Raw genomic sequence first — 244,313 nt, 5'->3', positions numbered from 1 at the left:
GCTATTATGATGTCATAAAATAATTCTGCAGCGTATTTGTTGCTTGGAGAAACAGCGAAGTAGTGTTAATACAATATCAAAATGTGTAACTCCAGCATCATGATATTAAGGGACTTAATGCCTCATACAAATTCTCATGACTCTTGCACAACCGAATAAGCCACGAACGCACGCAAACTTATACAATGCATCGAAAAGGACACACTCCACAGAAACTAACCACTCGCACAGTAACTAAAACCAAGGACACAGTTAGAACTTTTACCTACTCTTGTACTTATAATTTACATGATACCACGATATATACATTGTAGCACCTAGAAGTCTTTGTTGATGACAACTGAAAGGTTGTTAAAGGTGCTAAGGTCATAATCTACACATGCGTAACCTATATTGAAAACAAACGAAATCATTCATTAATTAGGTAGTTGTGTATATAATGTGAATTATTTAGACCGGGCGAATAATAACACCTTTTGCACGATATCGTGAGCATTCATCATGCTTTTTCATAGAATTTACTTCTCAACTTTACTTGTTGATAAATAAATCAACTGAATCATGGAAGCCAATAATCCGAAGGGTTTATTTTTATTCATAATGGGCTCTATTCAACTATAAACCGTAGTAATTCCGTCATTTATTTACTAATTTTTGGTTTTGGATTTAGATCTTCCTATATGATTCTAGGCTAAGGTTACTCCTCGAAACACGTGTACAGCATAATATCGACATTTGCATTATGTAAGATTGTATTTTTGTATTATATAACCACTGGTCCAATGCCACTGCTGGACCAAAGGTACCCGAGAGTATTCACCAACCCAGTAATTAGACGTGTCTAACCCCTTAATATATCATATTTTATTTATCATATTTATCAAAATCATATACAAATTTCAAAATATCTAAAACACTGATGCTTCATGCCTTGTATTGCACATGGTAGAATCTCTCGGTGAGGAATTTTGCTTCCTATTTCGAAAAATTTTGTTTTGAGTACTTTTTGTTTATGCATTTAATTTTTGGATTAAGGCCTTTGTATATATTTGATTCTAATGCTACTATTACACAGATTACGCCTTACAACATATGTATAGCATAGCGAAATTTGCAATATATACGACTGGCATTTTTGTGCTCTACATGACGTTTTCAATTGAATGTTGACAGGGATATATACAATCGTTTGACAAACAGGATCGATGAACCTGACCTTGTTTATTGAATTAAATGACACAAACAATAAAATAATTTGGTAAAAGTTATTTTATTTTGACTGATGATCTTTCACCCTTTATCTTAACCTTAAATAGTAGTCTTCATTAAATCAGATAAAAAGTGATTCATTCAGGTCAAAAACTCACCTTTATTTTTTGTTCAGAAATCGTTTCTGATCACATTATCAGTCCTAGTTTTTCATTTAGGCGTCGCGCTTTTAAGATAAAAATCCTATAGATTGTACATGAAGATGGTACTTTGCAAGAGTTATCGTTCTTGATTTGGTTTTATTTGGTTGATTTCAGTGAGAGATGAATGCATTTTTTTCTCAGAAGTGCAGACATGAATAAGGAAATTATTATTGTAATGAAAAAGTATAGCATATGCAGACTGAAAAATCATTGCTCGGTGGGGTTTTCTACACCATGAATCAGTTTACCATTGGCAATGTTTGAATGTTTTCTATGAATTGCTGCTTAAATAAATTTTCTGCAACCTCATGCGCTTTTCGAGAGCTTGTCAATGTTAAACGTTTTTTTTTGTTCAAAGAAAAAAGTATGTTTTTAAAAAGTTAACAAGATAGTTATAAAGTTTTTTTTTGGAGCAAGGGGATATCCTTTAAATCACCTTAATAGATCCTCGATCGTAATCATGAACTTTTCTCACTACAATTTGTATCATTTTCATTTCAATCACTGCATGTATGATCTTACAATATTTCAGTGAAATTTCTGTTCAGATGATCTTTTTAAATTCCTAGTTTTTTCTTCTCGCTACATAATGCTTTCACGATCATGAAGAATGAAATTTAATTTGATGACCAGAAAGGTCATCTAAGCAGAAAGTGTAATAGAGTAATATTTGATACTACATCCAGTGACTGAACGGAACTTTTAGTAAGACTAATTTCATATATATTGTAAATATCAATGGGTTCTGTATGATCTCCATGCTTAACAATCTGTCTTCCGACTTCATCCTTTATTAGCCATCGACATACTTAATTACAACTTATTGTTGCTGGGTCTTGCTTCCTATTACAATATTATTGGTTTTAGGTGCCTCTTGTATATACTTTAATTTTGGAATTTGAACTTGAAATATTCCGTCCTTAGGTTGCTAATATTTACTCCTTAAAACACGTTGTACATCATATCGGAAATTTCAAATTTTATATGAATGGTATTTTTGTGTATAGTAATGACTAGAAAAGCAACTAGTGTCATAACACTAAGCAAACGAAATATACATTTCGCAGCACACTGCAGTGAAATATTTACCATATAATGATCGGTTATTACAGATGAACTAATGGGAATTTTCTGTATAATGAGACAAAATGTATACAAAATCGGGTATTACCCATGCATTTCATTTTACTATCGAATCACCCAATGCAGTTTTGTTACTTCAAGTAAATGTCAGAATATGTCAAGAGGCCAGGTGTGTGGAAAACGAAATATTTACATATATTCATTATTTGCATTAAAGATGTTTTAGACTGTTTATTCAGGTGTGAATCCATAAGTCGTCTGTTGGTCTAACGATTATATAACTATCAATTTAACGTACATTTTAGGTATCCATTTAACAATTAAGCATCTATTCAATTAGAGGTTCTCCATATGAAGAATTGATTATTTTAGTCAGTATTATACGATATATCCAAGTTCTGGTTTTTGGAACCTATCATATAGCCTTGTCCATATGCATTTTGACAACCGTACACATCGACCGGAGTGGCCAACGAGGTGAAAATCAAGAATCTAAAACATGTGCGTATATTCTGACAAAATTTGTAAATTGATTAAAAAATAGAGTTCTACTTGAAATGAAACAAATCGAGTTGCATTTAAGCAAATATCAATTTGTTACAATTATAGATAAAGGTAGATGATATAATATATAGCAAAAAATATATAGTCCACACATTTTTTTCGGACTCTATGCGTACGGTCTACTTACCAATATAGCTTGGAACAATTATAAATGTGTCATTAAATAGCAATAAATAATAAAAAAAAATAGTAGATTTTGTGTTGTTCCATTGTTAATTTAATATCGTGCAAAAAGTCCATATCTTTAAAAAAAAATTACCGTTACGTTACAGATTACTGTATAATTTGTCTTCCCTTTTGTGCTATTTTATTTTATGACTTCTGAAGAACATTAAACATAAATTTAAAATTACAAACATCCCATCTGTAAAATAAATGAACATGTTTAAAGTGCGTATTGAGGCTAAGAGGTTAATGTGTCATTTTTTTCATAATATAGTATACAAATATTGTCCGTTTTGATTTAGTCCCTTTCATGAGTGTACAATTAACATTTACTTTAGCTATAATTGATAAAACCACAATTAAAATACAGACTATTTATCTTCAAACGCGATACACAAGAGAAAACCACGTTCAAAATTGGGGTTAATCCCGATCGGGATAGACAGAGAACGTTATTGGTAAACAAACGTTATCAAGAACATTAGAAGATCAAAACGTTTGTAAACATGTGAGATATTTTCAGCAGATTTATAGAACTTGCTGAAAAGAGTTACATGTGTATTCGTTTATACCAGTTTGCGATCCTTTTACTTGAACATTTTTTAAGATTATCTACTGCAAAAAATCGTCGTTATATGCTTGTGTTAAAAATATGACAAAACCCAGACAACATATATTGACGAGATGTTACAACAGTTACGTGTAAAAATGACGATACAACCTATCATTTTACCCAACTTCCAAAGAATTCTAACGAGGTTTGGTGGTTTGTTGGAGGTTTTGCTTGGTCCGGACGTACTTGCCACATTCTTCGACAAACTGAATAGACCGTCAAAAGTTGTTATGGTATAATACGCTTTCATGGTTGGAATATTCAAATTGTCGACCCCTATCTCATGCAAAGAAAAATGTTATGAAATCAAGTATTTTTGGCAAAATTTACTTATTGTGCCAAAAGTTTGGACTAAGGTTTCTATGTTGTGCATGGCTTAGAATAAAAAAAAGTTTTGTTGGCGAAATAAGCACGCATTTTATCATATATTGTACAATGTTAATTTGATCACGTTTGTTCAATATAAACCGAACAAACTCTTCCAATTCTTAAACTTAAGGAGGTAGACCTAGGGAAAGGGACGTTTTAAAACCCTCACCAGAACAATACAAACAACAACAAATATATATTAGTAAATAACCCAGACTTGTCTGGCCCCTAATTATTATACTGAATTTTATTTATCGTACTTTTTGCAGTATTTCAAATTTCAAAATACTTAAAACACTTAGACTAATTCCTTGTATAGCATATTGTATTATCTCTCTTTGGATGGTTTCGACTTCCTATTTCGATAGTTTTGATTTTGAATACCAAGTTTTGGATTATGATCTTCCTAAATATTTGATTTTAATGCTGCTGATGAATGGATTACTCCTTGAAACACGTATATGGCATATCTAAATGACCTTTTTATATATGATTGGAATTTTTGTATTTACATAGCTCACTCTTCCGAAACACCTGATGTCACTCCATTTTATTTGTGGGCGTTAATATTACCATGGCTTTAGTTTTTTTTCTTCTGGTTTATTTGTAATCTATTTTTTGTATGCTTTGCTATTCTGTGTATGTAGATATGTAAAGCGTCTTGTTTCCTGTGTGTGTGTGTGTGTGTTTACATCAATATCATATAGGCATCAAAGTAACCTGCACTGATTTCATTCGGTTTCAAATGAAAGCTTGACAGGCTATGGTGAATTTGAATATGATACAAACATATCACTGACTTCATGAGTTATGTCCCTTACCCTAGGTCTACCTCCCTAAAGATGAATGAAAATAAGAAAAAATAACCAAAAACAAAAGCTTTCATTGATTGTCCTTGATAAGTACAATACAAACAACAGAAATCCAAAATCTCTTATTAGAATTAGGCAGATAATTCAGTAAGAGATTTATGTATAATGATGTTTTTGACGAATACGTGCTTCACATCTGTCACGATTTTTATTGACAATTATATATTGTTATAATCATAGTATTCTTTTGTCCCTGGTTTGTTGTCTCATTCATGGATTGTTTATAACTACATTCTGATAAAAGTGCTTCACATTACAATTCACGTGTAAAGCCAAGAGGTTAATCAGATTTGTTTTTGAAAGATTATATAGCTGTTGATTTCAATTTGATTTTTTAAATTTGAGCCCAGAACCCTAGCTGGGCCCACAGAGCAACTGGGTTGTGTGCCTTAGGTATTGGAATGGGGTAGCCCTGGCATGTTTCATGCTGGGATTGTCAGGCCATAATACGGAAAACCTGACCACAAACCATAGTGGTGCAACGTGTTGGGAAAGATGCCACGTTCCTCGCACGTTAAAGAACCCTTCTGTGGTATTCTCCCGGAGAAGGAACCATAAGGCTCCGCCACAGGTGGCTAAATTGCCCGACCCTACCCACCTCTACCAATTTCCAGTGGCAATCCAAATTTGTCGACCCCATTATCCATGTGTCCCATCCCATTTTCATTTCACTGTCTTTTCATGTTCATTTTACCACCCATTTCATGTTCATCGCATGGATATAGCTGAAATATTTCTGCTTTGGCATTAAACCCCAACAATCAATAAATCAATAATTTGAGCCAGAACTTAATGTTATATCCCACTCAGAAAACATATTACCACCATCTCGGATGATATAAATACCTTGTGTAGTACTCCACCGAAACATCCTCTTCTACTGGCACTATGCGAACAAGAAAATTTGTCAATTCCTTTAGTTTGGTTATTACTTATATATTTTCTAAGTAAATGCTAGAAAAAGACAAAACACGGTTTGATCTTTATCAATTTTTTCTCATAATTTTAAATACACATAAAACGAAGTGATTAAAAGTGTTTACATTTAATTAGGTGCGTTTTTGGTCGCCTTTGAATCTCCTTCAGATTTGAAACAATTATAAATTGGTAATATAATGTAAATAATTGCAGTGGCCACACACAATCCACCAGTAAATAATATTGTTGCATCATAGTTTTGTGTCTTTTCATATAGCAATCCTGCAAAGAAAAAAAGTAAATATGTAAATCTAAAATTTGATTGATGATGCCATGTTCTCACATTGTAAATTTCTATGCAACGATTATTGTAAACATATTGATTTTCGCGGATTCTGTGCAGTGAACATATTCTCGGGTTTAAATTTTTGCGGTTTAAAACATGTTTAGTATTATATATTGGGAAAAATCACTTCGAGAATGCTATTTTTCGCGCTATTCAGTCCATCGTGAAAAACGCAGAAATTGGTACACAGCTAAAAATAATACGTTTCCAGTATCAATGAAAGTTTCGAGGAATCAATATTCAACACAATTCACTCATATGAATTTTCTTTCGATATTGAAGTCATTATGAGGTATATATTTCACTAATCCACTGAGAGCTTAAAACAGCCATTTTCTGATAATACTACATCAATTTTTGTCGGCAAAAGGAGTGGAATATGGATATAAATTATGAGAAATCAAGGTTACCACAAGGGATAAAGTAAAAAAAAAAAACAACAGACACCAGATAAGCTACTCCAGCAGTGCTAGAGGTTGTCTGACAAGCAATTTTATGACTTGGTTAGGGTATGGAGCAACGGAATTCCAATCTCTTACGTTGTAGGTTTACAGATAAGCCAACAAAACACAGAAACCAAACACAGAACACACAGAACAATCGAACAAACTCTGACCTCACGAAACAAAATGAACTGCCACAAACACCTCATCACAAACGCCACAAAAATCTATTATCATGGAAAAATGAACACACCAAATGCATTGACAAGTCCTCGATTGCATCGAAGAAGGTTTGAAATGATTATTATTTACAGTGCTCTCATAGCGCTTATCTGAAAATATGACTCTAAGTGCTTCACAATACATGTAAAAAATCACATAAAACAAAGAAAAAACGCAAGAACTGATAATAATGTAAAAAATCTAAAAATAAATGTATCAATAAACAGAAACCGTAAAATAATTAACTCTTTAAAATGTATATGAAATATAAAAAATCAAAATTATTCATTAAGAAAAATATTTAAAAATAATTTGAAATTTAAGAAATTTAAAATAAAGGAATTACAATATAAAAAAAACATTCATAGAAGTTAGCTAAAAATTAGCATTTGTTTGTTAACTGTGAATGACGCCTAGGTATTCCACAAAACAGCAGCCGCTCTATCAAACCGTCTTTCTCCGTTTGTTTTTTGTCCTCACTGTTGGTTTGACTACAGACATGTTGTTTTCTGACCTAAAAGAGTGGTTGGCTTGTAGATGTTGACAACCTCTTGAAAGTACACTGCCGCTCTGTTTTCAAGCTTTAAACACTTAAAGTAATGCTTTGTATTTGCACCAAAATGGGGACTATAATGTTTGCCTTGACAGCTCATCTTCTATAAATTGAATAGAGTACCAAATGTATGTTATTACTTGAATAAATTTCAGGGATGAATACTCCATATACGGGTTCCATAAAACATGAAAATAAACGACATGGAGTGACAATTGTGGATCGACAAGACATTATCTATACAGCACCACGTGATATTGAAGGACTCTGGAAAGACAAGACAATACCTGCAATAGGGGGCCCGGCTATTGCTGCTGGTGCTTTCATGGCAGTAAGAATGCTTAAACCTTTGGTTAGATTATCTATCCCGACGTTATCCAATACCATTATGGGCTGTAACGGGCAGAAAAATGCTGCAATTTAAACATGAATTAGAATTAGAAAATACAGTACTATGCAACATCCCAAATTTTGTTATAATACTAGTTCAGAATCACTTTGATTACAATACATTCAATATTAATTCAAGCTGTATTGGTTGACAAACAAGAGATAATACATTTTTGTACTTTATACACAATAACTTAACCGCATGGTGGTATCGGGGTAGTGTGCTCGCCTCGAGTGCTGTTGTACCTGTGAGCAAGCACAATAAAGATCCGACTCAGCTTGCCAGAGTAATACAACCTTCGTTCTGTCATTCAAAAGACATATCTACTATCTACTATTGGTAGTTAATCAATCAATCAATCGCAAGGTCTTGCTCAAGCTTTCAATGCACGTCATTGAAAAAGCAAAGCTCTTTTAAAATAGATTTATTCTTAAAAATGAATACATGATTATCATTTGTCTGACTTACAGAAAATACTTACAGAATGCCTGGTGCACTTAAAGCAGAAGAGAACACACATATTTTCAATATGTGAAGCCACATTAATTGTAATTACAGATATCATATGCCTTTTCTACAAATTAATATATTCACCTATGAAAAATCCATACGCAATACCATACGCCATAACAGTTGGAAAATTACTGCATAGAGGGAAAAGGAAGCAACAAATTGCACATCCTATCATACCACTGGTACATAAACCAGTGGCCGTAACCTTGGAGTTGTCGATGATAAAACCAGGTATGAGTCTGCCAATGGTGTTCGTTACACCTATAAGATACAAGATTTCTATACCAGGTATCGTTGAACACTGAAGAAACCAATTCTTCACGGTGCAGATTTGGTCTTCCCTTCATTAAATGACAATCACTTAATAAATTACCTTATGTAATTAACTGGTCAATTGACAAAGAAATTTTGACTTTCTATCAAATCTAGTTTGAAATACCAATAAACTAATAGAAAGTTGAAATCACCTCGCTAATTGTTCTGTCATAGAACTACTAATGGACTTTCACTGAGTTATTGTCATTAAATGTAAGGAAGACCAATTTTATTCTCCGAAGTTACATAGATATATTTCTCGCTATACCTACTATGAAAGAAGATTTCAATAGTCACTTACCTATTTTGATTAACCATCTGACTATTGTTTTTGTTTTAAGCCTTGGTTTAACATTTTATTTTCATTTATATTATATACATATTGTTAAAATTCTACTGATGAACGAAAGATTACTCTTTGACAAACGTGTACATTATACCGAAATAATTTGCAGTATTATCATGGTAGTACTTAGTATTTAGAAGCCTCTGGGTTGATGCCATTGTTTGTGAACCAAATGATTCGAGAAAATTCACAAGCCCAGTAGTCAGACTTGTCTGACCTGATTTATATCAAAAGCCGAGACTTCATTATTTGTATTGCACTTGGTAGAACGTTTTGGTACTAAATTTGGACAACTACTTCGATATGTCTCACTTTGAGAACTTGTTGTTTACAATTAATTTTCGATTTAGCTCCTCTCATTTATTTAATTGTATTGATGCTGGTGAAATGTAATTCTTTAAAACACGATGTACAGCATACAGACATTTTCAATATAAATATGAACAATGTCTATAACCTTGGTTCCCTTGATTACTCTTTGTATTTCTCTTAACCTTAAATATACAACAGTCTTACCAAAAATAGAATATATTAGTGACACTTGACTACTTGATAGCCCGATTCCTTTTCCTATGTCTCCAAGAAACAACGTCGGGATAAATTGTGACATTTGTATCAGTACCGCTCCAATACAAACAAGCCAGAAAGCAATATTTGTAAGCAAGGCATGGTTACAAGAACTCTCATGCTCACTTCCTGTTGATGTGTTTGAATCGTCAATGGACACTTGGCTGTATTGCCTGCCGTTCACAAACATAGCTATTGAGTTGTTCGAGGCTACATGATCACACTGTGATATTCTTTTCGTGCTACCAGAGTAAAGTATATCTTTTTGAGAAAATATAGATTTGTTGCTATTTGTGACATGATAAGCATTTTGACTAGAATTACATTGCGAATATAAAGTGTCATCACCACAACTTTTTAACATAGAATGTGGTAAACTGGATGTACTTCTCCTGTCGTCATTGGACTTAAAAGAATCCATAATTACTTTCGGTAGTAATGTAGGATTTAAACTATTTGATCTAGTTTTTCTACAATGATGACTGGTCTTGTCATAAGACATAATGCCATGGGTATTCCCATCCATTTTACCATTAACAGTTATTTCAACTTCAGTTGAAATGGTACATTCTTGTGCTGCTGAATACGCTTGCAGTATTTTGGAGTTTTTGCATGGATCGCAAGGGTTTTTAAATAAAGCACAAACAACGCAAAGTTGCAAACACAACCCAGCCAATATAATTATAGTCCCTCTCCAACCATATATATTTAATAATCTGTTTGTAGTAGGGGAGATAACCATTACACCAAATCCAGATCCACAGAACATTATACTGGTGGCTATACCCCGTCTTTTATCAAAATACTTGTTGACCATTATTATAGTAGGAAGATACACAAGTCCAATACCATTACCTAAAATATAGACAATAGATCATGAATATGCTAAGTTTCATACCTTTGCTTTATACTCTAAAATCATATCAATAATTATTCAAAACTAATTTGACCTATATTTATCCATAAATTATGCATTTACGTATTTAAGCATTCTAGAAAAAATGGAACAGAGTAAATAGTATGACTGTTTGACGGACGATTTGACTAAGTAACTGATTAAAACTTCATTGAAATAACCATTTCTCTCTATTAGTAATTACATTCCCTTTTTGCTTCTTCTGAGGTCGAGGAATCAGCTATAATTAGCCTATTTGGTAAAGGAATTATTTGAATTTAAATCTTCATAGACTACAGTGTTCACACGTGCTAGCTATATATGATCAGTAAAGCATCCTAAGTCTAATTAAGTACCAATCCATATGAAATTCAGAAAAAAACCCATCGAACAAACAATGCCTTTCCAATCTTCATATGCTATATTTTTACGAAACAGTTGTCTTTTCCATATTCAGATCTGTACTTTTGAGAAAATGAAACACTTATCTCCCACTAAAATCAACCATATTGAACAAAATCAAGATAACTCTTGCAAAGTACTAATTTCATGAACAATCCATATAAAGTTTATCTAAAAATCCAAATTAAAAACTATGACTGGTTAGGTGGTCTGTAACCGATTCTGAATAAGGAATAAAAGTGAATTTGGTGGGTTTTTGACATGCAAGAATCATCTCCTGTCTGATTTTTATGAAGACTGCTACTGCACATGCGTTATTTGAAGGCTGTTACAGATTCAGACTATAGTTTTGTGTTTGATGGTTCAAAGAAACGGTTTTCCAACAGTTTTAAGTTTTATTTCTCGTGTCAAAGCTCCTGTAATCATTGGGTGCTACTTAAAAGCAGATAACGCATTCAGCTTTTTTCTTGTGAAGACTGTTCGTTGCTGCGTTAATTTCTTCTGTGTACTAATTTCTTCCGTTTCTTACAGTTAGACTGAAATTTTGACAAACACCTTTTCAGTATTTGCTCCTGTGTATATTAATCTTGGTGATTTCATAGGGTCTATATTTCTGTTATTACCCATTATCCTTGTAGCAGCTTCTTAATCTTTTGATCAATATTGCTAGTAAATACATTTAAGTAGATGTAAGTTGGTCATTTAAAAATATGAAAATAATCAATCCTAGTGGTATTAAATTTTACAGGGGTCACATTTATGGTTATTTTATAAGTTCAAGTGAGTTCTATAAATTGGGGGCTAAAAGGCCATGCATATACTTATGATATATCTTATCCCTATTTCATGGAAATTAATGCCCAGTGACCAATACATTACCCAAAATATTAACTCTGATTTACCTGTAATAAGACCATACGTGGCTAGAAATATCCATATACTTTCTGCAAATGAACTCAATATCAAACCCAAGCTAGCAATCAACGAACCAACTACAGCGACAACTCTGCAACCAAATTTTTCTATCAATGGACAGGCCACTAAAGCTAAAATAATATATAGGTATTATTTCAGCATTAGAAATATTGGTAATTTTGGTGTATTTTTACGATTAGTTCAAATTTCCTCTGATTTTGCCATCCTTTTGAAATTGTTTTGTAAATGATATCCATGTCAAAATAAAAAAAATCAGGTACAGAGGAAACTTTCAAGGTGTATTACGAAGCCTTAAAATATTGGTGTAATATAAGAAGATAGATGTGAGTTGCTCAATTCTCAACTTTGAAGGAAATGTTTTTCATAAATATATCAAGAAGAAATAAAAACATTGAAAAGAGTATACGAGTTCAAGTTATGAGTGTGGTGCATGTTTATATCAGACAAATATTTTGTTGGTAATTTATGTATATAGCATATTAAAACAGCATAGAATCTTATTAACCGAAATTATATACTTATGATAGACCATACCTTATATTTCTAGTAGACAAATTTTCCTAGTTTTTCCCAAAGGTAACCCTGAGTGAACATACTTAAGAATTTAAAGCCAATATTTAAATACATTTTATATAGATTATGTAAGAAATTTTCAATATTTCACAAACTTAAAAAAAAACTGGTACATAAAATTTCTTATAACTTTATATAAAGAACACTTAACTGACATTCTTTCACATTTTAAAACAGAACTGGGGGTCACCAAATTCTTTTCCTTGAGTTAACAACAAAATAGAACATTTTCTGCCAATTATCCCCCTTACCCTACCGGTGCACCTGGTCCATGCTCCCAATTTTTAGTGGAGTCGAGTTGCTCATTTGCTTTTGTTACTTTGTATGTATGATTTTAGTTACTTCATGTTCTCTGTTGTGTATGCCTGTTTTCCATGTCTGGTTTTTGTCCCTGGATTACATTCTTTTGATTACCGCTATAATCTTGGTTCCCTTCATTACTCTTAAAAGAAGCTTTTTAGATATAATGTTTTAAATTTTACCATTGTAACATCATTCGAAATACCTTAAATAAATCACTTTTACATCATCTCAAACACTATTAGTGTATAGAAAATATATATGTCTGTATGATTTCGCAAGATGACAGAAAACAATGCTCCGTGTAATGGGTATGAACTACCTTTAGTATCATTTTCCAAACTTACCACTGAAAAGTAAGCTACCAACAATCAAAGAGCCAGCCAAGGAAGTCAAGGATGGACTGGAATCTAATTCTTCCATCAATGCAGGAAGCAATAGCCCAAACGAACCAAAAAGGCCATCAATCATGAACATGACAAAAAATGCAGATGTTAATATCATCCACCCATAACCTCCGTCAGGAACTTGGGGATGGGTGTTTGTCAACTCCGGGATCTCTTCTTTTGTCATGTTAATTTTCTACAAATCACCTTAATCTAAGTCATGTGCATTCTATGATATGGTCTATTGATTATTTCATAAAATTACCATATTTCTGTAAAGAAAAAAGAAAAACTTCTAAGGTATTGATAACACACGTATGACTCAACAATTACGATACTATAATGGCAGTATCTTGTAATTATTAGTCATGGTTTATATAATGTTTCTGTACTTGTGTATGAAATTTTTATTTACAAAATTATAACATTAGTTCTTGTGTATCAGCTTGTGATGGTATATATACATCCATTTAAGAAGATTTTGTTTCGCCATATTAATAATTTTCCGTATACAAGTGTATATGTACACAAATGTTTCTGATAATTTATAACTTCATTTGTTGTTTATAGGTCATATTCTTCAAAAATTTTGGTTTTTATTGCATTTTTATTTTTTACACATATAATAAAGGAGCAAGATACTGTCCATGGAAGTCCCAGGCAGAGGGTGTCACAAATTTTGTTTTCAAAATCATCTATCTGAGATCACACACTCAAGTTTCCAAAATAAAATGATGGTTGTTTTATAATTTACTGTAATGGTTAAAAAGAAATGAATTCCATAGAATGCACTTAAAAAAGTAAAAAAAAAGAGAATAAACACTTTGCTCTGTACGTAGTTCAATTAATTCGCTAAGGAACTTTGATATATATTCTGAGTCATCCACATTCCATGTTCTTCTTAAAGAGACCTAGGGTAACGGACATAATTCATGAAATCAGTGATATGTTTGTATCATATTCAATTTCACCAAAGCCTGTCAAGTTTTTATTTGAAACAGGATAAAATCAGTCCAATTTACTTTGATTCTTACGTAAGACTGATGTAAAATGCTGAATACAAACGTTCCAATGATTTGTAAGAGATGTCCCTTACCCTAAGTGAACTTCCTAAAACATTTGAAAAAAATACGGGATAAAATGAACCCATATCACATTATCTGTCTGGTTTCTATGTGGACAGTCTCTTAAAACGTTCTCTCTTCTATATTTTTGAGTTAGTTTATTTTACCTTTACCCTTCGATAATGGACTTTTGTACACGATGTTACAAATATGAAAAATAACCATTTCAAAATTGTTTTCCCTTTGATTTCTAAATGTCAAGTTAAACAAATGAGATCGATTAAGTGTTTAAGTACAAATAAAATATACTGCATAATGAACAATAACAATTTTTAAAACTGTTTCTGTAAATGTTTAAAATGCAGTCTTTAACTGTTAGATTTTGAAAAAAACATCTAAAAATGATGTCTCTTCCATCTAATTCAGAGATACATTAAAGAATAACAAACATTTTGTGCTGAGTGTGAATGGAATCTTAAAGTTATTTGTTGACGGCATCTTTAAACACTTACCATACTTTTACATTGCATCTATTGCAGTATGATGCAAATACATTTCTTAATTCGTAGTAAGGGGGGAAATAGCGTGCGAAGATACGACAACTTGATGAGAGAATGTCGTTTAAATTACATTTTATAAAGTATTTGAACAACTAAAATGTAAACAATAAACTCACCTAAATTCAAAGTAAAAGCCACGACATATTCAAGCAGTAACCGCTTAGTGATATTAGATTACACGTGGTTTACCATGCGCCTTTTTTTTAAATTATCTACTTGACCTCAGAAGAGAATACGAATTTGTAAAATCATAATGTGCATTATTGAAATTAGTTAACTTACTATATCAAGGAATACAAATTATGTAAATTCCTTTTGTAATTAATCATGTTCACCGTCTGGGGTGCAAGATTGAACTTCTTACATTTTTTGCCAAATATGATAAATTATGCCCCCTTGACCTTTATTATGATCTAGACTCAGTCAATGTTCTACGCTTACTTGTTATGGCATGTATCTGCACATATATCTTACTATAACAATTGATCATGAACAGTCTTCTTCAATGAAAACAGTTAAAGGCACTACACTTACAATATTGAATTATAATACACATACATGTATAAATGTTATTTAAATTTCAGTTCTGACCTGCAAATCATGAATTCTCAAGTAGAATCCGAGTAAACAAAAATATAAATAGTTTCCACTAATTGAACTGAACGTATAGGAATTGGGAACACAGCCTGTCATCAATCAAGCGCGTGAATAATAATCTACCTGATCGTAATGCACATGCAATTTCCTATTGATTCAATAATTGTTATCAATTTTCAAAACAAAGTATTCAACAGTGTAACAATAATCTTATATAGTGCGTGAAAAATCTTCAACTTGAACTATTTAAAGTATTGATAACATTGAAAGAAAATATGTTGTTTCATGTAGTACAAACTTTTTTTTAAATAACGTACTAAACCTTAAACACAGGTATATCTAGTGATTTAGAAATTTTGACGTCTCCATCTATATATAAAATGTTTTAGGATATAGAAATTAAGGGAACCAAGATTCTAGCGGAAATCAAAACAATATAATTCAGGGACAAATACCCGACATAGAAAAGAGAGACACACACCCAATAACACAAAATAATACATACATAGTAACAAAAGTAAATGAGCAATACAGACTCCACTAGAAACTGGGAGCATGGACCAGGTACACCGGTAGGGTAAGCGTCCGCCCTCGACAAACATAAGTAATCAAAATTTGTATTCATTTTTTTTATATAAAATGATATCATTACCAAGTATTATGTACATTTATACCTCTCTGACATCTGTGGCAAGACCGCCTGTACTAAGTCCAACGCTCTAGACCACTCGGCCAAATAGGCTGTATAAAACTATAGCTTTCATTAACCGAGTTAGTACATGATGTGAATAAATAGGATAACCTCTAATGGTATCGGAGTAAAACAACAGAGGATCTGCTACAGTATGCAAATACAGCCACATATAGTATATAATGCATATAAGAAGTCTAATGGGATGAGGCAAGTTTACCATCTTACTTACTATATAGATACATAGCATGCACCGCGATAACAGTAGACTGTCAGGGTAGATTCCTTTTTTCATACCATCATTATCATTTCATGTTCATTTTATCATCCATTTAATGTGCATCGCCTGAATAGAGCTGAAATATTGCTGCTCTGGCTTTAAACTCCAGCAATCAATCAATTAATTAATCAATCAATTAATCCAGAATTTCAAGTTGAATAGGATAAAATGCCGAGCAAATTGAGGCTAGAAAATTTTAGGGGTAAAAATTCGGAAATATTAAGATTTCATGCAAAAAAAATATCCTAATTTTAGGGGGCACGCGTAGGACTAATCCCACATTTCGAATATTGAAATTGTCATTCTTTAATTCTTTAACTGAAGTGACGAATATATCACGCAAATATTAGCCATACCTGTCTGAAATATATTAATCGGATTGGGGACCACTACACCTCGACAAAAGGTTACATATGCCTTACATTTTTTCCGTATTGTTAATTACCCAATGCTATTAAATTAACCGAATTGTTTAGTAAAATAAACAAGCTCATGATGCGAAAAATCTCACATTTTTTTTGTCGTAAATGAAATACAAAAGAAAATGTTTTCACAGTTTTAATTAGTGTGGAGGATGTAAGAATAATTAAAGGAACTCTTTCAGTATAAATAGAGAACATTTTGTTTGCCTGTCACAAATATCTCGTAAATCTCCTAACTTGAAAGGTAAGTTAAATCAAGACATTTAAGTGTCAGTCTCTATAAGATTCAGACAGAGGGTGAAACATGGTATAAAAATTCATACCATTTTGATATTGTAATTTGAGTATTTGCACCATCAGAATCAACAGAAAAAGACAACTACGATTTTCAATATTATTTTTGGTAAACTGAGTTATAATTTCATTGAAATGAACATTTCAAGGGCAGATAGCTCAATCAAAAACTTTTTATATTCTATTAAAAAAATAGCTGGGCAAATCCAGAGATGCAGACTAAATAATTATTAAATTATATTTTCGAATAGAGAAAGCACTCTTGAGTGAAATTATTTTGTCAGATCGGTGGGTTTTTGACATGCATGTTTCTGATTTTCCCATTTTGCCAGATTCTTACAAACACTTATATTGAATGTTAAACACGTAAGTATGAGAAAAACAAGAAACATAGCTTACTTAAACATAGGAAAAAACAAGTGTGTTTATAATCATATTTGGTCAATAATCCATCTTTGTCTTTATAAAAATGAGACAGGAGGTGGTTCCTATGTGGCAAAAACCTATTGAATTTACGTTTATTTCTAATTCAGAAATAGTTACAGACAATATAACTAGTTTTTTTTTATTTGGCTGTTGAACTTTCAAGATAATAATTCGAAGTTGTTGCTTTACAAGAGTTATAGTTTTTGAATTGATTGTTTAAGTGGGAGGCAGAAATGTCTACAGTTATGTAAAGTATTGCATATTTCGACCGTTAAAGCATCGTTTGCTCGATGTATTTTTTTCTAATTGCACTATGAATCGCCTTTTGCTATTGACAGTGTCCTAATTTTATTGAATTCATATGGATTGGTTCTTCAAATTGAGAAATTTGCATCAATACAAAATTCCTTTAAGTTTCTTATATATTTTTTCTTTAGGATTAGGATGAACATCACAGACTTTGTTCCTACAAACGAAACATGGAACAGTTCCTTGATTACAACAACGGAAGGAATACCAGTCCATACTGTTTACGATGACGTCCTAGTTGGATTAAACTACCTCGACATGTTGCTCTTGCCGACATGTTTAATTCTTGGTGTTTCTGGCAACTTTATCACCCTTCTTGTCATGAACACCAAATACTTTGCCAACTGGACGTCAAGATATTTCCTCATTGCCCTGGCGATTTCGGATAATCTTCTTCTCTTGACACAACCTCTCAACAAAAGCATCGTCATGAAGCTTTTCGGAAGAGACCTTCGAGCGCTTTCTAATCTCGGATGCCGGCTGTATTTTTGGTTCTTTAAGAATGGAAAGATGACCTCTTCCTGGTTTGTGGTACTGCTTTGCCTGGAAAGATTTGTAGCGGTTAAATTTCCCTTTAAAGTAAAAACAGTTTTCTGCGTGAGGAATAATATAATTGCTATCGTAGCTGTTTATATCATTATTGGAGTGTACAACGGCGTTTGGTCATGGGCTCATAATATCTTAGCGGACGGAAAGTGCTATCCTGACGGGATCAACGAGAGCGATCCAACGGAGGTAGCTTTGTTCCGAAACATGCTGATTGGAGGATGCAGTTTGTACTCGTTCCTACCAATCTGCATTATGGTCGTTGTTACGCCTATGATAATTTCATCTATGGTCAAGCATACTAAAAAGCGACAAAAGATGTCCACAAAAGGAAGCAAGAAAAATAAAGAACTTGTTAGAATTAGTACCATGCTGTTGTCTATCGTCATCACCTACATCATATTTGTACTTCCGGTGACTATTCTTCACGTAAGTTCTGCATTCCTTGGAATCAAGTCTTTTGGCAACAATTCGAAGCAATTCCAGATTTATCTGAACATTTCGCAGATGCTTGAACAACTAAACTACACTATCAATTTTTTCTTGTATGTCGTATCAAATCGCCGTTTTAGAGAAACTGTAGTTAAACTGTTTGAAGGGTTGTCGTGTTGCCCAGATGAACAAAATGAACTTCAGTGTGCTCCCTCGTCGTCTGATTCCAAAAACACGATTAAAACACAAAACGATTCTATATCGAGTATCTCAAAACAAGACCAATCTCCAGCAACAAGCCTTAAAAAAACAGGCGACTGAAAAAGGACTTAAATGACAGAAAAATATGTCCATGTGTGAGAAAAATATTCAATAGTTAATTTATGTAAGTGTATTCTTAAATTAATGTGATTATCTACCTATTCTACATTCATATGTATTCCAACTTTATGCATGTAATAAAATTATTGTAAAAATACAATGCCTATCTTTTAATTGTCTAGCCTCTCTCTCTCTCTCTCTCTCTCTCTCTCTCTCTCTCTCTCACACACACACACACACACACACACACAGACACACACTACAACACTAGCAGATAGCTCAATACTTGTTTGTTAATCGTAACCTTTAAAACTGCAATTCCTTTTGAAAAATAAATATGTCTTCACTGTTTATCAAATGCTGCGAATTATTTTGACAAAACAATTGATATATTAATGAATACATTGAAAAGATGGATGGAGAATTTGATAAAACTGAACCTTATGTAAGTGTATTCTTAAATTAATGTGATTATCTACCTATTCTACATTCATATGTATTCCAACTTTATGCATGTAATAAAATTATTGTAAAAATACAATGCCTATCTTTTAATTGTCTAGCCTCTCTCTCTCTCTCTCTCTCTCTCTCTCTCTCTCACACACACACACACACACACAGACACACGCTACAACACTAGCAGATAGCTCAATACTTGTTTGTTAATCGTAACCTTTAAAACTGCAATTCCTTTTGAAAAATAAATATGTCTTCACTGTTTATCAAATGCTGCGAATTATTTTGACAAAACAATTGATATATTAATGAATACATTGAAAAGATGGATGGAGAATTTGATAAAACTGAACCTTCCACACGATTGTGTTTTTTTTTTTCGCAACAAAAATGCTTTAATCGTTTTAAGATAAAATTCGTGACGCAAACATAGACATATAAAATTGTCAATATTTTCATTATTTCATGCGAGTAGCCAATATACCCGAGGATTGCTGAAAGAGAGTCTTAATTGACATTGACTTGTGCATACTTAAACACTCTACCAAAAACAGTCCTCAAATGCTTGAAAAATTGAATGAAATACGTTGTTTTCTGCTGAAATTTGCTACAGTTTACTAATTGTTGTATTCTTATTTATGTAACATGTTTTGTCTATATTCTGATGCACGGGAACTTTCCTTTTGACATGTTGTATTGCTTGAAAATTGTCGTTTTGTTAATTCAATATACATGATTCTATTGTGTAGTTAATTTGTTTATGATGACTACTTATTAAAAAGATAAAAGGTGTGAAATGTTGTATTAGCAAAACGGCTGCAGAAAGCAGAAGGCAGAAAAACGAGATCTTACAAAATGGTACAAACCGCCTAAAAGTAAATGGGCGAAGGTAGGCGTATAACACAATATGGTCCAAGACAGTTATATAGGATCCCGGTCCCCTTTCATCTTGCCAGATTCCATAAAAATGGGCACATTAAACTTGTCCACCTAAAAAGCACGGGAAAAGCGAGTTACACCACTTGCGAAGAAGACTTCTCCATTTTGTCCAGTTTTATACTTGGTTAATCCTATGTTAAATCTTGGTCAAAATGTTATTCGTCCGATCAAGTTACCGATCTGGAAGGACACCGTGAATGTTGTTTATATAAATAAAGTTCTATATATCATATCTTATTTTTGTATTTGTTCAATTGATAAACCAGTGAATGAAAATCAGACGTCAACTATCCACCACTGCTACTGTCGTTCCCACCGGTACAGAGATTTAACAAGTATGAGGAACCATGTGGGATACAATACAATTCCACTAAATAAATAGAAAATATGCTTGTATCTGATTCATTAACGGTAATATATAGAATTGCACAAAAATGACTATATAGATTTTTTTTTCTAAAAGACACATTTATATGTGGGAGTTTGAACACTTTGCTTTTCGAGGCAAATTATTTCAAAATGAAGTATACCTCATATCAATTCTGGGTGATCTCTATCATAAGATTATTGAAACTTGTTAATTTTCAAATGATAAATATTCAATTATTTTCAAAATATCTTATATACCATTTCTTGTGCACCTTGTTTTTCAGTTCATTTAATTTTAACTTTATAATAAAGTAAATCATTTATACATTTTAACAACTTTAACTAACTCAACAAAAAAATCTAAAAATTTCAATGTTGGAATTATTGTTTGTCAAACAATGGAAATATTAACAAAATAAAGCACAAAGGCATATTTCAAAGCATCAGGTCATATTGTTTTTTCTTCATTTTGAAAATATCTGTAGATAATGAAATATCCCAAATTAGCTTAATTTTATTCATTATAAACTTTTCTGTTGTTAAATATTGCATATCTATTAATTTTAATTGAATTTATCTAAGTAAAATGTTTTTGAGATGGGGAAGAAATGTTTGATACTTTGATTTGTCAAATCCCCATTAAATGTTCGTTTCTTGTTAATCAGTTTTTCCATAGTTTTTTCTTTGTCATAAGAACGGTTTATGGTCACGTGATTGTTGTTGGGAAAGCTTTGTAAATGGCCTACGCTAGATCAATATCGATTGATTGCTTCCATTTGTATTTTCTACATTTCGTAAAGGGATTAAATAATATGGTATACATAGGTTCTAGGAAAGTTGGAAATATTCTACGTTGAGCTTAAAACTGAAAAATTACCTGGAATACCGGCAAATTAACTTTTATTGTTACGTGGAGACGTGCCATCAGTTCAGTGCAAAAGGGATAGTAATGATACACCGGACTAGTTATAATATGTTTAAGCAGTATAAAAGGCGAGATCTAAAGCTCATTCAGAATATTCTAGAAAACTTATTTGTTTATCATATTTTATGTAGGTTGCTATTGGAAGTATTCTAATTGTTTGATACACAGAGGGCTTGCTCCCACTAACAAATATGCAGCCCACAAGTTTCTCTTTCGGTCAAAGCGATTGTAAAAAAAACATTGATTTTGGATGTACATAGCCTTGCATTGATTTGATCAGAAGAATTTGATGGTGATACTTGTGTATATTTATTAGATTAACCATTTGTCAAGTGATTGCTCGGCAGTAAATAGTAATATATATATATATAGTAATATAGTAATATATATTACTATGTTGATCCTCTATCCTACATAATAACACCTAGATAAACTGTCCCGTACTACCATACACCGTGTACTAAGTTACAGCCCTACAATAATCCTACGAGGAGGAATGACCCGGCCAGCGAAAGCTATATTTTTATACAGCCTAGCTGGCCGAGTGGTCTAGGGCGCTGGATTTAGTGCAGGCGGCGTTGCCATAGATGTCACAGCGGTACGAGTGTTCGAGTCCCGCGGAGGGAACGACCAAAAATTTGCATCGCAAATTTGACAGTTCTAACATCGTTGGGAATTTTTCAGACCCTTCTATAAGTTTACGTTATCTTCACTGTATCAATTTGATCCGATGGAGCAGTGTAGCGAATAGAGTCGTCACATTCTGAGACGTTCTATATATATATAAAGGGGCTGTAAGACGGTTTGTGGATAGTGTTTTGTAATTATTTTCCAGATAAGTGCATATCTTCAGGATCAAAACATATCAGATAAGCCATTTACTGTCAGAATTTTAGCAAAATTAACGTTTAAACTTCAACATTGATAAAAAAAAATTATATATTAATGAAACAGAGCTAATCAGCAGTCAGACATTCTATTACAAATTCTGGTTATTAAAAGTAGCAGTCTTTATAAAAATCAGACAGGAGGTGATTCTGGCATGGCAGGAACCCTCCGAATTCACTTTTATCTCTTATTCAGAATCAGTTACAGATCACATAACCAGTCATAATTTCTCATTTGAGTGTTGCGCTTTTGAGATAAAATTTATACAGATTGTACATGAAATTAGCATATTGCAAGAGTTATCGTTCTCGAATTTGTTCGATTTAGTTGATTTTAGTGGGAGATAAATGTATGATTTTCTCAAAAGTACAGATCTAAATATGGGAACGACAACTGCTACGTTAATAAATAGCATATGTAGATTGAAAAAGGCATCGTTTGTTCGATGGATTTTCTTCAACATGAATCACTTTAGTATGCACAATGTCTGAATTTTATATGGACAGGTACTTAGGATGCTTACTAATTATACATAGCTAGCATAGGTGAACAATGCGGTCTATATAGATTTAAATTCAAATAATTCCTATACCAAACTGGCTACTTATAGCTAATTCTTCGACCTCAGAAGAAGCAAAAAAGGGACTGTAAGTACCCATAGAGAAAAATGGTTACTTCATTGAAGTTCTAATCAATTACTTAGTCTAATCGTCCGTCATACAGTCATGCTATTTATTCTGATTCGAACGTCGAAAGAAAACATAAAATTCGTTTACACATTTTTTCTAGAATGCATAAATACGTAAATGAATATAATTGAACAGACCTCAACATCACCCATGGTTACAAGATCGGGCAAATAATCAAATTGAAAGTTGTAGATTCAGAAGAAACTGGACATCACCAAAATTTTTTTTTCATGATTGAGTTGACTATTATGGTGTTATCCCAGTTGTCCCACATTTTATAATTACAGGTAAAAATGTGTGGGACAAGTGGGAATTGTGTACATGTTAATTAGTTGTTTTCACACCCTTATTACAATAGGTAATTATGTATAGTCTTTTTCTGAATATTATCTAATTGTATTAGTAAACCTTATACTAAAAATTATTGTATTGTGTTATATAAGTAAGACTTCATCCTTCTCCTGAAGGATAATCTCTGAATATGATAATTCATCATTTAAGTGTTATTTTTCAACATGTTAAAATAACCAATAATTTGTCAGACAAAAAAAAATAAATGTGCAATATTAGAAAACACTTGCATGTGATACCTGGTCATAAAATATTTGAAAAAAAAAAAATAAAACCGGAAACGCTCCCATTTCTTTCTTCCGTTTCTTTTCCAGAAAAATTAGAGTTTCTAACTTAATCAAATATTTAAGAAGATACCAGTTGTAAATCTATTAAACAGAAAATAGAAGTTAAATTCTCTGCGAAGCGCAAATGTTAAACATTGCAGTTACAATGACATATACTATTAAAAAATCAAAAATGGCGAACAAATTCAAATGTTTCCAAATATGTAGTTTAAAGTTATTAACTACATTTCCTCCTTTTAAAGATAATAAAAATAAGACACAATTAACTGGAGGCTCTAGAATACTTGATTTACTCACCTGATTGAAAAAAAAGGCAGTGATCCAATAAATTTGGACTTTATCATACCTTTGTCACTTGAAAGTGTTTTGTATCCAAGCTACACGTTTAAGCTAAAAACACAAAGTCACCCTATTTGGCCATTTTAAGAGCACTACTCTAATATGGAAGTTAGAACCACAAAAGTCTTCATAATAAAGATCATAACATCAATTGAAAATTTCTATTATAGTTATCAACTGATAAAGTCCTCCAAATGGTCTTTCAAGAACAATAACTACAACAATGAGTCGTCATACAACTTGGACTTCATGTATTTTTGTAGGCCCTTTTTAAAAGGATCATTTAATCAATTGAAAGTTATAAATTACAACCCCATTTTTTGTGGGGGGTGGGTAGTTTAAAGGCAAGGGTTCGTCACACAACTTCGACCAAATGGAGACTTTTGTCGAGCTTTACAAGCTAAAGAAAGATTTCCAGTTGTTTGTGAGATATATGTTGAAGATGATTTCTTGACGATTGTGGTATAAAAAGAGCTTGGGCGGCAATATTTTACGCTATATCTGCAGACAAAATTTAAAAGAAGATACCCCAATGTCGTTGTAACAAAATTGTAATTATTCACTGAGAGGTTTTTTCACAGATAGGAAGACAAAAGACGACAATGACGGACGCAAATTATAGCTCGCATGGACTCTCGGTCATAAGTGTCTTAACCACATAGTTTTTTTTCGTACTTGGATTTAATGAAAACAGTCTAATAAACGATTCGATATTTATGAAGTGGCATAAAGTTATATTTTCGTTACGAAAAAAAAAATCCAAAAAATACAGAAACTAGAAAAATGTTTTTATTGTTTTAGAAGTCGGTTTTGAATATATTTTACTCCCATTTCCATGTTTATTGTATGTTGTATTTTATTGAGTTCTACAGTATGTACATATAAAGACTTGCTTTATTTTTCTGACAACAGTGTTTGGGTCAAAGGCAAGCAATTTATGAAAATGTAACCTGCTTTTCTCTCACTAAACATTTATCTTCTTTTCTGATTTTTTTATTTTCTAGAGCATAGAAAATTTTCATACATATCTAACGTTTAATTACCAAACATCATGCACTGCATTTATAAAATTGTGCTCACATTGAGTAACTTGTGTGTGTCTCTTTTCTTTACAGCTGAAGATTGTTGACATGATAAATTAGGCAAAGAAAACAAATTGCCCGCTAACATCTTCTAAAAAACTTTGGTCGGTAGGTTGACAATTTTGTTTTATAAAATATTGACTGGTTCGCTGGTTAAAAAATGACCAAAACACTTTTGAGTTGGCACAAAAGGGGTCGATTTGGTTAGAGGAAACATAGATAACAAGTAATCTACTTTATTGTGTTTTAGAAAAGACAGGAATATTTGCATTTCAATTGTTATTTCAAACACGTAAGTTTCGTTTTATTCTAAACAATTTTGATTGTTGTGCAATTGCATCAAAGCACATATATTCATACTGCCAATCTCCTCTGCAAACCTATAACTGTTTGTTGGTATACTACGCAGCATTGTTTTACATGGTGTGAAAAATTCACAAGGCATGAACATATGATGACAAATCCATATCTTTACTATACAAATTTGCATAGGGAGGCGGAGTTGAGTGACGAGTTATACACTAATTTGCAAAAAGAGGCGGGGTTTAGTACTGAGTTTGACATAGGTGAAAAAGCTTCTAAAAATCGAAAATACAATCTACATAAGAGATTGTCATATTGAATATGGAATACGTCAGTTTATTCTGCAAGAGATTCTTTTTCTTCTGGAAAATCAAGGTCATCTGTTGATTCTGTGTCAGATCTACACTGATGTAATAAGGGTTGAAATATCAGAAGTAGGGTTGCTGCAGCAATTGATGTACTTCCTAAGAGATGAAAGGACATGTTATAATCGCCGGTACTATCGCGAAGGTAACCTGAAAAGGACGAATATTGATACAGTAATTCTAAATACATTTTTGTAAGCGAGTTAATTCAATCAACCAGAAGTTGTTTACATAGCCCATTCTCATTAATATTTAGTACTTTTTTGTTGTTAGGTTTTCTGTGTGATTTTAATTTCATTTATACTAAGCTCCACGCAGCGGCTGACGTTGGTTTTCTCTCTTACATTTTCTGAGAGGGCTGGCTGCACGTCTAGAGTGAATTTTGAACGGCAGGCGTTGTTTGGATTTATACATTAGGCTCTTTAACAGGTTTCGTCTGGCTCACTTTTTTGGGTTGTCTTTGTCCAGTGAATGTTTATAGATACATATACTACCGTTGATTTGATTCTTTAATTTTCGGCGACAGATTTTTTTATAATAAGAAAAGACTTGAATTATTAAAGCATTCAACAATGAAACAAATACTTGAGCAATATTTCATGTACATATATTTTCAATTTACCAGTTTTAAAATAGGCAATTATCAAATGATGTAAACCTAGAAATAGCTTGAATATAAACCTACCGAACACATAAGGCATGATTGCAGCAAACGGACCCTGTGTTAGCATGAGGAATGCATAACCAGTTTTAAAATTTTCTGGGCCGACTATGTTAGTTAGTATAGGGACAATAACACAAAATATTCCACCAGCATTCGATCCAAAAACAATAACAAAAATGATAATTGATCCAAATGACGTAAAATATCGACTACAATTAGCGAGGACTCCTGCTATTATTTGTGTCACAATAATGATGTAATGTTTCTTAATCCATGGTCTGTCTGAACAAAAACCAACAAACGTTCTACCTACAAATTCTGATGCTCCTAACACGGCAACAATGACAACAATTTGTGAATTAGTTACACCCTTTTCCTTCGCGTTGATTGGAATGAAAGCTGGAATAAGAGCTGGTGCTAGTGTGCCCAAAACATGGACACATAGCAGAAGAACAAATGACGGTTTTTTAAACATTGAATAGATTATATGACAACATCTCTTTTTTGGGGCACGATATTCATCACTGACTTCGTCATCATAGACTGACGGCAGACTCTGTATGGACACAACAGACATATTGGCAACATTGTCAAGACTAATGTATTTAAACAAAGAAGTTAGTGATAACTTTGACGATGTTACACCAGTTCCGTATGATGGCTGCTGTGATATCGATCTTTTCATTCCGGGCTTGAAATCTTTAACTTCTGAGACAGTTCTAAATCGACTACCATTTTCAGTTTGTAAAGGCGAAGCACACGGAGGTGTTTTGGATATAACTGGTTGGGAACAAGTGAGGGTATCTCCAATTTGATGAATAAATTTTGATTTTACCTCGTTCATCCCATTAACATGTTCAGGTTTTGTCCGTACAGGTATGACATCCGGTTTTTGAGATTCATTATCAACAGAAGTCACAGTAACCGAAACATTTTTACCCTTTTTATAGAATTCTATAGGTCTAAGTAAACAGGCCATGACTAGACTGTGAGACAGAATACCAGCAGCAAGCAGTAGTGCCCCTCTTAGACCGTACGTATCAAGTAAGAATCTATATATAGGGGGGAGAATGAGACTCCCGAGACAGCCTCCGCTGACCGTAATGCCAACAGCAAATCCATAATGTTTCTTAAAATAATGACTAATAGCCACAAGTTGAGGACCCCATACCAAACTAGAAGAAATACCTACAATGAAAAGTTGAATTAAAAGTTATTGCCTGCTTTTTACTTACAGTGGGAAACATACTGGTAACTTCATTGTACGTAGATCTTATAAAAAAAGAAATACAGTTATTCATTCGTACCAAATTTCTAACTTAAAAAAAGATATTTGTTTTGATCGAAAAATTTTGTTTTGGCCATAGCTACTTAATATATGCTTTTATATATGATACTTATGAAAAAGAACTTACCAACCAGTATACTAATTGAGAAGAACAAAAAATTCATATTCTCTGCAAGGCTACTTATACCATAACCAATTGTCATTGTGGAAGTTCCTATCAATACTAATTTTCTGATACCAACTCGGTCCAATATGAAAAGTAGCATCGGCAATGCTGTTAAAAAAAGAGAAATGAAGAAAAAAATAACACAGACAGTAGAACATTTTTATGTGCTTGTGATGCTAATGAATAAACACTTAGTATAAAATTTGTGCAATGTTTATATATTGATCCAGTATCCAAATTTACCTCAAATAAATACAGATATTGTAGTTAATTTTACCTGTATTGAAAGTCGTTTTTTGAACAAAGAAAATCTCCATTTTATCCTTCGTGTATTAAGTGTGATTTTTATAAAATTATAAATTTAATACACATGCTATGGTGAAAATTATTTTGATTTGATCATGGGCTTTTTTAAGCATGCCGTAAGTTCGTGTAATATGAACCTTTCCATATAGACTTATAAAAATATATAGCACGTGAGAAGAACGGATTCCCCTGTAATTGCGGGTTTTTTTTTTCTCGACGCAGTCGGTATTGAGTTCGCTTTGACATTATGTGATACCCATAATATTCAACCATGGCAACGTGAACGATTGAGCCTACAAACTCGCATTTCATTGAACGGCAGTGATAGCAAGCGTAAAATTCAAGGCTCCATTGGGGGTATTGATTCCCGGAATATTTTCTATCGTTTATACATTGAATTATGAATAGTCCTTTATATATTGAATATTTGGAAACACAAATGTAGCTCACTTGTTGAACCAGTTCAATAACTGAATTACGAAACATAACACAGAATTCATACAGTTTACCAAATAAATTTGAAATGAACAAAGCGAGAAAATGAGTCGGTTATCTTTGTTAAAGATAGTAGTTGTTTTATTTTAGATATTTCTTACTTGGAATACACAATAAATAGAGGAGACAAATGGTGAAAGATCAATAATTTGTGCATATACTTTGCAAAATGTTTCTGTTGTAGACGGAAATTCATTAAAAAAACGCATAGATTATTGCTAATTTTTGGCTTAGTGTGACTTGTTATACTTAATGCTTTCATCTTAAGACTAAAACTTTGCTGCACAAAGTTCCAAAGAGTAATCAAGGGAACCAAGGTTATAGCGGTAATCAAAAGAATGTAATCCAGGGACAAAGACCAGAATGAAAACAGACATTCACAACAAAGAACATAAAGTAACTAAAATCATACATACAAAGTAACAAAAGTAAATGAGCAACTCGGACTCCATTAAAAACTGGGAGCATGGACCAGGTGCACCGGTAGGGTAAGCGTCCTCTGCTTTTCTAGAAACACCAGCCGAGTTGCTCATGAAAAGTCAAGTCCAGGGTAGACAAACGAGTAAAGGAAAACTATGACCCGTTGAATACATCAGTTTTCATGGTGCTGATGGATACACCATAACGATCCACGAGTTCATGATGACGACCATAAAACTTCTGTAGTGATGACTTCAATCTTGTAGCAACATAACCCTGTTCCAGAAGCCTATTTGTTAGAGTTCTAGCGCGATACAAAAAGTCTGCGTAGTTTCGGCAAGCTCTGGCATAACGTATGAATTGTGATATGAACACTCCATACGCAGGAGCCGAAGGGATGTTGCCACAAATGATAGGAAAGTTAACAATTCTGAATGAAAAGTCATCACGTTTGTCGTAAAGTTTGGTCAATAGTTTTCCTTTACCATCGATTTCTAAGTGTAGGTCAAGATATAAGGCTGACTTCACAGTGTCTGTAGTATCCTTTATCTCAAGTTCTTTGGGGTAGATGTATCAAATCCCCGAAATTAGAATTATTTAAAGATAATACGTCATCTATATAGCGGAAACTGAGATTGAAGGATCTAGCCAAACGAAGAGAGACAATTCATAGATATATGATATAGACTTATAAAGAAAGAAATACCAAGAAAATTAATTATAAAAGATTAAATAGTGATATTTCAGAAAATTTCAATCCTTTTAGGATGAACTTTGTAACAAGCAAATCAAATTGCAATTAGAAAACCACCATGTGTCTACCCCCCCCCCCCTTATGTACTTGTTTGATTCTTATATAAAACTGCACATAAGATGTTTCAGAAGGTGTCAAAAAATATCTCAAATATAGAAAAAAAAACGGAAAATGGATTTTACTCGTCAGCTGCTAGTAAAAATTTTAATATACTGAAGATCGTATTTCGATGCTTTTTAATTACTTACATGATAGACCGTAGGTAACATTTAGAAGACCGTTGATGAGAGATGACTTCGACACACTCTCTTGAAACTCATTCAATATTTCTACGAAAAATATTCCAAACGATTTCAAAGTTCCACAATACAATGCATTTGTTGTTGTGCATGCTGAAAATAAAGTTTGATAAAATGTCATATCTGATAACTTTTGTTAATTTCGTGCTAAAGCAGTATCAATGAAAAAAAAGAAGAATAAATATTTTCACAAAGTAGAATTGCTGATATAGAAAGCAATTATTGTAGCTTTTAGGAGTAATACCAACTGACAATCACTATCCCTTTCCTATTAACATAACCTTCAAAATTCAAATGTAATAGTAGGATAATTGATTGGAAAGAGATGCCGAAGAACGCCTAGATTTAACGCGTGCGCGGAACTTGTTCCGCGCACGAGTTAAATCTAAATGCGTTCTTGGCACGAGTGATCATATTTTGGTTATTCACGATAACCAATTGATTATCCTATTTATTTTATAGATTTCCTGCATTATTCATTGTTATTTTCAACATAAATTATTTTTTTAAACGGCGGGTTGTGACGTTTTGGTGGGAGAAATCGCGAGAGTTAAATTCCCGAATTTATTTCACAGTGTGAATTATGGAAAAAAAATTGGTGAATCACTGTTATCTATATAATAAATGTTTTTCTTTGTTATATGATACAAAATAAATGAATCCTAGCTGAAAAAGATCATCATGAAAATATTCATCTTGACATTAATTTTTTTCCATAATGTTTACAGCCGGTTCAATGATCAAAGTTAACCAAACTTGTATTCATACATTGTATGACTTTTGTTATAATTTTAGTTAGCTTGAACAATACTTATATATTCAATACAACGTCTATTCGGAATACATTAAGAAAACAAAAATCGCTTAGATTTTGTCTGGACTGTCCTGTTAGAAAAATAAATAAGAAGAATTTACATTAGATATTATTCAATTAGGTTCATTTTTATGTTGGACGGTGTATATTTTAGATTTTTCTGTTTTCAGTTGTTTCATTTAAGATATATGTAACGCTTGAAGTTACATTTATGATATATGTAATACTTAAAGTTACATTTAAGAAATACGTGATACTTGTGCTTTCATTTAAGATATATATGATACTAATAGTTACATTTAAGCTAAAAGTATTACTACCATTTGCATTAAATATATGTGTAATACTTGTAAAAATGTCAGTTGTATTAGGAGACGTCCTCTGATTTTGAAGGGTTGGCTGGAAAGAATTTTAAAGTAAATATTCTCACAACTACCTATTTGAAAATAAACATATTGATCCTTTCAAATCACTCTGATCACAACATATGCTTTTACATCCATATAAATATATAAGAAAATAATCTTTGATTCTTAAAAAATAAAATATTTTAGCCGTCATTATGGTGAAAATAAATATTTTGATACGAAGAAATCTTCCAATCCAACTACCCATATAAAGCTATGGTCGACTCCTTCGTAGATGGAATTTACAGAACAGACTTAAATTGATTTTGTTATCATAGTAATATTGTAAAATAGTAAATTATATAACAAAACTTGTAAATTCGAACAACTGTAACAATTATACGAACCTATTAGGATTACCCATGCCCAGCCACGATCGATGGGTAACTTATCAGTATCCATATTGCTTATGTCGATTTAAGAATAACTCTTGCTTCTAGGCAAACAAATGCAGAAATATATCGATGACTCAATGTGAATAATTTGTTGGACCTGTTAATATATGTACATATTTAGTCATTGATGTTGACCTATATTATATAAGATCTCATTTAAAACAAGTGCTCGTGTTCGTTATCATATGATAAAAACTCGACATTTTTAACGATGTCGTATGATGGTAATAAACAGAGTCAGCCCGTTTTCTTTTCGGAAGTGGGTTAAAATAAGTACTATACACTGAAATGTGCTTTTTTGTTAAGATGCATACTTGGATAGTATAAAATAAGGATGATATGGTATTCAGATCGTAAAAATTATTTTGATACAAATGAACCATCTACAAAAAAAAGCAAAGAGCCGCTTCCATTTGAATCAGTTTTGTGTATATAAAAAGAAACGAGGCAATCAGACTTCATCTGGTCGACAGTTTGAGTTAATATTACCTCAATAAAAACAGTTCAGTTACTTTAGATACAATAGTTATATACACTTTAATGTGTTAATGTGACTGATGTTGAAGTGCATTTGACATACCCATTTATGAGTTTATCAGTTACTATTGCAAAAAGATAATAACATGGGGAAAGAATTTATATTTGTGAATAAGTAGTACTTGTAATGAGGTATACTGACGTATAATTTAATTTCAGAAGTAACACGGATTTTTATTGGATAAAACATTTCGTCCATAATCTCATAGACCAAATTTTGTAATGACTTTTATAATTTTTTCGGTATTTTTCAAAAACCTCAGTTAGACTATGTGTCGATCATTATGATGACAATCATAAGATATTGACCTTTGACCACAAAGTCAAAATTTTACTTTTTTGTTTACTGTTTAAACCGTTTAAAGCAATTATTCATGTTACTTTTGACGAGCATATACTGCTGCTAAATTGATAAAATGGAAACATATTGTTTAGATTACTCGATAGTTCTTACTAGTTCTAGACTGAGACGGTAATGTTAGAAATTGGAATTGTGATTATAATATTCATAATTTATCGTAAGAAATCTTGATGTTCTCTGTCGAATTGACTAATCTTCACAATAATATTTATGATAATAATGATGCTGATGCTGTTGATGATGATATAAAAATAATAAGTTTTTGAAAAAAAGATCTATGTTACTTGTACATCAGTAAAAATGAACTTATCGATTGACAATATTAGTCTATCTTAACTTGTATGCTAATGGTTTCGACTTTTATTTTAAAAGTTTTTTCATTCATTCATATATTCCATAAATCTTCCATCAAAAGCCCAAGAGGCGCTGTAAAGAGGTACCAATATTTTTTCCAAACGATCAATTCCAACCGCAGTACAAGTCAGTTTGTCGAAAAAAAACTGGGTAGGAACCTAGATTAAATGTAATGATGCTTACCAAAACGGTACATCTGGTCCACAATTTAAAAAAAAAAATGGAGGATAACATTGCAATTTTAATTCTCTCTTTATGTTGTGTGTTTGAGTTTGTACTTGTACCGGATTATTGACTTAGTTTTCTGATTTTTTGAGATTATGGTTTCTCTTGGTATTGAATCATATTAAGACAGTGCTCATTGACCGACTCAACATAACCCTTACAGTTTTTTTTTATAAATTACTTTCTTTTTAACCTTTTTTTCAAAACGTGTATATTATTTGAATTATGTTGACGGGTCAATCACAAAGTACATAGACTAAACAATTATATTACCTATCATATACGATTAATGCAAGCTTAATTGAAAAGTTTATTGCAATAAATAATTGATAATCCGTTTGTTTGTATTTATGTGGTTATTTACACGTACAAATATGATAATAATAACAAGTACAGAAATTGTTATCATTGTACATAAAACATTTAAATCGCTTTCCAATAAAGATTAGGTATACGATAAAAATTGCTCTTTTACGGGTAATAATAATAAAAAAAAACTTGATTCGACCCCTGAACATTTGGGGCAAGTGTGGACGGATACATTATTAGGTTTTGGCATACTGAAGCGTAGGACTTCCGTATGGACACAACAATTTGTTTGCACAAAATTGAAACAGAAATCTTTTTTTTTTCAAAATCAAAGCAAAATTTAAAAAGTTGATTTGACCTCATATAACCCGAAAACCGTAAGAGAAATCTGAAATCTGCAGGCAGGGATTTTCATAAGGAATGCAATAAAAAAATAAATATTGAATCGGACAAAAAATTAGAAAAAAATGTGTATGGTTCCTTTGACCCCCGTATAATTTACAAACGCATATCAAATCTGCTGATATATTAATTGAATTGCCAGATTTAAATAAAAAACACAATAAAAAAATAATCAAAATCGGAAGAAAAACAAACATTCTACTTGGTTTTTAATGTAACACTATTAAAACCCTGTTTGACCCCTTATTCTAAAACGGTAGTTGCCACCAGCCCCAAGTAATATAGGAACTTCGTTTAATGGAAGAGTAATCAAGAGAACCAAGGTTATAGCGGTAATCAAAAGAATGTTATCCAGGGACAAAGACCAGACATTGAAAACAGACATACACAAATCATTAGTAAAATCATTTCAAAATTACATAACAATTGGTCAACCAATACGTAAGTTATTACACGAAACCCAAGTGTATACGGACGACAGCGACATACGAATATACGACCGCAATGTTTTTGCAGTCGTAAAAAAAACGAATGAGACGTTGCATCGGAGTACATTACATATTATCATATACTAATGCAGCTTCTTAGCAGGTGTTAACATACAAAAATACCAATCGTAAAAATATTGTAAATTTCGGTATTTCAAGGAGTAACCTCTCATTAGTAGAATTATAACTTAATATTTAGAAGGTCAAGATCCGAATATAAATTACATGTATATAAAAGAAGTACCCAAAACACGAAAGAATTAGAATATAAAGTCGAATCCTACACTTATGATTTCTACCAAAAACTATGTAAAAGGAGCTACTTATTTCATCATTTAAATAAATAAACTTAAGATACCATGTTACAGTTCAATTAAATCGAAAGTCAGATGTTGGATAATATTTATCTTACCTCCTTTTTCACAGTACAAACTTGGTCATTTTGTCAACCGTCTTCTCACCGAATAGTGATTGTTTAATGATAATCATGAGTACACGAATGTTATGGAGAGGGATTTGGCCTTGATTTGATAGTTGGTACAGTTGATACTTGTAAATAACTTGACCACGGTAAAATGTTGTAAGATAATTCAGTTTATTTTGTGTAACTGAATAAGGTTTTAGGTTGCAAGTATCTGCCTCAATTTTGGACTCTATCTACATAAGACGATATGGCAGTTCATCATTTGCAGATGATAGTCTATTGACCTACATACAGAATTGATACCCAAAAATACTATTTTCCTATCAAATAATGCTGAATGATTGCTTTCGAAGATTCCAGTTAAGCACTGAAAATATTGTTGAGTTTAAAATAAAAAAATGGAAAAAAAATTCTATTGAGATGTGACAGGGGCCAATTTGTTATAGAGTACAAATTTTCGATATTGTCAAACTACAAAGACACGTGCTTCACTGTAGACTGAAGTTACCAATATCATACCGAACCCTTAATATTATCACGTCGGTGTACTATAATATCATGTAATTTGCACGACAAGTGGATGCATAATAAGATTACTTAGCCAACTATAGTGTAATGTAAAGGAAAAAAAAACTTTACAATTATGGCCGCTCAGTGCATGCGATATCATGTTTTATGGAACACTTAATGGGGATATTGACCTAGGTCCACGGCTGAGGTCGACTATTTTTCTATCCATTTCTTTTGACAAAAATATGCACGACTTATTAATGAAACCCTATAAAAACAAATGTATTCACTGTATGAACAGATATATAACTGGTATAACAACAAAATGAATGTGGATACATACATTAAATTAAGTACAGATCATTAAAAGAAACAGCATAATATCAAAATCGCACATTGAACAAAAATACATTCCTCCGAATATGTAAAACAAGTAGTTTGACTAGCGCAGTTTTATTATCTATGTCAGCACATTGTACAGCACAATTACTCTTAATACATATTTATTTTATGTTGTGAGTTGATTGTCAAAATTTACCCAATTAAAATAGTGTAACCATTGGTCATATATTTTAATTCCGATCAGTCTATGCACTTTGTAGATGAATCTTTTTAGTACAGTTTATACGCTCATAATTGACGCAAAGTATTGAGAGTATGCTTTTGGTGCATCTTCATCGATAGATCCGTTTTTGTGTGTATATTTTGAAAGAAACACCTATAATGTATAAAGCAGATAAAAAGAACACAATTTACCACAGCTATGAAGAAACGTGAATAGGCAATGTCTATTCTTCTAGAATTTTCACAAATAATATGAGAAGTAAGATACAAAGAGAACAGAGAACTGAAACCATCACAATTTATTACTAGTAGTTTAAGTAAGTGGGCTTTATAATGAGACTGAAAAATGATCCGAATGTAAATTTACAAAAATCTAGAGGATCATATTAATGATGCATGTCACAACAAATCAATATAATACAAACGTCTAAGAATGTGACGACTCTATTCTACCATACATCGTGTACTAAGTTACAGCCCTAGATTAATCCTACGAGGAGGAATGACCCGGCCAGCGAAAGCTATATTTATACATAGCCTAGCTGGCCGAGTGGTCTAGGGCGCTGGACTTTGTGCAGGCGGTGTTGCCATAGATGTCACAGCGGTACGAGTTCGAGTCCCGCGGAGGAAACGACCAAAAATTTGACATTTCTAACATCGTTAGGAATTTTTCAGACCTTTCTATACGTTTACATATCTTCCCTATATCAATTTGATCCGACGGAGCAGTGTAGTGAATAGAGTCGTCACATTCTGAGACGTATATATATATATATATGCATTTACTTTTATGCTTTTATTGAAAAAATTAAATTTCCGATGAGTATTTTAATAAAGTGGTATTGCATTGGAGATTACGAAGTAAGATTTGATCTTTAACAGTTATTTATCATATATATTATGGGTTACATATAGTAAGTTCGCTTGCAGCAGGAGACTAATCATCAAAGAGTGACATATCTGAATATCAAAGGTTGTGCTTAAACGTTTGAACAAGTGTGTGTACTTTATGATCTTGGAAGTTTCTAAGTTACATATTTGAAACATGACAACGTTGTACTTTTACAAAAGTGTGGAAAAGTAACCGTGTTGTAGTTCTGGGTGATCTACATGTTTCAAGTAATTCATTCAAATACAATGGGGAATTAAAATATATTTGTTTCATTAAATTGTTTCGTTAATGTAGTTATTAAACTAATTCACAGCACCGTTATTTCACTTCTCAGATTTTGATAATTATGATCATGTTGAATTTCATTGCAATACAGATTCATGGGTATTTATAAATTTACAAAGCATTCATATTTTTTCAAAATCGTGTTTTTTATTACAGGTATTTTAAAAAGCATCAACAATACACAGAGCACAATGATCGTTGAAGTTTTAAAGCCTGTCTTCAAATCAAGATTTATTATTTCAAACATAGGTCTGTTACAAAATATGGAACGATCTCAGCATAACTTCACCATTCGACGAATACGATTAATCAACAACCATTTACGCAGAAGAGTATGCTACAGTTCTTGTAGTTCCGGGTGCTGCTGGATGACGACTGTGGTGTCTTTAAATATAAGAATTTCTTTTTTTTTGAAAACTTTGTGAACTTCCTGCAAAACTAAATGTCTGATTTTTTTAAACCATGTAGTACTCTTTTAGATTAGGTCATATGAATATATTCTGAAACTTTGTAACGTTATTGTCTAAAATTCTTCACTTATTCCTTAAGCAGATCACGCCACTTATTTTATGTATTACATTTTCAAAGTACAAAAATGTATATTATATAACAATCATGTAAATAATACAAATATATCTTTTACAAAAATCATTAAATAATCATTTTATTATTTGCACATTGTAATGTTATCTCAAGATTCGAGTCTTTTTTACTGTTTATAGAACATCCTTTGGTACCTTTTAATTGCCATCAATGTGCCTATATGTCGAGGTACAGAGGGCAAAAGTGTTTCTTGTATTCGATTTAATTGATACTTCGAATCCCACCACAGAAATGGGTAGTTACTTGGCTGTTGTTATGATCTGCAACTTTTACACCACCGAACCAATGGAATGTACATGAACATAATGCTAGAAAGAATAGCCAAAGCTCCAGTCAAATGGAATGATGCTGCAAAATTTCCACTGACGTCTCGCAGGAAACCTAAGATAAGAAATGGATAAAAAGTGATTCATTGGTATATATCATATTGTAATATAAAAGCTATTATAACCTTACATTGATATAAGTTCTTTTGAAATATTTCTGATATTTTTATTTATCTTTAGTAAACCAATGCCAAAAGAGTGGAAAGTTGTCTAAAAAGATCCTTGAATATTGTAAAGTATGAATAACGTTATTTTCAAAGTTAAGTTCTCCAAAAGATGCACGTTTCAACGTTATTGATCTAAGCATATATAAATTCGTGACAACCATGAAATACATAACATGATAGCATGAAACTGATTCCACATGATTATTGATGAATGAACGTACTTACCAAATACATATGGACCTATCACAAAAAGTGGTAGTTGAGAAACTGTAGTTATGGCAAGAGCTGTAGGATAACTGGCTATGCCACATATATCCACCATAACGGAATGTTTTAAAGTAAGATGCATGTTACTAAATAATCCAATCAAAACACAAATTATTACTAATTTTGAGAAAGAAGTAAACAGTTCGTTGAAGAGTAATGCTAGTCCACATATCATTTGAGATACGGCGAGTATTTGGTAACTACCAAAATATGGACGATCTGCCAATATCCCACATAACAATCGTCCAAGCAAATCCATTGCACCGGTCAGTGAGACAAGGATGACCATTTTGTCATCGTCTATCATCTTTCCCTTTGCATAGAGAGGTAAAAAAGGCACAAAAGTCGAAGTAACTATATTTGAAAGTGAATTTGAAAAGAGAAACACGAGAAAAAATGAATCTTTTAGTAATCTGCTTAAATTTGAACACTTCGAAAGAGTTTCGGCATCATCTTCACAATCGTTCGAACTGGAATTCGAAGGTATGCTGAGATCGTCCATAGAGTAACCAACCAAGTTCGTGCTACTACTCAGATATTCCATGGGATTTTGCTTCTTTTTCGAAATTTTCGAATGCAAACAGCTTTCCGAAGCAGTTCGACTATACATATTTACAATACCGAATCTAGGATTCTTCACTACATTTTTAACAAGAAGTGGATCGGATCCGCAAAAATGGTGAGAGTTAGAAAAATTGTCTTTCAACACCGACTCATACAATGATCTATTTCTTTGATCGTCTAATTCAGATCCAGGAATATATTTTTTGCTTGACTTTTCAACTAGAGTTTTACCTCCGCTGAGTTTACGTAATTTTTTGGCTTTAGGCATCACCGTAAGACACGCCATAGGCACACTATGCAATAAAATGCCTCCAGTTAACAAAAAAGCTCCTCGTAAACCATAACTTTTGATTAGATATTGATACAAAGATGGACATATAAGAACACCAAGACTCCCACTAGACACAGCTATTCCATTATATGTTGCTCTTTTGGACGGAAAATGAGAGCCTAGAACGTACATTGAGGGAGAGAAAATACATCCCATACCAGTTCCTAGTATAAATGATCAAACTAAATTATTTGACATTATAATTGCTGAACGATTTTTGTAGTTTAAGGAGGTAGACCTAGGGTAAGAGAAAAATAACTCTTGAAATCAGTGATCTGTTTGTATTATATTCAGTTTCACTAAATCCCATCAAGCTTTCATTTGAAACAGAACGAAATCAGTCAAAGTTACTTTGATGCTTACATAAGATTGATGTCAAAAGCTGAATACAAACGTTCAAATGATTTGTAAGAGTTGTGTCCCTTACCATAACTCTACCTCTTACAGTTGCACCATGGCGAATTAAAAAAATTTATCAATGAATGTAACTGGTCTATTTTTGTGTATTAACTGAATTGACCATTCATGGTCTACATTTGAATTATCAATTATGTATATCATTAACACACTACGATATAACACATACTTTTTGTAGACTTAGTGGTGCTGGATGTGGATTCCAATTTCGATATATTTTTGTTTTGTTTCGAGTACTTCTTGCATTTACTTTACTTTTGGATCTTGAACTTCCTAAATATTTGGTTCATATGCTGTTGATAAGAAGTAACTCATTGAAACATATGTACAGCATATAAAATATGGTATATTTATAAGACTGTAACTTTTTGTAATTGTCTAGTGTAACACTAAAATAAAATATCAAATTTTCGGACACCTTTCTATATTTTCAATGGTGTGTGATAATTCAACTTAACAATCCATAAATATCAGCAAAATGATGTGTACAAGAACAACAATAAAATATTTGTAATTATAACAATATTGCATCGCGTGTAAATAGACGCAATCCATCATGCAACCCATACCAAATTATTTTCTTTATGCGTAGTTTATTTGTGGATTTCTACTTGTCTATTTCTTTCAAATCAAATTCAAATTAATTGATGATATAAATCAATAAGAAAATTTTTGTTGACGTGACATTTTGCTTTGTACTAGGTGAAAAAAAAACATGTAATATATTGATTCTCAGACTTACCAGTTAAAACACTGAGACTAAAAAACAGGAAATAAATATTTGGAGATATGTAGTTGATACTATATCCTACGGATAGAAGAATGCTCCCGAGAATCAATACTCCCCTGGGTGTGATTGCATCCAGCAGATACAGCATTATGGGTAGCGCTGTCAGAACAAAACGTCATTATGTAAGAAAGTTAGCAGAGTATGTGCTATAAAGTAACATCTGAAACACTTTTTTTTTTTAAATAATAAAAAAAAACTTGTAAATTTAAATATGTTTCATAAACTTTCGGTGTTCATTTTTTTATAGAAAAAATGTATCCCTTCCAAGTTAAATCTGATTATTCAGGGGAACTATATAATTAAAAATATATTAATTGAATATCATTTTGTTCAAACACGTTCTGTTTGTCGTGCCCTAAGAAAGAAAAGGTAGTCTAACGCAAATATGATCTATGCAATAGTTGATTCTTAAATTACATTTGTTAGACGTATTTGTATAGTTCTACTTTTTCCGAAGCAGTCGGTATTAAGTTCGCTTTGACATCACGTGACATCCATGATGCTTAACCATTGTAACCTAAACCGATGCAGCTGACAATTTTGCATTTTATTGGACAAATGTGATAGCAACCGTGAAATTTAAGGCTCCATTGCAGGCATTGGTGGCTGGACTGTTTATATTGAATAATCTCAGATATATTGAATAATTGGATATAGTTTTCTTGTTGAACCAATAAAATAATTGAAATACGAAACACAACATGAACACACAATTCACCATAAAAAAATAATCTGCGAGAATATGCGTCGACTATCTTTTTCGAAGTACTTGTTTTAAGTACCAGTCCACATAAAATTCAGACACTGCCAATGGTAAAGTCATTCATGGTAGAGAAAAATCAACCAACAATGCTTTTTTCAGCCTACATATGCTATGCTTTCACATAACAACAATCTTTTCTGCATTCAGACCTGCACTTTTTAGAAAATTATACATTCAACTCCCACTAAAATCAACAAAATGGAGCCAAATCAAGGGCGATAACTCTTCCAAAGCGCAAATTTCATGTACAATCTATGTGAATCTGATCTCAAAAGCGCAACAACGAAATGAAAAACTAAGACTGGTTATATGATCAGTAACTGTTTCTGAATAAGAAATAAAACTGAATTCGGTGGGTTTTTGACATCTGTCTGATTTTTAGAAAAACTGCTATTTAAATTATGAGAATTTATAGATATCATCTCAATTCAAAAACTTCGTGAAAGCCGTTAATAACTTTAAAGGTATCTTCTTGTATATCAACATTACATAATGCAATTTGTCAAAACGTTCATTAGCTATATAATGCAATCTACGGAAACTTATTGCAGCAGTGTGTGTTAAAACAGACAGACAGTGATTTGTACATGCTAAAAGCTTCCTAATATCACTTTTATTTCTTATCCAGAAACAATTACGGACCACATAACCAGTCGTAGTTTGTTTATTCGGGCTGTTATACTTTCTAGATAAAACATAGATTGTGTGAGAAATTTGCACTTTGCAAGAGTTATCGGTTTTTTATTTGGTTGATTTAAGTAGGGGATGAATGAATGGTTTTCTGATAAGTAGAGATGTTTACATAGAGGACTTTAGTTACGTAAAATTATTGACTAACGTTTGAATATTAGCCTAGATATGATGAAACTGGCAATACAATACAAAATACAAAAGTGTGCAAATACAGAATTTAGCCTCCAATACGGGATTTAGTTGCAATTGGGCTTTTACCCGTCCAATACCTCGTATTGGCCTAGACCAAATGTACTAGACTAGTTAGACAAAAAAGGTAAAATTGTGTAAGGTTTTCCACATTGGCTGAGTACACTCCTTGAGACGTTCACGTTTCCAATTTTAGCGTTCGTGCATCGTTTATTGTGCGTTTACACGTCGTTTTTGCGTTCGTTTAAACGCACGATAGAAGCGTTCGTTTATTTTTGTACATTGATTATTTCCTTGATTTAGCTGTTATTTCTATATTTTCTGTTATTATTAATTTACATAATTTCATTAATTTTATTTTCTATTTTTTCTATCTTCATTATATGTCAATATTATTGTTTTTCGTCGTTCGTCTATCGTGCGTTTAAACACACGCCAGGAGCATTCGTTTATCGTGCGTTATCGTACGATTATCGTGCGTTTGTTGAGCGTTTATCGTGCGTTTGGGTATCGTGCGTGCGGGAAACCTAAACGTCTCAAGGAGTGTAATTCATCCTCGGCTAGCATATTGGACTCTGGCTACGCCTCAGTCCAATACGGATTGACTTGAACCAATAACTGAACAAATATAGAAAACTTTTGGCAATAATACTATAATATACCTTATGAAGACTGAAAAAAACATTGTTTATTTGGCGGATTTTCCCTGCACCATAAATCACCTTAACCACTGGCAGTATCCGAATTTAAAATTGATTTGTTCTTATAAATATGTATACAGAAAGGCCATTAGTTATGCTAAAATATTGTATATAAAGACCAAAAAAAAGCACTGTTATTTTTTTCTGCACCATGAACCACTTCTAAAATTGGGAGCGTCTGAATTTTATATGGATTGGTACTTAAAAGTGTCAGTATCTGTAAGAATCAGGCAGTGGAGGAAACATGGTATTAAAAAAACCACCATTTTGATAGTTTAATTTGACTAATTTCACCATCACGATCAGAATCAAGGAAAACAGACAAAATTTTTCATATCATACTGGACCATTGAGTTACAATTTCATTGAAATTCACTGAAAATGAACATTTCGAGGGCAGATCACGCTGTCAAAAACCTCATTTTTCTAACATTCTACTGAAAAATTTCTGAGCAAAGCCAGTGATGCAGAGATCAAATAATGGTCTTTTCAAGTAGAGAAAGCATCCCTGGGTGAAATTATATTGTCAGATCGGTGGGGTTTTGACATGCATGTTCATTATTTTTCGCATTTTACCTGATTCTTCCAAACACCTGCACTTAATTACCATTGGATTTACACATGTATACAATATTTTGTAACTTTATTTATTTAACGTAATGTCCAATCACTATCATAAACAATCACACCCTCCGTTGTCTACAAATTCGTGAACATTTATTTCATTAACGCCGACTTTTTTCATTATAGGATGAAACATTGTTTTTTTTTCAGAATTTATCGATGTGTAAAATCAGACCAATTACTCACAAAACAAATAAAAAGACTTTTATTTGTTTTGTGAGTGAATGGTCCTATTTTACACATCCATAAATTCCGGGAAAAAAAACAATGTTTATTCAGTATAATTCTAATACCTAACTATCTGTTTGTTTGTTTGTTTGTTTGTTTGTTTGTTGGGGTTTAACGTCCGAGAAGCAATATTTCAGCTATATTCAGACGACCTAACTATCTGAAATATGTAAATAGTTTTTTTTTTCTTGTAGGCTCTCATTCAGTGAAATTGACACCTGAAATGACATTGCAAATGGCGGCATTGACATGGTTGTCAGTTTCATTATTCAGAGTATTTACAGGCTACTGATAACCGTATTCTTTCAAAAATTCGCAAAATGAATGGAATAAAGCAGAAAATACCGTTTTAAGCCTTCAAACGGCTCTCTCTCTTTTGTCGAAGTGATGGTAGATATGTTGTTTATATGTACATGGAATTGCCATCGCTGAGGTCGTAAAAGGTGTACAACCAATCATAATGCATGAAAAAAGCATATGCTAATTAGATTGGAATTATTACATAATATTGGACTAGTCTATTGTTCTATGGCTTAATGTAAATTTTCTCGTTAACAATCCCCTTACAAAAGAAAAACTTAAACCGCATTATATAAACTATCTAGATTGTGAAGTAGAAACCTATCACAGCAATTCCCGGGAACTTCTAACGCTCAAAACATCATTAATGAAAGAAATAGCTTATATCTTACCAAGTACTAGAATCTAAGTCTATTTTACATGGATCATTTTTCTACTAATAAAATTGTTCGAGTTTGTTTCAGACACTGACAATGGTAGAGGTGATTGTACAGTTTGTTTGTTTGTTTGTTTGTTGGGGTTTAACGTCCGAGCAGCAATATTACAGCTATATTCAGACGATGAACATGAAATTTATGATAAAATGAACATGAAATGATGAAATGAAAAAGAGATGGGACACAAGGACAATGGGGTCGACAAATTTTGATTGCCACTGGAAATAGGGAGAGGTCGGTAGGGTTGGGCAATTTAGCCTCCTGTGGCGGAGCCCTATGGTTCCTACTCCGGATGAATACCACAGTAGGGTTCTTTAACGTGCGAGGAACGTGGCATCTTTCCCAACACGGTGCACCACTATGGTTTGCGGTCAGGTTTTCCGTATTATAGCCTGACAATCCCAGCATATAACACGCCAGGGGTACCCCATTCCACCACCTGGGGCAAACATCCCAGTTGCTCTGTGGGCAGAGCGCCCTAGCCCCCGGCTAGGGTTCTGAGCACTATTTAGTCGCCTTTTACGACAAGCTTAGCGCTGCTGCAAAGCTATTCTTTTAACACCCGGACCTGCACGGTTTAGGTGATTGTACAGAAAAACCCACCGAAAAATGCTTTTTTCAATCCACATATACTACATGTTTATATTACAAAAAATGAATTCCATATATATTATCTAAAATATAATCTTTTATCTAAAATTGCCACGACCAAATGAAAATTAAATTGTATTTGAATAAGAATTTGTTGGCTTTCGAGATTCACGAGAGCTTCAGCGATGTCCTATATACGTAGATGCTCTGAGTGGCCCAAAGCTGTTCTGTTGCAAGTGATGTATTTTGGAAATGACGTATAGTTAGGAAGTGTTTGTTTGAACTCTTAACAAAGACGTACAGCATTTGTTACAAGAAGTCGCACATATTCCCCGTTGTCAGAGACTTCAGTAATATCACAAGATAGCGGTGCATTATCAACAAAGTCAAATCTCATTTAACTACAAATAGTTCCGTCCCTTATAGGCAAAGCCAAAAATTAAATTATTCATAAAGACTGCCACTTGATAAATAAACATTTAGCATACCTACTATACAAAGAGGATAGACAGACCATACCATAATATACTTACAGGATAGACAGTAGACCCCAAGCATGACTCCAGATATTAAAGTTGTGAACGATACACTTCCTTTGAATTCATCCAGGATTTCAACGTAGAACAGACCGAAGGACTTCAAACTGCCATCGGTTATGAATTGTAAAAACGTACATGCTGAAATATTGAAACAAACTCTATTCAACAAGAAGCCTTCAACAAAGATGTACTGAGTTTGCACTTTGAGTTTGAGCGAAAGAACTCAGTATGCTAAATGGAGAAATCGGTTCCCTTATTTTAACTTTACGCTAAGTGTAGTAATCGGCTCCTTTATTTTAACTTTATAAAGAACTGCAATTACGAATCCGCATTTAAATAATTTTATAAAACGAGAATGGATATGGTGAATATATCGGAGACAACAACACCATCGGGATGAGAAATGTCAGCTCAATGTCCCCCGTGGGTCCTCAATGAACGACGGGCAGGACTGACTGCAGCTGGCCCAAAAACAACATTTTGTATGGTATAAAACTTTCATAACAATCTGAGGAAAACATGCCGTTGAAGTTGTGAGAAATGAGTTCAATAAATAAAAACATTTTTTACAAGATTTAAGAGAAGAAGTTGTTTTCATAACATTTCTTTAATAGAAAAAAAAAGAAACGGATATGGTGAAATGTAGCACCGTTTAACCCAAATACAAAATAGTAAAAACTTTCAGAAAATCACCAAAAAGGCCTTTAAGTGTAAACACATATTTAAGTAAACTTTGAAAGTCCTCGACAATAAATCGACTGTAGCACATCAATGACACTTCTTCAAAATAAAAATAAAAAAGTAAAATAACGACACAGACACATTAATGGCCAACATCTCCTGACTGTGGACATGCGCATTTCAGTTCAGATTTATGCATAAATATTGTAGCGTAGCACAATGTCAATTCTGTATAAGTGAAAACAGTCTTTTTTTCATTATATTTTAAGTCCCAACCTACATGAAATTCAAACATTGCCAATGCCAATGGTTCGAATTCTTTGTGCTGAAAAGACCCACCGAACAAACGATGCATTTTTCGATTTACGTGCGCCATATATATATTTCAATGTCAACCGTCAGGGTTCGAACCCGATCGAAGTTGAGACAATTGATTTTTACGTAACTTTAGTCTATGCTACGGGGCGCCGAATGGGACTCTTGTGGTTTTGTACTCAAAATTCAATTTTGTACAGACAAAAGTGAATTTTGTTCAACAAAAATGAATTCTGATTAACAAAATTTATAACATACTATAAATTTTCAATTTTGTGTCACAAAAATCATTTTTGTGAGACAAAAGTCTACATTGTGTCCCAAAAGTCAATTTTGTGTGACATAATTGAACTTTTCACAAAAAACAATTTTGTCATAAAAGTCTATTTTGTATGCAAATTAGTTTACAGAATCATTTTGCTATACAAATGTATTCCCTCATCACGATTTTGTAAGAAGGTGTCTCATTGGATATATAGTAACCGCAGGTCTCGCAGACGCAGGTTTCCGATTACTTCGAGCATCGCAGGACGGTTAAGGCCTTTTTAAATGAAATTTTTAAAAAAATCTAAAAGTTGCATTCTACAGTAAAACTGTTTTGAAATTACTAAAATTGCTATTACACGTTTTCTATGAAATTCAGGGGCGGATCCAGGATTTTAGATTAGGGGGCGCACAGTTAAAATTTTGCGAAGCGAGGCGAAATTTTTATTTGAGGTTAAATTTTTGAAATACTCTTCTAGAGTGGGTGCAATGTAGATATCTTTTGTGGTAAAATTAGGAGAAATTAAAGTTTCAACCTAAAACTGCCTAAATCTACCCTTGACAACCCATGCTTTGCAAATTTTAGGAGGGGGCGCACGTTTTAAAATACGCGATTTTTCTACTTTCGATTTATTGGGATTTTACCTGGTGAATCACGTGATCATTTCCCCGACATCTTCCAACTCAACTATGAAATGCTTTTGCTCGACCTGTTAATCGCAACCAAGTTTGTTAATATTTGACAAAATAATTTATATTAATGTATTTGTCCCAAATTTTGCTGGAAAAAAACTGAATCGTCAGATTAGCCAAGAAAATCATATTAGAAATATGTTGTGCGGTGAAATTTATTAATCTGTCGGCGAAAGATTATTTTGTCCCTCATGATTTTTTGCCAGATACAGATAGATTTCATATTTCATTCCTATTCTATTGATATGTATGACACAAGAAATTCGGTTGAGTGGAACAGGTCGGGCGAGATGAAAACCCGACGTAGTACTTTCGTTTTCCTTTTGTTTACAAATGCTCAAATGATTTATCTTTAGATTCACGATTAAGTGACACCGTGGGTTATTCTGTCACTTATGTGCTTTATTATAACCGTGCACATTCGTAAATTATCCAATGCATTGCAGTGAATGCTTCAAGTTTGTAATACACGTGTACACATTTCCATGCTCCATATTTTGAATTCATTTGCACATCCAAAGGATTCTGTAAACTAATTTGCATACAAAATTTACTTTTGTGACATAGAATTGAATTTTGTGACACAGAATTGACTTTTGTGACTCATAATTGACTTTGTCTCACAGAATTGAATTTTGTCTCACAGAATTGAATTTTGTGACACAGATTTGACTTTTGTGACACAGAGTAGACTTTTGTCTCACAAAATTGATTTTTGTGACACAAAATTGATTTTGATTACAAGAAGATCAAGTCCTATTTGGCGCCCCGTACATACTGCATAAATATCAGTATTTTGTAAAATCCTGTTCATTCTTCTCCCACTTAAATTTGCCAAATCAAGAAAGAGAACTCTTGCAAAGTGCCAATCTTGTGAACGATCTATGTTTGTTATTTTCTCAGAAGTGCAGCAACCGAATAAAAAGCTAATACTGTATTTGAGGTCTGTAACAGTTACTGAATCAGAAATAAAAGTCTGTTTACTACGTGATTGACATGCATGAATCACATCCGGTTTTTATAATGACTGCCACTTAAATATGTATCGTATCACTGAACGAAGTTAAGTGATCAACAATTTAAAAATTTCGAGAAAAACATAACCTTTTACGTTTGAAAATGTGACATTTCAGTATAATTATTCCTGACAGGACATTAAAAATTATTTATTTACGAATCTAAAGCTCATTGAAATTCATAATGACTTGTATGATGTCCGTTAAGCATGCTCGAGATATTTGTCTATTTTCCTGTTCGTTGAATCCAAAAGTTAACATTATTTGGTCTGTTTCTTTACGTTCAAAACAAAATGAATGTTGATCATAATCACAATATATTGCTATATTAATTTGATATTCTGATAGGTTGGAAATTAATAAATGCTGACCACTCATCTAACTATTATATATGGTGTCAAGTGTAGGGATAGAGTAATTTCAATATTAATATACTTTGATAGCGGTTTAGAGTATAGCATACTTATTATATCCCTAACTTGTGGAGTATTTGGTAATAGGGAGGTCCATCCTTTCTTCCTTCCGACAGGCAGAGGGGTACCCATCTCTTATCCGTTACTCCTCCAAGCAACTGAATGGATTTTAATGAAACTTTTCACAGAATCTTTCCTACATTTCCCCACTGTGCACCTCCTACTTCAGATTGTAATCCAATCACATACCAAACCATAAGTTGTCATCTATGAATATTGGGATTATAGGACACACAACCCTTACCCGTAACTCCTCCTACACTACAGAATGGAATTTATCGAAACTTTCACAGAATCTTCAGCACCTCCTATTTTAAATTATGATCTAAATCAATTTGGAGGTCAAAAAGTGCATGTTATCAAATGGGGAATTGGGGTATCAAGCAAGTGATCTTTGCTCAGAGTTTCATATTTTATCATTTGGCATTTAGTTCAAGAAGAAATATAAATACATACAGCTAAGGAAATCTTACTTAGAATTAGGCATCCTTTGACAACTAAAAATAACACGTTCTTGTATAAAAATAGAACTTAAGTAAATCATGGAAATATTTTTTGTTCAGCTACATGAAAAATGGTAATAACCTTTGACAAAGGATGTAAGTCTGGGTCGAGGAAATTGAAATACAACATGCAATATATTGTACTTTTGTCGGTATTTTGTAATATGTCCAGATTATGTCGCTATAAATTTTAACACTTAATTACTTGAGTGTGGAAAAAAAAATATAACTATTTGTAGCAACAAAAAAATCCCCAAAATTTGAATAGACTTAGTAGTTTTTTTTTCTCGATTTTTTGCGGTACCGACGTTTGTTCACGCATCTTCATTTTTATGGTAGCGACCAAGAAAAATAAACACGTCTCCAAAAGAAGAAAGCCTAGTTTTTTTTTCAGACTAGTAGAGAGTGATAATCCCACTGCTTAGCTGTTGCATGCAAATGGAAAGTGTGTCATTTAAACTTACCAACCAGTACAACCCATGAATACCTTGAACTTTCCACGGTCGCGTCCATACCTGTCTCCTAAAAAAATAACAATAAATCCATGAATATAGTATACACATGATATGACAGGAACACGCTGGATATGCTCAAATAAAAATAGCACATGTTGCATTAAAAACTGTTGCTACAGTTAAATAGTCATCTATTTCATCGAACAAATTAATCAATTACAGTTTGGTATCACACACTGTTAAATATCTCAGGTAGTAGTTCACAGAAGCAAAGGCTTTTATTACATATACGAATGCCCTTGCTTGGATAATATAGGTTTTTGTCAAACGTCTTTCATACATTATTCAATCATGATGTTATAATATTCAGTACGTAAGTACTAGATGTATTTTACAAGAAGTGAACAAAAAGTATTAAAAATGTTTTACTATAAAGTGCAAGCAAACATCAACAGAAACAATTTCGTTCATCGTGGTTTCAGTTCGTTCGTCTGTTTTGTCTTTTGGTAATTTATTACTTTGTAACAGTGGTCCTAATCTGGTCATAATTCTTAAGACTTGAAAACTCATTCTTTTGTCTGAATTGAATATCCACTGAACTGTTTGGTATTTACTATATGGCGTTCAATGGATGATGTTAATATGACATGTTCTGGTTTAGCGTGTATCAGTTTACAGGAGACCAAAGTTCAAGCTTTGTTTATCATGCTAGATTTAGATTTGATTGTGTATTCCCTGAAGGAAATCTACTATACATGACCTAAATACAATCCATACGGCCACGGAATACGTATGTAAAGTAAATCTACAACCGGAATTAATATATCAAGATCATAATCAAAATACAGTGGCGGATCCAGAAATTCCAATATGGGACAACCAACTGGAATAAAGGGAAGGGGGCACCAGTGAATTCTTTTTTTTTTCTATATAAACAACCAAACTTTTAGAGCATTAGCCCTCCCCTTCTTTGGATCCGCCTAATAACTTGTATGGTATTTTTTCTTGAATTCGAATTTCTTTATTCCGTATTTTTTTTGAAGAACTAATTTACAACAACAACAACAAAAAAACAAAAAAACAAAAAAAAATCAGATATTCATTCAAAAGTATACACACCGTCATCTAACCCGGAGTTTCATAAATAATTTGGTCACAGATCGAAACTAAAGTTGAAAATGAAACAGGACTGTTTAAGGTTCCGCTAAAGTCAAATCTCGAACATTACGTGTCAGGATACTTTTGGTCATAATTTCAAGACTGCAATGAATATGTTCTGAGATGCTTCTTTTTACAGTATCTACAAATTAGCCCCCTCCCTTCCTTCCTAAAACGATAAATTTTAAAATAAATGTATATCAAAATACAAATCTTTACCAGAACTGATTTTTGTTTCGAAATATAAATATTCTATGTAGCTTTTATATCCAGTGTAGTGTATAAAATCCAATTTCTTGATTTATTCAAATTTAAAGAAATGACAATTTGTTCAAGCAAATAAATGTTAGTTTGTACTGCATAACACATTTAGGAACAGGACTATGTTAATTCCAGGAAACTTTTTATTCTGTTTACACTTTTTTTTTTACCTTTTGTGTACTTTATAACATTATCAAAAAATAGTTACATGCAATATCAGTGTTACTTTAAAGTGCATGTACTTTACAAAAAGATAAAAAAAATAATTAACATGCGTTACTTTAAAGTGAACGCACGCATATAATTTGTAATCAATATCTGGATATATATCTACAACTGAGTTTTAATTATAAGCTTGATATGTTTTACAAAAACATATGAATACACATTGCAGTTGGTAGATAGCGACATATTCAGATCCCGCGTATACCGCGGCCATATGAAAGATGTTTTCAACTCTAACTATATTTAGATTGTAATTAGATTAGTAGCAGATTTTCTTCATGGAGTACAAATCCTTATATGAATCTATCATGATAACCAAATGTGTTGTCTTCGCATGAATGCTTACGGCTTGTCTTCCGTGAACTGATATTCAGTAAACCAGTACATAGTGAAGATTACATGTCAAAATCCGTATCACATACTGTATTAACCTGAGACTCCTAAATCATCTCAAGTGCCACTGATCAGCGCGTGATACAGATTTTAACATGTCATGTTCATTATGTGATATATTTCAACCATACTCCAAGTATGTTCTGTGAAAGGGTGTGATATAGGTCTAGGGATGTGATATAGGGTACGCCATAAAGAGTAGACGATATGAGTTGAAACAAACACTTATAATGCATATACAAAAAAGTTATATTTTAATCTAAATATATGATATATGTCCGATAACACCATGGAATGGATGCTTAATTGAATAACTAGTGGTTATATAAATAAGAATACCAGCAATGCAACAGGTTATCTGGTAATTCGTTTTCCGATTTGTGCCACCCTACCGTTCGAGTATGGAGAATAAAATTTCAGCAGCTAACGTTGTAGGAGACAGAAATCAAGTCCAATGAAATCTTACCAACGAGATAGTGTTTCTGTTTTATAACACATATTGACTTCTATCTCCTTCAACATGTTAGCTGTCGATCTTTCGTTTCTCCATACTCGTACGTTATGGTGGTTAGGGTGGCATGAAATCGGAAAATAATTTACCAGACAACCTGTGGCATTGCTGGTATTCTTGCGTGGCTACAGTCCCTTATTGATATGTGTTACCAATATGCTAAAACGTGGTTGTTCGAATTCAGTAGTGAAAAGACTGACATTGTCATATTCCGAAAAGGTCGAGTAACTACTAAATTTCTTATGTAAAATTCAATCACGTCACCGCCTAGTGTGTATGTTTGACCAGAATTAATGTTACCTAATAACCTTCGAATTATTAAAAAAAAAAAAATACCACATTCAGAAATCCTATTGACATAGCTAACATTTTCTCAAAATTTTATAGCAAAATTGCTGATTCAACTGAAAGTCGAGAAGAAATATAGTTCGATACAAAGATTATTTCTCCATTACAGAGAAAAGCAAAATTGTGCAAAAATGTTACAAGATCCCGTATTTAGACAGCTGAATTGTTGGAGGGGTTCGGCCAATCTCCGAAACAGAGGTCAAAGGAGCTACTCTGTTTCGGAGATTGGGGTTCGGCTAACACCTCATTCTCCAACAGACCTACTTCTTTAGGTTACAGACCACCAATTCAACCAATGAGCATTTGGAACGTACGCAAAAATAGTCCTACGCAGAAATTACCCCTGTTCCTCATAGTGCTGTGAAAAAAGTTCTCATCTTATTTGAAAAATTTAAACAGTTTCTGAAAGGAAAAACATTTCTGTACATTTTATAGGTGCATTTTGCTTCTTGTGATGTGAAGCCTAATCTCCATAATGATTTCTAAATATACCGCTATCTTGTGAAAACACTGGGATTTCCCATGCTATTTATAGACCCTTCACTTCCGGTGACCAGTACTGCACTGCAAGTCTGCTAACCCCACATGCCATTCTGAGGATTGTGAGCTGACATATGTAGAATCATGCTGATATATAGTCCTCTGCAGGTTAAAGTTAAGGTAAAGTCCAGAGAAGCCATTAAATATTGTGAAATTAGCATAGAAGCCTATGGGAAGTGGAATTAGTGGTTTTTAGCCTCTAAATCATGGAAGGCAATTTACTACGTGACCTAAAATTCATACGGCCGCGAATCAGTGTGGGACTTTATTGAATGACTGTATCGTATGATTAACAAACATATTTTTTGTTAAAAAATTTGAACTCCTTGGCAGACCCATAAATTCCGGAAGGGGACAGCCAACAGGCCTAAAGAGAAGGGCTCCAGTTGATTTCCATTTTTTATACGATCACAATACGCATGTTTTTTGTCGTATAATGGTATGAGCCTACTGTCGTCGTCTTCTTCGCAGATGTTTGGTAACTTTCGTTTATTTACTATAATTAGAGTAAACATTTTATGATCTCGACATGGTAGAGGGCCCTATAGTTCTTAAGGTTTTTGCCCACCCTTTTTGAAAAGGACTGAAAAAGGGGGGAATAGGTATTATCACTAGAAGTGATAGAAAAAGTTTATTGTTAATCCAATTTTGATTACTAAAAAGTCAATGTGTCTGTCTTTAAAGAGTAGACTTATTTATGACCGTTTTCGAGTGATGAGGGCACGAAATTGGGCCAACCCTAGAAAATCATACTTTTTTTCACTGGATTCCTTGAGAATTTTTCAATCTTTGAATCAGATTTCAGATGTCTCTAACGGTTTTCGAATTATACGGGACCCAACTTTTTTTTATTTTTGGTCCGATTTAAAAAAAAATTCTCTTCATTTATTTCCTCACAAAAAAATCCTGCAAGTGTTTTTTTTTCTATCAGATTAACATCTCTTACGGTTTTTTTGTTGTTGTAGGGATCTTTTATTAGCAGCCTTAAAGCAGACTTTTATCACTTCTCATTGAATTTCGAAGTTTCTGCTTTATTTTGTCCAAACCAGCTGTTGTGCCCTTATGCTAAAATGCGCCAAAAACAAATATGTGTCTGTAGTTGCTCCCAATAAACATATTTCAACATGATGTGGTCAAATCAAGCTACGCTCCGCGAAGCTCTATTTTCTACATATTCATCTAAACTTTTCGACCCCCGGGATTCGCCTATTAAATTTTATGGCGTTTTCTTGAAATTGCATTTTCATATTACGTTATCAATTTATTATTTGAGCAACTTAATTATAAAAAAAAATCATATTAATAAAAAAACACAAACCATCATCATAAAAAAAAATGGTCAAGGGTCGAAACTTAGCATGAGAATAATCAGATAATGCATGACTATAGTTAACTAGGCTTCAATAGACAGCCTTACCTGGTTAAATAGACGCCATGTTTTCACAGAAATATTTCCGCTAGTTAAACAACAATATATGTTTATGAATTATGTTCATCGCTGCATTTCTTGCGTGAGTTCACAAAGACCGAATAACGTGATGTAACATTAATCGAAGTTGGCATTATATCAAGTCAACTGTTTGTAATCTGTAGAGTTAGATTATTCTTCAGCAGTACAAAAACACGGTCAGAGGTCATTTGGCCTAGTTTTCTTTGACCGATAATGATTTTTTTTGTTCGTTTCAATGCGCGCCTGATAACTTTTTTTCAGGTGATGGTGAAGAGCTCTGATCACTCTGCAGAATAAGTCGCTTCACCGCTAGCTGTTTCATTTTTTTTTTTTATAAATGTCGAAACGCATCCCTACTAGTAATTTGTTTAAAAGTGCATATTAAAGATGTAGATCCGCTGCGAATAGGGAGATAGAGGTCCCTAGCCGAAAGACTATACTTTAATACTTTAGGACGCTTACCCCACCAGTGCACCTGGTCCATGCTCCCAGTTTCTAGTGGAGTTCGAGTTGCTCATTTGCTTTTGTTACTTTGTATGTATGATTTTAGTTACTTTATGTTCTTTGTTGTATATGTCTGTTTTCCATGTCTGGTCTTTGTCCCTGGATTACATTCGTTTGATTACCGCTGTAACCTTGTTTCCCTTGATTACTCTTTAAAACTGTCCGTCTGTTCGTCACGTCGATTGATCAGGTCAAATAAGATTTTGTCTTGATATTTGGTTTATAGCTACATCTAGACGAGTTACAGTTCCAAGCTCGAATTTGTTGTGGTCGAATAATTTTTAGGTTGAGTTCTAACTTGCATAATTTGTTGAAATATTCAGTTCTGTGGCTTTTTAAAATACTCAATTTTGATTTTGATTTGATATTATGTGTGAAGTTGTATAACTAGATAAATAATATTTCCAAGTTCGAATTTTATTATAGGCCGCGTATCACATTGCACACTCGTGCAGTGTAATACCTGCTCAGGCCAATGTTTACTAATAGTCATTCAATAACCCTATATATAATATGTATAGATTATATACAGTTTAAGTACCGATTTTGTCCCCGTTGAATGATATATGGCTGAGTCCTTGAACTTGTATATATTTGTCACAATTATAGGTCTTTATATTTTCCACGTGCGTGATACATTTTAGCATTTTTAAAATTAGAGATGGATCAGTAGGTACTCAAACGTCGCGCACAATGTTGACTCCACGAACGTAACGTTTTCAAATCACGTTTTTCTTTTTTTTTTTTAATTGACCATCAAACGTTACCTCATTTGCGAGCATTTTTTTCCTGTCCACTACCTGAATCCATTTTTATATATTATGATTACGTGTGTTTGTTATTAAGAGGAGGCTTTCTGATAATTTGTCTTATTGATTTTTTATACCATAAATTTTGATATATGACCTAATGTCTGCGGACTATTCAACATCAATTGCGGGGTGATAATATTTCATTGATTTGAAAATATTTCTTTTTCGAACGGCCTTATATGGAGGATGAGCATGAATCAAATTCATCATAGTAACAATCAAATATCTGCCTTTTACTCTCCTTTTAAATAAACGCAACCATGAACAAAATTAAATTTTATTAACCGTTATTAAAATTTTAGTCGACCTCTCACTCGTCAAGGCAGCACAGTATATTTCTATGGAGGAAATCGTCAATAGAAACTGTTCCGTCGTCACCCAGTTCTAGTTCCAAATATATATACACAACAGAAAGCACGGGAACAATAACAGGAGTACGTTTTATCAGTTTTTGTTCTTGTGGATTTTCGTTCACCATGCCGAAATAATATCCGTGTATTACTTTTATTCCGGCAGGATATGTTATCCCCCATTTGTCAGTTGATTCTTTCTTAAAACCGTCATTTGTTTGCTTGCTTTAAGGTTCAGCTAAAGTCAATATCTAGGACATTCCTTAATGAAATGTTTTCATTCGTAATACATTATATTTAGCACTGAAACATTGCTTTATGCATCTTTATATGTATATGACACGCAAGCACAAATCAAACTTAGCAACACATGTTTTATAACGTCTGTATAACATTAACAACAAAAGTGTAAACAACATATTTTTGAATAAATCTACAGCTGTCAAAAACAAGATTTGATGTCTGAAATTCGTATAGTTCTGTTCCTAAATGAATAATGCAGTGCAAGCTAGCAATTATTTGTGACAAATTGCTAGATCGGAACGAAAACTTTAATACTTCATGTTTATTGGTGTTGGTATTTAGCTGTATCATGATATAAAATATCTCAATTCATCTAAATTTAAAGAAATTGCATTTTTGTAATACGTTATTTGCTTTTTTGCGCTAGCTATTATATTTTCAATATGCAAGGACCATTTTGCATCACTAGTAAATGTTATGCCTAAGTGTTTATGATGATTTTGATTGGAATTTCAACTCCATTTAAAAAAAACTAAACATCGGTATTTCGATATTTGAGAATAACATAATCTCAGTTTTTTCAGCATTAAAAGTCATGAGCCAAGTTTTTGCCTATTTATCCAACCCATTTAAATCACGACTAATGACCTTTCTTATTTGCTCACTATCGCGATCTGAGTAGTTAAATGATGTGTCATCTGCAAAAAGTCTGCATAAAGAGGCAAGATTTTCAGCTATATCATTACTGAAAACAACAGAGAGGTCCAAGTACTGAACCTTGAGGCACACCTGATGTGAGATTGTTTTCTGACGAGGCTGGTGAATTTAGAACAACGTTTTGTTTCCTATCTCTCAGATAGCTTTGTAACCATTTCAGAATTTCTTCTCGAATTCCATAAGATTTTAGTTTATATATTGATCCTTTGTGCCATACTTTATCGAAAGCTTTTGAAAAATCATAGAAAACAGAGCAGTTAATATCTTTTTTCTCTTAAGAATTTAGAATGCATTTCTTTAGTCATTTTAAAGATAAAAAAGTTTCCAATTCGGTCAACATTCATGCAATCGTCATAATCTGTATTTAAACATTTTTCACGCGTATAGCAGGACAACTTTCTAATTTTTACTGTTTCTAATTCCGTAGAAAATACCTGGTGAATTTTTCTATTCTCTTTTATGGGTTTGAAATATCGATCACGGTTTCTATTGAACGAGTCGATATAACGGAAAATCCTTCGGGGGAGGGGGGACTTCGTTGAAAATTATTGAATTTGGCCTATACATGTATATAGCTTGGGTAGCGGGATAGCGAATCCTTTTTTTACGGATTTCTTACAAATTTTGTTGAATGGTTAGCTTCGATATGATTTATTTAAACAGAAATTTGTTATGGGGGCTTTTTTCTGGTATAGTGACTTGATCTTGTCTGAAGAAAGCTTCTATGGGTGCGTATGTGTAAAAATTTCAGTAATTTCAATTGGATAAACCCTTTACATGTGGTATTAATTAACCTGTCTTAAATATCCTTTTTGTATAAAATGGAAGATTTTTTGTGTGTTTCTGCAGCTTTTAGACCTGGTGATCAAAGTTCATGAAATCCAATTCTAACTAAAAATGGCGGTGTCAAACGACCGGAAGTTATGATGCCGTATAGGCCTTGGTTTGATCCATATTGGCCCTCTTTTTTTCATATTAGCCCCGTATAGATGCCCTGTTTGAATTCATATCAACTGGTCAGTTTATGACATATTTTAACGTATTTTGGGTAGTTGGAAAATAACATATAATATAAAGTTTTACCAGTCAATATCATAATGCGATAATGCCTGCGGGCATTATCACATCGTGGTAATACCCGGTTACGAATTTGGAGTTACATGGTCTTATTAAAACGCATTCGTGATCAAACGGTTGTCAGCGTAAATATGTAGAAACACGATTTTCATGGCTTTCTGAAAAAAAAAATCGAGGATATGGTTCCTCAATGAAATAAACAAAATAGTTGTTGATAAACTGGTCAATATCGTGATGTTTAGACTGACAGTAGGACAGGGATATTGACCTGCGACAGCGATAATGACCAAGCCGTATTATCACGGTCTTAGTCTATACCGCTGTCCTGTGGGTAGTCTAAATATCACGATATTGACCAGTTTATCGACAACTATTATTTAAGTATTTTCAATTGAAAAGCTCTGAAATAGTCGGTAATGAACCCTTTGCAAGTAAGATTTGTTCTCCAAGTAAATGGTCTTTCACATCGGAGTTAACCTAACTTGAACCGGGTATGTTATGGGAGTATCCCACACTATTTTCGAATTCGGGTAAGGTGAACTTGTTTTGTGCTTTTTCTTTGCCTGTTTTCAATCACAACTTCTCGGCCAATATCGGGAAGTGCTTCGGAAAAACTTCTCGACTACAATTGTTTGAACAAAAGTAAGGCTGTATTTATCAACTCCAAATATTTTAGTAGTATTTTTTCTGTCAAATGTTATAATTCTTTCGCTTTTTGGACTCAAAGGGTAATCAAGGGAACCAAGGTTCTAGCGGAAATCAAAAGAATATAAACAAAGAACAAAGACCAGACATGGTAAACAGACAAACACAACAAAGAACATAAAGTATTCAAAAAATGATACTACATACAAAGTAACGTAAGTAAATGGGGCAACTCGGACTCCACTGAAAAATGGGAGCATGGACCAAAATCATAAGCGATAGAAACAGTCAACTAATACTAGAAAATTGTCTGGATAATCCCATATTTATGAGGTTCGGGTGACCGATTCTGAATCATTGAAGCCTCTTGTATATAATCAGCAGTCTATGTTCCTTCTTCGTTTGCATTATGTTGTCCGTTCGACACAGAATAAGTAAAGCATGGGTATTTTATACTCATATTTTACTATAGACCCTTTTGTGCCAACTGTTGGGTGGTCGATGAGCATGCGAAGATATTCTTTTTTTGTTTACTCGCAGAAGTGTAAATTGAACTTACAACAAAAGGGTCTATTTCTATTCTAACGTGCGAAATTTTATTTGTCATAAACAGCGCCGATCATAAGGTAATATATATACTAGGTGCCAAAACACGAATGGTTGAAAAGCAAGATGTCTTAGATCTATGTTTATCTTCCTCGAGGCGGTTCCAGCGATTTTGAAAAGAGGTCCAGAGAGGTTCCATGTTATCTTTGTTATTTTTTATCAAATTTTGCGCGAAATTAATGAAATTTATCCAGTCGAAGTAATTTCAACAAAAGTTGGGTCCGACCCCTAGACTCCCCACCACCCCCCCTTCCGGATCCGCCACTCTATCTCAATGTGATAAAGTGTTTTAGCATAATAACTCTTACCTTCTAGTTCAAAGCAAATTTCATTTGCAGTTATTTCTTCCCCCAACTGCAAATGCTTTGACAGAATGTACATTGTTTGCCTACAATATAATGCAGATTGGTGGTGGTTGATAACCATACGCTACCTGTAATATGTCTAAATAAATATAATGCAAATTGGTGGTCGATAACCAAAGGCTACATGTAATTGTGATAGACGCAAATTAACTCATTGAAAGATTATCTATTTTATGTATTCGTTTATTTTATTTATTTTATATATTTATTTGTTATAGGCTCTAACAAAAATAGTAATACAGCCAAGAAAGCGGCACTACCGACAAAATAATAAGATGTGGCGTAGTCCTCTGTAACATCTCGTAAGTACCCTGAAAATGAAAAGAAAGAAAATAAATTAAAATCTTATGCAAGAAAATTAAGTGTTTACAATGGTCAAGTTGTAAAATCATGAGAGTTTCCCCTCGAGAAAGAGAGTTTAATAACTCGAGCTTCTGAACTAAATCATTTCGTGTTTGCGTGACTAACAGTAAAGCTTGTGGTAGACAAAAATATTTATTCCTCGTAAATGAAGCATGTTCATTGACTACCATGCACTTAATACAAAAGGATATAAAAAATATATTCAGAAATTGTTTTCTGTCGATATTATCTCATTTGTATATATATATACCAACGATTCCCCTTACGCCTTGTTGGTTCCATTCATTATATATAATCTGATCTTAGTATCAAAATTGGAGGAGTATATCAGTAAAAAAAATGCTGATGGCATCTCAGTCACAAAATTTGGTCTATGAGATGTTGGACATTTTTTATCCAATCAGAGAGCGTGTTACATCTGAAATTAAATTATTGTATTTTTACCGCTGTTCATTTGTCTTGATGTGTCCTTTATTCAAACACGAATACTGCGAGTGCTTGTGCTATTACTCTAAATCAACAAAACAGCAGTGCAATTATTCCAGATTTCTTTTTAACAGACTAACTGAGTATTTTGTTTAAATGGTCAAAGCTGTTGGATATAAAAACAAAACGAAAACCACTGCCATATCCTATCTTACCGAAGAAAAATGGTCCTAAAATGAAGGCTGGAAGCTGTCCAACAATAAGTATTGAGAAGCCTGAAGAACTGAGTGTGATACCCAATATTTCTGTTGCATGGGTGAACATCAGTGGAAGCTGTATCCCAGAAAAGAGCCCAACAATAATTGCAAATATTAAGAAACCAGTAAATGATGTCAATAATTCGTTACAGATGTGAATAATGCCACATGCTGCCTGTGAAACCGCTAGGATATGTGATGTTTTTATTTGTGGTCGGTCAGCTAATACACCGGATAAAATTCGTCCTATGAAATCGAATGCTGCAGCAACCGATACAAGGATAACAATCTCCCTGTTTGACATGCCATTTTGTTTCGCGTATAGTGGAAGAAATGATAGAAATGTTCCTGCTACAATACTAGCTAAGGAATTGGCAAAAACGAAGAGCACAAAAGTAGGATTCTGTAATGGTTTACAAGGACCAGGCGAACTGATTTCCGAACCGTCTGCCGACTTAGGACGGTATGTTGTTTTATCAACTTGTATAATGGTCACTGGTGTTTTACAATATTCATCAAGGTTGTTGCAATTTTGAAATTTCGCTCCATCAGTGAAATTACTTTGACTTGATTCGATATCCGCGCCTTTAACTGGGGAGGTTAAAAACGGATCCAATTCAGTCATGTTACACTTATGTTTTGCGCGGAATTCGCACTCACAATCCATATCACCCTGAGTATCGCCTTCATTGTCATTAAATGTTTTCTGTATACACCCCTTCTTTGTCTTGTCAGGCATTTCGGATGATCTTGTCCAGGATAAGTCTTCCGCCAATGTCTTGTTTGGTCGTAACAGACACCCAAGAGGAAGATTGTGTAACAAAATACCACCTGTCATCAGAAGTGCCCCTTGGATTCCATATTCGTCCAGCAAGAATCGGTACAGTACTGGAAATGCTAAGCCACCTAAACAGCTTCCGGAAATTGCAATACCGTTGGCAAGTGCTCGCCTTCGACTGAAATAGGTTCCAAGAATAAATACTGACGTCGGGTAAATCAAAGCCATACCGCCACCTTGAATATAGAGTTATTGGGATCCATTAAATCTAGCGCCAGCAGGTCATAACATAAACTGTTGTAGACCAACTTAATTTCACCAATTTAGCGGGTATGGAAAAAAAGACCGCGAAAGTAAACACAGGTAAAATTGCGACATGTGTTTTCATATGGTTAGGACCAGTATATGTTTACATGCGATGGAGGCTTAACTTTTTGCAGGTTTAAACTAGTCTGGAGCTGGCATGTCAGTTAACTGCTAGTAGTCCACATTTGTGTTATCTATAATCTGTTTATTTTTATTTATTTCCGTTGTAACAAGTGTCTCGGACCTTTTTGAACTGATTTTTAGGTGTATTTAATTGTGTTACATTTTTTTCACAATGGCTAGATTTTAAAGTGGGAGGGTTGTGATCACGCCAAAGTACTTTAAGCCCGCCGCATTTTTGCACCTGTCCCAAGTCAGGAATTTCTGGCCTCTGTTTTCACCTTTGGTTTATTTTTATGATACTTAAGTATATAGTTGCAACTCTTTCGCTGAAGTTGTATATAAGGATGTTTCGGGGTCAGCTGCAGCCTGCCTTGTGGTATGAGGGTTTCCTCATTGTTTATTGTTTATTAATGGGTGGTCTTAGGCTAACATTTTCATCCCGGTGGTGTTGTTATCTCTTTGACATAAACAGCATACCTATTCTCGTTATAAAATGTGTATTTAAAAATACATGAATTTCTGCGTTTTCAGAAATCCTATGTCAACCTTCCTTTTTCTTATATGAAATCCTATTGAAAACATAATTACAATATGATTTTTATTTTTAGGTTTTTCATAATTAATTCGGGGTCAGAGACACATTTTTCATATGTTTTCATGGTGGTCCTAAACATTTAAAAAAAAATGACAAAAAAGGTTTTTTTCGGGTGTTTTTAAAAATATTAGAAAAACGTATGTTGCAATTTTCCCTGTGTATAACAGATTAATTACATCGTTGAGAAATTGTCATTAATTAGAATTAAGTAACCACGAAATTGAAATTGCAACCTAAATCGCAATATGTAAATACAAACTGGTTTACAGCATTCGACATTTCCAGCAAATACAGATATGAGCAGGTGGTGTAAAACAAAAAAAATGAACAATGCGATTGCTGCTTCCTCAATATTATAAATGCATCATTTGTACTAAATCCCTAACTTTTCAATCGACTGTTTAGCATGAAAATAATTAATAAAATCTTATTATTCTATTACTAAGTAGCACCACACATGAGAATAATATATCATATGAATCGAGCAACATATGAGTATCTAAGTGGCACATTTGTCTGCGTACTGTGTTCACCCTGTTATCCATGCTAAGTACTCTGATCTCATCATTAACCCTGTGCCCCTGTTATATAAGATATGGAAAAGGAAAATTGGAAGAAGATGGAAACCAGCACGAACACCATCTGCACGAATGAAGATGCAATGCTAATCTTATCTATATATAGCGCCATAGGCTACCAATGAGAATTCTGAGTTAATACGTACCTACGATAAAGCTTATGGTGAAGAACAGGAAATGCATATTGTTCGCGAGACAACTAAGACTATAGCCACAGGACGTAATGATACATCCAGCAATAACAACATTTCTTGGTACCGCCTTCTTTATCAAACACATCATTACAGGTAATGCTTAAAATAAAGGTAAAACGTTTGTAAGTATTTGTAAAAATCAGGCAATATGGGAAAAATCAGAAACATGCACGTCAAAACCCCACCAATCTGACATTGTAATATCACTCAAGGATACTTTCTCTAATAGTATTTGAAAATACCATTATTTGATTTCTGCATCACTGGCTTTGGTATAAAATATTCAATAGAATGCTAGAAAAATTAGGTTTTGACAGAGTTATCTGCTCTTGAAATATTCATTTTCAGTGCATTTCAATGAAATTATAACTCAATGGTCCAGCATGATATGAAAAATCTTGTCTGTATTCCTTGATTGTAATGGTGCAAATAGTCAAATGTCACTATATTACACTATCAAAATGATTATTTTTTTCATACCATGTTTCACCTATTGCCTGATTCTTACAGGGACTGACACTTAAGGTTAAAGCTTCTAAAAAAATTGTTAATTGTGCAATAAAGTATCAGTTTGATTACAGTTTTGTTCAACAGAAGGCATTAGTTAGTATGACAGTTTATCTTTTAATATTCTTAGGATTCTAATATAAATAATTATGTTATCTGCGCAATAAAGAACAGTAGGGGATCCAGGGTTGTCCAATGGTTGGCTATCCCACACCTTATGTTGGAAAATTTTGTTATTGAAAATTTTGGCAATAATGCACAAATAAATAGCCTGGGACCACCTTTTAAAAATCGCAGGATCCACTCTGATGGACTGTGCCATTTGATTTGGAGTCATGAATGTTTGAAATGTGCTACTATGAACAGTAGTATACCAGTAATTCTATAAAGTGGTCCCCCCCCCCCCACACACACACGAACATAAAAAGCAAATTCTAGATAGAGCAATAGAACATGACATACAAAACACTTAATATGCAATTTTCCTTGATCTTTATCGAAAGGAAATAACATAACCATTTCCAACCCAGGAGAAATTATCTCTTACGTATTCAAAGCTTACCTGAAATGCAATAGACTGCATTCATTATACCAGATATAAGAGTGGTTATGAACACTTTTCCTTTATATTTCTCTAACATCTCGACATAAAACAACCCAAAAGACTTCGTTATTCCATCTGTAATGATCTGTAAACCAGCACAAGCTAAAATGGCATTTTGGAAACAAAATGAGACCACATTTCTTCACAAGCTTCAGCACCTGTTGAACAATTGTTTAACATAGCTGGCAAAGTGTTTAGACTGGACAGAATGAGACTAATTAATGAAACCTTAATGTTGCTTAAATGGAACGCTTAAAAATACTAAACTGACATTCTGTCATAATTTGCTTTATAGTACTATCTTCTAGTGTGACTTGTCTAAAATCAATGCATTCTAACATCGACGTAGGAATGTTTTGAATGTGCATGTTACATAATCATATAAAAATATAATGGTAATTCAATACATTACATTGCAATGTAGTTTGCCCTATGCCTGGTTCATGTATAGGGTGGCGGATATATCGAAGGGGAGAATTAATGAAAAATCAAGATTTCATGCAAAGAAAAAAAGTTCAAGTTTTTTCAAAGAGCATACCCCCGGCACGCGCCCTATTTTTTGGTTCGTAGTCTTTTGTATACGAATTTCGTGAATGTCATTGCTTATGTGGATATGTTTGCATTCGTGAAAAGGACCGAGAGAAAATCATTTTTCAAGCATTGTTTGTAAGATTATTTAGAGCATAACCACTTTTTTCTGGACCTACCAGCTAAAACTACCCATGCGTAGCCATGGTCTATGTCTCTGGTCATGATACTGTTGAACACTTAGTACAATCTAATTCACATGTTATGGTATACTGTTACTAAAAAATAAAATGTTCAATGACTTCTTCTTGAATGTCAAATCAGCATGTAAACATTTCAATCTAATTACTCTACTATCCATTAAAACTCGACACTTGTATAATCGTGTATCTTGGGTGTATTTCAATCAGAATTTTAACGGTAGTCGTGCAGTGTAGTCGAGCTTGTATATTCAGATCTCGAGAAACTCTTGATCGACATACTTTTTTTTTAAAATTCTTTAAATAAATTCTTTAAATTTCATTATGCTTTCACATTTATTAAATAAATAATTTTATTCGAGGTTTACCAAGAGTAATCAAGGGAACCAAGGTTATAGCGGTAATCAAAAGAATGTAATCCAGGGACAAAGACCAGACATGGAAAACAGACATTCACAACAAAGAACATAAAGTAACTAAAATCATACATACAAAGTAACAAAAGTAAACGAGCAACTCGGACTCCACTAAAAACTGGGAGCATGGACCAGGTGCACCGGTAGGGTAAGCGTCCTCTGCTTTTCTAGAAACACCCGCCGAGTTGCTCATAAAAAGTCAAGTCCGGGGTAGACAAACGAGGAAAGGAAAACCATGACCCGTTGAATAAATCACTTTTCATGGTGCTGATGGATACACCATAACGAGTTCATGATGACGGCCATAAAACTTCTGTAGTGACGACTTCAATTTTGTAGCAACATAACCCTGTTCCAGAAGCCTATTTGTTAGAGTTCTAGTGCGATACAAAATGTCTGCGTAGTTTCGGCAAGCTCTGACATAACGTATGAGTTGTGATATGAACAATCCATACGCAGGAGCCGAAGGGATGTTGCCACAGATGAAAGGAAAGTTGACAATTCTGAATGAAAAGTCATCACGTTTGTCGTAAAGTTTGGTCAATAGTTTTCCTTTACCATCGATTTCTAAGTGTAGGTCAAGATATGAGGCTGACTTCACAGTGTCTGTAGTATCCTTTATCTCAAGTTCTTTTGGGTAGATGCGATGTATCAAATCCCCGAAATTAGGATCGTTTAAAGATAATACGTCATCTATATAGCGGATATATACCTGGAAACTGAGATTGAAGGAACTAGCCAAATATTTTACTGTTCTCTTCTGAGAAATCTTCAGAACCTCCGTCCTCCTCAACATCAACAAAATCCATAAAATTGTTTCCCGGAAGTCAGGTAATTAATCGTGTTTCTTACCTTTGTTCCGAATGACTATAAGCAGGATATGACCTAGTTTATACCAGGTCAAAATTGCCGTGATTATAAACATTGACCTATTTAGAAATACATATTATAGTGTGTATAAAGTACAAATTTGAGAGATGTCAATAAATATGCCAAGGTTTTGGGTGTCGCAACATTGTCTAAAATCAGTGCATTCTCCCATCGACGCAGGAATGTTTTGAATGAGCATGTTACATAATCATATAAAATGTAATGGTTTAAAGCTTTACATTACTGTTCTTACCTGAATTTTATGCTTGCTATCTTTAACCGTTTAATGTTTTTACCCAGATGTACTTTTTTAAAACGTTTTATACACCACAGTTACACTTACTTACACATACGACGTGTGTTATCACATGGTTGTTCACCCATTAACTGGATTAAGCAGCCTTAAGTAATATTTAATAATTTAGCTCGCACCTTCTAGAATCCGCTTCACGCAACATTTTTTGTTGTTGTTGTATACTTCTATGGGGACGACCAAATGGATTTGAGTGGGGGCTAACCGTTCATTAATTTGGTCGTGGCAGAATATGTATTTTCAAAAATTTGTGAATCAGAAAATTAATTTCATATGCTATGCGGCTACATTAACTATTTTCATATACTGTACAGCAGAATATGAAAAATGTTAGCTCGCACCTTCTAGAATCCGCGCAACATTCTCTTTGTATACTTCTAAGGGGACGACCATTTGGATTTGAGTGAGAGCTAACAGTTCATAATTTGGTCGTGGCAGAATATGTATTTTCAAAAATTTGTGAGTCAGAAGATTAATTTCATATGCTATGCGGCTACATTATCTATAATCATATATAATTTACAACAGAATATAGAAGCTCGAAAATTTATTGTTTAAAAACCTGAATTTATAGATGGCAATTTATATAATTGCTGTTTTGTTGTTAATGATTGAGATTGTGAGCACATTTTGATAAAGAAAACAAAAATAAGTGTAAAAATCTGAACCCCCTACCAGGGCTCCACCCTGAACCTGCTGGGGGCCTTAAGCGGCCCCAGACCCCCTGCCGTAATTTTGCCTACACTTTAATTTGGCCTCAGCTACGCGCCTGTACATGTGCTATTTTGACATATTTGGTGATGTTATGTTTGTGTGATAAATCATAAACTACTTCAATTTTGTTTAAGTTTTTAAGCCTATCTTTGTGACATGGTAAACATTCTTGTAGGTTGATGCGAGCATGCATAATTATCTTCAAATCTTTTAAATATGTTACTACAGAAAAAAATATGGTGTAGACAATTGAAATATCTATCGAATGACACCAAATTTGAGACTTTTTTCCTTTTTTTTTTTTCATTTTGGCGTGCTTGGGCTAAATAGACTATTTTAGTCCATTTAGCCCATGGAACACCACAAGTCATCAAAGAAATCTAGACTTTTTGACCCAGTGGTGTAAAAAGATAGGTTTATAGAACAAAGTAGGAAAATATTCTTTGGCGACAAATCGATTCGTATATGGAAGGTATAAAGGTACCTGAAAATCATCATAAAGTTGATGAATGGGAAGGGTGCACGGTGGACGCCTCCCCCAGGCCCATTTTTTTTTAATATACGAATTTGACAGCCCATTTGAAACGTTTGAAATTTCCGTAGTTCAGTATTTTTGTTTTGAAGAAAACTGTGCCTTGACCCTAAATAAAGCGAATCACAATGGTTGGGAAATAACATTGTCTCTCTAGCATTGGAAATAAAAATCGTAAAAGAATGTTTCCGCAAGAAAATTCGGAAATAAAAAAGCCATTTCATTTAAATGCCGTAATAACCTTAAACTGGGTGTTGTTGCATAGTGCATTTAAATCCTTGTAAGCCTGCCAAATTCTTTGGGAATGAATAAGATTCCTCATTTTAATTGTATATCAGTAAAGAGAACGGGGAATAAATGTGAATATAATACTGTATATTATTTTATCGTATTTTCTTCTCCAAAGGATATCAATTTTATTTATCCAAATCTTTTGTCGTCTGAAGCGCTCCAGAACGAAATATTTTTTAATCATAAAGATAAGCATGGAATCATGATTTTTAGAATGAATTAGTCGTTCGCATCGGCAGCTATGAAAGCATATAAATAATTGTGATTTGTTCAGTCGATATAACTATTATAAAACATCATCAGAGAGAAAAGCAGAACTATTCTAAGAATGGACAACCTCAACGAAAATGAAAGTTTTAGTCGGAAAGTTGTAGAAAAAAATTACGAGAGAGAATATGAAAGGATGAAAAAAGAAGCAGATGACAAGGTAAAGCAGTTAGAAGAAGTGAAAGAACTTTATTCTGTGACAATAGGAAAACAAACTGATAAAATAACATCGCTGAAACATGAAAACAACGAAAAAGAAAAGTTCATCAATGAAATGATGATTAAAGAAAAAATGCTTACAAATGAGCTTGTTTCGCTGACGCAATCAAAAAGGCGTGTAGAAAAAGAAAGTGCAAGCAACAAGGAAAAAGTATGTGAATTGGAAATGGAAATAGAAAATCTAAACAAAGAGATTGAAAGATTAGAGATTAAATGCATCTTTGAGAAAAACCAACAAGAAACAATGGTGAAATTGATAAGAAATGAACTCAGCAGCATGATCAAAGAGGCCACAAGTAGTATTCGTCAAGAAGTAAAGCAAATGCGTGATGAACAAACACAAGGCAATGAAGAAATAAAGCAGGAGCTACAAGATTTGAGAAAACAATTAGCTGATCATACTGAAAGTAAGTCACAACTTCCTGTAAGCAATATACATATAAATGCAACAAAAACTGTTCAGTGTTCGATGAAGGGCAATGGCGGCTCTGTTAATCAACGCTACAAAGAAGCAGTAGCAACCAGCAGAAATAACCAGCGATGCAATTTTGTCAAGAATAGAAAATACATGTATTGATTTTTATGACTTATATTGTGTGTTTGTTTTGGCTGCTTTTCACCATTTATCATGTATGCGATGAGTAATCGGTCAAACCGATCACTGTCTTCTATTAATTACCGTGTACTCAAATAATTATCCGAATACCCAAAATAAGATATGATTTGTTTGTACGAACATTTCCAATTCAATTCGTTGATGTTAATTGTTTAAGTTTCAAATTAAAAAAGTTTTTAATGATAATTGGTTGTTTTAATTATTCAAATATATTTGATTATTATACCGATAGTAAGATAATAGTACGATGCTGAGAAGTTGCTTAAAATATAAACAACGAAATCGTATATAGCACATCACACTGAGGCTTCATTGCTTGTTTTGCACATGGTAGAACCCGATGATAGATTTGGCTTCCTCTTCCGATAATTTTGGTTTTGTTTACAATTGTTTTTTCTTGTTTTGTTTTTGTTTTTGTTTTGTTTTGTTTTTTTTTGTTGATTTTGTGATTGTTTATCATTATGATCATCTTACATAGTTGATTCTAATGCTGCTGATGAGAGGTTATTCCTTGAAACACGTGTACAGAATATCGAAATTTGCAATATATATGATTGGTATTTTTTTAATTTTATAATAATTGGGTCAATGCCATTGCTGGTAGACCTCAGGTCTCCAATGGTATTCTCGAATCCAGTAGTTACACTTGTCGTACCCCGTTGTTGAAACACGTGTACAGCATATCGAAATTTACAACATATATATGATTTATTTATTTGCTTTTTTATCCATTATCATCATATGCATATAATTTAGGTTCCGGCTATAAGTGACGAAGCTCTTTGTACTCAAATATGATAAACTGCAAATTTGTGCGGCTTCCCAGAACATCCTTTAAATATAAAAACAATCGCCGCCAGAATACGAACGTTATTATGGCACTGGTTTTGAGCTGCTCATGTTTAAGATAAAAAAAACTAGTACCAACACATCGAAGATAAAATTAAATTTTCTACTTGAATGTAAAAAGTATGAAAATTATACGCAAACATTATTGAACTTTTTAGAGAAATATTGTTCAAATTTTGCCTTTTTATCACGAGATAAATTCATTTGGTTAATGATAAATGAAAATGAGGAGGTAATCACTTCATACATTTATCTACAAAGGTAAGAAATGATTTAAAACATCCCTGTAATAATCATGCTCCTGTGTAACAATGTCAAAGAAATTTTATTTTCATTTTTTTTGCTTCATCTGTAATTGTACTGTATATGTATTTTAATTATTTGCAATTAAATATATATTTTGTATATATGCCAAAAATGGCCGATGATTGGTTTTAAGTATTCTTTTCTATTCGAGTAAATAGGACGTCGCTACGACCTATCAACCAGTAAACAAGGGAACCAATATTCTAGCAGAAATCAAAGGAATGCAATACAGGAATAAAGTCTAGACAGGGAAAACAGACACGCACACACAATAAAGAACTTGAAAGTACAGAATAACACATACAAAGAAACAAAAGTAAATGAGAAACTCGGACTCCAATAAAAAAAACCTGGGAGTATGGGCCCGGTGCACCGTTATGGTTAGCGTCCTCTAGATCTAGACCTCTAGCAGCCGAGATGTATTTGATATAATGATCTTTGATCCCTGCATGTTTCTTTCCCTCGGATTGCTGTATATCATTATTTTTTTGATGGTTATAATGTAAAATGATGCATTCATTTTAGCGGAAAAAAATCCCGTTCTTCAGCTAAGTAAATGCGTCAACTTAAACTTTGGTTCAAATATCTCATAAATGTAACATATTCTTAAAAATAGCGATGTAGTAACCACATCTACATTGTATTACCTCCAGACATACATGTTTCGTTACGTTTTTACTATACTTGAAACCTATTAAGGAAGTATATCAAATTCAAATCAAACGATTTTCAGATATAAATTTGAATAGAATTATGTTAATAAAGTGCAAAGTTGGCACAGTTGGCTAACAAGTCTCTTACAACAAAGGTGTTCTTCACAATTGAGAAGTTTTATTGAATGCTGAATCAGATGACAAGGCATGTTTTAAAATGCAGTATGCTTGTCATGAATAAAAAATTCATATCATTACCTGTTTGTGCATAAGTGCATCTCTTAAACAATAACGTTTCGAAACTTGCTTTGTAATGCTTTATAACAGCTTCTTATAGGTTATTCATATGTTCATTGTTTTGACTCTAATGCCTCATTAGGTATTTCATATAATTAACGGAAAGACTTTGGTTTATATAATTGGTATTTTATACTAAAGGCACCGACAATTTTATTACCGAGTGGGTGGAGGCCTTGGATTTTTTTTTTTTTTTGAAAAAAAATATTGTTCCAAATTTTGGAAACCAAAATTTTACTTATCCATTGAAAAAGAATTAAAATATTGATTCTTTATTTTCCTCATTACTTCTTTTGAAATAAAATTTTTTGCGCTGGCGCGAAAAAAAATGTCTTAACCAATATCAAATCCTAGTACCCTTCAGAATTAAATGGTCTTTGCCTTAGGTAAGTAAACTTCCAAGTAAAACAATTATGAACATCATGGTTCTGGGGTGAGCAAACAAAAGTAGTCAACCACCAAATTTAGGAGGAGGTGGTAGAAAACCAAGAAAAGCCTTATTCTTTTTCGTCTTGCAAAATATGTAAAACATTAACATTCTCCTCTACCTGATATATCATTGGTTGTTATTTATAAATTACACTTCTTATGCAACTTTACATTTCTGCTCCTGTTATTTTTATATAAATTTAAGTAAATGATCTTTTTTTCCTGTTGTTTATTTTATACAAGTGTACATTTATTGAATTTATTTAAAATATATTTTTAAGTAGCTGTCTTTGTAAAAATCATGCAAAATCTGAAAAATGTAATACATCCCAAAAAAGGCTACATATTTTTATTTTTGTAATTAAGTTGTTTTATGGGTCTGTACTATGAAATGAGTAATTATTCATTCAAATATGCCTGCTCTTAGGAGATAATCAACATTGAAAATCTAATAGGGTATATTGTATTTGAGTGTCATTTACAGAGTTATCTCCCATAATTTTGAAATCTACAGCGCATTCTATATAATTTTTATCTCCTAAGAGCACGGGTTATATGAAAAACCACGTTATTTTCTGTTTACTATGACATTGCAAACAAAATATCAAAAATAAAAATATGTGGGCTTTTTATCCATGAATCACATTTTGCATGATTTCTTAGCTGGAGTGCTACTTAATTTGTTTTTGCATTGAACCAATGCATTTAATAATAAACAGTTATTGTATTTCATTTATTGACACATTTCTATAATGTATTTAACACAAAGTTTTCACGCAATTATCTAAGAACATATACATTATTTTTATAAAAAAGACTGAACTTTTCATCTGTGTTTGAAATTAGAGGAATTCAAACGTATGTGAAACGAATAAAAAAGACGAAACTATATAAAATCTAAAGAACAGTTTTCTAGGACAATATTTAACTACATAAGTGATTAATCAATTTACCAGTCGCTGATTATTGATAACAGTGTTAAATGACTCTCGTAGGTTCATTGTTCTGTAATCATTTGAGAACAGTGTGAAACAAAAGAAGTATCTGTCCTAAAATGTTAAACTCTGTAAATTATTCTGATTTGATTTTCTTTGGCTTGGTGACTTTTTACGAATACCCTTTCAAACTTGTATCATTCACATTACTTCATTCAGCATAGGTTTGTTTTCACATTATGTATATGACGCATTTTCTCTGACGCATTCATTCTCCCCTTGATTCAAACTTCCCTACCTAAATTATGAAGCATAAAAACATGAATAGATTCTAGTTCCCACCTCTATTACCACAGATTGAGACAATAGTATGTGAAGTTCGTGATGTATCTTTTGTTTCATATGAGTAGATTTTCATTGATATTTTAAGTTACTTAAGGAAGGAAACCTAGGGTAAGGGACATAACTCTTGAAATCAGAGATATGTTTGTATCATGTTCAATTTCACCCAAGCCTATTAAGCTTTCATTTGAAACAGAATGAAATCAGTCCATGTTACTTCGATGTTTACATGAGATTGATGTAAAATGGTGAATACAAATATTCCAATGATTTATAAGAGTTGTGTCCCTTACTCTAGGTCTACCTCTTTAAGAACTACTGTTATTGATTGAATGAGGACTTACTGACACACAGAATACAGTTACTAAGTCATGGAAGTAAAAAGGATAAGCTGCCAATTGTTAAAAGTTCATACTCCTCGAACTACAGTCAGATGCTGGATTTTGCTTCATATTTCAATATTTTTTTTTTGTTCTGGGTGCTTCTTATATGGAATTAATATTTGGATTTAGATATACCTGCATATTGTATTCTAATGCTGCTGATGAAAAAATACTTCTCGAAAAAGGTTTACAACATAACAACATTTGCAATATATGTATATAGAAAGGTCTGAAAAATTCAACGATGTTAGAACTTTTGGTCGTTCCCTTCGCGGGACTCGAACTCATACCGCTGTGACATTTATGGCAACACTGCCTGCACAAAGTCCAGCACCTTAGACCACTCAGCCAGCTAGGCTATAAAAATATAGCTTTCGCATTAATACACACACACACACACACACACACACACATATACATTAATGTATTTATACTGTTGTGATAAACTTATTTTTTAAATAGAGGTCCAAGGTTTTTTCAATTCCTCAGCAAGATGTAGAAAAATTACAAACAGAAATCAAACATACTAAGCACAAGGTAACTGTGATGTGAAGAGAATATTTATTTTCAATGCAATGATAGGTTATTCTATTTTTAAAAGGAATAAAGCTTTCAAGAAAAAAAACCTCTTTACTTCACAAATAATATGTTAATTAGTAAAAAAGTACAGTAAAACCTGTCTAAACCGAACCCTGAATTAACCGAAAACCTGTCTAAACCAAACACTGAATTAACCAAAAACCTGCCTACACCAGACAATTCTTGAAGTTCTATTGTGTCAGTTTAAATGCATTTTGAACTTGGATAAACCATACACTGTTCAAAGCAACCAAATTCTACAGTCCAAAAGGTGTTTGGCCATTGTGTCAGTTTAAATGTATTTCGTAGAACATAGTTTGCCTTTCTTTCCAGGATAGCCATGGCATCTACATTTCAAATCAGACATGATAATTCACCAGTGTTCTAGGATTCCACTATCCTGTTTAATTAGGGCAAGTAAAATTTGGGTGTGGGAAAGTTGCTTGTTACATGTATGTTTCACTTTTCATTTGGCAAGTAGAAAAGTGTATTTGATAAGTTTGGAAAGTAGAGTTTTCCCATTGAAACCTTAAAACACTAATACATATATTGATTTGTCATGTTATTATTGGGCATTATAAAATGTCAACATGAATGTAGTTTATAAATTCTATACTTATCTATTCGACATTATTTTCTTAATGAAAACGTACACACTTAAACAAATATACAATAAAAATAAAGAAATTCAATTCCATAGAGATGATTTATACAGAAAAAAACAACATACACTTAAAAATACGGCAGAGAAGATATAGATATGCTTCATTTTATTAAATATGACATAAAATAACGGGTAGATGTAAAAAAAAAAACACTTCATATATACACCATTTTTTAAAAATATATCATATTCCAAATTATGACAGATCAGGAAGATCAGTACCATATCTTAAAGTATTTAAAGTTTATTACAGCAACTAAAATAGTTAACTTCAGGGAAAAAAGTTGGTCTTATCTTGATTGTTTAACTTAAATAGTTTTAAGTGTCAGTCTCTGTAAAAATCAGTAGGTCTAACATCATTTTGAAAGTGTAATTTGACTATTTGCATCATCAGAATCAAGGAAAAAAGACAAGATTTTCCATATCACTTTGGTAAATTGAGTAATAATTACATTGATATACACTGAAAATGAACAAGGGCAGACAACTCTGTCAGAAACTTAATTTTTCAAAAGATTCTATTGAAAAATTTCTGAGCAAATCCAGTGATGCGGAGAACAAATAATGGTCTTTTCAAATAGAGAAAAAGCATCATTGAGTAAATTATATTTTCAGATTGGTGGGGTTTTCATATGCATGTTCTGATTTTTTCCCATTTTGCCTGATTCTTACACAAACTTAAACTTTAAATATTGCCAGAGATTCAAACAGACAAAGATTCAAATACCTATTAAGTAATAAAAAGTTTATACTTCCTTGTCAATATTGTTCATGTAACTTCCTAAGAAAATGGTAATTCAATCCGGGGAAAACCAACTCTATTCCCTTAAGTTAACAATTTTACCCTCTGTAAAATAAAAATTCCAGATGTAGTTAATGTAAAAGATATGGAGCCATATCTTTGACTTCTTTTGTGAGATATTACCTGGAGTCGATTTTGTAACTATGTTACTAGCTGTAATTTCATTGAAATACAATCTTTAGTATTGTGGTAAAGATCGGGGATATAACACACCCCATTACATGTCCATAAGGTTATCATACAGCAGAAGTACCCCCAGTATAAGTAGTACATGTTGCTGCCTATATAATTGCACTATAATCAGTGGAACTTGCACCCAATGTTCGTCAGGAAGTAACAGTCACATTGGGTAAACTGTCTAAGTCAATAGAATCACACAGTCTCGTTAGATAATCAGGTCCATCTGGTATACTGTTTAATGATTTCTGTATATCTGTTGAACTGAAATAAATGAAATCATCCAAAACACCAGAGGCAAGTAAAAGACTAAATCTTCCAAGTTATATTATCTCCCCTTAAAGGTATCAGTGAGTATATTATCTCCCCTTGCTCACTTACTTTTGTTACTTTGTATGTATGATTTTAGTTACTTTATGTTCTTTGTTGTGTATGTCTGTTTTCCATGTCTGGTCTCTGTCCCTGGATTACATTCTTTTGATTACCGCTATAACCTTGGTTCCCTTGATTACTCTTAAAGGTATCAGTCAAACAATAATCTTCTTTCATGAACATCTTTATCTAATATAAGTAGCCAACCTTCATAAATCCATTGAGCAATTTAATTGTAAATACCAGGCATGGTTTTATGAGGGCAACAAACAAAGATGAAATATGTAAAATGATCAGAAGTAAATATAAAGTAAAAAAAAGAATCGGAACAGTAAAATATGGATTGAAAAGTGGCAGAAAATTATGTCTGAAATACATGTTCAGAGTACATTGATGGATTGATAGAAAGATGGACAGGTTCTAGGTGAATTGAACATACCTCCAAAATATGAGTCATCATTATTGGCCTTAACTACCTCAGGAAGTATTTGAAACAGATAAAATCTTAAGATGTTTCTTTAATGAAAAAAGTGTAAAAAATAATATTTGAAAATAATCTGTAAGAATCATATCTGAGAATATCTTAAATGTACTTTAGAAAACCTGATTTCCATGACAAACAGAAAGGGTAAGAATGTGAAATGAAAATTAAATAGAATTTCAACAGTAAATACTGAAAAAAAATAGTAACATTTCATGTAATTGTGGAAAGACATTTCGTCTTTTGCAGCCTTTTAAGCTTATATACATACCTAAATTTCCCCATGGTAGTCAATACTTCTGGAACCAGCTTAAGATTTGAGCTCTCAGTACTGAATGTTAACTTGATATTAACTTTCCTCAATGTTTTTAGTGACCATTTTTCTATCACAATACTACAAAACATCAATGAATATCAACCTGGTTTACTGTATTTTCCTTTAAGTTAAACAAATTTCCATTCTAAACTTATCGTCCACTAATACTTATAAAAAGATTCTTTGAGAAAAATGACATACATTTACATGTATTAGATCTAAAGTGTCTTTGAGAGATTTTGCAGATATACAGAATTGCTTATTACATAAAATATATTTTCAACATGCAACATAAAATCAATCAACTATGGTAAAATGTTTGTTAATTTTTTTCATGTGTTGTTAAATGTCCTTTATGAACTTTGTAACTCTTTGTTTTTGTGCCACATCTTGGATTCTTATGTTGTTAAATGTTTTGATTACTCTTGCATTAGCTTGTAATATGGATTAAGTCATAAAATCTCAACACAGGAACACAAAATCCATTTATAAACAGGCAATCAAAGATTATTAAATATCTATGAATGAATATGGTAGCATGTAATAAAATTATTACTGAATGCTTTTTTTTAATATCAAAGAGGCTAAAATATACAAATGCAATTTCAGGTAGTTGATCAAAATATTAAAAGTTTATGGACAATAGACTTCAAAAACAATGGCATCAGTTTAAGCCAAAGTGAGCTAAATATTTGGTATAAAAGGGTTTAGAAAACACCAAAAAAATTCCTTGCATGATAAAATTCTCTTACTTCAACACAAAAGTTAAACAAGTGCAATATTCGTCCTTTTTATACAGTTCATACTAAAACTTCATGGTTGTAAGGGATGAAATATATAATACTCACAAGTCTTCATAAACTGTTACAAAATATTTGAGACCAATCAAGCTGATTTGTCTGTGTAATTTTCTCACTACTAGCACTATCTGAGACAATCTATGTAGTAACTGAAAACACAACATAATATACAGTGCAGACTTTAAAACTGGTTTAGTTTTGACAAGTTTAAAATACTTTTAAACTGTTATGAAGGACTCTAAAAAGTACCTCTTTAGAGAGGTTTTTCTGAAATTTTAGGATTGAGTTTAAACACGGTATATGGCATGATTATGCAGTTTTATACATAAAAGAAAATGTCTATGTGTTTGTTGATATGTTGACTTGTGAAGAGAGGCCTTGGATATTTTGTTTAAATTTACACCTTGTTTTTTACACAATATTTACGTCTTCAATGATTAGAACAAAAATCACTGCATGTGCAAACTGTTTATATGTCTTTATTCAACACTGAATTGTTCCAGGGGTATAAAAAAGAAAGTTTGCACAACTGATCAAGCAGGCAGTTTTTGCAGAAACTGAACAGGCTTTGAGTGAAGTTAACTTGTTTTCTAATGCTGTAGAGAATAAAACATAAACAATTTAGTGGCCCAGCAGGCAGGTTCTGCTTGACCTTTGACATCCATTAAGAAATTTCTACCCTTCTTGTTGTATTTGTTTTACCAGGAGTTCTGGCTTAAGTCTATAAAGATAACCTTACCTCAGGAAGTGATACACTGTTGTAACTCTGTAACAGCTGAGTTCCATTATTGATTATTTTCAGAGCTAAAGAATGCATCAGTTTCTTCACAGGTTTTGCATTTCCTACAAAGAAAAGCTTAAACTTCAATAAAGTCTCTTTATATGATGTTTGAATGTGCAAGTACATGTAATAGGAGTAGAGCCACATACAAAATTCTTAAAAGGGTAGTACATGTAGAATGATTTACCTGTAGTAAGTTAGTAATTATTAGCAGGTTAGTTGTGACCTATGGCAGATATTTGATACATTTCAGGAGGAGAATATTTTACCAATCAAACAGGCCCTACTTTGTATAATTATTAGTAGGTTGGTTGTGACCTATGGCAGATATTTGATACATTTCAGGAGGAGAATATTTTACCAATCAAACAGGCCCTACTTTGTATAATTATTAGTAGGTTGGTTGTTGACCTATGGCAGATATTTGATACATTTCAGGAGGAGAATATTTTACCAATCAAACAGGCCCTACTTTGTATAATTATTAGTAGGTTGGTTGTGACCTATGGCAGATATTTGATACATTTCAGGAGGAGAATATTTTACCAATCAAACAGGCCCTACTTTGTACTAAACGACACACTGAGCCAGATCTTTATTGTGCCAGCTAAAAGAAACAAAAAAAACCCCAAAAAAACCATGTAATCAAGTCACCACATAGGAGATGCATTATTCTGACCCGGAGCCAACCAACAGTGACTCTACCCCAACTAATGCATGCTTGGCAGAGAAGCAGCAACCTCCAATCATTAAGTTTTTGATCTGACTCGGCAAACAAAGTCAAAAGATAAGGCCCCATATTTACTACATAAATCAGATCTTAATTTTTGTAATAAAAAATCTGTTCATAACACAGCCTTACCATTCAAAAGTGACCGTACATGTGCAGAGGCTATCTTGATCTCAGAGTTGTCTGCCCCTTTCTGTTTGTTTATAGATAACCTCATCATATCATCATCAAAAAGAAAGGTTATAAAGTCATCTTCATCATTCTCAATGTGCCATTCCAATAATCTGTAGAGTCAATATACAAACTGATACTGTAAAACCTGTCAAACCCACCCCACCAGGAGGTAGACCTAGGGAAAAGTATGTAACTCTTGATATCAGTGACAAGTCTGTTTCACATTCAAACTCACCAAAGTCTATCAAGCTTTCATTTGAAGCAGAATAAAATCAGTCCAAGTTACTTTGATGCTTAGATGAGATTGGTGTAAAATTCTGAATAAAAACGTTCGAATGACTTGTAAGAGTTGTGTCCCTTACTCCAGGTCTACCTCCTTAACATTGGTTTGGTTTTGACAAGTCTTCTGTTTATCAATGTTAAAAATACATTTAAAATGATAAAAAAAGCACTTAAATAAACGTCTGGTTTAGACAAGTTTTTAGATTATTCAACATTTGGTTTAGACAGGTTTTCCTGTACAAAGAGTAATCAAGGGAACCAAGGTTATAGCAGTAATCAAAAGAAAGCAATCCAGGGACAAAGACCAGACATGGAAAACAGACATACACAACAAAGAACATAAAGTAACTAAAATCATACATACAAAGTAACAAAAGCAAATGAGCAACTCGGACTCCACTAAAAACTGGGAGCATGGACCAGGTGCACTGGTAGGGTAAGCGTCCTCTGTTTTTCTAGAAACACCCACAGAGTTGCTCAAATAAAGTCAAGTCCGGGGTACACGAACGAGGAAAGGAAAACCATGACCCGTTGAAAAAAATCAGTTTTCATGGTACAGATGGACACAAAATGATGCAACTTACTGCATTCTAAGTGCTATTAAAATCATAAAAAAACATAGGACTACTTTGAACTGTCCTATGATTAAGTAGATTTTTGATAAAATTGACTAGATTTTAACAGCTGCAGCAAAATAATTATTTCCTTTTAATGGAGAAATATAAATCGTTTAATAGAAGAAAAACTACTTACGATGTCTGCATCTTTAACTGATCTTTTAACTGTTTAATTTCAATGTTTAAAGCATAACTATCTTCCATGGGTAATTCTGCTTTTAGAGCAAGTCTTTCACTTTCTATTTCTTCCTTTTCTTTGAGAAGATCATTCCTCTTTCTTCAATCATATAAAAAAATAGATATGTAAATTTACATCATCGTTATTTCTACAACATGACCTTAGCACTAACTTTAAATCAAACACATTATGAAGCCAACAAAAAGGTGGAAATCAGCAAAATATGAATTTAACATAAACAGAACAGTAAAATCAAGATATGAGAAATCAGAATTTTATTTTAAAGCGGAAAAAAATCATGTTTAATATAAGATATAAAGTAAATAGTTAACATAGCTACTATATAAAAGACAAGACCTTCTACACATATTACTGGTGCAGCAGCTTTTTTTTGTGAAACATACATGTATGTATTTCTTCAATCATTGATGCCTAAAATTTCCCATCCAAATAAATTCTGTATAACTAAGTTATCATCCTCAAAAAAAGCTTTGATCATACTGATGTGTACATAAGATTCCTCTGAATTTAGGCTGAAAATGGCATTACCTTCAACCTCTCTTTACAGTACAAATCAGTTATGACTATAAATTCAAAATTATGTAATTCTGCAAAATTCATGCAATACCTTTCAAGTTCAATATTAGAAGCCTTTAGTTTTTCCAGTTCTGAAAAAAGAAAACCGATGTTTGTATAAAATAAAACAGTTTACAAAGTTGTTATAATATTAAGAATGCCAATTTCAAGGAGAAATGCTTACTATAAAATCAAATCTGACTGCAGGTAATAAAAATAACTACAGTGGCTCACAAGGCCTTGCGTTATTCATCAGAGACCACAAAAAGTTGTTTTGCCCTGTCAGTCATGTGACTGGCTGGTTAGATTGTCCAGTCAGTCCCACTCATTTTCGTAAATTAACTATTAGCGAATTAAAATTCTTTAATGACTTTATGGTATGCCAAGTTGCTTTTCATTTTGTTGATCGTCTGAACATAGCTGAAATATTGCAGCTCGGATGTTAAACCCCAACAATCAATCAATCAATCATTTTGTTGTACTGACTTGGTTGTGAAGTTTTTTTCTCAATCTGTTTTCAGAAATGGTTATTAATACAAGTTTATTTATTTCCGATTTTGCATGTGATTAGTTTAGTAACTTTAGTTTATATCAATATAATTATCTGATTATCTGAATAATTTTATTTTATCATCATCATTCTTCAACAGCATATTTTCAATCCATGAAAAGTTTTCTGTTTCAGTCTGCTCAAAGTCAAACTCTTCACCACTGCCCATTTCCCCATTTGCTGCTATTAAATCGTAGCTCTTGATTTTTTTCTGTTTTTGGGATCTAACGTTAAAATCACCAAAAAAAAAATAAAATAGTTTGAGCTACATTTTGCAGCTATTTCTCCATTATCATCATCATCTTTTATAGGTGTTGTATTATTAGTCTGAACATATGATAGTTGCTTGGCCGTGTGCCAGAAACAGCACTGGTAAAGTCTTGAATCGGCCACATTAGCACGATGTCAACAATCAGGTACCCGATGTTAAACCGAAAATGGAATTACGCAAACCAGTCAACATCTAATAACCAAACAAATAATCAAACCAACAGAGTACGGTGATGGCCATTTTTAACGGGCGGTCCTCGGCCTGTCACTCGTGATAAAAACATCGGACAACCCCGTTTTTTAAGGGTCTCTTAGTTTTTGGGATAAAACCTGAAATAAGTGGCTTGACTCCTATGTTCTGTAAATAGATGTGGTCATGTTGTCGCAGGATCAGTAAAATCAAAAGATACCCATAGAAAGCTAGTGACCAAACTTGGTAATAATCCACAGAGGGGTTGCCAAGGAGATATTTGAGATAATGACAATGGACACAACATGAAGTCACAAGAGATGTAGTGATAAGTATATCCCCATTAATTCAAGTTCCATGAAGTTGATATGAGACAGCCACTAAAGTCATTTACAACATATGCCCCATCAATATAAAGCCAAATACCAAATTTGAAATTAATCTGTCTAACTGCAGCTAAGTTAACTGGGAAGAGAAAGCAGGAGAGACCTTGTGTCACCTGGAGGAGAACAGTTCTGTCAGAGCTGCAGGAAATTGGATACACCTTGGGAAATGTGTGAAGAACAGATTGAAATGGAGGAAACTTGATGTCACCTTATGTCCAACTAGTAATGAAGGGTATGGATGAAGTGAAGTGATAAGCTCATATTGCCCTTTGAACAAAGTGAGCTTAAGGAGATAGACCTAAGGTTAGGGATATAACTCTTAAAATCATTGAAATGTTTGTATTCAGCATTTTACATCAATCTCATGTAAGCATCAGAGTAACTTGGATTTATTTCATTTTGTTTCAAGTGAAAGCTTGTTAGGGTTTGGTGAAATTGAATATGATACAAACATATCCCTGATTTCAAGAGTTATGTCCCTTACCCTATGTCTACCACATTAAAATTCAAAGTAACCAAGCTTTTACTGACTATGAACCACCATAAGAATACACATGAATTTCATTCACCTGTTTTTTTCTGTCCTATTTCTGTTGTTGATGAGTTCCAGAATTCTATATCACCTTCTGTTGGTAGAGGTTTTTCTTCAACCTCAAGTAACAAGCTTTCCAAGTTATTGGCAGCTAAAAAATTAAATATTTAATAAATTCCTACATTTATCAAAATTATGTATAATATAATATAAGGGCTATTCCAGAGAAAAATGTCCCATGAAGCAGAACACAGTTGATGTGTTGGTTTGGGGGTGGGGGCATATAATATTTCTTATAAGACAAATGTATTGCATTTTTATTTTAATGCATTGGTGGTATCCGTAAATATTATGTGCATTCTGCCCCCAAGACACACTTTTTATGGAATAGACCTAATATAATAGTCTTATCCTTTGCTTTACTTCTGTTTTGTAGATTTTTGTCTAGATCATAACAGAAATGCATTAAAAAACTAATCATATATATTAGAAGAAGCACAATGCTGACAGACATGGTGTGTTATAATGTTCTACACGTATCGAGGATACGTTTGCTTTATGTACAAACTTAAACATTACAATCTTCAACCATGGTATACAGGAGTAGAAATAAAAAAAAATATGTCCAACTGGTCAGGTAGGCAAGTTCTGTCAAAACTCAACTGCCCCTGAATGAAATTGTCTTGCTCTTATGATATGTTACACCAAAAAAAACATCCAACATAATGGCCCAACTTGACAGCCCTTTATGAAATATGCTTGCTGCAGGCCAGCAGGTACCATAGTATAGGGTTACATTTTGACCTAACACAATATCCCAGTAATACACACCATTAGTCAAGTGAGGTAATTCTTGTTGTATATCATCACTGGCCTGTACTATCTGGTTAACCTCTTCACTCAACCTCTCATGTTTGTCCTAGAGGCAATAAATGTAAGATATAGAACTCAAATTAAAAATTCTTTTTGAAGAAAAAAAATGTTGCTACAAACATAATTTACATGTGTAATTTCATCCACTCTTCTAAAAAAATCTATAAAAAAAAGTTAATTTAATTAGATGCAGTCAGACATATCGTTACAAGTGGGCACATGGGCACAAAAAAAAGATTAAGTACAAAAGTAAAATGTGTTAAATCAAAATGATGGTGAAATATGATTTACTACATATGGTGACTAAAAATCCTACAAAATTTAAACAAATCTATTAAGTGTTTCTAAGGAGTTGCATTCCTAAAGTCAAAAGAGATGAACAGATACACAGACACCAGTATTCCTATGTCTCTTTCTGTGTAGCCGTTGGTAACAAAAAAAAAAAAAAACTACAACTAAACTGAACAGTGATGATTTTATAAGGTCTACAAACAAAGCAGAAATTGGCAAAATCTAAAGTAAATATACAGTAAAAAAAAAGAATTATAACTGTAAAATCAGGATTTGAAATAGCAGAATTCTGCTAAAAAGTGGAAAAAAATCATCCCTGACTGAAGAATAGTAAAGAAAGCATTTTGGTAAAGCTTGACAATTTAAACCAATCACTGAAAAAAAAAACAACAATCACATGGCTTAACACTTTCAGAAGTCCATTTATAAATATATGTTTAACCTGAATAAACTGAACATCTGTCAAAAACAAACAAATATTACAGTTCAAAGATGTTTGATTTAGACAGATTTCACTTATTTAATTGCCTGATTAAAATACTGTGAAAGTATTAATGTTCGTGGGGTATCCATTTTTACGGTTTTCGTGGGTAGGCTAAACCATGAAATTTGGTTCCAAACAAAAAGGAAATCTGCATTGATGTGTATACCGAAAACCTCAAAACCATGAATTCAAGAATCAACAAACTTGTGTTTCTTCCCTAATCCAGGAAAATTGGTATCCATGAATTAAGGTACTTTCACAGTACAAACATTTAATTATAATGATCAGGGATGATTTACAAAGTTATCAAACAAATCGGGAATTGGTAAAATTGGATATAAACATTTAAAAAAATAGAGAATCATAATGGTAAAATCTGGATTTAAATTAGCGGAATTTCTCTAAAAAGGGGGAAAAATCAACACTGAATGATTATGATTGTTACATCACTTGAACTAGTTTTACCTTAATTATACCATGGAATTTCTCATGACATTCTGCTTTCATTTCTTTCCATTTTCTGTCTACCAATTTTGTACAGCATTTTGTCAAAATCTTTAATCTTTCCCTTATTTCTTCTCTCTGCAACAATAAATAAAATCATAATGAATTGATGACAATTTTCATAAAATTTCTTTATTTACGGTAAATAATACTTCATTAAAAATTGGTGTAAATTGTTCCGTAGGTTTTGAAATTGTTTGATCGCACACAAACTAAGATCAATATTTCAAATATTTATAAATTTTACTCATACAAACCATTTTGTTTTTGTAAATGACTATTTTTGTCATCAGTCCTATGAGTTACCAGATTTGAAATACATGTAAGTACAGTCCAAACTGTTTTGCTTGTTCCTTGACAGAAATAGCCCTTTGTATTTTTTTTTTTACAATTTTTCCTATAAATGACAGTAATGAATAACAAAATTTAGCTAAAATATATGCATCAAATAGCTTACAAAGTAAATATACAATACATATTCAGTGTCCTAGCATATCGAAAATATGGGAATGAAGCTAAGAAACGGGCGTTTCGTGAGGCTTTGCCGAGCGATTTACCCCAGTTTCGCACTGAGTAACCAATATTTCTGATATGCCAGGACACTGGTTTTGTATAATGTTTATCCTGGAAATTACAAAAGAATATTGGTTTTAGTCTATTCTATGTAAAATCGCCTTTTTACATGGTTTACAAAAAGTATGCAGTGCGAAGTAATATCTCAGTGACAGTATGAGTGTGCAAATCCATGCGAGTCTGCCATTTCATGTTTTAATAATTAATTCGGGAGAAAATGCTTTCTGTATTTGTAACCTAAATATTTTCATGAATGTAAATGACTTAAAAAGTATTTTAAAAAATAATTTCTTTGTAAATTTATGCTGAAAAATGATCTTGTACAACACAGTGATTGTGGGGCTGAGTTATTCCTTTTTTGCTTTGCCGGCGATGCACATTTCTGAAGAAATTGTTGCCAATGGGCGATGAACTTTATATCATGAAAATCACATATCACAATAATATAAATGAAAAAGGTAACTGTTTTACACCTGGATAAAATGTCAACAAGTCTTGTCAAACGCTTTTACTGTATTACTACTTCACAAAACGAGTCATTTATGCATGGAATTTGGCGGTGGATGCATGTAAACATTAAGATTCTGGATGTTCAACGACAGCGACTAGTCCATGTTAAATTGCGATGCAGGCTCTGTTTCACTGTTGGAAGACATTTGTGAATGACAACCAGTCATCTGCAGCGGAATGCGGAATGAGAGGGATAGACCAGAATAGCCACAGGGTTACAAAATAGCACAAAAAATACTCAGACACCATTTATTTATACATCGGTCGTCACATTAAAACAAGTCATGATTTCAATATTCAAACTATTTATTTCCAATGACGAGAAATATTACATACAGAAAATGTACAAAATGTATGACAGATATTCTCAGCGACATCGAGACGGAGGTGGCCATATTGTTTACAGTTTCCAAGGCAAAAAGTAATTCCCACGTTATTCTAAAAATAACTGCTCAATATCGATTTACAATATTGGACATGCAATATTGGCAGAAAATGCGTCCTTTGCAGGAAAAAAACATATACGTTTCTTGTTACCCAGGCAAGAAATCCCAAAACAGTAGGCTTGGAAATCAATTTTTTAATAACGTCACTTTAAACAAGTTAAGCCAAATCTACTCAGATTTTTCCCGACAATGAATACATTCTTTAAATTATGATCATAATTCACTAGTAGAGATAACTGGGCTTACTCCTATTCTTGTGAAATGCTGCTTGAAGCAGTAATAAAACTAACTATGATTGGAACCTATTATAATCTATTTCCAGAATTATAGAACAAACTTAGCACAGGAAAAGATCTTTCCCAAAATTTAAATCAGAATATTTCCAAGTTAGCACTGGTTGGGTAATATGAAACATACATATTTTTTGGCCTAAAAAATTTAAAATCTAAATATTTTCTTACCTCTTCAGATGAACCTGTTATAGCTACAGCATACACAGGAGGAAAATCACTCAATATCTTAGCACTCATTTCTTCTGTCTGATGCTTCAAACTAAAGGTAAAGTTCATAAACGTCTTTCATTTCTTTTAATTCATACAGATACAAATTTTCATTAATCTTACATGATACAAAACTATATAACATTTTTTTTATTTGGCAAATAATAAATGGAAGTGAATACAAGTCTTGATCAAAAGTTTTGTAAAAAATATTGATATTCTGAATGAATGTTCCTGGCTTAACTTCGTTCACCACTTACAGCCATTCTTTTAAAAATATTTACTTTTCAGAGCAGTTCAATTAGCTCACAAAATTCCCTTATCAGAGATCCTTATTACCTAAAACATACCTTGTAAGCTTGTCTTTAACACCTTCGATCAATGAACTGTAAACTTCTACAAACGGCTGGTGCACATATCTAGCTTCTAACTTGCCACTAAGAGTTTCTTTATCAACTTTCTAGAAATAAAATTTAGACAGAAACAGGAAGGTCAGTGCCTTGTGATGCTAGTTATACTCCCATTTGTTCCATACAGTGAAAAATGGCAAAGTCCCACAAATCAAGAAAGTGATACCAGAAAGCAACCAGAATTGTTAACTACATATACCCAAACTATATAAAGTCACATACAAAATTTGAAATCCACTGAGAGCCCAGATAGTATTGATGAATTTGGACACATGGATGGACAGGATTTTTCGGTTTACCATCCACTTGTTGATTTAGGGTAAAATTTCAGCAATAAAAAGATGTTGACATCTCATAATCATGTTGTGTCTTGGACATACTAAGAAACAAAAGTAAATGTCTGTATTATTTGGGTTTCTTGTATGCATGATCCCAAAATTTTTTCTCTCAAATATACAGACACGGTTTTACGGAGCCAACCAAAAAAACAGAAATTATTGAAATTGGAAGTAAACATACATTAAAAAAAATAAACTTTAAAGCAAACTCAGAATTTAAAAAGAAAAGAAAACCGAAAGAAAACTATGTCGGAGTATATAAAACAGTAATGTAATTTCAATGCTTTGTAATAAAACAAGTTTATTATGGCAGATTAAAATTTAAGAGGCTTAACTTCCTGAAAATGCTGAGAAAATATCTTACAGTACATTTTATGGCCAATTATCAAATTACAACCTTTCATTTGAATGGGCAGCTCAACAACTGATGAAGATTTTAAGAACTTTCTCATAATGAGAGACAAAAAAACTAACAACAACTCATGTCAAAACCAACTAAATATTTGATTGATCAAATTCACCTTGAATTTCTAAAAGCCACAATTTAAAAGAAATTCTCATCTGTCAAAGATGGATATCTCACCTTGAGAGAAGCAATGCTCCTTCTTGAGTTGACCAGCTTACCCTCAGAAGATAACCATAATGGAACAGGTATCTGCAGTCTCTTGTAGAAGGAATCTACAGTCATAGGTCCTTCTGTATCATTTAGCTGGAAAGAAAGATAAACATGAATTCTTGCGCATCCAAAAATGATTGATTGATTACGGTTAAACATCCTGTGATAGATATTTCATGCATTTCAGGACAAGAAAGAATGACCAATTGAACAGACCCTGCTTTGAACTAGTCCCACACCCTAAGCCTAATCTTTTTTGAGCTAGCTCACAGAAGCACCACCTCATCTGGACACAATTCTCACTACGTGCTATCTAGTCGATATTCTATCCCCTTAAATATTGTCAGCTTGGTGGAGAAGCAGTGACTATAAACTTCAGTCTTCGGTGTGACTCCATCAGGGATCAAACTTACAACCTCCCACACTCAAGGTGAGCATGCTTCCCGAAGACAACTTAGATGGTTAATCCATTAATAATAGAATCTTCATAAAAATGTTCACATACTCAATGCCCTAAAATTTTCACTAGGCAAACTAAAACTTAAAACATACCATCGATTGTTTTAAGAATTCCTCCACATTGCAGTCGATAGTAGACCTAGATTCACAGCTACTCCCAGTAATATCTGGTTGAAACCCACTAGCAATAGAGCTACTTGTCAACATGTCCATTGGAAGTTGTTCATCAGTTATGCCAGTAATTGCATTGGTACTGTTAGAAGGTAAATCTGAAATAAACATTCAAATATTATTCAGTCATTTTTCTGTTAAATTTTCCATGATCTAGAGGATCTGAGAAATACCATCTTGGCAGTCTGTATTGATTCAAAGCAATTTCTATTGAAATGGCTATGGCCAAATTTTATTTTTTTTATTTTATATAAAAACTAATTTGTTTGTGACAGCCCAAGCGACTTGTCAAAAGAACATATATGACTGGAAACTTCACCAAGAGGTGCAAAGAACAGGCACACAAACTAAATACCAATGATCACAAACCTGATACCCCCCACACCCCCTTTAGCACCTTTTTCTCCAAATTGATTGGGATCAAAATCTATAATAGGAGGTGCACAATGGGACTATGCAATAGATTTTGTGAGTTTCACTGAATGCCAATCAGGAGTGTAGGAGGAGTAACAGAAGAGATGGGTACCCCTTAATTTAACGGAAGAAAGGAAGTATGGACAGACACCCCTGTAACTATTATTGCCATCCCTTTTCTCAAAGGGTGGGTACAATTAACACTTTGTTGACTTTACATTCATAATTTCTTACCAATATTGACAAGTGAATTGTTAGCTTTGTCACTGGCTTCACTCCTTGATCTATCTCTTAGTGTTATATTCATACTGCACTCTAAAATAGGTAACGGTGATGTGTCTCTTGCTTCATCCATAACATCTCCAGTGAAAAGTTCCTTAGAACAATGTAAAGGCTGGTGATGAGATCCATCAGGAGTTACTTTAACTTCAGTTTGGGCAACACGTTCTAATAGTTTGATTGTACTGCCTTTAGCTTGTGGGCGCACTTCTGAGCATGCGTCTCTGTGTGTAGTAAATGGCTTACCCAAAGGAGTTCTAGATTGAAACCCAATACTTCTCCTGCTAGTGTTACTTTTATCCACTCTGTTAGCCATAGCATCAATACTCTCCCCTTCAATCTTTATATCAGCGTTAGGGTTTTGATTTGGACTTGCATCCATTTTCATATTTTCAAACACAGATTTATATTTGACAAAGAAACCATCAGTATAATCTGCTTGAGTAACTCCATCGCCACTGTTTTCTTCGTTGTCATTCCCGCTATTCATGTCATTACGGAGTTTCTGAATCAAGCTCATCATTCCTCCAGGTTTCTGCCCCTTTGTTACTCGAGTCGTCTCGTCATCAAGACATTCGATGAATTCTATGTCACTTTCACTAGTCTTTTTAGAGTCACCACAAGGGAGATTACCCAGTGCATTTTGATGTTCTTCTTGTCCCATCGCTGCCTCTGCTATGTTTTCCTGATCAACTGAACTTAATTCAGTATTTCCGACCGATGTGGTACTTTGTGGTTCAGTAAATTGCTTTCCAACATGCTTTTCTTCTGACTGGACATCAATTTTCTTATGCTCAACTTCAGCATCCAGATCGGCTGATTTAGTATCAATGTTATCCTGCAAGTCTTTTTCTTTAATCAGATTGTTATAAAGTTCTTTAACGTTGTGATTAGCCTCAATTTTGGGAGAATCTTCATTCTCATCATTCAAGTTATCCTCGAGTCTACATTTTAACACATTTTCATCGTTACCTTTTACAGATAATTCTACTTCTATTCTCCCAGTTACTGCTTTAGTTTCTTCCATTGCATCATTATCATCACCATACCTTTTGCAGTCCAAAGTCTTAGAAAGCTTCTGTTCTCTTTCTTCATTTATGCTTTTGTGTACAGAAACATTAATTTCAATATTTCCAGCAGCTGGTTTCGTTTCTTGAGTTAAGTCCATGACATTTCCATACTGTGAGGTATTTATTGTTTCAGCAAGATTTCTGGCATTCATTTCCCTTCGTAAATCTGTACTATTTTTTTCCTGTACATTGACATCGATCTTTCCTGTGATGGCCTTTGTCTCTTCCATAATGTCATTGTTTCCATAAATAGTAGCCTCATTATTTTGTTGAACACCTGGAATCTCTATTTTTCCAGTAACTCCTTTTGTTTCATCCATACAATCATTTTCAATACCAGATCGAGTAGTATTAAAGTCTTGTGTCAGACTAGGCAGTTGAATTTTCGAAGTCACTGATTTCGTTTCTTCCATATTTTCAATCCCAAACTTAGTAGAATCAAACTTGTGAGCTAGGTTTGGAAGTTCAATTTTCTGTGTAAGAATACCTGTTTCTTCCATAGCAACACCGTCAAACAGTTTTGTATCCTCATCCTTCATGTTTTTACTAAGAACAGGAAGTTCTGTTTTGCTTGTAGTGTTAATCTCTTGTTTCTCTTGGTCATCGGCTAAAACTTTACCTATTCCTGACAGTGCAAGCTGATTACCAGCACATGTCTCTTCCATAGCATCGCTGCTAAATAAAACAGTTCTGTTTTTCTCCAATAATTTACTAGCTTGAGCAAGTTCAATTTTACCAGTCAGAAGACCAGTTTCATCCATATTATCAAGGTATTTAGTTCTGTCTGTATAAAAAATAGAAGTATCCTTATTCTTTATAACTTGAACTTTTCCAGTTAACATTTCTGTTTGTTCCATTTCATCCCCTTTCTCAAAAACTAGTGTTTTATCCGTCCTAAATTCAAGACTCTTTTTACTTCTACTAGAAAATGTCAAGTCATTGGAAGACTTGTTTACAGTAAAATTTGTTGATATTTTGCAGGTAAGGGAGACAGTTTCTTCCATATCATTGCTAATCAGCTGGGTCCTTTCTTCTGCAGTCTTAGACACACAACTGTCTGAGAATCCTAGCTTAATTTTACCACCTATCATCTGGGTTTGTTCCATATCATTATCTTGGCCAAATACCACTGTTTGGTTGTTTGAATGTTTGTTCATAAATGACAAATCACTGGTAATTTTAGTCTTAAGTGGGACAGTTTCATCCATATCATTGGTAAGCAAAATAGTTTTCTCTTCATACTTCTCGAGGTTATTCCCTGACAGAGCAGGAAAATCAATGTTGCCGCCCAGTACCTCAGTCTGTTCCATATCATTGTTCTTCCCAAAAATCATTGTTTTATTGTCATCAGACTGAAAACTTCTTGAGCTTTTTAAAAAACTAGGTACTTTAACACAATCAGAAATTAGCTGTCCACTTTCACCAGTATTGAAACATTTTGTGACAACTTCAGTTTCTTCCATATCATTATTGTCAAACATAACAGTTTTATCTTCAAATACATCATCTCTTGAGGGACCTTTTGATCCCAGCATTTTTAAGAAAGACAATCCATCAATCATACCACCAGGTTTACTGACAATGTCTTCAGAACTACTGACGCCAGGAACAATGGGTTTAAAAGCTGTAGGGTCCACAATACTAGACAGAGGTTTCCTGGACATGCCACTTACAGATGATGTGACACTAATGTTAGAAGTTCCAGCCATGGCATTTAAACTTTCACTAGCTACCATATTATATTTATTGATAGATGTATTGATCAATGTCCTAAAATCTGACTCCTTCTCTATGCTATACATGTGGTTATCGTTGCCGTTAGAATATTTCTTCTCAGGAACATAAATCCTATCTAAAATGCTGGAAAATAAAAACATCATATCAGGTGCTGTTTTATTATGGTAATGAAAGGTAAGAAACTGAATAAGGAATAATTTTAATTTTTATAATTCAATCATTTTCATATTAGCATATTTATAAACCATAATCATGACAACAGAACATAACAAAGCCTACATCAAAATGTAAACTTCCACCACAGAGCTAGGTTTTGTAAGACACACAAACTCGGAACTAGAGTTCTATTTCTATATTTCTTTTCAAATATCACAAATGAAAATTTTTTTTTATCTTTCAAAATTTGTTATAAAAATTGTTTTAGTCATAGCAGCAATAGGTAAGCAGCTTAAACAGTGTGTATCTTCTATTTGCTACATTGCTAAGAGTTACGTCTTGATTGTACTTTTCATCAGTTCTTTAAACGTTTAAAATACCTTGATTTGCTTGTCAAATAAGTGGGAAAGGCCATGGCAATCTAGTAATGATTCTAAATAAATTTACCTGGGTTGTGGCTTGTTAATTTCTGAAATAGAACTTCCAATATTATCTCCAAAATCATCCTCCAAAGGTTTCTGAAAGTCTTCAATCATGCGAGACTTGTCAATACAGTCAGTCATATCCATCTCTTCATCTTGAAGTATGGTATGGTTGGATGCAGAGTAGGCAGGTGCTTCATATTCACCCCTTTGTTCCTAAAATAGAAAAATATTAAGATGAAAATATCTGTTCTTGGCTGCCGTAAATGTATTAATTATCACGGTGTACTTAAATCTGTGAAAAGTTGTATTCGCGAAATTGAATTTAACACTATGTAAAGCTGATCCTTTTAAAACGGTGAAAGTTGATATCTGCCAATATGTTCACTTGACAGAATCTGCCAAAAATTAGCAACCGCGAAAATTAATATGTTTACAGTATTCATAGCTGAACAAACAGCAATGAAAAATAAAAAAAATCATGAGATTCCATATATATATATATTTTTTTTATTTTATAATGCAAGGTTGATTGAAGGCATAGGTTTATACCTAAATGTAATTATTAATGCATACTTTCATTTATTTAGATAATTCATCTCAAAATTTAAGTTTTCATTAAAATTATAATCATTATGCACTAATATTTTATTAATTCCATACTTTAATGACTTCAGATTGTTATGTGACTTACATTGTCATCTCCTGGGGTACCATTCTGTATTGCACCAGTAAGTAATTTGTCCAAACCTGTAAAATGAATTATACTTCAAACATCCAGTAAAATACTATTTCTAACATTGAACTTATTCATAAAAAAGAAAAGAAAAGAATGTTTTTGAATTTAAGTACAGCTCTGCTTTAATACGAGGCAGAAGCTTGTGATTAGTGATTCTTGCATTTTTTAATCCCAAATAATTAATAAGGAAATCCTTCAGCAGTCCTCACAGAAACTGTATTTGAAAATACAGTCGAACTTCACTCGCTCTAACTCGGATGGCTCGAACACTAAGGATTTCTCGAACACAATTCAAAGTACCAAAATTCTCTCCTATATAATCACTATAAATAACCTTGGATTTCTCAAACTTCGATTTCTCGAAAACTCGAACAGACTAGTCGGTCCGTTCGGTAATAAATCTCAGAAAATAACCCTCACTAACTCGAACTCGTCAGCCCATTTTGTCAGCTTGGGTAATGAAAAGTGTGAAAACTGAAACCCTATCATTAATCATTGTCATTTTAGTTAATTACAGGTAATATTTAAGTTATCACTAATTAGGTAGTTTAGATAAAACTGATTGAAATTCGAGAATGTTCTGAAGTCGGTATGATGAAACCATGAAAGAAAATCGGATGAAAACAAATTATTGACCAATGAACCTGCACTCTAGACGTTTTTAAAAGAAACCACAAATCAACATAATCTTCCGAAAGCGAATGAAAAAGATCTACGAATTAACACAACTTCAGAGGAAGTAAGCAATTTCTAACGATAAAGTCGAACTCAAGACCAGCAACGAAAGAAATCCGGAGATATACGAACTTCAATTTCGAACATATTTCAATGGTGCCATGGAGTTCAAGCTACCAAGGTTTGACTGTAAAAGTGAAAATGAAAGTTACCCACAGGAGATATTAACATTCAAAATTTCGTTACATTCTACTACAAAAAAGTACATGAAAATTTCCTGCCAGAATGTTTACACTAAAACCAAGCAAAAAATATTTCATAATGTATAGCAGATCAAAGGAAATGAACATAGAAGGAGTTGTTTTTAGGAATTAAAAAATGTATTAAAACAGTCTTAATGTTTATCTTGAGATATGATGAATGACCCCTGCCTGGTTTTTCAGCAGAACCATACTTAAAAACTTTCTATTCTGTTAGTATAAATCTCCTACCCCACTCAAGGTTGAAAGCAGTTCTCTTGAAATTGTTTAAATATTGCTATGAATGTGATCCAAGCACTCCTATGATGAATTTTCAAAAACATATTCCAGTATCTAAGACTTTCTTGTGCTAGCCATACCCCCACTTGTACAGGAAGTTGATTTCTGTCAGCAACTAAAATCCCTTACAGCATATGCCCCTTACCATGTTTGAAATCAATTAATCCAGTGGAAGACAAGAACTTGAAGTTGATACTGGACCACAAACAAAATCACTTACAATGTATGTCCCATATATAAAAAGCCACATATCAAAATTTGAAATAAATCCATACATTGAGAGCAGAGATATATGCAACAAAATTAACACAGATGGAATGATGGATCGACAGACCAGGTGAAATCACTCACTGAGTGAAGGTTAAATTACAAACAAGACAGCTTACCTTGGATTTCACTCTTACTAGTATGCAATGGTATACTGGGTAACCTTTAAGTAAACAATACAAAACAAGATACACATACAATATCTAATTTTAGATTTTATTTTTTTTGGGGCATAAAATATAGTGGTGTACATCTTGATTTCCTAACTACTAATATTGGTTTATTTTAAAGTGTCATCATAATGGAATACCCGAGTAATTTATAACAAAATACCTGGTACTGAATCACCATGTTAGACTCTTATTATAAAAATATCATCAATGTTATATTCCCTCTTTGTCATACAATCCTCATACTGAAGTTGCCATTTTTGTAAATGTTAGCATTAAACGTTAAAAAGTATTTTCTACAGATGAGAATTCTTTAGATAGTTTTCATACAATGGACTTAATTTTTTGCATAAATAGTTGTCTTGCTTTACATAGCAGAAAATCCCTTAAAAAGTCAATATTTTACAAAGTATCAAGACAGTCATACCTTTCTTGTTCTGGACTTGAGTCATCTGAGAAAAAAATATACATTTTTGTGCATTAAAATGGTAAACTATTGAGCAATGAAAAGTATCTTGTATCAAATACACTTAATCTGCTTTTAGAAAAAAATTTCCCTAATTACAAAATTTCCCATCATGCAATTTTAGCAATGCTAAGAAAATGAAAAACCCCGTTTCTACAATTGTTGTCAAAACATAAATTCCACATCATGCACATACCCATGTGGTTATATTACATCCCATAAAGTTTCATAACAATGTTCCAAGCTGCTTAGAAAATAGTTAGGGTGAAACATATATACCCTCCCCAAACCTGTTTGCAAGGGGTAAATAATGCCATTCTAAAGGAAAACACAGGGGTTCAAATCTCCTTTCAAGAGTAAAAGGTCCTGGACTTTTTTTGCGCTGTCCTTTTACCAGAAAAGTGAAAGTCTTTTAAAATAAGAATAAATGTCCAGTGTGGCAGGTCCAGGAGCAAGTTAACTTTAATGGTCTTATATCAGAAATAAAGGGTCTAGGACCTTGGGCCAGTGCTTATTTGAACCCCTAAAACATAGCATTTAATGTGACAAGTATAATACTCTCCAAAAATCATATAGTTTTTACCTTCATCTTCTGGATCTGGCATCCATCTGTGTGGAGAATCTCTTGGAAATTCTCTATTCAAATAAAGGTTAAAGATGTCAAGACGAAAACTACTATAAAAACATTCATAAAATGAAACAGTCTTTCTAAACATCAGACAGAAGGTGATTTATGCATGTCAAAAACCCACTGAATTCAGACTTATTTCTTGTTCATAAATAGAAACTGTTCACATGATCACATAATCAGTCTTAGTTTTGTATTTGGTTGTTGTGCTTTTGAGATAAAAATTATAAAGATTGTACATGAAATTTGCACTTGACAAGAGTTATTGTTCTTGATTTAGCTTCATTTGGTTGATTTTAGTGGGAGATGAATGTATGATTTTCTAAAAAATACCAATCAGAATGCAGAAAAGGTTGTTGTTATGTGAAAATACAGCATATGTAGACTTAAAAAGCATCATTTGTTTGGAGGGTTTTTCTTGACCATGAATCACTTTACCACTGGCAGTGTCTGAATTTTATGAGCACTGGAATTTAATTATTCAGACATTACTTGATTAAACTGCTTTACATTAGTCTAGATCTTTGATTTTTCAGTGTCCTTTACTGATCATGCAAAAATATGGGAATAAAGAATGAAATCTTGCTGTAGCAAATAGTCTGAAGACTGTCACTAGTTGTAAGTGATACATGTGTAACAAAATTTGGATTGTTGATAAACAAAAACATGAAGTTGCATGCACTGTTGTGCTTGGAATACCCCACTCAAACAATAATCCCATGAAACAGGAAATTGATACCAGATAGCAATCAAAATTTCTTACAATACTATTCACTTTTTCTCATTTACCACTGTTGCTCGGTATAAAATAATCGAATATAAATGTTGTATCCATGTTAAAATGAGTTCAAATCTACCCCCTCCACCAATTATTTCTTAAATTTCCTTCTTATAAAACATGGTTAGAGATTAGAATGAAACAACTAAAAACCAAAAAGAAACAAAGTGTTTTTTGTCAAACCCTCCTTATTAAATGCTTTTACAGCTGAAAATGATTATTTTGATATTTATTTTGATTGTTTCCTTCAATTTTCATTCTTAAAAGTATGTTTTTAAATGAAAAATTGCGAAATTTGAGTTACAACCAAAACTGGAAATGTCAGACTTTCCCAATTTACGATTTTGTTTTATATGCCATTTCTTACATCCTGTGGCAATTTTATCAAGCTTTGAAATTGAAATTATCCAATTTATGTAGCTACTGATCTTAACATGATGTTTTAGTCTGCATACAAGTTTCTTTTCTTCACATTTTTGCATCAAGGTAAATAAATTGACCATTCAAGTGCAAAATATCGATCTTTTGTCTTACAAAATTTTACTGCAATCTAAGTCTACTAAACTTTTTTTCCACATGTTTAAACCTTCAAAATTGCACTGCGCACAATACATAAATGTATATTATACACACCAAAATATGGTAATAATATTCAAACATTCAATGGATACAGCAGGTAAAGATACACAAGTTCTCTCCAGGAAGGAAAAATATGACACTTATGAACACTTTTCAAGGCTATAAGTTTTTTTCTTATTTTAATAAAACCTTATCATTCTTGATACATATTTTTATTATGCCTATATACATGTAATACCAGCATATATGCTTGAAACAAGATTGATTTATTTCACTTAGAACTTACTTAACTGTGGTTGTTTCAGCAAAGCTGACTCTTCTGGAGGAAGAAATTCTAGCCTTTTTTCTTGGAATCAATGCATCAGCAAGCTACAAATAATAAAAGTCACATCAGGAACACATATTTACAAGATTGAAAAGAAGTTTACATGGAAGATGCCCCAACACCTTTTAAAGTTCAGGGGTTTCATTATTTTTCTGCAATGCAGGTACCTTTGGTTTTGTAGGAGGTACTTTTCATCATTTTCTTTTGTAAACATGCATGAAATTTTAAATTCAGAAGGTACCTTTAAGTAGCTAAGAAGGGTAACAGTACCTGGTACCGCATCTTAATGAAAGGCCTGATTTTAGGTTTTTTTTTAGAATCACAATAATTTTGAAATAGCATGGAATAACTTATACATGAATACTGATACTGAATGAAGTAAAAACAAAAACTCAGGGAGGTTGAGGACCCTACATTTCAGATGTGGGACCACTGAAATTTCATTTTAAATACTCTTATTGGAAAATTTTCACTTTCTTCTAGTGGACCTTTCACTTAGGATGCAAACAAATCCAGGATATTCACTCTTAAAGTAAAAATATGAACTCCTGGAACGAGTCATGACCACATAAATCAATGCATTCAAATGTATTCATTTGAATATGGCAAATGGAAAAGATTCAATTATAAAACTCGACCCATATTTTATGGGCTTTGAAGTACTTACTGGCTGATTAGGATCCAAATCTATCAGTGGATTCTTTATCTTTAAAATCTGGGGTAATAAAAAAAATAATCATTTCATGAAAGATGGGTTACAACAACTTAAGCAAAACAAAAACTACTGAATAACAGAAATGTATATGTGTACAATTAACAATATTACTATACACCCACAGAATTTTAGGAGAAAAATAGATTTTTTTATGCATACAATGTACAATATTATATATCTATCCAATTGTTGGTAGGAATCAAAAATGTATAGGCATACAATGTACAATTATAATTTTATATATATATATACCACGGTAAAACTTGAAATGAAGATTAACTTTCCCACAATTAAAGCCTGCTTTCAAAAAACAACAAATCCTTTCAGAAGTTCAAGTTTTCTACTTGCCAAAGGGACAGTTATATCAGTTAACATAAAAACAACTCTCTCCAAAACAAAAATTGCACTTTCCCCTGGTAATGTGAAAGTGGAATCATAGAACACTAAATATAACAAAAATATGCATGTAACTTGTCACATCTGGTCTACTTACTGAAGATCTTCTTCCTCCTGATTTTTTTCTTCTTGTTCTTTGGTTTACTTCTTCCATTATTGCATTGTGTTTATTACTATTGTTGTCTGCCAAGTTCAGTACCATCCATTATTCTGAAGTGAAATAAAGAACATCAATATTCAAAGATTGTGTACTTGTACATTGTACATGTAACTACTAACTGGCCTTTGTGTAATTCTCCCTGGCGTTCTGTAAACACCTTCTGCAACGTTCGGCAGTTTTCTTGGAAAAGAATACTGTTCCTGGTTGTTTACAAATGTTGGCATCTGTTAAATCAGACTTGTTGCAGCCAACAAGTATGCTGTCATTGTTGTTTGGTTGCACTAAATTAGAGACAAATCACATAATTTTTTCTGGATTTTTGATTTTTCCCCAAATATCACCAAAAAAAAGCTTCGGATAGAGATTTTAGCGGGGGAAAAAAATTGTGAAGGCCAGATCCAGAAACACATATATTTTTGTTTTGGCCTTACTGATTTTCAACTTTTATTTTAACAATGAACTATGGTTTAAAAGACACTATTGCTTTGCATTAGTCGTTCCTTGAGCTAAAAGCTTTTTTTTGGATTTAGGAGACTTGTAACTGTATACACAAATAGAGAATATGTCAATCTAAATTTTGCCATGATCATACATGTAGGTGTTAACCTTTGAAAATTCTAAAGAAGGAGATCTTCCTCACATTATCTTCTCAAAGACAAAGATTTACAAAGGTTCTGTATTTGTGACATGACTTATGTTTAGCAAGACCTTACAAAAAATGTATCTGAATTTCATTGCAACAATTTCCTTGTGACATCCCCCCTTAAAAATGGCACACAATGTTTACCAAAATTAAAATGAAAGCGAATTAATGGTCTTAATCACAGGTTCAAGATCAATTTGTTTTGACAAGAATTGAAGTTATGATTTTAAGCCAAAAATTCAAATAAGGTAGGAAAATTTTCTAATGCTGTGCTTAATCTCCTGCTTTGACACTGACAAATAAATGGGACTTCGTTAGATTCTTTAAAAGCAATATCAGAAGGCTTCTACTAAAAGCAGCACTTTAAAACACCTATGCATCATAGGTTGAATTGGTTGTTAAAGGAAAATAATTGAAATCACCAACGATGAGAATTACTTTAAAAAAAAAGTCATACATATACCGTATTTTTCGGCCTAGACTTCAATGTGGAGTATAAGTTGAACTGTTGAATTTTGACTAAATTCAGTGAAAAAAACATGGATATGTCAAATTTGCCAGATAAGTCGAGGGTCAGATGTGCATTTTAGGTGATCAATGTAAATGTACGTGTCAGCGGAATGTTTTTCAAATTATATTTACAATGTATATTCAAGCGAGGTAACTTTAAATGATATCGTTAACTTTGTTAGTATTTTTAATAAAGCCTATTTTGTAAAAGAGTTTTATTAGTTTAATCTTATTCCGTGTCAATTGCTCTGATATTGGAACCCAGATCGTAAACATGTCAAGCGTGGGCACCTAGGTGTGAAATTAGTCTGGATAACCAGTCATAATTAAGACCGGTAATTAATAAACAATATAATCTGGTATTCTAAATAACAATAACAAATTGCTACCTTTAAATATGCTTTTGTTTTTCTAAGACATGTAATTGCAGTTAACCCAGTATTATGAATGAAAACAATCAATGAAATGTAATCAATTCTAATAAATTCCCTTGTAGATGAACATTTTGCTGAAAAAAAAATTTTGATCTATTGTATGAATAATATGTTACATCTTACATTCTTTAAGTCAGGCTACAGTAAATATGTAGTTTTTAGTGAGTTACCTCTCCTTCCGGACATGAGATATCTGATATTACCATTTTGATGCAAATGTCTCATACATATTTGAAAAATTTCGTTTTCCTCCGATTAACTTCATATGATCAATTACATTCCTTTGAAATATCATCTGAATTACATTTATATGATACATTTAAGATACAGTGTATCAACAGTGATTGTGTTCCTTGTTTTACAAGCAGCCCCAACCTTTTATTTTTGGGAAATTTCTGTCGAATTGGGATATATGGTACAAGGGATAGAAATGCATCATATGCTGATTCAGAACTGAAAAATTGATACCAGACTGACAAATACTCATAAGGTTACAACTTGCCAATAAAAAAGTTCTAGGGCCGAGAAATAACATCTCGATGAACTTTTTACTGGCTTCCTTACCTGGTTTTTCGAAAAATTATGCCTGACAATTGGGAATTTTCCTCCCTTTGGGAAAAATGTTTTTAAACTTTTTGGGAAAAGTCTCTAGGGGAAACAGCTGATATTCGGCTGCAGTAAAAGGGTAACAAAATCACCGATCAACACAAATGTACATGTACAAGTATATCAATTTTGCATTGTAGCTTAAGGAAATTTGTCAATGTCTTACTTTTGGAATGAAATTGTAACAAACACATAATTTTCCACCAGAATTATTTAAAATTCTATCTGATTCTGGTCATACTAAACATGTCAATGTCTGCTCCAGTTTGATTCAAAAGTAACAAGCTCTCTCCATTCTCGTCTCACGCGAATTCACTTGTAAAACAATTGCAAATGTAAACAAGGCAAGGTTTCTCATGTAAAAAAGTTTTATCTTCAATAAAATTGAAAGTCTTCCAATGAATTTGATATCAGCACACTGAAAAATGAATGAGGAATTGAAGGTAGGTTTGACATTCATTTAAACCTGAATGTCGTTTGAAAAGTTTGAAGTGTGATGTTCCCTAGTACTGCCAAATCTCCAAATCCAGTAGGACTTAAAAGTCAAATGAAAATTGAGGATCCATGTAAAGTTGACACCAAGATCGAGCCTTTCTTAAGCTTACATATAAATATTTAAATATTAAGTGTAGTTTCAACGCAATTCATGTGTACATAAAACGTTTAATTTGCATAAGAAAAGTTATTTGAAAGTTGAAACTGAACAGCTGAAAGATCGAGGCGTCACTATAGAAAGTTTATAGTCTCAGTGTCATTAAACATAGTATACAGAGTAATTTCCATTGCTTACATTACAATTAATATGGGAGAACGTGGTGATCTTTTAAATGAGGAAAGAAATCGTGAGATATAGTTTCTTTTTGTTTGTTTACCGTTTGTATTTTCGGAAGAACCCGCTCATTCACTAGCGCCATCTATCATATAGGGGGAAATAACTCTAAAGTGCGTTCGAAAAGAAAATCAAAGAGTTTACCATGAAATACACAACGATAGTGATTCTCATATCCGTTTGTCTGCTCGTTTGTTCCTTTGTTTGTTCCATCGGTCGTCTGTCCGTCTGTCATATTTCTGTTTCAGGATGAAATTTCAGGTCTGGAAACTTTTTTTCTCCAAGAACCAATATTTCCGTCCGATTAAGATTTTCTGTGAATTACAAATAAGCATAAAAACTCCACACAGCGGTAGACGTTCGCTTTATCTCATAGATCATAGACCTGTATTTAATATGTCTATGTATATACTTACCAATATGTAAACACGGTGCCTTTCGAAATTCACGGACAATATTCTTGTCAATGAATTGCTGTTTACATTGATTCACTGTCAAAGTAGATAAAGGCTGTTAGGTCTTTAATTTGGAAAAAGTATGAAAGTTTTTACTAGGTCAATGAGTGTCAATGCTATATAAGTTTTCAAAGACCCCGATGTATCAAAACATTGTGTACTAAACATGACAAATATGTTGTCGTTCCAGCATACCAAGCCCAAAACAACATTCTTTTGTCTGTAAAACGCACTACATCCAATGCATGTTTATTAAGAGGTAGACGTAGAAAATAGTAGCAGTAAAAGACCTATACTGCTACCCACTCTCCAAAAGAGATAAATCCTTGTTATTCTCTTTTGGTCTCTGTACTAAAGACGATGATTGCGAGCTACCTTCAACTAATGACCAAAACTATACGACAATTAAACGCGATGATCTTTCATTTCGTATTGCCAACTTTCCTTTCAGCACCTGCGTATGGAGTTTTCATATCACAACTGATACATTATGCCAGAGTTTTGTCATACTGTAACTACGCAGATTTTTTGTACCGTGCTAGACTTCTTACAATTAGGCTTCTAGAACAATGTCACTGGGTTACGTTGCTACGAGATTGAAGTAATCACTAAAGAAGTTTTGTGGTCGTCATCGAGAACTCGTAGATCGTTAGATATATCCATTCAACAACCAATTTATTCAATAAATGTGTCATAGTTTTCCTTTTCTTTACGTCACCCCGGACTTGACTTTTTATGAATAAATCGGCGGGTGTTTTAAGAAAAGAAGATGACGCTTACCCTGCCGATGCACCTGGTTGCTCATTTACCTTTTTTTTCTTTGTACGTATTATTTTGGTTAATTTTTGTTCTTTGTTGTGTGCGTCTGTTTTCCCTGGAATGCGTTCTTTCGATTTCCGCTAGAATCTTGACTCCGTTGATTACTCTTTGATATCATTTCGGCGACCAAATTTATTTCACAAGTACATTGTCAACAACTGAACATTCTGCAATTTCTTAGACCCTGCTCCAGGATTAATAAATTACGAGAATCAACACTATAACTCAATATTTAACATTTTCAGATTTGGAGTTCCATAATTATTTTAAAAAAAAACATCTCTACGAATTTTTGCTGACTACAAATTGATATATATCAGGCCGTTGAAAAGAAGGGGTGCCTGCCAAGGTTCCTCGAAAAGAGGGATGTCAGGACATTATTTTTTTTAAAAAGGGGAGTCCCTCTGGTTCCGCCACTGTATAAATCGGGCAAAGATTTAAAATTATTATATCATGTTTCTGTTTTCGTATGTAAGTGCCATTTGGGATAAGTGGCAAAATCGAGGATCGTGGGCAAAACCTTTCCGCGAATATCTCAATTACAGTTGAAATTTCATTTTTTTTCCCTCATTACTATTAAAGACCATTAAAACTTTACCATTTGCAAGTAAATGGAATCAGTCGTAATAAAAACGCCCAATAATAGGCCATTGCAAGACATTAGAGCACCAAAAGTTAAAATTTAGATTGTCTATTCAAGAAATTAACTCTTTTACTTATTTCTTTGAAAATGGAAAAACAAACAAACGGAATTTTGCAAATTTTTTTCTCAGATTTTCGATGGTGTATTATTTTTTAAGCTTTTCATAGTTTTTGTTTGTGTGGGGGGGGGGATACAACAAATAAAAATGATGAAAGAAATTTGAAAAAAAATGTAACGTATATACATATATGTACATAAATGTGTTGTCAAAATATAAGATAAGATAGTTTTATTCGCCAATCATGGACCCTCTCGGGTAGAAAAAAAAATAATACCATGATTTTGAAAAATGTGCAAATATACAATATAATCATGTATAATCCTCAAAGCAGATGGGAATATATTATCTAAAAAGGTATTTCTGCGTATATTCCGTGTGATCGTCGCTGTTTAATATAATAAACTGTCAGTACATAATTAAATATATAATTTGTCAATTAGTTTTTCTTTGATCTAAATATGCGTTTGTTTGACCATTTCCCAACAAGCCTTGAAATGATCATTCATGCATTAATACAATTCCGGGAAGTTATTAGGACGTGTGTAATACATATATGCATTTATATAAATCAGAAGTTTACATTAAACACAAATAAGTGAACTACGCGTTCTGTATTTTAAACATGAATATATGTGTATCAATAATCAATGTATTACAAATAAGATAAATTTACCAAACTTAGCAAATTTGCACATGTCTGACAGGCAGGCTTATAAAAATTTCGAACGCAACTGTCCGTAAACTTTTACGGTTTCAGTCCGACTTTGTTCCGAAAATTCCGAAGCGTTAGGTCAGTGCGCTTGTCACAACTCGTTAACTTTTCTGTGAGTTGTTGTGTTATTCTGTAAGTTTAACTAATGTCTGACATATTTTAGATAGTTCATATACACCACAAATGAAGTCATATATACAGTTGAATAATTAACCTTTCATCTATTCGACTTCCGTTACAAATCTGAGATAGTTTATGGATGCCATGACAACTGCTAAACGTCAATATTCATATGTGATTCTACGAAAGCATATTCATGCCTATCAATCTCACTAATCATTTTGGCACTTAATAATACACTGTAATTAATGAGGAATATTTGGTTTGCAGTATCATTTAATAAAGACTGAGTAAAACTAACTATAATCAAATAAAAAATCCATAATAAAAAGTATGCAATTCGAAATGTATTTCAAAGGTATGGTTTTGTTTCACAAATTAAGTAAGTTGAATATGATTTTATAAACATGTACCTAAAAATATTTCTTCTACTTAAATGCCTCTGAAAGTTTCAGTCGACTTGAGCTAGTTATGCAATGAGGGGTGAAAACCCTCACACCCTTGATTTGCATGACTATTCTTGGTTGGTGGGTGTTTAACCTTTTGGTGTTTTGTTTTATGTTTTCAAAAGCTGCAACAAATGTGCAGACCCAAGTAAAAAAAATATATTTTAAAGCTTGGCACTTTTAGACAGTGAAAACAATCTTTCTTTAGTAAAGACTGCATAGGTGGTCTCACGTGGTGTGAGACATAGTGGTTCCAACTAGTCAGCACAGCAATGACTCTGAAGTTGGTAGTCACTGCTTCTCTGCCTACATGGTCATGTAGGAGATAAAGTGATGATTGGTTAGCTTGAAGTCAAAATGATTGGATGACATGCCTATCTATGGGCTGTTTTTGTATAGTACATTAAAAGTTTTGCTCAGTTTCTCAGACTACATTTGTAGTACAAAGTAGGGTCTGTTTGATTAATTAAATATTCTCACTCTGAAACAAGTGAAATACCTGCCATGGTTAGGACAAATAACCACAATCAATCCTTCCTGAATTTCATTGCAATTATCTCAGTTCCCAATTGCTGAATAGATTTCAATTTGGTTTGTGGCTTTATATTATGCGTCTGTTAGAAAATAGGACTGCCACTTATGAATGAAAATATACATCCTTTGTCCAAAAGTTGTATTTATTAATTATTCCTCTTACATGTACTTGTAGGTTTTTAAAGAAAAAATGTGATATTAAAGAAACATCATCTTAATGGGATTTGTATTCACCTCCTCCATAAAAGCACTATTGGTGAAAAGATCTAAGTATAAACTGTTATGACAGTAAAGTAATCAAATCATAGCCATGTCAGACAATGGATCTGTTGGAACACCATCGGAGCGAAGTGAAGGCAGTGACAATGCCAATTCTGATAGGGACTCAGATTATGAATCAGAAGATGAAGAGTGAGTAATTTGTCTTCCATCTAAAGAGTTTTTGAAAATACATAAAGCTATTAGTTTTGACTGGCACTATACAAAAATATGTGTTTCTTATTCTAGGTTTATTTGGACTGTATATGTCTAAACCATATTCATATTTTTTAAACATACATTTGCACCTGGTTTGCCCTGACTCCTTGTGGAAAGCAGTGTCAAAGTATTATTTCTTTAAAACTATGTATTATTTAATGTACTCCATCATTTAAACATTAACATTTTGTGTATTGTAGGTATTGAATAAACTTTTTTCATATGCCAACAAAAATTGTAAAACGAAATAATTTTATCATCAAAGCTACCAAACTTAAATGATGTTTGTGTTTGCAACTTAATTTTTATACCTCACCACACAATGAGGTGAGATGTTACCCAAACAGTTTCCAGATGATAACTTTTAAAGATATTGAAGTATCTTTTTTGAACTTTGTATAATTATTGAGTATCATGAAATGCAGAAATTTGAATTTCAAATTTACACAAAAGTTTTCGCAGTTTTAAGTTCTTTTTACTCCAAAACTTTTTTTGCCACATGGCGGGGTTACGGGTATCATTTAATTACCCAGTAGATGACCTATTTCTATTATGTTTCGTTATTTCAAATAGAAAATCAATCATAAGTAAATGATTTGTAGTCAAATTAAAGATTTTGTCCACAGGTATTGTTTAGAAACATAGTTGCGTTGACTTCCACCATATGTATACAAATACTTGTAGCTGTACAGCCTGGAACTTATACATGTACTTGTATATTCTGTCTCTTCTCAATTTCTGATAAATTTTGAAGTGTAGAATAATTTGTTTTATTTATTCCTTATTTTACATGTACATGTATGTAAGTTATACAGGATTCAAATTGGCAATGTTCTGAGTTCTGGGATCCTCAGTTTTTTACGCATAACTTCAGAAATTTCATTTTCCTAGATCCTGGACCTACCATGTTTTTGGTTTACTCTTATTGAGGATTTTTCACTTTATCTCGGTGGACCTTTTATAAAGGCTTCAAAATGTCCTGGAACTTTTACTCTTGAAAAGCAATTTGTTGTATGTAAACTATAAGCCATATTTTTGTAATTGAAAATATATGAAGTTTTTACTTTTGCTTGTCAGTGAGATTTAAATGTGTGACAGTGTCACACATTACTTTTAATGTTTATGAATAAAAACTTCTAAACAAGTACATGTATACACTTTCCATTATATATACATGTATTTTACAAGTGTGTAATTTCACATTGATTTGAAATTTGTTGTTGATCATTTTACATGTATATGAAGTTATTCAGTTGTGTCCTGCTGGGGCACTTGTCAAAAGACTAAAGAATGGTATTGATAATTTACAGTGAAACCTCTGTTTATTGACACTTTTTGTACTTAGTATATGTATACACTGTCCAGTACATATATGTGTATTTTACTAGTGTATAATTTCACATTGATTTGAAACTTATTGTTAATCATTTTATATACTTTGTAAAGCTATTCAGTTTGTTCTGCTGTGACATTTATCAAAAGGCTGAAGTGTATTTTTGATAATTTACAGTGAAACCTCTATTTATTGACACTTTTTGTACTTTGTATGTTATTCTTAATAGGTACTCCTATAGGTTTGTACATTGTGTCGCTTGATATTTTAAAATTCTAACTATCTTAAAGTATACACATCATATTTGTTTTCATCACATTTATATTTATCACTTGATTTCTCTAGTATGAATACAAATTTTAACACTGTTTTAGTAAAATCCTTTTAATAATATTTATAAAATTATACCCATGTCTTAAATTCATAATAGAATGTACTGTCACAGTCCAGTCTTCTTAATAGTTTTTTTTTTGTGACTGATTTTTAATCTTCTTTATAATACCCACCACCCTCACACAATGAGTGGTTAGTATAATGGAATGACCTTGTCCTTAAATTTTGTTGCAATTATCTTGGCTCCTAATGGCGGAATTGATTTCAAATTAGTATGTGTCTTTATATAGATCATAGGGTGTAAGTTGTAAGCAAATTTGGTGCTTTGTCCAATATCAACTTCCTGCCATTGGTCACTACATGAATATGGAACAAGTGGGGGTATATCTAGCATAACAATGCATGCAACTTCGTGTTTGAGAATAATCTTAATATTTGTTACAGATTTGAAGTGTTAGACCCCAATAAAAGTGGTCAAAACAGCATTCACAATTATTTTATGTAGTTCAGTAGTTTTGACTAAGTACAATGTATGTATGCCAAATCTAAAGCAGATGTCCTGCAGTTGATGTTAAATCCTTTTTAATCCAGTTTAACACATTCAGGAATAGTAATAAGGGGAAGTATGGAGTATGCGGCTCCATAATTTTCAGGGGGACTTCCATGTTCTAATAATTGTAGACCTTCGACCACCTGTTATTGTAATCAACCTTACTTTTGTGTACTATATATATAGTAGTAGTCCTTCAAACTCAGAATTAGGAGTTCTAATGGCACTTCAGAAGTTTTTATTTACTTGTATGTTGCTTATGTTTGGTTTTTAAATTTTTAAGATCCTTTTAGAAATTGTAAAGGATAAAGTTACAAATGATAAAATGATTTGTTTTCGATGCAGAATTTAAAAAAAAAAATTATGATTAAGTTCAACAATACACTGCACTTACATATGAAGTGAGATACATGTATTTATAAGTAAAAAAATTGTGTTTTATTGTTTATTTTTTTTTAGGAACAAGGAACAATTAAATATACAATGGACAGGCTATGGTAAAAAGACTCCTGTTGTTTTATTTAATGCTGATGTTGTACTCAATAAGAAAACGACACACAAAACTGTTGGAGGTAAAGTTATAATGTAGAATGTAGTGTGTAAAATTTACTAATCAGGTGAAGTTAATATTTGGTCTATGAGGATTTAAGCTTAAGGAGGTAGACCCAGGACATAACAAGATACAGATCTGTCATGCCAGATTTGTACCTAATGCAGTTTGACTTTTTCTACTACTGATTAAAAAAATAGATAAAGGCAGTGAAACATGTCCAAATTGAATCCTAAATTAGCCAAAAAACTTGTTTAGACACTTTTGTTTAGGCCTTTATATCAGTTTAAGTAGATATCTTTGTAAGAATCATGCAAATTCTGTAATATGTGACACACCCCCAAAGAAGCTACACATTTTTATTTTGTTATTAAGTTGTTTTGCAGGTCTGTATGATGAAATGTATTATCATTCATTCTCAGGTGTCTGATCATAGGAGATAATCTGCATTAAAAATCCAGTAGTTTCTATTGTACTTTAGTGTAATTTGCAGAGTTATTGCCCTTAATTTTGAATTCTGCAGTACATTCTATGTAATTTTTATCTCCTAAGAGAAGGGGTTATATGAAAAGCCACATGTTAATTTCTGTCAACTATAACAGTTTAAACAAAATATCAAATATATAAATATGTATGCTTTTCAACCATGAATCACATTTTGCGTGATTCTTACATGGACTGCTCCTTCAATGCATGTTGAACATGGGTAAATATAACACCTTTTTAAACCAGACATATTCTACAGTTCAAATGGAGGCAGGTTGCATTGTAGGTTTTAAATTAATAACTTCAATTGAAATGTATTTTACAGAGAGATACCATCTAGCATACAAATTTGGAGGTGCAGAAACTAAAGTTGTGAGAAATGTTTTTAATCTCCATGGTTTTCATGAGGTTTGTAGTTAAGAAAATGGGCTGAAATTAGCAGTGGTCAAAAGTTCGGGACCTCAATCTTTGACCTGGAACCGTCAACAAAGTAAACTTTGACCCCTTGAAATTTGATAGTTTAGTTTTATTCAAAACCCTAAATCCTGAGAGAATGTTCAAAAGGGAAAGAGTAATCAAGAGAACCAAGATTCTAGTGGAAATCAAAAGAACACAATTCAGGGATGAAAACCAGACAAGGAAAGCAGACATGCACAACAAAGAACATAAAATAACCAAAATAATACATACAAAGATAAATGAGCAACTCAGACTCCACTTAAAACTTGGAGCATGGACAAGAAAATTAAAACTTTTAAAAAAATTTTGGCAAGGGTTTTTTTTCATAAATTAACTTGAGTTTAACTTTATATAATAATTTTGTTTTGATGGTAAAATAAATGAGAAAGTTTTTGTTTGTATTACTGTTATGTATTTGTATGTAAGGAAAATATGGAAAAACACCTCAATATATAATTATTTTTACTATTTTATATGATTTGTTTCAGGTTCATCCAAACAGTTCAGATTACAATGTTATGTGGACAGGTTCCCATCTCAAACCTTTTACATTACGAGGTCTCACAGAGTTCCAGAAAATCAATCATTTTCCCAGGTCATATGAAATCACAAGAAAAGACAGACTTTTTAAAAATGTACAACGCATGCAACAAATAAAGGTATTGTCATACATTTGATATGCTTCAAGGCTTAATTATGTTTCATATTTAATTTTTATATTACAAATATTTTTAAGAGCTTTTATTGTCTGTTATCCTTTGCCATTTCTAATTTTGAAGTGAAAACATGATATTCATTATATTTTATTCCCACATATTTTCTAAATTTATTTCCTGAAGCACTAATGAAGAGTTCTTTCTTCATTGTTCATTGAAGACTCATGAGTGGGCTTGAACTTACATTTTTCTACCTGGTGGGGTTGTTGTCTCTTTGACATATTCACCATATCCATTCTTCCCATATTTTGTAAAACTTGACTAAATTTTCCAGATTTTAGAGGCTTTCTGCCAAAAAATTTACCACAAAATGAAATAGATGCAAAACACAAGTAACTGTCCATGTGACTGACCTATAAAATGCTACAGTCCAGTCTTAAGCCTGGTACACATGCTACTGTTGGTCCTATACAACTTGTCTTTCTGGTTTCAAAATTATGGCATTAAAAACAACCAGGTACTCACACTACAATTTCTTGTCTACGGTTGTAGTATTTAGTGTAAACCAGAGCACTCAAACTTGATTGGTCACTTCCTAAGGTGAATAATGACAGGTCTTTGAAATAGAGGACTGCTCTTGATTGTACGACAAATAGCAACAGTAAAACTTCATAAATTAGCATGTATATGTATACATAGTACAATTTGTCACATCAGACAAATTGTACTGTGTGTACTGGGCTTTACATTATTGCAAGACTGAGACCGAAAGATAAGGAGTAAGAACAACTAAGGAATTTCAATGATAGCCTTTAGCCATTAGCCCAAGCCTGGGGCTATTAAAAATTGATTCGAGCTGGTGGAATGATGTGTACCAGTTCTTTTCTTGTTTCAGACTACTTGAATCCTATACAGTCCTCTATTATTCAGGCTAGTCATTGAGAATTTTGAAATAAAGGACTAAGTTTTCAGTATCTTGATAAAGATACCTGTGCTGTATACATGTTTTATCAAAATGAAATAATAAGCATTAAATGAATTTCAGGGTGTTAAGCATTTTGACTTCATTCCACCCAGCTTCATACTACCGAGTGAATACCAAGACTTTTGTGGTATGTATGTGTATTAGTGCAGTATGTTGATGATTGTATACAGAAGAAATGTGATGTTTTATAAATTTTGATCTGTATAGTATTAAAAGTTTATGTGAATTCAAGATCTCTACCCGCGTTAAGGGCATTAGGTGGCTGGATGTCAACAAGTCTGTTAGAGATTTCTTTAATTTGTAATGTAATTAATCTGTCAAGCAAAAATGCATTTATCTAATATAATGTTGGTGTTAGATTAAAGTCTAACTACGGTGATAAATATATCAATGATCTTTAATCCCTTAATCTGGTGATTAATGGACATCTATAATTGGATTAAAGGGTTTAAACTTTTTAACCAGTACGTCAAACATAATTTACATTCTTTAAGTTGTTGAAATTAAGTATTATGAAATTTTCCTTGGATTGACAGTATATTATAAATGTGTAGTCAACCACTTTGTCTCTTGAAGTTTTTGTGAAAGAACTGCATTCTTTTATTAGTTTTGTATACATTTTGTACAGTGAAACCTGTCTAAACCAAACCCTGGTTAAATGGGAAAACAAAGCCTGGTCAAACTGGAAACCACTTATCTAGATATCTCCTGAAGTCAATTCATATCAGTTTTTGAACCTGTGTGAACCAAACAGCTAGGTTTGGTAGAAACCTGTTTAAACCAAACCCATATTAAGAAGGTAGACCATAACTCTTGAAATCAATGATATATTTGTATCATATCCAATATCACCAAAGCCATTCAAGCTTTCCTTTGAAACAGAATGAAATCAGTCCAAGTTACTTTGATGCTTACACGAGATTGATTTAAAATGGCAAATACAAAGGTTCCAATGATTTGTAAGAGTTATGTCCCTTACCTTAGGTCTCCTTCCTTAAATGGGAAATCAAAGCCTGGTCAAATCGGAAACCTGTTATCTAGATATCTCCTGAAGTCAATTCATATCAGTTTCAATACTTTTTGAACCTGTCCAAACCAAACACCTGCCTTAACAGTCCATACTAGGTTTGGTTTAGACATGTTTCACAGTTGTATCTAATGATTACAAGTTTTGTAGTCCTTACACCAAACATGAAAAAAAATATTTTCTAGATTTTTTCCACAACAGAGAAACATCTAAGTCTAAGAAGAAGTGTAAGATTGTGATTACAGTTTTGTCTGTTTTCTGTCACCATACTCTGAAGAAAATAACATACATGTACATGTAGATATGATTTTAAAATACTGTCATGATTTGAGATCAATGACTTTGTTGAATTTTTTAAATTACACATAACTACTTAGTATTGGTGATTTAGATGAGTAGACTTGAATTTCATCAAACTTTTATTTAGTAAAATTTGATTCTATTTTTTTTTGTGGAATAAAACTGCACATCAGGTGATTTAAACCAATGAAACATCTATTTAGCTATTTCTGTATTGTGAATATTAAATGTAATTTCTGATTTGAAATTCCTTTAGTGGATACATGTATTTTATAGAACTATTTTATGGTTTTATTGTTGTTATTATTTATTCTTCTCATTTTTTTTTTTATCTGTATTATTAAAAGTGTCGATAAAACAGACATCATTGCATATGGGCTGGTGTCCCCCTATTTTACTCAAATCACTGTGGTACACTACACCAATCTAATAAAAAAAGCTGTAAAATTCTTATACATCCTGGTGTTGCATTAACTTTCTGGCCTCAAATTCTGAGTTTTTCCTCAAACCTTCTATTTCAAGTGATCTGATTGGTTGAAATTTGAGTTGAGGAGGAATTTGAGGAAAATCTCAATTTGAGATATTTTATGTATAAATCTTATATACATATACATAATGTTTCAGGGAAAATTCATAGTTTATTAATTTGAAATTAAAAGATTTACCAGTACACATGTTCAATTCAATACACTTTTTTTCTTTTGGTAATGTAACAAGGCAATGCTTTTTACATGTTTTATATATGTGGATATACAGCTAAATGATAATGTTAAAACGTAGATACCTTTTATAAGATTATTATAGTCATGAAGTTTATATATCTTTTAATATGAAGTTAAGAACAATATTTAATTCCACACAAAACAATATGTGCTGTTTTGGTTTCATCCTGAACAAAAATTGTGGTGGTAGGTAGAAATTTTAAATTCATATTTGTCTTAATATAAAGGATTTACTGATTAAAAAAAAAAAAATTAAAGTGCAGTAATGGATATTACAGGAAATGTATTATCTCCTTTTACAGCAAGTATTATAGTAAACTTTAAGGGGTAGAGTTAGTCTGCCCATGATTCACCTGATGAAATGTCTTTGGTAGTTAAGTGGACAATTAACATAAAGATTTGAACTGTCCGTTATTTCATAGGTATTTTAAACTATTTAGTTTAATAAATCTCTGCGTCAATTGTTAAGCCCTAAGGAAATTGATCAGGTGATTGTCATTTGAACCTAGGGAAGGCCCATTCTGTTCCATGAAGTTAACTATTTTACTTGCTGTAAAATAGATTATAATGATAATGGTAGGGTTATAAAAGTTGGAAGTAAGAGTAACCTGAACTACACTGATTTTGTAATTTTGCAAAGGTGTTTTTTAATCATATCTTGTCCGTTAAAAGTCTCTTTAAAAGTGCATTTTTTTTCCATCGCAGCATGTTTTCTTAGAGAGAAAGGAACATGGATAGTAAAACCTGTAGCATCCTCCAGAGGGCGTGGTATCTTCATGATCAATCATGTGAGTGTTATTGGTAATAATTGATGGGATATATGCACAGTAAAAAGGACTACATGTAATAACCATAAGTCACTTGATTCATATGTTATTTAACAAATGATAATCACATGATTATTCAATTCTCATATGTGAATATTGCTTGCTAACCTTAGCCAAAAAAAAAATCATATGATAATCATTTGTTGCTTGATTCATATGTTATTTAACATATGATAATCACATGATTATCATTCAATTCTCATATGTGAGCATTGGCTTGCTAACCTTAGCAAAAAAAATCATATGATAATCATGTTATTTTTCATATGATTAGTATAGGTGGCACTTTTGGCTGTGTAGACAGTAACCATGCATTGACTTGACATGAAACCTATTTTCAGATTAAGCTTAAAACAGCAGGAAATTACTGTCACAAATAAGGCTTTGATAGCAACACCAATGATATATATATATATATATATATATATATATATATATTTGTAATGATGCATGTTAAAGTATTTGGTTTTTTTTTTAGCCTGACCAAGTTCCATTAGATGAGAATTTGATTGTGTGTAAATATGTTTCGAATCCATTGTTAATTGATGGTAGGTATAATTATCTGTGTCTGTAATTATCCAAATTATTGTACAGTAAGACAACAACTTACTTTACACTATACATGAGCTGAATAGAAAATTGTTGTTGGTCATTAACACCAGACTTCACAAGTAATCAGTAGCCCAAAGCCTGAGGCTGGTATAAATGCTACAAGGCCTGTAAAAATTCCTCTTTTTTTAATTGTATTAAACAATCTTCAAAATATGTATTTGGCATGTGGATCAAAGACAGCAACCTTGATAGGTAAAGAGTGGAAAGGGCATGGTATAGACTGCATGATAATGTGAAACTTCATCTCTTGTAACCCCTAAAATATCTGAAAATTAACAATTGTGGTACCAGAAGACGCATATATGAATCACAAGCTCTGATACGTGCTGATGTGACTTTTTAACTAAGAATAGTTTCATCACACATGTATGACAACCTAAGCTTATTGTAACCACTGTAATTAAATCTACATGTACATTGGATTTATTTCAGGTTTTAAATTTGATGTACGGTTGTATGTATGTGTAACATCATATGATCCATTAGTGATTTACTTGTTTGAGGAAGGATTAACAAGGTATTTATTTGTTTGTTAATATTGATAAAAAAAAAATTATTTTCTTTAATACTGTGAAAGTTCTATTGGTACTATTAAGGGTATGCCTAACCTTAAAATTTGATTCCCAATGAAAAAGAGATTTCCATTGACGTGTATACTGTAAAAGTATTAATATTCGCAGTGTACTAATTTTAACTATTAATGCAGTGAACAGAAAATCGCAAAAAAGTACCTGCAAATTTTTGTTTTTACATTATAGAATTATTTTCATTTTTTGAAACCGTGAAAATTGATATCCACAAATATGTTCCCTTGACAAAATTTGCAAGAATTAGCAATCCTGAAAATTAGTACATTTACAATACTGAAAACCTCAAAACCATGAATTAAAGAATCCAAGAACTTGTGTTTCTTCCCTAATCCACAGATTAAAACTTTCACAGTATAATGCTGTTACTTTTTTTTCAAAATGAAAAAAAAGAGAACATTTTCAGATATGATAGTGTGTCAGATTTTAAAAATTTTCTATTTCACATTGTGGCCTTTGTATCATGTCCATGTTACACTTTATCATAATTTTCCTTGTTTTTTTTTCAGGTTTGCTACTGTGAAGTATGAGAAAAGCAATCGACATATACGCAACCAATGTATGCATTTAACTAACTACAGTGTCAACAAAAAGAGTGATGACTATGTCAAGTAAGTAATAGGCCAATAAGGTGTCAAGGAAAAGGTCAATTTTAATGTCAAATAATAGGCCAATTTCAATGCCAAGTACAATGTAAGTTATAGGCAAATTTTAATGTCAAGTAAGTTATAGGCCAATGTAAATGCCAAGTTAGTAATTGGCGAATTTTGATGTCAAGTAAGTAATAGGCCAATTTTAATGTCAAGTAAGTGAAAGGTCATTTAATGTCAAGTAAGTAATATGCCAATTTTAATCTCAAATAAGTAGAAGATCAATTTTAATGTCAAGTATGTAACATCCCAATTTAAATAATTAATAATAGGTCAATTTGAATGTGAAGAAAGTAATAGGTCAGTTATAATGTCTAGTAAGTAATAGACCAGTTAACTATAAACATGTTTAAGCTAAATGCTGTACACTTAAAAAAAAGCTACATTTCAGGTCAGTTTTTTTCTCATTATACCCCCACTCAATGAAGGGATACAAAATGTTGTGTTTTGGAATCACCTTGGTCCGTCAGAATTTTGTCACAATTATTTCAAATTGGTATGTGGCTTATATGAGGAATATTTATATGGGGATACATTGTGAGGAATTGTACATGTTTCCATATCTTTTTTAGGAATGATGATCCTGAAGTAGAAGATTATGGAAACAAGTGGTCCCTTGGGGCCATGCTACGTTACCTCAGGTCACATGGGAAAGATACGGCAGGTAAGTTTCCTTACATGTTACTGCTATTATGAAGTATGAGAAAGGCACTGCTTCCTGCAGATAATCCTTCATATTTCTGATTTCAATACAAGAAAATCCAGTTTGCTGTCAGTTACATAGCCACTTGTGATTTTTTTTTGTTTCTAACAAAATTATGTATTTGTCTGTTATCCTTTTACTTAGAATGTTTTTTTCTTTCTTTCAGCCTTAATGATGAAGATAGAAGATGTAATTATCAAGACCATTATATCTGTAGAACTACCCATAGCCACTGCCTGTAAAATGTTTATGCCTCATAGAGGAAACTGTTTTGGTAAGTATACGTAATGATTGGCAGAAAAGTGTTCATGTCTTACAGTGGAAATTGCTCTGCTCTTTATGAAGCAATTACCTATAAGGCAGTCATGCTTTTAAGAAGAAATAGCATTTACCCATATACTTAACCATTTTCTGTCTATTTTCTTTTTCTCATATTATGGCATTTATTAGCTATTTACTGTTGATATTTATGGTTTACCAAATGAAGGTTGTTTTTATTCTACTGAAAACATTTCATACATTTGCACAAAAAAGATACTAGTTGTAAGATACCTGCAAAGGGAGATAATGCAATTTAGGGTTTTGCATGTTTAATGTTCCAGTGAAGCAGTGGTTTCCCTTTTGTGAGGTTGTTTACCACTCATCTTGTTAGAGTTTAGAATTTTTGGTTTACCTATCTTAATTTTTATATATTGGAATCAACTAAAATTAAATTACTTGAGCCAAGAACACTTTCAGATTTAACTTTGCCTTGACAAGTTCCATGCAGGCATTAAATCATTGTGTTCTTTGCCTCTCACGATCAGATTTTGGTTATTCACTCTTTCCAGTCCTATTACTATTGATGGTAAGTTTTGAACCCAAGTTTATTGTTTGGCTGATTCATATAAATCAAGATACAGGTGTAAATAGCCAATATTTTATCATTGTTTTGCAATATGTGTACTTGGATAAAATCAACAATTTTGCCTTCACAAAACTCTAGGTTGAAATACAAATTAGATTTATACATTACATTTTATCACATTTTTTCAGAACTATATGGATTTGATGTTCTCATAGATGATAATATGAAACCCTGGGTGCTAGAAGTCAATTTGTCTCCTTCCTTAGCCTGGTAAGTATGTTATTATCTTTTTTCTAAAGAGTGGTGACTATATATCAGTCATCTTAGCTAAAAAAACCACAAGCATTTTAACTGCCAGCTTAGAATTGGATAAAATAAAACTATCATGCATATGAAAGAGGACATGTAAGATGGTGAGTTATACATGAACCTATATAACAGACCTTTACAACTTGTATTTTGAATTTAAAAAAACAAGAAAGTGGTATTTCTTGAAGAAAAAGAACAGATATGGTGAAAGGCAACAAATACATCAGTATATAACCTTGATATGAAATAGTAAATACCGTCAGAGTTCACCAAAAGGTCTTCAGCATCTATTAACAAACCTTTAAGTATGCTCTGGCGTCAATTTCACAAAAAGTCGTAAGTGTGAAATTGATCGTGAACTGTGATGTCACAATGCTATTTTAGGTTGTGACATCATTACCTATGATCAATTTTGTACTTATGACTTTTTGTGAAATCGATACCTGGAAGGTACCAACAACAAAAGTAATAAAATCCATGATAACAGAATGATGACACTTCATAAAAATAAACAAAAAAGTAAAATAACGACACAATGACATATTAAAGGCCAACATCTAACTGCGCCCCATGTCTGTGATGGCGTTAAACTAGTGACCTATCAGATTATTATTGTTCTATTAACTGTATTAAAGGTTTATCTTTTCCTTTTCTAGTGATTCTCCATTGGATCTGAAGATAAAAACCAACATGATTTCAGATTTACTCAGTTTGTCAGGTTTGTGATGATTTTTTGTATATCTCTGCATTGATTATGTTCATTCAAATAGGTTGAATGGTTAATCAATTAATGTCTGCAGTTTTTCCCTATCTACTAAGCATTGATTAACAGGTAATGCCACTGTGCGCCTGCTATTTTGATTTTTTGGGGGGGTTTCTTTTACCCTTTCTTAGAGTTTGCCATTAACTAACATGTTGTACCAATCCTTTATCTGGAGACATTTATATAATGGTTTTGCATAGTAAATATATTAAGTAGCACTCCAGCTAAGGATCATGCAAAATGAGATTCATGGGTAAAAAGCCTACATATTTTAATTTTTGATATTTTATTTGAAATGTCATAGTAAACAGAAAATAACACGTGGTTTTTCATATTACCCATGTTCTTAGGAAATAAAAATTATATAGAATGCACTGTAGATTTAAAAATTAAGGGAGATAAATCTGTAAATGACGCTCAAATACAATAGAATCTACTGGATTTTTAATGTTGATTATCTCTTAAGAGCAGGCAGATTTGAACGAATAATTACTCATTTCATAGTATAGACCCATAAAACAACTTAATTACAAAAATAAAAACATGTAGCCTTTTTTGGGGTATATCACATTTTTCAGATTTTGCTTGATTCTTACAAAGACAGTTACTGAAGTTTTTGGTTTATATTTAATGTAAATTATAGAAATTATATGATGTAGGGAATGGGGGTATCTGTATGTGAGCCCTGCTTTTAGTAATATAGTTTTATCAAACGTTTTCTTGCAAACTAGGTTCTCATTTCTTAAATTTACATTAAAAAGTCTTACTCGTCTTCTATACCACATGAATTGGATGCATGAATAATAATTCATGCTGTGAGTTAACCATATGATTCTCATATGAAAATATTGGCTTGGTTACATATGATTATAATGTAATAATCATATGATTATGTTAACTGATACATATGTTAATCATATGTTGAATTCATATGATTATCATATGTTGCACTTTATATAATTCTCACGTGTGACACTTTTTGATTATAAGTTTGTCATAGATATTTACAACAACAAAAATTGCAGGTGTTATCTGCCATGACCCAATGATGAGAACCCTTCAACAAAGTAGAAGGAATCAAGATGTCTCTTCTAAAATGGGTGCAAGAGCAAAAGTAAGTAAAAAGTATTGTAGTTTTTATCTATGTCAGTAGTTATGCTTAGTAAACACATATCAACTGATTTTCATATGCACAAAATAAAAAAAAATAATGTATTGAATTTTATAGCACTTCTCTAGATAGACAAACACTTTTTAAAAAGAATTGTATTTGTGCCAATATTTGTTTGGTTCCCTCTGAGACATTAGTGTTTTCTTTCCAATTTAAACTTCCTAAATTCAGTGGAATGTTCTAGGGCAGAGAAAGCTTTCACCCTGTGTGTAGTTTTTGAGTTACTTTCATATAAAATATTTTGCTACATTGCTACGTTTATTGTTCCTTTGATTTAATTAGCTGTAAGAAGTTTTTAGGTAATACCCTTATATTCTTTATATTACTAAATGTCTTCAGTCTGAGAGGAAAAATATTACTGACAGCTTACAGCAAGTAAAATAGTTATCTTCACGGAAGAGAGTTGGTCTTTCCTTGATTATTTACAATCACCTGAGGTAGTTAATTGGACAATGGACAAGGAAATTTAAACTTCAAACTTAGACTAAAATAAATTGATAGAGGAGTTTAAATTTTCTTGTGAATACCTAAGACATTTTACCAAGTTATGGTCAAGAGAAGACCAACTCCATTTCCTGAAGCTAGCTGTATTACTGGCTGTAAAATGGTGAACCCAAGACTTTTAGATTTAATTAGTTTAATAATCAAGGTATGGGAATTATAAACAACACAGCTATTCTATATTAACTTTCTAATGGTAAGTTTAAAAAGAGCTAATGTCTCAGAAATGCACAATATTAATCAAACAATCACTTCAGCTCCTCGAAGCTGTAAGGGTAAGTTTTACCTGCTTGGTTAACGGTTCTTTGCCATTCAAAATGACTACCATAGCTAGAATAATGCTTTAATACTCACCAAAATCCCCAAATGATTCTGTTTCATAGTCTTATCCTTTAGGGTATATTGCTATGGTTTAGATTTTACCCTTGACCTCATTTACTGCTATAAGTTACTTATCCTTAAATAGTGCAATATTTATTCCTTATGTAACTATTTTGAATTCATAGAAGGAAAGGATAGCAGGCAAAATTACGGTGAGAGTCCTGTATACAGATATATAGACAATTCTTTCTCTTGAAGACCTGTAACTCTTACTCTGACAAACAGATGCATCAATTTCTTATCATGTCCTTCCATATGAAGAATCCTCTTAAAACTTCACATAAAATATCTTCATTTTTCCTTAAGTTGTCCATTGTTAGCTTAATTAAAAGAAATGGTACATAACATGAATTTAGGTATCTTAAAAAACATCAGTGTTAAATACAGTGGATCATTCTTGGCTGTGCATGATCTGATTAGCTTTTTATCTTGATGATCAACTGTCTGAAGTTTCTCTAATAGCAATCAAATTCTTTTAAAATATGAATTTGTTGTTAATAGTTTATTTTTGTAAATCAGAATGTAACATGAACTGTTTTTGAAAACCAATATTATAAAGACATTAGGGTGATTTTTAGCGATTAATATTGTTAACTTCAGGGATCAAATGACCATTATCTGATGAACTTTCATAGGTAATTTACTGGACAATTGACAGAGATTCACTTTCTATAAAATACCAATGAAATGATAGGAAACTTATATCTCCTTGTTGATTGTCTAGTTAACTATTTCAGACTTGTCATCAGGTAATGGTCATTCAATGAATGCAAGACCAAATCAATTACATGAAGTTAACTATGTTACTGGCTGTAATACTATTTGAATAGAAAATTCATGAGGAAATAAATGATGCACCTGGTTGGCATTTGACATATAATGTAATGGTATAAAAGAGTTGTATTCAGTTATGGGATGCACAGTATGTTACAGATTGTCAGTGGTTAGCACTTGTAACTAATAAATGTTTTACTTTAATGTCTTTGTCATATGAAAGATTCTTCTCAAGTATTATTCCAGCAGTAAGGCCAAGATAGATTGTCATGCCGATAGGTAGAAGGGGTTTAGGGGTTACCTTTTCTCTATGGAAGTATAGTTAAAAACTTAAAAATGAGCTTAAAATTTGTGAAACTTTCAAACTTGGAAATAATTTTGTCCAAATATACCCCCTCCTTTTTTTTGGACACCCCGCAAAAAAAAAATATTAGCTACAGGCCCAGATTGTTGTCTATTTCTTACAGTATGTAATACAATTATAATGTTTGAAATAGTTATCTACAGTCTGTAAGTTCATTTGTTTTATAAAATTACTTAATCTATTTATAGAGGAAGTTAATCAGCAGTATCTATAATGTCCAGTTGATATTAAGCATTTAGACCTTTCCTTATCAGTACAATGTATAAGGCAATCTGGCTTGGCAATTGATTGCTTTCTTTTCCCTATTGCCCTTATGTTTTTTGCATGCCTAATATTGACCAATACAACTTAACTCTGTTATATTTTATATTGTAGACTACTTGCTTTTTACAATTAATTGTAATTTGCATGAACAAAATTTCACGCTTAAAGACACATTTTTAAAACAGTAACTGAATTTTTACAGTTAGCAGTGATAGGAGAAATATTATGATCAAATCAATAATTCATTGTGTAAATGTTGATATGCAGGGAAGAAAGAGATGGATGCAGTGCTCTGCTGAAAAGTTAATAGACTCCCAATCAGAAAACTTGGTACAGTTTATTCTATGTTCTCTACACAGGTGTCATTCTTTGACAATGAAACAAGGGAGTTCCAATAAAGATCAAGATATTGTATCAATGTAAATAAATATTTTTAGCATGAAATTAAAAATTCTAATCTTTTCACTTTGATAGTATGTTGGTTGGTAAATATATACTGTATAGTGGGTGCCAATTTTGGCATATTTTAGTGGTCTGTCTGAAAATGCCTGAATAAATTCAGCAAAATACTTACTCTGGACTTAAGTACCATTCTGTATAAGGATCAGGCAATGAGTGGTACATCATTTTTTTCAGTTTGGTCTTTTTTTGCCTTAAACATATTAAAATACATCTGGAAAGCAACTGAAAAGCTATTTAAATTTATCCTGAAGCATTGGAGAGGTAGATATTTTTTTACTGCTTATATAAGGAAAAAGTTTGAGAAAATTTTCCTGCCATTTTTCCATAGTGCATTTCAACTAAATTTGACCAAAAATATCTTAAAAAGGCAAACTTTACAAACACTTTGACAGTAATTTCTTGATGTTATGAGGTATAAATACTTGGATAATGCAATAAAATCTCTGTGTATTTTTCCTTCACACCTTATACACATTTTGTCTGATTCTTAGATGGAGAAGTACTTAATACAGCACTAAGCATCTGCCAAAAGTTTTTGATATCCTTTTTGGCCTCAAAATCAAAATTGAAAAATTTTACACCCACCTAAATAACCAGCCTTTTGGTATATGTCCTTGAAAATTACCTCCCCTGTTTGGTTGTTACATGGTTATGATGATGGCTTGGCTGTTGTGAATAAGAATCTCTTTCTTGGTTTAAGAGCACGCTTAGCACAAATTATATTTTTAGTGAATGTAGTTTTGCAGGGATACTTGCTAGAATAGTTTTTTTTTCATATGTTCTCAATGGTGAACACTTAATTTGTTATTGTGATTGCACCTTTTTCTAGTCTATGAGAGCTGCAAGGGAGAATCCAATTAATCGTGTAAATATTTTTTGTTGTTGTTTTGAAGCAGATCTAACATTGGGATACTGGAGTCTGTTGTTGTTGAAAACATTTGCTTATTTAAATGCATTCATGCAACATTTTATAAAGTTCTAACAATTCAGCTTGAAAAGTGAAATAATAAGAGGTAGAAATGAGATGAAAACTTGCTGTTACAACATGGAAATGGCAAAGTGAATTTTCCATGTTTTTGAAGTATTCATTTTATTTTGATAATAAAATTAAGATTGGACTATTCATTAATCTACAATCTAATTAAAAAAATAGACCTATCAAATATTCCATTCAGTCATTGTTTGTAGGAAACTAAAAAACACTCCATTCTACTTTCTGTTTTGATGATCTTTTTTCATCAGCCAATCAGATTTCATCTTTCATGATTTTGAAGGCATTATTCAAAGGGAAAACCCTGAGAATTCTTAAAAGGTCATCTGAACAGAAAGTAGAATGGAGTTTTGTTAGATCCTACATGCATTGACTAATTGGAACAATTGATAGATCTTACTTTAATTGATCAATCTCCAACATATAATATAGTAGCTTGTTAATAATTGATTACCCACCAAAATTTTAATTATTTAAGATAAACTTTATAGCCCTGATGTTGGTATAGACTACTATTTATAAAAATGTAGGGTTAAAACAAGTCTAGGAATGTTAGTTATCTTGTAATTTGATTTTCTAAATAATATGAATGTTGTGGGTTTTTTGGAAAAAGTATGATAATACCACATATCTGTTAGTTTACTTCCTACATTAAAGACAAGTGCATTATGGAGATCTCTGATTTTTATGGTTCAATAACGGGAGAAAAGAAATTATGCATTAAATGATTGCATGTGTATAGAATTTTTAGGTTACCATTTTTTTACTTCAGTGTTATAATCATTTTTTAGCTTATGCACTCACTCATATTGCAGCTTATTCAAAGCTTCATTAATCGTGAGTTTAATCAAACAGCACAGAAAATCTTGCTTATATTCATGCACAATTTATTTCCAGTCAGCACGAAATCGCCCATCATCTGCCACCAACTCGGTAAGTCACATGACCATTTTTGGTGTTCATAACAGCCATCTCTTTTCATGCAGTTAATGTGGACTTATTTGTTAACTTATATTTTTTAAAAGATAATTTTACTCTCAAAACTGTCACTTCATCAACAATTACTAAATGATATCTATTTTTTTTGTGATTTAAGTAAAAATTATATTTAAATTTTTCCAATTCCTCTAATTTGATAAGGTTTTTTTTTTCAATTTCCATTAATGAAATGATCAAAAACGCTGCTATTTATTTGTGGATTTTGCACTGCATGGTTCTAACAATTATATTCACTTATATTGCTTTATTGTATGAAAAGAGATTTGTAAGTTAGAGTCAAACTTATGACTGAATATCACACACTGAATCTTTTACAGCACATACAATGGTGATGTTCAGGGGATAAAATTGGTCTTTCATTGATTAAATGACGATAGAGAGGGATATTTAAACTTTCAATCATATATCACAGGATCATGTCTGTTAGAAAGTTTAAGTACCATTCTGTGTAAGAATCAGGAAATGGGTGGCACATCATTTTTCCCAATTTAGTCATTTTTGCCTAAAATATATTCAGTACATCTAGAAAACAACCAAAAAGCTATTTAAGTTTATCTTGAAGCATCTGTGATGTAGATATTTTTTGACTGCTTATACAGGGAAATAGTGCAGGAAAATTTTTCCGCCATTTTTCTGTGGTGCATCTCAAATAAATTTAACCTATCAATATTAAAAAGGCAAATTTTACAAACACTTTGATGGTTATTTCTGGAGGTTATCAGGTATAATTAATTGGTTAAAGCAATAAAATCCCTGCGTTTTTTTTTCCTTCATTTTCCACTCCTTATGTACATTTAACCCGATTCTTAGACTGAGAAGTATTTAAATCTTCTCAATTGTCCAAATAACAACCTAAGGAAATTAATCAGACAATTGTCATTTAGTCAAGGAATGACCAACTCTACCTTCTGAACATTGTCATTGTATGTGCTGTAACTCTGTTACAAGAGAGCTTATTGGTCTAACTATATGGAGAGATTTAGTATGATTCCTCTATTTCTTTATTCAAATGTTCTTCTTGGAAACAGAAATCTCTACATAGATCTATTGGGAACCTCTAGGGTAATATAACCAAGAGACTCCACATGTTAATTGTGAAAGTGCTGGTATTTTATAATCTGTTAAAAATGCATTTGGGTTAGTTTATTTTGTGTTAATCTTTATGAGAAAAAAATTGTACTGTTGTTTTTTTAAGTTCTGTTGTAATTAATCTTTAAATGCTGTACATATTTTATGAAAATATAAACAAAATTATGAAAAATAGCTTCATTAAAATTTCCACAATTTCCTAATACTCCAAACACCAGCATAATTGGAGTAAATTACACAGCAAAGGGCACTTGAGTAGATTTTGGAGTAAAAGTACTTGTTACTGTAAATTATTTCCTTGAATCTAATTAATAGTTAAACAGTTTCATTTTAAGGTAGTTAATACCTATTGTGGTACACATATCATCTGTTTTCTGTCATCTTGCAAAATCATACAGAATTAGGTATTTTCGATGAATAGTGTTTGGTTCAGTGTAATGATTTTTTTCGTTAATGAGATTTAAAAGAGTTTTTGACATGAGACTATGTACAATAAAATTAAAAACTTTTTTTTTAAAGAAACCCTCTTAAGGGGAGATAATTGGTGGGAAAATATCTTGAAAAATGTAAAAGGAACTTGTTTTTTTGTAATATTACAAGAAAAAAGGTGTTTTTAATTCAGTAGTAATGGCTGCAATTAATTTTCTACTTTTCCTCGATATTCATAAATCTAGTATTTAGCCGTTCTATCCATTTTCCTTGTTATTGAAAGTTACTAAGGGAGGTAATTCCGATTTAAGTACCGACTATAAATATTGAGATGTGTATAATTTCAGGACTCCTGGTATCAAATCTACAGGGTTTGTACTTTGGTAGAAGTTTTGTAATGGGTTATCATGTGACTTAATCATGTGATTTAATCAGATTTATCTGTAATACATGTATTCTTTCTCATTGCATCATTGTTTAAAGTGAACTCTATTTTATATTTTTTGTCTGGACAAGAGCTACAGGGAAGCTCAGACCCAAGTGCCACAAAACTTGAAAAAGTCAGTCTGAGAAAATTTTTAACTATTTTTGTCTTAATCAATTTCAAAAACTTTGATTAGATTTACCATGTTATGAATATTCTTGGACTTAAGTATATTTAAAGTTTTTTGGCACCCAGTCCAGATTTTAGTTCTAGCTCAGTAGGACTTACAGTTACTTAAAGTGCTTTTTGAAATTACAAATCCTTTAAATTAAGTGAATTGCTAACTAAACCTTAAAGGCATTTGTGTTTTTTGTTTTTTTCCCCTTTGTATTTTGATGGAATAATATTTTGATGATTAAGAAATGTACTAGAATTTAGGAATAAATTTCACATTTCAAATCACATATTCACCTTGCTTCATTCTATCATACAATGGTTATAAACCATTATTATAATATGTGTGTATCATGGTAGAAGCTTGCTTAATAATTTGATTTCAGGGAAGGAACAATTGTGAATTTAGGCTCAATGGTAGCACATTAATTATACAAGTGTGTTTGAAGTGAATTTACATCATTTACAAACTGTTTTAATTTGACCTTTACATTGTGTTTGGATACATACTAATATCAATGAAAAATAAGAAACTGGCCGATAATAGTACCTTATTTAAGCAGTTTAGAAATATGGCATATAGTATGAGTCTAGGTTAGGAGTTAGCTCTGTAGAACAATCCTTTGCATAAATTCAAATGCTTGATAAAAATGCTTTGCCAAATTTAGTTATATATATAAGATTGAATAGGACAGGAAAAACTGCTTCTGTCAAGGAAATTCTTTTTATAACATCTTATTTTAATAATCATATTGCCAATGACCCTTTCAGTGTCTATTTCTTCAATTCTAAACCAGATATGTACTCATGGTATATATTTTTTTTCTTTTGAATATATCAGAAGATCTAAAATTTTATTTTATGATACTTTTGTTTTAATGAATATACACTTGAATGTTGTAGAGAGGCAGTTGTAAGATGATAAAAAAATTATTGTGTTTTTCACTAACCTTATTTCAATTCCAGCAGCAGAGACAGCGGCCACAGTCAGCATCCAGTAACAAGGGTGGTGAAAAGAACCAGAACAATAACAGATCTATGGCGGGACTGAACAGCGAGGAAATTAAAATTCTCCGTAGAGTCAAAGAGGAGGACCAAAGGAAAGGGGGTTATGTCAGAATATTCCCTACAGCTGATTCATGGGATATTTACATGTAAGTATCGAAAAGTTGTTGGTATATTTATAATCATGCCCCAACTCGAGGTGTGGTGGTATTTTGAATCACATTGTCTATCTGTCTTATTTTTGTCTCAATTGTTTCGACCCGAATTGAATGGATGGATTGATTTCAAATTTGGTATGTGGCTTATACAAATGCAACATATGTAAATAAGTTGTTAAGTTGCATTTTGATATTGATTTCTTGTACAAGTGGGATTATACCTAGCACTACATCATTGCAACTTTTTAATGTTATGTTTATATTTTCAGTCTATATTTGAAATAAAAAAAATATTGAAAGCCTTTAAGTTTGTATCAATGAGTAGGTTTAGTGGTGATACATTAATCTAGTTTGGTTTTACATAAAATAGAAAAATAATGGATATTGTAAAAGGCAACAAATGCACCAGCGTACATGTATAACCAAAATTTAAAAAAAGTAAATACTTTCAGAGGTCGCCAAAAGATCATCAATAAGTTTAAACACACCTTTAAGTAAGCTCTGCATGGCCTCAACAACGAAGTAATAAACAGACATAATTTTTTACCGCTTTTTAGCAGAATTCCGCAATGTTAAATCTGGATTTTACTGTTATGATTCTTTTTTTTTTTTACTGCATATTTACTTCCGATTTTGCCAATTTCCGCCTTGTTTGTAGACCTTGTAAAAACATGTCTGAATAAAAGCCACGGTAACTGATCAATGACAATTCTTCGAAATCAACCTAAAAACTAATAAAATGACACAAAGACACATTAATGGCCAACATCTCCTGTAAGTCTTTCTTTTACTCGTGGTATTAACCTATTTTCTGAAGCACTTCAATGTTAAAAATCTCATAGTACTTTTCTTTTCCTATTGCACTAATATTTTCTATTTTAGGAATTTCTTACAGTTTAACACCACCCATAACTTGATGATTCATCAAAGATTGTATCCTGAAAGGTAAGGAGCTGAATGGCGATACTAAAATGAAATTAATAACTGGTCTCATTTAATCCTTATAAAATATTACTATCATTCAACAAAATACTTGATGCATATCCATGTTTCATTTTTTATTGTTTGTAAATTTGTCAGTTATTACGGAACGCTTAATCAGTTAAAAATTCCTTCTGCTTTTTTGTTGTGGACATAAAGGACAAAAAAGGAGTTGCCTTCAAAGTGATTATCATTTAATTAAATACCAGCACTAAAAATTATCAGACTGAATTTTAATAAACATGCCCTTTAGCTTGGGTTTTAGTTACAGAATTTTTTCAGTTTTAGAAAATCCTCATGCAAAAAATTCTGATAGAGAAAAGGAAAAAATTTCAGTAGATAGCCCCAGTGCCACAAAACTTAAAAAATACTTTTTAAGTCTGAGAATATTCTTGATTTCCATGGTACCTCCAATCAAAGTCCTTGATGTCACAAACACTTAAGAACTTTCTCCGACTTTTCTAATTTTTCAAGTTTTGTGGCACTAGGGCCAGGTTTATTATAATCTTGCTTCTAGCTTGAGTTTTCTCCTTGAAACACGTTATAGCACACCAAAGTTTGCGATATTAATATTATTTGTATTCTTGTATGTAATGCCATTTGTTTACATTGTAATTACAGACACAAAAATTCGGGAGTAGCTCCTAGTCGGTCGGGGTCAACATCTATAGGAGCTAGAGCTAAGTAAGTTTGTAACATGTAGTTTTTAAAATTTTGTTTGAATTTCTTCATTTCACGGTTTTACAAGTTTTATACTCAACAATTAATGCACCTAAACATATTTTATAATAAGTTTTCTATATTTATCTCTTGTGGTTTCAGCTTACCAATACTTTTAAATAGGTCTGTGGTGTCATGTTCAGCGGTTTCTAATATGGCATAGTGGGTAATTTTCACAGGGTGCTTATTTGGTGTATTTTAGAGAATTTTTCTATGAAACTCAAAATAAATTTTACGAAATATTTACCCTGAGCTTAAGTATTGCACCACTGAACATCGGTAAGAATTTGAATTGGAAAATATTTTTTTATATACTTTTTTGCCTCAAAATCACCAAATTTTACATCTGCCAAAATAACCCATCCTATGGAAATGGTATTGTAAAGCCAATTGACAGTTGTTTAAATTTAAGAATAGAAATAAAAGCAAAATGGAATTTTCTGATATTCAGACATGCTTTTTTTCCGCTTTCTAGTGGAATTCCGCTATTTCAAATCTGGATTTTACTGTTACGATTCTTTTTTTTTTTTATTGTATTTGTACTTCCGATTTTGCCGATTTCTGCTTTGTAGACCTTGTAAAATCATCTCTGGATATTTTTGAAGTAGACATATGTAACTAGTAAAGTATCAAATTCACTCATGGAGAATAAAATGTCACTATACCATGGTTGTGTAATACACTCAAACTTGTCTGAATGACCACTTGTATTCAGCAGTATGACTACAATTACTGTAAATCGGGAATTATTTGCACAACCTTTTTTTGCAGTTTCTACTATAAATCTTCTTTCACGTAGTTTAAAAATTCGCAATCAATTTTTAAAATTTACTGCAATGTTCTTTGAAAAAAATATTTATGACGGTTTAATTTTCGTTATATAACGACCACCTATCTTGTATGACCATGATTTTCCTCTTCCTTAGAAGATCTTTTAAGACAGATTGGACTATTTCAACAACTGAAACTTGAAAACCATTAATGATTGGTTGTTTTTTTGTGTGTATATGTGTGTGTGTGTGTGTGTGTATGGAAGTTTCAATTTTATGTATAGCATTCATGTATTGGTCATGGTTGTCATATTGTGTACCTTTAGTTACCTTTAGTTGCTGTTCATTTCAGGTATGACCCAAGGTAAATTAAACAATTGTAACCCTATGTAGTTTACCTGCTAGCTGCATGTCAGTTAGATGACAGCATTGTATTGGAATGTGGTGGTGCTACTGATATCAGATCATAATTAATAAACCCAGGGGCAGATCCAGTATTTCTGGTTGGAAGGGGGAGGGTGTTAATAGAATTAAGTACCAGTCCGTATAAAATGCAGACACTGCCCATATTAAAGTGATTCTTGGTAAAGAAAAATCCAACGAACATACAATTCTTTTTTAATCTACATATGCTATGTTTTTTATGTAACAGTTGTCCTTTTTATATTCAGATCTGTACTTTTGAGAAAATCATACATTTATCTCCTAGTCTCTACTAAAATCAACCAGATCGAACAAAATCAAGAACAATAACTCTTGCAAAGTGCTAATTTCATGTACATTCTGTATACATTTTATCTCAATCTGCACTTTTTAGAAAATCATACATTCATCTCCCACTAGAATCAACCAAATAAAGCCAAATCAAGAACAATAACTCTTGTCATGTGTAAATTTTATGTACAATCTATATAATTTTTATCTCAAAAGTGCAACCTCAAAATGAAAAACTAAGACTGTTTATGTGGTCTGTAACTGATTCTGAACAAGAAATAAAAGTAAAAATGGTGTTTTTTTTGACATGCTTGAATCACCTTCTGTCTGATTTTCATAAAGAACGCTACCTAAAGGTTGAGTGAAGTGAGGCAAGAACATTTTTGGGGTAGTATTTGTGAAGAGATTTCATGCAAAACATTTTTTTCCCAATTTTAGGTTAACACCAGGGTTGTTCCTGATTAATTCACATCTGAAACCCCTATCTATCTGTACTGTAAAAACTTAGATATGGTATTTTTATTCAACTGCATATCTTACTTTTTTAAAAATAATATCATGCTCATGGTAGTTAAAGATACTTTCTTAATTTCTCTTGAATAAGCGTTTTTTTCAAGTCCAGTGTTTCTTTTAAAATATGAAAGAATTAATTCTTTATTATCTTCCCATTTAGTGTTAGGCACATGCATGCTTTTACCATTGAATGCTAGAATTTTAGTATAGGAATACGAGTATGTATAGAAATTGTTATTATCATGAATTTGTGGCTGTTGCTATAGATACAATTTAACTTTTAGTTGACCGCTTACAGGTAGTCCATCATCTTGAGTTAAATAAAAATAAGAAAAAGTTTTTTTTATCACTAGATGTAAATTTGAGGAATAAAAGTTGGAACATATACTGAATTCTGAGTTTAAATTTCAGAATAACTCCCATTTTCCGTTCAAAGTAAGTAACTGGTCACCTGTCAATATTCCAGATTACCGTAGTTGTATACTCACTATTTTCAGTATTTCTGTTTATATATTTCTTTTCACAATCTTTCAGCATTCACTGTAAACTTCTTGCATGTAATAAGTTCCAGTATTTGCGGTAAATATTATTTTTCAGTTCGTAGACCTTGATGTATAGATGTATCAAAATTTAGATTCCCAAGTTAGGCTCTAGTTGTTGTATTGAGATCTAGGTTTAAATGTATTGGTTGGTAAGACCTTAAATGTACAAGTAAAATGCATGTGCAATCATTTTTTTTCTCTGTACATTTTTTTGTAGGCAATTTGGTAAAGGGACATAACTTATTACTTTGGTGTGCATGATAAAATCAAAAGAAATTTTTGAGTTGATGAATTCTCAGTAAAGATGATAATGGTTTGATATTGAAATGTGTATATTTTTTCATTATTATTTTTTCTTGTTCTCTTTGAATGAAGACAGTGTTCAAGATTTTTTTAATTATCTCCCTTTGCCTATAAAAAAATAGGGTATTAAGACATATAATAGCTGCTTTTAGCATTAAATTTAAATGCGTTTAAAATATTGTGCAAAGGTAGCATGAAATGCTGAGTGATATTTATTTTCCTGAAAAAAGTCGTGAGCTGATTAGCTGAATCCTGTAGCTACTAATTGAAGCGTATTAAAATGTATGTTCTTATTTCTTGTAATGCTATTGTGTTTTCTGACTGATTTTGTTCTGATTACTAAAAAAAGTAGATCAAGTTTTTTAGAAGATAGTGTTTTATAAATTCTCTCTATACTAAAGTCATAAGTCTTTGTGTCTTATTAGAAAACTACCATTTTTGGATGTAACATATGCATCTTACTCTATTTACATAACCACTTGTTGTTTGTTCAATAAAATACACCAGGATTGGTTGTCTTTTGCCACAAATATTAACTGTTTAGGTTGAGTTCATAAGTTATGTCAATAAATGGTTATTCTATATTGCTACTTACTGAATATAAATTTATTTCAACAACATTTTAAAGAGAAGAAACATTTAAGTCTGTAGGCATAACAGTTTTACTGCTTAAGATGGTGTTAAGTACCAGTCCACATAAAACTCAGACACTGCCATTTCAGTGATTCAGTGTGTAAAAAACCCACAAAACAGACAATTCATTTTCAGTCTTTATATGCTATACATTCACAAAACAATAATCATTTCTGCATTCAGATCTACACGTTTTAGAAAATCATACATTTATCTCCCACTAAAATCAACCAAATCAAACCAAATTAAAATACAAAATTTCATGTACAATCTATATGAATTTTATCTCAAAACAACCAGATACAAAACTAAGACTGGTTATATGATCACTAACAGTTTCTGAACAGGAAATTAAAATTGAATTCAGTGAGTTTTGGACATGAATGATTTGTTTCTGTTTGATTTTTAGAAAGACTAATACTTTTAAATACTGAAAAAAAGTTCAGTTGTAAACTATGTATACATACAAAAGATGCTTCAAACCTTGATAATGTGATTGGTAATTTTACTACAGACGTGATGACTTTTCATTCAGAATTGTCAACTTTCCTTTCATCTTTGGCAACATCCCTTCACACCTGTGTATGGAGTATAACAACTCATGTTATGCCAGAGCTTTCCGAAACTACACAGACTTTTTGTATTGCGCTAGAACTCTAACAAATAGGCTTCTGGAATAGGGTTATGTTGCTACAAGATTGAAGTCATCACTACAGAAGTTTTATGATCGTCGTCATGAACTTGGGATCGTTATGGTGTATCCATCTGCACCATGAAAACTGATTTATTCAACAGGGCATAGTATTCCTTTCTTGTTTGTCTACCCCGGACTTGACTTTTTATGAGCAACTCGGCGGGTGTTTCTAAAAAAGCAGAGGACGCTTACCCTACCGGTGCACCTGGTCCATGCTCCCAGTTTTAAGTGGAGTCCGAGTTGCTCATTTGCTTTTGTTATTTTGTATGTATGATTTTAGTTACTTTATGTTCTTTGTTGTGTATGTCTGTTGTCCATGTCTGGTCTTTGTCCCTGGATTACATTCTTTTGATTACCGCTATAACCTTGGTTCCCTTGATTACTCTTTGTACAAGTTAAACAAGAAAAAAAGTTTTCTCCGAGTACAGTTGTTTTTATACTTCCACTCCAAATAAGAGGTATACTACTTTATCCTTGTCCATCTGTTTCTCTTTTGTTTTTCTGTCATGTCTCAGTTCTTTTTTGTAACAGTTTTGTTTGTGATCACTTTGCATAACTACTTCTGGCACAAACTTTACATAGATGTGCCATAACGTGTATATGAATTTGGGTTTGGGAAACAACAACTTCCCGTTTTTTAGTTTATATCTTAGCTATATACTAAAGTTGGGATGTTTGGTAAAGTGAGCATTGCCGTTAGAGATTTAAGGAATCACCTTGTCATTCTATCCAGTCAACATACCAATCCATCTGAATTTGTTGCAATTATCTCAGTTTCCCATGTATGGATTGATTTTAAATTTGGTATGTTGCTTAATATATATGAGAATTACATTGTAAGCAGTTTTGGTTGCTGTCTGATTTCAACTTCTGTTACAAGAGTGAGTATACCTGTTGTTATTACAAACCTAATTTACTAATAAATGAGATGTTATTTGTTTAGTACGGATGTTCACTTTTCAATGACTAGATGGATTCAAACTATGTAGTATTAACTTAAAAGTTTTTAATTCATACTTTTTTGTTTTGTAGAAGTGCCTACTCATCATTAAGCAGTGCAGTCAAGTCAGATTCTGAGGTAAACAAATTGAATTTTGCGGATACTTATTTTCACGTTTATGCTGTCAGTTTAAGTGCAAAGTGATTTAATTTTTTGTTATAAACACTCTTTAAAACATGTATTCCATTTAGGGACTTACTCACAGCAATTTCTTCCATGTTTTCTTCTTGATCATGGAATTAATGAAAATTTAACAATTCTGCAATGCTATAACTTAGGTAGGAGCAAATTAGAAAAAAAAAATATTGACAAGATCATATATGTATGTTATTAGGTGTTGGGTCATATTTACCTGCTAACAGTTCATGTCACTATGTTAAGATTATAAATTAATTTTGAAAATATGCAAATTAAGCGATTTGGCTTTGATCTTTTTACAAGTAGTTACTGGTACATTGTGTATAATGTATAGATGTATGTATTTGAAATTTTTAAGTTTTGCAATTTGTGAATTAATTTTAGTTTTGTAATAAATACTTCTAGCAGCTTATAAATTAGCTTCATAACTATTCTGTGTTACAGTATGCTGAGTGTTATGCCCAAGCTATTCTGAGAACCAGACAGTATGAAAGGAAGTTAGGAGCTGGCAGGAATGGGAGAAGAAGGCGGAGAAGAGGTAAATATTTCAATCTCCTCTCTGGGGCAGACATATTGTTTAACCTTGTCTGTCTGTCACTACATTTGTTCCTATGTTAGTTATTAATTACAATCAAACTTCATACAGTTAATTAACATTTTGTATACCGTGTTTTGATTTTCAATAAAATTTTAATTTGGACTTTCCAATGCAAGATGAGATGTTTAGTAATATTCATAATAATAATAATAATAATAATAATTGTCATCTGTTGTCTTTACAAAATAAGTCTGAGAGATGATAAGTGTGAACAACCAATGTTAAACTGTTTGGTATCAATCTTCAATGTTTAGAACTGAAGTTATTTGAAAAAAATGTTTTTCAAAGTATTTATTTTATTCATTTTATTTTATTTTTTTTTTCTTTTTAAAAATTTTTAAGTACCCTATATATAATTACCCGATTTAGTGCAATGGATTTATTTCACAGTGAATGTTTAGTGTAAACACTCTATTTTTTCTGGCAACAAAATCATCGCTACAAAATTTTAACTAGACCAACTTGATATCATGAATCTGTTATACTTGTTGCAACAATGTTTATTTTTATTTTTACCAAGTGAAAAAGAGACCAAAGCTTGTGCAAGGTGTGGCTGATGACTGTGGAGAAGAAGAAGGAGAAGATGAAAAAGATGAAAAGAAATCAGATGATGAAGAAAATGATGAAGTTGATAACGAAGTAAAAGAAAATGAAACTAAGCAACAGAAAAATGAAGCAGAAGTAGAAAAAGTAGTGCCAAAAAGTGAAGAGACTAGTGCTAGCAAGCCCCCTAAACCTCCCACTCCTATTAAGGTACCTGTTAAAAAGGATGAGCCACCCCCTCCAATAGAGATCCCAGTGGAGGAAGAGAGACCACCAACACCACCTAAAGAACCAAGATATAATGTAGTAGAATTGCTACAGAAAGGATCTACTCTGAGGTAGGTGTCAATGACATGGTATTTACTACAGTGAAACCTGTATAAACCAAGCCTGAATAAACCAAAAACTTTCTAAACCAAGTCTGAATAAACCAAAAACCTGTCTTAACTGAATGCTGAATAAACCAAAAGCCTGTTTAAACTGAACTATGAATTAAACCCAAAACCTGTCTAAACCAAACAACGAAATAATCCAAAACCATTTCTAAGTTGAACTTTGAATGAAACCAAAAATATGTCTAAACCAGACATTTTCTACAATCCCTTCATATCAGTTTTAATGTATTTTGAACCTGGGTAAACTAAACAAGTTCTACATTCCAAAAGGGGTTTTGTTTAGTCAGGTTTAACTGTAATATAAATTTCTTACTATCTAGGTGTAAAAATTTTACCAGTTTAGCCTTTTCTTATTCCTTTGTTGAATTAACATCTTAATCAGTTATAATTTCCAATACTTTTTTATTCCCTGACAATAATCAATATACAACCGTTGTTTCTTTATTTACATTTGTCCTCTTGTAAATGACCCTTAGTTTTACCTTACCAACTGGCTATTATTGCAATGATCTTCTTTGTGTGTATTATCGAATGGATTATTTTCAGGTCACGAAGTCTAGTCAGGTACAAAGTGTCACCACATAAATTTAGAGCACAGATGCAAATACTTGAGAATGCTGTCCTTTTTTTGCAATTTGGAACAACAGATTAGATGGCTATGCTTTGAACTTTTATTTAAATCTTTACTTAAAAGATGACACTATTTTTACAAAAAAAAATAAACAGAGTTTCAGATTTTTGCTAAGAAAAAACAAAGAGTTAGAATTATTCCATGCATGGAAGAATGACTGTTTTATTACCTGCAAGACTTTATAAAAGTTTCTGAATTTTTTAATAGGATGTGATCTTTTCTTCCATTTTCAATGTATATTTTTAACAAAATTTCTTCTTGAATAGCAAACTTTTTACTCTTTTCATTCTCTGTGGTTATAGTCTGTTCTTCTGCAGTACTAGTTTATTGCTCATTTTCCTTGTATGCCTAGATATGAATATGGCCAGGAATGGCCCAAAATCTAAATCTTCATTTTAGAAAATGTTTTTTTATATTTATCATGTTTCTCTATATGTTATCAACAGCTGACCCTGTCTGTAGATTAGCTACTGTTTATATTACTGCTTTTTTTTTTTGGCTGAAACAATACTCTTTTGTTCATTGCTTATCCTCTGATCATACATTATAAAATCCAAATATTAGAAAATATCAATAAAAGGGAAAGATTTGCTGCTTCGTACATTTTAATACACTTACCATTTCAGTTTTTGATATTTTACAGGCCTACTAGCACCCTATATTTCATATAAAAAATCCGTATACATTTGACAGTCTCAAAATTCATATATATTTTTGCCTGAAAATAGCATTTTCCTTATATTAGCCCTGAAAATTCCTGAAATATACTATTTTTATAAAGGGTATAGGATGGCAGGGTAGTAAACTCACTCAAATTCTAGCAAGTTCTGAATACAATTTTTCAATATATTTACTATATGGCTCTATAGATTTTTGCTAAAATTAGTCAGCTTAGTCAGCGCTGCCAAAAAATAGCCAGTCTCAGGCTGGCAGGCAGGCTACTATTTCTAACTCTGATGATGGTGCATTTGTTGCATTTCACCATATGTGCTCCTTTTTCTATAATGCCCTAAATTTAAAGATATTTTGCCCTATATAAAGCCTTATTTTCTAGTCAAAAGCCCTTTGAAGGCCTGTATTTATTTCTGTGTGCTTCATTTTTAGTAGACTTAGATAGGTTTGAGATTTTGCTAGCAATAATTTCTTGTATTTTTCAGTAAAGTACAAGCGAGATCTGCCTTTGCCATGTATTTAGTCAGAGTTCAGCAGCGATTAGTGACAGAAGGAAATCCATCTAGTCAGGATGACTCTGATGCTCTCAATGAACAAATGGTACTGTGTAAAAAAATGTCACCGATAAAACCAAGATTATTCATACTGCGAAAGTCCTTTTATTCGTGGATATCAATTTTCGTGGATTGCAGACAAATCGTTGGTTCGTGGATTCTTAAATTCATGGTTTGACATTTCCCACAGTACAAATAAACAGAAAATATGTATTTTGTCGGGATACATATTTCATTGGGGTTTCAGTCAACCACAAAATCCATGAAAATTTGTCCCCCACAAATATTAGTACTTTAACAGTGTGTGATGTGTATATTTTACTCAATTCATAAATAAGTTCGTTATTTTTAAAATGCCAGACTTATATATTTTGATATTTTGAAATTCTTATACAAGAATGATTATCCTTCTAAAGATTTTATTTTATTTCTGTTTAAAACTTTCATAACCCAATAAAATATTACTTCATCATAGATGTATTCACACTTGTCAAGTTGTGGAGGCTGTTCAGAAAAATAATATATTTTATACAGAAGTCTCCTGCAACTTAAGATTTATGATGCCACATTATAAAGTTTCTTCGACCTCAAAAAATCATCAAGAGACAAATCACACTGATAATTCATTTACTACAGCACTATAGTAGATACTTCTTGAAAAAAAAATTGTTATTGTACTTTATTTCATAAAAAGGCCAAATTGATATCATACATCTGGTACTGTGGATTTTATTACTTTTGTTGTCAGGGCCTTTCAGAGCTTACTTAAAGATGTGTTTACACTTGTAAGGCCAAAATTAAAATTAAGTTTGTTTCCCCTTTGCCGACTGGGTCTGAAAAAAGCCACTGGGTCATAAAATTATTTTCGGGAAAATTTGTCTTTTTATTTATTCTTTTTTTTTTTTTTGCTTTTATAAATTCCGAAAAATGTGTCCATCATTGGTCCCAATACAGGAATTAATTGGAAGTCAGTTCTGGGAGTCACTAAAACGCTTCATCTCAGGTAATTTTCCTTGTATTCCAGCGATAAATTTAAGTAATAAATATATATATGGAGGTTGATTAAGTGCCAAAGCATGGCAACTTAAAAAAAAAAAAAAAGGGACCTGCCTGGTCTGCCTCAAAATCATGACCCAGACAAAGGGGAAACAAAGATTCTTTTAATAGTAACCTAAATACTTTCTGAAAATATTTACTATTTTATATTTAGGTTATATGCTGGTGTATTTGTTGTGTTTCACCATATCTGTTCTTTTTCTATTGATATATGTGTTATCAGATTGAGTATTAAATCTTTGTTATCCATTTTGTAGGATTTGGTGCTACGTTTTCTCAAGAGGGCTGCAGTCAATCTCCAACAGCCATTCAAGGTTGTTGTTCCTAGTAGGAAGTTGCCTCTGAATGACCGTAGGAGAATCCTGGCCAAACAACTTGGAGATTTTGTCTATATCTATAATAAGGTAACCTTAAACTTAAGATTACACTTTCTACATTTCATACGCATGACTGTATCTTATATACTCTGTTTACTAACAATTCTAATGCATGCAGCTGGAAGTTTCCATCCAGCAAGAATTTCTAACATTTTTGTTCATTTTGAGACATTTTATGAGCAAGGGAACTTTGTAGACTGCCTGTTTTAGTAGGATACTCTGTCTTATAGTGGTAACAACAACATACAAAATAAATTTTTAGTAATGGTCTCAAAGTGCACTTTCATGCTATTTTCTATATATTTATATATACCGGTACTATTCATGGCTGCTTGCTTGTAAATATTTTATTATGTTCACAAACACTATATTGTTCTATAGCTCTTGAATGAAAGCACTAATAAAACACTGCTAACAAATCACTTTTATTCTTTTTTTTTTTTTTTGACATTTGTCACTTGTTTTATTTGTATTAATGGATACTTTATTCACTTTTGAGACAAGGATATTTGTATTTCAAGCCATGTGAGAGTTTCTTATCTCACTCACAGGTAAAATCAGATTTGTTACCTATGTGATACCACAATAATAGATTAATGACTTATTAGGAATGAAACCAGCAGGGAATTTTGAATTAGCAAACTTTTCAAAAAATAATTTTAAAAGTGAGATAAACCAAGAAATTTCTCTTTTATTTTAATGGTATTAGATTTGATGCATTTTGATATATTGATGTCCATCCATTTTTCACACCTCACAGATAACTCAAAAGCACTTCTAGTAATTTCCTTGAAACTTTGCTTAATTGTTTATTTCTATTGGTATAAGGTCTGTATCAATTTTTATGAATGAATGATTTTACATTTTTGAATTATAGGACATCCTTCTTAGAGAAGAAGGGATTTTCCCATTTACTGGCAATAACTTGAAGAACACTTTAAAAAATTTTAACGGAAATTCCGGATATTGGTTTTTTGTCTATTTATACAAACAATTTTAATTTTAATAAATTTCTGATTTACCGTTACTTTATTCATAGCAAAACAAATTGGTCAATTTTTCCTATTGGTCTATTATGTCATATATGTATGGATTTGTGCATGTTATGGGGGAGGGAGGGGGAAGTCTAATTGAGCAGTGCTTTCAACCAACATTAGGTGATAAATTGGTGTTATTTTTTTTAGGAGTTAAGTCCCTTTTCACAAAAAAAACTTGTAAAACTTGGGGCATCTTTGATTATTGAGCAGTAAGATTGTATGCAACTTTCCAATCATAGTAATTAATCATATTTCATTAGATATATCTGAAATTTCAGCTTAATCTCTGCTTTATACCCTCTCTAGTTCTAGTGCTTACTAGCTTTTATACTATGCACACAACTTCTCATATTTATTTCAGCTGGTTCGACAAGCTCATCAGGTAATGTCATGGGTTATGGTTTTTTGATACATAACCTCTGCTTGATACAATAATGATATTATACCAATCTATAATCAAATTTAGTATTAGCAAGAAAATGCATGATTGTCATTTTGCTTCATTTATTTATAAATTATAACCATTCAGCGTTCTGTATTACAAGTTGCTTGGGGTTCAAGTCAATATTTGTGTTCGTTTTTTTTTTAATATTTTAAGTTGATTTTGATTTTATGAGTATTTCATTAGCATGGGTTGAAGCTGCCAGTGGTAAAATTATGATTTTGCTAGCATAATGTTTCACATAAAACATGTTTGTCAAAGGGAGGTAATCAAAATCTGAACAAATAGCCCTATAGAAGAGACTCAACTAACTACATAAAACTAAGGAGAAAATATATCGTTCTGCAATCTTGTAACAAATTTACATATTTGTAAAATGTCACATATTCTCATGAAGTTTCATGAGCATTCAGGTCAACAAAATAAAATTTCTCGTACATTTCATTACATCTCATTACCTTTATGAATTATCTGTTGTTTCTACAAAATTTGACTGCAATTTAGACTCTGTAAATGGTGAATATATCTGTAGTACCAGTGTTAAAATCAAATACTGTTCAAGATTTTACAATCTTTTTTTCATAAAATACAGCTAAATATGGAATGTCTAATAAGTAGCTTAAACAGATCTTGAGTGGGGTTTTACTTCATATACTGGTATTGTAATTATTGAAGTATCTCCCATGAGGCTGTGTTTACAAATTAAATGACTAGACATGCCAAACAATCTATTTATAAAATAACATAACCATTGGAAATTGAATAAATATTCATTCATAGCATTCATTATATTGTAACTTTATTCACTGAACTTTTCAGCATGTCACGTCAGGTTGTCTGTTTTGTTAATCATTATCCATATTTATGTGGCAAAATAAGTACACATTTTATTGGAGCATTATATAGTCATATAATCAATAATTGAACTGTTGATTTTTAAAAATGAAAACTAGGTAGATTCATTCTCTCCAAGTTTTTAGCTGATATGATTGTTTTGTTTATGAATGATCTGTGCTTGCAGGTTATTTGGCATAACACTTGTCATCATTTTGATACTTGCACCTGAAATATCCAATATTTTGAATTGAATGGCTATGTTTTTCTACAAGATATTAGTTCTTGAAATGTATCCTAGCAGCTATTTTAACACATAACTGTTTTGAATTTTACTTAAACAATAATATTAGACTTTTCTACATTGTAAGCCTGAGAATTTGAAAAAAGATAGATATTGGGTTGGTCTAAGGAGGTAGACCTAGGGTAAGGAAATAACTCTTGAAATCAGTGATATGTTTGTATCATATTAAATTTCACCAAAGCCTATCAAGCTTTCATTTGAAACAGAATAAAATCAGTCCAAGTTACTTTGTTGCTTACATGAGTTTATGTAAAAAAGCTTAAAACAAACATTCCAATGATTTGCATGAGTTGTGTCCCTTACCTTAGGCCTACATCCTTAATGCCTTTCTATGTAGAATGTGAAATATTAAGGTATCCTTTGGAATGAAATTTATTATAGAATTATTATAACTGAATTCAGCAAAGGCAGGTTTAAAAATATTTGACTAAAGCAAAACTAATATTCTGTTTTTAAAAAGTATATCATTAAAGAAGTATTTCTTATCTTCTGTTTGTAGGAAACAGAACAGTTGAAGGTCAAAAGGTTACAGGATAAAAAGGCTGGCAAAATAGCAGAAGCATTCCCTAACCAGAAAGAGGTTCTCTGTGAGAAAAAGTTTGAAGAATTTGTCAACACTGCTAGGTGAGGCTAACAGACACTAGTTATGCATATTCTTTTCTAAAAACTTGCTGTGTACCTGCCAAATTTCTTGAAAACATCTATTATTTTCCGAAAGCAAGTTGAGCTTTACATTTAATATGTTAAAGTGAGGAACATTGAGTACATTTATGGATAGACCTGGCCCTGGCATCACAAAACTGAAATAATACTGAAGTCTAAGATTATGCTTAACTTCCAGGTTAACTACAATCAAAGTTTTGGGAATTTATGACATCACAAACAGTTGAGCGTATTGTCAGACTTAAGTAAACTTTCAAGTTTAGTGACACTGTATTCGACTAAAGATCTATGATAAATACTTTACATCAATAAAAAAGTGTGAAATCATAATTGTAAAACAGTTGTTCTCTTAAGTATATGTTACCATATTTCATTTCAGTGAAAGTGAGCTAGAAGATGTATTGACCACCTATACAAAAATCAACAAATCTGCTAGTATATTTTTGGGTGGTAACCCAAAGCATAGTAGTAGCTCTGAGTCTACTCAGTCTAAGGTTTCTCATAGCTCTACTACAATAGCGGCTAGAAATCAACAAAACGAGGCGGCATCAAAACATCCACAGAATGAGGGATCAAGACAAGTTCTGACAGGTTGGGATGACATTCCAAAAGGTTTGTAGGGTCTGACATATAGTCAGCATGTTAGATTAGATATACATGTACTAGAATTGTATATCTTTCTAAAAATGAAGTCAAATTATTGAACTAATATGGCCATTCATTTTAGCTTATCAAATCACTTTGCATTTATTGTAATCATTGTTCCTGTTGAACATATTACCAAGTATCTTCTCTCCTGGTACTGTGAATGTATTAATTTTTGTGGTTGCTAATTTTCGCTGATTCTGTCAAATGAATGTATTGGCGGGTATCAAGCTTTGCAGTTTTAAAAAAAAAATGTTGGTGCTATATGGTGTTCAAAATCTTTTCTGCTGGTACTAATTTTTGTGGCTGTCTGTCCATCACAAAAATAGTAAAAATTAGTACACCACGTATAACGAAAATTAATACGTTTTATTTCTGTAAATTTAATCTCATGTGTCAAAACAAAACTTTTCATTTTACTAATCCAGGCCTTTCAAAGCTTTTTGATGAATAATATACAGTGAAATCTGTCTAGGCTGAACCCCATACAAATCAAAAACCTATCTAAACCTGACACCACTACTTAATGTCCCTTCATATCAGTTTCAAGGTATTTTTTATCCTTGGTAAACCAAACACTTGTCTAAACCAAACAAATTCTACAGTCCGAAAAGGGTTCAGTTCAGATAGGTTTCACTGTAAAGCAGTTTAAAATATGAGATTAGGTTGGAACTAATGAATGATTATAATGCCTGTCTTATTGCTACAGATTTTATGAAATGTTGGCCTTCCGTGTTTAACTGTGGTCATTCCTTTAGAAATGGTTACAAGTTTCTTTTGCATATAAATCTTAGAATTATTTCACTAATTCTAAAAAGAAATATATTTCAACTTTTCGACACGTCCAAGTATCTGAAATCATTTCTATCTTTTTATTAGGTAAATGTTTCTTATTAAATATACATGTAACTTATTATGTAGATTGGACTAATTTAGATAAATCACTTGTTTAGAACTTGTACAGACTAATAAACACCCCCCTTTTTTATAATATAGTTAGCAGCCATGCACCAGCTTCCACAAACACCAATGGCACAGCTGTAGCTGATTCTAAATATGGTTCTACATCTTCGTTGGCGTCTGATCCCTTGCGAAGCTTATCCAATCAGTATCAGACTCCGTCACAATCGTCCTTTGCTAATGCTGTCCATTGTTATACTCAGAAACTCAATAGGCCTAGATCAGCATCCTCTAGCGGACAAAGACCAGGTAGTCTGAAAAATAAATATGTTTTAGTTAACTTTACGAATGAAATAAAATTTATCATGAGTTAATAGTCTTCTTACACAGGGTGTTGAGAACAGCTGTAAATAGTTGTACTTTGTGTACTTTTACATTTTCTATTGTATTTTTGTAAAGAATTGTAGTGCTGTGGTCTAGGATTTAATCTACATTTTGGAATGGGCCACGTGAAGTATGAAAATGATAGGTTATCTCATTTTCAAATGTATCGAATTTTGACAATTTTACGGATATAAGATATTTTTTTTATGTCCAAACTAACAAAGGAGAATTAAGGATAAGATATTTTAATAAATTACTACTTATGTATAAATCAATTCCAGATCATAATGTGTTAATAATTTTTACAATACTGAAAAACTCTACTTTGATACTGGAAAGACTTCATGACCAATGGGATAATAACACTGTCATAGGGATATGCAATAATGGAAATATTGTAATGATTTTCAGATGTTCAGTACTTTTAAAATCATACTTGTGAAACAAATTCTGTCAATACACAAATTTAGAACTTTTTCATTGATGAAATTTTTTAAATTAGGGCAAATAAGATGATTTTTTTTTAAGAATGTCTTATCTACAAAAAATTAAGTGAATAGTTGTTTCCCCAAGTCCTGCCTGCTGTAATTTTCATTCAGATTTGAACATTTAGAAAAGTTTTCTCTTCCACTGAATTTTATTTATAGCAAATGCATTAGTACACACAGATGATAATATTTAATGTTGATTTGAATTTTTTCAGATCAATTGACAACTCAGAAGTTGAAAAAATGTGGTACTTAATTTTTATTTGTGGTTATTTTCTAAAGAATGGGAAAAGGAAATACACATTTATAAAGTCATATCATGTGTGTACACATTAAATTCAGTGTTTACTGGTTTTAAGGTCATGCTATGAATCACTCAAAGGTTAAAGGGCAATATGCACACCTTGGGAATATCTCTAATTTATCTTTGATGAATTTGTTTTTTCTCACAATGCAAAGTAGTTCAGTATTTTAAAATATTCAATGTGTTGTTTTCGTGACTTTTAAAGTTTTTCGAATAAAGCACATTGAAAAGTTGGTGTAATTTTAGAGATTTACATCTTAAAATCATAAGATTTATCTTAAAAAGGCAAACTTTACAAAGACTTGGACAGTAATTTCTTGAGGTTATCAGGTATAAATACTTGGATAATGCAATAAAATCTCTGTGTATTTTTACTTCATGTGCCACACTTTATACACATTTTGCCTGATTCTTAGACGGAGAAGTACTTAACTGAACAAGGATAATTTTTTTTTATTTCTATCATTTAATTGGTATTTTTATGAAACGTCAATTGTCTTGTTAACTAAGTGAGGAAGTTCATTAAATTATTTTCATTTAACCACTTCTATCTCTTGAAGTTAACTTTATTGCTCGCTGTAATTTTTGTTTTCATTTAGCCTTATCAGAATCAATAGCACAATTATTCCCTGAATATAATTACAAATGTGTATAGCTGTAGATTGCTGCTGTAGTAAAGCTTTATCACTTGCATGGCTTTGTTTCAGGCTCAGCTAATATGGGGGCAACAACTCGACCACACATGAGACCTATGTCTGCAGCACATCATAGGCCCATGTCTGCTTATGCTACCACTGAGCCTAATGTAGGTAGGTAAACAAATAACAATACATGGTATGGATACCATCAAGATTTTTGTTCCTCATTGAATCTAGTAGTTTTTCTGTGATTGTCTTCATTTATATAAGACCATATTTTTTCGATCTGAAAGTGGAATTTCGCTTTTTATACCCTGCCTTACGAAATGGTAAGGTGTTATGTGGTAATTTTTGTGTCTGTCCGCACCTTTTCCAGATGATAGCAGATCAATGAATTTCTTTGAAACTTTGCACAGTTGTTTAGTACTCTAAAATGCAGGTTAGATAAATTTTCAGCAAAATCCAAAATACAGGTTAAGATAAATTTTCAACAAAATCTAAAATGCAGTTTTTGAATTAGGCCATTTTGAACATTTGTTCATCCGCCTTTTTTTCACCATAACATGGCAGGTTATCACACAATGTTCCATTAATGGCCTATTTTAAATCCAAATTAAACCCGATGATTCTTTTTTTATAGTATTTATACTTCTGATTTTGCCATTTTCAACTCTTTTTGTTGTTGACCTTTTAAAATCAGGTCTGTTTATTGAAAGGACATTCAGATATACAGCAGTAGGAGATATTACTTCAGGTCTATTCACATGTCAACCAATATAAAAAAGACTGATAGCTTATTTCATTTTTTAAATTTTTAGTATGATATTTTTCATCATACAAGAAGCACACTTTCATTTTCATTGTTTCCTGAAATTTTCTTATCAGATTAGTATGACTTTGAATACTTATACAAGGGGAGACAGGTGTTCCATTAGTTTAAACACAACTGTTATCAAATGTAATACATATAAGAAATGGAGGAACATGATTTTGTTCAAAATTTGTCCTCTTTGATTCATACAAAATGGAGGGACATGATTTTGTTCAAACTTTTTCCTCTTAGATTCATACAATGATGATGCAATACAGAATGCGTTACAACGACTAGCCCTGAGACAACAAGCAAGGCAGTACTCCCCTTATAACAGCACTACACTTATTCCTCAAGAGGTTGACCCCAAGTCACGTGTTGGGTCATCTAAAGGTCAAAGGCCAACAGATCTGTTACAGTATAGGAGTAATTCTGTAGATGAAAACTCTTATGTGCAGACTAATGGACACAGTCACATGCCTGGTGGCAGGGGTGGGGATGTGGCTAACCAAGCATTTGTTTCGACTGATGGTGCTGGTGCAGGAATAAAATCTCGGCCTTCTTCATCATCATATCAAAGACCTCCTAGTGGACAGATGTCTTCAGGAACAGGCCAACCTATTCAAACTAATGTTGATTTACAAAGTGCTAATGCAACTTTTAGTAATTTTATAGAAAGTAACAATGGACACAATTTACACACCGACTTGGCAGCGGCATATAGTCAGGTGACAGGTGTAGCACCGCAGAACTACCACACTGCCTCACAAACAAGTAAACAATATCAGCTGTTACAACAGCAGCAAGCTCTGAAACAGCAAAGTAAAATGTTATTGGAACAAAGCAAGGCTAAACATCAGGCAATGATAGCCCAAGCCCATGCTGTACAGAAAGCCAACCCTCCACGACCAACAATGAAAAATATCAATGGAGAAATCCATATAGAAAGTGCTATTCAGAAATTTGCCCCCAAGCCACCTATACAGCCGTCCCATTATAGAAAACCCACAGGACACCATAGAGCTCAGAGGTAGGTTCAATCATTTTGTGGATTTCCAAGATATTATTCCACGATTAGAAGTTGTAGTCCAAATGTAAATAATATGAAGTATGAGGAAAGTGTTTTTGGTCAATACTATATTGCTGTGAAGTGTTAAAAAGGACTTTTAAAAGATTTCAGAACTTACATACCTTTTGTAAATTAGATAAGTAATTTTGAATAATGCCGGTATTCATAATTTCTTTATTTGAATGGACTACCACTTCATATTTGCTTTTATCCACAAAAGTTAAATTACCCATGAGTTGACATTGTACAGTATTTCATTTAATTCTGCACCAATATATATTGAATTTATTTAATTAACGGATGTATTGATATTGTGAAATGCTCTAATTATAATGTGAAATTATCATTCAAATTGGTATTGTTTTTTATTTTGTTTAAAACCATTATTGATTATTTTATGCATAATTTATGTTTTATGGTAAACTGCATGATGTCAGTTTAAATTTTTCTGATTGTTTTAGGTGGTTTTTTATGCTAGACAAACATAGTCAGATATTATTTTCAGAGCTACAGCAAAGTTCAAGGTTTAAAAACTCAATAAATTGCTGTTTCCTGTTCGGAATAGTGAAATAATTTTAAATATTTCATATCTTCAAATGGAATATCGATTGTTTTATTCTAGTTTTGCTTTTAAATTATTTTGATTACTTGGAAAACTCTGACTATTTAATTTTAGAAATTTATGTGCCTTTTCAAGCAGTGCAAATTAAAATGAGTCATAGATTTGAATCTATGGTTCTGTGGGTTTTTTTTTTTTTTTTTCATTCTGGAAGAAAAATACAGCTTATCTAAGTAATTTGGTTTTATACAACGATAACTTACAAAATAACATGTATACATTAACAAACATGTAAATATGTATTTTCAAATGTATTTCAATGTAATATTACAATTGATAAATTACATTTTTTATTGAAAAAATATTGATGCAATTTTGCAATTTTTCTTGACTTGCTTCTCTTGGCAGTAGAAAGCTTTAAAAGTAGCAGTAGATGATATTACGTGTATATTATAATTGTGTATTTGTTCACAATTTTACCTATGTTTTTTCTGATTGAAGTTAGGTATATGTTCTGTTTCTGCATGGTAGCACATCCTAGAAATATCAGAGCTTTTAATAGGGATCGAAGTTTTTACATGTATAAAGTGCTCTCTGCAGAATGATTATGGAAGGTGCAGGCTTACTGTCCTTTTTTTATACCCTGCTACACAAAGTGGCCCTGTATCATGATACCCTCTGAAAAGAAGTGTGTCTGTCTATCCATCCCACCATGTTTTACCGATGATTACTCGAGCACAGATCTTAGAACTTATTAAATTTTACACCATTTTGTACCATAAAATGCAGACTAAGTTCAACTTTAAGCAAAATCCAAATATAGTTTTCAAGTTAGGCTATTTTTGAATATTTTGCAATTCTCCGTTTTTCACCATAACTTGGAGAGGGGGCTCTCTCTTAATGTTCCATTAATGCCTATTTTTTTTAGGGGTGTATGAGCACCCTACCCCTCTCTGTCAATTTTCCCAAAATATATGTTTGTACTTGCTTGGTGTGCCTTCCTACATGATAGAGTGCCTCTTTTTTTACCTGGATTTCCTTGCCCTTTCAAAAACTGCAGGGAACACTACTATGTCTTAAAATGACAGTATACATGTAGATGACATTTGACAGACTATAAAAAAATTCTGGATCAATAAACTAAAGAAATTAAGTAAAACAATCAGTTTGTTAATATGTCGCAGTGTAATAATTTAAGATTCATTTTATGAATATTTTTAAGATTACATCTTTATTGGGACTTAATGACATTTTGTCATATCATTTATGTTGGATAAAAATATGTAGTTAAAGCTCTGATATCTGCCTTCTTTTGTGTGCTGTTTTGGTTTGCTTGACACCTCCTCACGGTGTGCTTAATATTTTGTTGCTAGGCAACCATTGACAGAAGAATCATTGCGTTTTAATTTCTACAACAGCCTCAAGCACAATCCTAATGTTGGAGCATCACGACCTTCGTCAGCGTCAGGTAGTAATGTATTTGTTAATCTAGACTTGGTTTTGTAAAACTCATAGTGCTGATACTTTGGCAATAGGGGGAGGGCCGTTTGATTTTGAGAAGGGGGTGGGCTTTGAAAATTTTGAAGAAAAAAAAATATTTTAACTGATATTTTTGGAAATAAAGATTTTTGTCTTGAAGATGGAACAAAAAATGTTTTTTTCAATTCGAATTATTTTGATCCAAGCATAATGCACTTACATTGTAAAAATAAATAATTTGATTTGAGGTATGTGTAAAACAGTTTTCATGATAAAAAATAAATATTCATTTTTTGAGGAAATCTTACAACTCCCGCTTAATATCATATGGTCACCCCTAAATAAAAACAAAGTGGTACCAAATTGTTGAGTAAAAAAATAATTTAATAGACTTTAGGTTTGATACCATCTTTTTTTCTGAACTGAGTTTTACAAAACTAGGGATAGAAAGGTTATGATTAAATGCCAGGAAACTTTGTGTCATTGAAAAAAAAAATAGATTAAATTTCAATTTTGCCACTCATGTGCTTATTAATCTTATATGGTAAATATGATATATATAAGCAAGGATTTCAAGTAATGACCTCAAAGATTCCTGGCTTTGCTAGTTATTCTGAATGCTTCCCTTTACAAGTGATTACCGTAATCAGTTAGTTGGTGTGTTATCCTATGTATTTGGCTGACTAGTATATAACTATATATATTTCAAGATAAAACATTTTAACATAAGTTAATAATTTTTAATTTTTTATGATAGGTACACAAAGTAGAAAAAATAAAATTGTGAAATAAGAGTATAAGATAAAACAATAGCCTTTACAGAGTTCTAGGGTTTCACCTTCCTGTCACCTGGAGCAAGTTCAATTTTTCTTGAAATTAATCTTAATTTGGAGTTTTCCTGTGCAAAATTAAATTTTAAAAAATTGTAGAACATATCTCAAACTTCAGGTTTATTGTATTGGGCAGCATGATATATCTATATGGTAAATAGGTACATTGGTGATGGATGATAATTCCTTTCACTATACGGTAGAGATGAAGGGTTATTTTCTCTCTTACAGTGAGTAACATATTTAACTTCAGGTAATAAAATTGGTCTTCCTTGATTGAATGGCTATTACCTGATGAAATGTCTCTGGTAGTTCACTTTACAATTAACATAGAGATATAAACTTTCTATCCTTTCATTTTGATTGAAGTTTGATAGAAGTTTAAATCTCAGTCAATACTAAAGGAAGTTCACCTGGTAATTACCATTTAATCCAGGTAAGACCAACTCTGTTCCATGAAGTTCACTATTTTACCTGCTGTAATTTCACCAAACTTGTGCATGATTGTGTATAGTTCACAAATACACTTTTGATGGATGCATGATAGAAGTGGTATTATTAGGAAGTGGAAGGAGCAGTATTTTATTATACTTTTCTACATGCAGCTGTTTTGAATTTTAACAGGAAAATAGATCTGTGGATGAAATGCTTATGAGACAGTGATATTATGAATAAATCCAGCTTTTCATCACAAAACTTACATTGATTTGCACAAATATAAATTTATAAATAAAATCATTCCAAGTACTCAATAAAACTAATATAAGGCCGTGAATGTTGCTAAAAAAATAATATTCAGATAGGCATACAAACTCATATTCTGGAAATTGTTTTGAAACTGTCATTAACATGTGTTAATTTCAGGATGAAACAAAGACAGGCATATCCTGATTGAATAAGGAAATGCTGTTGTTAAGTGGAGACATTGATTTCTGTAACAAACATTTTCCCTATCAAGTAAAATCTAACCTGCATGGTATTGTCTTTACATAAACTCAGTTCTACATTTTTATGTTCACTGGAGGCCATGTATCATTCTATAAAAAAATTGATAAAAACTAAATACTTTGGTTTAGAAATAAATATCAAGAAACTGTGGTTTGATTGGCAAACTATCTCTAATCCACAGTGCAGAACACAATTCAGGAAAACTCGCTCTGTCATGAAATTGCAGGATGTCAAACATATAGAAATGTTTTGGCTAATAATTGGTATTCACAGGGTGAATTGAATGGGAAATAAATTGTAAAAAAAATTGTTAAAATTCTGTTATTTCTAGTCCAAGTACTAAATTTTTTATTGGGCCATTATTTATATAGAATAGCGGTTTGATGTTTTTGGATGATGTACAGTTTTAAGTGAAATCTTAGTGGCTGTTTAGATAAAAGCTGTATTGGTAAATTACAATGTACTGAGAAGTATAATTAATGAACAAGGTTTTCACATTTAGAAGGAAAGTAATTTTTTATGGCTGGTTGTATTTATGAAATAAAAAAAGAGGCTTAGTAATTTCATTTCCTAAATTTAATTGATTTTGGTAAAAATGTGTTTTCTGGACTCTTTTTCATTAATATGAGATCTTGTCTGTAATGATTTTTCTGTATTGTTCATCAGTTTGTGACTTTTTCATGATATAAGATGTATTGACCTTTGCTAATTTATCAGGTTCTTTTTTTTTTTTAATTGGAAAATCATTTTTCTCTTCTTCTTATTGAGATATATGAATTGGGTTGAGAAATTTTATTTGAATATTGAATAGAGATCTCTTATTGTTAATATGTACTTTTTCAATGGCTTTTTTATTCAAATCCAAGTATTTATTCTGAGTTGCTCATTTACTTTTGTTACTTGTATGTATGATTTTAGTTACTTTATGTTCTTTGTTGTGTATGTCTGTTTTCCATGTCTGGTCTTTGTCCCTGGATTACATTCTTTTGATTACCGCTATAACCTTGGTTCCCTTGATTACTCTTTCATGTTTCCTAATGACTTTCATATTATATTTTATTAGTAACTAAAAAGGGAAAAAAAGGAAAATTTCCCTCTCTTCGGGTAAGATCTCTGGAGTAAGTTATTCACATAGGTCTGTTAATTTACTGGTATACTCAGAGTAGAGACTGAGTTCAATTAAAACCATTGTTAACCCCCCTCTCCTCCCCGAAACACTAATTATTAGATCTAGCAAAAGGAAAAACTTTAAAACTATGATAATATATTTAAATGCAAATCAGTTGAATGGTTTGCGAGATGAATTTTACAGTGCATATAGTGATGATGTTCAGGGAAAGATTTGGTTTTTCTTTGAGTAAATGACAATCTTTTTAAAATGTCTATGAAGTAATAGAAAGCTTAAATCTTTTATCAATATCTAAGGCAGGTCATTTGGTAATTGTCATTTTATCAAGGAAGGACAAAACCTATCTTCTAAACATCATTGTTGTATATGTTGTAATGACTCAGCTCAATTGAGAGTACCTTTAGTCAGGTAGACTTTAGACAGAATTTTACCTACCTTCTAAACAAACAATGTATTGTTGAAATGGTTTATAGAAAAGAAATACAAACTAGTCAAGCTTATGTTTAAGGAGCGTATATATTGGCTTGAATTGTAATCTAGACATGTCCCATGTCATCATGATACTTTTAGAAGAAAAATAGACCTCTTGAAGTATCTTACAAATTTCCCTTTTCCCTACCAAGATCTGATTCCTAAATACCTATTAAAGTTTGAAGTCTACTAATTTGTTCAATTCATAATTTACCACATAGTATGCCCATGATAATGTTTGAAGATGCACTGGTTACTCGTACCAGTATATGTAGTCAGTTAATTATGAAAACTATTCTTAATTTATTTTGTTTTTGCTAAGGGTTAGAAATAGTATTTTTTCAAAAGTGACTTTCTGTTACTTGTACACCATGTACTGTGATATAGAAATTATTAAGTACCAATCCACTGAAAGTTCTGACACTGCCAATGGTAGAGATGATTCATGAAGCAGAAAAAAACTTCAAGCGAATGATGCTTTTTCAATCTTTATACGGCATATTACGTAACTTTAGTCCTTAGTGTATACATATCTGTGTTTAGTACAAAACTGTACATTCATCTTTCTCTTTAATCAACCAAACGGAGAGTGATAACTCTTGTAAAACCAAACCAAGAATGATAACTCTTGTAAAATGCCAATTTTATGTACAAATAATGTAAAAAATTTTATCTCAAAAGTGTAACTACCAAATGAAAATCTAAAAATGGTTGTTTAGTCTGTAACTGTTTCTGAATAAGAAATAAAAATGAAATTGGTGGGGTTTGACTGCATGAATTACCTCTTGCCTGATATTTATAAATACTGCTATGTTAAAGGTAATAAAGACTCAACCACAGAAGTATGTAAATCATTGAGATTCATAAACTACTGTTTTATCCATCAGCAAACTGATGATGAATGTGTTTGTTCATTGTATGTAATAACCAGTGTACATTGTGTATTCTAGGATGGTGATGTGCCAGCCTTTGGAAACCATGCTTGAATACTATTGACTGAAGAGTGAGTTTACCAATTTCATTCCGTCCAATGGAAAACTCATCAAAATGAGATTGTGATACGAACAAACTTTTATTTTACAAAATTTGCCATATTTTATTTTATTGTATAATATTTTTTATTTATAATCTGATGCTTCTGTTTTAAATTATAATTCCTAATTTGACAGTTTAAAGTAGTTGTTGTGTTAGGTTGATAGCATACAGGGTAGATCTTTCTCAGGCTAAAACTTCTTTTATGCCAAGCTTTGAACAAAATTATATTATTGCCTATTATAGCCAGAGATTTTTATCAGTAGATTGTAAGAATTCTACATTAGAATTTGCTGGGTTTTTTTATTCAATAAGTTGATTTTCTACATTTCTAAGGAATGTATATTGATTTTAAATTGTATACTACCATTTTACTATAGATAATGTTATATAACTCAATTGATAACAATTTCATTCAAAAATTTAAAGTAGATTTTTGTTTAAAACATTCCATTTAAAGCTTTGCTATTAGCTGTTTTAACTCCTGAGGAGATCAATAAGGTCTTTAGCTAGTTTTTATTGGTGTCCTTAAATAGGGTCTGACTGTGGTTTGTTTTTAGTTCTTGTCTCCATTATTCCTTTTCTGTCTCGTTTTTTTTTTTTTTTTTTTTTTTTTTTTTTTTGTTGTTGTTTTTTTGGATTGATTAACATTTTAATTTTGCTTTAATGATACATCAAAAGTAGGGGCAAATATAGAACTTTAGCCTTATTGTCCATTTATATATGAAGTGGTCAAATTATCTGTTTGAAAACACATGCATATACATGTATATATGTTGTTTACCTGGTATATACATAAAAAAAAAAAATTGAAAATGGGCCAATTTTCCCAGGATTCTGATCACTAGTAATTGTCAATTTAAGGAGCGTTTACTTCAAGAACTTTTCGTTAAAATCTTTAGAGAGAAAGCCTTATTGTTTTCATATTTGTCAATTTGTGAAGAATTGAAATTGAGCAAAATACAAAAATTTTTGATAAGAGATTTTTGAAGTTTTTGCTCTTAATTGACTGCTTGCAGCTAGGATTCATTAAAGAAGCATATTTCAATCCATAACAATGTATTAGTTTTTTTTTTCTTTCTTTTTTTCATCGTTTGTTTTTGCTGAGTGATTTAGTGAAAACAAATCCTGTCAAGAAGCAAGATGGTTGGTGATGTGCATTATTGTGACAATACAACTTTTCTGTTTAAAAGAATAACACCAATGAACAGTTGACCTTTCCTGCTAATTACTCCTCAAATATAATATATTGTGTGTGTAAAGTAGCACTCCATGTAAAAATCATGCTGGTTTGAAAGCCTACATATTTATATATTTGATATTTTGTTTTAAATGTTATAGCAAACAGGAATTAACATGTGGCTTTTCATATAACCCTTGTTGTTATATAGAATGCACTGTAGAATTCAAAATTAAGGGAGATGACACTGTAAATGACACTAAAATATAATAGAAACTATTGGATTTTTAATTTTGATTATTTCCTATAAGCAGACAGATTAGAATGAATGATAATTTTCATCATAAAGACCCACAAAATAACTTACTAACAAAAATAAAAATGTGTAGCCTTTTTTAATTGTATAATATATATTACAGAATTTGCATGATTCTTGCAAAGACTGCTACTTAAAAGGTATTGACTAGACAGTCCTGTTTGGGGGGATATTATTTTATTTTCATAATTTCATCAATATGTTTCTTAGTATCAGTATATTTTCTTGTCATATGTTTTAAATAGGCAGTTTTTGTTTTAAAAATTTGGTATAATAACGTGATTATCTGGAGTTGCCCCCCTTGGCCAAATTTACAATTGATTCGTGTTTTAAATATACTTGTTATAGCATTGAACTCCTGCATATTTTCTTTGAACAAAATGCTTGAAAAGTTTGCCCAAGTCCTTCCCAAATGTATGCTGCTCTTTTTCTTATATACAACTGTCCAAATTTTATAAGTATATTTTATTACAATTTGCAGGGATATTTTCGAATCTTATGAAAATGTTTGTGTGAGTGTGTGTATATGAATGTACAAGTCAGTTTTAAATTATTTATATTGTTGGTAGATTAAATCATTCTGACTACCTTTGTATGTGTGAGAAAAAAATGATTTATCATGTGGAAACTTTATGTTGTTTGGTTGTTTTTTACTGTCTCCAACTTATTTTTGAAGGTTTATGGTATGGTACTGGTAAATTGTTTTATTTCTTTTGAAGTTATGATGATTTTTTCATTGTCATTTTCAAATACACTATAAATCAGAAAAGAGAGCTTACAGTTGTATAATTCACATTGTTTTTATCTCCTTTTTTGTATTACAGCACATACTATGATGATGTTCAGAAGATAGCATTAGTCTCTCCTTGATAAGAAGGACCATTACCTGATGAAATTTCCTAGGTAGTTAACTGGAAAAATAAGAAGAAGATTTTAACTTTCTGTCGTTCCATGTGTATTTTAATCTATGATTGATAGAAAGTTTAAATCTCCTTGTCAATTTATCCAGTTAACTACCTAAGGAAATTCACCAGGTGGTTGTCATGTGACACAAGGAAGATTACTCTTTCCCATGAACATTATCATTGTATGTGCTGTAAAATAATAATGACTGATTAATGCTCTTCCAAAAACTAGTTTGACATGAGAAAGAAAAACAAAAAAAATATTAATTTCTATTATTTTTTATTAAAATGTTTTAATTTTATGATAGAAATTGTACCTTGTTAGAAAAGTATTTGTAGATATAAAGTTTTCCATTGTGAACAACTGTACGATACCATTCTTGCCTCTCTATATATTGTAAAAGCAAATTCCAAAGTCCGTCCTCTGCAAGTGCATGTATGGTATAAGTGAAGGTAAGTGGGAGCTTGATATAAATCTAATGTCTGTTCTTTTATGTAATTGCTTCTTACGTTTTTGACACTGTTGATCTGTGATAGTGTACGATAACATTGTAGAATTTTACAGTTTTATCCATGTTACAAATTTATAATAAAAGTAAGAATTAATTTTATCATATCTTATTATAAGTAAAATTATTCCGACTCCTAACCAGCAAGTCTTGTCCTTTTATGTCTTAATACTGGGTGTTTGGTTGGGAAGCAAGAAATCTGACTAAATTAATTTTAATTTCTCTGGTTTGATCAGGCTGCTCTCACCGCAACCATATTTGAAACCATTTGGCATTTCTGCTTCCAACTCAGTTGTGTCCAAAATGAACTGTAAGTCAACATAAGTGTGTCAAAAACATCTACACTAGCCCCAAGTGAACAGAGTTCAATATGCTGTGGTCATATCATACTGCACGCTGCAAAGCTCTCTATTAATCTTTATTTTTAATAATTTTATGTGAACTGCAGTATGATGGAAATACACCATACAAAACGTATGTGTATCTGTACAATTTCAACGTAGTAATTTTTTTTTAATAAATGAACAATTGACAATACAAACAGTTGAATGAAAAACGTCAGTCTCAAGTTATCTTAAATTATCTTTTTAGTATGGAGAAAAGGCATTTGCCGAATCTTACATTATAGAAGAGTACTTTTAACTAAACCCAAAGTTGGTTAGGTGCTTTAATCTATTATGTTCTGACAGCCTTGGATTTAAACGTTCTTGGGTGTCTAAATAAACAGTACTTTTAAAAAACGTTCATAGTTGATGTCAATGTACGTACGTCATTTGTAAAAAAAAACGACAAAAACAACAAAAAAAACGATGTTATTTCTGTCACAAGAACTCTTCAATTATAATTTAACCTGTGCTCAGTATGCTATGCTATGGTTCTGGGAACATTTACAACAACAAAGTTTGATATGAACAAATCGTATTCTACTCAAACAGAATCTAATTGTTTATTGCATGCTTAATTACTAGAATTATACAATAACACTTCAGTCCGTCATAGCAATACAAGGCACAGCAATGTGTTTGATGGATGTTAATTCAATATGTGTCTCAATTCCTAATGATTTGCTAAAAATTAATTCAAGAACAGAGAAAATCGTTGGGACATTGTGAAAATAGTCATTTTCACATCTCAAATCGAAAATCAGCTACCGGTTCATTATTAGTTATCAACAATATCAAAACTACAGAAACAATTCAAAATCGATCAGTATCCATCAATCAAATGAAAGTCCAACAATAAAGCAAAGATACTCCGATGTGATAACATTGGGTGTTTCCAAGGATGCCTTCGCGTTCGGAATTACCAATTTCCGTTTAACGTGCTTCGAACTGGATTCCATTTATCGCAGGCCGTTCATCTTTGAGTTCAGTGGTGTGGAAAGATAAGGTAGCGCGTTTCTAAGGCAAAATATGCTTAATTAGTGTTCGATTTTTCAAGAAGTTAAAAATTAATGTAACGGATCATTGTATTTGTCAGGATATCTACATGATCGCAGTCCATGATAATATATCGGAATGATATGTCACTTTAATTCTATTTTTTTAATGTTTTGAGTGCAGGCATTAATTTTTCATATTTCATAGATGTAGAATGGATAGGGATTGAGTATTTAATGTTTTAAAATTATTTGAATTGGAATGCCAGAAGTTTCAAACAAAGCGGTGAGACCAGTGTCTTCGGGGAAAAAAGATACGGGAAACAAACCAAAATTAAACGGAACAAAACAGAAAATTCAAACGGCTGAACCCAAGGGGAAAGAATTGGAAAAGGGTACCACCAGTGGTTGGCAAAAGCCTCGGATACTATCAAAAGATAAAAATAAAAATCTGAACTCCAAAGACAAAACAAACGAAACAGAGCCGACACAAGCGGATTATAAACAAAATTCTCAACCGCCGTCTATCGAACTGAAGCCAAAGACGACAGTAACTGAGCAGAATCAAAATGGGAAAATACCCGGTATTTCTAAAACTAGCGTTGCTGCTACAAAAATAGAAAGCACGAAAGAACTGAACGAAGAACCTCGGAAGGAACCAAAAAAGGTTACAAAAAAAGACTCTGAAAAGAAAGTGCTTCTTCCTAAACAGCTTTCCGTTGAAAATGGCAACCAGCCTGAAACCACAATTGATGTTTCCGGACATTCAACGCAGGCACCTAATCCATTGGAGAAACAGAGGACTTTTGTGACAAATAATGACTCCTGGATAATGTCGAATATTCCATATCTTCCCCTCGGCCTGGCTGTGGTTTATCTGATTCTTAACATTGTCATACCGGGTTTAGGTTTGTATCACATTATTTCTGATTTTCAATTTTTAGAGTTAATTCAACTCAGTTTGTGCTTTAAACTGAGATTAATGGAAATATTTCCAGTTTATAACATACAATTTACAATTAATAAAAAAGGCTTCCAGCTTGAATATATATCATTTTTGTAAAATATAGTGTACATTTGTTTCCATCAAACTTTATATACCATAAAAATGCTAAGTGATCTAGTTACTAGAGTAACGTACTCGACATCTCGAATCCATTGACTTTTGAAAGAAGCTATGCTACAAAAACTGAAAGATTTCATGTTTTACTTGTAATTGACATTACACGTTTTCAAATGAATTCTGCTTGGGTTTGGAAATGTCTTTTCGTCGGATATTGAAATTTAGTTTAAAAGAGTTCAATGTAGGTAGATATTGATTATATTAAATCGTCGCACGGAATACATGAACTATCATGATCCGAACTAATGTCTCCAGTTCATAGTGCTTCAAAAGATCGCAATACTTTGATATGTCGCAGCAGCACGGATAATTCAATTTTCCGTACTTTTTTGGGGATTCTGCTAATAAAAGTATTCCTTTCCTCTTCACTTCAACTTACTTCAGTTATTTCTCTTTAATCTAGGTACAATCTTAAGTGGATTTTCAATCTTGTGTTGTGGAAAATGTCGCGTACAAACGAAAGATGACCCGAGATTTGTTACACTGTGTGTTAATGCCTGTGTTGGTGTTTCACAACTATTCACTGTGACGTTTTTATTGGTTGGTTGGTTCTGGAGTATTGCATGGGGTGTTAATATGGTGCTGCTGTCAGGTATGATAAACTTACATAATATAGCTACCGAGATAAGTACCGATCCATATAGAATCCGGATCACAGGCGCTTGTGAAAAATCGAAAATTCATCATTTTTAACCATCTTTAGCAAGTTCAGTCGAAAATTTGACCATTTTCGCAAAGTTGGAATTTCGATGGGGGGGATGTCAAACTTGCGAAAAATGATCAAATTTTCGTCAGAACTTGCTAATGATGATTAAAAACGATGAATTTTTTTTATACTTTTTGGAATTAAAGTAAATAAAAATCCAGGATCCAAGTGCCTGTGATCCAGATATGCAAATTGGTAGAGGTGATACAAGACCACCAAACAAATAAATTGTTTTTCATCAACACACGACGTATACACATCCTTATCTAAGAGAAAATCACTTTTTAAAATCAGCATAATCAAGAACGACAATTCTTGAAAATGTCAATTTCGTGTACAATCTACATAATTGTTTCCCTCTCGAGTGAAGCAACTGAACATAAAACAACTAATACTGGTTATAAATGCGGTTTGTAACTGCTTCTTTGAAACAAAATGCAAAAGTGAATTTAACTGGTTTTTGACGCGTCTGATATCTATTAATAGGTATGTTAACAAAGAGGGTCGACGTTACTGATATTCTACATCGACCACAACGCATTTTTTTTTTATTTCAAAGACCGTCCAAAACGGAAAATATTTACATTATTATTGTTTACCCAAAACAAACAGACAAACGTGAAATACGGAAATAACATCACAAGGAAATGCATCTCTAGTCGGTTACGATCATACGTCACTTCCTACGGATGGTCAAACCACGCGATTCTATGCAAAAACAGGTAGTGTGTTCATGTATTCATTTTACAGCGAGTGTTATAATTAACTTCAGGAAATAAAGTTGTTCTTTCCTGGATTGAATAAAAATCATCTGGTGAACTTCCTTAAGCAGGTTGCAGGACAAGTGACAAATAAATTTAAACTTTCAATCAGTCTTTGATTAAAACACCATTGATTGATTAATTGATTGATTGTTGGGGTTTAACTTCGAGCATCAATATTTCAGGTATATTCAGGCGATAAACATGAAATGCGTGATAAAATGAACATGAAATGATGATGAAATGAAAAAAAAGGATGGAACACAAAGATAATAGGGTCGATAAATTTTGGTTGCCACTAGAAAAAGGGAGGAATGGGTAGGGTCGGGCAATTTAGCCTCATGTGGTGGGGCGCAAAGGTTCCTACTTCTATCGAATACCACAGCAGGGTTCTTTAACGTGCGAGGAACGTGGCATCTTTCCCAACACGGTACACCACTATTGTTTGCGGCCAGGTTTTCCGTATTATAGCCTGGCAATCGCAGCATGCCACACCCCAGGGGTACCCATTCCACCACCTGGGGCACACAATCCTGTTGCTCTGTGAGCAGAGCGCCCTAGCCCCCGACTAGGGTTCTTAGCACTATTTAGTCGCCTTTTACAACAAGCTTAGCGCTGCTGCAGGCCTATTCTTTTGACACCCGGACCTGCACGGAGCAAAACACCTTTGAAATGGTAGAAACTTTTTAACCTCCTTGTTAATCGTCCAGATAACTACCTTAGACATTTCATCGTGTGGTGGTTATTCTATAAAGGGAGGAACAACTATATTCCTTTAAGACAACTATAATACTGGTTGTAACGTTTTGATAACTAATTTCTTCACGTATATTACATATTTATACTGATCTGTACTCCCATGAAAATAACTTAACTTCTAGATTTGCATTTTATAGTTGATTTGAGAAGACAGAAGAAGGAACAAAGAGAAAGAGAGATACAGACCAGTGTATTAAACGCATTTGGAAATTCCGTCCCTATGAGAAACTTATTCTCTGGAATCAAATGAAATGTGTTTTAAATTCGTTTTTTTCTAACCGGTGATGAATTGAAACACACAAGGTTCGATATCGGGTAGTTCTGAAAGTACTGAATTAACTAAAATACAAATCCGGTATGTCATCAATTAAAAATGTTTATTTAGTTATCATATTTAAAAAGAAACAATAAATTGTAAAATATTTTGTTGGCAATCTGTCAAAATGATACAAACCGCCGAGAACATATAGAAATGAATTGACTGAAGTACCGCTGGTATATGGAAGTTTCACCGTGCAATACAAAGTAAAAGATCCTCACATACGCTAGGCCATATTTTAAAAAGTCACTCCTATTATCTTATGACGGATACAGGTCGGATAATTCGTTTCATTATCTTTAATGAAGTAGTCTTAATCTTGTCTGTACCAGAACGGTTGGTAAAGAAGACAAGTATAAATTAATTTGTAAACCCACCTTTCCGTAGATTCTGCCACGTTACGGGTACATTGAAACGTGTCCACTATCACACGAAAATCGAGGAAAACAGCCGGACACACCCATTCGAAGTAAACTTTTCATTCCATTAAGTGTTGCAGATCTACAACTCATGAGGAATGTTTAAAATGGTTGTATATGTGCTGGAAAATGATTGTACATGTACAAAAAATGGATGTTATTACCATATGTGTTAGCATACAGTAAATCATGTCTTTCGGTTTCTTCCGTGAAGCATGCTTTTTTATCTTGAATGTTATTCTGTGAAACCTGACAGAACCGAAAACAGGACAAACCGGTAATTTCTGTAGACAAGACGTCTTTTCAAGTTCCTTGATATCATCATAATAATGTTTAACACGCGTAGATCGAACAAATATGAAAAAGGCCTGTTTAGATAGTTTTCATTCAAGGTTTCACTGTACTTTTTTGTCATATTTTTGACTATCGAGTCTTCATTTCTCCTATAAGAGATGCTTTTAATTTTGTACAACATGGCCTTTTCTTCAAGGTAGTATCTACATGTATATAGGTTCCGGTCTAGAGCTTGCTTGGTGATGGTTTCGTCGTTCTTTCGTAATGCATGTCCAATCCATTTCCTTTTTCTAGATTTTGAAATCTGGGTTATTGGTTGTTGTTTGCTGCTTCTCCATAATTCACTGTTGAATATGTTGTCAAGCCATCTGATGTTGAAGATTATTGACAAAGATTTGTAAATATTTGAGAGATGTTGCAGTCTCTCTCCAGATTTCTGATCCATATAGAAAAACAGATTTGATATTGGTATTAACAATTCCGATCTTAGTGTTAGTTCTTAAAGTACAGCTTCTCCAAACATACTTTAGCATGGAAATAGATGTTTTGCTTTTTTTCTTGCTGTAATGTCCTCATTTGCTGACAGTACATCTCAGTTAGATAAAGTTTGGGCGTCTTACGATGAAGTCGCGTCGATCTAAAGACAATCATTGGCATGAAAGGAATAAAACTCTAAAGCTGTAAAATTTAAATCGTTGAATGATAGCTTCATTTGACACAATGACGCAAATTGAAAAATTAAGTTGCACAAAAACTGATATGCATTTTAAAACAGAAGTCTATTAATGGCGTTAAAACCACACACTTAACGTAAATTGACTGTTCTGTAAAAGCTTAAATATATTTCTTTATATATTTATTCCCGCTTTATTATGGCTTAATACATACAAATATTATTTCATGAACATATACTAATATTTTGTTTTTATGAACACGTTTAATTCATATGAATATTGCAATGCTTTACATGCCATACTTTATTATTCACATTTGATACGTATGTTAATTTGGCTTACGTTTTGCATCATTGAATAATGTTTTGACATCGTTACCATCGGTTGATTACCCAGACTTTACGAGTATTTTTGAAAAAAAAAATATCCATATCTTCCGTATACTGCACATTTAGACGTATCAACTTAAACCTACATGTTACATGTATTAAGTAAAACGCAATGACCGACAAAATCCGAAGGCATAAATAATTGTATGTATATACATAAGAAACCATGCAAATGCTTCTCTCTCCCCTGTAATTCCCGTCTCTAATAATATTTGAGAATTGTTGAATCGGCTTTTTAATGATCAATTTCATTATTGCAACCGCAGCATGTTGTCCATGAGAGTTTGCAACTACAAGAAAGCTAGATAAAACCTAATTGTATAGTACTACCGTTGAACGATCTAAGTGCTCGCCTCAATTGCGGGAGTTCGACCTCCTAATGCGCATTCAATTCGAATATTGAAGCTGTCGTTGTAATGTTCATAAATTTTACAATGAAAAATATTAAATTATAAATAATCCATTTATCTTCACGGACTTATTGAAATAGCAAAAGGACAATTCAGAGAGAACAAAATTGTTTTACGTGAAAAATTAAGAACAGAGACGATCTAAACTGATCGACAAGAGTTTCGAGGGAACCAAGATTCTAGCGGAAATCAAAAGAATGTAATTCAGGGACAAAGACCAGACATAGAAAACAGACAAAATGCGGGAGTTCAATCTCCTAATGCGTATTCCATTCGAATATTGAAGCCGTCGTTGTAATATTCAAAAATTTCATATTGAAAAATGTTAAATTACATAAGTTCATTTATCTTCACGGACTCATTGAAATACCGAAAGGACAATTCGGAGAGAACAAAATTGTATTACATGAAAAATTAAGAACAAAGACGAAATAACCAAAATGATACATACAAAGTAACATAAGTAAATGAACAACTCGGACATCACTGGAAACTGGGAACATGGACCAGGTGCACCGGTAGGGTAAGCGTCCTCTGTTTTCCTAGAAACACCCACCGAGTTGCTCATAAAATGTCAAGTTCAGAGTAGACAATAGAGTAAAGGAAAACTATGACATGGTTAACAAATCAGTTTTCATGATGCAGATGGATACACCGTAACGATCAACCTTGGGTGGTGGAAGCTTGTAACAACTAATTACAACCATAATAGATAGACACTGCTTTTTAAAGATAAATTGTTATTTCTAATAAAAAATGATTGGAATGATGTATTCAACAATTCACTCAGTTTTGTTCAGTGAAGACCTATACTAAACTCGGTCTGAACTTTAAAGGATAAAATAAAACAAAGAGACACGAAGATGGGCTTGGATGCGTGGAATTATTATAAAAAAGAGTTCATGATAGGTCTATTACTAAAATCTGATAAAATTTAACTTAAAAATATATGAAAAAAATTAACCGCTTAAATCCGGGATTACATGCCAAGTTAATGGACCTTTGGGACAGCTACAGGAGCAAGTTCATCTCAGCAGCACAGCTGATATGTGAGGATCGTCGTGGCACTAACCACCGACATCTGACTATGATTCCAAACGATACAGGGAGAAACGTCTATTATTGCTTCTGTTATGATAATAATGGTTTCTGTTTTTGTTATTGACCTATATATAATTACAATTATGTTAATGAAATGAAACTACATAAAATAATTCCTAGTTTTGTAATGTTTCTGAGACGATACTGATATAAAACATGCATAAATAATCTAATTAAATCACTTTTATACACATATACTTAAGAACAGCTAAACCTCCGCTACTAAAAATGTAGCAAACTTCAGTAACATACTGAAACGAATTTTATGTTCAACCTGGATGGAATAAAAAAAATAAAAATACAGAGTCAACGAACAAATAAAAAGGATTGGAATATGTATAATGATAAACTAAATAAATAAATAAAATGAATGAAATACTTGAAAATTGGTGACAATTTGTTGGAACGGATTGACCAAATCTGGGACGAATTGGTATGGAACGAATTTGACTTGGAACGAATTGACTGGCATTCGAAACTGGGCCATAAATATTTTACTTTTGTAAAAGGAAATTTGATTGGCTTATTCCATTTTTATGAAATTCAGAAAGTTATTTTTGGAAATTTCACATGTTATGACCGCATCCGCGGCAGACTCCTCACCCGCATCTTATCTCTTGGAAATAAAGCTGTGTTCCATCTTAGAAAGGTAAAAGTATTTTTTTTTCAAAGTCGATATTGTGCTCCGTTTTTTTTTATGCTTTGAATAATTTTACTTCTCTTTATACATAGTTTGGACTTAGGTAGTTAACTCTGCTGCTGATGCAACGAACTCGTATTTGACTCGACTTGTCACCTATAAATTTTGGATCATGTACATGTCATGTATTATATGATTCGCTTCTGGTAGCTGTATATATTCACGCAGACTGTAACAAATTTATGTAATTAAAATTATATAACAAAGTAACTAATTAATTAATCCTTTTGGGATTCTGCACTGTCATGAGATATTTTTGTTTTCACCACCTAAGACAAAACATGTCTCCATCCAAAAAGTGAATTAACACTATGCCTAACAGTGTAAGTTCGATATGCAAAATGTAGGTCTACTTATTGAATTGGTCATTAGATAGATTGCCTTTAAAGGCTTTATCAAATATGTTTCATACCATTATTGACATTAAAAAATACATTTTGATAATAAAAGGAAAACACCAGAAACTAATCTATCCTTGCACCATTTTCTTCTCGTACATGTACAATTGTATATGGTTTATAAAAGGTCTCTTCAAGAAACATTTGTTGTCATATGTCATTATCTAGAACATGGTTTTAACTCTAATGTATGTCGTATTATTCATTCTTATATAAATGTATGTTTGTACATGAAAGTACATATGTACATTTGTATTTATATTTTTCCTGTGAAGTATATTTTGACATTTTTGAAATTTAAGGATCAGTACACTGTTTGTGACTAGATAACCATACAATATATATGTACATTGTACATGGGAAAGTACATTTTCTTCTTGGTTTTGTTTGGTCAAACATAATGTTATATGTTTGCATTATTTTATTGTCCTCATATGCATGTGTGTTGTACTGCAGACAATTGATCAATAAACTTGTATTTTGGTAGTACAATGTACTGCCATATAATCACAATGTATTATACTCTTGATTTTATTTGGTGCATGTACAAAATGTACATGTGTACTTTAAAAGTAAAGGGTTATACATTGTAGGAACATTTTAGAAAGGTTCTTTCTCTCTTCATGTACAAACAATGTATTTTTACCTCTTACCAAAGTTTAAAACAATAATTATATTGTTCTTGCAGAATGTATGATAGAAATTGTCACGCTAATAAGCAGCTGTCAGTAAAAAGACCAAGATGGATGTTATATTAATGTGGGTTTTGAAAAGGACCATTTAACAAAAGATTGAATTACCCAGGTGGTGAGACAAGATGTCAGCCATGAGTGTGAAGGATATTTGGGAAATCTATAGCAATGCTAGGACACAATTTGATCAGCAGCAGGTATGTTATAGACATTATAAAGGTACATGTACATGTACATTGTACAATGTAGCTTTCTGGACCACTGATTGAAATGGTGGGGTGTACATTGTAATTAGCATTCCCTACAGACAGTTCTGGTAGGGTGCCCAGTCCTTTTTTCATTTTTCCTTGAATAGATGTTAATGCTTGCATGTGCCTTCAAATTTGCCCCTATTTGCTAGAGCGCCCATTTTTTTTACCTGGATTATGCACCCTATATTTACAGTAGATGGGAAGGAAATTTTGTGAAGGGGCCATTTTCAGGATTTTTCAAAGATATTTACAATCTGAAGGGTCCATTTTCAACCAGAAAGGGCTATTGGCACCATTGCCTTCACAAACCCTCTTTCAAAAGCTGAAGGGAACACTTGTTATCCGCTGTTAACAGTCTGTGCAGTCTAACATGTCATATTGTGTGCAGCAATAACCTGTCTTAAAAAAACTATGAATTTTAAAAATTTCCATTTTGTAGTGCATTCTAAGTGAAATCAACCTACATGTATGTGACCATTTTTAAAAATTTCCATTTTGTAGTGCATTCTAAGTGAAATTAACCTACATGTATGTGATCTGAAGCCATGACCAAGGACACCAATATCCGATACCATTGATTTGCCAATTAAACTATTTGCTTAAATTATTACTGAAAATGATTAAAATATAAAATACAAGTTAGAAAAGTGTACATGTTCATTTAGTTGCAAAAAAAGATTATTCTGATTGAATCTTACATCATTCATTTGAACAGACGAGGTCTTTAGCCCTCAATGTCTTCCTGGCCATGTGCTGTAAAGAAGTTGAAGAGAATGAAGAAATTCCCATAATAAGGTGAGTGGTTACTTTGGTTTAAAATGCAATTAAGAGGTTTAGCAGCAATTTTAGCTACAGTGCAGGAGGTCATGGGTTTGATCCTTAGTCAAGTCACACCAAAGATTTTAAAAATTTGACGGGGATATACTGACAACTGGTTGTCTTGGAGACAGAATCATGTGTTTGAATGGGATGACATATTTATATATACCTGTGGGCTGTTGCTTCTGCGAGCTAGTACAGTAAAAACCTTGCTCAGAGTATCAGACTAGTACAAAGTAGGGTTCTGTTTTTTATTGATAAAAAATTCTCATCCTGAAATGTACAACATACATGTACATGAAGCAGCAATAAGATGTTTGACTGCAATCAGACAGGTTGGAAAACTTAAGGAGGTAGACCTAGGGTAAGGGACATAACTCATGAAGTCAGTAATATGTTTGTATGATATTCAATTTCACCAAAGGCTGTCAAGCTTTCATTTGACACAGAATGAAATTAATCTAAGTTGGCACGAGACTGCAATTAATTTTCAAGTGCATTTCAATATACACATTTGAGCAGATTAAAACAATTCCACCGGCGCAAACTGAATAAAACTTCTCTGGCCTAAAGATATGTACAAACAGGATTTTATATATAAATTGTAGAAAATTTTACCATCATTTTCTGAAATTAATACATATAATTCGGAGATGGAGTAAACATGACAAATGAACTGAGTTAAAAGTCCTAAATTTTAACCTTCTTCCACTGAACCAAATCACAACTTTTAGTCAGAATTGATTAATGAAAAAAAATCCCATGTAATTTTAACCTATTTTCTACCAATTAGAGGCAAAACTTCAGCAAATAAGTTTCCAGTAAAAATATGAAAAAATGTGGAAGGTACCTACTACCAAAGTTGGAACTATATTCGTATACAACGAAAACCAAGGGGAATTAATTGTGTTATCGTACCAGTTACTTTGATGCTTACATGACATTGATGTAAAATGCTGATTACAAATGTTCCAATGAATTGTAAGGATTGTGTCCCTTACCCTAGGTCTACCTCCTTAGACAAAAACCATAGCAGATAGAAAAATATTCCATGGAAAATTTTTCATATTACAAAAAATTTTAATATTTCTACTCTCATGTTTATAAATACATTGTAGCATCAAAAACTAAGGGTTCATTTGTTTAACTCAAGAAAATAATACATGTATAATTTCTTTCAAAGTGATACATTGCTGATGAATGGTAATCATATTTTTTTAAATTATCTGTTGGCAAGAAGGTTAAGTCAGGCTAATATGAAAATAAACAAACAATGGCCAGCAACAATAACTGTCAAATAGTACAGGGCTGGATCGAGACACTTTGAAAAGGAGGGGTGCCAGGCAGGGTTCCTCAGGAAAAGGGGGTTGCTAGGACATGTTGCCAGTTTTTGTCAATTTTACAGATGAAAATGACAAATTTTCAAATAAAAAGGTTTTTTTTGCACCCCTTCTGTGTCCACCACTGAGGTGTATAGACTAGAAGTTTGCAGGTGAAGTAGGTTTTCAGTCAGATCACTATTAACCATTCCAAAAATTGTCTTGGTAACAGAATCACGGAGAATTTTACTGTACAAATGTAAATATTAGGATGCTAGATTACAATTTCACCAAATTAGAATAATTCAACATTTTAGTGTACACTCTGTAAGGTTTTGTATGAATCATGCAAAATGGGAAAAATCAGAAACATAAATGTCTTAATGTAAAAATCCAACGATCTGATAATATAATTTCATTCTAGAATGTTTCTCTATTTGAAAAGACTATTATTTGATCTCTGCACCACTGGATTTGCACAGAAATTTTTCAATAGAATGTTGGAGAAATGGGTTTTTTGACAGATTCATCTGCCCTTGAAATGTTCATTTTCAGTGCATTTCAATGAAATTATTACTCAATTTACCAAAATGATGATTTTGATGGTGCAAATAGTCAAACTAAACTCTCAAAATGGTGGGGTTTTTCATACCATGTTTCACCCACTGCCTGATAATTACAAAGACTTACACTTCAGGAGGTAGACCGTGGGTAAGGGACACAACTCTTACAAATCATTGGAACGTTAGTATTCACCATTTTATATCGATCTCATGTAAGCATTAAAGAAACTTGGACTGATTTCATTCTGTTTCAAAGAAATGCTTGAAAGGCTGTGGTGAAACTGAAAATGATACAAACATATCACTGATTTCAAAGAGTTATTTCCCTTGTCCTAGGTCTGCCTCCTTAAGGAAAGAAAGTTTTGTGCATACCATTTGTTCTTGGTACCCATTCTGAAGGAAAAAATCTGTTATAACTAGTTAAGGAATGTGAGACAGCCTGGTAAACATTGCTGGCAGGGTAGCTGCGAAACATATTCCGTGCAATAGCTTGAAAAGTATTTGACTGATTCTTTTCAAATTTAGTTATGTGGTTTCCTATGATGAAGTAAAGGTAAAGTGTAACTTTTATAAATATTGTTTTTTTTGTTTCTGATTGACAGCCATTTTTATTGCAAAAGTAGGGACATTGACTGTTGTCCATGCATTAACTTGAAAAGTATTTAACTGATTCTTCTAAAATTTAGATACAATGTATGTTGTTCCTTATAACAAAATTAAGTTGTAGTTTGGGGTTACAAGTATCCTTTTTGTTGTTTCTGATTAACAACTTTTATTGGTTGCAATTTTAGGGACTGTGATCGTTTTCTGTACAATAACTTGGAAAAGTATTTGGGAGAATCTTTTCGAATTTGTATCATTTCAATGTTGTGTCCATATTTGTCCCAGCTATGTAGGGTTTGACCTGTGAGATTGTAAGAAGCTGAGCACTACAATGTGTATAAAGATGAGTGTAGTTTTTCAATAAAATTGCACCATCTCTTTGAATGCTTAGTAAATATTAAAAGTCATCTACCTTTTATACATTCTACACATTATTTTTATCTTGTTTAATTTATTTACACAAACCACTGGCATGTATGTAAGTAAATGGCTGTTGATAAAAGGTCTAAAAGATATGCGTATTTCCTATATCACCAGAGTTATTAATACATGTACATGCAGTTAGATAGGAAATAATAAGGAACATTTTGTATTTAATTTTGTCAAAACCTTTCAGCCATGCATTTCAAAAATTTTTATACAAGTGTAATAGTGTATTAATGTATTTATTCAAGTCAATATTACTGGCTCTAAATGACTGTCCACCAGTCATCCAGTAGACTGAGTAGTGCTGAGTCAAAATTATATGCAATGACTCATGTTTTTTTATTTTGGACTCAATTTGATTTTTGAATTGTAAATTTTATTTTCATATTTTTATTAATAATTTAGTTGACATTGTGAAATATTTTTGGTTAACATAATTTTTGGTTTTATTAGCTCACCTGACTAGGCCATGTGAGCTATTGCCATCACTTGGTGTCTGTCGTCGTCGTTAACAATTTCTTCAAACATCTTCTCCTCTGAAACTACTGAATAGATTTGCATGAAACTTATAATGACTGTTCCTTAGAGTATCCTGCACAAATTGAGTGTTTGGATTTTTGATCGGTTAAAAATCATGGCTGCCGTTACTATAAATAGAACATAGGGAGTCAGACAGCATATTTTTGCATATATCTCAAAAACTGTTAGGTTTAGCCAAATTTTGAGAGGGTGTAAGTATTCAGCATGTTGAGATCTATATGTGGTCAAATTTTGGTGATAATCTGTTGACCCATGTTGGAGTTATTGCCCTTTTTGGACGTTTTTTTGCTGTTTTTGATGTTATTACTTTCAAAAATTTTCTTCTCAGAAACTTCTATACAGAATTCAATGAAAGTTTGGTATGTTTGTTTTTTAGGGTTTCCTTAACAAAATGAATGTTTGGATTTTTGATCGATTAAAAAACATGGCTGTCATTACTAAAAATAGAACATAGGGGTCGTACAGTAGTTTTTTGCATATTTCTCCTTTAGGTTTGGCCAATATCTTTTAATTGCTGGAATATCCTTATCATAAGGCCTATTATTATAAGTCTCCAGGGATCAAAGTTGTCAGACAACTCCATGTAAGGGATATTGCCCTTGAGAGGTGAAAAATGACTTTTTTTTTACAGTTTTCAGCCTATATCTTGAAAACTATGATAGATAGAATGAAACTTTCAATTGTTGAAATGATTCCTATTATAAGGCCTACAAAAGTGTTCAAAGGGATCAAAGTTCGGATGATTCCATATAAGAGTTATTGCCCTTTCTAGAAGTGTTGAATGTATTTGAGGCAAAAAAGACCAAATTGAGAAATATGATGTGCCACCCATTGCCTGATTCTTACACAGAATGGTACTTAAATGATAGAAAAAACCTACTTGTCTTCTAGCTATGCTTACATCTAAATATAGATTAGGATACTGTGTCCTGGGTGCAGGCACTGCACAAGTGAATTCCCATCATCTAACGGTGCCTGAACTCACGGTGACACAACCACAAAAAGTTTCCTGTTGTACTATGGTATTATGCTGTTGTTTGTGTCTTCCCAAGACATTTCATGTCCAGGCAATAACTTGAGTATATGTGTATATGTCTTTATGAAATTGTACCACAAGGTGCCACAAAGTGCCACAAAGTGCCATACTACAAAAAGAAGACTGGGATTGAGATTTTGGGGCTTTGACTTGAACTTTTGGGGAATGAAACATCAAAAGCATTTTCCTAATGGCCTGACAAATACTTGATTATTAGTGAAAGGATCTTTGAAATTGTACAAGGCACCATTCAACTGTATGAAGACTGGGATTGATTTTGAAGTTGTGACTAGAACCATTTCAGGATTATGGTAGGGCCTAAAAGGAGTAACTTTGATTTTGGACAAGATCTTATCCTGTGTCAAATGTTTAGTCCCATTTATAATGAAAGCTGTATCCAGCTTGAATGGTGTGTCCATACTTGCCCAATACAAAATATGTAAAAAGGGTTGACTTCTGTCAGGGTTTCTTTGGTATTTTCAAAGTGTGCCCTGCAAAGCATTATGTTTTATTTTTAAATTTTATACAAAATTATTATTAGAAAAATACAGTAAAATCTGGTATTATAAATTTGGAAAATTTATTTTTATGGGCTGCATAGGTCTTTTATTTTGATTGTATACCCCACATTTATAATTTAGAATGTATGTTTTTCCTTCCGTTCTGTTTCATCCAGTTTAAAAAAAAAAACAAAACTGATTTTCAGATACTACATATTTTTTAAAGGGAAAATTCAATGAATTTGAATTTAAGCATTTAAAATCATCTTAAGATTTAAAATTAACTTACCTTTTATGACAAAATTTAAACGTTTTTCTCTAAAAGGAAGAAAATTAAAGGATAAAAAGTTGTTCAACTTGATAAGTGTTATAAATTATGTGTACATGTAAACTGGTAGGTACAATGACCTAGAAATAGGATGACATGTTATTGATATGATGATATCTACTGCTTATATCTGTAAAGTAATAACAGTGAAGTATAGACTGTTCAAGGTATTAGGATGTTTTGTTTTTTTTGGTACACAGCTAATATTACACAAGGTATATAATTTTTTGTTTATTTACATGTGACAAAAGGAAGTATGTACATCTACATGTACAATGATGAATTACTGTGGATTTAAGCTACAAATGTATAATTGTGTAAGTTGATACTTTTTAAGGTGTCATTTTTATTGTAAGTTTCTTATATGCTGTGGTTGGGAAGAATTTTTTTATATGGCGGTTTCAGTATTTTTTACATGTAGAAAAAAATGTAATCAAGATTTTAATGGACCTTTTTTTAATATTTACATAAAACCCTGTAACTTCAATGGGCCATGTTTTTACAAATAGTCAAGATTTTAGTGGACCCATTTTATAACATTGTAAATACAATCCTGTAACTTCAATGGGCAATTTTCAGCTTCAAAAGGCCCATGGATCATGGTCCCTGCCGTTCAATCACTGCACACACCCCTCTGTTGGATTGATTGTTTGAACATGAACATGACTGTACAATTGAACATGAAATTGATGATAAAATGAACATGAAATGATGATGGAATGAAAAAGGGATGGGACACAAGGATAATGGGGTCGACATATTTTGATTGCCACTGGAAATAGGGAGATATGGGTAGGGTCGGGCAATTTAGCCTCCTGTGGCAGAGCCCTATGGTTCCTACTCTGGGAGAATACCACAGTAGGGTTCTTTAACGTGCGAGGAACGTGGCATCTTTCCCAACACGGTGCACCACTATGGTTTGCGGTCAGGTTTTCCGTATTATAGCCTGTACCACATTCCACCACCTGGGGCACACATCCCAGTTGCTCTGTGGGCAGAGCGCCCTAGCCCCCAGCTAGGGGTCTGAGCACTATTTAGTTGCCTTTTACGACAAGCTTAGCACTGCTGCAGGCCTATTATTTTAACACCTGGACCTGCATGGGGCCTGTTGGATTGAAAGAGTAATGGAAGAGTAATCAAGGGAACCAAGGTTATAGCGGTAATCAAAAGAATGTAATCCAGGGACAAAGACCAGACATGGAAAACAAACATACATAACAAAGAACATAAAGTAACTAAAATTATACATACAAAGTAACAAAAGTAAATGAGCAACTCGGACTCCACTAAAATCTGGGAGCATGGACCAGGTGCACCGGTAGGGTAAGCGTCCTCTACTTTTCTTTTGAAAGATTTCTTTTTATCTTTGCATTATGTTATTTTTTTGCATATTTATGTGACGTTTTTTTTGTCTTGTTATCCTTAACAGTAAGTAACCAATTACATTGTATATCTTCTGGTTGAATCTGAATCTGATATTCGTCATATTTAATAATCAAGAATAATGCATGCTAGGTATAAAATAAAAGTGCTTTGATGCAAATAATATTTTGGTGGAATGGGGAAAGATGAGGAATATTGATTTAATAAAGATACATGTGTATTAGACACAGGTGCGAGTTAAATTTGTATAAAGTATAAACATCATCATTTTTAGGACAGGTTACACAAACTTTACATTACATTTCAAATTGTGGATACCACTTGACAGGTTGTTTCGATATTTAATAAAAAGTATTTTGACAAATTTTGAAGTAGTTATGGTGATTAAAATTCCACCAGCGGTTCATCTAAACCCCAACACTTTTGAAAGTAAACCCTATGAAAATATTTTTGTGAAATGTTTTTAAAACAATATTATATCTGTGCTAATGGGAATATGATATCATGAAATGGGTAGAAGGGTTTCTAAACTGAAACCCTGAGAGAACCAATAACCTGTTTAAACCAGTTACATTTTGAACCAGAATAAACCAAAATTCTGTCTAAACCAAACCAATTCTACAGTCCAGAAGGGTTCAGTTTAGACAGGTGTTTGGATTACTACGGTTCAAAATACATATACATTGAAATTGACATTGTGACTGGTGTACACAAGTGTTTGGATTACTAAGGTTCAAAATACATTTAAATTGACATTGTGACTGATGTAGACAGGTGTTTGGATTACTAAGGTTCAAAATACATTTAAATTGACATTGTGATTGGTGTAGACAGGTGTTTGGATTACTAAGGTTCAAAATACATTTAAATTGACATTGTGACTGGAGTAGACAGGTGTTTGGTTTATTCAGGGCTCAGTTTAGACAGGTTTCATTGTATTTTATGTGGTTTTGCCCTCATCAAGTTATTTGTAATTGAAACTTAGTTCATTAGGACTTGCAAGTAATATTGAATAAAATAGTTTTGCTCTCACAATATTGTTTTAAAGTTCATCCGAAAGTGTGTTTAGAAGTTGCAAAAATGAAATTTTAAATGTTAAATTAAAAGCACCAATTGTGAATATACATTTGTTATTCAAAAGTTTTTAAGTAGCACTCCAGCTAAGAATCATGCAAAATGTGATACATGGTTGGAAAGCCTACATATTTTTATTTTTGATGTTTTGTTTAAAATGCTTTTGTAAACAGAAATTTATATTTGGTTTTTCATATAACCCATGCTCATAGGAGATAAAAATTATATAGAATACACTGTAGATTTCAAAATTAAGGGAGAAAACTATGTAATTGACACTCAAATACAATAGAATCTACAGAATTTTCAATTTTGATTATCCCCTAAGAGCACACAGATTGGAATGAATAATTACACATTTCATAATTTACACCCATAGAACAACTTAATTACAAAAATAAAAATATGTAGCCTTTTTTGGGGTGTATCATATTTTTAAGATTTTGCATGATTCTTACAAAAAGAGCTACTTTAATTTCATTCACATGGATATTTTATAAGATAGAAAGACCCAAAAAGAGCAATATTGAATAAGATGGTAGTTTCATTTAAAAAAAAGTGCATCTATCATAGTTATTCACATTGTGTCGTTTTGTTTGCTTGTTAGGGTAAACAGTTGTTTATTATACACCCCACATTAAGTGGAGTTGAATAGTGATAGGATTGTCCATCCTTCTTTCTGTCCATACTTCCTTCCTTTCTTATAGAACACAGAGGGGTATCCATTTCTTATCCATTACTCCTACACCACGGAATGGAAATAAATGAAACTTTTACAGTCTTTATTTTATATTTCCATTGTGATTGTACCTCCCGTTTAGATTTTGATCCAAATCCAGTTTGAGGATCAAGTGGTGGGGGGGGGATATCACGTTAGTGAGCATTACTCACAATTTTCTAGTTTTAAAATTAGTACTGTAAAGCTTATTGAAGTGAGTGTTGTTATATCTCATATTGATGGATCAATCTACACCTTTTAAGGTCATAGTCCTATGTATATACATGTACATGCATGTACTCATATGACTACTTAAACTTTTCTTGTTCAAAACTATTGTCTAAAGTATTATTCTGAAAGTGTCCGGTTAAACAAAAATAAGTAAAAATACTCTTAAAACAAATCATTGAGATTTATTTGTAATTTAAGCATGAGTGTTGGTCCTTTTATTGTAGAGGCAGGTCCAGCCTTATGATATGAGTTATAGTGTTGGTCCTTTTATTATAGAGGCAGGTCCAGCCTTATGATTTTCATTAGTATAAGATGATTATGCTTTATTGGGTCAAATCAATGCTTTCACTTTATAGTAAATGTCTTTACCATTATAAAAACAAGTTCAAAATTGAAACAAAAATTGCTGAGTTTTTCCTTTTTTTTTTTTTTTTTTTAAATTTTTTTTTTTTATTATTTTTTTTTAGGTAAACCTTAAAAACAGTAATTTAAATCCTGTTTCTTTCTTTGGTTTATGTGTAATAAAGGAAACTCATGATCATGTGAAATGATCAAAGTTTATGACTCGTGGAGAATTGATGTAATCATTAGATGTTTACAATAGTAATGTATGTAGATTAACTATAGAGGTGATGTATATTGGTATTTTTTGTCTTTTTTTGTCTCATCTGTGTTGAAAGTCTGGCAAGGCGAGACCTAGGTATTGCTTTGTCAGCATCAGCATCCTCTTTGAAATTTTAATCTTCAGTTTTCTGATTAGGAACAACTCCTGGGTCAATGGTATTTTGTGTATAGTTGCAGTGCGTCACAACATTGCATTTCCTTCTTTGTTTCATGCATATGCCCCCGCAGCCACAGTCAGTTGAAATTTTTTACATAGAAATCACTTCAAATTTTGAATTGCAGCCATGTTGGTAGACGGAGGAGACATAAATATGTGATAAATAACTATTTTTACATGTTAATTTTCATTGTAAGTTGTATGTGTATAGATTTAAGTGATCTCCCATTTTGATTTTTAACCAGATATTCTGAAGGAAAAAATTTGGTTATTAGTTACGGGATATATATGCAGCTGCCAAACTTTGTCCAGTCAATAACTTGAAAAGAATTTTGTCAATTGGTTTCAAACTTTAATATGATATTTTGGACACTAACTTAAGGTCAATTACAATTTTTACAAGTATCAGTTTTTTTCGTTTCCAAGTGGCAGCCATTTTGTTGCAGAATTGGGAACTTTGAACCTTATCCAGTCAATAACTTGAATAGTATTTTGTTGAATACTTTCAAATTTTAAGTAGTACTCCTGCTGAGGATCATGCAAAATGTGATTCATGGGTAAAAAGGCTACATATTTTTACTTTTGATATTTTGTTTGAATTGCCATTGTAAACAGAAATTAATATTCAGTTTTTCTTATTACCTGTGTTCTTAGGAGATAAAAATTATATAGAATGCACTTTAGATTTAAAAAGTAAGGGAGATAACTCTGTAAATGGCACTAAAATACAATAGAATCTATTAGATTTTCAATTTTGATTATCTCCTGAGAGCAGGCAGATTTGAATGAATAGTTACACATTTCGTAATATAGACACATAAAACAACTTCATAACAGAAATAAAAATATGTAGCTTTTTTTGGGGTGTATCACATTTTTTAGATTTTGCATGATTCTTACAAAGACAGTTACTTAATATGATGTTTGAGATGACAAAACAAATGTTAAGATTGATTTTCAGATATGATGTTTAAGGTGACAAATAAAAAATCATTGAGCTGACATTGGTCAACCGACTTTACAAACATATTTTTACAGAAAAAATCTGGTTGGCTGTCAAAGAAGCAGCCTCTCATTCTCAATATTTTTACACATAACTGATGCACAAAATGAATGGCATACAAGATTTACTGTAAAGACAATTCAGTCTTACACTGTACAAGAGGATTTTTTTTTGTCGAACTTCATGTACTTTAATTTGTGAAATTATGATGATTGATGAGAGTACTTGATACTATGTTTAAAGTTTTAAAATTAAGTACATGTATGTTTAATTTTGTAAATGTCTAAAACTTTAATTTAGCTTTTAGGAAATACAATGTATGTATACTGAAACAACTGATGTACATGTTAGTCCTAATAATATCCACATTGGATGATAATACCCATGAAGCTTCACGTTCAGGTGCTAATATTGATAATATAAAAATTACAGATGTGGTATGATTGCCAATGAGATAGTCATCCACCGAATGCCGAGCAACAATCAGTTAAACGTCTCCAGATCACCACATGGTCTTAAATGATGGACAAAAAACATATCATAAAGCAAGCTGTAAAAGGCCCCAAAAAAATGATGTGAAACTATTCATAAAATATGAAAATGGTCCTAATCTAATTCTATACAAAAACTGTAAAAGGAATAACAATGAACATTAAAAAACAATTACAACCACTGAACTACAGGTTCCTGGCTTGGGACAGGCACATAAAGTATGTGGCGGGATTAAATATGTTTGTGTGTGCTCTACTCTCCCCCTTATAAGCCATTGTTTGTTTGAACTGAAGTACAAATGTTATCTTCTTGGTCCTTTGGAAGTACTAATGTTCATGGGGTATCAATTTTTGTGGTTTTCTTGGGTAGCTCAAACCATGAATTTATTTCTCAACAAAAATGAGATTTCCATTGATGTCTTACCTAATCCATGAAAATTTGTGTCCATGAATTAAAGTACTTTCACAGTAAATGATACATGTATTTTTTCAGTGATAAATTCCATGAAATTCTTCAGTTGCTGTTACTAGTGACCCAGGGATCGTGCTGGGCTTTGCCAATGTTGCAATTTGCGATTGTTTATTCAACAGTCACGGACTTAATACTATCTTAAGTAATTAGAATAATTTTTTTTGGCACTCATATGACTCTAATTTCTAAAAATTGGCAAAAAATAATTGGCAGCTGGCGATTTTTCTGGCGACAGGATTTTGGAAGCCAGAGCAGCCCCTGGACTACTTGTAATAAGTTCTTTAATAAGCCATTTTCAGTTTAAAATGAGGTACAAATTTTATCTTCTTGGTCACTAATATGTCCCACATGTTTAACCTACATGTGATCAGTAAGTTTTGAGAAATACTTAGAATTGATAAATTATGTCAATTAAATATTGATACTGTGGTATCTCTCAAATTAACTTGATTGTGACTGTTGTTGTTATGGACTGTATCAGTTTAATGAGAGTTTTAGGTGATCATTTTAAATGAACTTTTTTCGTGTGCAATTTATTTGTGGTAATTTTGTGAGGATGAAAAAAATCGTGGAAATAAATCACTGCAGATATTAGACAGGAGTGTGTTTACTCACCTAAATAATTAAATAAAGGAAATTTGAATTGATAACCTAAATGTGGAAATAAATATCCTATAAAAAATACATGTACTGGTAAGTTGGTTTACAATAATTTAATGGCTTTTTAGCACCTTCTTTGAAGACACAGCATAAAACTTATTTATATATATGAAAAAAAACAGTTGTTCTGTATGATAGGAGTGACTTACGCTAGAACAGCAAAATTAGTGCTAAGCTATTGACTTACCCCTCAGTATTAATCTAGGTTAAGACAACATGCCTGAGATTATGTCACTATAAACTGCCTCTACTTTATACAACTTTCAGTCGAATGACCCATTAAAAAACTATATTCAAGCACAGCTGGTAGAAATAATCTTGAAGTTCAAATTTAATATAGAGGTAAAATTGCAGCATAAGTTTTGAAAGAGTAATCAAGGGAACCAAAGTTATAGCGGTAATCAAAAGAATATAATCCAGGGACAAAGACCTGACATGGAAAACAGACACACACAACAAAGAACATAAAATAACTAAAATCATACATACAAAGTAACAAAAGTAAATGAGCAAAACAGACTCCACTAAAAACTTGGAGCATGGACCAGGTGCAACGGTAGGGTAAGCGTCCTCTGCTTTTCTAAGAACACCCGCCGAGTTGCTCATAAAAAGTCCACAAACAAGGAAAAACATGAACTTTATTTTACTATAGTATGACATCCCTTAAAGGGAGTTACCTCCCTTGTTTTAGAACTTTTATATATTTATTAGTGCCTCAACTGCACTGCTTGTCACTAATTAGAAATATAAAAAGCTAAAATCAAATAGATAGAAATCAAATTTGTCAATGACAATAATCTCTATACTATAAATGTATAAAGATTGTAAGACTTTACTTTCCTCATAACCTTCACAGTTGTAATTGAAAATAAAGTATTGCCTGTTGCAAGAACATGATAGGTTATATATCTGCTAAAAGCAGAACGTGATAACCGTTACATCAATATTTGTTGGCTCTCCTTGTAGGAGCCTGTTATTTTGAATGATCTTTCTTGTTAAGTAGATTGTAAGAGAGTAATCAAAAGAACCAAGATTCTAGTGGAAATCAAAAGAATGTAATCCAGGGACAAAGATGAGACATTGAAAACAGACACACATACACAACAAAGAACATAAAATTACAAAAATAAGACGTACAAACAACAAAAGTAAATGAACAACTCAGATTCCACAAAAAATTGGGAACATGGTATAGGTGCATCGGTAGGGTAAGCGTCCTCTGCTATTCTAGAAACACTTGCTGAACTGTCTGGGGTTGACGAAAAAGGAAAGGAAAACTATTACACATTGAACAAATCTGTTCTCATGGTGTATATGGATACATAGTAACAATCCACAAGTTCATGATGTAGTGAAAATTTCAATCTTATAACAACAAATCCCTGTAACTATATAATTGAAGGGTGACAATAACATGTCTGAACTGATATGCAAAAACTCCAGGCAATACTTAAAAGGAGGAAATTCCATATTACATTTGGCAATATCAATGCATAAACTGGAAAGTTGGAAGCAACCACAATGATTCTGAATTCTTTTATTTCAAGTTATTTATGGTAAAAGTTGTAAAAATACATGTTTACGTAATACATGTATATATATTTTATGTTTTTTTTACTTTTTTGTAACAGAAGCATGATTTTTTGGACTCTGTCATTCAAGTTTGAATACCATCAGTTATGATGAACCTCCAATAATTTACCAAGTAATTGACAGCTATTTAAAACTTAGTAGCCAGTGTCCAGAAGATCGCACATTTGTTCTGCGGTATTACAGCAAAAAACGAAATGAAGGGAGTTCAGTGCACAGTTGTTCAAAACTTTATCCATTGGATTAATAGTTATCCTCTGGATGAAGTGTGTAGATTGTACAAGACTTATCCAGTGGATAAAGCTGCATATGAAGTTTTCATATCATAACTCGTATGTTATGCCAAAGCTTGCCATAACTATACAGACTTTTTGTATCGCACTAGACTTCTTACAGTTAGGCTTCTGGAACAGAGTTATATTGCTACAAGATTGAAGTCATAACTACAGATGTTTTATGGTCATCATCATGAACTTAATCGTTACGATGTATCCATCTGCACCATGAAAACTAATTTGTTCAATGTGTCATAGTTTTTCTTTCCTCATTGGTCTACCCTGGACTTGACATTTATGAGCAACTCGGCAGACATTTCTAGAAAAGCACCTGGTCCATGCTCTCAGCTTTTTGTGGAGTTTGTTTACTTTCATTTTTAGTTTGTATTTATTATTTTGGTTATTTTACACTTACCCTACCGGTGCACCTGGTCCATGCACCCAGTCTTTAGTGGAGTCCAAGTTGGTCATTTGCTTTTGTTACTTTGTATGTATGATTTTATTTACTTTACGTTCTTTGTTGTGTATGTCTGTTTTCCATGTCTGGTCTTTGTCCCTGGATTACATTCTTTTGATTTCCGCTAAAATCTTGGTTCCCTTGATTACTCTTTCAACTAATGGACCCAGATGTTTAGTTTGGACATGTCTCTCTTTTACCCAGGGTTCAGTTTAGACTGGTTTCTCTGTATAACAGTCTACATGTTCATGCATTTGATGTTTTTCAGTGACATGAAGAGTATTGTTAATCAACTGTGTACTGAGTTTATGAATGATATCATCCACATTACAAACACTGCTGAGGATGATTGTGACCCTGCAGTACTCGAATCTTACATGGTCAAAGGTCGTGGCTGGCAGCTCCTGCAAGTCATACATAAGTCAGGAGTTCAGGTTGGTCTATGTAAAATCTGTAGGCTATCTTTCTTGGCTCTATATAGCCATTTAACCATATTCACTTCTCATTTATTATTTTTAAAAATTGAGTTTTATAACAATTTTACAAAAATTTGTCAAACAAACAAAAGATTTCTCTGGTAAACAACAGTTAGATAAACAATAAAAGGATATAAACAATTATGCAAGATTTTATAAAAAAAAATCATTCATCATATTGTAAATTTTCTTTTTCCTGTATTATTTTAGGGTCTTACTGTTGGAAGAGATTTCAGCAATTTAATAGTTTCATTGCTGCCATGGTGCCTAAAGTTCAAAACTGATAATGAAGGTTTGTGTTAGCTCACTCTTTCCATAGTACATGTCAAGTATCCATTCTGGGTTTTAAAAAAAATCTCAAATTGAGAATTCCTTTTTTTCTCAGTTGGTCTGATGGATTTTATTTAAAATTGAGGAAGAATTTGAAGAAAATATCAGTTTTGAGATTTTTAATTAGACCAAGCCCAGGTGTTATAACTAAAAGTGGATAGGACATAGGCCTGTAATTTGCTAATTTTTGCCAAAATTTTGCCCAGAACTAAAAAAAAAAAAAAATAACAAAAAAGGGGTTCCAACTCCTGGAACCTTCTCTTAGATTCTTCACTTTATTAAATTCTGTGTGCTATTGTAATCTTCCAAATATATCACAACCTCTCCTTTTTAAGAATTTCCACTAAAGACATTTTTTTCAAATTTTAAGCCTAAAGGTGGCATTTGTACATTTAATAAAAACAGAAAAACAAGATAACAAACCTTGCTATTATATGTATACATAAATTTATTAAGATTCTCTTCACTTTTCTCTAGCTAGCCCTGTTTAGCAAATTATCTCCCTTTTACAAACATTATATTTTTTGTTCAAAATTGACATTTACATTGTCCAGAGTTATTAATGAATTGAAAAAGTTGATGCAAAACATTTACATTGTAAAGAATGTCTAAAATATTTGCTCCAAATCATTTAAGAGAAGTATCTGAAAAGTTTAGGATCTTTTGCACCAAATCATTTTCCCTTAAAACAAAGTTTATTTAAATCCTTATTTTTAAAGTGCTGTACTATGTTACAATTAAGCATGTTACAGAGAGTGACTTTTAAGTCATTTTAATATTTGGGAGGCATTGAATAATGCCTTTATTTAGTATATTGTGACTTTTATTCCCTTCTTTTGGTGTAGGGATGCTGGCTTTTTTTATACTCCAAATATAGTGATAAGTGTACCTGTCCATCCTTCCTTCCGTTTCTCCTTTCCTCTGTTACACAGGGAGACCCATCTTATTTCTTTTACTCCTCCCACACCACTGAATGGAAAGTTTCACAGAATCTTTATGACATATTCCCATTGTGCACCTCCTATTTTTAAATTTTGATCTGAATCAAATTGGGTGTTTCACATAGCAAAACATGGACTTTGTTATTGGTGAATATGGGAACATGGAGGGACCCACCTCTTATCCATTACTCCTCTTACACCACTGATTGGAATTGAATGAAACTTTCACAGAACCTTTATTACAAACTCCCTTTGTGCACCTCCAATTTTAGATTTTGATCCAAATCAATATGGATGTCAAAAGGTGCATATTATCTAATGGGGGAGTGAGGGATAATAAGTTAGTGAGCATTGCTTACATTTTTCTAGTTATACCTTTTGTGCAGAGTTATCCATCTTTTTTTTTCTAAATATGCTCTTTGCAAATTAATCTCCAAATGTTCTCTGCATGAGTAGTTATATTTTGGGTATTTTTGGTATCCAATTTGTTATCCTATTTATTATTTAAATGGTCTCAATAATTTATTATTTAAATTGTCTCAATAGTTTATTATTTTGAATTTTTCAAAAAATTTGTGATCATCAGAAATGTTAAATGTTATCACATTTTAGCTAGAGAAAGTTTGATAGTGAAAACATGGAATTTATAACACATGTAAGTTTTTTTTTAAAATTTATTACAAATGCTATAATTTACTGCTATCTATATGATAGTATATTAAATATGGAAAATTCAAATTTTACTAAAAACATCAAAACAAATATTTGCAAGGAAACATTTAGATGGTTAAAAAAAAGGAAAAAAATATTTTTCTTCTTGTAATATGACACAGTTTGCAAAGTTTGAAAAAGCGTATTATGGTTTGGTTTAAATAGGAAATTGTACTTGATGGCATATCACGTAATGTTCTATTAATGCCCTATTATTTTTGATTTTACAGATGTAAAATCATCAGTTGAAACAGGTCTTCCTACCATAGGGTCATGTTTTGTACGTCTACACAAGTCACCAAAATGGTTAAAGTCGTGTCAACAGAGGAACAAGGTCATTCCTAAAAGAAACCATAAAAAATCACAGCACCAAGGGCAAAACACCAAAGTAAGGTATCAGAGAGTTTTGGACAACAAGCAAGAGAATGGTAAATATTCAGAATCTGATGATGAAGATGCTGACGTTCCATCACAACAAAAGAAACACAAAAGAACAAGAAACATCTTTAGAAGGAATCCTTTTGTGGATTTTAATGGCCGCACCATCAAGGATGAAGATGATGGTGATGGGGATGAAGTCGAGGAAATTTCTTTAATTCTGTCTAGAATTGATGTAAATTGCACTGCAATGAATCCTCCAGAGATTTGTCAAGTTATTCTGAATATTCTTTTAGAAATTTGTCTTCAGGATTTGAATCAAAGTTCAATATCCAAATTTTTATCACCTATCATCTTGCCAAACCTCATCCAAGTACTGACCAGTTTTTATCCAAAGTCAGATGTTAGGAATCAACCTATTTTAGCTAGTCAATGGACAAAAAACAGCAACATATATTTCCAAAGAAAACTATTAAGGCTAATTTTGACTTTATGTGGAATCATTGCTGTTCAACAAAATGGAGTAAACATTATCGCTAGTCATAAATGTCTGCAAGATTTATTGGACATAGCACAACAAATTTACAATCTTCAAGGTATCAAAATGGCTTTGGCAGGCAGTACTTCCAAAGATAAAGGATCACATACAGTGACCTTTGACCTTGAACTTTGTTATTTAACAGAAATAACCTTGAGTTCAGTCATTCTCCTTGATATTGTTTTTCAGTGTCTGCCTCTTAACATTGTTTTCATTAATAATGCTGTTCAACTTGCAAGGGATTTTATTAATGGGAATGGGTTTACTCTAATGCAATTTGTGTTGACGCATTTGGATTGGCTAAGAAATAATTCTTACAAACATTCTGATTGGTCACATGCCGAACCTGTTAAAATTATAGACTCTTTTTTGAGCACATTAAAATCTGTGAAAGTTCATTACATTCACTCAGTAAAATGCCAGAAGTCAAAACATCAGAGATGTGACTTTTCTTCATATTTTAATCATCATCACAATATATTGGGTGATTCGCAGACAATGAATGGAGAAATGTTGTCTGCTGAAAATGAAAATGATTTGATGTCAACAGCTTGCTTAATTTCATCATGGTGCAATTTTCTACTTGACTCTTTGTCAAAAATAGATAATAAACTGTCTAGAATTGAGGTTTTAAGGACTTTCCACAAATCAGCAATATGCTGTTGTATGAAATTAGACATCATAGCCAAGAAGATGCTTGACTGCTTACCACAATTTTCAACACCTGTCCAAAAGTATAGTCTTGAAATCTTCAATGCTGTAATCCTTGAAAATTTTTCTAAAAGAGAAATTGAGTCACAAACTTTGCAACAAAAACTGTCAAGGCTGTGCAGCTTTTGTTTTGATAGACGAGGAAGTTCTGGGATTGATTCAAAAGTTATGATACAACAAACTGCAGACAGTGGATTTTCAAGTCATGGCTTAAAAGTAGAAACCAACTACAATGAAATGGCACAATGGACTGTTTGTGATATGTTCAAACAAGTCTTGTTTTCCAGTGACAAAAAATTGACTGAAGTTATGTCAAAACAACTGCTGAACCTTGTAATGAATGGCAATGCTGATTGGAAGAAAGAACTATTTTTTAGAGTTTATTCCTTTGCCTTCAGTGCATTTTTAGGAACAGGGAGAACATCCTCACCTTTTTCATCAGAGGAGGAACATAGCCTGGAAGTCAATTTTTCGAAGAAGGTCAAAGTTCATTGTCTTTCAGCTTTGCCTCATTTGCTTGAAGTGGACAAAGTTTTGCATGAATTTTTGCAAAATAAAGGTATCGGTAGAATTTGTAGATTGTTAGAGGATGAAAATTTACGAAGTCCAGTATTGAAAGTATTTGAAGCTCTTGTAATATTAGATGAAGATAAACTCTCAGAATCTGATGTTATATTCTCAAAAGAAACTGCTGATGAGTCAGTATTGCCCAAAAATGGTCTTGTCATTAAAGCTTTTATTGGAGGTCTTGCAAGTATGACATTGAATAATACATGCTTAGGGAAAAAGAACTGTGTGATAGATTTTGTTCAGATGTTTCACAATTGTGATGTCCAGTTGTGTTGCTTATACTTTGCGGAAAAAATGACAAAGAATTTGACATTACTTGTTGACATGTGGGAAACCTGTGCTAGAATTTGTCTCCACAGCAAACGCTTTGTGTTTCACTTCCAAAATTCACCAAGTTTGAAGATAGCAGAGAATGCCCTGCTTTTGATTATCAAGCAGTTGTTGTGTTCAAACAAATGTGACTTGCCTGAAGGCTCCGAAGATTCAGGACTGGATGTTGATGTCAGTAAGGCGTCCTTGCCAACTAGCTGTTGTTACCTGGAACTTCTCCTCATGAAGTCACTATTGATTGTATGCAGTGCATCGTACAAGAGCCTTATTAGGAAGGTAAAACAATATTACATCATAGAGCCAACTCTTAAAATATGTCTATTTAAGGTTACATTGGATAATAAAGTAGGCTAGGTATGCAAAATCATTTTACTTTTTAAAATTAATTTTTATAGACACTTATTTTAGAATTTCTTGACTAAAATAGTGCTCAACTGAAAAATTATAGTTAAGTGGTATTTTATAAAATTACTAAACAAGTACTATCTTTGAAAAGGAGGTAGCCAACACAGTATAATTTGGTCCTCTTTACCTATCAGTTTCTACATTTCACTCAAGAAAGTAGTACATGGCATGCAATTTCATTTTTCAATACAGTTTTTTTTAACACCACTAAGTTATCAGTATTTGGCCAATCAGGAATATGATACAAACATATCACTGATTTCAAGAGTGATGTCCCTTACACTAGGGCTATCTCCTTAAAGTCCCTTTTTATTAATTTTGAGTGTATTTTCAACCTTGGTAAACTTAACCGTATTATCCAAACATAAAGAGATTTACTGTCATTACAAAAAATTGTGTTTTTGTGAAAAGTCCATTGTGTGATATTTTTAACATTTATTTAAATGTAGCATTTCATTATAAGCATTAAAAATTCTGAGATATTATAACTACTAGTGCATGAAAGAAAGATGCTGATTTTTACGAAGCTGTCCATTCACAGCAAGTAATATATTTAACTTCAGACAGGGCTTCCCTTGATTAAATGACAATTACTGGACAAACTTCCTTATGTACACGTAGATAAGTGTACATTTGAAAAAGAGATTTAAACTTTCTATCAAACTTCAATTAAAATACTTACGAAATGATAGAATGTTTTAATTTCTTTCTTAATTGTCCATTTAGCTACCTAAGACATTTATCAGGTAGTGATCATTCATTCAAGGAAAGGCCAACTCTTTTCCAACTCTATTCCTAGAAGTATTTAACTTGATGTAATTGAGTTCATTAAGTTGGATTACTTTCATAATAGATTGCAGTACTTTTAACCAAAATGAAACCAAGTTATCATTAATAAATCAGTTATCATACCCCAGTATCAGTCACTGATTGCCAGGTATGATAAAAATGATTCAATGTCAATGGTTATGACTGTAGGAACATTGCCATGTGACATTGGTACACATGTAATGTTTATGTCCAGTTACCTGATATAATGTCAACAGGCAGAAAGGTAAGTGTAATCAATGATAACATACCAGAGGCCATTTCAGGTCACAATGATTGGTTTAAAGTATTGTACTTTCTGTTTAAAATTCGCTTCTATGAAGTCCTATCTTATTTTGATATGCTGAATGAGATAACTTTTTTTTATCATGTCTTACAGCTAATATTTTGAATTATTTATTTACTTTTAAATTTTTTTTCTGGGGTGTGTTGGAGCCAATTTTTATGTTAATTTGTGTACAATATTATATTTTTTTGGTTTTTTGTTTTTGTTAAAAGACTGAAGAGGTACAGTCAAACTTGTCTTAAAATACTGTTTTGGAGATATAAGCATTTGAAATTTTGGCGGGAAAAGGATTTCTCTTGAATTTCCATAGGTTTTGTCTTATTAGGTTTTATCTATTGAAAACAAAAACAAAAAAATCTTAGAACTTCTTAAATAACATTTTAAGGTGTATTTAATGAAATTATGAAAAGAAAAATAGGGATCATTGGGCAAAAAATATATGCTATGAAATAGATAAAACCAAAGGAGTTTGAAAATTTGTCAAAAAATTAATGGCTCGAAATAAGCAGCAAACATTCTTAATAGACTTTTAAGGAAAAAGCAAAGTCATGGTCACGTTAGATAGGTGGTCTTTGTATACAGGTTGATTTAACATAGAATGCACTACATGGGGATATTTTTTTCATAGTTTTTAAGATAGCTTATTCCTATTATAAGTGTCTGCTAAGACAGGTTTAAATGTAGACAGAGAATTTTCGAAGGGTAATGCCTATGCATTTGATATTTGATAGAAACCATTGTCAGAAGTAGGTGCAGGATGGAAATAAATTACTGTTTCTGTGAGATATTTACTTCCTGGTTAATATGAATAAAATTTGTGGCACTGCACTATATTTCTTACCATTGTTTCAGGATGGACTGGAGATTAGTATGTGGAAAAGACTTACTGAAGCATTCCAGGCCTGTTCAAACCTACCACCTACCAAAGTTAAGACAGTCTGTGACGTACTTCTACTGTCAGCAATGCCCAATAAAACAACCATACTTGACCACACTAAATTACAAAGTCTCAGCGATCTAGTATGTGTTATATTGTTGTGTTTTTTATTTCCTCCTCTTGATTTTTAGCACCTTCTTATGAAAGATTTCTCGTCATATCATGACTCATAATAAAGGCAGATTTGGGGGAGATTTAAAAAGGGGAGGTTCTAGACTATTCTTTGCTTATTATTTGCCAAATTTATGTGCAAAATCTACAGATAACAAAAAAGGGGGTTCTGATCCCTAGAATCTCCCCTGGATCTGCCAATTTATTACATTTTTTATTCAATATACTGTTATATCTTTGTACATTTTTAATATTATAGACTACCAGAAAAAAGTTTGAATGCACACATAAAACAAGTTACATGTACACTTTGTGGCATCTTAAATGAATCCTGTATTTAGACTAGAAGTTCTAATTGCAAAAACAGGAAGTTTTGTGTCTACTTGCAGTTCCTAAAAGACGATGACATTGATGATGATGAAATCAGACAGTACATACACACAACCAGTGAAGAAGACTATGATTCAATTAGAGTTGGGGAGGGTGGTTACTATGGCGATACTGAATGTGGGTCAGATGAAAATGAGACTACTGTCAGATCGCCTGCAAATGGCTGCAATAAAGAAGTTTATCCTGCTGTATTTAGAATACTTGTTGAGTTGATGATTGTTATAAAGAATAAAGAGGGGATGGTGAATGTTCTTGGGCAGGTTTTACAGAAGTTGCTACAGACTATGAGAGCTAGTCACAAGGCTACATTGGCAATATGTCAAGAGGTATGCAAGGGTTAAAGGTTACTTTCAAGAGTGAAAAATGACAGATTTTTCTAAATTTGAAATCAATGGTCTGCTAGAGAAATACCAAAAGTCCACAGTTTAGTGTCAATAAATAAAGTTGATGGTAGAAGATCTTGATACTGAAAATTTTAAGATACTGGGTAAGGAATTCAGGGTCGTGGGTTCATTTTCATGAAGGATTTCAATTTGAGATTTTCCTCAAATCCATCCTTCACTCAAATTCCAACCATTCATATCACTTGAAATTAAAGATTTGAGGACAATTTCAATTTGAGATTTTTTTATGAAGCCTGGGCCAGGACCTCGGACCAACTCTACTTTGAACCCTTAGTAAGTAGAGTTACCATTAGTTGTGAAACCTGTTAAAACCTGAAAAGCCACCAAAGTTTTTAACCAGTTATATTAGAGAATCACCCTGTATTGTTGTAACAATCATTTCTAATACTTATACCAGGATTGTCTCCCTTTTACCACAATTGATCTTGAACTTTATGAGTTTTATGCTGAAGAAGGATATCAGTTATCTGAAATATTCAATGTATATTTTACCATCTTTCGATGATGTTAAACATATATAGACGTTTATATATATTGTTTATGTGGAGAGCGGGGGAAGATGCATCAATTTGTCTAAGGTTAAGTACTCATTAGGAATTTAAGTATAATTTTTCCAATATTTGCAGTATGTTCAAATTATGAATTTTTAAAGAATAGTTTCATAATAAACGATATTGAAAGATACAAAAAAGGAAATGCTTACTGCCATTGCATAAATCTTAAGGCTTTTTTGTCTAAAGTGAAATCCATCCAAAATAAATTGAAGAGAGTAGTTCAAAAATTCATGGTACTGCCAAGTACAAAACAACATTTGATTTGGGTAGCACATATACAATACTATTGATAAAATAAATGTACTTTTAGATAATATCACATTGTTGGACATGCTTTGTATTGACCTGGTTTATATAAGAAAAATAATCTTGTTTGTTATAAATGTAGCCAGCTATCAATTGGTCTAAATCTTTTTGTGTTTTTCAGATTAAATGAAATGAGTTTCCATATTTCACTTTGTAAAATAAATTTACTGTATGCTCATGTAATGACATGGATGTTGAATGTTACTGATAGTGATAGCTATTCAGTCATTACTGTAGATGGAAGTTAAAATTTCCAAGAAAGATAATTTTATATTACAAAAACGGATGATTAATTTGTAGTAAAAAAAACAACAAAAATATGGTCTGGAATTCAAAGAATACCAGTCATTAATTCAACTGATATGTCAATCATGATGATTTCCATTATGTTATGCTTGGATATATTATAATTACAAGAGGATATATTGAATCTTCTTGTAGGGACTTCTAGAAGAGATTTTGGTCGGGTTTTGGAACTACATGATTGAAGACAAGGCTGGTAGCTCAGGTAGTATAACTGATACAGACAATCTTTATTTTAAAAATGGCATTCTACAGTGAAATCTGTCTGAAATGAACTCCAGGGAAGAGAAAAATTTTGGTCCCAGGCCCCGTAAGACAGGTGGTCTTTATATACAGGTTAATTTTATATACTTGGGTATTTCAATCCTAGTCTTTTAAGACAGGTTGTTGCTGAATACTGGTGGTTGTTAAGACGAGGTTTGATTGTATTTTCATTTCTTTAAGCATGTTGCACTTAAATAGCTGTCTTTGTAAGAATCATGCTAAATCTGAAAAATGTGATTCACCCCAAAAAGGCTACATATTTTTATTTTTGTAATTAAATTGTTTTAGGGGTCTATACTATAAAATGTGTAATTATTCATTCAAATCTGCTTGCTCTGAGGAGATAATCAACACTGAAAATCCAGTAGATTCTTTTGTATTTGGGTTTCATTTACAGAGTTATCTCGCTTAATTTCGAAATCTATAGTGCATTCTATATAATTTTTTTCTCCTATGAGCACAGGTTATATGAAAAACCACATGTTAATTTCTGTTTACTATGACATTTCAAACAAAATATCAAAAATAAAAATATGTAGGCTTTTTACCCATGAATCACATTTTGCATGATCCTTAGCTGGAGTGCTACTTAAGAAAATATACTATTTACTGGTGTAGCAATGTGGTTCCTCCATGTCTTGAATTTTTTTACACTTGGAAACAGAAACAATGTAGGAGTAAAAATCTACATTATTTATAGACATAAACAAAAAATTACAGGGCATTTTTATTACATTAAAAAAATTGTTTACATTAATTTTTTTGTTTACATTAAACTCTTTTCGGTTTACATTAAAAATTTAATACTACTAGTTTGTTTTGTTTTACATGGCAACAGTGAGAAGTTCATTGCTGTCTCTGATACAACTGATGTCTCAACACAGAATGACCTCGACAGAACTGAAGAAAATATTCCAGTTGTTTAACTACTCTGTCATACCACAGGTATGTTTACAGATGAAACTAGCATATAAATATATCACTGGCAGTTTTATCAGCCCATACTTTTGACAGTTGTGTTGTACACCAATGATTCATCCAGTACCTGGCTAATTTTGAAAAGAGGGGCAGTCTAAAAAAAAAGGGGAATACTAACAATATTTTCCTATCAAAGAGGGAACCCAGACTCCCTATTACTTTGTCCTAATACCCTTTCCAAACCTCCCCAAGAACCCCCAAAAATGTTTCTAACCATTCTTGATTAACAAAATAAATATATTTTTGCTTTTTCTTCAGGATGTGTTATTATCAGCATTTCTGTCCATTGTTGAGAATTCCCAACCACAGCCCCATTATAGTGTAACCTTTCCATGTAAACGGACGCTTGATGTCTCACCTAAATCTAGTCTGGTTCAATCTACACTTAGGAGAAGGGAAACCAGAGCGGATTCCGCTGGTAAGGACATCTTTGTTTCTGCTTTCTTGATATTCCCATATTTTTTATCTTTCAATTTTTTTGTGAGTGTTGTATGTTACCAAATTTCGATTCATTTATAAATTATAAATGATATGTTGATTTAGTAAAAGAGAAATATTTTATGATAAATTTTCAATAAGGTTGGAGTGTCAACAAAATTCTATATTTGTAGATGGTCTTGAATATGAATGGGTCAGAATCATTCAGTTGGAAGTTGCCTATTTCGGGAAAAAAACTTGTGCAGTTAGGAAGAGATTGTTTAATCTTTCAATACAGACACATCAGTAATATAACAACATTGAGCTGTGCTTTATCAACAAAGTCAAATGTCATTTGAGTACAGATAGCTCCCTTCATTATAAGAAAAGCTTAACATCATGTTAATCCACTCTTTATAAGTAAAGTATTTGTGTATTTTCAGGAATGTGTAATGTGATTTCTGTAATATTGATATATATATTTCTTTCAAGGCCATAGTTTTCTTGTTACACAAGATTGTTAATTTGAACACTGTTTAGGGACTTTTTCTGAGCTGTATTTTGTGAAGTGTGAAATAATTTAAACAGTATTATTTGCAGGTGGTCAATCTCCATTTTTTGCCAGTGTTTCATGGGTTATGGTTACAACACCAGATACAACAGAAGGTTCATTTGATCTCTTTAATACATCAACCACACAAGACATATGGGATCTGGCAGCTATGTTTATTCCAGTTCAGGGGTTACCATGGCCACCATTTGGTCTTGGAATGACTGTTGCATTGTGGGTAAAACTATCTGAAGATCAAGAAAATGTTGTAAAAATTACTAGATCCACAACTGGGAACCATGTCTATTTCACCAGCACGGAAGGTATTATACTAACTAGTTGTTAAAACATCAAGAATCTAACATAGCTGAGAGTGCATGGCAGAGAAATCTCAGACACCCAAGGATAAGATTTCTAGTTGTCTAAAGAGTTAGAGAACCTCAAAATCTCACCTGAGGATGTCTGCAATTTCTTAGTCTTGCATTTTCTGGGAATGTTTGATTCTTTTCTCACATTTAAATTGATTTTGTGATTACTTCTGTAAATTTGTCATAAGATGCTTTATTGTGACTTAACAAATTTTGCTTGTTTTATCTTATTTGGTGGTGAGATTAGGAAATCTCACATGGCAAAAAAAAAGCACCACAACACTTGCAACTTCTTGTTTTTTGCAGCATTTGGTTCCAAAGAACAGGTCCATCAAGGCAAAAGTGCAGTTGAAGTCTCAGAATGTATCCATCTTGTGTCCCTTGGCAACACAGAGAAGATGTTGGAATTGTGGGTACATACCTTCAGTGGCCATCTTGTTATCAGGTCAGTCAATGCTAAATATTGTATATCATACAGAATAGGAAGCAAAATTGGAACATCAAAGCTAAGATCAAACATGCTCAGTAAACAAGCAGACGACAGATTTTTCAAATATTGTTTTGTCAAAAATATCGCGGGATTTTGTTTTTTTTGTTTTTTGTTTCTTTAATGAATAATTTATATTAACATGCATAAAATTGTATATGGACTGTGGTAATTTGTTGTTCATGTTTTGTTGTGTGTTTATTAATAATATTTTGTTCTGCAAATAATTACAGTGTAATTGTTTTGGAATGTCAATATTTAGGTTCTAAAAAAAGTAGTTCTGGAAGGGACATGGTCTAAATACAAAACCAGGGTATGGTTGCTAGACTGTTCCTCAGCGTCAATTAACCAATGAAATAGCATTAAATACTACAAATTGAATTATTAAGATAGAATTAAGCAAATTTTTCAGTACTAAGCCTTGCTGAAATAATTGGATGAATTTTCCTGATTGTTTATATTTTATCATTATAAAAAAATCATGAAAACAGCTTAAGCTTAGTAGTGTGTTTATTGTTATACCCTCTGCTTTGTGGGAGGCATATTTGATTGTGATATCTGTTGGTCTGTCTGTTAGTCCTCCTACAACTTTTCATTACGGTTTTGTCAGAAGTTTTGTATTGGTGTCCCATATTTTGGGATTTGTTTTCATACTAAAGCGACATCAACTTCCTGAGGATATCTTATCTCATAATCTTTTGTTTACTAGGGTGGGGGATATCATTTAGTTTCTCTTATTTTAACTCTTTTACATCTGGTTTTCATTGCAAATGATGAAAAAAGTATAACTTTTGATTGTTTTATATGCCTTTAAGGTTAACAACTGAATATGGAGAGAGCAGTCATATTCTGAAAGATGTCATGTCAAAAGAATGCCTAATGAAAGGACATTGGCATCATGTAGTTCTGGGTTATAGTGAAGACATTCCACAAAGAAATGGGGAATGCATACTCAGAGGAAAGGTATTATAGGTTAATGAATTCTGACTACAGTTATGTTAAAACCGAAGCATTTCCTATAAAACTATTCTGATGTGGAGATACCACATGACTGAAGACAGAAGACATTTTTTTCTCATTAAAGAGACAAGAAAATTCCTATTGTGTCTGTTAAAAAATATGAAGAAACTAGTCATACTAGAATTGAAATAAATCAGGGAAACCCCATTGGTCTTTGTTTTAAAAACAATGCAACGTAAATGGCCAGCCCATGGTAAAGAGTAATCAAGGGAACCAAGGTTATAGTGGTAATCAAAAGAATGTAATCCAGGGACAAAGGCCAGACATGGAAAACAGACATATACAACAAAGAACATAAAGTAATTAAAATCATACATACAAAGTAACAAAAGCAAAGAAGCAACTCGGACTCCACTAAAAAATGGAGTTTCTGTAATTTTTTTTTTTTTCCGAGACATGTAGTTACTTACTCCATTTTAATCAGCATCTTTAATGCTGATATAATCCAATTTTATCAGTTATAACTAACATATATCAGACTTTCAGAATGAATAGAAATGAATACCTTGTCAAAGTGCTGATAATTTTTTACTAAGTGCAAAACATACTTATTAAAAATGGTTGAAGAAAAAAATATTCATTGATCAACTGTGAGATGAAATATCAGGTTAATAAGAGATACATTATATTTTGTTTTGACAGATTCAGCTTGTTATAGATGGATGGAAGTCACAAGAGCTGAGTTTAGACCATCAGTTCTCTGTACGAAATAAACGTTCTAGTGGAATACCACTTCTTTGTGTTGGTCATGCTGTAACAGATCCACACAAATCCAGTCAGAGTGCCACTATCAGCTCTATCATGCTGTTTGAAGGTACATCTTTCAGAATTTTTGTCACTCTTGTACTAAATGTTCAGTGTTGTGAGATTCCAGCCTTCCGTCATTTTTTTGTCACTTCCAATTTTCCTATGGGAAAGTTCATTGTTCTGTTTACTTTTTCCTTTTGCAGGTAGAAAACCTTAATCTCTGAAATGTATTTAATGTTTTGGTGATTCATATCTCCTCAACATGGCAGGGTATCAATTTATGTCCAGTTTGAAACCCTATTTTTTAATGACATAGTGATTCAAGTTGTGAATTCAATTCATTTGATAAAAAAAGTTCTTAGATTAACTTGATTTATTTCATTTAAAAGATTATTAAACCCCCCACTCAACGAGTGGGTTGTATACTGTAATCACACTCTGTCCGTCCATATTTTCATTGCAATTATCTCAGCTCCCAAGGGATGGATCAGTTTCAAATTTGGTGTGTAGCTCCATATAGATTGGGCATATGTTGTAAGTAATTATGGTTGATCTACAATTTCGTGGGATCTTGCCATTTTTCACTAAATGAAATGATAGAGAGAAAATTTGCATAACAAAAATCTTGACTCCCAATTGGTGGATCGATTTCAAAATTGGTGGTGTGGTTTCATGTAGATGGGGCATAGGTTATAAACAATTTGAGTTACTCTCCAATATCAACTTCTTGTATGAGTGAGGGTATGCATAGCACAACAATGGTGCTACTTTGTGTTTTTAATTTTATTATGTGTTAGGTTCAAACCATGGCTGTGATGAAGTTTTTCACTTGTATGCCCAAGGACCAAGCTGTGTCACTATCACTAAATGTGATAATGTTAAAATTGAAACCAGTTATGGCACTCTGTTAACCAAAGATATGGAAAAGCACTCCAAGATACCCACTGAAATATTGGTTGGCTCCAAAAGAATAGAATTTGATTCTCTGAGGGTAAGTAATGTTCATAGGTTTAGTTTTCAGTTTGAATGATGGAGTTAAACGTACAGTACTGATCAAGTTTAATGAGGTACTTGAATTGACTTCCCAGAAATGTAAAGAATATATAAAGTCTGTCCATGCAATAATTGGTTGCCACACTTTTAATTTAGATGAATGGTTTATTTAAAAAAAATATCTTCGTAAAATTCACAATGTAGCTTTTGATTTGATTTACATGTATATTAAAAAAAGTTTATTTGATATTCATATGATAAAAATATTTTTGGATGTTTTTTTTTCAGTCTTCCTTGATAGTATCATACAATCCTATGATGCCAGATGTTGCCTGCTTCTATAGAGATCATTCTTATCAAGAAATGCAGGCAGCTCTTGCTTCTAACCTTGGAATTGCTCAAAGACCTCAGGATGACCTTTTACTTATCCAGCAACCAATAACAGCACAGTTTACATGTCAGGGAAAAGTCATAGGACACAGGCATCATGGTCTGGAGAAAGCTTTAGAGGGAGCTGGTGGTATGGAAGCTGTTTTGTTCCTTGTTGCTCAGGTATGATATTGTTTTCTGAAGGTGAAATATGTGTGTTAAGCAAAACAATGTTTTTTTTCTAATATAAATATGTACAAAGGTTCATTTCCACAATTACAGCTGTTTCTGTGAGAGTTAAGCATAGAACTCAGTCTGTGTTACATCAGGAAACCATACCATTTTATTCATATTTTGATTTCAGGTATTTGAGCTAAATAAGGAAGACAGTAAGCAGAAGGATACTGAACATGAATTACTGCAGGCTAAATCTCTACAGATCTTGTTTTCAATGGCCAACTTCTCTACACACATGACCAAAGATTACCAGATTATTAATGGGAACCAGTTACTAAACAGAGTTCTGACAAGTTCTCGGGCTGTCATAGGGTACCACACAGTTAAGGTCAGTGTAAGGTGATACTTTTTTATACATGTGTCTATAATTAAAACCTACACAGCAAATGCGTCACATAAGATTATCAAATGTGACTTCATTCATATGATTACCATATGATTCTAATATATAAATATTGACTTGCTAACATATGTTAATCATATCAAGTTTGATTCATATGATAGTCATATAATGCACTTCATAAGATTCTCATGTGTGGCACATTTGGCTGTGTAATTCTGTTTATGAAATGGTTAATGGTAGTGTTTTATTTTTACTATTTACATTCCTCTCTACTATAGAAGGGAGTCATTATAGTATACATTATGGTATACATTATAGTATACATTATGGTATACATTATAGTTTACATTATGGTATACATTATAGTTTACATTATGGTATTCATTATGGTATACATTATAGTTTACATTATGGTATACATTATGGTATACATTGACCTTCAATCATTCACTCTTCCAATTCAACAATTCTTCAAACAACTTTCATGAAAATTTGTTAAATTGTATCTTTCTTTTGAATTTTAGCTCCCTTACATTTTTTTAAAATTTCAAATTTTAATGTTTTTTGAGTACTAGAATGAAGTTATCAAACAGAAGAAATGACAATTAGACCACACAGGCACTCATGGCTTAAATGAAGAAATAGTGAATGGTTTGTTTGCATTTTTCGAAGTTATTTATGAGAAATTCTTGAATACAAAATTTTATTGAAGGTTTTACTTGATGCTGCTACCTCAGAATCCATGATACGTTTTGAGCTAGATGGTACTTTAGTTATGAGGAAGAAGTCTGAAGCCATGATAAGAAACGTCTCTATAATTGTGGATCTCCTGCTACATTGGAGGATCTGGGAGGGATATGATGAGGACATCCTTGTGATGATATTTCATGCTCTAGCCTCGTTAGTCAGACATGATCATCCACATCAAGGGCTGAACCTAAAACAGTTTCATTCTGTAAATCTCATCAATGTGATCTTTAAAATTTATCAGGTTAGTTATATTTATAGACTACAATTTTACTGTTAGGAGAAGTTGGGTCTACCTATATGGTCAAAAGGGATCACCAGTTTTCAGATTGGGGGGATGAGTAAGAAGAATAAAATTCCAAGAATAGCAAGACAAGATCATTTTTTGGGGTAGAATTTGTAAAAAAATATATTTTTTATGCAAACTGAAAGATAGTCAGTAGAAGCCAAACATATGAATTTTATATACCCATATGTGTATCTTTTCTCTCTTAAGTGTTGTTAAATGCTAGTATGTGTTATCAGATATTTGAAACTTGATAGCATTTAAGTTGACACTTTCTCATCAGTCATATTTGGGATGATTGAATTAGATGCATAATTATGACAGAAAAATTAAAAAAAAACCTTTTTTTTTTGTAGGAGCGTATTCAGGATAGTAAGAAATCCTACTCAACAGAGATTGCCCAATCTGTCATCAGTATTTTACAAAGCATGCTGGGAAGTCCACCTGACCTTCTTCTTGTGATGGCTGTTGTTGATTTTCTGATTCTTGTACATCCTGCCACTAACTCTTATGTCCAGCATTCTAAAAGCAGCTTTTACTTCACAACATGGTGGAGTGAGTATTTCTTTGGAAGCTATCTATTTTCTTTACTTGATAATTTCAGTTGAATGCTTCTTCAACTACTTTACATGATTCCCAAATTTTTTTGTGAGGAAAAATAATGGAAGTGTAGTAAAAGGTATTGAATTAAAATAGAAAGTAAAATGACTCGTGTAAAGGATTATTTTTTTTTAGCCAATCGGTTTGTTGTTGACCTGTCACAGGGCAGTCTAGGGTTTGTTCCTCTTCGGCAAAGGTATAATTTTGCAAGATAAATCATGCTTTCCTGTTACAGAATTAACTTACATCTTTATTCTAACTGCAAGTTTTATTTAACCAATAGGTAGCGAATGAAGTTTGAAGTAAATTTATTCTTTTATTCTTTCTGTAGATGACAAATCACCAAGAACTAGGAAAGATAGTACTTACGTTAAGTCCAATCTGCATAAAACTAGTACTCCCCATGGGCCAAAAACAAGTACATCTCCATCTGTTGAAAGTACAGGTATGATTCTAAGCATCTGTAGCCATCAAAGTAAATTTTTATTAAGCAATTTGGATATATGTATTATATTAGCAAATGTAATTGTTGAAGTTTTATGTACTTGGCAAAGTCATATTTTCAGACAACAGTTTTTTGTTTTGTAAGGGGACGTATTTTAACTTGAAGGTCAAAGGTAATTAAAGTCCAAGCAAAATAAGGATAATTCCTTTGTGAATTTGATCTGCGTGTTTCGAGTTACCCTGTACAAAATGGTAATTCAAGGCAGGTGTAACCTCTAAGAGTTACTGATATTTTTTAAATGATCATGCCTTTTACAGGTTTATCTCAATTTGGATTTATTTTTCTTGCATAATGAACAAAAAATTTAAGATGTGAGATATAAATAGATAAACATTTGTTTTAGTTAAATGCAAAACTAAAAAATCATTACTCAGTATTACAGGTTAACTTCCTGTCAGACCGAAATTAGGTGCTTTTAAGGTTAAAGGTTAAATTTGTATTGATTACCATCATTATGACTTTGTCCTCTATTATTTTTATACAAACTATTAGTGTACCAAAAGAATCCACCTATTTTTGTTGTACTCATATTTAACTGATTCTACCACTATTTTTAATAGATAAAAAATCAAAAAAAGAATTAGATTGGAGTATAAGCACTTCTGGAAACCAGATGGATTATGGAAGTCCTAAATCCATCTCAGATTTTGAAAATACCACTCTCACATCCAGAAACAGATCTAGAAGTTTGGTGGAATCAAGTACAATAGAAGGGAATTACCTAGGAAGTAGTCCTGCTGACAGCTTTGGGTCTTACAGCAGATCATTGTCACCCAAACATCAACTTGGTGAATTTGTAGAAACTGTTTCTGATCTTGAAAATTCTGATAGTCATGCTTCAACTGACATTCACCAACCTCACAGGGGACTTTCATTAGAACTGGCGAGAGAACATAAAATCTCAACGGGTTCATCAGGAGGGGAATCCCCTAATTCTGAAAAGTTAACAAAATTCTCAATGTTGAGGAGAATCGGATCCTTTGCTTCATCTGGTTCCCTATCCAGAGAATTTTCAACAGATGATGAGGAAGGTTTATATGCTCCACGTCCTGAAATTGGTTTTGATGATGAGGATTGGGATTTGGATGCTGAAAAGGGATTGGTGGCTCTCTGTGTTGGTAAGTTTTGCTTGTGATATGAATATAATATAAATAATTATGCATTTAGCACTTGGTATTGTTACGAAGTAGAAATCAACTATTTATCATTGGTACAGAGATTTTTGATTTGGTACTTATGGTATGTACTGAAACCAGTTCAGATGAATGAGATATGATACAAGTATACAAGTTTGATTCTCAAGTATTCTTGTCTGTCAAAGTTTTTTCCCCAATTTATGAATATATCTGAAATAGGCATTTCATTGAGCATTTGATTCAATGATAAATTGATTAACACAATAGATTCAGTTACTGGTATTCAACAGTAATGGTGCTTAAAGAGTTTTGAGAATATATTTATTAATCTTGTTTCATCCATTCATGATGAAAAATAATAAGTTTGCAGTTGCAAAAAGAAAAAGAGAGAAAAAAAGATAAAAATGTACCATGATTGTTTTCATGACAGGTTTACTGGAGACGATAACCAATGTTTTGCTGACTCTACCGGACAATAAGATAGGAGTATTTCTGAAAGTGATCAGACCTGACATAGCCCTAGTATTATCACATCACAGCTCACCTCAAATTAGAACCACTGTCATCAAGGTATATAATATCTGGTGCTTGTAATTTACTGAACCTTAAAAAAACTGGAACTCACCAAACCTAATATGATTTGCTTATGATATACTGAGCTATTTGTACTCAAATAACACCCTTTTTTTTTGCTGTTAGTGGTGGTATTGACAATTGGGAATTTGCAAAACTTCAGTACCTGCATTGAAAGTTCAAACAATCACTTCCTTATTATGTCATTTCATACAAAAGATTTTGAGCCAAACATGTTTTAGACCACCATTTCATATAGGATGTCACCGATGATCCATCTATATTATTCTAAAATTCTTATGCATTAAAATGAAATTTTTTTATAGCACTTGTTAAGTTTGAACAAAATAATCGGTCATTAAGTGTATAAAGAGGCTAGCTGGTTTTCCTGTGATTAAGCCTTTCTGAGCTTGCTTAAAGGTGTGTTTTCTCTTGTTGAAGACCTTTTGGTGATATTTTGTGTATGAATTGAGGTTATGCAATGGTGCACTATATCCATTCTTTTTTCTCTCTATCATTATTTATGTGCTAGAGTTGTGAAAACAATCCAAAGGTTTATTTGAAAGTGAATATAGAATAAAAGTCTTCATTGAATTTTTTCCTTTATAAATATGTCAGGAAAAATACATACATATATAAGAATCAGTGGTTGAGATATAAACATAAATTTTCTTCCATAGGTGATAAATGCCTACCTGTTGAGAGCTAGTAAGGAGCTCGTTGAAGAATTTATGCAGAAGCAGAGTTTCCATCTGTTAGCAGTACAGTTACATAGCTATCCAACCCATACAGAACAGATTGAAGATGTGCTCTCATTTATTCTAGGCAAACCTTTCACTTTTGATAATAAGTAGGTTTCATCTGGGTTACGTTTAAATATACAGTTAACTTTACTTACCAATATATAAAGGATATATCTTTTTTTCATAGATTTATCTTTGTGCTTTTTGATTGACTATCAAGAACTGATATTTATTGGTCATTTGGAAAACACTTACTTATCTAATTTATAGAAAGAGTAATCTAGGGAACCAAGATTCGAGCAGAAATCAAAGGAATATATTCCAAGGATAGAGATATGCAACAAAGAACATGAAACTACCAAATTAACACTACAAAGAAACAAAGCTAAATGAGCAACCCAGACTCCTCTAAAAACTGGGACCAAGGACCAGGTCCAAGTGTTAGACCAGCTTTTATGTTTTCAGCTCTGCAATGGAAGAAATAAATGAGCCTCATGAGTTACAACAGGCCTCTGTGGTGGTATTTTTATCACTGATAGAAAATACTTACAGGGATATTCCTCTTTGCCATAATACTCTTACCCTTGTGACTAAGGTAAATATTGAATTCCAGTAGATGGATAAATTAATTCTGTAACAATTGTAAATGGGGGCTTGTCATACCTGTTAAGCGTCCCACATTAGGGGGAGACTCCCACAAAATCATTGAAAAAATTTAGAATATCCCACATAAAAATATAAGATTTTTTTTGGTTAAAATTATTTTATTTTTTTTATGAAAAAAAAAACTAAATAATCAAATTTTTACACAAAAAAATTGCTTATTTGTAAAAATCTCCCACATGAGACAGTGTCAACTGGAGAGAATCTCCCACATGAGACTGTGTCAACTGGAGAAAATCTCCCACATGAGACAGTGTCAACTGGAGATTATCTCCCACATGAGACAGTGTTAACTGGAAAGAATCTCCCACATGAGACTGTCGACTGGAGAGAATCTCTCACATGAACTGTTCCAAAGGTTAACAGGTATGGGTTTGTTGCAAAACTTTATCACTGGCAGTTGGCATTATGCAGTTAAGTATGGTTCTGCCTAAAAACCAGGCAGGGGTTATTCATCATATCTTCAGATAATCCATGAAATTGCATAAATAAATTTGATAGTTCTAATAAAGAATTGTTCATATGTTCATGTTCATGGATCTGCTACTTATCTTGAAATATTTTTTGACTGGTTATAGTGTAAAAATTCTGGCTTGAAATTTTCCTTTTTTTTCTGTAGTAGAACATAACCAAAATTCAAGTTTTAATATTTCCAGTGGATTACTTTTATTTGATCTTATATTTCCTAATACGGTTTCTACAGGGCTTATTGAAGGAATTTGGCAAAAAATATTTGGACTTAAGAAGTGCATAAATCACCCATTATAAGCCTTTGCCTGTTCTGTAGGTAGAGCTGTACTTAATGAAAGCATCAATATCTGTTAGCTGATGTCTATGAAGAAATAATTTTAAAATCATATGTTTAATTATATGCTAGAGGTGGAAATGAAAAATAATACTTTTTTTTTGGCTAAAACTACTGGTAATATATTTAACATAGTTTAGGATGTGGATGATCTACCTCTGTAACTTAAATTTAGTATGATTGTAAATGCAGTGTTCAAAAAAGTTGAGTAGAAATATCTTGGTCATTGTCACATATTGTTTAGATTGATTCTGTGATTTTTAGTTGATTGATGAGAGTGATGTAATGGGTTCCCTGATGTTAGAACATAGAATTGTTGAGATGCTAACAAACTTGGTGGCCAGGATAAATAGTGTGACTACTAGGTAAGGTATCATGTGAAGGTCAAAGGAAGGTCAAAGCTAGTCAGGCTTAGGTCTTGTCAAGAATGTTTAAAAACAATTACCTTTGTAGTTTGTGAAAGTTATTACATTAATATTTTTACTGATGTGGTTAAAAAAAATTAAAATACAGGAAAACACTCTTTATTTAAATGAATTTTCATGTTTCTCTCATATTGCTTTACTGGAGACAATATTCAAATCCAATAAAATTTGAAATATTTATACTGTAAATTTGTTTGAATTTAAAATTGTTTCTTATTGGCAAAAAAATATTGACAGCAGATTTTACTGTGTGAATACGGTATAATTTCTAGTACAGACTGCTCAGTTAAACAATGAATTGACCAATGTACAAAAAACATTACCGGTAACGTTGATGTAATGGAACTTTGAAATGTTGTCTGGTTTAGACAGATTTTTAGATTATTTTGGGTTCATTTTAGACATGTTTCACTGTATCAGTTGATTAGAAAGAAGTCTCTTTATAATGATTGCAGATGTACAGACATAGATGGAATTGATGAGTACCAGCTGATATTTGAGGATATTAGGAAATTGCTATGTAATGTTATAACAAGAGAATTCAGGTCAGTAATCTTTGAAATATTTTGTAAGTATTAACTATTTATATAAAGGTTATATGATGGTACATTTGTTGCGTTTAATCATATCAATTGGTCAGAGAGTAGATCTCGCCACTTTTTACACTGAAGCAGTTTTTGCCAATTTGCTGAGCAAATGTTAATTTTTTTGAGATTGTCCATGAATAGCACTTTGAAAGATTGTCTAATCTACTTTTCATAACAAGTTTTGTTTTGAATATTTTTAATCATGATTTTTCACAAAGAATGTCCAAAAATCGGAGGGCGAGAACTACTTGCTGGCAAGATCTACTCCTTGACCAGTATTCCTTTTTCTATTTTTTTTATTATAAGCAATCCTAACTTCAATTTTGTTGTATCTTTTTGTAAATCTTACTAAAAAAATATGTTTGTAGCTCAAATAGGAGAATATATAGTGATCATGGAGTTTGACTGTTTGTCTGTCTATCCACTTTTTTTGTGACAGTAACTACTTATCACAGTCCAGTGTTCTAGAATTCCTATTTCCTACCTGGGACAAGTGAAATTTGGGTCAGGGAAAGTTAGGAACTTAGTTACACTTTCCCGTGGCAAGTTGAAAACTTCATACGCAGTAAGGATTTGTTTTGTTAGGAAAGCAGACATTGACTGTGGGAAAGTTGATTTTATATGGATTTTTCCCGAGGAAACCTCAATTTCTGAAAAATCTGAGAACACTGCAGTCACATGATATTTTGACAGCTTTATATAGGGTATTACAACAGGTTCACATGACTAGACTTAGTCGTTTTACAAGAATGGGTCCTAGTTTACCATTCAAATGCATGAACAATTTTTCCTTTATAGAACGTTGAATTCTGTATTAAAAACAAAACATCTTCTGTGAAAAATACCGCCAAAAAATCAAGAATATCTAGTTTTACAATATTAAAATATTAAAATAAACATGATTTTGCATTGTAATTCAGTGTTTTGAGATCCCAGAACTGAAAAATAAGGTGCGTATTTGTCTTCAGATTTCAATATGTTCCACATCAGTAATTCTGAAAAGGAAAATGAAACTAGAAAAAAAAACTTACAAACCCTATCGGTATGCCATATTGTTTGATTCCATTTCAGACTGAAATGACATCCGCTTTTTGTTTGGCAACTTTGTTTTTTGGTAGGGAACGGAGGATATCCTTAAGTAAGCTTTGCTCACAGTTTTTTGTTGACAATATGGTTACTTGGGTAGGGAGCGGAGGATATCCTTATGTGAGCTATGCTCACTGTGTTTCCTGTCTATTTTTACTGTTTAGTTGTAACTAAATAAGCCATCTAATAATATTGTACTCCTTTTTAAAATTCTTTACTTTTCTGACATGTTCCTTTTCATATATCAATGGTGTATGCTCAAAACTAGATCTATGAGGATATAGGAATTGTAAATGCTTGAACTCTAAGGCTAATGACCATCGCATGTGTGTTATTTTTTTATTATTATTATTATTATAGAACCTCTGGATTAGTACACTTTCAACAGTGTGAGGAGATACTAGACATTCTGACCATGTTAGAAAAAGTGGAGGAAATTGTTTACGGTATTGATCATGTCTTAGACTTAGATTTCTAATTGCATTATATTTATTTTTTAGAAAATAATATTCTGTTATAAATGTTTATGTCGTAACGTTTCTTAAGTATTTTAGTAAGTTGTACATTTTTCTGGTATCCTAATATCACCCATGCTTTCGGATTTTCAAAAGTAGAATGTTTTATATCAGTTTTTATTTTATCAGTCCATATTTTAATTATTCATCATTTGGTATGCGACAGTTGATTTTGTGTGTTGTGAACTTTCTATAAGAGTCAAGTTTTGTTTTATTGCATCTTGCTGTCCATTTTCAAACAAGTGCAAAACATTTTTCGGTCATATAATAGTATCACATGGTTGTCATAATGGTTGTCGGTAATTGATGCCCATTAACTCTTGTTTATTTACAATAATTTTAATACAACTTATCCGATCTTTTTTTTTTAAAAGGTAAAGATTCCAGGCAAGCAGTGACTGTAAAAACATTACGGTATAGATTAATAATGTGTGTCTTCAGCTTTGTTGAGGTTGAGAGTCAGGAGAAACCAAGCCAACTTAAGGCCAGAGGACTCAAAAGAACCAGTTCCTCAATGTCATATGGTAAATACAAAAATACCATTCAAATTATATTGCTAATTCTGATATGCTGTACATGTGTTTCATTGAGTAACTATTCATACACTGCATTAGAAAAGCTCTAACTGCAAAAAGATATTATATGCAAGAAGAACTCAAAACCATAAATATAGAAGTGGGAAGCCAAATCCAGTTCTACTTATTGAAATACAGGGAATGAAGCCTAAGTGTTTTAGTGCTTTTGAATTTTATGATACTGCATATTTGACTTGACGAATTAAGCAGAACACTTATTGTCTAGGTTATGCAAATTGTTTTTTTTTTGTAATTGAACCTAATATAATAAAGCTTTGTTGAGGAAATATTGTCTGATTGAAGATTTTACTCTATACATGTTGGTTAATTCTGTCCATTGCTTATCAGTCCTGTCAAACCCAATTACTGTAAACCAGAAAATTTTGTCATATTTTTTTACTGTTTCTGCTATCAATTTAAATTTGCACAGTTTTAAATTTGCAAACATTCCCTATATTGTATTTATAGGTTCTTCAGAGAAAATATTCACATCTGTTTAATTTTCATGAAACAGGTCTTATCGCTGAAATAAAACTGCCAAGATAATTTCATGGTTTACAGTATATTTGTTATTATTTATCAGCTGTTGTGTGCTTGCATCCCTTATATTCAACAAATTTTATCTTTTTGACATAAGTTACATGTGCTATACTGTAAATTTAGATATTATTACATGTCGTATGTTTTTATTTTTGCAAAAAATGCAAGAGGCTGTAATCACAATTATTAAAATTCACATTAAGAAAAAAAAATATCATGATTTAGTTCTGTTCTTGTCAAAAATGGCAGAATGATGATAATAAAAGCATGCAATAGTTTATGAATTCACAGCAATTTGTGGAACAAACCTATGTTCAATGCTTACAGAACTTTCAGCTCACTTTTCCATAGGCTTCAATTTTATTCCTCAATCCCATAAAGATAAAAAAAAAAATTCCTCAATCCCTACCATGAATTATACCTTATCTTTACTTAGAAGACTATATCATCGTCATCCATTCTGCATATGTTAACTCGCAATCCTAAAAGTTTCATGTGTAGTTAACAATTGTATAGTGGAAAATGTTGATTTAAATCACTAGTAAAATAGCCTTGTGTTGAGAATTTGGGGCATATTTTTAGAAGTTATTTGGTTGCAGTAACACACTGTTTAAAATTGTATTTCTTTTCTGGTAAAAATAGTTTTCAAGCTTTTAGATATGTATATTTCACATGATGTCTTTCCATTTCCAGCCAATCAGGTCACTATGAGTTTTCTCTCCTCCTTTTCCCAATCACTCCCAGCACCTCCAGCAGGCATTGCCTCAGGATCCTCACTGGCTGATCCTATTACAGATGAACCTATTGAGGAATTCTTCACTCACACTGATGGTGATTCCACTCGGCCTAAACTTGGCTTGATAACTAGAGCTTTCTCCATGGATAGTAAAACTCCAGGATTTCTTAGTAATATTCTTGGATTTGGAAAGAAGAAGAGATTTGAAATGGTGGCATTTAGTCAATCAGAGTTTATTGATAGATTAAAGAAATGGATTGTAACTGCTGTTGATACTATCATCAATGCCAGTAAGTATTTATTAAACTGAATATTCAATTATTTAATTTTCTCACTGTTGTCATTGTCTGAGTCAGGTTTTCGAATCTGTAGACAGTTTGGTTATCAGACAGTAACATAAGTATGTTTGGTACCACAAATTACCAGACCACAAAAGGAAGGCTTTGTAGATTGATTTTTTGGCTGTCACTTGAACCATGTAGGAGAGTGAGTGGATCTCTTTGAAATTGTATCACATGGTGCCATAATGCAAAGGGAAGGTGGGGTTATTAAAAAAGAGGCCAGATATTGGCCACTTTGATTCTGGTCAAATTCTTATTTGTGTGTGAAATATTTAATTGGAATAAAAATTCAGAGCTGTATTAAGTTTGAATTGTGTGTCCATACTTGCCCAAACTGATCAGAGTTCAACCTCTTTGGTCGTAACAAGAATAATCTAGGGAACCAAAGTTCTAGCAGAAATCAAAGAAAAGCAATCCAGACATGGAAAACAGACACACGCAACAAAGAACATTAAGTAACTAAAATCATACATACAAAGTAACAAAAGCAAATTAGCAACTCCAACTCCACTAAAAACTGTGGTGCACCGGTTGGGTAAGCATACTCTGCTTTCTAGAAACACCTGCCGAGTTGCTCATAAAAAGTCAAGTCTGGGGTAGACAAAAGAGGAAAGGAAAACTATGACACGATGAACAAATCAGTTTTCATGGTGCAGATGGATACATCGTAGTGATTCACAAATTCATAATGGCGACCATCAAACTTCTGTAGTGCTGTTGTCAGTCTTGTAGCAACATAACCCTGTTCCAGAAGCCTAAATGTAAGAAGTCTATTGCAAAAAAAAGCTCTGGCATAACTTATGCGTTGTGATATGAAAACTCCATACGCAGGTGCTGAAGGGATGTTGCCACAGATGGAAGGAAAGTTGACAATTCTGAATGAAAAGTCATCATGTTTGTTGTAAAGTTTGGTCAGTAGTTTTCCTTTGCCATCAATCTCTAAGTGTAGGTCAAGATATGAGGCTGACTTTACAGTGTCTGTAGTATCCTTTATTTTAAGTTCTTTTGGGTAGATGCGATGTATCAAGTCCCCGAAACTAGGATTGTCCAGCAAAGCTTTCTATCTGTAATGTTTGCAGGTAGCCTATAGAGGATGCCATCTTATCTGGGGATCAGCAGGTTTATCTCTTGGTGGCTACACATAAAAATTCTTTCAGAGTAGAATCTTTTCAGTTTTTGGTATTACTGATTGAAAAATGATAATTCATAATTAACTGAATAAAATGTTGATGTGGTATAGAAATATTATTTGCAGAGCATGAAGAAGTTAAAAAGGCTGCAGGAAAAAAGAAACTTAATCTTTTTGAAAAATCAGAGCCTGTTACCATAGAAACTGTTTATATTAGGAAACTGTTTGAGTTCCTGTATAGATCATTGGAGCAGACTTTAGCACAGGTAAGAATTTGGAAAGACTCCAGTATAGACTTATTTGATACAATGAAATCTGTCTAAACCAAACCTGATTAATCAAAAACCTGTCTAAACCAGACACATTATAAAGTCCCTTTGTTTCAATTTAAATGTGTTTTGAATATAGGAAAACACTAGTCTAAACCAAAGTAGATTTAAAATCTAGAGGGGAATCAGTTAAGACAGGTTTTACTGTATTTAAAAGAAGATTTGTGAATAGATTAGTAGATAAAGCAAATTTTTGCTGAGGACATATTTCCTCATTCTAAATTAGGAAGATGTCTGTATTTTAATTCAAGAGTCTCCTAGTAAAGTTAGTTTTAGAAGTGTTATACTTGTTTTAGTGTGATAGATGATAAATCTTAGCTATGATTTCTCTCTGATTAAGGAGGTAGACTTAGGGTAAGGGACATAACTCTTTAATCAGTGATATGTTTGTATCATATTCAATTTCACCAAAGCCTATCAAGCTTTCATTTGAAACAGAATGAAATCAGTTACTTTGATGCTTATATGAAATTGATATAAAATGCTGAATACAAACGTGATTTGTAAGAGTTATATTCCTTACCCTAATTCTACCTTCTTAAATCTTGTTATAAATGTTTACAGGATCGCATTTTACCAAGGAGGGAAAAAAATACAATTCTTTGGGGAGCTAAAGATGTCATCAGAGTTCAGGTATGTATCCATTTCAATTGATCAAAGGCAACATTGAAGCTCTAGAAAATGATTCGCTATGAAATTATTTTTGTATACAGCATGCAGGGCTGGATCCAGACTCTTTGAAAAGGAGGATGCCAGCCATAAAATCTCAAAAAAGGGGGGATGCCAGGACATTATTTGTCAGTTTTTGTCAATTTTACACATGACAATGACAAATTTTCAAATAAAAAGGGAGGTGCCAACCCCCTGCACCCCCTCTGGATCAGCCACTGAAACATTTAGATTAAGGTATAAATGAAAATATGAAAGAAAAAGTTCTTGAATGTCAAAAAAAAATTATATGGTTTAAAAGTAAATATCTGCTGGAAATGTAGTTTCCTTAATGTATTTTTATACCCAGCCACATGAAGTGGTGAGGTATTATGTGATAACCTCCAAAAAGATTCATGTCCGTCAGTCTGTCGGTTCCCTGTCAGTTTCCTGATGATAATTTGAAAATGGATCATTGAATTTTTTTTAAACTTTGCATAGTTGTTTAGTACCATAGAATACATGTAAGGTTTAATTTTCAGTAAAATCAAAATTGTAGTTTTGAAGTTGTACCATTTGGAACATTTTACCACCCTCCTTTTTTTGTGTGGTGGAGTATCACTTAATATTCCATTAATGTGCTATATTGTACTCTATTTCAGATTTGCAGAGTAATAGTTTATATGCTGTCACCCCTGTGTCTATTTGATGATAGATCATATCTGTTGTCATACATTCAGGGAGAATCTAGAGGCAGAGAAGTACTGAGGATTGTACTATCAACTAACTCAGAAGTGGTAAGATATAAAATCTCTCCTTTCTCACATAAATTCCGTGTGAACTTATCACATTAAGTACATATTAGTGAATTTCCTTTAAAGAATTATATTAATTTTATGTTGGTGTTCATGTGAATTTCACATGAAGCTCAATTCCAGACCTGTTTACTCCTACAATTTCAGAATAGTTTCTACAGATGTTGACTGCAAATTACAGTCTAAGGAATTGTAAATCTTTTCATAATACCTATGTTGAAATGACACAAAGTTCAAGATTTTGCAACTCATTTTCATAAAATAGGACTAAAACTATTCTTTGTCCTAAAGTAGCGTAAACGGGTCTGCAATTCATACAAATTTTATGTAAACAATATTCCATGTCTTATAACTCTATACAGTATAAAAATGTGCATTTCAAACTGAATGTTTTTTTCATGGATTTACATATTTATTACTTATGCTTTCTAGGGATTAGAGATGGGTATCCATATCTATGATCTTTGTACTACATGGAGAGACTGGTTAAACACTCAACAAAGAGATTATGCCTATCAGTTTCTTAATATACTGAAATCACAGAAAATAATGGTATTCTCCCCCAATGCCAAACTCACAGAGGCACAGATAGGACAACTTAATGAGGTAGGGGTAAATCTATGTAGAGGGGGATGTTTTTTTAGGGGATCTATGTTGAAGTGGTCGGGGTGGCAATCTTAATAGAAGGGTTTTGTGATCTTGGTTTAGAGGTTTGGTGATCTATGTAAAGGGGGTATCTAGTTGTAGGTGATATATGTAGAGAGAGTTTGTATTTTTGGTCTAGGAGGTAATCTATGTAGAGGGAGTTGGTGATTTTAGACTTCTGAATCATTCTCTTCTTTGACTTATGATTTCTGGGACCTTCCACTTATTTTTTTAGCTGTTATAGAAGACTGTGGATAGAATGACTATTTATTAATATCAATATCAATAACCGTATCTTTTAAAAATACATTGATATTGATTTGTTGTTAATATACAAGTTTAGTTTTATGCTGAAGAAGGATATCGGTTATCCAAAATATTCTATGTAAATTTTACCATCATTTGGTGATGTTAAACATATTTAAACATTTATAAATATATGTCGTAAAATAAAAAGTTTTTCTGAAATAGTTTTAGTTTTTAAACAATAAATTTTATAAATTATATTTGTTACTGTCAATTTAAGTGACTCCAGAAAAAGTTCAACTGTGTTTAACCTTCTTTAAGTACACATGTACTTATGCACTTTTGTGTGATTTTAAACCCATATCCATTGGTCAAAAGGTGAAACAAGTTATCAGTTTGAATAGTTGTTTATTATTTTGGTTGTTTATTCAATGTGTAAGGTGTCATATATGTACTTTAATCAATCATCCAGAATTTCGATATAAACTAGGTATTGTGTCTAATGATTTAGGTTTATTGTTTATTGCTGTATTTTCTTGATTTGATTTTATCTTCAACAAAGACATTTTATAAAAATTGTGATCCAAACTGTAGCTCTTCAAATACAACAGTAAGCAAATATCAAATATAAATATGTATGATGATGAAATGTGACTGTTTTGATACCATTTATTTACTACTGCAATCTTAAGTAGCTGTCTTTGTAAGAATCATGCAAAATCTGAAAAGTGTGATACACCTCAAAAAATGCTACATATTTTTATTTTTGTAACCAAGTTGTTTTATGGGTCTATACTATGAAATGTGTAATTATTCATTCACCAAAATTAAAATTTTTAAAGAGCAAAAATAACCACAATTTACAATCTAAGTTTCGAAAAAGTGGATTAAAATAGATTTGTTTTATCATAAAAAAGGCAAAATATCACACTTTGATGAATTTTAAGACCCCTATAATGGTTTTCTTGGTTGCTGAGAACTATTTTATGTATAAAATCCCTTTGGACATTTTCAGAAAACTGTGATTGTTTCAAATTCAAATTCCTAATTGTACTTAAACTTGATTTAAAGCATGGAAAAATGCTATTTATAATGAATATAGAATAAAATTGCTTTTGAAATAAAAAAGTAGAAAATGAAACAAATATAAAATATTTTCCATGTGTAGAGTTATATTTATTACATAGATAGCAGTGATTTACCATATGTTCCCAGTGTAAAATTTTTTTGATAATTCACACTGTGAAATAAATTTGGTAATTTCACTTTTTAATTGAAAAGAGTAAAAAACCATAATATGATCACTCGTGCCGAGAAAGCATTAATATTTAACTTGTGTGCGAGAAGAATCTGGCTGTTCTTTGGCATTCATAATCATATTTTGTTTTTTATTCTTTCCAATTCATTATCTTATTATTACATGTATTACCCTCACTTTAAAAAATACACAATTAAATTGATAATTTCTAACTTCAAGGAGAAAAGGGCAATTGCAGCAAAGACACTCCAAGGGAGAGAACTCTTTAGAAAGAAAAAGAAACCAGTTTATGAAAGGTACTTCACTATTTATGGTAGTAAAAAAACTTATATGTTGACAAGTACTGTTGTTACATTTTATTTTATGCTGGTATTAATTTTCGTGGTTAGCGAAAAAAAGACATTTGTTGGAAACTCGAATTTGTATTGTGTAATATTGTGTTCAGTTCATTTGTTTTGTCCATAATCAACTGTTAGACCCTATGTTAAAGAATGTCGAAAACAAATATTGTGCCCAAACTTTCCCCAAGGGAACAGAATTGAACATTCTTTGGTTGTATCATGCTGTGCTCCTCAAAGCTCTTTACTATTTGTTGAGTTAAGCCATTTTTTCAGCAATGTCTTACCATGAATACAAACTTTATCTTATTTTGCAAAGTGTTCATGTGTATATTCATGAAAGTATGTGCTGACAAAGGTGTGATAGTGATGCAGGTCCTGACATGTTATGGGTCTTTTTAAGTAAGATTTTACCATTCTGATTCTTGAACTTTATGTTCACCTCCAATGTTGTTAATTTCTGCTGCCTTACCGTTAATGGTATAATAGTGTCTGTTATTTTTTACCTAAAAATATGTAGTGCTAAAGTCATACATACAAGAAAAATGTTTAACAATTTTAAATTAGAAATAGAAGTTTTGATATTGCATATAGCCTATAAAAGTTTTCAACTTGTACTTCACAGTGTGCCTTTAGCATAATTATTTTTTCAGGATCAAGACCAAGACTGATAAGCTATGTCAGGATCTGTCTAAACAGGCCATGGATGTCACACAAAATGTCACACAGTTACAAACACAGGAAAGAAATAAGATGGTAGAACATGTCAAGAAAAAAATGACTGAGAAAATACAGATCAAGAAACTGTGGCAAGAACTCGTACAGAATCTCACTCATGATAGGTTGGTTATGATTTTAAGAAATAGTACAGGCCAGTATGTCATTGAATTATCACAGTCTGGGTGTCTGTGCTGCATTTTTTGTCCCCACCACAACCTTGAAGGGGACATAGAAATATTAGTGTACGTCCATGCATCCCTCGGTCACACTCCTCAGAAACCGCTCAACATATTTTGTTCAAAATTTGTAGAGTTGTTACTCACCGCATGTTGTTGATCATATTGTGCCATCATTTTGATTTGACAGTTTTGCAGGAGTTATTGGACCTTTATACTTCAATTTTATTTGCTATGGCAGGGGACATATTGCTACACGTAGCAATTTTTTATTTCTCTTTGAGTGATAGGTAGTCATTTTAGCTTGGGAAAGGAAATATATGAATGTATATTTCAAGAACAAGGTTTTTTTTTGCTAACTATGAAATCTGATATCCTTTATTATTTCACATTACCTCTACTGCTGATTAAAGGCTATTTATTGTTTAATTTTGGTATTTTGTTTTAGTAATAATTCATTTGGCCTTCTAACCATTCTACGTGATTTTTAAGATTTTGTATCTTTACATATATCTTGAAATGATTGCTGGTCATCAGTTCATGATAGATAACCTTACACTCAGGCTAACAGTACTTTGATTTCACTTATCACTTCTAGGTCAAATGGCCAGCCCTCTAGATTTTGGATCATTTAGACATACCTATCTTTATATTTTTTTTTCATTTTGTGCTATGTCTTAAAGAGTTATGAGATTAAGATGTAGCTAAAATGTAAATGTATTTTGAAGGACAATTGAATCTTAATATTTTGCTCTACTTCGATTCTTTTAGAGTCCAGTTTACCTTGAATGGTTGTATCTGGATTTGTCCTATATTGGTATCATTATTACAAAATTAAATTTTGATTTTCGAAGTTTTGGGTGCAAAAATTGTATAAACATATGAACTTTAAGATACTTGATTAATAGGTATGGACTGAAGTATGACCAAATATTGGTCTGGACATTAAATAATATCAATTTATCCATCTGTTTTCTTTTCAAATATAGATATAGGTTCTCCTTCATAATGAGTGGTTTAAATTATTTCTCCATTCAAGATGGTAAAATTCAAATTTTCAGCATGCCAGGTTCAGAGAGCATGTTAAAATTTTAATTTGATTATAGTTTATTCCAAGAATAAACAGAAAAAGAATCTGTTTTTCCCATGAAATTTATAGAAAATGTGGTTATTGAAAATGGCTTGAATCCTGTGGCAGTAATTGAATCACCACAGTTTGATAGATTGTAAGACTTTTTGGCTTAGGAATTATCAGTTTTTTGTTTGAAATAAGCAGTTACTGTTTTGGGGGTTTTCTTATTGTAGCTAAACAAAGATTTGAAGCAGTAGAAAGGAATCTTTGAAATTTGGTATTCAGTGCTGGCTTTTTGAATTATAAATCATATGAAAGATTTGAGCTTTGTAGATTGTCAAGTTTCTGCTAGCCATCGGTTTCAGTTGCTTTTTTTCAGGATTTTGAAATATTTGTTAAATTGATTGATTGACTGATTATCAGAGTTTAACGGGGTTCTTTGACATGCGAGGAACGTGGCATCTTTCCCAACACTGCACCACCATGTAACACACCAAGGGTACCCCATTCCCCCACCTGGGGCACACAACCCAGTTGCTCTGTGGGCAGATCGCCCTAGCCCCCTGCTAGGGTTCTGAGCACTATTTAGTCACCTTTTACAACAATCTTAGCGCTGCTGCAGGCCTATTCTTTTGACACCTGGACCTGCATGGGGCAAAATATTTGTTCAACAAATCTTTTTGGAATATTGGGTCAATTACCACCACTCCAAATGAATGGATTGATTACAAATTTGGCATTTGGCTTCTAATATGTAGACGATGCATGCATTTGTAAGGGAGTTTCGTTACTATCCTGAATCAGCTTCTTGTAGAAATGGAAATATACTTAGCATGACAATACCTGCAACTTCATGTACATCACAGAAATCTAAGCAACACTTTATCTAATTATTTCTGAAATATTATTTGATGATCTAGATGAGTTCCTGATTAAACTTTTTTTTTACTTTTATTGTATAAGTTTTAATTAATCAATAGCCTTTGGACTAATTGTTATGGTAGTGGTGTATGATAATGTCCTGATAATTTTTTTATACAAGGTCTTTGTTCCAAACCTTTTGTTCTCTTGGCTGTACGGTTGGGAGTGAAACGGAAACAAACTGTTAAATACTACAGTTGTCGTAATTAAGTATTTTTCTGTCTAAGAATCAGGCAAAATGTATATAAGGTGTGGCACATGAAGAATTATCCAAGTATGTATACCTCGTAACCTCCAGAAAACCATCAAAGAGATTATAGAGTTTGTCTTTTTTTTTAGATATTAATAGGTCAAATTTAGTTGAAATGTATTATGAGTAAATAGCAGGAATATTTTTCTGCACTTTTTCCTGATTCATAAAAAATATTTGTATCGCAGATGCATAAGGATGAATTTAAGTAACTTTTAGGTTGTTTTATAGATGTATGTGTTATCGAATCTATTTGAGGCATAATAGACCAAATTGAGAAAAAGCGGTGTTCAGTTAACTATGACACAGTAGAAAATATACTGATACCATGTAAACTAGGGGTCAATAATTCTGTTTTCTTTCTGTTAATGTATTTACTGCTTGAGTTCAACATATGTTGATGAAATGTGAATATCATATTTTATATCTGACCATTTTGACATCTTATTGTCAATATACTTTGTGATGGACTTTGTGGTGATATCTGAAGTAGATGTAGGTCAAATGTTAGTGACCCTTTAAATTTACTCTACTTCAATGAGAGTACAATCAGCTACATCTGTAGTGATATATGTACTTTTCAATTTTTGATTAGGGTAAGCATTTTAGTATGTATTAAAATGTTCGAAAAGTTCCAAAACAAAATTTAAGTGTCTAAGACTTTAAAGTTCACTATCAAAGATCTTGTAAATCAAAAAGAACAAAAATAAGATAATGAATTTTAAAAATTTTATATAAAGTGGAGAAAAAAAAAAAGAATTCATTTGTTGTTGTTGTTTTTTGTGAAATTAAAAGTGAAAAATGTTAAAAACTTTTCTGAATAGCTGGTTCATAATTCATAGGCAGCTTTAAAAAAAGACTCAATGAAGTATTAGCATTATCCCAAACCAATTTTCAAATACTGTAAATGAATTAATTTTAGATGTTGTTAATTTTTGTGGATTCTGTCAAGTGAGTATGTTCATGTATCAATTTTTTGTGGTTTAAAAAAAAAAAAACATTAGCATTTTTATAAAACTGATTTTGTGGGAGGTAATTTTTCGCACTTTTCTACTGTGAAAATATTGAAAATTAATGCACTGCAAGTATTTAATAAATGTTTACAGTACAAAACTTTATACTTAGGGCTGTATGGTACAGTGAGAGATCCTACCCCAAGTCATGGCAATTAGACCCTACAGAAGGACCAGGGAGAGTCAGAAAGAGGTTAAAACGGTGCCATCTAGGGATAAAACCAAGGTTCCTCCATCCAGAATTTCGATATAAACTAGGTATTGTGTCTATTGATTTAGGTTTATTGTTTATTGCTGTATTTTGTTGATTTGATATTATCTTCAACAAAGACATTTTTTAAAAATTGTGATTCAAACAGTAGCTCTTCAAATACAACAGTAAGCAAATATCAAATATATATGTTGAAAATAAAAAAAATTAACATCTTGTAATATAACTCTGCCTATGAGTTAACAAATGAAGTCAGTGACTGTCAATAGTCCTTTTTCATATTCCCGACTTTGGCTTCGTTCTTTATGATTTTAAGCATTAAAGAGTAACTTTCTTTAAATTTATCATCAGACTGGTTTACTGTCAAATTGGAGCAATTGACAGCAGTGAACTTCAAATTCAAATACATACATTCAGTTTCATAGAGCCATTTTAAGTACCTGGATACTTCCGAAGTGAAAAAAGTTCAAGTTTCCATGAAAAATATTTACTGTTTTCCCTTTTTCTAATGAGACCACCAACCAGGTTGTCAGGTGTTGGTGGGTTATGTCCCTTTGAAAAACTTGCTAAAATGGCTTGCATTCCATAAATATGAAAAACGATTATTATGGAATTGACTCCCTAAAAATTATGATGTTTTCCAGTGAAATTCAATGTGACACCAAATATTGCATTAAAATGTAAATTGGAAGGGATACATTTATATTGGTGCTTGATAGTTATATTTCCCCCTCCAAAGTGGGAAGATACATTGTTTTTGTTCAGTCGATCTGCCTGTCTATCACACTTTTGTAAGGACACATCCTTAAAAACTACCAAACCAAATCTGATGAAACTTTGTAGGTTGTTAGAATGAAATATATAGTTGTGCATAATATCTGGAATTGTATGGTTAGCTGTATTCTGTGGGAGTTATACCCCTTTGACTATAAACATTTTGGGCCAGGTGGAGACATGGAACACTCCTTTAATTAAGCTGCAGGTTGTATAACATCATTAGATTTTTGGGGTTACTATTCCCTTGTAAACCCAGGGTTGAGGAGGATATATATTTTTGAAGGCAAAAATTTAATATTTACAAAAAGATTTTAGGTTGTTTTAAATCATAGTGAAAACTTAAGTAATGAAACTTTCCATTTAGATGCTGAAGAGATAGATCCACCTTTAATTTACCTATTTGAAGATGACCACCAAGTATCAGATTCTGCTGCTCTGATCTATCAGCTCTATAGGAATGAAAAGATACAGTAAGTATTGTATAGGTGTTAAGTAGCTGTCTTTGTAAGAATCATGCAAAATCTGAAAAATGTGATACACCCCAAAAAAGGCTACATATTTTTATTTTTGTAATTAAGTTGTTTTATGGGTCTATACTATCAAATGTGTAATTATTCATTGAAATCTGCCTGATCTTAGGAGATAATCAACATTGAAAATCCAGTAGATCCTATTGTATTTGAGTGCCATTTACAGAGTTATCTCCCTTACTTTTGAAATATACACTGCATTCTATATCATTTTTTTCTCCTAAGAACTCAGGTTATATGAAAAATTGAATGTTTATTTCTGCTTACTATGGCAATTCAAACAAAATATCAAAAATAAAAATATGTAGGCTTTTAATACACAAATCACATTTTGCATGATTCATAGCTGGAGTGCTTAGTCTCCCGTTTTTGGTATGATCCTCCCAATACTCCATAAAAAATTCAACAATTTTCTGCTTACATGTCCATGTTAAAGCATCAGATTTGACCTGTGAGGAAATTTCTCCCATTTTATGTAAATTTTTGGCTTAAAACAGTAGTAAATTGCCTTAATTCTTGTCAAAGCAAATAGATCTCAAACCTGTGAATAAGATCATTAATTTGCTATCATGGTGATATGGGGAAAAATTATGCGTTATTTTTGAGACAAAGGATGTCATGGGATATTGACACAGTGTAATAAAATATGTTGAAAAAAGAAAACCTTGGCAAATTTCCATTTTCAACAAAATTTTGCCAGGGAAATTTCAGTAAGGTTAACACCTATGGCATTGACAACATATTCAACATTCACCTGAGATAATAGTCATTGAAATACCCTGCCAACAAGATTGAAAGCATTTCTGCCCTTTTTTCAGTCCCTCAAACCTTTTTACCCGTAGTTATAATTTGAGGCAGGCAAACTACAGAATTACTGCAAGAAATTAAATGAAACTTTTTACGTAGGTAGGATGTGATATGTGGTTGTGCATTTTACCAATAATTTATGTTCCACTGAATATTGTGGGAGTTGTACCACTTTGAACTTTGGAATGAGGAAGACATACAAACAAACTTTAATTCCTTCTTTTTCTTTTATTTTAGACACACTTACAAATGCACTGCTGTGGCACCTAACACTGAAAGTAAAGGGGAACTACTTGTTGGTGAGTTACTATGACAACCTTCATTTGTTTGTATATTAATCAAATGGTAGAGAACTTTTTCATAAATATGTGATTAAAGAATCAACATTTTTTTAATTAAAAATCATGTTTAGAAAATATGAGGACTAGTTTCAAAAATTGGTATTAATGTGGATTTTGTTTGCTTATCTTTAAATGTATTAAATGTAAACCTCACTCAGTGAGTGACTGGTATATTAGTATGACGGTGTTTGTCCATCTGCCCAAGTTTTGTTGCAATTGTCAAAATCCAGATTCCCAATAGATTGATTGATTTGTGGCATTCAATATCGTAAGCAGTATTGGTTGCAGTCTGATATCAACTTTGTTTTCCTTTCGACTTTCCCATTTTCAATTATATGTAAAATACAAAAAGTGAATTTTCCTCACAAAAATTTTGACTTCACTGGACAGATTGTTTTCCAATGTGGTATTTGGCTAGTTTATAGATGGGTTATACATTGTTAGTGATTTGGTTGCTCTTCAATATCAGCACTCTCTGGTTTGGGATATACTTAGTACAATAAAGCACGCAACTTCATGTTTTTTTTAATGTTTCTAGGAGAAAACAGTGTATTCTTCGTAGCCGATGAAGCCATCACTGATGCTAACTATACTCAAGTGTTGCTTGGCAACAAGGATCAACTTTCAATGACATGGCCATATGATGAGATAAGGGAGATACACAAAAGATGGTACCAGTTGAGGGACAATGCATTGGAGATTTTCCTGACCAATGGGAGAACTTGTCTGTTAGCATGTGAAAAAAAGTGGGTCAGTAAATTTAGCATTATTTGGATAAATATGGTTGTATTTTATCATGCAATTACCAGTACTTGATTTTTAAGTTATGGTATTGTTGAGCTCTTATCAAAAATATTATAAAAATGTCCTTGTATTGAGGACGTTGAAATTTATGGTTGAACTATTTCGTTGAGCTCCATGCAGCGGTAGTTGTTTGTTTCCTTTCTTATTAACTTCCTCAGACGTGGCTTAAGATTATGAACTTTTCCCTGACTTTTCAAGATTCTTGAAATTTCTTAGAGGGCTGGCTGCAGTGTGTAGAATGAATTTTGAATGTCATATGCTGTTTTGGAGCTCGCTGTTTCGTATGAAAAAAAAAATCCAACCGTTTGCTGCTGTGCTGTATATTATGCAGTGAAGCCTGTCTACAATGAACCCCTTTTGGACTGTAAATTTTTTCAGTTCAGAGAGATATTTAATTTACCCATGTTCAAAATACATTTTAGGTGATATGAAGGGACATCAAAACTGTCTGGTTTTAGACAGGTTTTCATTCTATTTAGGGTTCAGTTACAGGTTTAACTGTTTTTAATTTGTTAATCTATTTGATTTTTTTCAGGAGAGAGATGAGCTATACATTAAGTTCATGAGTTTTGAGTTATCTAACCTGATTCTAACCGAGAACATTGAAGATATACAGAAATCATGGCAGAATGGACTAATGACAAACTTTGACTATCTAACTCACCTTAACAAACTGGCTGGTCGGTCATTTAATGACCTAATGCAATACCCAGTTTTCCCATTTATACTGAAGGATTATGTTAGTGATCGGCTGAATTTACTGAATGCTGAATCGTACAGGTATTGTAATAATACTTGCTGTAACTGTGATTAGTTTATTGCCTTTCTATCGGTTTATATGCCTGATAATTATACCCCCTCCCCTACTGTTGGAGAGGGTCGATATTGTTTTACCAGTAAAATCTGTCATTCTGTCATTCCTAATCACATTTCTTTTGTAACGTTACTTTAGAAAATTTCAGTATTTTCCATTCAATTGATTGTGTTCTAAATTTAGTTTAGAAAAGTGATAAAGTTGTGAAAAGAACAGAAATAAAATCTTGAAATTATGCGCGAGATACTTATATTGTTTAATTTACCATAAAATTACTATTGGTAATTGCGGGGTACCAATTTTCATGGATTTCATGGCTAAGATTAACCACAAAATTTGATTCCCGACGAAAAGGATTGTTTATGACAGAATCCATGAACTTGTATTTTTCCCCTTAACCATGAAAATTGATACCCACAAATATAAGTATTTTCACGGTAAAACTTCCTAATATTAATAAATGTGTATCCAAGTTTCTAGTTAAAGTGATACTATGCTTTTAATAAATTAATATTGAATTAAAACTGATCTTAATAATATGGATATATTTTATGTTCCAGGAACTTGGCAAAACCAATATCTGTACAAAATGAAAGTAAAGAAATGAAGTACAAGGAAAATTACGAGGTACATACTACATGAATAAAACTCATATTTCAGAAAAGGGGATCCCAACTAATATCACTGAGATATATTTATTTATTTGTTATAATTTACTGAATGATGGAATTATTTCCTGTAAATGTAACTTTGTACTGTCTTGTGTTTATGGTAATAAATAATTGTATTAAGTGTCAGTCTTTGTAAGAGTCAGGCAGTGGGTGAAACATGGTATGAAAGAGTTTAAAAGTTTAATTTGTGTATTTGCACCACCAGAATCAAGGAAAAATGACAAGATTTTCCATATCACTTTGGTTAATTGAGTTATAATTTCATTGAAATTCACTGAAAATGAAAATTTCACAGGCAGATAACTCTGTCAAAAACCTAATTTTTTTAACATTCTATTGAAAAATTTCTGAGCAAATCCAGTCATGCAGAGATTAATTTTCTTTAGTCTTTAGTCTTTTCAAATAGAGACATCATCCTTGAGTGAAATTATATTGTCAGATAGGTGGGATTTTGACATGCATGTTTCTGATTATTCCCATTTTGCCAGATTCTTGTAGATACTTACACTTACCTGTTGAAAACTGAAACCTGTGAGGATCTTTGATTGGAAATTAAGACTATTCTATAATAAAAGAATAATTACCTAGTTTATAAGATATTTTAATGTTTTTCTTGGGTTGATTATTAAATAAATAAAATTTTGGGATTTAGATATACCTAGCGGTGATCTCCAGTTTTTTAAAATATTTTTTCTAGTATGCAGTAATTGGTAACATGTGTAGCAGGGGCAGATCCAGGATTTTAGATTAGGGGTGGGACCCACAGTTAAAATTTTGCCGAGCGCAGCGAGTAGAAAAATTTTTTTAGGTTAAATTTTTGCAATTTTCTTCTAGAGTTGGTGCAATGTAGATATCTTTTGTGGTAAAATTATTGAGAAATTAAAGTTTCAACCTAAAACCGCCTAAATCTACCCCTGACAACCCATGCTTTGCAAATTTTAGGGGGATGCACGCCTGTCACGCCCCTACCTGAATCCGCCCGTGTAGCACTGATTTGATATTTGTCTCCATGAACATGATTTTTTTACAATTCTATTTTTTACAGGCCCTTAAGTTAGAATGGGAGAGATCTATGGAAGACCAGTCAGCAGTCAGACCATACCATTATGGCAGCCATTACTCTAACAGTGGAATTGTATTACACTTCCTGGTCAGACTTCCACCCTTCACAAAAATGTTTGTTAGCTATCAAGGTAGGGGAAAGGAGTATATTTAGGATAATAACGGATGTCAGACTGTCTTTGAATATGTTCATTGAATTAGTGAAAAAAAGGCTGTTTATTTAAGTTTAAAAGCATTTAGATATTTAAGTCTACGAAAAAACAGTTAAGTCGTTCTCCAGCGAAGAATCATGCAAAATGTGATTCATGGTTGGAAAGCCTACATTAATTAGTTTATATTGTGTTTAAAATGTTTTACAAAACAAAAATTAACATGTGGTTTTTCAAATAACCCCTGTTTTGACAGAGATATAAATTATATAGAATGTACTGTACAATTCAACATAAAGGGAGATAACTCAGTAAATGATACTAAAATAGTGTAGAAACCATTTTAATTTCAGTGTGAATTATCTTCTAAGAGCAGACAGATTTGAATGCAGGATTATACATTTCATCCTGTAAAGCTACTTTATAACAATAATAAAAATGTGTATCCTTTTTTTTGGGTGTATCACATATTACAGACTTTGTGTGATTCGTAGCTGTAGTACTACTTAACTATTGTTGAGAAGTTTTGTGATACTATACAGTTTTGAACTAATTCAGCTGTTTGTCAGTTTATGAATTATTTACAGTTTAAAGAATGAATTGAAGATACTTAAACATTTTATAATTGCTTATTAAATAACACTTTTAACAAAAAAGATTAGGAAATAGTAACACTTACTGTATCTCTTTTACTGCTATTATGTGTTATCTTTCAAAAATTTGCGCATGCATCTGTCTGTCTGTTCTCTGACAGTTCCCAGTATTTTGGTTATTGCTTTTATGTGATATCCTCCAAAAAGATGCACATCCATCTCTCTGTTCCCCAACAGTTTTTAGAGGATGACTTGAGAACAAAACATTGATTTTTTTTAGTTGTTTAGTACAGTTTAAGGTTAATTTGCAACAAAATTTAAAAATTTGAGAATTTGAAATGTAGTTTTCAAGTATGGCCACTTTGAACATTTTTCCCCAATTTATCACCACAACATGGCAGGATATCACTTAGTGTTCCATTAATGCCCCTTTTTAACGAAAAATTGGGATCAATATAATGATATGATAAAACATTTTTACAGACAACAACTTTGACTTACCTGATAGAACCTTCCATAATATGGAGACCTGTTGGAGACTTGCAAGTTTTCAGTCATCTACCGACTTCAAAGAAATGATTCCAGAATTCTTTTTCCTGCCTGAATTTTTGAAAAACTTTGAAGGTAACAGCAAATGTAATTTATTAAAAAAAAATGGAGAACAAAGATTTTAACTGTAAATACAGAAATTGTTGTAATATTCCTATAAAATGCAAATTGAGAGCCACTGCAATTTTTAAGAACACATCATTTAACTTTTAGCACTACGGAAAAATTTCAATGATAACTAATGCAAACAATAATTTGTGTATTCAAAATATGAGACAAGAATGTCTACAGGGGGCATCTGTAACGAAAATTTAACTCTTGGTGATGATAAGCTGATTATTTTAATTTTGTAATAAGAATTGATACTTGTGTTAAATATGCTTTTATTTTTACAATAAGAAATCATAGTTCCATTATTATACCAGATGTGTTTACTATTTTTCATTGTTTCTATGAATTTTGACTGCAAATTACACTCTACAGATTATGAATATCTCTATAGTACCTATGTAAAAATCATACAAAGTAGGATTTTACTGATTATTTTCTTAAATAGCACTCCAGCTAAGAATCGTACAAAATGTGATTCATAGGTAAAAAACCTACATATTTTTATTTTTGATATTTTGTTTGAATGGCAATAGTGAACAGAAATTAACATTCAGCTTTTGGTATATCCCGTGTTCTTAGGAGATAAAAATTATATAGAATGTACTGTAGAGTTCAAAATTAAGGGAGATAACTCTGTAAATGACACTCAAATACAATAGAATCCATTGGATTTTTAATGTTGATTATCTCCTAAGAGCAGGCTGATTTGAATGAATAATTACACATTTCATGGTATAGACCCATAAAACAACTTAATTACAAAAATAAAAGATATGTAGCCATTCTTGGGGTGTATCACATTTTTCAGATTTTGCATGATTCTTACAAAGACTGCTACGTAAAATACTGTGAGTACATTAATTCATGGATACCAATTTTCATGGATTAGGGAAGAAAGACGTGTTCATGGATTCTTGCATTTGTGGTTTTAAGGGGTTTAGTATACACACCAAAGGAACACTTTTTGTTGGGAACCAAATTTCGTGGTTGGGCCTACCTACAAAAACCACAAAAAATTGGTACCCCACAAACAATAGTACGTTCACAGTAAGTCAAATATATGAATTGTCATCACGTCACATGAGTGGGCTGGTAAACACTTCCAGAATATTTCTATATTATTCCTATCAAATTTTCACAGGATTTGCCTTTGGTAAGAGACAGAATAACGAGGATGTCTTTGACGTAATGTTACCTCGCTGGTGTAAGGACAACCCTCGACTGTTTATGATTATAATGAGACAGGCATTAGAGTCAGACTATGTCAGATTGAACCTTCATCACTGGATAGATTTAGTGTTTGGTTATAAACAACAAGGTGATCCTGCTGTTAGGGCTATTAATGTATTCCATCCTGCTGTAAGTCATTAACATTATATTGAATACACCTTGTAGAGGTTTAAAGATTTTTTTTATGTTTAAAATTAATCTTAGAGAATTGGTATAGGTCTCAATAACTCTGAATTTATCTTATTGTGAAGAACCATCTTCATTTCAGTAATGGAAATATTTTAAATGGGGTGGAAGCAGAGATTTTTAAAAGTTGTTCAGGCTGTTAATTGTTCATATTTGCCCAAATTTTGCATGAAATTAACGAAATTTTTGAAATAAGGGGAAGTGTTCTGACATAAAAATCTGCTATTGTAGTATGTAACCTCTTCATGACGTCATAGCTGACAGTAAAATTGTTGTGCAATTTTGATATTAAGATTGTTATGTTTCCCCATTTAAATAATTCTTTCTATAAAAGTGGAGTTTAGTAGAATACTCCATTCATAGCAAAATGAGATTTACCAGTAGTATCAAAATATTAATTTGTTCCAGACCTACTTCGGTATTGATGTAGACAGTGTTCAGGACAAGCTGAAGAGAAATGCCTTGCAGGCTATGGTCAAGACATATGGACAGACACCCAAACAGCTGTTTAGGAACCCCCACCCTCAGGGAACCATGGTTAGGGAAAATACATCCAAAGTTATCTCTCAGCTAGTACAACAGTCCTACAATGTTAGTGTGGACAATGACTTTGACCATGGATTTGCTTCATATGTGGTTAGTTTCATGTCAGATGCATGTGTTTGTGTTTAAAGAGAAATATCAAACATTTTCAAAGAAGAAAAGAAAAAACTGTGGGCAATGCACGCTAAGTTGATACCCAACTCCTCCAGTTGATAATATACATCTTTTGTACAATAACCTCGAAAATCTGTAGTGTCCAAGGTTTCGATAAGGACTATCAAATTTAAATGTTTTTATATCAATCATACGTAACTGCTTATTTAATGAGTACACAGTCCTTGAAATTGACCACCAGCCTGACAGACATGGCTGGTAAAAATGCTGGTGGGCTTGCAGAATTTGGCTAAAATGCCAATGATAATTATATAAGTTTATAACAATTTTTGAGCTTGAGCTTGTTGTCAGAAATGAATATGGCAAAGACTGTGTACAGCGGAAGTTGTAGTTATGTAGACAATGTGGCATGTAGAATATGTTAGGATGTAAAATAACATAATTATAAATCAATACATGCATTTCAGAGAAAGTTAAAATTACCGTTAAATTGAGCAGTCAAAATCAATTATTTTTTTAAATATGTCATTCTTTTCTGCAGCCTTGTCCTATAGATACTGTAGATGGAATTAAATGGGGGAATTTTATTGGATCTCCCTCCAAACCTCCACCCCAAGTGGTCTGGCAAGAGAAATACTCCCAGGTAGTGGCCACACTTCTTCCACTACCAACAGGAGATGTCATTGGTGTTGGCATGGATACCTGTTGTCTCACCATGAACAGTAAAAGAAAAGGTTAGCAAGATCTAGATATACATACACACATTTCTTAGAATGATGTGTTGTCATTTTTCACATTTTACATCTTAGGTACTGAATAACAACTTTTTTTTGTGAGCAATTTATTTTCACTTTAACATGGTGAGCAAAAAAATAATGAAAACAAGTTGTCAGAATAAGTATCTTTCTTACGTAATACATTTAAACAGGGGTTTGTCAGAAAGTAAAAAGTAGCAAAACCCAATTAACATCCTGAAAAGTGCAAATAAGTATTCAAGTGTTGTTTACAGTGTCTTTAGAACATACATGTAGTGTATGTAAACAAAATAATTTGAATTCCTTATACATGTATTTTAGTTAAAAACACATGCATTTACCTTTCACAAAACCTTTTGCCCTTCAAATATACAGTGAAACCTGTGTAAACCAAAACCCTTTTAGACTGTAGAATTTGTTTGGTTTAGACAGGTGTCTGGTTTACTCAGGTTCAAAATACATTTATTAAACTGACACGACATATCCAAAAAAAGTGTCTGGTTATACAGGTTTTTATGTTATTTAGGGTTCAGTTTAGATTGGTTTCTGTGTATAACAAATGTGAAAACAATATGAGCCTTATGATCCTAATATTTATTGTGCAACATTTTTTTGTCTTTCCCTAGTGTCAACCTTGTACAATACAACAGATGTAGTGTGGGCAGCTATTGTTACATGGAAGTTCCCTGATGGTATACTGAGAATTAACAATAAACCAGACCAACCGTACCTCAATCTGATATTACACAGTCCGTATGATATGGTGACATACATAGCAGCCATAGCCGATTGTCCATACTTGTTTGTAGGATGTGAAAGTGGTTCTATCACCGTCTACCAGACTGTTTTTAATCAGGCTAAGGTATGTTATACAGGGATGGGGTTTTTTTTACGCTTTTTAGCAGATTCCCGCTATTTCAAATTTGCATTTTACTGTCTTCCAATTTTGCCAATTTACGCTTTGTTTGTTGACTTCATAAAATTTACCCTGATTATAGTGTGGTTCCATGTCAGGGGCAGTCACAGTGGTTGAAGTAAGTACTGCCCCAACAAACCACAGAATTCAACTTCATTTCTTATTCAGAAACAGTTACAGACCCCATAACCTTGGTTTGCCCTTCAGTTGTTCAGCTTATTATATAAAAATTCTATTACAAGTTGATTTAAAAGGGAGATTTTCTCCAAAATCTGTATGTAAATGACTATAGTCACATGAAAATATGGTACATGTATATGTAGGTAAAAAATACTGTTTGCTTGGTGTTTTTTTTCTACACCTGTCGCCTTGAATCATGATATTGGCTGTATATGAATTTTTACTTATAAATATGTGGATTGTTACTTATAAATGTATGTTTTTCCCATTCTAAGCTGGTGATTAAAAATGTCCATGACATTTTGACCACCAGGGGGTGATTAAATTCCTGCAAAAGTTCTGCCATTCCCATTTTACATTTTCCAACTTCATGGGAGAAATCAATTCTCCTTTAGCCTATTCTTGATTTATATTATTTCTCCACTATCTATGTTAAAATTAAGATTTTAACATGCTCGCTAAAGCTCACACTACTGAAGGAGAATATATATATATATATTTATATATATTGTAGGCAAGTGATATACAGATCAAGAGAGAAAAGAAAGTGCTGTACGGCCACACCAGGAAGGTGACACAGATAGTCATCTGTAAACCATACAGTATCTTTGTCAGTGCTAGTGAAGATAAGACATGTATTATATGGGATCTTAACAAGTAAGACACTATTCTTTTAATTTTTTTTTACTGTTCCAAATTTCCTAACTGTTTTCTTTTAATTGATGCAGGAAAGATTTCAAGGTTTTATTGATAGCCTTAAACACAGTTGGTGAACAAGAAAATAGAATAAACATCCATATACAGTTACAAAATGCACACCCATAGGACAATATATACTGAGATGAAAATATGCTACATACTTCCATATTTTTATCATACTAATAGTACCCATGATCATGCAGGTTATTTAGAATTATATTTGTGGTTGCAACCAGAAATTCCTCCAATATGTACTATTAGATTGGCATCAGATATGATTTGGAGCTTGGTATCATCAATGAAATTTACTGTTATATAATGTATACTACATCTAATGTTATGAATCTGGCAGTTTTAATAAGATATGTTGTCTCCCTTGTTATGAATCTATCAGTCTCCATGAGAAGTTCGAGACTTGTTATTTCCCTTGTTATGAATCTATCAGTCTCCATGAGAAGTTTGAGACATGTTGTCTCCCTCGTTATGCATCTATCAGTCTCCATGAGAATTTTGTGACATGTTGTCCCCCTTGTTATGAATTTGTGAGTCTCCATGAGAAGTTTGAGACATGTTGTCCCCCTTGTTATGAATCTATCAGTCTCCATGAGAAGTTCAAGACATGTTGTCTCCCTTGTTATGAATCTATCAGTCTCTGTGAGAAGTTCAAGACTTGTTGTCTTCCTTGTTAAGAATCAATCAATCTCCACAAGAAGTTATGAATGTGCAGAATTTTGTGACATGTAATGACTCTATTTCAGGTTAAGTTATGTAAGATCTATAGAGGGAAATAAACAAAGTGTAGATGTTGTGGCCATCAGTCCTACCTCTGGGGATATTGCCTTCTCCAGTAGACACGGTAAGTGGTATTTTATTCCTCATTGTTTTCATGCATGTGATTTTATAGTCAAGGAAAAGGTGTTAGATGCCATCTTTTGTATGAAATTACAAACAAGACTTATTTGAAATTAAGGCTTTAGATACTGACAGCCTTATTTGAATTGTATTTTATATATGATGACTTATATGCTCAGCTGAGATCAATTTTTTGTCTGTGAGTATATTAAGAGGTTACTGCCATGAATCTTTCAGACAAGTTGAAAATCAATGATGATTGATTAATATTGTGAGAGTTGTTTGCCTTGAAAATTTAAATTTTGTTTCAGGTGGATGACATTTGAGATGTGTCATGATTAATATTCCCTGCAGACAGTGTTTGGAGGGCATAGACCCTCAGGGGGTCCAGGTCTTGCCCCTTTCTGTTAATTTTACCTAAAGTGATGTTCCCTCAAATTCTTTTGACTTGCCAGGCGGCTTTTTTTTTTCAGCTTGATTACCCTACCCTTTTCAAAAGTGGCAGGAAAGACTAAAGATCCTCATGGTATGGCTCAAAATTGTCCTGTCAAAAGTCATGTGCTTTGGAAATGGCATATGTGTTTAGGAAGATATTGTTTGAAGTTTAAACACAAACACACAGTGAATGTTATAGGAAGTCCTGCATATTCTTATTGGTCAAACCATCAGAGAAATAACAACAAAGCTGTGCATAATCAACAATCAAATGTTCTTTAAGTACAAATAGCTACATCCTTTATAGACAAAGTTTAAAACACAAACATACATTATCATAATAGGTTTGACCAATCCATGTTTTTTTTTGTCATAGTAGGTTTGACCAATCCATGTTATTTTTGTCATAATAGGTTTGACCAATCCATGTTTTTTTTTTTGTCATAATAGGTTTGACCAATCCTTGTTTTTTTTGCCATAATAGGTTTGACCAATCCATGTTTTTTTTGTCATAATAGGTTTGACCAATCAATGATTTTTGTTTTAGGTTTGGGCAGTTGTTTACACCTCCATAGTATCAACAGTGATCTGATAGCTACCTACACATCCCAGGATCATGTGATCAATTGTCTGGCATTCTCTACAGCCCCAGAGGGTCAGTCCATCAATGTGGTGGCAGGAGGACTAGATAATGGTGTCATTAGGTAATGTCTTGAGATTATTGGTATTTTTTCTGGTTAATGCCATATTTATATCCAAAAATAAAAATTTCAATGACAGAGGCTTAAAGATTTTCAAGGTTTAGATATCTGTTGTATCTAATCATAAACTGTTTTCTTTCTCGAATTCTTGTCCAAATATCAGGGTCTGACCTTTACAGTCAAATCAAGCTGTGCCCAGAGGAATATTTTTTCAACTTGCTGTGTTCAACATTATGTTGTTCACGACTTAAATGGTATTCATGAAGCTTACTTGATCTAGTGTTTGAACCCTGTATCAAAATATGCATATTTTCAGTTATGTTGTTTTTCGACAAGTTTTGTAAAAGATATGCATGTGTGTAGGCACCACATGCTGTAGGTTTTAATCCCTCAAAAGGACAGATCTAGTTTTTTTTTTCCATTTCAGTAGCTTAGTTGTATTGTATCAACACTATTGTATCTCATTGATTGATCAAAATATTAATTTATTTTTTGATTTTTAACAATAATATTTTTTTCAGAATTTGGAGTACAATAGATTTACGTCATCTACGAGATTTACAGACAGAGAATCTCATGTTAAGGCCAGTCATAAGGTGAGACTATCTACAGTCAATACATTGTAACTTGTTACTTTGATCATTTTTTTCTTATAGTATTTATTAAGTGTAAGTCCTTGTTAGAATCAGGTAAATAGTGATTATTATGAAAAATCTTAACATGCCTGTCAAAAACCTACCAATCTAAAATTATACTTTTACTCACAGAAGTCTTTATTTGAAATGTCCACTTTTTGATCTCGGCATTACTAGGTATCCTTGTTTCATTTAAAATGTTAGATAATTTAAGTTTGAGAGTTATCTGACCTTTAAATGTTTATTTGCAGTGTTTTCCATGAAATTATAACTAATTGAACCAAATCTTGTCTTTATTTCTTGATTCTGATGATTCAAAGTTTTATTAAACTATAAAAAAGTAGTAAGTTATTTTATACCATGTTTTATCCACTGCCTGATTCTTACAGAGACTGACACTTAAAGTAACAGAATCTATTTTGAGGTTCAATAATTTTTTTTTCAATGTTGACAAGTTAGGCATGTGGACATCGACTCCTGTATTTCTCTTCAAAGCAATTGTTTCATTTTCATCAAAATATTTAAAACTTCCATACACATAGGCAACCATCAATTTATTTTGCAGGATGTATTAATTGATGAGTAACCAAATATTTTATTTGATTTCCAGTGTGACGTTCACCTGTGACTCTCAGAGACTTTACTCTACATTGTCAGATGGCACTGTTGCATTATGGGAATCACCATCAAACAACAAACACTTGTTACCACATAAGTTTGTAGCATTTTTAGGATAAAATTTGACGATTAGAATTAATAGAACAACATAAATCATACTGTGAAATCTATCATCTATTGTAGAATGGACATTTGAACTTCTTATTATTTGTAAATCTCTTTTTCATTTTTGTTGAATTTTTTTTTGTCGACCAGGCTTCTATTAATGAATGGTGTAAAATCCACTGTATTAGATACAGTCAAACCTGTCTCCTCAAATCACCTTCACTTAACAGTCATTTTAAAACCTGCCCAACTGTTTTCTCTGTATATATATTTTAACTCAAACCATCAGTCACCTCCCTAATGTAGCCAACAGTCACCTATTTTTTGGCCAAAATCGTCTTTCTGACTTCTTATATTGGCCATTTTGTAAACATTTGGTTTAGGTCACTTTGAGTATTCCCCAGAGGTGACTGCCTTATACAGGTTTGACTGTATATGAAAATTGTGTAAAAAAAAAATGACAGTAAAACTTGTCAAAACTTGATCCTATATATATAGATAATATCTGTCTAAAGGAATTACTGTAAACGTATTAATATATGCAGTTACTAATTTTTGTGGAATCTGTCTAATGTACAACAAATGATCAGTATTAAATGGTGTTCAGATCAATTTTGCGAGTGCAATAATTCATGATTTTTTTTGTCTACCCCAAAAATAACAAAAATTGATAGTCTCCCTTGAAACAGCATCTGCGAAAGTTAAACACATGATTACACGTACCTTCCTGATAAGTCCTGATGTTTCATGTTTATAAAAGTTATACTGTATCATATTTTATCCAGTGCTTTTAAAAAGCACTCTAATCTGTTTGTACTGTCTCTTATATTAGGGGTTTTCAATTGTATCAATTTAATTGCAATGAAACCAAACCCTAGATTGACCAGTAACTTGTATAAATCAGATATTTCTAAAGTCCTTTCATATCATTTTCAATACATTTTCAACCTGTGTAAACAGGACACCTGCCTTAACCAAATAAATTTCTCAGGCCATAAGGGGGGATTCAGTTTGGTTTGGACAGGTTTCACTGTGTAAAGTATAATAGTACATACAATGCTGTTATACTGTGAAAGTACAATTTTTCGTGGGGTACTAATTTTCGTGGTTTTCTTGGTTAAGCTGAACCACGAAATTTGGTTCCCAACGAAAAGTAGAATCCCTTTGAGGTGTATACTGAAAACCTCAAAACCACGAATTCAAGAATCCATGAACTTGTGTTTCATCCCTAATCCACGAAAATTGGTATCCACGAATTAAAGTACTTTGACAGAAGTTTGTGTGATGTCTGAAAAGGTTAAGCTTTATTTATCTATTTAATATTTATTGATTTTAATACCAAGCCCTTCATTCACTCATAGATCCTAGGATACCCCCTCACTCACCCATATAAAGGCCACCTTTGACTATAGGGGACCCCTGATTCACCTATGAAAAGGCCTTGATTCTAGGAGATCCCTTCATCCACCCATATAAAGGCCATCTTTTATTTGAGGAGACCCCTTCATCTCCCCATATGAAGTAAAAGGTCTCTTTTGATCTTAGGAGAACACCTCATTACCCATACAAAGACTACCTTTCCACCTTTGACCCTAGGAGACCTTCTCATGCACTTGTATAAAAGCTGTCTTAGATCATAGTACATATGTAGAAACTCTATTTTGATATCAAGGTTTTACTTGTAAATGAATGATAAAAACAATTTTCATGTTATGTTTTTAACTTGTACATTCCAACTTTTGTATGCAATATACATGTATTTGTGTTTATCTTGTATGTTAATCCATGTAAGTGTGTGTTATATTGTTTTTTTTATAAAGAAATTGAATTAAGTACCAGTCCATATAAAATTCAGACACTGCCAAATGTAAAGTAATTCATGGTGAAGAAAGAACAACGAACAAAGGATGCTTTTTCAGTCTACATATGCTATACTTTCACATAACAATAATCATTTCTTCACTCAGATCTGCACTTTTTAGAAAATTGTACATTCATCTTCCACTAAAATCAACCAAATGAAACCAAGTCAAGAAAGATAACTCTTGTAAAGTTCTAATTTCATGTACATCTATATACTAGTAAATTTTATCTCAAAAGCGCAATAACAAAATGAAAAACTAAGATTAGTTACTTGATCAGTAATTGTTTCTGAAGAAGAAATAAAACTGAATTCAATGAGATTTTGACATGCATGAATCACCTTCTGTCTGATTTTTAGAAAGACTGCTACTTAAATATTGAGCATTTTAATATTGTACATTTATTTAAAAATTTAGAATCGAGTCATTATCTATATGTTTCTTGAGCTTCAATTCTCTGTTGTTATATTGTACAAATGCCATTTGTAAATAAGTCACTTGTTTAAAATATGCATTTATTCAAATGAATTGTCAAAAACTTCAAGCAGTGCTTTCATAAATGTCTTTCATTATGTTTCCATAGATTGATATTAAATGGGAAATTTTGATATTGATATGTTGTGATATCTATAAGTGCTTTCATAAAATAATGTTCATTGAATTTTTGTACAACTTTAAAATTGTTATCAAATGTGAAATTTAATATTGTATACCAAGAAAATGTATTCTAGAATTGTTTATATTCCATCTTTCAGAAAGAAGCATATTTTATTCATCATTTTTAGATTTTAATAGCCTGTATATTTGAAGTTCATTCTTCAAAGGCTCTTTTGTAGAAATTATATTTATCCATATAAGAATCAGGCATGAAGTAATACCCTTAAATATTTTTTTTCACAGAACTGTTGAATTGATAAGAAGCTTTCAACATACTTAGAAACACTCTAGGTATCAACGTAGGTTGAGACAGTGTTGTGAAGAAAGACATTTTTGGAGTGTTTATAGAGGAAATAAAACTTTCAATTTAAGAATTTTGAAGTCATTTAAACCCATTTTCAATGGACAAAATTTTTTTCAGGATCTGTTCATAAAAATTCATAAAATTGTTGGGCCTTGGATGAACATATATTTCACTAATCAAAGGTAAATATTCTACAATTGGATCGTCTTTATTATAGAACTTGCCAGATTATTATATTGATCTATATTACAGTACAGAAAATTTATTTTTTTATCACTTTTACTCATGACAAAAATTGTAATGCCAGTACAAATGGGAGCAATCATGTGACCAATGGATGACCTTGGGCTGACATTTTCATCCCGGTGGGGGTGTTGTCTCTTTGACATATACACCATACCTATTCTTCTTATCCTTCATAGTAAATTGCTTCTCTAAATGTAGATTTGTACCAAATAATTCTGTTGGACTGTGTACATAGTATTTTCTATTAGTCCTGTGTCCGATGGGCACTGATTTTGATAACATTTTTATCCTAATTATGTCCTTGGTTTCTTTTTTTTTAAAGCTGATATTCAGTTTTTTGTTTTATTTGTTTAATTATTAATGAAGTTTGTTTGTTGATTTATTTGGCGCATTTGATGCAAGAAGTAATTATTATATTGTTATGACAGCATGGTTTTTTTTTAATAATAAAAGTGCTTAAAATAAACTGTTGTCTGTCCATGTCTGATCTTTGTCCCTGCATTACATTCTTTTGATTTCCACTATAACGTTGGTTCCCTTGATTACTCTTATACAAATTTAGTTTGAAAACATTTCTATGTCAAAAACATGTCAAAGGAAAATCTGTGTGTACTTTTCCAATTCTCTTTAACAAATATCTCTCCACTGCACCTTGAAAAATAACTTTTTACATAATCTGGATACAGGGCCAGATCCAGACACTTTGAAAAAGGGGGTGCCAACTGAGGTTTCTCAAAAAGGTGGTGATAGGACAATACTTACCAGTTTTTGTCTGTATTACACATGAAAATAAAAAAAAAAATTCCAATAAAAAGGGGGTGACACGCAACCCCCCTGCACCCCTCTAGATTCGCCACTGGAATAAATACAAATTCAAGACACCAGGAAAAACTCCTGTTTACTGGATATTGACAAATGTAAGACTACTGTACTTGGAGAAATACTGCACCTTGGCAGTTGTCTGCCCACTACACCAGGCTACACACCAGAACAAATTACTATCACTACACCTGGACAAATACAAGTTACCCAACTGTTTGGATATATATCTCAAATGTTCGAAAATATCAGTGCAGTCTTTAAAGTACTTGCCCATCACACATGGGCGAGTAGTAGTTCACCTTGACAAATATGGTTCATTGTATCATATAGTTTAAATATAGTTCACCTTAACAAATATGGTTCACTGTACCATATATAGTTTAATATACCTGGATAGGTAGCACTGGTACGTTCATAATACAACTTTACAATTGATAATTTATCATACCAAATAGACATTTCCCTTCTTCGATGAGGCTGCCTGCTATAAACATTTTAATAATAGTTAACTTAGCACGATTGATAGCAGTGACGAATCCAGAAATTCCAAAAAGGAATGGGCGCCAATTGACTTAAAGGAGATGCTCTAATTATTTTCGGTATCACAGGCCCTTAGGACAAGGATATTTTTTTTAATCACAAAAAAATATTAAATCATTTTGTTTCCATATTTGAGATATTATGCGTGTTCTCGCACATGTCCTCTTGCTATTTAATGTTAGTTATATTAAACCCAGTTTTGAAACAAAATGATTTAATATTTTTTTGTGATTAAAAAAAAATCCTGGTCCCAGGGGCATGTGGAATAAGTCCCCCACCAACCCCGACACGTACACTTTTGATCAGCACTTCACTCCTGTTTCGATAATGAAAAATTTTACCTCGATGACGTTATAAAATAAACAGAGTAGAAATAAAGGAACTCTTTAGAACCATCTAATCACAATGGTTTGCCCCCCCCCCAATCTGTATAAACAGGAAATATACTAAGATTCTATGAATTAATCACAAAATCTCCCCTATTCGGATGTTCAAGTAGAAAGATAACCTAGAACAAACTAGTAAAGATTCTACCAAAGTGACCAATGTTGATGGACATGGAATTATTCGCAAATTCACTCCTATTCGGAAAGGAACTGGCGTCAAACCTGTCATGAAGATAAGATAAAGGTTAATAGTTGAAAGTTGTTCCACTTTCAAGATGTTCCGTCACATTGTGCTGTTCTTGGTTCCATTGTTTGGAGGTAAGTTGGAGATACCTTATGTTATTTATTTACTTGACATACTTTAAAGCATGTTGAATACATGTTATTTTTGTTATTCGGGAAAGCAGGCCCAGGTAATCTTACATAACTCTGATTCCGGAGGCGCCACATTTTTCTAAACAAATGGGGTACCTTTTGTTTCGAAATCTGTCATTGGAAGATTGTTTTTTACAATGTTGATTGGTTCCATCCATATCACAGTTTTTTGGAAGGAATGGGGTGGATTTTGAACTTACGTGAATTCAGTTCCTATCTACTTTGATATTGCAAACATAGTTTCAGGTTAAAGGCGCTTAATTTGAATCAAAGACCGAATGAAGCTAGAAAAGAACATTTTGGAGTAGAATTTATGAACAATCAAGATTTCACGCAAAAAAGATATTTGTTTATTAATTTTTGGAGGACTGCTATGCCTGCCCCTCTATGAATCCGCGCCTGTATAACAATCCATAACATATAATTGCCTGTTGCACGCAGTTGTGGAATTCATTACCTATTTATTGATATCAATAAATGATTTATTGATATCAATAAATGAATTATTGATATTAAGGATTAATTATTGATATCAATAAGTTGCATTTATTGATATCAATAGATATGACATATTTATCCACACGTTAATAAATAAATATTTATATCAATAAATGATTTATCAACATGTTAATAAATATTTATTAATGTGTTATTAAATCATTTATTGACATCAATAAATATATGAATTATAAAAGTGCCACTATAAGTGTTTTTATCGTGGTCAGAAAAGTGTCTGTAATTGCTGATTTTATTGGATATTGCACAGCATGCATAATCTGGAATATAATTGAATAAAATGTTCAATAATATTTATTAACATGTTAATAATTCGTTCAATTTATTGATATCAATAAATGATTTATCATCATGTTAAAAAATATTTATCAACATGTTACTAGTTCAACTTTTTATTAATATCAATAAATCATTGATTCACATGTTGATAATATTTATTAACATGTTATTTAACATTTATTAATATCAATAAATGGGGAATAAATTCCATAACGGCTTGTCATAATTGCTAACCATGTTGTGTGCATGGCGCGATGAATATAATAAATAGGAGAGTTTGTTTGCATTATGCTACTATATTTTTGACACAATATGTATACATAATTACAGGTGTTTGGAGTATTTGCTCTAATGGTTGGGTAAGATACGGCACTTCCTGTTACCATATCAGCCGTGACTCAGCAACATGGGCTGAGGCAATGGTAAGATAACGTATTTTACATAATAAGGCAAAACAAATAATGGTCTTGTTTCCTATGACCAGTAAAAATAGAATAGGTAGGATTTTTTTCATTTATTTTAACGGTGCCAGAGCCAAAATGACAAGAAGATGTTTAGGGTAGACACAAATAAATAGGGTAGGTTAGTAGGAAACAGAAAATATTATTTTTTTTGCCTTATATTTCTTTAAGTTAATATGCATATGATGATCTTTTTGACAACGCCTAACGAAAGATCTGAAGAGCATTTTACTCAAGCTGAAATTACATTCAGTTTTTCAGTACTCATCTGTTGAGACAATTCTGAAGTTATTCCCCATAAATATTAAATTTGAGTTGAACACATGTCGCATCTTTTTTTTTTCTTTTTAGAAAATGTGTGAAATACATAATAGTATTTTAGCGACAATAGAATCTACTGCAGAGGACCAGTTTTTGAAGACGAATTTAGCTGCACAAAGACATAGTGGGTAGAATTTTATACATCATAACTTGAATCACATAAATTTAAAAAAAAATATGTAAAAAGAAAACAGATAAACAATTTAACATTCCTCTTTGTATTCAGGGGGTCTATTCCTTCTTAAGGGCCAGAGTGCTCTGATGGGTGTTTA

General features: G+C 32.3%; 10 protein-coding genes across 59 annotated transcripts; 5 read left to right on the top strand and 5 right to left on the bottom strand.

Moving 5' to 3' along the window:
• Positions 1-6,048: 6,048 nt before the first annotated feature.
• LOC148626126 (monocarboxylate transporter 12-like) lies at positions 6,049-15,680 on the bottom strand. 7 transcript variants are annotated; one of them, XM_088569829.1, is made up of 7 exons: positions 15,529-15,680; positions 13,146-13,456; positions 11,892-12,035; positions 9,642-10,547; positions 8,546-8,725; positions 7,848-7,973; positions 6,049-6,278 (listed from the first exon to the last, which is right to left on the bottom strand). In XM_088569829.1, exons 2-7 carry the CDS (start codon positions 13,369-13,371, stop codon positions 6,124-6,126), a joined length of 1,737 nt encoding a protein of 578 aa, XP_088425955.1. In that variant the 5' UTR covers positions 13,372-13,456; positions 15,529-15,680; the 3' UTR covers positions 6,049-6,123. The 7 variants fall into 7 exon arrangements, with proteins under 7 accessions (XP_088425955.1, XP_088425956.1, XP_088425954.1 ...); XM_088569830.1 differs by having other exon boundaries at positions 15,367-15,664; XM_088569828.1 differs by having other exon boundaries at positions 15,400-15,663.
• Positions 15,681-17,959: 2,279 nt separating this feature from the next.
• LOC148626125 (growth hormone secretagogue receptor type 1-like) lies at positions 17,960-19,218 on the top strand. The gene has a single exon (XM_088571211.1). The coding sequence runs from the start codon at positions 17,963-17,965 to the stop codon at positions 19,124-19,126; it is 1,164 nt and encodes a 387-aa protein (XP_088427337.1). The 5' UTR covers positions 17,960-17,962; the 3' UTR covers positions 19,127-19,218.
• Positions 19,219-25,671: 6,453 nt separating this feature from the next.
• LOC148626124 (putative monocarboxylate transporter 5) lies at positions 25,672-36,025 on the bottom strand. Its single transcript, XM_088569822.1, has 6 exons — positions 35,216-36,025; positions 32,080-32,224; positions 30,461-30,604; positions 28,199-28,345; positions 26,805-27,971; positions 25,672-26,269 (listed from the first exon to the last, which is right to left on the bottom strand). Exons 2-6 carry the CDS (start codon positions 32,132-32,134, stop codon positions 26,091-26,093), a joined length of 1,692 nt encoding a protein of 563 aa, XP_088425948.1. The 5' UTR covers positions 32,135-32,224; positions 35,216-36,025; the 3' UTR covers positions 25,672-26,090.
• A 1,578-nt stretch (positions 36,026-37,603) lies between these two features.
• Positions 37,604-55,533, bottom strand: LOC148626123 (putative monocarboxylate transporter 5). Of its 4 annotated transcripts, none has more exons than XM_088569824.1 (6): positions 55,262-55,533; positions 50,418-50,475; positions 46,003-46,146; positions 40,896-41,042; positions 38,800-39,900; positions 37,604-38,462 (listed from the first exon to the last, which is right to left on the bottom strand). In XM_088569824.1, exons 2-6 carry the CDS (start codon positions 50,464-50,466, stop codon positions 38,335-38,337), a joined length of 1,569 nt encoding a protein of 522 aa, XP_088425950.1. In that variant the 5' UTR covers positions 50,467-50,475; positions 55,262-55,533; the 3' UTR covers positions 37,604-38,334. The 4 variants fall into 4 exon arrangements, with proteins under 4 accessions (XP_088425950.1, XP_088425949.1, XP_088425952.1 ...); XM_088569823.1 differs by lacking the exon at positions 55,262-55,533 and adding an exon at positions 51,528-51,714; XM_088569826.1 differs by lacking the exon at positions 55,262-55,533 and adding an exon at positions 50,629-50,663.
• Positions 55,534-60,766: 5,233 nt separating this feature from the next.
• On the bottom strand, positions 60,767-67,754 carry LOC148626122 (monocarboxylate transporter 13-like). 2 transcript variants are annotated; one of them, XM_088569820.1, is made up of 6 exons: positions 67,612-67,754; positions 66,052-66,150; positions 65,303-65,446; positions 64,186-64,332; positions 61,618-62,673; positions 60,767-60,924 (listed from the first exon to the last, which is right to left on the bottom strand). In XM_088569820.1, exons 2-6 carry the CDS (start codon positions 66,095-66,097, stop codon positions 60,806-60,808), a joined length of 1,512 nt encoding a protein of 503 aa, XP_088425946.1. In that variant the 5' UTR covers positions 66,098-66,150; positions 67,612-67,754; the 3' UTR covers positions 60,767-60,805. The 2 variants fall into 2 exon arrangements, with proteins under 2 accessions (XP_088425946.1, XP_088425947.1); XM_088569821.1 differs by lacking the exon at positions 67,612-67,754 and adding an exon at positions 67,201-67,342.
• Positions 67,755-75,048: 7,294 nt separating this feature from the next.
• On the bottom strand, positions 75,049-103,763 carry LOC148626121 (uncharacterized). 2 transcript variants are annotated; one of them, XM_088569818.1, is made up of 24 exons: positions 103,717-103,763; positions 100,589-100,701; positions 100,048-100,095; positions 99,342-99,424; positions 97,654-97,706; positions 97,032-97,056; positions 96,554-96,597; positions 94,909-94,964; positions 94,240-94,430; positions 90,785-93,759; positions 90,059-90,234; positions 89,474-89,599; positions 88,493-88,602; positions 88,104-88,194; positions 86,075-86,191; positions 84,793-84,880; positions 83,999-84,112; positions 82,086-82,125; positions 81,416-81,556; positions 80,339-80,490; positions 79,435-79,538; positions 78,744-78,844; positions 77,851-77,973; positions 75,049-76,990 (listed from the first exon to the last, which is right to left on the bottom strand). In XM_088569818.1, exons 2-24 carry the CDS (start codon positions 100,691-100,693, stop codon positions 76,876-76,878), a joined length of 5,178 nt encoding a protein of 1,725 aa, XP_088425944.1. In that variant the 5' UTR covers positions 100,694-100,701; positions 103,717-103,763; the 3' UTR covers positions 75,049-76,875. The 2 variants fall into 2 exon arrangements, with proteins under 2 accessions (XP_088425944.1, XP_088425945.1); XM_088569819.1 differs by having other exon boundaries at positions 103,635-103,731.
• A 2,650-nt stretch (positions 103,764-106,413) lies between these two features.
• On the top strand, positions 106,414-159,633 carry LOC148626120 (tubulin polyglutamylase TTLL5-like). Of its 34 annotated transcripts, XM_088569780.1 has the most exons (39): positions 106,414-106,495; positions 107,639-107,874; positions 110,616-110,728; positions 111,518-111,600; positions 112,140-112,310; positions 113,353-113,419; positions 116,047-116,129; positions 116,647-116,716; positions 117,213-117,297; positions 117,877-117,978; positions 118,590-118,681; positions 118,887-118,994; positions 119,756-119,837; positions 120,533-120,594; positions 121,665-121,753; positions 122,569-122,586; positions 122,818-122,844; positions 124,362-124,424; positions 126,445-126,480; positions 128,412-128,435; positions 129,629-129,816; positions 130,708-130,770; positions 131,428-131,490; positions 133,935-133,958; positions 136,728-136,773; positions 137,278-137,371; positions 137,952-138,312; positions 138,916-138,933; positions 140,158-140,272; positions 141,540-141,686; positions 143,058-143,078; positions 144,776-144,900; positions 145,319-145,551; positions 146,581-146,793; positions 147,572-147,604; positions 148,368-148,469; positions 149,362-150,139; positions 152,111-152,205; positions 156,545-159,633. In XM_088569780.1, the coding sequence occupies exons 2-39, from the start codon at positions 107,774-107,776 to the stop codon at positions 156,550-156,552; spliced, it is 4,203 nt and encodes a 1,400-aa protein (XP_088425906.1). In that variant the 5' UTR covers positions 106,414-106,495; positions 107,639-107,773; the 3' UTR covers positions 156,553-159,633. The 34 variants fall into 34 exon arrangements, with proteins under 34 accessions (XP_088425906.1, XP_088425908.1, XP_088425907.1 ...); XM_088569782.1 differs by lacking the exons at positions 122,818-122,844; positions 124,362-124,424 and adding an exon at positions 125,386-125,421 and having other exon boundaries at positions 129,632-129,816; XM_088569781.1 differs by lacking the exons at positions 122,818-122,844; positions 124,362-124,424 and adding an exon at positions 125,386-125,421.
• A 745-nt stretch (positions 159,634-160,378) lies between these two features.
• LOC148626119 (uncharacterized) lies at positions 160,379-164,688 on the top strand. The gene is made up of 3 exons (XM_088569817.1): positions 160,379-161,822; positions 162,441-162,629; positions 164,401-164,688. The coding sequence occupies exons 1-3, from the start codon at positions 161,177-161,179 to the stop codon at positions 164,511-164,513; spliced, it is 948 nt and encodes a 315-aa protein (XP_088425943.1). The 5' UTR covers positions 160,379-161,176; the 3' UTR covers positions 164,514-164,688.
• A 3,717-nt stretch (positions 164,689-168,405) lies between these two features.
• Positions 168,406-240,821, top strand: LOC148626118 (lysosomal-trafficking regulator-like). 6 transcript variants are annotated; one of them, XM_088569775.1, is made up of 53 exons: positions 168,406-168,518; positions 169,656-169,856; positions 170,626-170,705; positions 185,448-185,613; positions 185,866-185,947; positions 187,868-190,440; positions 192,536-192,703; positions 193,121-193,447; positions 194,827-194,893; positions 195,791-195,897; positions 196,189-196,348; positions 196,948-197,220; positions 197,572-197,710; positions 198,568-198,715; positions 199,415-199,586; positions 200,317-200,510; positions 200,801-201,064; positions 201,246-201,446; positions 202,174-202,452; positions 202,851-203,049; positions 203,426-203,539; positions 204,160-204,717; positions 205,166-205,305; positions 205,989-206,158; positions 206,517-206,646; positions 207,784-207,884; positions 208,400-208,489; positions 209,978-210,063; positions 210,507-210,656; positions 212,043-212,273; positions 213,580-213,719; positions 214,347-214,415; positions 215,093-215,227; positions 215,678-215,851; positions 217,614-217,690; positions 218,386-218,574; positions 221,997-222,142; positions 223,237-223,342; positions 224,447-224,508; positions 225,089-225,300; positions 225,890-226,134; positions 226,729-226,795; positions 227,885-228,032; positions 229,127-229,267; positions 230,445-230,662; positions 231,128-231,355; positions 231,918-232,110; positions 232,758-232,993; positions 233,742-233,884; positions 234,685-234,782; positions 235,761-235,917; positions 236,436-236,510; positions 237,160-240,821. In XM_088569775.1, exons 2-53 carry the CDS (start codon positions 169,785-169,787, stop codon positions 237,284-237,286), a joined length of 10,827 nt encoding a protein of 3,608 aa, XP_088425901.1. In that variant the 5' UTR covers positions 168,406-168,518; positions 169,656-169,784; the 3' UTR covers positions 237,287-240,821. The 6 variants fall into 6 exon arrangements, with proteins under 6 accessions (XP_088425901.1, XP_088425900.1, XP_088425904.1 ...); XM_088569774.1 differs by having other exon boundaries at positions 211,941-212,273; XM_088569778.1 differs by lacking the exons at positions 168,406-168,518; positions 169,656-169,856; positions 170,626-170,705 and adding an exon at positions 176,136-176,211 and having other exon boundaries at positions 211,941-212,273.
• A 1,475-nt stretch (positions 240,822-242,296) lies between these two features.
• Positions 242,297-244,204, top strand: LOC148626117 (asialoglycoprotein receptor 2-like). Its single transcript, XM_088571210.1, has 3 exons — positions 242,297-242,407; positions 243,590-243,681; positions 244,072-244,204. The coding sequence occupies exons 1-3, from the start codon at positions 242,365-242,367 to the stop codon at positions 244,171-244,173; spliced, it is 237 nt and encodes a 78-aa protein (XP_088427336.1). The 5' UTR covers positions 242,297-242,364; the 3' UTR covers positions 244,174-244,204.
• The last annotated feature ends 109 nt before the right edge of the window (positions 244,205-244,313 follow it).

This window comes from Perna viridis, chromosome 2 (assembly GCF_037379345.1).
Source record: "Perna viridis isolate PV_CMFRI_1.1 ecotype Kerala chromosome 2, ASM3737934v1, whole genome shotgun sequence".
NCBI classification, from domain to species: Eukaryota; Metazoa; Mollusca; class Bivalvia; order Mytilida; family Mytilidae; genus Perna; species Perna viridis.
Note: the sequence above shows the minus strand (reverse complement) of the source record. Positions and strands in the feature narration are given on the sequence as shown.

Bases quoted from the DNA above. Each gene is read 5' to 3' on its own strand.
- LOC148626126 (XM_088569829.1), bottom strand. From the start codon at position 13,371: ATGACAAAAGAAGAGATCCCGGAGTTGACAAACACCCATCCCCAAGTT. The intron at 10,548-11,891 runs GTAAATCAGAGT...TCTATATTTTAG, and splicing joins CACGTATGGTCTTATTACAG to GTAATGGTATTGGACTTGTG. The intron at 6,279-7,847 runs GTATTGTCTTGT...TTTTCTTTGCAG, and splicing joins AGCCGGGCCCCCTATTGCAG to GATTGCTATATGAAAAGACA.
- LOC148626125 (XM_088571211.1), top strand. From the start codon at position 17,963: ATGAACATCACAGACTTTGTTCCTACAAACGAAACATGGAACAGTTCC.
- LOC148626124 (XM_088569822.1), bottom strand. From the start codon at position 32,134: ATGGATACTGATAAGTTACCCATCGATCGTGGCTGGGCATGGGTAATC. The intron at 28,346-30,460 runs GTAAGTAATTAA...TTTTTTTAACAG, and splicing joins TGTTACCTACGGTCTATCAT to CATTGCCGATGCTACTTTTC. The intron at 27,972-28,198 runs GTAAGTTCTTTT...TTTTCATTGTAG, and splicing joins CTCAATTAGTATACTGGTTG to GTATTTCTTCTAGTTTGGTA.
- LOC148626123 (XM_088569823.1), bottom strand. The intron at 41,043-46,002 runs GTAAGTATATTA...TTGTTCTGACAG, and splicing joins TGGGGTCTACTGTCTATCCT to CGCTACCCATAATGCTGTAT. The intron at 39,901-40,895 runs GTAAGTCTGAGA...CATTTATACTAG, and splicing joins TAGTCTCAGTGTTTTAACTG to GAACTGGTATGGGATGTATT.
- LOC148626122 (XM_088569820.1), bottom strand. From the start codon at position 66,097: ATGACCAGAGACATAGACCATGGCTACGCATGGGTAGTTTTAGCTG. The intron at 64,333-65,302 runs GTAAGCTTTGAA...CTTTATTTTAAG, and splicing joins TGCAGTCTATTGCATTTCAG to CATTACCTGTAATGATGTGT. The intron at 62,674-64,185 runs GTACGTATTAAC...TCTATATTCAAG, and splicing joins CACCATAAGCTTTATCGTAG to GTGGCGGTATGGCTTTGATT.
- LOC148626121 (XM_088569818.1), bottom strand. From the start codon at position 100,693: ATGGTACTGAACTTGGCAGACAACAATAGTAATAAACACAATGCAATA. The intron at 88,195-88,492 runs GTATGTTTTAGG...CTTTACCTTTAG, and splicing joins GTTAAAGACAAGCTTACAAG to TTTGAAGCATCAGACAGAAG. The intron at 86,192-88,103 runs GTAAGAAAATAT...TTATTGTTGCAG, and splicing joins TAACAGGTTCATCTGAAGAG to AGAGAAGAAATAAGGGAAAG.
- LOC148626120 (XM_088569780.1), top strand. From the start codon at position 107,774: ATGTCAGACAATGGATCTGTTGGAACACCATCGGAGCGAAGTGAAGGC. The intron at 116,130-116,646 runs GTGAGTGTTATT...TTTTTTTTTTAG, and splicing joins GTATCTTCATGATCAATCAT to CCTGACCAAGTTCCATTAGA. The intron at 144,901-145,318 runs GTGAGGCTAACA...ATTTCATTTCAG, and splicing joins GAATTTGTCAACACTGCTAG to TGAAAGTGAGCTAGAAGATG.
- LOC148626119 (XM_088569817.1), top strand. From the start codon at position 161,177: ATGCCAGAAGTTTCAAACAAAGCGGTGAGACCAGTGTCTTCGGGGAAA. The intron at 161,823-162,440 runs GTTTGTATCACA...TCTTTAATCTAG, and splicing joins CATTGTCATACCGGGTTTAG to GTACAATCTTAAGTGGATTT. The intron at 162,630-164,400 runs GTATGATAAACT...TGCATTTTATAG, and splicing joins TAATATGGTGCTGCTGTCAG to TTGATTTGAGAAGACAGAAG.
- LOC148626118 (XM_088569774.1), top strand. From the start codon at position 169,785: ATGTCAGCCATGAGTGTGAAGGATATTTGGGAAATCTATAGCAATGCT. The intron at 230,663-231,127 runs GTAAGTCATTAA...AATTTGTTCCAG, and splicing joins TTAATGTATTCCATCCTGCT to ACCTACTTCGGTATTGATGT. The intron at 231,356-231,917 runs GTTAGTTTCATG...TCTTTTCTGCAG, and splicing joins ATGGATTTGCTTCATATGTG to CCTTGTCCTATAGATACTGT.
- LOC148626117 (XM_088571210.1), top strand. From the start codon at position 242,365: ATGTTCCGTCACATTGTGCTGTTCTTGGTTCCATTGTTTGGAG. The intron at 242,408-243,589 runs GTAAGTTGGAGA...ACATAATTACAG, and splicing joins CTTGGTTCCATTGTTTGGAG to GTGTTTGGAGTATTTGCTCT. The intron at 243,682-244,071 runs GTAAGATAACGT...TTTTCTTTTTAG, and splicing joins CAACATGGGCTGAGGCAATG to AAAATGTGTGAAATACATAA.